The 241,428-nt window shown below is 59.0% G+C and overlaps 23 protein-coding genes across 45 annotated transcripts in view; 16 read left to right on the forward strand and 7 right to left on the reverse strand.

Annotated features, from left to right (window-relative positions):
• Positions 1 to 6,071, forward strand: part of EHD2 (EH domain containing 2) — a 10,393-nt gene extending 4,322 nt beyond the window's left edge. Inside the window, exons 2-5 of the mRNA XM_054052812.1 lie at positions 1 to 19; positions 1,907 to 2,319; positions 4,070 to 4,234; positions 5,513 to 6,071. The exon at positions 1 to 19 is cut by the window's left edge and continues 79 nt beyond it. Of these exons, the coding sequence (XP_053908787.1) occupies positions 1 to 19; positions 1,907 to 2,319; positions 4,070 to 4,234; positions 5,513 to 6,052 (1,137 nt within the window). The 3' untranslated portion in view covers positions 6,053 to 6,071. The remainder of the gene's footprint in view (positions 20 to 1,906; positions 2,320 to 4,069; positions 4,235 to 5,512) is intronic.
• A 2,268-nt stretch (positions 6,072 to 8,339) lies between these two features.
• Positions 8,340 to 17,703, forward strand: NAPA (NSF attachment protein alpha). 2 transcript variants are annotated; one of them, XM_054052825.1, is made up of 11 exons: positions 8,340 to 8,515; positions 9,067 to 9,146; positions 10,194 to 10,310; positions 10,885 to 10,931; positions 12,081 to 12,158; positions 14,279 to 14,334; positions 15,275 to 15,359; positions 15,444 to 15,548; positions 16,828 to 16,896; positions 16,983 to 17,030; positions 17,125 to 17,703. In XM_054052825.1, the coding sequence occupies exons 1-11, from the start codon at positions 8,418 to 8,420 to the stop codon at positions 17,224 to 17,226; spliced, it is 885 nt and encodes a 294-aa protein (XP_053908800.1). In that variant the 5' UTR covers positions 8,340 to 8,417; the 3' UTR covers positions 17,227 to 17,703. The 2 variants fall into 2 exon arrangements, with proteins under 2 accessions (XP_053908800.1, XP_053908799.1); XM_054052824.1 differs by having other exon boundaries at positions 8,344 to 8,515; positions 16,980 to 17,030.
• Positions 17,704 to 18,750: 1,047 nt separating this feature from the next.
• Positions 18,751 to 26,494, forward strand: KPTN (kaptin, actin binding protein). 2 transcript variants are annotated; one of them, XM_054052818.1, is made up of 13 exons: positions 18,754 to 18,786; positions 19,513 to 19,751; positions 20,382 to 20,464; positions 21,004 to 21,088; positions 21,815 to 21,869; positions 22,433 to 22,523; positions 23,489 to 23,562; positions 23,642 to 23,748; positions 23,837 to 23,929; positions 24,477 to 24,531; positions 25,228 to 25,363; positions 26,109 to 26,267; positions 26,349 to 26,494. In XM_054052818.1, the coding sequence occupies exons 2-13, from the start codon at positions 19,535 to 19,537 to the stop codon at positions 26,469 to 26,471; spliced, it is 1,278 nt and encodes a 425-aa protein (XP_053908793.1). In that variant the 5' UTR covers positions 18,754 to 18,786; positions 19,513 to 19,534; the 3' UTR covers positions 26,472 to 26,494. The 2 variants fall into 2 exon arrangements, with proteins under 2 accessions (XP_053908792.1, XP_053908793.1); XM_054052817.1 differs by having other exon boundaries at positions 18,751 to 18,786; positions 26,109 to 26,494.
• A 1,325-nt stretch (positions 26,495 to 27,819) lies between these two features.
• On the forward strand, positions 27,820 to 44,042 carry SLC8A2 (solute carrier family 8 member A2). 5 transcript variants are annotated; one of them, XR_008447528.1, is made up of 10 exons: positions 27,820 to 27,886; positions 31,611 to 33,377; positions 35,615 to 35,718; positions 36,417 to 36,434; positions 39,027 to 39,151; positions 39,259 to 39,358; positions 40,222 to 40,497; positions 41,760 to 42,329; positions 42,408 to 42,434; positions 43,109 to 44,042. XR_008447528.1 is itself a non-coding variant. In XM_054052811.1 (8 exons), the coding sequence occupies exons 2-8, from the start codon at positions 31,612 to 31,614 to the stop codon at positions 42,134 to 42,136; spliced, it is 2,766 nt and encodes a 921-aa protein (XP_053908786.1). In that variant the 5' UTR covers positions 27,820 to 27,886; position 31,611; the 3' UTR covers positions 42,137 to 42,505. The 5 variants fall into 5 exon arrangements, 1 of the variants encoding a protein (XP_053908786.1); XR_008447529.1 differs by having other exon boundaries at positions 43,209 to 44,042; XR_008447527.1 differs by lacking the exon at positions 43,109 to 44,042 and adding an exon at positions 42,809 to 43,058.
• A 1,878-nt stretch (positions 44,043 to 45,920) lies between these two features.
• On the forward strand, positions 45,921 to 48,840 carry PSMD8 (proteasome 26S subunit, non-ATPase 8). The gene is made up of 6 exons (XM_054052897.1): positions 45,921 to 46,052; positions 46,668 to 46,770; positions 47,859 to 48,024; positions 48,130 to 48,230; positions 48,306 to 48,417; positions 48,505 to 48,840. Exons 2-6 carry the CDS (start codon positions 46,736 to 46,738, stop codon positions 48,640 to 48,642), a joined length of 552 nt encoding a protein of 183 aa, XP_053908872.1. The 5' UTR covers positions 45,921 to 46,052; positions 46,668 to 46,735; the 3' UTR covers positions 48,643 to 48,840.
• A 5,677-nt stretch (positions 48,841 to 54,517) lies between these two features.
• Positions 54,518 to 73,084, forward strand: AXL (AXL receptor tyrosine kinase). Its single transcript, XM_054052954.1, has 18 exons — positions 54,518 to 54,664; positions 56,021 to 56,222; positions 57,357 to 57,457; positions 59,051 to 59,233; positions 59,893 to 59,973; positions 61,625 to 61,740; positions 62,604 to 62,757; positions 63,965 to 64,000; positions 65,055 to 65,202; positions 65,605 to 65,672; positions 66,352 to 66,447; positions 66,557 to 66,637; positions 66,755 to 66,847; positions 67,796 to 67,917; positions 69,569 to 69,678; positions 70,725 to 70,884; positions 71,880 to 72,016; positions 72,464 to 73,084. The coding sequence occupies exons 1-18, from the start codon at positions 54,589 to 54,591 to the stop codon at positions 72,735 to 72,737; spliced, it is 2,238 nt and encodes a 745-aa protein (XP_053908929.1). The 5' UTR covers positions 54,518 to 54,588; the 3' UTR covers positions 72,738 to 73,084.
• Positions 73,085 to 74,063: 979 nt separating this feature from the next.
• On the forward strand, positions 74,064 to 84,708 carry HNRNPUL1 (heterogeneous nuclear ribonucleoprotein U like 1). The gene is made up of 16 exons (XM_054052956.1): positions 74,064 to 74,291; positions 75,930 to 76,058; positions 76,533 to 76,634; positions 76,705 to 77,053; positions 77,144 to 77,217; positions 77,333 to 77,472; positions 78,042 to 78,141; positions 79,267 to 79,379; positions 79,455 to 79,721; positions 80,583 to 80,705; positions 80,788 to 80,916; positions 81,650 to 81,818; positions 82,612 to 82,890; positions 83,395 to 83,630; positions 83,719 to 83,853; positions 84,538 to 84,708. Exons 1-16 carry the CDS (start codon positions 74,126 to 74,128, stop codon positions 84,691 to 84,693), a joined length of 2,667 nt encoding a protein of 888 aa, XP_053908931.1. The 5' UTR covers positions 74,064 to 74,125; the 3' UTR covers positions 84,694 to 84,708.
• A 2,255-nt stretch (positions 84,709 to 86,963) lies between these two features.
• On the forward strand, positions 86,964 to 91,229 carry CCDC97 (coiled-coil domain containing 97). Its single transcript, XM_054052898.1, has 5 exons — positions 86,964 to 87,076; positions 87,697 to 88,270; positions 88,655 to 88,879; positions 89,831 to 89,948; positions 90,744 to 91,229. Exons 2-5 carry the CDS (start codon positions 87,706 to 87,708, stop codon positions 90,850 to 90,852), a joined length of 1,017 nt encoding a protein of 338 aa, XP_053908873.1. The 5' UTR covers positions 86,964 to 87,076; positions 87,697 to 87,705; the 3' UTR covers positions 90,853 to 91,229.
• A 1,017-nt stretch (positions 91,230 to 92,246) lies between these two features.
• On the reverse strand, positions 92,247 to 98,653 carry TGFB1 (transforming growth factor beta 1). Its single transcript, XM_054052896.1, has 8 exons — positions 98,306 to 98,653; positions 97,427 to 97,587; positions 96,329 to 96,446; positions 96,167 to 96,244; positions 95,410 to 95,560; positions 93,924 to 94,077; positions 92,480 to 92,706; positions 92,247 to 92,271 (listed from the first exon to the last, which is right to left on the reverse strand). Exons 1-7 carry the CDS (start codon positions 98,610 to 98,612, stop codon positions 92,548 to 92,550), a joined length of 1,128 nt encoding a protein of 375 aa, XP_053908871.1. The 5' UTR covers positions 98,613 to 98,653; the 3' UTR covers positions 92,247 to 92,271; positions 92,480 to 92,547.
• Positions 98,654 to 102,340: 3,687 nt separating this feature from the next.
• On the reverse strand, positions 102,341 to 105,502 carry B9D2 (B9 domain containing 2). 2 transcript variants are annotated; one of them, XM_054052907.1, is made up of 4 exons: positions 104,915 to 105,502; positions 104,315 to 104,400; positions 103,416 to 103,541; positions 102,341 to 102,764 (listed from the first exon to the last, which is right to left on the reverse strand). In XM_054052907.1, exons 1-4 carry the CDS (start codon positions 105,148 to 105,150, stop codon positions 102,448 to 102,450), a joined length of 765 nt encoding a protein of 254 aa, XP_053908882.1. In that variant the 5' UTR covers positions 105,151 to 105,502; the 3' UTR covers positions 102,341 to 102,447. The 2 variants fall into 2 exon arrangements, with proteins under 2 accessions (XP_053908882.1, XP_053908883.1); XM_054052908.1 differs by having other exon boundaries at positions 104,311 to 104,400; positions 104,915 to 105,485.
• Positions 105,503 to 106,291: 789 nt separating this feature from the next.
• On the reverse strand, positions 106,292 to 113,915 carry BCKDHA (branched chain keto acid dehydrogenase E1 subunit alpha). 2 transcript variants are annotated; one of them, XM_054052878.1, is made up of 9 exons: positions 113,803 to 113,915; positions 112,917 to 113,075; positions 112,157 to 112,234; positions 111,199 to 111,307; positions 109,911 to 110,072; positions 108,946 to 109,152; positions 108,094 to 108,235; positions 107,656 to 107,827; positions 106,292 to 106,487 (listed from the first exon to the last, which is right to left on the reverse strand). In XM_054052878.1, the coding sequence occupies exons 1-9, from the start codon at positions 113,878 to 113,880 to the stop codon at positions 106,317 to 106,319; spliced, it is 1,278 nt and encodes a 425-aa protein (XP_053908853.1). In that variant the 5' UTR covers positions 113,881 to 113,915; the 3' UTR covers positions 106,292 to 106,316. The 2 variants fall into 2 exon arrangements, with proteins under 2 accessions (XP_053908853.1, XP_053908852.1); XM_054052877.1 differs by having other exon boundaries at positions 112,157 to 112,243.
• A 306-nt stretch (positions 113,916 to 114,221) lies between these two features.
• On the forward strand, positions 114,222 to 117,092 carry EXOSC5 (exosome component 5). Of its 3 annotated transcripts, XM_054052904.1 has the most exons (7): positions 114,222 to 114,363; positions 114,648 to 114,761; positions 115,504 to 115,625; positions 115,725 to 115,865; positions 115,947 to 116,036; positions 116,625 to 116,754; positions 116,881 to 117,090. In XM_054052904.1, exons 1-6 carry the CDS (start codon positions 114,273 to 114,275, stop codon positions 116,715 to 116,717), a joined length of 651 nt encoding a protein of 216 aa, XP_053908879.1. In that variant the 5' UTR covers positions 114,222 to 114,272; the 3' UTR covers positions 116,718 to 116,754; positions 116,881 to 117,090. The 3 variants fall into 3 exon arrangements, with proteins under 3 accessions (XP_053908879.1, XP_053908880.1, XP_053908878.1); XM_054052905.1 differs by having other exon boundaries at positions 114,648 to 114,730; positions 116,625 to 117,092; XM_054052903.1 differs by having other exon boundaries at positions 116,625 to 117,090.
• A 2,101-nt stretch (positions 117,093 to 119,193) lies between these two features.
• Positions 119,194 to 127,448, forward strand: LOC104055050 (cytochrome P450 2G1-like). Its single transcript, XM_054052974.1, has 9 exons — positions 119,194 to 119,406; positions 120,555 to 120,717; positions 121,398 to 121,547; positions 122,287 to 122,447; positions 123,201 to 123,377; positions 123,981 to 124,122; positions 125,059 to 125,246; positions 126,070 to 126,211; positions 127,241 to 127,448. Exons 1-9 carry the CDS (start codon positions 119,224 to 119,226, stop codon positions 127,420 to 127,422), a joined length of 1,488 nt encoding a protein of 495 aa, XP_053908949.1. The 5' UTR covers positions 119,194 to 119,223; the 3' UTR covers positions 127,423 to 127,448.
• A 2,370-nt stretch (positions 127,449 to 129,818) lies between these two features.
• On the reverse strand, positions 129,819 to 138,143 carry LOC104059709 (ras-related protein Rab-4B). Of its 2 annotated transcripts, XM_054052871.1 has the most exons (8): positions 138,011 to 138,143; positions 135,123 to 135,203; positions 134,199 to 134,313; positions 133,776 to 133,838; positions 131,884 to 132,038; positions 131,700 to 131,795; positions 130,547 to 130,667; positions 129,819 to 130,056 (listed from the first exon to the last, which is right to left on the reverse strand). In XM_054052871.1, the coding sequence occupies exons 1-7, from the start codon at positions 138,093 to 138,095 to the stop codon at positions 130,552 to 130,554; spliced, it is 711 nt and encodes a 236-aa protein (XP_053908846.1). In that variant the 5' UTR covers positions 138,096 to 138,143; the 3' UTR covers positions 129,819 to 130,056; positions 130,547 to 130,551. The 2 variants fall into 2 exon arrangements, with proteins under 2 accessions (XP_053908846.1, XP_053908845.1); XM_054052870.1 differs by lacking the exon at positions 138,011 to 138,143 and having other exon boundaries at positions 135,123 to 135,444.
• A 1,190-nt stretch (positions 138,144 to 139,333) lies between these two features.
• Positions 139,334 to 145,547, reverse strand: SNRPA (small nuclear ribonucleoprotein polypeptide A). Of its 2 annotated transcripts, none has more exons than XM_054052846.1 (7): positions 145,503 to 145,547; positions 144,610 to 144,709; positions 143,669 to 143,841; positions 142,254 to 142,418; positions 140,566 to 140,724; positions 140,392 to 140,480; positions 139,334 to 139,626 (listed from the first exon to the last, which is right to left on the reverse strand). In XM_054052846.1, the coding sequence occupies exons 2-7, from the start codon at positions 144,680 to 144,682 to the stop codon at positions 139,467 to 139,469; spliced, it is 819 nt and encodes a 272-aa protein (XP_053908821.1). In that variant the 5' UTR covers positions 144,683 to 144,709; positions 145,503 to 145,547; the 3' UTR covers positions 139,334 to 139,466. The 2 variants fall into 2 exon arrangements, with proteins under 2 accessions (XP_053908821.1, XP_053908822.1); XM_054052847.1 differs by having other exon boundaries at positions 144,610 to 144,706; positions 145,503 to 145,524.
• An 853-nt stretch (positions 145,548 to 146,400) lies between these two features.
• On the forward strand, positions 146,401 to 158,190 carry COQ8B (coenzyme Q8B). Of its 7 annotated transcripts, none has more exons than XM_054052839.1 (18): positions 146,401 to 146,480; positions 147,572 to 147,640; positions 147,721 to 147,845; positions 149,268 to 149,338; positions 150,561 to 150,748; positions 151,551 to 151,668; positions 151,759 to 151,825; positions 152,447 to 152,512; positions 152,627 to 152,731; positions 153,665 to 153,727; positions 153,830 to 153,970; positions 154,863 to 154,944; positions 155,051 to 155,144; positions 155,889 to 156,030; positions 156,711 to 156,818; positions 156,919 to 156,984; positions 157,089 to 157,175; positions 157,851 to 158,190. In XM_054052839.1, the coding sequence occupies exons 2-18, from the start codon at positions 147,631 to 147,633 to the stop codon at positions 158,130 to 158,132; spliced, it is 1,815 nt and encodes a 604-aa protein (XP_053908814.1). In that variant the 5' UTR covers positions 146,401 to 146,480; positions 147,572 to 147,630; the 3' UTR covers positions 158,133 to 158,190. The 7 variants fall into 7 exon arrangements, with proteins under 7 accessions (XP_053908814.1, XP_053908815.1, XP_053908816.1 ...); XM_054052840.1 differs by having other exon boundaries at positions 150,561 to 150,724; XM_054052841.1 differs by having other exon boundaries at positions 150,561 to 150,683; positions 153,642 to 153,727; positions 157,851 to 158,188.
• Positions 158,191 to 165,547: 7,357 nt separating this feature from the next.
• TBCB (tubulin folding cofactor B) lies at positions 165,548 to 169,232 on the forward strand (the record flags this gene model as incomplete). Its single annotated transcript, XM_054052836.1, has 6 exons — positions 165,548 to 165,709; positions 166,531 to 166,674; positions 166,963 to 167,059; positions 167,516 to 167,701; positions 168,401 to 168,473; positions 169,124 to 169,232. Coding segments are annotated over exons 1-6 (726 nt in total), but the record flags the coding sequence as incomplete, so codon positions are not given.
• A 4,135-nt stretch (positions 169,233 to 173,367) lies between these two features.
• ARHGAP35 (Rho GTPase activating protein 35) lies at positions 173,368 to 191,300 on the reverse strand. The gene is made up of 7 exons (XM_054052838.1): positions 191,135 to 191,300; positions 180,449 to 184,323; positions 178,216 to 178,360; positions 176,103 to 176,180; positions 175,681 to 175,812; positions 174,884 to 174,989; positions 173,368 to 173,707 (listed from the first exon to the last, which is right to left on the reverse strand). The coding sequence occupies exons 2-7, from the start codon at positions 184,145 to 184,147 to the stop codon at positions 173,368 to 173,370; spliced, it is 4,500 nt and encodes a 1,499-aa protein (XP_053908813.1). The 5' UTR covers positions 184,148 to 184,323; positions 191,135 to 191,300.
• Positions 191,301 to 191,852: 552 nt separating this feature from the next.
• On the forward strand, positions 191,853 to 195,304 carry AP2S1 (adaptor related protein complex 2 subunit sigma 1). Its single transcript, XM_054052899.1, has 5 exons — positions 191,853 to 191,937; positions 192,865 to 193,014; positions 194,047 to 194,160; positions 194,274 to 194,333; positions 195,065 to 195,304. The coding sequence occupies exons 1-5, from the start codon at positions 191,935 to 191,937 to the stop codon at positions 195,164 to 195,166; spliced, it is 429 nt and encodes a 142-aa protein (XP_053908874.1). The 5' UTR covers positions 191,853 to 191,934; the 3' UTR covers positions 195,167 to 195,304.
• A 973-nt stretch (positions 195,305 to 196,277) lies between these two features.
• On the reverse strand, positions 196,278 to 200,018 carry FKRP (fukutin related protein). Of its 4 annotated transcripts, none has more exons than XM_054052965.1 (2): positions 199,944 to 200,018; positions 196,278 to 198,217 (listed from the first exon to the last, which is right to left on the reverse strand). In XM_054052965.1, the coding sequence occupies exon 2, from the start codon at positions 198,111 to 198,113 to the stop codon at positions 196,629 to 196,631; it is 1,485 nt and encodes a 494-aa protein (XP_053908940.1). In that variant the 5' UTR covers positions 198,114 to 198,217; positions 199,944 to 200,018; the 3' UTR covers positions 196,278 to 196,628. The 4 variants fall into 4 exon arrangements, with proteins under 4 accessions (XP_053908940.1, XP_053908938.1, XP_053908939.1 ...); XM_054052963.1 differs by having other exon boundaries at positions 199,893 to 199,952; XM_054052964.1 differs by lacking the exon at positions 199,944 to 200,018 and adding an exon at positions 199,434 to 199,462.
• On the forward strand, positions 199,915 to 209,072 carry STRN4 (striatin 4). Its single transcript, XM_054052961.1, has 17 exons — positions 199,915 to 200,198; positions 201,341 to 201,444; positions 201,780 to 201,847; positions 201,993 to 202,056; positions 202,177 to 202,320; positions 202,833 to 202,950; positions 203,724 to 203,820; positions 203,929 to 204,003; positions 204,720 to 204,808; positions 205,263 to 205,420; positions 205,496 to 205,543; positions 205,623 to 205,744; positions 206,605 to 206,778; positions 206,860 to 206,994; positions 207,703 to 207,801; positions 207,918 to 208,004; positions 208,832 to 209,072. The coding sequence occupies exons 1-17, from the start codon at positions 200,049 to 200,051 to the stop codon at positions 208,999 to 209,001; spliced, it is 1,902 nt and encodes a 633-aa protein (XP_053908936.1). The 5' UTR covers positions 199,915 to 200,048; the 3' UTR covers positions 209,002 to 209,072.
• A 1,637-nt stretch (positions 209,073 to 210,709) lies between these two features.
• On the forward strand, positions 210,710 to 212,487 carry LOC128850045 (cytochrome c oxidase subunit 7A1, mitochondrial-like). The gene is made up of 4 exons (XM_054052942.1): positions 210,710 to 210,773; positions 211,319 to 211,402; positions 211,522 to 211,606; positions 212,390 to 212,487. Exons 1-4 carry the CDS (start codon positions 210,759 to 210,761, stop codon positions 212,443 to 212,445), a joined length of 240 nt encoding a protein of 79 aa, XP_053908917.1. The 5' UTR covers positions 210,710 to 210,758; the 3' UTR covers positions 212,446 to 212,487.
• Positions 212,488 to 229,680: 17,193 nt separating this feature from the next.
• LOC128850043 (uncharacterized) lies at positions 229,681 to 234,602 on the forward strand. 2 transcript variants are annotated; one of them, XM_054052936.1, is made up of 13 exons: positions 229,681 to 229,783; positions 229,974 to 230,151; positions 230,310 to 230,404; positions 230,692 to 230,841; positions 231,011 to 231,165; positions 231,655 to 231,799; positions 231,887 to 232,024; positions 232,179 to 232,355; positions 233,237 to 233,392; positions 233,568 to 233,669; positions 233,925 to 234,027; positions 234,128 to 234,187; positions 234,403 to 234,602. In XM_054052936.1, the coding sequence occupies exons 1-13, from the start codon at positions 229,694 to 229,696 to the stop codon at positions 234,537 to 234,539; spliced, it is 1,686 nt and encodes a 561-aa protein (XP_053908911.1). In that variant the 5' UTR covers positions 229,681 to 229,693; the 3' UTR covers positions 234,540 to 234,602. The 2 variants fall into 2 exon arrangements, with proteins under 2 accessions (XP_053908911.1, XP_053908910.1); XM_054052935.1 differs by having other exon boundaries at positions 234,128 to 234,593.
• The last annotated feature ends 6,826 nt before the right edge of the window (positions 234,603 to 241,428 follow it).

The following is a 241,428-nucleotide window of genomic DNA, read 5'->3' on the forward strand; positions in this document are numbered from 1 at the left end:
AAACAGAGAGTGAGCAGAGGTGAGGGGGGGAAAAGGGGGGGAAAAGGGGGGGAAAGGGGGGGGGAAAGGGGGGAGAAACAGAGAGTGAGCAGAGGTGAGGGGGGGAAAAGGGGGGGAAAAGGGGGGGAAAGGGGGGAAAAGGGGGGGAAAAGGGGGGAAACAGAGAGTGAGCAGAGGTGAGGGGAGAGGGGGGGAAAAGGGGGGGAAAGGGGGGGAAAGGGGGGGTAAAAGGGGGGGAAAAGGGGGGAAACAGAGAGTGAGCAGAGGTGAGGGGAGAGGGGGGAAGGGGGGGAAAAGGGGGGGAAAGGGGGGGAAACAGAGAGTGAGCAGAGGTGAGGGGAGAGGGGGGGAAAGGGGGGGAAAAGGGGGAAAAGGGGAGAAACAGAGAGTGAGCAGAGGTGAGGGGAAAAGGGGGGGAAAAGGGGGGAACATGGGGGGAAACAGAGAGTGAGCAGAGGTGAGGGGGAAAGGGGGGAAAGGGGGGGAAAAGGGGGGGAACAGAGAGTGAGCAGAGGTGAGGGGGGGGGAAGGGGGGGAACAGGGGGGGGAAAGGGGGGGAAACAGAGAGTGAGCAGAGGTGAGGGGAGAGGGGGGGAAAGGGGGGAACATGGGGGGGAAACAAAGGGGGGGAAAGGGGGAGAAACAGAGAGTGAGCAGAGGTGAGGGGGGGGAAGGGGGGAACATGGGGGGGAAAGGGGGGAATGGGGGAAAAACAGAGTGAGGAGAGGTGAGGGGGAAAGGGGGGAAAAGGGGGGGGAAACAGTGAGCAGAGGTGAGAGAGGGGGGAAAAGGGGGGGGAAAGGGGGGAAAAGGGGGGGAAAAGGGGGGGAAAAGGGGAGAAACAGAGAATGAGCGGGAGGGGAAGGGGGAAAAGGGGGGGAGAAAAGGGGGGAAAAGGGGGAAAGGGGAAAAGGGGGGAAAGGGGGGAAGGGGGGGCGAAACAGGGAGTGAGCAGAGGTGAGGGGGGGGAAAGGGCGGGAAAAAAGGGCGGGAAAAGGGGAGAGTGTGTAGAGGTGGGGGAAAAAAGGGGAAAAGGGGAAAGGGGGAGAAAAGGGGGAAGGGGGAGAAATGGGGGAAAATGGGGGAAAAGGGGGAAAAGGGGGGGAAAGGAGAGCGTGTGCAGAGGTGAGGGGGGAAAGGGAGGGAAAAGGGTGGGAAAAGGGCAGGAAAAGGGGGGAGAAGAATGGGGGGACAAGGAGAGAGTGTGAAGGGCTGAGCGGGAAAAGGGGGAAAAGGGGGGGAGAAGGGGGAAAGGGTGGGAAAAGGGGGGGAAAGGGGGGGGAAGAATGGGGGGAAAAGGAGAGAGCGGTTACAATTGGGGTTGAGATTGGTTTTGGGACTGAGTTTGGGATTGGGTCTGAGGTTGGGATTGAGGTTGGGATCGGAGTTGAGACTGAGGTTGGGATTGGGATTTGGGGTTGGGATTGAGGTTGAGGTTGGGATTGGGGTTGGGATTTGGGATTGAGGTTGGGATTTGGGATTGAGGTTGGGATTGAGGTTGGGGCTGAGATTTGGGATTGGGTCTGAGATTTGGGGTTGAGATTGGGATTGGGGTTGGGATTGGGGTTGGGATTTGGGATTGAGGTTGGGATTGGGGTTGGGGTCGGGGTTGGGATTGAGGTTGGGATTTGGGATTGAGGTTGGGATTGGGGTTGGGGTCGGGGTTGGGATTGAGGTTGGGATTTGGGATTGAGGTTGAGGTTGGGATTGGGTTTTAGGATTGGGACTGAGCTTTGAGGTTGACATTTGGATTCTGGTTTGGATTGGGGCGAGAGATCGGGATTAGAGCCGGGAGGGGGATATTGGGGTGTTGTACTTTTCCACCCGGGGTTGAATCGGGGCTGCGATTCCGACCCCCTCCACGCCCTCATCCGACCCTGCGTCCTCCCCTCGCCGTGGCCTCCAGGTTACGACTTCCCGGCCGTCCTCCAATGGTTCGCGGAGCGCGTGGACCTCATCATCCTCCTCTTTGACGCCCACAAACTGGAGATCTCGGATGAGTTCTCGGAGGCCATTCGCGCCCTCAAGGGCAACGAGGACAAAATCCGGGTGGTCCTCAACAAGGCCGATATGGTGGAGACGCAACAGCTGATGCGCGTCTACGGGGCCCTCATGTGGTCTTTGGGGAAGGTCTTCAACACCCCCGAAGTCCTGAGGGTCTTCATCGGCTCCTTCTGGGCCGAACCCCTCCTCAACGCCGACAACCGGGAGCTCTTCGAGCTGGAGGAGCAGGACCTGTTCCAGGACATCCAGAACCTGCCCCGTCACGCGGCCCTCAGGAAGCTCAACGACATGGTGAAACGAGCTCGGCTCGTTAGGGTGAGTGTGGAGAAATGGGGGGGTCTTGGGGTCCTTCAGGGATCCCATGGGGCCAAGAGGGCAGCAGGAGGTCTTGGGGTTCTTCATGGATCCCATGGGGCCGAGAGGGCATCAGGAGGTCTTGGGGTCCTTCATGGATCCCATGGGGCCAAGAGGGCATCAGGAGGTCTTGGGGTCCTTCATGGATCCCATATGGCCAAGAAGGCATCAGGAGGTCTTGGGGTTCTTCATGGGGCCAAGTGGGCATCAGGAAGTCTTGGGGTTCTCTGTGGATCCCATAGGGCCAAGAGGGCATCAGAAGGTCTTGGCGTTCTCCATTGGGCCAAGAGGGCATCAGGAGGTCTTGGGGTTCTCTGTGGATCCCATGGGGCCAAGAGGGCACCAGGCGGCCGTGGGGTTCCCCATGGATCCAAAGGGGCACCAGGAGGCCGTGGGGTTCCCCGTGGATCCAAAGGGGCACCAGGAGGCCGTGGGGTTCTCCGTGGATCCAAAGGGGCACCAGGAGGCTGTGGGGTTCCCCGTGGATCCAAAGGGGCACCAGGAGGCCGTGGGGTTCTCCGTGGATCCAAAGGGGCACCAGGAGGCCGTGGGGTTCTCCGTGGATCCAAAGGGGCACCAGGAGGCCGTGGGGTTCCCCGTGGATCCAAAGGGGCACCAGGAGGCCGTGGGGTTCCCCGTGGATCCAAAGGGGCACCAGGAGGCCGTGGGGTTCTCCGTGGATCCAAAGGGGCACCAGGAGGCCGTGGGGTTCCCCGTGGATCCAAAGGGGATCCCGAGGGCTCTCCAGGCCTCCTCCGGGTCCCCCTCCCGGGTGGCTCTTGGCCCCATTCTGCTCTGGTTTCCTCGTTAAGGGTTTCCTGTGCGGCCGCTCTTTCCGCCTCGTTAATTAGAACGGAACGAACGTGTGTGTCCGTCCCCTTCCCCGGTTCCTCCCGTTCCTCTCCAGCGGCTTTAGCCCATCCGGCCCTGCGGAAGGGCCCGGAGCCACCCGGACACCGGGGGGGAGGGGGAGATGGGGGAGGGGGGACGGGGGGGGTGGGGATCCCCGTCCCAACACTGTCTCATCCCAAACTATTCCATCCCCTCCTCCTCCTCCTTTTCCGCCTCCATCTCCATCTCTCTCCCATCTCCATTTCCATCTCCATCTCCACCTCTATCCCATCTCCACCTCTGTCCCATCTCCATCTCCATCTCTCTCCCATCTCCATCTCCACCTCCACCTCTGTCCCATCTCCACCTCCACCTCTGTCCCATCTCCATCTCCACCTCTGTCCCATCTCCACCTCTGTCCCATCTCCACCTCTGTCCCATCTCCATCTCCATCTCTCACCCATCTCCATTCCCACCTCCACCTCTGTCCCATCTCCACCTCCACCTCTGTCCCATCTCCACCTCCACCTCTGTCCCATCTCCATCTCCACCTCTGTCCCATCTCCACCTCTGTCCCATCTCCACCTCTGTCCCATCTCCATCTCCACCTCTGTCCCATCTCCACCTCTGTCCCATCTCCATCTCCACCTCTGTCCCATCTCCACCTCTGTCCCATTTCCACCTCTGTCCCATCTCCATCTCCACCTCTGTCCCATCTCCACCTCTGTCCCATCTCCATCTCCGTCCCATCTCCATCTCCATCTCCATTTCCATCTCCATCTCCACCTCTGTCCCATCTCCATCTCTGTCCCATCTCCACCTCCCCCTCTGTCCCCCCTCCGTCCCCCGCTGTCCCCCGTCCCCGCACTGCCCCGGACAGGTCCACGCGCACATCCTGAGCCGCCTGCGGAAGGAGATGCCGTCGGTCTTTGGGAAGGACACCAAGAAGAAGCAGCTCATCGCGAAGCTGCCGCTGCTCTTCACCCGCATCCAACTGGAGCAGCACATCCCGCCCGGAGACTTCCCGGACTGCGCCCGCATGCAGGTGCCGACAGGGACCTCCTCCGGGGCTCCATCCATGGCCTGGAGGGCTCCATCCATGGCCTGGTGGGCTCCATCCTGGCCTGGTGGGCTCCATCCTGGCCTGGTGGGCTCCATCCATGGCCTGATGGGCTCCATCCTGGCCTGGTGGGATCCATCTTGGCCTGGTGGGCTCCATCCATGGCCTGATGGGCTCCATCCTGGCCTGGTGGGCTCCATCCATGGCCTGATGGGCTCCATCCTGGCCTGGTGGGCTCCATCCATGGCCTGGTGGGCTCCATCCTGGGCTGGTGGGCTCCATCCATGGCCTGGTGGGATCCATCCTGGGCTGGTGGGATCCATCCATGGCCTGATGGGCTCCATCATGGCCTGGTGGGCTCCATCCATGGCCTGATGGGCTCCATCCATGGCCTGGTGGGCTCCATCCATGGCCTGGTGGGCTCCATCCATGGCCTGGTGGGCTCCATCCATGGCCTGGTGGGCTCCATCCTGGCCTGGTGGGCTCCATACTGGTCCCCTGAGCTCCATACTGGTCTTTTGAGCCCCATACTGGTCTCCTGAGCCCCATACTGGTCTTTGAGCTCCATACTGGTCTCCTGAGCCCCATCCTGGTCTTTTGAGCCCCATGGTGGTCCCCTGAGCTCCATACTGGTCTGGTGGGCCCCATACTGGTCTTTGAGCTCCATACTGGTCTGGTGGGCTCCATCCTGGTCCCCTGAGTGCCGTCGTGGTCCCCTGAGCCCCACGGTGGTCCCCTGAGCCCCACTGTGGTCCCCTGAGCCCCATCCTGGTTCCCTGCGCCCCACGGTGGTCCCCTGAGTGCCGTCGTGGTCCCCTGAGCCCCATCCTGGTTCCCTGCGCCCCACGGTGGTCCCCTGAGTGCCGTCGTGGTCCCCTGAGCCCCACTGTGGTCCCCTGAGCCCCATGGTGGTCCCCTGCGCCCCACAGTGGTCCCCTGAGCCCCACTGTGGTCCCCTGAGCCCCACGGTGGTCCCCTGAGCCCCACGGTGGTCCCCTGAGCGCCACGGTGGTCCCCTGAGCGCCACTGTGTTCCCCTGCGCCCCACTGTGGTCCCCTGAGCCCCACGGTGGTCCCCTGCGCCCCACGGTGGTCCCCTGAGCCCCATCCCGGTCCCCTGAGCCCCACGGTGTTCCCCTGAGCCCCACGGTGGTCCCCTGAGCCCCATCCCGGTCCCCTGAGCGCCACGGTGGTCCCCTGAGCCCCACGGTGGTCCCCTGAGCCCCACGGTGGTCCCCTGAGCGCCACGGTGGTTTTCCCGCAGGAGCAGCTCCTGGTCCACGACTTCTCGCGCTTCCCGGCGCTGAAGCCGCGGCTCTTGGAGGCTCTGGACGAGCTGCTGAGCACGGGCATCGCGGCGCTGATGCCGCTGCTGCGTCAGGAGGAGCTGGAGGCGCCCGACGACGGCGGCGTTCAGGGCGGCGCCTTCGACGGCACTCGCCGCGGCCCCTTCAGCGGCGCCGACGACGACGACGGAGAAGAAGGCGACGACGACGACGAATGGGCGGTGACCAAAGACAAAGCCAAGTACGACGAGATCTTCTACGGGCTGGCGCCGTGCGGCGGGAAGCTGAGCGGGCGGCGCGCCCGCAGCTGGATGGTGAGCAGCAACCTGCCCAGCTCCGTCCTCGGGCGCATCTGGAAGTTGAGCGACGTGGACCGCGACGGAATGTTGGACGCCGAAGAGTTCGCGTTGGCCGGTCACCTCATCGGGGCCAAGCTGGAAGGGAGGGGGTTACCCGCAGATCTGCCGCCGCGTCTCGTGCCGCCGTCCAAGAGGAGACCCAAAGGCTCCGCGGAGTGACGGGGGGCGGCGAAGGGGGGGGAGGGGGGAGGGAGAGCCCCAAAAGAGGAGGAGAACCCCAAAACGGGACCCTGGAAAGAGAGGAGAAGCTGAAAGCAGAGGAGAAACCCCCCAAAAAATGGGAGATCAAAATGAGAGGAGAACTTAAAATTAGAGGAGAACCCCCAAAAATGGGAGATAATGAGAGAAGAACTTAAAATTAGAGGAGAACCCTCAAAAATGGGACAATAAAATGAGAGGAGAACTTAAAATTAGAGGAGAACCCTCAAAAATGGGACAATAAAATGAGAGAAGAACTTAAAATTAGAGGAGAACCCTCAAAAATGGGACAATAAAATGAGAGGAGAACTTAAAATGAGAGGAGAACCCCCAAAAATGAGACATCAAAATGAGAGGAGAACCTAAAATCAGAGGAGAACTTAAAATTAGAGGAGAACCCCAAAAATGGGACAATAAAATGAGAGAAGAACTTAAAATCAGAGGAGAATCCCCAAAAATGGAGCAATAAAATGAGAGGAGACTCTAAAATCAGAGGAGAACTTAAAATGAGAGAACCCCAAAAAATGGGACATCAAAATGAGAGAAAAACTTAAAATTAGAGGAGAACCCAAAAAAATGGAGCAATAAAATGAGAGGAGAACTTAAAATTAGAGGAGAACCCCAAAAATGGGACAATAAAATGAGAGGAGAACTTAAAATCAGAGGAGAACCCCAAAAATGGGACAATAAAATGAGAGGAGACTCTAAAATGAGAGGAGAACTTAAAATCAGAGGAGAATCCCCCAAAAATGGGATGCTAAAAGAGAGGAGATCCCCCCAAAAGTGAGAGAAGAACCCAGAAAAGAGAGAGGGGACCCCAAAAAAAAGAGAGGAGACACCTCAAAGAGAGAGGGGACCCCGAAAGGATAGAGAAGAACCCAAAGAAGAGCCCAAAAACCAGAGGAGACCCCAAAACTGGGACCCAAAAAGAGAGGAGATGTCCCCCAAAGAGAGACACAGGAGCCCCCAAGAGTGAGGGAACCCTCAAAAGTGAGGGAAACCCCCCAAAAAAGTGAGGGAAAAGCCCCCAAAAGTGAGGGAACCCCCAAAAATGAGGGAAACCACCTTGAAAAAGTGAGGGAAACCCCAAAAAGTGAGGGAACCCCCCAAAAAGTGCAGGAAAAGCCCCAAAAAGTGCGGGAAAAGCCCCGAAAAGTGAGGGAACCCCTCAAAAAGTGAAGGACCCCCCCAAAATGAGGGAAACCACCTCAAAAAAGTGAGGGAATCCCCGAAAAAGTGAGGGAAAAGCCCCGAAAAGTGAGGGAAAAGCCCTGAAAAGTGAGGGAATCCCCTCAAAAAGTGAAGGACCCTCAAAAAAGTGAGGGAACCCCTCAAAAAGTGAAGGACCCCCCAAAAGTGCGGGAACCCCCGAGAAAGGGTGGCCGTGGGTGTGAAGGGGCTCCCGATGTGACTCCAGAACACAATAAACGGAGGAGGAGAAAGAAAAGGCGCTCAAAGGGTGTCGTGACGTCATTGGAAGGGCTGTGACGTCACAAGAGGGGATGGGGGGGCGATGTCCCCCCTTCCGGGCATTAAAAAACCGTCAGAAGGGCCGAAAAAGGCCCAAATCGCCCCATTTTGTGTCGTGTCCCCCCCCCGGGCCCTCCCGCCAGAGGGGGCGGTCACGTGACGGAGCCGATGTCACGTGATGGAGGGCGGGCGGGCCTGGATCACGTGACAAGAGTCGCCCGAGCGGCGGCGCCGGAATCACGTGACAGCGGAGCTCGGGGGGGAGAGGTCAGTACTCCTGGGTCACGTGACGGAGGAGAATGAAGGCGGGCGAGCGGGGCCAGGATCACGTGACAGGGAAAAGCGAGCAAGCGGCGCCCAGATCACGTGACTGTGGCGGGGGGGGTGGGGCGGAGCGCCTGGATCACGTGACGGGGCCGTGAGGGTCGGGGGCCTTTGATCGGGTGACAGTGGTGAGTGAGAGAGAGAGAGAGAGAGAGAGAGAGAGGGAGAGAGAGAGAGAGAGAGAGAGGGAGAGAGAGAGAGAGAGAGAGAGAGAGAGAGAGAGAGAGAGAGAGAGAGAGAGAGAGAGAGAGAGAGAGAGAGAGAGAGAGAGAGAGAGAGAGAGAGAGAGAGAGAGAGAGAGAGAGAGAGAGAGAGAGCCCGAATCACGTGACCGCGGCGCGCGTGGAACGTGACGATCTTGATCACGTGACGGAGGCGCGCGGGTCACGTGATGGTGGCGAGCGGCCTATCGCGCGCGCGCGCCCCTTCCTCCCCCCCCCCGCTCTCACCCGAAATCACGTGACAGCTGGAGCGGTCACGCGGGGCGGAAGTAGCGGGTGTCACGTGACGGGCCGGTCAGGGAAGGACCGCGATGGAGACGGCCGGAAAGGAGAAAGAGGCGCTGCAGCTCTTGGCAGAGGCGGACAGGAAGGTCAGGGGCGCTCAGTCCTTCCTCGCAGGACTCTTCGGGTGAGCGCGGCCCGGGGGGGGCGGGAAAGGGGGTGTGGGGGCGAAACGGGGGGAGTTGGGGGCAGAGGAGGGGGTTTGGGGTGAAAAGGGCGGAGTTGGGGGCAGAGGAGGGGGTTTGGGGTGAAAAGGGCGGAGTTGGGGGCAGAGGAGGGGGTTTGGGGTGAAAAGGGCGGAGTTGGGGGCAGAGGAGGGGGTTTGGGGTGAAAAGGGCGGAGTTGGGGGGCAGAGGAGGGGGTTTGGGGGGAAAAGGGGGGATTTGGGGGGCAGAGGAGGGGGTTTGGGGTGAAAAGGGGGGAGTTGGGGGCAGAGGAGGGGGTTTGGGGTTGAAAAGGGGGGAGTTGGGGGGCAGAGGAGGGGATTTGGGGTGAAAAGGAGGGATTTGGGGGGCAGAGGAGGGGGTTTGGGGTGAAAAGGGGGGATTTGGGGGGCAGAGGAGGGGGTTTGGGGGTCCCGGGGGGGGTTTGGGGGCAGAGGAGGGGGTTTGGGGGTCCCGGGGGGGGTTTTGGGGTGTTTCCCCCCCCTTTTCCTCATGGTTGTTCCCCCCCCCTCAGTGGTTCGTCCCGTTTGGAAGAGGCCGCGGAATGTTACGGAAGAGCGGCGAATATGTTCAAAATGGCGAAGAATTGGAGCGGTGAGAGAGTGGGAATGGGATCGGGAATGAGGGATCGGGAATGGGATTGGGTGGGGGAGAGGGTGGGAATGGGAGAGGGATCGGGGATGGGAATGGGATGGGGATGGGGATCAAGAGTGGGAATGGGAATGGGATGAGCTGGGAGAGAGAATGGGGTGGGAATGGGTGAGGGAATGGGAATGGGATTGGGAATGGGATGAGCTGGGAGAGAGGATGGGGTGGGAATGGGATTGGGAATGGGACGAGTGGGAATGGGATTGGAAGTGGGAGGGGATGAGAGGGAAGATGGGATGGGAATGGGATCAGGACGAGGATTAAGAGTGGGAATGGGAGTGGGAGGGGGTGAGAGAGAGGGTGGGAATGGGAGAGAGAATGGGAACGGGATTGGGATTGGGGTGGGATGACTGGGAACGGGATCGGGATGAGGATTAAGAGTGGGATTGGGAATGGGACTGGGGGTGAGAGAGAGGGTGGACTGGGATGGGAACGGGAGAGGGGATGGAATGATTGGGAATGGGATCGGGATGAGGGTTAGGAGCGGGGATGGAACTGGGAGAGGGAATGGGATCGGGATTGGGGATGGGATAAGGGGGATGGGTGGGACTGGGGGGTGAGAGAGAGGGTGGAGCGGGATGGGAGTGGGAGAGGGATGGGAATGGGAACAAGAGGGGGAATGGGATGTTTGGGGATGGGAATGGGAGAGGGAATGACTGGGAATGGGATTGGGATTAGTAATGAGGAGGGGATCGGGATTGGGAACGGGAGAGGGGGTGGGGTCCGGAATGGGATCGGGGTCAGGAATGGGGCACGGAATGGGATTAGGAGTGGGAATGGAAAAGGAGATGATGAAGAATGGGATCGGGGTCAGGAATGGGGATTAGAATGGGTTTGGGAATGGGATCAGGAGTGGGAATGGCAGAGGGGACGGGGTGGGCTTCGACGCTTTGGGTTTGGAATGGAATGAGCCGCCCCGCATCCTGCTTTTCCGCCTCTCCCGGCTCCGGGTGGGGGTGGCATTCCCAAGTTTTTTCCCCGTTGCCCTTCCAGCCGCCGGGAACGCCTTCTGCCAAGCGGCTCAGCTCCATCTGCAGCTCCAGAGCAAACACGACGCCGCCACCAACCTGGTGGACGCCGGGAATGCCTTCAAGAAGGCGGATCCGCAGGGTGAGCGCCTCCTTTTCCCTCTGGAATTCCAGGAGACGGGAATTTTTCTGTCTCCAGTCTAAAACGTGTGGAATTCCCAAGCTGTTCTGTATGGATTTGGGCTTTTCCTACCTCTCCGAAGGACTGTGGGTGGGATTGGCCGGCGTTCCCGAAGGTGGGAATTGCTCCGAGTAGGGAAAATCCACCTCTAGATCCTGTCGGATCTGGCTTTTTCTTCTACGGGAATTCTGGAAGCATCAGGAATTGTGCTTCTATGGGCTGCGACGGTGCCTTAAATCCAACCGTGAAGCTCCGGCACTGGGAATTCCCACGCGATAGCCCAGAATGATCCCACATTCCCACCTTTTGGAAAGCTCCAGCTGCTTCCCAAGAGGATAAATCTCTTCAGGAATGCTGGGAATTCAGGATGGGACCTTTGGGAATGAAGGGGATTAAACCCCAAATGACCAAATCCCAAGGGGGTTTTTTTTGCCCCAAATTTGATGGGAAGGAGCCGGAGAGGCCGGAAAAGCGGGAAGCGGCTCCGATATTCCCGTTTTCCCGGCTCACGGCTCCTGTTTTTATCCATTTCCAGAGGCCATCAACTGCCTGATCCGGGCCATCGAGATCTACACCGACATGGTGAGGCGCTTCGGGGCGGAAAGAGGCGATTTTGGGGCGTTTGGGTGGATTTGGGGTGGGAAACAGTGATTTTGGGCCCTTTTGGTTGGATTTGAGGTGGGAAACGATGATTTTTGTGCTTTTTGGTTGGATTTGGGGTGGGAAGTGGCGATTTTGGGGCCTTTTGGTTGGATTTTGGGGTGGGAAATGGTGATTTGGGGTCCTTTTGGTTGGATTTGAGGTGGGAAGTGGCGATTTTGGGCCCTTTTGGTTGGATTTGAGGTGGGAAACGGTGATTTTTGTGCTTTTTGGTTGGATTTAGGGTGGGAAACGATGATTTTGGGGCCTTTTGGTTGGAATTGCGGTGGGAAACGGCGATTTTGGGGCCTTTTGGGTGGATTTTGGGGTGGGAAACGGCTATTTTGGGCCCTTTTGGTTGGATTTGCAGTGGGAAATGGTGATTTTTGTGTCTTTTGGGTGGATTTGAGGTGGGAAACGGTGATTTTTATGTCTTTTGGGTGGATTTGGGTTGGGAAGTGGCGATTTTGGGGCCTTTTGGTTGGATTTATGGTGGGAAATGGTGATTTGGGGGCATTTTGGTTGGATTTGCGGTGGGAAACGGTGATTTTGGGCCCTTTTGGTTGGATTTGAGGTGGGAAACGATGATTTTGGGGCCTTTTGTTTGGATTTGAGGTGGGAAACGATGATTTTGGGCCTTTTTGGGTGGATTTGAGGTGGGAAACGGTGATTTTGGGCCCTTTTGGGTAGATTTGGGGCGGGAAATGGCGATTTTGGGGCCTTTTGGTCGGATTTTCGGTGGGAAACTGATTTTTGTGCCTTTGGATTGGATTTTGGGGTGGGAAACGGTGATTTTTGTGCGTTTTGGTTGGATTTGTGGTGGGAAGTGGTGATTTTGGGCCCTTTTGGGTGGGAAATGGCGATTTTGGGGCCTTTTGGGATGGATGTTCGGGTTGGAAGTGGCGCTTTTGAGCCGATTTAGTTGGGAAGCGGCACTTCCGAGTTGGAAAGAGTTGATTTTGGAGATTTTGTCTGGATTTTGGGGTGGGAAAGGGCAATTTGGGGTTTTTTGGGTTGGGAAGTGGCAGTTTTTGGCCGGATTGGAGTCGGGAAGCGGCATTCCCAGCCCCAACCCTTCCTTTTTCCTTCCAGGGCCGCTTCACCATCGCCGCTAAACACCACATTTCCATCGCGGAGATCTACGAGACGGAGCTGGTGGACATCGAGAAGGTAAAGAAAAACCCGGAATGCCATTGGGAATCGCACCCGCGGTTGTTTCTGGAGGGATTTGGGAGCGAGCAGAGCCCGGAGCCGCCGTCGCTGCCATCCGAGTGCTCCTTTTCCTTTTCCCAAACTGTCGGAGCTGCCTCCGCAGTGGCTTTCAATCCCTAAATCCTTCCTTTAATGACGTCGGGATGAAATCATTCCGGCGTGGGCGGCTGGGAAGCGGGATCGGAGCCATCGGAGAAGAATCCAGGGCTCTCTCCAGTTTCCCGGAGCGCCGGCACCGCCTCCGCGGCTGCTGCTCCGTCCCCCGCGGCTCCGGATTCGGACTCAGTGGGATGAGTGTTATTTTTGAGCAGGATGGAATAAATCCAGGTTTTTATTTAAAGGGAAAGAAGATCCTATATTCCCGACTGAATTTAAGGCTCTTTTCCATGCTTTTCTCTTCTCTCCCGGCTCTGTTTGGGATTCGAGGTTGGCGAAACCTCTTTCCCTCTGCGGGATTCCTTTCCCGGTTTAGGAGTAGGGAACGGAGCCCCCGGATCCGAGCCGCTCCGCTTCAAACGGGGCTGGAAAAGGGGGAAAAGCGGCTTCATCCCAATAAACCCACAGAGCGGGCGGGAAGCGGCGCTTTGGGGGGGGATTTGGGGGGATTTCCGCTTGGGAAGCGGCGATTTCAGGGAGATTTGGGAGCTTTTGGGTTGGGAAGTGGTGATTTTGGGGGGAATTTAGGGCAGGAAGCGGCAGTTTGGGGGGGGATTGAGATTTTGGGTTGGGAAGCGGTGGTTTTGGGTGGATTTGGGTTTGGAAGCAGCAATTATCCGTGGATTTGGGGCAGGAAGAAGCACTTTGGGGAGGATTTGGGGGCCTCTTGGGTGGATTTTGAGTTGGGAAGTGGGAATTTGGGGGGGATTTAGGAGCTTTTGGGTGGATTTTGGGTTGGGAAGTGGGAATTTGGGGGGGATTTAGGAGCTTTTGGGTGGATTTTGGGTTGGGAAGCAGCGATTTGGGGGGATTTGGAGGCTTTTGTGTGGATTTTACGTTGGGAAACAGTTTTGGGGCGATTTGGGAGCTTTTGGGTGGATTTTGGGTTGGGAAGCGGCGCTTTAGGGGGGATTTGGAGGCTTTGGGGGAGGTTTTGTGTCGGGAAGTGGCGCTTTTGGGCAGCTTTGAGGGTTTTTGGGTGGAATTTGGGTCAGGAAGGGGCACTTTTGGGCTGATTTGGGGGAGGGAAGTGGCGATTTCAGGCGCGTTTTTGGGCTTTGGGGCAGATTTTGGGGTTGAAAGTGGCACTTTTGGGCAACTTTGAGGGCTTTTATGTGGAATTTGGGTGAGGAAGTAGCGACTTCGGGGTGAGAAGTGGTGATTTTGGGCAGCTTTGGGGTCTTTTGGGTCAGAAAGCGGTGATTTTGGGGTGCGAAGTGGTGCTTTTGGGCAGCTTTGGGTCTTTTGGGGCATAAAGCAGAGATTTTGGGGTGAGAAGCGGTGCTTTTGGGCAGCTTTGAGGTCTTTTGAGTCAGAAAGGGCCACTTTTGGGGTGAGAAATGGCGATTTCGGGCAACTTTGGGGTCTTTTGGGTCAGAAAGCGGTGATTTTGGGGTGAGAAATGATGCTTTTGGGCAGCTTTGGGGTCTTTTGAGTCAGAAAAGGCCACTTTTGGGCTGAGAAGTGGTGCTTTGAGGTCTTTTGGGTCAGAAAGCGGCGATTTTGGGGTGAGAAATGATGTTTTTGGGCAGCTTTGGAGTCTTTTATATGGAATTTGGGTGAGGAAACAGCAATTTTGGGGTGAGAAGTGGTGCTTTTGGGCAGCTTTGGGGTCTTTCGGGTCAGAAAGTGGCGATTTTGGGGTGAGAAGCGGTGCTTTTGGGCAGCTTTGGGGTCTTTTGGGTGAGAAAGCGTCGCTTTTGGGTCAGAAAGCGGCGCTTTTGGGCAGCTTTGTGCTCCGGCTCTGCCCCGGTCCCTGCCGGGAATCCACGGGCGCGTTGGCTCCGGAGCCGGCACAGATGGCAGCGCCGGAGCCGCGGGGGCGGCGGGGGATTCTCCCAAGGCCGGAATGGCAGCGGGAGCCGCGGCTCCGCTCCGCTGGGGACGGATTGACGGAGCCGGGATGGTTTCTCTCCCCGCAGGCGGTCGCCCACTACGAGCAGGCAGCCGACTACTACAGAGGAGAGGAATCCAACAGGTACGGAATGCGGGAGCCGACGGACTGCGGCTCCGGGCTGGGCAGTCCTGGGAAGCCTCGGGAAACACTGGGAAGCTCCAAGAAACACTGGGAAGCACTGAGGACCCCGGGAAGCCCCATTCCCTGGCTCAGTGTTCCGGCTTGGGAGCCTCGGGAAGCACTGGGGATCCTGGGAATCACAGGAAGCGTCAGGAAACCCCATTCCCCGTATCCCATTCCCTGACTTAGTGTTCCGGCTTGGGAAGCACTTGGGAGCCTCGGGAAGCACTGGGGATCCTGGGAATCACAGGAAGTGTCAGGAAACCCCATTCCCTGCCTCAGTGTTCCGGCTTGGGAAGCACTTGGGAGCCTTGGGAAGCTCCGGGGATCCTGGGAATCACAGGAAGCGTCAGGAAACCCCATTCCCTGACTCTGTGTTCCGACTTGGGAAGCTCTGGGAAGCTTTAGGAAGTCCCAGGAAGCAGCGGGAAGTTCCTTCGCTCAGTGCTTTGGCTTTGGAAGCACTGCGGGAGCCCCGGGAAGCACTGGGAAGTCCCAGGAAGCTCTGAGGAGTCCTGGGAATCACTCGGAAACTCCAGGAAGCCCTGGAGTGCTCTGGGAAGCACCAGGAAGGCCTATTTCTGGCTCGGTGCTCCGGCTTGGGAAGCTCTGGGAGGTACTGGAGAGCTCTGGGAAGCGCTGGGGATAACTGGGAGGTACTGGAGAGCTCTGGGAAGCACTGGGAAACGCTGGGAAGCTCCAGGAAGCCCCATTCCGTGGCTCAGGAAACACCCGTCGGCCAAATTCCTCTTCCCAAAGTCCCTTCTTTGGAACGACGCTGCATTCCCTGTCCCCGTCCGCTTCCCACTTCCTTCCCAGCTCATGGGGGGCAGGGATCCCGAATCCCGGTGGGAACGGGGGAGGATTCCGGGGGCTCTCCGAGCGTTCCCGTTCCCCGCAGCTCGGCCAATAAGTGCCTGCTGAAGGTGGCCACGTACGCGGCGCAGCTGGAGCAGTACCAGAAGGCCCTGGAGATCTACGAGCAGGTCGGAACCGCCGCGATCCCGCGGGATAGAGCCCGATCCGGAGGGAAAAAAAGCTTGGGAATGACGGGGAATTGTGTCTTCCAGGTGGGAACGAGCGCGATGGACAGTCCTCTGCTCAAGTACAGCGCCAAAGAGCACTTCTTCAGGGCAGCGCTGTGCCACTTCTGCATCGACATGCTCAACGCCAAGGTCCGGAACGGCAGCGGGAATGGGATACGGAGCCGGGAATGAGGCTGGGAAGGGGATACGGAGCCGGGAATGAGGCTGGGAAGGGGATAGGGAGCCGGGAACGGGGGGGAATGAGGCTGGGAAGGGGATAGGGAGCCGGGAACGGAGGGGAATGAGGCTGGGAAGGGGATAGGGAGCCGGGAACGGGGGGGAATGAGGCTGGGAAGGGGATAGGGAGCCGGGAATGAGGCTGGGAAGGGGATAGGGAGCCGGGAACGGGGTGGAATGAGGCGGGAAGGGGATAGGGAGCCGGGAATGGGGTGGAATGAGGCTGGGAAGGGGATACGGAGCCGGGAACGGGGTGGAATGAGGCTGGGAAGGGGATATGGAGCCGGGAATGGGGTGGAATGAGGCTGGGAAGGGGATACGGAGCCGGGAACGGGGTGGAATGAGGCTGGGAAGGGGATACGGAGCCGGGAATGGGGTGGAATGAGGCTGGGAAGGGGATACGGAGCTGGGAACGGGGTGGGATGAGGCTGGGAAGGGGATACGGAGCCGGGAACGGGGTGGAATGAGGCTGGGAAGGGGATACGGAGCCGGGAACTGGGGGGGAATGAGGCTGGGAAGGGGATATGGAGCCGGGAACGGGGTGGAATGAGGCTGGGAAGGGGATACGGAGCCGGGAATGGGGTGGAATGAGGCTGGGAAGAGGATACGGAGCCGGGAACGGGGTGGGATGAGGCTGGGAAGAGGATACGGAGCCGGGAACGGGGGGGAATGAGGCTGGGAAGGGGATACGGAGCCGGGAATGGGGGAATGTGGCTCCCTGGAGTTGGGAGTGGGCTGGGAAGGGGATACGGAGCTGGGAATGGGATGGAGCGTGGCTCCTTGGAGCTGGGAATGGGCTGGGAAGGGGATACGGAGCCAGGAATGGGGTGGAATGTGGCTCCTTGGAGCTGGGAAAGGGCTGGGAGAGGCTGGGAAGGGGATACAGAGCTGGGAACGGGGTGGAACACGGCTCCTTGGAGCTGGGAAAAGGGTATGGAGCTGGGAATGGGATGCGGGAACAAGGTCCTTGGAGCCGGGAATGGGATGGAACGCGGCTCCCTGGAGCTGGGAATGGGACGGGAGTGTCTCCTCGGGGCTGAGAATGGGATGGAGCTGCGATGTGGGAATGAGAGGGAGTCGGGAATGGGCTATGGAGCGTCTCCTCGGGGCTGGGAATGGGGCTGGGATGCGGGAAGGGGCTGGAGCCGCCCGTGGTCCTTCTCTCCTCCTCCTCCTCGTTGTCCTCTCCCAGTTGGCCGTGCAGAAATACGAGGAGATGTTCCCGGCCTTCAGCGACTCCCGGGAATGCAAACTGGTCAAGGTCAGCGCTGTTCCCGTCCCTCCTTCCCTCCGGAATCGCGTCCTCTCCTTCCCCTTCCTCCTTCCCTTCCTCTCCTCTTCCAGAAGCTCTTGGATGCCCACGAGGAGCAGAACATCGACGCCTACACCGACGCCGTACGTTGACCCTCCCAAAACCCCTCCGGAATTCTCCCCAGAACGCCTCTGCCATTCCCGTTTTTCCCTCCTCTACGTTCCCGGCTCTTCCCAGGTGAAGGAATTCGACGCCATCTCCCGTCTGGACCAGTGGCTGACGACGATGCTGCTCCGCATCAAGAAGACCATCCAGGGCGAAGACGAGGACTTGCGTTAAAGCTCCGGGCTTTTTTCCCGCCATTCCTGTTAATCCGGAGTCACTCCGCTTTCAGCCGGAGCCATTCCCGTCGATCCAGAGCCGGTTCCTGTTAAGCTGGAGCTGCTTCGGTTCCATTCGGAGCCGTCGCCGTCAAGCCGGAGTCGCTCTGGTTTAATCCGGATCCATTCTCGTTCTATCGGGAGCCGTTCCGGTTTAATTGAGACCCATCGCCATCAATCCGGAGTCGCTCTGGTTTAATCCGGAGTCGCTCTGGTTTAAGATGGATTCATTCCTGTTCAATCTACAGATGTTTCGGTTTAATTTAGACCCGTTGCCATCAATCCGGAGCTGCTCCGGTTTAATCCGGAGCCGTTACCATCGATCCATAGCTGCTCCGGTTTAATCCAGGTTCATTCCAGTTCAATCTGGAGCCCTTCTGGTACAGTCTAAACCCATTGCCATCAATCCAGAGCCACTCCGGTTTAATCTGGAGCCATTCCCTTTAATCCAGACCCGCTCTGCTTTAATCCGGAGCTGCTCTGGTTTAATGCAGAGCCACTCCGGTTTAATCTGGAGCCATTCCCATCAATCCAGACCCGCTATGCTTTAATCCAGAGCCACTCCAGTTTAATCTGGAGCCATTCCCATCAATCCAGACCCGCTCTGCTTTAATCCAGAGCCACTCCGGTTTAATCCGAAGCGGTTCCCCTTAATCTAGATTAACTCCAGTTTAACCCGGAGCCATTCCCTTTAATCTGGAGCCGCTCCAGGTTCGCCTGAAGCCTTTCCTCTTAATCTGGAGTCACTCCGGTTTCATCCGTGCAGAGGGATCCTTCCCTTCTGGTATTTAATAGTGTAAAATAGTCTCCGCCAGCCCGGAATTCCGAGCTCCTCCGCTCCCGTTATCCCGGGATCCCCCGGCGAGGAGGAAGGCAGCGCCAAATAAACGATGCATGAGTGCACTCGGGCTCTTCTGTACCCCAAATCCCCCCTTTTTACCCCAAATCCCCCCTTTTTACCCCCAAATCCCTCTTTTTTACCCCAAAATCCCCCTTTTTACCCCCAAATCCCCCCTTTTTACCCCCAAATCCCTCTTTTTACCCCCAAATCCCCGTTTTTACCCCAAAATCCCCCCTTTTTACCCCCAAATCCCTCTTTTTTACCCCAAAATCCCCCCTTTTACCCCCAAATCCCCCATTTTTACCTCAAAATCCTCTTTTTTACCCCTTTTACCCCAATCCTCCCTTTTACCCCCTTTCTACCCCCAAATCCCCCTTTTTTACCCCAATATCCTCTTTCCCCCCCCACACCCCCTCCTCCCCCGCCCCTCTCCGCTGGGCGTGGTCGCTCCTGGCCCCGCCCCCTCTCCAACCCTCAGCCAATCAGAAGAGGCTCCGCCCCCTCCTCCGCTCGAGCCCCCCGAAGGCGCGGGCTATGCCGTCGCAGAAGTGACGTCACGCGCGCCGCGACAGCGCGAGGACCCCTCGGGGCGGGGTGGCCGCGGCGGTGCCGGTGCCACAGTGCCAGGTACCGGGCCCGTTACCGCTCCCGCTTTCCCGCTCCCTCCTCACAGTCCCGGTATCCTATTCCCAGTCCCATTCCCATACCCACTCCCAGTATCGCATTCCCAGTGCCCATTCCCACTCCCCATTCCCACTCCCAGCGCCTCGTCCTCATTCCCAGTGCCCATTCCCATTCCCAGTGTCCCATTCCCACTCCCAGTGCCCCATTCCCCCTCCCAGTGCTTCATCCTCACTCCCAGTTCCCATTCCCGCTCCCAGAATCCCACTCTCAGTGCCCAGTCCCATTCCCACTCCCAGTATCCCCATCCCAGAGCCTCCCAGTGCCCCATTCCCTCTCCCAGTGCCCCATTCTCTCTCTCCCAGTCCCCATCCCCATCCCATTCTCCCTCTCCGGGCGCCCCATCCTCACTCCCAGTGCCCATTCCCAGTCCCAGTGCCCCATTCCCCATTCCCTCTCCCATTCCCCATTCCCCTCTCCCAGCGCCCCATTCCCCATCCCAGTGCCCCATTCCCTCTCCCATTCCCCATTCCCCATCCCAGTGCCTCATTCCCCCTCTCCCATTCTCCACTCCCCTCTCCCATTCTCCACTCCCCTCTCCCAGTGCCCCATTCCCTCTCCCATTCCCCATTCCCCATTCCCTCTCCCAGTGCCCCATTCCCTCTCCCATTCCCCATTCCCCTCTCCCATTCCCCATTCCCCTCTCCCATTCCCCATTCCCTCTCCCATTCCCCATTCCCCTCTCCCTCTCCCATCCCCTCTCTCGGCTCTCCCTCCCGGCAGTGTCCCGGTGCGGATTCCCGGGATGCGGGGCGGTTGTCCGCTGGTGGAGGACAGCGTGAGCCGCTTGGGCTCGCAGAGCAGTGTGTACGGACTGTCGGCGCTGCCGGGGGGCGCGGGGGGGGCCCCGGGGGGGCTCTTGGCCGCCGCCCTCAAGGGCAAAGTGCTCCACGTCCGCTACCAGGACCTACGGCAGCGCCTGCGGCCCCTCGCCCGGCACCTCCAGTTCACATACATCCCCGGTGGGGGCTACGGGGGGCTGGGGGGCACCGGGAGGGGGTTAGGGGGGGGCTATGGGACACAGGGAGGGGGTTATGGGGGGGCTACGGGGGGCTATGGGGGGTTTGGGGGGTTATGGGGCACAGGGAGGGGGTTAGGGGGCACTGGGGGGGGTTACGGGGCACGGGAAGGGGGTTATGGGGTACTGGGAGGGGGTTATGGGGGGCTATGGGGCATGAGGAAGGGGTTATGGGGGGCTATGGGGGCACGGGGAGGGGTTATGGGGGGGCTATGGGGGGTTATGGGGCACTGGGAGGGGTTATGGGGGGTTATGGGGTGCTATGGGGCACGGGGAGGGGGTTAGGGGGCACTGGGAGGGGTTACGGGGCACAGGGAGGGGGTTATGGGGGGGCTATGGGGGGGCTATGGGGCACGGGGAGGGGGTTATGGGGCACTGGGAGCGATTATGGGGCACGGGGAGGGAGTTATGGGGGGTCTATGGGGGCTATGGGGCGCGGGGAGGGGGTTGGGGGGCATTGGGAGGGGGCTATGGGGCACAGGGAAGGGTTATGGGGGGTTATGGGGCACTGAGGGCGGTTTTTGGGGGGCTGTGGGTCACGGAGGGGTTTCTATGGGTCGGGGTTTGCCCTCAGTGGACGCTGAGATCGTCTCCATCGACTCCTTCGCCAAATCCCCCCCTCAGCGCGGGGTGGTCGTGGGCATCACCTTCGTCAAGGTGGGGGTTTGGGGGGCTCTGGGGGGGTTTGGGGGTCCGGGGGGGGCTCTGACACCCCCCATACTGCCCCACGGCGCCCCACAAGTGCCCCACTGCCCCCCCTCTGCCCCACGGCTGCCCCCTAAGTGCCCCCCTCCCAATCTTGGGGGTCCTGGTGATGTTTTCAGGGCTTCAGGAGTGGGTTTGGGGGTTCCGGGGGGGGGAATTTGGGGTCCTGGGAGGGGGGTTTGGGGTCCCATGAGAGATTGGGGGTCCTGGGGGGGGTTTGGGGTCTGGGAGGGGGTGTTAAGTTATTGGGGAGGGGGTTTGGGGGTCCCGGGAGGGGTGTTTTGGGGTCCTGGGAGGGGTTTGGGGGTCCCGGGGGGTCTGAGGTGGGGGGTTTGGGGGTTCTGGGGGGGATGTTGGGGGGTTCTGGGGAATGGTGGGGGGTTCTGGGGGATGTGGGGGGGTTTGGGGGTCCTGGGGGGGCTGTGGAGGTCTGAGATGGGGGTTTGGGTGTTCTGGGGGGGCTGTAAGGGGGGTCCCCCCTTTTCCCGCAGGATTCCGGGGAGAAGCCGAGTCCCTTCCTCAACATCTACTGCGATTACGAACCGGGATGCGAGAATGACCTCGACTGCATCGCCCGTGAGGGACCCCAAAACCCACCCCGGGACCCCCAAAACACCCCTGGGACCCCCCAAAACCTCCCCCGGGACCCCCAAACCCTCCATCCCTACCTTGGGACCCCCAAACCCCCTCCGCAAGACCTCAACCTCCCCCATAGGACCCCCAAAACCCCCTCCTGGGACCCCCCCAAACCTCCCCGGGGACCCCAAAATCCCCTCCTGGTACCTCCAAACCCCTCCCAGGACCCCCCAACCTCTCATGGGACCCCCAAACCCCTCCCAGGACCCCAAAACCTCCTCCTGGGACACCCCAAACCTCCCCAGGGACCCCAAAACCCCTTCCAGGGACCCCCAAACCCCTCCCAGGACCCCAAAATACCCGCCCTGAGACCCCCAAACCCCCTCCCCAAGACCTCAACCCCCCCCCCAGACCCCAAACCCCCTCCCAGGACCCCCCAACCTCTCATGGGACCCCAAATTCTCCCCCCAGAACCCCCAAACCCACTCCTGAACCCCTGAAAACATCACTAGGGCCCCCAAGATTGGGAGGGGGAGCACTTAGGGGGCAGCTGTGGGGCAGTTGGGAAGCAGTTGTGGGGCAGAGGGGGGTCAGTGGGGCACTTGGGGGGCGCCGTGGGACAGAGGGGGGTCAGTGGGGCACTTGGGGGGCGCTGTGGGGCAGTGGGGGGGTCAGTGGGGCACTTGGGGGGGCGCCGTGGGGCAGTGCTGATCCCTCTCCCCACAGAGAGTTGCCTCAATCTGGAGCTGCAGTTTACGCCCTTCCAGCTCTGCCACGCTGAGTGCGTCCCCCCGGATACCCCCGATCCCGGGATCCCCCCCCATCCCCATCCCTCTGACCCCTGGATCCCCGCGATCCCGGGATCCCCCCCATCCCCATCCCTCTGACCCCCGGATCCCCCAATTCCGGGATCCCCCCCATCCCCATCCCTCTGACCCCTGGATCCCCGCGATCCCGGGATCCCCCCCATCCCCATCCCTCCGACCCCCGGATCCCCCCGATCCCGGGATCCCCCCCATCCCCATCCCTCTGACCCCCGGATCCCCCCGATCCCGGGATCCCCCCCATCCCCATCCCTCTGACCCCCGGATCCCCCCAATCCCCGGATCCCCCTGATCCCGGGATCCCCCCATCCCCATCCCTCTGACCCCCGGATCCCCCCAATCCTGGGATCCCCCCCATCCCCATCCCTCCAACCCCCGGATCCCCCCAATCCCGGGATCCCCCCATCCTGATTCCCCTGAATCCCCCCAATGGGGATCCCCCCAATCCCGGGATCCCCCAATTCCCCCATCCCGGCTGATCCCAATCCCGGGATCCCCACAATCCGATCGGATCCCGCAGGGTGTGCCTGGGATCGCCGGACTCGGAGCCGTCGACAGAGACGGTGTTCCTGCTGAGCGGGAACGATCCGGCCGTCCACCTCTACCGCGAGGTCAGCGCTGCTCCACCCGCGCTCCGACACCTTCCACCCACCTTTCCCTCATTTCCCCCCACTTTTCCCTCATTTCCGTCCACTTTTCCCTCATTTCCCTCCACTTTTCCGTCATTTCCCCTCACTTTTCCCTCATTTCCCTCCACTTTTCCCTCATTTCTCCCCACTTTTCCCTCATTTCCCCTCACTTTTCCCTCATTTCCCCTCACTTTTCCCTCATTTCCCTCCACTTTTCCCTCATTCCCCCCCACTTTTCCCTCATTCCCCCCCACTTTTCCCTCATTTCCCCTCACTTTTCCCTCATTTCCCCCCACATTTCCCTCATTTCCCCCACTTTTCCCTCGTTTCCCCCCACTTTTCCCTCATTTATCCCCATTTTTGCTCTTTTCCTTCCTCTTTTCCCCCTATTTTCTCTCCTCTTTATTCATTTCTCCCATATCCCGTTTCTTCCTTATTTCCCTCACATTCTTACTCCTTTTATCCCTATTTTCCTGCCTATTTTCCCTCATTTTTTCCCCATTTTTCCTCATTTTTCACTGTTTTTGCTCACTTTTCCCCTTTTTCCCTCCTTTTTCTACGCTTTCCCTCCATTTTCCGCCATTTTCTCTCCTTTCCTCTTCCTTTTCCCCCATTCTTACTCTTTTTATCCCCATTTTCCCCCATTTTCCCTCCTTTTATTCTCTTTTTTCCCCCGTTATCCCCATTTTCCCTCCTTTTTCTGCACTTTCCCTCCATTTTCCGCCATTTTCTCTCCTTTCCTCTTCCTTTTCCCTCCCTTTCCCCCCACTCTTACTCCTTTTATCCCCATTTTTACCCATTTTCCCTCTTTTTATTCTCTTTTTCCCCCCGTTATCCCCATTTTCCCTCCCTTTTCCCTCCCTTTTCCCCCCATTTCCCCCCGTTTTCCCCCCGTTTCCCCCCGTTTCCCCCCCGTTTCCCCTCATTTTCCCCGTTTTCCCCCCCAGAACGCGGCCTCCCACCAGTTTGAGGAGCACCCGGTGCAGCCGCTCTTCCCGGAGCTCCAGGACCTGCCCAGCCCGTACGGATCCCCGGATCGGCAGCTCAGGAAACCCCCAAAATCCTTCTTTCCCCCCCCCCCACAATCCCATTTTCCCCAGGATCCTCTGGCTCGATGTCCGGAACATTCCCGGCGGCCACCGCCTCAGCGCCTTCGGTTGCCAGAACGGCTTTGTCCGCGTGGCGCGCGTCGACCAGAGCCGACGCGGTGAGACCTCATCCCAATATTCCCAGTGGGGATCCCGGCGTTCCCGGGGGGGGTTCCGGGTGGGATCCGTCCCCTCTTCCCGCCGCAGCGCTGCTCCAGAGCTGGAGCCTCCAGCACGACGCGCCCGTCGCCAGGGTCCTCGTCTTCCCGCTGGCGCCGGGACCCGGAGCCGAGACCGAAGGTACGGAATCCAGCGCTTCCCAACCCGAATCCGCCCAAAACCCCCCATTTCCCGACCCCAATCCACCCAAAAACCCCCATTTCCTGCCCCAAATCGGCCCTAAAACGCCATTTCCTGCCCCAAAACTGCCATTCCGGCCCCAATTCTGCCCAAAGCCCCCATTTCCTGACCCAAATCTGCCCCAAACCTCTATTTCCCGACCCAAATCGGCTCTAAAATGCCATTTCCTGCCCCAAATCTGCCCAAAGCCCCCATTTCCTGACCCAAATCTGCCCTAAAATGCCATTTCCTGCCCCAAATCTGCCTGACCCCCCCATTTCCTGCCCCAAATCCACCCAAAGCCCCCATTTCCTGCCCCAAATCCGCCCGACCCCCCCATTTCCCTCCTCGAATCCACCCAAACCCCCATTTCCTGCCCCAAATCCACCCAAAACCCCCATTTCCTGCCCCAAATCCGCCCCAAACCCCCATTTCCTGCCCCAAATCCTCCCGACCCCCCCATTTCCCTCCTCGAATCCACGCAGTTCCTCCCGGTTTCCCTTTCCAGGCGAGAACTACAGCGTCCTGGTCGCCAGCACCATCGAGGTCGCCGTCGTCTACAGGTGAGCGCTGCGCTCTTCCTCCCTCTCTTCCTCTTCCTTTTACTCCTTATTTCCTCATTTTCATCCTCCTCCTCTTCTTCCTTCTTCTCTTCATCTTCTTTTCCTCCCCTTCGTCCTCCTCTTCCTTCGCTTCTTCATCCCTGTCCTCCTTCTCCTCTTCCTTCTCCTTCTCCTCTTCCTTCTCCTTCTCCTCTTCCTCCCCTTCTCCTCTTCCTCCCCCTCCTTCTCTTCCTCCTCCTTCTCCTCCTTCTGCTCCTCCTCCTCCTCCTCTTCTTCTTCTTCCTCCTCTTTCCTCCTCCTCCTTCCTCATCTTCCTTCTTTTCTTCTTCTTCCTCTTCTTCCTCCTCTTTCCTCCTCTTTTCTCCTCTTTCCTTCTCTTTCCTCCTCTTCCTTTTCTTCCTCCTCTTTCCTCCTCTTCTTCCTCTTCCTTCTCCTCCTTCTCTTCCTTTTCTTCCTCCTCTTCCTCCTCTTTCCTCCTCTTCCTTCTCCTCCTCCTCTTCCTTTTCTTCCTCCTCTTCCTCCTCTTTTCTCCTCTTTCCTTCTCCTCCTCCTCTTTCCTCCTCTTCCTCCTCTTCCTCCTCTTTCCTCCTCTTCCTCCTCTTCCTCCTCTTTCCTCCTCTTTCCTCCTTCCTCCTCTTTCCTCCTCTTCCTCTTCCTCCTCTTCCTCCTCCTCCTCCTCTCCCGTTATCCCACCAGGAACGTTTCAGCCAAGGGATTGAGCGATCAATTGGTTTTACCGGGAAGCGACCGCTACGACAGCGTCCTCTGCGCCGCGGCCGCCGACGTCGACTTCGACGGCTCCCAGGAAATCCTGCTCGGCACTTACGGACAGGTGAGCCATTCCGGGAACGATTCCCACCGATTTGGGACCTCCGATGCTGATTTGGAGCCCAAAAGTGTCCCTTCCGGCCTCAAATCCACCCAAAAATGCCCATTCCCGACCCAAATCCGCCCAAAATCCGCCCAAACCCACTGCTTCCCGACCTCAATCTATCCCAAATCCAAATTTTTGGGTTGATTTTGCTTGGGAAGAGGTGGATTTGGGGCTGGGAATTGGCATTTTTAGGCGGATTTGAGTTGGGAAGAGGTGGATTTGGGTGGATTTGGTCTGGGAAGAGATGGATTTGGATTGGGAATCGGCGTCTTTGGGCAGATTTGGGTTGGGAAGATTTGGATTTGCGTTGGGAATTGGCATTTTTAGGCGGATTTGGGTTGGGAAGAGGTGGATTTGGGCAGATTTGATTTGGGAAGACGTGGATTTGGGTTGGGAATTGGCATCTTTGGGTGGATTTGAGTTGGGAAGAGGTGGATTTGCGTTGGGAAGAGGTGGAGTTGGGTTGGGAATTGGTGTTTTTGTGTGGATTTGGGTTGGGAATTGGTTTCTTTGGGCGGATTTGAGTTGGGAAGAGGTGGATTTGGGTTGGGAATTGGCGTTTTCGGGATGGATTTTTGTCGGCAAGAGCCGGATTTGGGCGCATTCGAAGCAGAAAACGGCGCCTTTGGGCGGATATCGGTCGGAAGATCCACCCAAACCCCCCAAATCCCACCCCAAATCCCTCTTTTTTTCCCCGGCTCAGGAGCTGCTCTGCTACAAATACTCGGTGGGCGGTGAATTCCGGCTGCTGTGGTCGCGGCGGTTCCCGAGTCCGCTCCTGGCGCTGCTCCACACGGATCTGACGGCCGACGGCGTCTCCGAGCTCGCCGTCGTCTGCCTCAAGGCCCTCCACGTGCTCCAGGTCGGCGTTCCCGGCATTCCCGGCGTTCCCGGCGGCTCGGGCGGCTCCGGCGGCTCATTCCGCTCTGGATGGTCTCTGCAGCACAGCCTGGAGGCCACGGCGCGGCTGCTCCTGGAGCGACTCCGGCGCGAAGCCGAGCGGCGACGGCGCCAACGGATGGCGATACCGGATCAGGAATCCGGCACCGACGCGGCCGCGGAATAAAACCTGCCCGGACATTCCGGGATTCCCAGTCCCATCCCAGTGATTTGCAGTCTGTCCGCGCTGACCGGATCCCAGGGGATTCCCGGTTTCCATTCCCAGTGATTCCCAGTCCATCCCAGTGATTCCCAGTCTCATTCCCACTGGCCGGATCCCAGGGGATTCCCAGTTTCCATTCCCAGCGATTCCCAGTCCATCCCAGTGATTCCCAGTCTCATTCCCAGTGACTGGATCCCAGGGGATTCCGGGTTTCCATTCCCAGTGATTCCCAGTCTCTCCCAGTTTCCATTCCAGTGATTCCCAGTCTCATCCACGCTGACCGGATCCCAGGGGATTCCCGGTTTCCATTCCCAGCGATTCCCAGTCCATCCCAGTCCCATCCCAGTGATTCCCAGTTTCATTCCCAGTGACTGGATCCCAGGGGATTCCCGGTTTCCATTCCCAGTGATTCCCAGTCTCTCCCAGTTCCCATTCCAGCTATTCCCAGTCTCCCCCAGTCTCTCCCAGTTCCCATCCCAGTGATTCCCAGTCTCTCCCAGTCTCTCCCAGTCCCTCTCAGCAGCTCCATGGACGGGGGGGGGGTCTCAGCACCCCCTTTCCCCCCCTCCCCCCGAGCATTCCAGCCGGGAACACTTCCCAACCGCCCCCATTCCCATCCCCCCTCCCTCCCCCATTCCCATCCCCCCCCTTTTCCCGCCCCCCTTCCCCCCTCCTCCCACATTCCCCCTTTTCCCCCTTTCCCATTTTCCCCCTTCCCCCAATCCTTCCTTTTCCCCCATTCCCTCCCCCATTCCCCCGTTCCACCCTCATTCCCATCTCCCCATTCCTCTCTATTTCCCCCATTCCCATTCCATTCCCCCCCATTCCCACCCCAATTCCCCTTCTCCCCATTCCCCCCTATTCCCCCATTCCAAACCCCCCATTCCCCCTCCATTCCCATTCCCACCCCCCATTCCATTCCCCCTCTCCATTCCCACTCCCCCCAATCCATTCCCCCCATTCATTCCCATTTTCCCCTATTCCTCCCATTCCCCTCCATTCCATTCCCCCATTCCCCCCATTCCCCCCCCATTCTCCCTCCATTCCCCCATTTCCCCCCATTCCATTCCCCCCATTCCATTCCCCCCATTCCATTCCCCCCCATTCCCCCATTATTTCCCCCCATTCCCCCCTCTATTCCCCCTCATTCCCATTCCATTCCCCCCCATTCCCCCCCCATTCCCCCCCCATTCCCCCTCATTCCCACTCCCCCCCCCATTCCCGTTATTCCCATTCCCCCCCCATTCCCCCCCCCATTCCCCCTCATTCCCACTCCCCCTCTCCCCCCATTCCCGTTATTCCCATTCCCTCCCCTTTCCCCGCCCCCCCCCCTCCCGCCATGGAGGTTTTTCCTCTCTCGGGCGGAGCCGCAGCCGCAGGTACCGCGCGGGGACCCCGCAGCCCCCATGGACCCCCACACCCCCTATGGACCCCCGCACCCCAATCACCCCCTCCATCCCACGGACCCCCCCCGATCCCAGTTCCCCCCTCCATCCCAGTTTTCACCCCTCCATCCCAGTTCCAACCCCCTCTATCCCAGTCCGCCCCCTCAACCTGAGGATTCCAACTGGGAACCCCCCCATTCCCAGTGCCCCCCCCATTATCCCAGTTCCCCGTTATCCCAATTCCCCCTCCCTCATCCCAGTTCCCCCCTCCATCCCAGTTCCTTCCCCCCTCTATCCCAGTCCGCCCCCTCAACCTGAGGATTCCAACTGGGAACCCCCCCATTCCCAGTTTCCCCATTCCCAGTTGTTTCCCCCACTCCCAGTTCCCGCTATGGGGCTGATCTATGGGGCTGTGCTATAGGGCTGTGCTATGGGGCAGAGGCTGTGCTATGGGGCTGTGCTATGGGGCAGAGGCTCGGCTATGGGGCTGTGCTATGGGGCAGAGGCTCGGCTATGGGGCTGATCTATGGGGCTGTGCTGTGGGGCAGAGGTTCTGCTATGGGGCTACACTATGGGGCTGAAGCTCTGCTATGGGGCTGCGCTATGGGGCAGAGGTTCTGCTATGGGGCTCTGCTATGAGACTGCGCTATGGGGCTGTGCTGTGGGGCTGAGGCTCTGCTATGGGGCTGTGCTATGGGGCTGAGGCTTTGCTGTGGGGCTGCGCTATGGGGCTGTGCTATGGGGCTGAGGCTTTGCTGTGGGGCTGCGCTATGGGGCTGTGCTGTGGGGCTGAGGCTCTGCTATGGGGCTGTGCTATGGGGCTGTGCTGTGGGGCTGAGGCTTTGCTGTGGGGCTGCGCTATGGGGCTGTGCTATGGGGCTGAGGCTTTGCTGTGGGGCTGCGCTATGGGGCTGTGCTGTGGGGCTGAGGCTCTGCTATGGGGCTGCGCTATGGGGCTGTGCTGTGGGGCTGAGGCTCTGCTATGGGGCTGCGCTATGGGGCTGCACTATGGATCAGGGGCTGCGCTATGGGTCAGGGCTATGGGGCTGCGCTATGGGTCAGAGCTATGGGTCAGGGCTATGGGGCTGCGCTATGGGTCAGAGCTATGGGTCAGATCTATGGGTCAGGGCTATGGGCTCCCCCATTCCCGCCCCCCATTCCCCCCCCCCATTCCCGCTCTGTTGCCATGGAAACAGCGGTTACCACGGAGGAGCCCGGGGAGCGCCCCCCCCCGCAGCTCTGCCCCATAGCGGAGCCTCTGCCCCATAGCGGAGCAGCCCTGACCCATAGCGGAGCCTCTGCCCCATAGCGGAGCAGCCCTGACCCATAGCGGAGCCTCTGCCCCATAGCGGAGCAGCCCTGACCCATAGCGGAGCCTCTGCCCCATAGCGGAGCATCACTGCCCCATAGCAGAGCCCCTGACCCATAGCGGAGCATCACTGCCCCATAGCAGAGCCTCTGCCCCATAGCGGAGCATCACTGCCCCATAGCAGAGCCTCTGCCCCATAGCGGAGCATCACTGCCCCATAGCGGAGCCCCTGCCCCATAGCGGAGCATCACTGCCCCATAGCAGAGCCTCTGCCCCATAGCGGAGCATCACTGCCCCATAGCGGAGCCCCTGCCCCATAGCGGAGCCCCTGTCCCATAGTGGAGCCTCTGCCCACCCCACGGATCCCCTCTTCCCCCCTCCTGCCCCACAGATCCTGCCCCACGATTCCCACCCCACTGCTCCCATTCATCCCCCTCCTGCCCCACAGATCTCACCCCACAGATCCCACCTCCCCCTCCACTTCCCACCCCAGAGATCCCCCCAACCCCTCCTGCCCCACGGATCTCACCTCCCCCAACCCCTCCCACCCCATAGATCCCCCCACACCCCCTCCTGCCCCACACATCCCACCCCACAGATCCCACTCCCCCACTTTCTGCCCCACAGATCCCCCCAACGCCTCCTGCCCCACAGACCTCACCTCCCCAACCCTTTCTGTCCCATAGATCCCCCCTTTATCCCTCCCACCCCACAGATCCCCCTGTGTCCCTCCTGCCCCATAGATACCCCCACACCCCCTCCTGCCCCATAGATCCCCCACTCCTCCCACCCCACACATCCCCCCTGCGTCCCTCCTGCCCCACAGATCCCCCGTGTCCCTCCTGCCCCACACATCCCCCCTTCATCTCTCCTGCCCCACAGATCTCACCTCCCCTGCCCCTTCCCGCCCCACACATCCCCCCTGCGTCCCTCCTGCCCCACACATCCCCCCTGCGTCCCTCCTGCCCCACAGATCCCCCCTGTGTCTCTTCTGCCCCACAGATCTCACCTCCCCCAACCCCTCCTGCCCCATAGATCCCCCCTGTGTCCCTTCTGCCCCACAGATCTCACCTCCCCCAACCCCTCCCACCCCACAGATCCCCCTGTGTTCCTCCTGCCCCATAGATCCCCCAACCCCTCCTGCCCCATAGATCTCTACCTCCCCCAACCCCTCCTGCCCCATAGATCTCTACCTCCCCCAACCCCTCCTGCCCCATAGATCCTGCCCCATAGATCCTCCCTGTGTCCCTCCTGCCCCATAGATCTCTACCTTCCGCAACCCCCCCGCCCCATAGATCCTGCCCTATAGATCCTCCCTGCGTCCCTCCTGCCCCATAGATCCCCCAACCCCTCCTGCCCCATAGATCCTGCCCCATAGATCCTCCCTGTGTCCCTCCTGCCCCATAGATCCCCCAACCCCTCCTGCCCCACAGACCCCCCCTGTGTCCCTCCCGCCCCATAGATCCCCCAACCCCTCCTGCCCCACAGATCCCCCCTGCGTCCCTCCTGCCCCATAGATCCCCCAACCCCTCCTGCCCCACAGATCCCCCAACCCCCCCTGCCCCACACATCCCACCTCCATCTCCATTTCCTGCCCCATAGATTCCCTCTGTGTTCCTCCTGCCCCATAGATCCCGCCCCACAGATCCCCCGTGTCCCTCCTGCCCCACAGATCCCCCGTGTCCCTCCTGCCCCACAGATCTCACCTCCCCACTCCTCCCACCCCACAGATCCCCCCTGTGTCCCTCCCGCCCCACAGATCCCCCCACCCCCCTGCCCCACAGACCTCACCTCCCTCACCCCCTCCTGCCCCATAGATCTCTACCTCCCCCACCCCCTCCTGCCCCACAGATCTCACCTCCCCCACCCCCTCCTGCCCCATAGATCCCCCTGTGTCCCTTCTGCCCCATAGATCTCACCTCCCCCAACCCCTCCTGCCCCACAGATCCCCCCCATGTCCCTCCTGCCCCATAGATCCCCCTGTGTCCCTTCTGCCCCACAGATCTCACCTCCCCCAACCCCTCCTGCCCCACAGATCCCCCCCATGTCCCTCCTGCCCCACAGATCCCCCTGTGTCCCTTCTGCCCCATAGATCTCACCTCCCCCAACCCCTCCCACCCCACAGATCCCCCCATGTCCCTCCTGCCCCATAGATCCCCCCACTCCTCCCGCCCCATAGATCCTCCTGTGTCCCTCCTGCCCCACAGATCTCACCTCCCCCACCCCCTCCTGCCCCATAGATCCCCCTGTGTCCCTTCTGCCCCATAGATCTCACCTCCCCCAACCCCTCCCACCCCACAGATCCCCCCCATGTCCCTCCCGCCCCACAGATCCCCCCACCCCCTCCTGCCCCACAGATCCCCCACCCCTCCCGCCCCACAGCTCCCCCCTGCTCTGCTCTCCCCGCAGGATGTGGCGCCGTGGGGCCCTGCTGGGGCTGCTGTGGGTCTCGGGGGTTCGCTCGTGGCCCGGCGGCTCCAACGCTTCGTGCCGGGGGTCGGCGCGGTGCCAGCCGGGCGTCCTCTTGCCCGTGTGGCACCCGGAGAACCCCTCGGCGGGCGACACTGCCGCCCGCGCCGTCGTCTATTTGGTGGCCATGGTCTACACCTTCCTGGGCGTCTCCATCATCGCCGACCGCTTCATGGCCTCCATCGAGGTCATCACCTCCAAGGAGAAGGAGATCACCGTCACCAAAGCCAACGGCGAGACGAGCGTCGGCACCGTCCGCATCTGGAACGAAACCGTCTCCAATCTGACGCTGATGGCGTTGGGCTCTTCGGCGCCGGAGATCCTCCTCTCGGTCATCGAGGTTTGCGGTCACAACTTCCAGGCGGGGGAGTTGGGCCCCGGCACCATCGTGGGCAGCGCCGCCTTCAATATGTTCGTGGTCATCGCCGTCTGCGTCTACGTCGTCCCCGGCGGCGAAAGCCGTCGCATCAAACACCTGAGGGTCTTCTTCGTGACGGCGTCGTGGAGTATCTTCGCCTACGTTTGGCTTTACCTCATCCTGGCGGTCATCTCGCCGGGGGTGGTGCGCGTCTGGGAGGCGCTGCTCACCCTCCTCTTCTTCCCGCTCTGCGTGGCCTTCGCGTGGGCCGCCGACAAACGCCTCCTCTTCTATAAGGACGTCTACAGGCGGTACCGCCCGGAGCCGTGCCGCGGCGCCGCCGTCATCGTCGGCATCGAAGGGGAACTCCCCAAAGGCATCGAGGTGGACGGCGGCTGCCGCGACGCCGACGCTGGAGGCGGAGGAGCCATGGTTGGAAGCGTTGGCGTTGGCGGTGGTCTCTCCTCGTCGCCGGCGGCGCAGAGCCAAGAGGAGAAGGAGTTGGATGAGAGCCGCCGGGAGGTCATTCAGATCCTGAAGGACCTCAAGCAGAAGCACCCGGAGAAGGAGTTGGAGCAGTTGGTGGAGACGGCCAACTACTACGCTCTCCTCCACCAACAGAAGAGCCGAGCGTTCTACCGCATCCAGGCCACGCGGATGATGACCGGAGCCGGCAACGTCCTGAAGAAACACGTGGCCGAGGTGTCCAAGAGGTCCTCCACCCTCCTGGAGGTGGGGTCGGAGGCCGAGGAGGCCCTTTGCAGCCGCATCTGCTTCGAGCCGTGCCTCTACCACTGCCTGGAGAACTGCGGGGCGGTGGCGCTGTGGGTGCGGTGCCACCACGCGCCCGACGCCAACAACACCTTCTACGTGGACTACCGGACGGAGGACGGCTCGGCCAAGGCGGGCTCCGACTACGAGTACAGCGAAGGGACCCTCATCTTCAAACCCGGGGAGACCCGGAAGGAGCTGAAGATCGGAATCATCGACGATGACATCTTCGAAGAGGACGAACACTTCTTCGTGCGTCTCCTGAACCTCCGCGTGGGCGACGCCGAGGGGATGTTCGAGGCCGAGTCCGAGGAGAACCCCAAAGGGAAGTTGGTGGCTCCGTTGGTGGCGACGGTGACCATCTTGGATGACGACCACGCCGGGATCTTCGCCTTCCAGGAGCGGGTGGTGCACGTCAGCGAGAGCCAAGGGACGCTGGAGGTGAAGGTCCTGCGCAGCTCCGGAGCGCGAGGAACCGTCCTTCTGCCCTATCGCACCGTGGACGGAACCGCCCGCGGAGGAGGGGTTCACTACCAGGACTGCGCCGGGGAGCTCGAGTTCCGCAACGACGAGACCGCGTGAGGACACCGCGGGGCGGTGGGGTGGGGACCACCGGGAGATGGAGGGGTGGAGGGATGGAGACCACCTGGAGATGGAGGGATGGAGGGATGGAGATCACCTGGAGATGGATGGAGGAGGGATGGAGGGATGGAGACCACCTGGAGATGGATGGAGGAGGGATGGAGGGATGGAGATCATCTGGAGATGGATGGAGGAGGGATGGAGGGATGGAGACCACCTGGAGATGGAGGGATGGAGGGATGGAGATCACCTGGAGATGAAGGGAGGGAGGGATGGAGATCACCTGGAGATGGATGGAGGAGGGATGGAGATCATCTGGAGATGGAGGGATGGAGACCACCTGGAGATGGATGGAGGAGGGATGGAGATCACCTGGAGATGAAGGGATGGAGGGATGGAGGGATGGAGACCACCTGGAGATGGAGGGATGGAGGGATGGAGACCACCTGGAGATGGAGGGAGGAGGGATGGAGGGATGGAGATCACCTGGAGATGGATGGAGGAGGGATGGAGATCACCTGGAGATGGATGGAGGAGGGATGGAGATCACCTGGAGATGAATGGAGGAGGGATGGAGATCACCTGGAGATGGATGGAGGAGGGATGGAGATCACCTGGAGATGAATGGAGGAGGGATGGAGATCACCTGGAGATGGAGGGATGGAGGGGTGGAGACCACCTGGAGATGGAGGGATGGAGGGATGGAGATCACCTGGAGATGAATGGAGGAGGGATGGAGATCATCTGGAGATGGATGGAGGAGGAATGGAGGGATGGAGACCACCTGGAGATGGATGGAGGAGGGATGGAGGGATGGAGATCACCTGGAGATGGAGGGAGGAGGGATGGAGGGATGGAGACCACCTGGAGATGAATGGAGGAGGGATGGAGATCATCTGGAGATGGATGGAGGAGGGATGGAGGGATGGAGATCACCTGGAGATGAATGGAGGAGGGATGGAGATCACCTGGAGATGGATGGAGGAGGGATGGAGGGATGGAGATCACCTGGAGATGAAGGGATGGAGGGATGGAGATGACCTGGAGATGAATGGAGGAGGGATGGAGGGATGGAGATCACCTGGAGATGGATGGAGATCACACAAATGGATGGAGACCACCTGGAGATGAATGGAGGAGGGATGATGGGATGATGAGGTGGTGGAATAGGTGGTGAGATGGATGGTGGGATAGAAGGATGAAGAAATGGATGGATGGAGGGATGGATGGATGGTTGGAGACCATCTGGAGATGGATGGAGGAGGGATGGAGGGATGGAGGAATGGATGGAGGGATGGGTTGATGGGTGGTGGGAGGGATGGATGGAGGGATGGATGGAGACCACCTGGAGATGAATGGAGACCACATGGAGGGATGGAGACCACCTGGAGATGGATGGAGGAGGGATGGAGGGAGGGATGATGGGATGGTGGAATAGGTGGTGAGATGGATGGATGGAGGGATGGAAGGATGAAGGAATGGATGGAGGGATGAATGGATGGATGGATGGAAGGACAGATGGATGATGGGATGGTGGGATGGATGGAGGGAGAGATCGGTGGTGGGATGGATGGAGGGATGGATGGATACCATGTGGAGATGGATGGAAACCTCATGGGGAGTGATGGGTGGATAAATATATGGATGGAGGGATGGATGGAGACCACCTGGAGATGAATGGAGGGATGGAGGGGTGGAGGGATGGGTGGAGGGAGTAATGGAAGGATGGTGGAATGGATGGAGGGGTGGTGGGATGGTGGGATGGATGGTGAGATGGATGGATGGACAAAGGGATGGATGGAGGGATGGAGGAAGAGGTGATGAGATGGATGGAGGGATGGAGGGATGGGTTGATGGGTGGTGGGATTGGTCGTGGGATGGAGGGATGGACGGAGGGATGGAGGGGTTGATGGCTGTTGAGATGGGTGCTGGGATGGGTGCTGGGATGGGTGCTGGGATGGAGAGGCCGAGCAGAGTGGGTGGAAGGGTCGATGGGTGTTGGGATGTAGAGATGGAAGGGGTTGGGGGACGGACGGACGGACGGACGGAGGGATGGAGAGGACAACCAGGACTGGGCGGAAGGGCTGATGCGGTCGTCGGAGCGGTGGTGGGACCGAAGAGTCGGTGAAGATGGAGAGGACCAACGGCGGTGGGCGGACGGGGGGTGGGATGGAGAGGACAATCCCGGACGGACGGACGGACGGAGGTCCCCGTGTCCCCCCACCGCCCCCAGGAAGACGCTGCAGGTGAAGATCGTGGACGGCGAAGAGTACGAGAAGAAGGACAACTTCTTCATCGAGTTGGGGCAGCCGCGCTGGCTCAAACGGGGCATCTCGGGTACGCGGACGGTGGGTCCCCACCTCCTCCTCCTCCTCTCCTCCTCCTCCTCATCTTCTCCTCCTCATCTTCTCATCTTCTCCTCCTTCTCCATCTTCTCCTCCTCCTTCTTCTCCTCATCTTCTCCTCCTCATCTTCTCATCTTCTCCTTCTTCCCCTTCTTCTTCTCATCTTCTCCTCCTCATCTTCTCCTTCTCCTCCTCCTTCTCTTCATTTTCTCCTCCTTCTCCTTCTTCTCCATCTTCTCCTCATCTTCTCCTCCTTCTCTATCTTCTCCATCTCCATCTCCTCCTCCTTCTCCTCATCTTCTCCTCCTTCTCCTCCTCCTCCTCCTCCTCCTCCTTCTCCATCCCCTCCTCCTTCTCCTCCTCTTCATCTTCTCATCTTCTCCTCATCTTCTCCTCCTCATCTCCTCCTCCTCCTCCTTCTCCTTCTCCTTCTCCTTCTCCTTCTCCTCCTCATCTCCTCCTCCTTCTCCTTCTCCTTCTCCTCCTCCTCCTCCTTCTCCATCCCCTCCTCCTTCTCCTCCTCCTCATCTTCTCATCTTCTCCTCATCTTCTCCTCCTCATCTCCTCCTCCTCCTCCTTCTCCTTCTCCTTCTCCTTCTCCTCCTCCTCATCTTCTCCTCCTCCTCCATCTCCTCCTCTCCTCCTCTCCTCCTGGCCGGGGTTGTCCTCACGGGTTCTTCTCCCCCGCAGCTCTCCTGCTCGCCCAAGGTAGGACCCTGCGGCGGCGCCACTCTCCTCGTCCCCCGCGGAGACGCTCTCCACCCGCTCTGCGCCGTGGCCCTGTGACGTGTGTGACGTGCGCCGTCCCCACCGTCCCCATCCCATCACCCCTCTGGGGTCCCATCACCCCATCTCACCAACCCCTGATGGTCCCATCACCCCCATTATGGTCCCATCACCCCCATTATGGTCCCATCACCCCATTGTGGTCCCATCACCCCATTGTGGTCCCATCACCCCCATTATGGTCCCATCACCCCATTATGGTCCCACCACCCCCATTATGGTCCTATCACCCCCATTATGGTCCCATCACTCCATTGTGGTCCCATCACCCCCATTGTGGTCCCACCACCCCCATTATGGTCCCACCACCCCCATTATGGTCCCACCACCCCATTGTGGTCCCACCACCCCCATTGTGGTCCCATCACCCCATTATGGTCCCACCACCCCATTATGGTCCCACCACCCCCATTGTGGTCCCACCACCCCCATTATGGTCCCATCACCCCATTATGGTCCCATCACCCCCATTGTGGTCCCACCACCCCCATTATGGTCCCACCACCCCATTATGGTCCCATCACCCCCATTATGGTCCCATCACTCCATTATGGTCCCATCACCCCCATTATGGTCCCATCACCCCCATTGTGGTCCCATCACTCCATTGTGGTCCCATCACCCCCATTATGGTCCCATCACCCCCATTATGGTCCCATCACTCCATTATGGTCCCATCACCCCATTGTGGTCCCATCACTCCATTATGGTCCCATCACCCCCATTATGGTCCCATCACTCCATTATGGTCCCACCACCCCCATTGTGGTCCCACCACCCCCATTATGGTCCCATCACCCCCATTATGGTCCCATCACCCCCATTGTGGTCCCACCACCCCCATTATGGTCCCATCACCCCCATTATGGTCCCATCACCCCATTGTGGTCCCACCACCCCCATTGTGGTCCCATCACCCCATTATGGTCCCACCACCCCCATTATGGTCCCATCACCCCCATTATGGTCCCATCACCCCATTGTGGTCCCATCACCCCATTGTGGTCCCACCACCCCCATTATGGTCCCACCACCCCCATTATGGTCCCACCACCCCCTGGTGTCCCCATGTTCCTCTCCACGTCCCCGTGTCCCCCCTATGGTGTCCCCACACGATGTCCCCACGTGAAGTCCTCCCCCTCTGTCCCACTCCACGGTGTCCCCACAGTGTCCCCACTCAGAGTCCTTCTCCCCATCTCCATGAGGTCCTCATCTCCACATCTCCACGATGTCCCCACTCCGATGTCCCCATATCTCCACCCCAAGTTCTCCTCCTCATCTCCACGACGTCCCCACTCCAATGTCCCCCCTGATGTCCCCATATCTCCACCCCAAGTTCTCCCCATCTCCACAATGTCCCCATCTCCACGTCCTCCACGATGTCCCCACTCCGATGTCCCCACTCCGATGTCCCCCTTCCAAGTTCTCCCCCTCGCTGTTGTCCCCATCTCCACGCTGCCGTCCCCGTGGTGGTGTCCCTGTGGCGGTGTCCCCACGGTGGTGTCCCCGCGTTGGTGTCCCCACGGTGGTGTCCCCGCGTTGGTGTCCCCGTGGTGGTGTCCCCGCGTTGGTGTCCCCACGGTGGTGTCCCCGCGTTGGTGTCCCCGCATTGGTGTCCCCACGGTGGTGTCCCCGCGTTGGTGTCCCCGCATTGGTGTCCCCACGGTGGTGTCCCCACGTTGGTGTCCCCGCGTTGGTGTCCCCACGGTGGTGTCCCCGCGTTGGTGTCCCCACGTTGGTGTCCCCACGGCGGTGTCCCCACGGTGGTGTCCCCGCGTTGGTGTCCCCGCGTTGGTGTCCCCGCGTTGATGTCCCCACGTTGATGTCCCCGCGTTGGTGTCCCCACGTTGGTGTCCCCACGTTGGTGTCCCCACGTTGGTGTCCCCACGGCGGTGTCCCCACGTTGGTGTCCCCACGGTGGTGTCCCCGCGTTGATGTCCCCACGTTGATGTCCCCGCGTTGGTGTCCCCACGTTGGTGTCCCCACGGTGGTGTCCCCACGGTGGTGTCCCCACGTTGGTGTCCCCGCGTTGGTGTCCCCGCGGTGGTGTCCCCGCGTTGGTGTCCCCACGTTGGTGTCCCCGTGGTGGTGTCCCCACGGTGGTGTCCCCGCGTTGGTGTCCCCGCGTTGGTGTCCCCACGGTGGTGTCCCCACGTTGGTGTCCCCGCGTTGGTGTCCCCACGTTGGTGTCCCCGTGGTGGTGTCCCCGCGGTGGTGTCCCCACGTTGGTGTCCCCGCGTTGGTGTCCCCGTGGTGGTGTCCCCACGGTGGTGTCCCCACGGTGGTGTCCCCACGTTGGTGTCCCCGCGTTGGTGTCCCCACGTTGGTGTCCCCGTGGTGGTGTCCCCGCGTTGGTGTCCCCGCGTTGGTGTCCCCGCGGTGGTGTCCCCGCGTTGGTGTCCCCACGGTGGTGTCCCCGCGTTGGTGTCCCCGCGTTGGTGTCCCCGCATTGGTGTCCCTGCGGCGCTGTCCCCACGGCGGTGTCCCCACCCGCGCTCCGCGCTGTCCCCGCAGCCGAGGGGGAGCGGAAGCTCTCGGCCGAGGAGGAGGAGGCGCAGCGCATCGCTGAGATGGGGAAACCCATCCTGGGGGACAACTGCCGCCTCGAGGTCATCATCGAGGAGTCCTACGACTTCAAGGTGACCTCTGGGGACACCTCCAGGGGGGAGGGGGGGGACCCCCCCCGGTGGGGCCTCAGGAGGACCACCAGGAGGTGACCAAAGGGTTCTCTGCGCTCTCCTCGTAGAACACCGTGGACAAACTGATCAAGAAGACCAACCTGGCCACGGTCATCGGGACGCACTCCTGGAGGGAGCAGTTCCTGGAGGCCATCACCGTCAGCGCAGGTGGGACCTCCTCCGGCTCTCCACGGCCTCAGCCGGCCCCGGGGGGGACCCACCATGGGGACCTGGAGATGGGGACACCACCGTGGGGAGGAGGACCTTGAGATGGGGCCACCACCGTGGGGATGAGGACCTGGAGATGGGGCCACCACCATTGGGATGAGGACCTTGAGATGGGGCCACCACCGTGGGGATGAGGACCTGGAGATGGGGCCACCACCATGGGGAGGAGGACCTGGAGATGGGGCCACCACCATGGGGAGGAGGACCTGGAGATGGGGCCACCACCGTGGGGAGGAGGACCTTGAGATGGGGCCACCACCGTGGGGAGGAGGACCTGGAGATGGGGCCACCACCATGGGGTTGAGAACCTTGAGATGGGGCCACCACCGTGGGGAGGAGGACCTGGAGATGGGGCCACCACCATGGGGTTGAGAACCTTGAGATGGGGCCACCACCCCATGGCCACGTTCTCCTGTGGTTGATGATGTCCTTCTTTGAGCTTCAGAGACATTTGCCCCCAAAATGGCGCCATCGCCTCAGGGTGTTATTTGGCCCCAAAATGGCGGCACCGGGTTGACCTTCTGTCCATCGTGGGCCCAGGGTGGTGGAGCCCCGGGATGACCTTCTGTCCATCGTGGGCCCAGGGTGGTGGAGCCCCGGGATGACCTTCTGCCCATCGTGGGCCCAGGGTGGTGGAGCCCCGGGGTGACCTTCTGTCCCAAGATGGTGGAGCCCCGGGGTGACCTTCTGTCCCAGGATGGTGGAGCCCCGGGGTGACCTTCTGTCCCAAGATGGTGGAGCCCCGGGGTGACCTTCTGTCCCAAGATGGTGGAGCCCCGGGGTGACCTTCCGCCCACCCGCAGGGGAGGAGGAGGAGGAGGAGGACGGCCGGGAGGAGCGTCTGCCCTCGTGTTTCGATTACGTGATGCACTTCCTGACGGTGTTCTGGAAGGTTCTGTTCGCCTGCGTTCCGCCCACCGAGTACTGCAACGGGTGGGCGTGCTTCGGCGTCTCCATCCTCCTCATCGGCGTCCTGACGGCGCTCATCGGCGACCTCGCCGCACACTTCGGCTGCACCGTCGGCCTCAAGGACTCCGTCAACGCCGTCGTCTTCGTGGCCCTCGGAACGTCCATTCCTGGTGAGGAGGGACGGGGGGGGACGGGGGAGATGGAGATGATGGAGATGGTGGAGGAGGTGGAGACGATGGATATGGAGATGATGGAGATGGTGGGGATGGAGGAGATGATGGAGGTGGAGGAGGTGGAGGAGATGATGGAGATGGTGGAGGAGGTGGAGACGATGGATATGGAGATGATGGAGATGATGGGGTGGAGATGGTGGGGATGGAGGAGATGATGGAGGTGGAGGAGATGGTGGAGATGGAGGAGATGATGGGGATGAAGATGATGGAAATGATGGGGTGGAGATGGTGGAGGTGATGGAGATGATAGGGATGGAGATGATGGAGATGGGGATGATGGAGGTGGAGATGGTGGAGATGATGGAAATGGGGATGATGGGGATGGGGACAACAGAGATTGAGATGATAGAGATGGAGGAGATGAGGATGGAGATGGAAAAGGAGGAGATGGAGATGGAGAAGGAGAAGGAAGAGGAGGAGATGGTGATGAAGATAATGGAGATGGAGAAGGAAGAGGAGGAGAAAGTGATGGAGATGGGGATGAAAGTGGAGATGGAGGAGGAAAAGGAGGAGATGGTGATGGAAATGGAGATGGAAATGGAAATGGAAGAGGAGGAGATGGTGATGGAGATGATGGAGATGAAGATGAAAGAGGAAAAGGAGGAGATGGAGATGGAGATGGAGATGGAGGAGGAAAAGGAAGAGGAGGAGACAGTGATGGAGATGATGGAGATGGAAGAGGAGGAAAAGGAGGAGATGGAGATGGAGGAGGAAGAGGAGGAGATGGAGATGGAGGAGGAAGAGGAAGAGGAGGAGATGGTGATGGAGATGGAGATAATGGAGATGAGGATGAAAGTGGAGAAGGAGGAGGAGGAGGTGGTGATGGAGATAATGGAGATGGTGGAGATGGAGAAGGAAGAGGAGAAGACAGTGATGGAGATGATGGAGATGGAAGAGGAGGAAAAGGAGGAGATGGAGATGGAGGAGGAGATGGTGATGGTGATGGAGATGGAAATGGAGATGATGGAGATGAGGATGAAAGTGGAGATGGAGGAGGCAAAGGAAGAGGAGGAGATGGTGATGGAGATGGAGATGATGGAGATGGAGATGGAGAAGGAAGAGGAGGAGATGGTGATGGTGATGGAGATGGAGATGATGGCAATGAGCATGAAAGTGGAGATGGAGAAGGAAAAGGAGGAGATGGTGATGGTGATGGAGATGATGGAGACAACAACGTTGAGGACGGTCTCCTCCCGCAGACACCTTTGCCAGCAAGGTGGCCGCCCTCCAGGACCACTGCGCCGACGCCTCCATCGGCAACGTGACGGGTTCCAACGCCGTCAACGTCTTCCTGGGCTTGGGGGTGGCCTGGTCGGTGGCCGCCATCTACTGGGCCGCCCAAGGGAGGGACTTTGAGGTCCAGACGGGGACTTTGGCGTTTTCCGTCACCCTCTTCACCATCTTCGCCTTCGTGTGTATCAGTGTCCTCCTCTACCGCCGCCGCCCCCACATCGGCGGCGAACTGGGAGGGCCGCGGGGGCCCAAGGTCCTCACCAGCGCCCTCTTCCTGGGCCTTTGGCTCCTCTACGTCCTCTTCGCCGGCCTCGAGGCCTATTGCCACATCAGAGGCTTCTGAGGAGCACCGCGAGGAACCGAAGGCGACGTTGTGGGGAGAAGGGCAACTCACGGGGTTCTTCGGGGCTGTTCGGGGTCACCTCGAGGTTCTTCTGCCACTCCAGAGCCTCCTCGAGGTCCTCCTGACAGCTCCACGTCCTCTGGAGCTCCTCCTGTCCCTCAGCTTCCAGAAGGTCCCTCAGATCCTCCTCGAGGTCCTCCTGACAGCTCCACATCCTCTGGAGGTTCTCCTGTCCCTCAGCTTCCAGAAGGTCCCTCAGATCCTCCTCAAGGTCCTCCTGTCCCCCAACTTCCAGAAGGTCCTTCAGATCCTCCTCGAGGTCCTCCTGACAGCTCCACATTCTCTGGAGGTTCTCCTGTCCCTCAGCTTCCAAAATGTCCCTCAGATCCTCCTCGAGGTCCTCCTGTCCCTCCACTCCCAGAAGGTCCCTCAGATCCCCCTCTGGAGCTCCTCCCGTCCCTCCACCCCCAGAAGGTCCCTCAGATCCCCCTCTGGAGCTCCTCCTGTCCCTCCATTCCCAGAAGGTCCTTCAGATCCTCCTCAAGGTCCTCCTGTCCCTCCATTCCCAGAAGGTCCCTCAGATCCCCCTCTGGAGCTCCTCCCGTCCCTCCATTCCCAGAAGGTCCCTCAGATCCCCCTCTGGAGCTCCTCCCGTCCCTCCACTCCCAGAAGGTCCCTCAGATCCTCCTCTGGAGCTCCTCCTGTCCCTCCATTCCCAGAAGGTCCCTCAGATCCTCCTCTGGAGCTCCTCCCGTCCCTCCACTCCCAGAAGGTCCCTCAGATCCCCCTCTGGAGCTCCTCCCGTCCCTCCATTCCCAGAAGGTCCCTCAGATCCCCCTCTGGAGCTCCTCCTGTCCCTCCACTCCCAGAAGGTCCCTCAGATCCCCCTCTGGAGCTCCTCCTGTCCCTCCATTCCCAGAAGGTCCCTCAGATCCTCCTCTGGAGCTTCTCCTGTCCCTCCACCCCCAGAAGGTCCCTCAGATCCTCCTCTGGAGCTCCTCCTGTCCCTCCATTCCCAGAAGGTCCCTCAGATCCTCCTCTGGAGCTCCTCCTGTCCCTCCACTCCCAGAAGGTCCCTCAGATCCTCCTCTGGAGCTCCTCCTGTCCCTCCACTCCCAGAAGGTCCCTCAGATCCTCCTCTGGAGCTCCTCCTGTCCCTCCATTCCCAGAAGGTCCCTCAGATCCTCCTCTGGAGCTTCTCCTGTCCCTCCACCCCCAGAAGGTCCCTCAGATCCTCCTCTGGAGCTCCTCCTGTCCCTCCATTCCCAGAAGGTCCCTCAGATCCTCCTCTGGAGCTCCTCCTGTCCCTCCATTCCCAGAAGGTCCCTCAGATCCCCCTCTGGAGCTCCTCCTGTCCCTCCATTCCCAGAAGGTCCCTCAGATCCCCCTCTGGAGCTCCTCCTGTCCCTCCATTCCCAGAAGGTCCCTCAGATCCCCCTCTGGAGCTTCTCCTGTCCCTCCACCCCCAGAAGGTCCCTCAGATCCCCCTCTGGAGCTCCTCCTGTCCCTCCACTCCCAGAAGGTCCCTCAGATCCCCCTCTGGAGCTCCTCCTGTCCCTCCATTCCCAGAAGGTCCCTCAGATCCCCCTCTGGAGCTCCTCCTGTCCCTCCACCCCCAGAAGGTCCCTCAGATCCCCCTCTGGAGCTCCTCCCGTCCCTCCATTCCCAGAAGGTCCCTCAGATCCTCCTCTGGAGCTCCTCCTGTCCCTCCACTCCCAGAAGGTCCCTCAGATCCTCCTCTGGAGCTCCTCCTGTCCCTCCACCCCCAGAAGGTCCCTCAGATCCTCCTCGTGACCCCCATCTCTCCTCTCCCCCCATTTTGGGGTCCTCTTCTCCCCCTTTTTTCCGCCCCCCAAGTGGCTTTTTTTAAGGGGGGACCCGTTTTTCACCCCCGGTTTGATAGCGGGTGGGGGGGGGGGCCGCTTATGGGGCAGTTGTGGGGCGGGAGGGCACTTATGGGGCACTTATGGGCCGGGGGAGGGTACTTATGGGGCAGTTATGGGGCAGTTATGGGGTGTGGGGGGAAAAAAGAACAGGAATGAATCCCGGCTCTGAGTGTTTGTGCTGCGTCTGCCCCATAGATCCCTGACCCATAGATTCTGCCCCATAGACCCCTGCCCCATAGATCCCGACCCATAGATCCCGACCCATAGATCCCGACCCATAGATCCTGACCCATAGATCCGGACCTATAGATCCCTGACCCATAGATCCTGAACCATGGATTCTGCCCCATAGATCCCGACCCATAGATTCTGCCCCACAGATCCTGCCCCACAGATCCCGCCCCACAGATTCTGCCCCACAGATCCCGCCTCTACACAGGGTCGTAAAGCGCGGGGCCGCCCCCAGGCACCGTTGCCAGGGCGACGCGGGGCCGTAAAGCGCAGCGTCATCCTGTCGTAAAGCGCGGCGTCGGTGGGTGGGGTGGGAGCGGGGGGGGGTGTCGGCGTTGCCGGAGCGACGCGGAGCCGTAAAGCGCCGCGTCATCGAGTCGCAAAGCGCGGGGGCGACGGGGGGGGGGCGGCGTTGCTAGGCGACGCGATGCCGTAAAGAGCGCGCGCGGGAGGGGGGGCGGCGTTGCTAGGCGACATGGCGAGCGCGCGTGGGAGGGGGCGGTGTTGCTACGCAACGCGGTGAGCGCGCGCGGGAGAGGGGCGGCGTTGCTAGGCGACGCGGAGAGCGCGCGCGGGGTGGGGGGGTGGAGTGGTGTGCGGCGTTGCCGGGGAGACGCGGCGCCGTAAAGCGGCGGCGGTGTCGCGCTGGCGTTGCTAGGCGCCGCGGTGTGGCAGTGCCGTCAAGCGCGGCGGCGATGGCGGAAGGGCTGCGGGCGGCCGCGGGGCTGTACGAGCAGCTGCGCGGGGAGTGGGGGCGAAAGAGCCCGAACCTCAGCAAGTGCGGGGAGGCCCTGGGCAGGCTCAAGGTGGGGGGGCTTTGGGGGGTCCGGGGGGGGCTCCTCGAGGCTTTGGGGGGGGCAGAGTGGGGAGATTTGGGGGTTTTTGGGGTCCCCAAGGAGATTAGGAAGGGAATTTGGGGTGTTGGGGGGTTTCTGGGGGGGTCCTTAAGGCTTTGGAAGGGTAGAATGGGGAGTTTTGGGGGCTGAGGAAGGGAATTTGGGGGGGTTGGGGCATCCTGGGGGGCTTCTGGAGGGGTCCTTAAGGCTTTAGGGGGACAGAATGAGGGGTTTTGGGGTCCCCAAGGGGATTATGAAGGGGATTTGGGGGGGATTGGGGGGTCCTGGAGGTTCAGGGGGGGGCATTCTTGGGGGTCTTCAAGCTTTTTTGGGGGGCAGAATGTAGGGTTTTGGGGTCCCCAAGGGGCTTGGGGAGAGGGTTTGGGGGGTTCCTGGAAGTCTGGGGGGGCCTTGGGGGGGCCTTAAAGCTTGGGGGGGGCAGAATGGGGGTTTAGGGGTCCCCAAAGGGCTTAGGAAGAAGATTTTGAGGGGATTGGGGAGTCCTGGGGGTTCAGGGGGGGCTTTTTGGGGGTGTCTTCAAGCTTTTGGGGGGGCAGAGTGGGGAGATTTGGGGTCCCCAAAGGGCTTATGAAGGGGTTTTGGGGGGTCCTCAAGGCTTTTGGGGGGGCCCGCCAGGTTTTGGGGGGGCAGAATGGGGGTTTTGGTGGTCCCCAAAGGGCTTATGAGGGGGTTTTGGGGTGTTTTGGGGGTCCTCAGGGCTTTGGGGGGGGTGTCCGAAAAGGGGTGTTTTGAGGGGTTCCCTGGGGGGGTTGGGGCTTGAGTTTTGGGGGGACCCCAAAAATGAAAGGAGGGGGGGTTTGGGGGGGGGGGAGGTGTTCTTTGTTTCTAATTAACGAAGTTTCGTTAATTAACGTCGTTGACCCCCAAAGTTGGCCCTCTTGGATCTTAATTTCCTCCCCACGTCCGGATCAGCGCTAACGAAGCAACAGCTCATTCTCGCACGTCAGTAACGGGGGGACCCCAAAAACCCCTCCTGGGCCCCCCAAAAAACCCTCCTGGGCCCCCAAAAAACCCACAGACCCCCCCCGAAACCCACAGACCCCCCAAAAAAACCCTCCTGGACCCCCCGAAACCCACAGACCCCCCCCAAAAACCCTCCTGGACCCCCCAAGAACCACAGACCCCCCAAAAACCCCTCCTGGACCCCCCCAAAACCCCCAGACCCCTCAAAAACCCCTCCTGGACCCCCCAAAACCCACAGACCCCCCCCGAAACCCACAGACCCCCCCAAAAACCCTCCTGGACCCCCCCCCAAAACCTACAGACCCCCCTAAAACCCCTCCTGGACCCCCCCAAACCCCACAGACCCCCCTAAAACCCCTCCTGGACCCCCCAAAAACCCCCAGACCCCCCCCAGAGACCCCCCAAACCGCCACTCTGCCCTCCCAAAGGCTTGAAGACCTCCCAAAAAGCCCTCCCCTGAACCTCCAGGACCCCTCAATCCCCCCAAAACCCTTTCCTAAGCCCCTTGGGGACCCCCAAACCCCCCATTCTGCCCCCCCCGAGCCTTAAGGCCCCCCCCCGATCCCCCCTCATCCCATTTTCCGCCCCCCCCAGGGGACATCCTGGAGATCGGGGCGCAGTGGAGCATCCTGAAGAAGGACATTCCATCCTTCGAGCGCTACATGGCTCAACTCAAGTGCTACTACTTCGACTACAAGTGGGGTTGGGGGCAAACTTGGGGGGCTGGGGGGGGTTTTGGGGGGTCACAGGGCTGGGAGGGGGGTTTGGGGGGGGCTGGGGCGTGAGAAAAGGGGAGTTTGGGGGCGAGGAAAGGGTTAAAAAAGGGGCTTTAGGGGGACTTTGAGGGTTCTGGGTGGGATTTTGGGGGGTCCCAGCTGGGTTTGGGGGGCAGATTGGGGTCTTGGATGGATTTGGGGGGGTCCTAACTGGGTTTTGGGGGGCAGGTTGGGGTCCTAGATGGGTTTGGAGGGGGGTCCTGGTTGGGTTTTAGGAGCTTTGGGGGTTCTATGTGGGATTTGGGGGGTCCTGGATGGGTTTGGGGGGATTATGGGGTCATCCTGGTTGGGTTTTGTGGGTCTTGGTGGGTTTTTGAGGTCCCGGTTGGGTCTTTGGGGGTCTTGGTTGGTTCCCAGTTGGGTTTTTGAGGTCCCAGTTGGGTTTTGGGGGTCTTGGTTGGTTCCCAGTTGGGTTTCTGAGGTCCCAGTTGGGTCTTTGGGGTTCTTGGTTGGTTCCCAGTCGGGTTTTTGAGGTCCCAGTTGGGTTTTGGGGGTCTTGGTTGGTTCCCATTTGGTTTTTTGAGGTCCCAGTTGGGTCTTTGGGGGTCTTGGTTGGTTCCCAGTTGGGTTTCTGAGGTCCCGGTTGGGTTTTTGTCATTTTTGGGGGTTCCCGGTTGGGTTTTTGGTATTTTTGGGGGTTCCCGGTTGGGCTTTTGTTATTTTTGGGGGTTCCCGGTTGGGCTTTTGTTATTTTTGGGGGTTCCCGGTTGGGTTTTTGTTATTTTTGGGGGTTCCCGGTTGGGTTTTGGGTATTTTTGGGGGTTCCCAGTTGGGTTTTTGTTATTTTTGGGGTTCCCGGTTGGTTTTTTGTTATTTTTTGGGGTTCCCGGTTGGGTTTTGGGTATTTTTGGGGGTTCCCGGTTGGGTTTTTGCCTCTCCCGATGGTTTTTTTGGTGAAGTTTTGGTTCTCCCGCTTCATTTTTCCGGTGTTTTTGACGTCCTGGTTGGTTTCTGCTCATCCCGGTTGTGGTTTTGGGGTCCCCTCACCCCTTTTCCCCCCCCTTTTTAGGGATGCTCTGCCCGACTCCGCCTGCCAACAACAACTTTTGGGGCTCAACCTCCTCTTCCTCCTCTCCCAAAACCGCGTTGCCGAGTTCCACACCGAGTTGGAGCGACTCCCGGCCCGCGACCTCCAGACCAACGTCTACATCCGCCACCCGGTCTCGCTCGAGCAGGTTGGATCGCCTTTTCCGGCCATTTTGGGGGCGATTCCAACCGTTTTGGGGGTCAAATCTTAGTTTTTTGGGGCCGTTTCCAGCTTTTTCCGCTCTTTCCGGCAGTACCTGATGGAAGGGAGCTACAACAAAGTCTTCTTGGCCAAAGGGAACATCCCCGCCGAGAGCTACACCTTCTTCATCGACATCCTCCTCGATACCATCCGGTGAGGCCTCTTCCCGCCTTCTCCCCTTCCCAAATCCTGGAATTCCCTCTTTAACCCAAAATTGGGCTTTTTCAGGGACGAAATCGCCGGCTGCATCGAAAAAGCTTATGAAAAAATCCTCTTTTCCGAAGCCGCCCGCGTCCTCTTCTTCCCCACAGCCAAGAAAATGACGGAATACGCCAAGAAGGTGAGGTTGGGGGTCTCCAAAATCATCGTTTTCTTCCCCAAAAACCCCTAAATCTCACTTTTTTCCCGGTTTTTTCCCCCCTGGCAGCGGGGTTGGGTGTTGGATGCCAATAACTACTATGGGTTCAGCAGTCGACAGCAGAAGGCGGAGGAGGCGCCGATTCCCGCCACCGAGTTGGCCAAACAGGTCATCGAGTACGCGCGGCAGCTGGAGATGATCGTCTGAGGGCCCCCGGCGCCCCAAAATCCCCCTTCTCTGCCCCAAAATACCCCCAAAGCCACCTTTGTACCCCCAAAAGCCACCTTCGTACCCCATAAATGCAACATTTTACCCCCAAAAGTCCACCCTTTTAGCCCAAAAGTCCACCATTTACCCCATAAATCCACCCTTTTAGCCCCCAAATCCACCCTTTTAGCCCAAAAGTCCACCATTTTACACCCAAATCCACCATTTACCCCCCAAATCCACCCTTTTATCCCCCAAATCCACCATTTTACCCCCAAAGTCCACCATTTTACACACAAATCCACCCTTTTAGCCCCCAAAGTCCACCATTTTACCCCCAAATCCACCCTTTTACCCCAAAAGTCTGTTTTACCCCCAAATCCCCCTTTTCACCTCACAAGTCCACCATTTTACCCTAAAAAGTCCACCATTTTACCCCCAAATCTATCTTTTTACCTCAAAATCCCCCTTTTTACCCCCAAATCCCCCTTTTTACCTCACAAGTCCACCATTTTACCCCCAAATCCACCATTATACCCCCCAAATCCACCACTTTACCCCCCAAATCCACCTTTTTACCCCCAAAAGTCCACCTTTTTACCCCCAAATCCACCCTTTTAGCCCCCAAAGTCCACCATTTTACCCCCAAATCCACCCTTTTACCCCAAAAGTCCACCTTTTTACCCCCAAATCCCCCTTTTTACCTCACAAGTCCACCATTTTACCCCCAAATCCACCTTTTTACCTCAAAATCCCCCTTTTTACCCCCAAATCCCCCTTTTTACCTCACAAGTCCACCATTTTACCCCCAAATCCACCATTTTACCCCCAAAAGTCCACCATTTTACCCCCCAAAAGTCCACCATTTTACCCCCAAATCCACCATTTTACCCCCAAATCCACCCTTTTTACCCCAAAAGTCCATGTTTTTACCCCCAAATCCCCCTTTTTACCTCACAAGTCCACCATTTTACCCCCCAAATCCACCTTTTTACCTCAAAATCCCCCTTTTTACCCCCAAATCCCCCTTTTTACCTCACAAGTCCACCATTATACCCCAAATCCACCATTATACCCCAAATCCACCTTTTTACCCCAAAAGTCCACCATTTACCCCCAAAATCCCCCTTTTTACCTCACAAATCCACCATTTTACCCCCAAATCCACCATTTTACCCCCAAAGTCCACCATTTTACCCCAAGATTCCACGGTTTTACCCCCAAATCCCCCTTTTTACCACACAAGTCCACCATTTTACCCCAAAATCCACCTTTTTACCCCCAAATCCACCATTTATCCCCCAAATCCCCTCTCTGTACCCCCAAATCCACCTTTAGTTTTTGCACCCACTGAGTTTTGGGGCAAATCCGGAGGATTTTGGGGCCGATATCACCTGCAATAAAGTGATGGATTCTCCACGGCTTTGGGTGGTGGCCACAAAGTGACCGATGGTGGCCACGAGGTGACCGATGGTGGCCACAAAGTGACCGATGGTGGCCATGAGGTCCCGATGGTGGCCATGAGGTCCGGATGGTGGTCATGAGGTGACTGATGGTGGCCACGCGGTCTGGATGGTGGCCACAAAGTGACCGATGGTGGCCACGAGGTGACCGATGGTGGCCACGCGGTCTGGATGGTGGCCACGAGGTGACCAATGGTGGCCACGAGGTGACCGATGGTGGCCATGAGGTCTGGATGGTGGCCACAAGGTGACCGATGGTGGCCACGAGGTGTGGGTGGTGGCCATAAAGTGACCGATGGTGGCCACGAGGTGACCAATGGTGGCTGTGAGGTGATTGATGGTGGCCACGCGGTCTGGATGGTGGCCACAAGGTCTGGATGGTGGCCACGAGGTGACTGATGGTGGCCATGAGGTCTGGATGGTGGCCACGTGGTCCGGATAGTGGCCACAAAGTGACCGATGGTGGCTATGAGGTCCGGATAGTGGCCACAAAGTGACCGATGGTGGCTATGAGGTCTGGATGGTGGCCACAAAGTGACCGATGGTGGCCACAAGGTCTGGATGGTGGCCACGAGGTGACTGATGGTGGCCATGAGGTCTGGATGGTGGCCACAAGGTGACCAATGGTGGCCACGAGGTGTGGGTGGTGGCCACAAAGTGACCGATAGTGGCCATGAGGTCTGGATGGTGGCCACAAGGTGACCGATGGTGGCCACGAGGTGTGGGTGGTGGCCATAAAGTGACCGATGGTGGCCGTGAGGTGACCGATGGTGGCCACGCGGTCTGGATGGTGGCCACAAGGTCTGGATGGTGGCCACGAGGTCTGGATGGTGGCCACAAAGTGACCGATGGTGGCCACGAGGTCTGGATGGTGGTCACGAGGTGACCGATGGTGGCCACGCGGTCTGGATGGTGGCCACGCGGTCTGGATGGTGGCCACGCGGTCTGGATGGTGGCCACAAGGTCTGGATGGTGGCCACGAGGTCTGGATGGTGGCCACAAAGTGACCGATGGTGGCCACAAGGTCTGGATGGTGGCCACGAGGTGACTGATGGTGGCCATGAGGTCTGGATGGTGGCCACGTGGTCCGGATAGTGGCCACAAAGTGACCGATGGTGGCCATGAGGTCTGGATGGTGGCCATGAGGTGACCGATGGTGGCCACGCGGTCTGGATGGTGGCCACAGAGTGACCGATGGTGGCCACGAGATGACCAATGGACCCCAAACGCCCCAAAATCCACCTTCTGTGCCCCAAAATATCCCAAAATCCAACTTTTTACCCCAAACCCCAACTTTTTACCCCACAAATCCATCTTTTTACCCTCCAAATCCACCGTTTTACCCCCAAATCCAACTTTCTACCACAAAAAATCCCCCTTTTTACCCACAAATCCCCCTTTTACCCTAAAAATCCACCTTTTTACCCCACAAATCCACATTTTACCCAAAACCCCCACATTTTTACCCCGAAAATCCACCGCTTTACCCCAAATCCACGTTTTTACTCCCAAAATCCAACCTTTTACCCCCCAAATCCACCATTTTACCCCAAAAATCCACCTTTTTACCCCAGGAATCCATCCTTTTACTCAAAGTCCACCATTTTACCCCCAAATGCACTTCTTTACCCCCAAAATCCACCTTTTTACCTCACAAATCCACCATTTTACCCCAAAATCCACCGTTTTACCCCAAGAATTCACCTCTTTACCCCCAAAATCCACCTTTTTATCCCCAAAATCCAACTTTTTACCCCCAAATCCGCCATTTTACCTCAAAAATCCAAGTTTTACCCCCAGAATCCACCTTTTTACCTCAGGAATCCACCATTTTCCCCCAAAATCCACCATTTTACCCCCAAAATCCACCATTTTACGCCAAAATCCACCATTTTCCCCCAAAATCCACCATTTTACCCCAGTTTGGGGTCCCTCCCTCCTCCCAGTTCACTCCTCCCAGTTTGGAGTCCCCCATTCCCAGTTCCCCCCTCCCTCCTCCCAGTTTGGGGTCCCCCATTCCCAGTTTGGGGTCCCTCAGTCCCAGTTTAGGGACCCCCATTCCCAGTTTGGAGTCCCTCAATCCCAGTTTGGGGTCACTCCCTCCTCAGTTCCCCCTCCCTCCTCCCAGTTCCTCCCAGTTCCCCCCTCCTCCTCCCAGTTTGGAGTCTCTCAGTCCCAGTTTGGGGTTCCTCAGTCCCAGTTTGAGGTCACTCCCTCCTCCCAGTTCCCCCTCCCTCCTCCCAGTTTGGGGTCCCTCAGTCCCAGTTTGAGGTCCCCCATTCCCAGTTTGGAGTCCCTCAGTCCCAGTTTGGGGTCACTCCCTTCCCAGTTCCCCCTCCCTCCTCCCAGTTTGGAGTCCCCCATTCCCAGTTTGGGGTCCCCCAGTCCCAGTTTAGGGTCCCTCAGTCCCAGTTTGGAGTCCTTCAGTCCCAGTTTGGAGTCCCTCAGTCCCAGTTTGAGGTCACTCCCTCCTCCCAGTTCCCCCTCCCTCCTCCCACTTTGGAGTCCCTCAGTCCCAGTTTGGGGTCACTCCCTCCCCAGTTCCTCCCTCCCTCTTTCCAGTTCCCCCCCTCCCTCCTCCCAGTTTGGGGTCCCCCATTCCCAGTTTGGAGTCCTTCAGTCCCAGTTTGGGGTCCCTCAGTCCCAGTTTGAGGTCACTCCCTCCTCCCAGTTCCCCCTCCCTCCTCCCAGTTTAGGGTCTCTCAGTCCCAGTTTGGAGTCCCTCAGTCCCAGTTTGGGGTCACTCCCTTCCCAGTTCCCCCTCCCTCCTCCCAGTTTGGAGTCCCTCAGTCCCAGTTTGGGGTCACTCCCTCCTCAGTTCCCCCTCACTCTTCCCAGTTCCCCCCCTCCCTCCTCTCAGTTCCTCCCAGTTCCTCCCAGTTCCCCCCTCCTCCTCCCAGTTTCGAGTCCTCCAGTCCCAGTTTGGGGTTCCTCAGTCCCAGTTTGAGGTCCCTCCCTCCTCCCAGTTCCCCCTTCCTCCTCCCAGTTTAGGGTCTCTCAGTCCCAGTTTGGAGTCCTTCAGTCCCAGTTTGGAGTCCCTCAGTCCCAGTTTGGGGTCACTCCCTCCCCAGTTCCCCCCTCCTCCTCCTCCCAGTTTGGAGTCCCCCATTCCCAGTTTGGGGTCCCCCAGTCCCAGTTTAGGGTCTCCCGTTCCCAGTTTGGAGTCCTTCAGTCCCAGTTTGGAGTCCCTCAGTCCCAGTTTGGGGTCCCTCCCTCCTCCCAGTTCCCCCTCCCTCCTCCCACTTTGGAGTCCCTCAGTCCCAGTTTGGGGTCACTCCCTCCCCAGTTCCTCCCTCCCTCTTTCCAGTTCCCCCCCTCCCTCCTCCCAGTTTGGGGTCCCCCATTCCCAGTTTGGAGTCCTTCAGTCCCAGTTTGGGGTCCCTCAGTCCCAGTTTGGAGTCCCTCAGTCCCAGTTTGGGGTCACTCCCTTCCCAGTTCCCCCTCCCTCCTCCCAGTTTGGAGTCCCTCAATCCCAGTTTGGGGTCACTCCCTCCTCAGTTCCCCCTCACTCTTCCCAGTTCCCCCCCTCCCTCCTCTCAGTTCCTCCCAGTTCCTCCCAGTTCCCTCCTCCTCCTCCCAGTTTGGAGTCCTTCACTCCCAGTTTGGGGTCCCTCAGTCCCAGTTTGAGGTCACTCCCTCCTCGCAGTTCCCCCTCCCTCCTCCCAGTTTGGGGTCCCTCAGTCCCAGTTTGGGGTCCCCCATTCCTCCTCCCTCCTCCCAGTTTGGGGTCCCTCAGTCCCAGTTTGGGGTCCCCCATTCCCAGTTTGGAGTCCCTCAGTCCCAGTCTGGGGTCACTCCCTTCCCAGTTCCCCCCTCCCTCCTCCCATTCCCCCCCACCCTCCCAGTTCCCCCCAGTTTTCCTCCCAGTTCCTCCCAGTTCCCCCCAGTTCCCCCCAGTCCCCCGGGGGGCGTTTCCGTCTCCCCTCAGGGGGTGTTTTTTGGGGTCCCCCCCGTTGGGGGAGGGGCGGAGCCTCTGCTGTCCCCCTTCGCCCCTCCCCCCCCTTCGCCCCTCCCCTTCGGGCGCGGTCGCTTCGTCCCAGTAAAAACTTTCCTCTCCCAGTTTATCCCAGTACCCCCCCACCCTCTCCTCTCCCAGTTTATCCCAGTACCCCCCCACCCTCTCCTCTCCCAGTTTATCCCAGTACCCCCCCACCCTCTCCTCTCCCAGTTTATCCCAGTACCCCCCCACCCTCTCCTCTCCCAGTTTATCCCAGTTCCTCCTCTCCTTCCCCAGTTCCCCCTCTCCTCTCCCAGTTCCCCCCCTCCTCTCCCAGTCTATCCCAGTTCCCCCCCTCTCCTTCCCCAGTTTATCCCAGTTCCCCTCCCAGTCTATCCCAGTTCCCCCCCCTCCTCTCCCAGTCTATCCCAGTTCCCCCCCTCTCCTTCCCCAGTTTATCCCAGTTCCCCTCCCAGTCTATCCCAGTTCCCCCCTCCTCTCCCAGTTCCCCCCCCTCCTCTCCCAGTCTATCCCAGTTCCCCCAAGATGGGGGCTCGGGGGGCTCCCAGCGAGGACAGACTGGTGTTACTGGTGCTACTGGGAATCATCGCTGCGGGCAATGGTGAGGAGTGGGGGGGGGGAGGAATTGGGGGGGACCCCCATTGACCCCTATTACCCCCCATTACCCCCCCAGGACCCCCATTACTCCCCTCATTACCCCCTATTGCCCCCCAAAACCCCCATTGCCCCCCAGGACCCCCATTATCCCCCCAATTACCCCCTACAACCACCCCATTGCCCCCCAAAACCCTCATTACCCCCCCATTGCCCCCCAGGAACCCCATTGCCCCCCATTACTCCCTTGAACCCCCTTATTGCCCCCCAAAACCCCCATTGCCCCCCAGAACCCCCCCAAGACCCTCATTGCCCACCCATTTCCCCCCCAGAACCCCCACATTGCCCCCCAAAACCCACATTGCCCCCCCATTACCCGCTTGAACCCCCTTATTGCCCCCCAAAACCCACATTACCCCCCCAGAACCCCCCCAGAACACCCCCAAAACCCACACTGCCCCCCCGTTACCCCCTTAGAACCCCCTTATTGCCCCCCATTACCAACCCCATTATCCCCCCATTGCCCCCCAGGACCCCCATTGCCCCCCACATTACTCCCTTGAACCCCCTATTTCCCCCCCAAGACCCCCCAAGACCCACACTGCCCCCCCATTACCCCCCTAGAACCCCCCCATTGCCCCCCAAAACCCCCCTATTGCCCCCCAGAACCCCCCATTGCCCCCCAGAACCCCCCATTCCCCCCCCGTTGCCCCCCTTTTCCCCCCCTTCCCAGCATGGGGGGGCACTGGGACCGTGGGAACGGAAACTGGGGGTCACTGATTGCCCCCCCCATTCCCTTGGGAATTCCTCTGGAATTGTCGGCATCCACCCCCCCCCCTCCCCCCATAACCAATCCCACACGGCTGTGGGTCTGGGGGGGACAGTGTGGGTCTGGGGGGGACAATGTGGGTCTGGGGGGGTCAATGTGGGTCTGGGGGGGTCTAATGTGGGTCTGGGGGGGTCAGTGTGGGTCTGGGGGGGACAATGTGGGTCAATGTGTGGGTCTGGGGGGGACAGTGTGGGTCAATGTGGGTCAATGTGGGTCACTGTGGGTCGATGTGGGTCAATGTGGGTCCTGGAGGTCAATGTGGGTCAATGTGGGTCAATGTGTGGGTCGATGTGTGGCCAATGTGGGTCAATGTGGGTCAATGTGGGTCCTGGAGATCAATGTGGGTCAATGTGTGGGTCGATGTGTGTCCTGGAGGTCAATGTGGGTCCATGTGGGTCAATGTGTGGGTCCTGGAGGTCAATGTAGGTCAGTGTGGGTCAATGTGGCTCAATGTGTGGGTCGCTGTGGGTCAATGTGTGGGTCCTGGAGGTCGCCGTGGGTCACGTGTGGGTCTGTCTCTGTCTCTCCCCACAGCTCTGCGGTTCCTGGAGGTTCCCCCCAACGTGACGGCCGCCGTGGGGCAGAGGGTGGTGCTGCGGTGCCGCGTCAGCGCCGTGGGGCGCGACCCCCCGGAGCTGGGCTGGTGGCGCCGCCGGCGCCCCTTCAACATGGCCGACGTCGACCTGGCCCAGGTGCCCCTCGGGGACCTCCAGTGGGTCGCCACCACGCACCTCAGGTGGGGCGGCCGTGGGGCGGCCGTGGGGCGGCCGGGACTGACCTCTGCTTGACCCATGGGGGGCTTCTTCCATCTATTGGGACCCATCGTGACCCAGAGATGACCCATAGGGACCCTCTTCCACCTCTCGTGACCCATAGGTGACCCATAGATGTACCATAGTTGACCCATAGTTGACCCATAGATGACCCATAGTTGACCCATAGATGTATCATAGATGTACCATAGTTGACCCATAGATGACCCATAGTTGACCCATAGTTGACCCATAGATGACCCATAGATGACCCATAGTTGACCCATAGATGACCCATAGATGTACCATAGATGACCCATAGATGACCCATAGTTGACCCATAGGTGACCCATAGATGACCCATAGGGACCTTCTGCCACCTCTCGTGACCCATAGTTGACCCATAGATGACCCATAGTTGACCCATAGATGACCCATAAGGACCTTCTGCCCTCTCTTGTGACCCATAGTTGACCCATAGTTGACCCATAGTTGACCCATAGATGACCCATAAGGACCTTCTGCCCTCTCTTGTGACCCATAGTTGACCCATAAATGACCCATAGTGACATTCTTCCCCCTCTCGTGACCCATAGTTGACCCATAAATGACCCATAGGGACCTTCTTCCCCCTCTCATGACCCATAGTTGACCCATAGTTGACCCACAGTTGACCCATAGTTGACCCATAGAGACATTCTTCCATATCTCACGACCCATAGTGGCCCCATATTGGCCCCACGTTGACCCCTGTTATCGCCCCATATCGCCCCGTATTGACCCCACATTGACCTCATATCTCCCCATATCGCCCCATATTGACCCCACATTGACCCCATATCTCCCCATATCGCCCCATATTGACCCCACATTGACCCCATATCTCCCCATATTGGCCCCATATTGACCCCTGTTGACTTGTGTTGACTTTGTGTTGACTTTTTTTGACCCCTATTGCCCCACATTGACCTGTGTTGCCCCATATCGCCCCCCTGGTGCCCCATATCGCCCCCGTGTTGAGCCGTGTTGACTTGTGTTGACTTTTTTTGACCCCTATCGCCCCCTATCGCCCCCTATCGCCCTCTATCGCCCCCTATCGCCCTCTATCGCCCCCTCAGGCTGTCGTCGGTGCAGCCGTCGGACGTTGGGCCGTACCAGTGCTGGGCTCGAGATGGCGCTGAGCACCTCCTGTCCCACGAGGCCCATCTGGAACTGGAGGGTCAGAGCCCGACCCACAGCGACCCCCAAGTGTCCCCCCCGACCCCCAAGTGTCCCCCCCGACCCCCATATCCCTCTGACCCCCATATCCCCCCTGGCCCCATATCCCCCTGACCCCCATATCCCCCCCTGACCCCCATATCCCCCTGACCCCCATATCCCCCTCTGACCCCCATATCCCCCTGTGACCCCCATATCCCCCTGACCCCCATATCCCCCTCTGACCCCCATATCCCCCTGTGACCCCCATATCCCCCTGACCCCCATATCCCCCTCTGACCCCCATATCCCCCTGTGACCCCCATATCCCCCTGACCCCCATATCCCCCTCTGACCCCCATATCCCCCCCTGTGACCCCCATACCCCCTCCGTGACCCCCATACCCCCCCCGACTCCCATATCCCCCTGACCCCCATATACCCCCCTGACCCCCATACCCCCCTGTGACCCCCATATCCCCCTGTGACCCCCATATCCCCCTGACCCCCATATACCCCCCTGACCCCCATACCCCCCTCTGACCCCCATATCCCCCCCTGACCCCCATATCCCCCCCCGACCCCCATATACCCCCCTGACCCCCATACCCCCCTGTGACCCCCATATCCCCCTGTGACCCCCATATCCCCCTGACCCCCATATCCCCGTGACCCCCATATCCCCCTGTGACCCCCATATCCCCCCTGTGACCCCCATATCCCCCTGTGACCCCCATATCCCCTCTGACCCCCATATCCCCCTGTGACCCCCATATCCCCCCCCTGACCCCCATATCCCCCCTGACCCCCATATCCTCTCTGACCCCCATATCCCCCCTGACCCCCATATCCTCTCTGACCCCCATATCCCCCCCTGACCCCCATATCCCCCTTGACCCCCATATCCTCTCTGACCCCCATATCCCCCCCTAACCCCCATATCCCTCTCTGACCCCCATATCCTCTCTGACCCCCATATCCCCCCCTGACCCCCATATCCCCCCTCTGACCCCCATATCCCCCCTGTGACCCCCATATCCCTCTGACCCCCATATCCCCCCCTGACCCCCATATCCCCCCTGACCCCCATATCCTCTCTGACCCCCATATCCCCCCCTGACCCCCATATCCCCCTCTGACCCCCATATCCTCTCTGACCCCCATATCCCCCCCTGACCCCCATATCCCCCCTCTGACCCCCATATCCCCCCTGTGACCCCCATATCCCCCCTGACCCCCATATCCCCCCCTGACCCCCATATCCCCCTGACCCCCATATCCCCCCCTGACCCCCATACCCCCTCTGACCCCCATATCCCCCCCTGACCCCCATATCCCCCTGACCCCCATATCCCCTCTGACCCCCATATCCCCCTGACCCCCATATCCCCCTGTGACCCCCATATCCCCCTGACCCCCATATCCCCCTGTGACCCCCATATCCCCCTGACCCCCATATCCCCCCCTGACCCCCATATCCCCCTGACCCCCATATCCCCCCCTGACCCCCATACCCCCTCTGACCCCCATATCCCCCCCTGACCCCCATACCCCCCTGTGACCCCCATATCCCCCTGACCCCCATATCCCCTCCCTTTCCCCCCCCCCCTTTCAGGTCTCCCCATTTTCCTGGAGGAACCCCAAGACCTCCAAGTTGGGGTTCTGACCCCCTTTAACCTGAGCTGTGGGGCGCGGGGCCCCCCCGAGCCCGTCCGGCTGCTCTGGACACAGGATGGGGTCCCCCTAAACCAACTGGGGGACCCCCTGAGCACCCCCCCCTCTGTCCTGAGGGTGTCTGGTGAGGGGGGGCAGTTGGGACAATGGGGGGCAGTGGGGGGTAATGGGGACAATGGGGGACAATGGGGGGGAAATGGACAATGGGGGACAATGGGGGGAATGGGGGACAATGGGGGGAGTGGGAGACAATGGGGGGAGTGGGGGTAATGGGGGACAATGGGGACAATGGGGGTAATGGGGGACAATGGGGGACAATGGGGGACAATGGGGGACAATGGGGTTCCCTATAGGTCTGGAGGTGTCTCTGTGGGTCTGAGAGGTCTCTATGGGTCTCTCTATGGGTCAGGGGGTTCCCTATGGGGTCTCTATGGGTCTCTATGGGTCAGGGGGTTCTCTATGGGTCAGGGGGGTTCCCTATGGGGTCTCTATGGGGTCTCTATGGGTCAGGGGGGGGTTCGCTATGGGTCAGGGGGTTCCCTATGGGGTCTCTACGGGTCTCTATGGGTCAGGGGGGTTCCCTATGGGTCAGGGGGGTTCCCTATGGGGTCTCTATGGGTCGGGGGGGTTCGCTATGGGGTCTCTATGGGTCAGGGGGGTTCCCTATGGGGTCTCTATGGGTCTCTATGGGTCAGGGGGGGTTCGCTATGGGGTCTCTATGGGTCAGGGGGGGTTCGCTATGGGTCCCCCCCCCCTCTCCCCCCTCTCCGCTGTTCCCCTCAGGGCTGAACCGCAGCGCTTCGTTCTCGTGTGAAGCGCACAACGAGCGCGGAGTCACCGCCTCGCGGAGCGCCGCCGTCACCGGTGGGGAGGGGATCATCTGTGGGGCGGGAATGGGATCTGTGGGGCGGGACGGGATCTGTGGGGAGGGGATCATCTGTGGGGAGGGAATGGGATCTGTGGGGCGGGACGGGATCTGTGGGGCGGGGAGGGGATCTGTGGGGAGGGGAGGGGATCTGTGGGGCGGGACGGGATCTGTGGGGAGGGGATGGGATCATCTGTGGGGCGGGACGGGAGCTGTGGGGCGGGGAGGGGATCTGTGGGGAGGGGAGAGGATCTGTGGGGAGGGGATGGGATCATCTGTGGGGCGGGACGGGAGCTGTGGGGCGGGGAGGGGATCTGTGGGGAGGGGAGAGGATCTGTGGGGAGGGGATGGGATCATCTGTGGGGCGGGACGGGAGCTGTGGGGCGGGGAGGGGATCTGTGGGGAGGGGAGAGGATCTGTGGGGAGGGGATGGGATCATCTGTGGGGCGGGACGGGATCTGTGGGGAGGGAATGGATGGCGGCATCTGTGGGGAGGGGAGGGGATCTGTGGGGCGGGGAGGAGATCTGTGGGGCGGGGAGGGGATCTGTGGGGCGGGGAGGGGATCTGTGGGGAGGGGAATGGCATCATCTGTGGGGCGGGACGGGATCTGTGGGGAGGGGAGGGGATCTGTGGGGAGGGGAGAGGATCTGTGGGGCGGGGAGGGGATCTGTGGGGAGGGAATGGATGGCGGCATCTGTGGGGCGGGGATGGGATCATCTGTGGGGAGGGGAATGGATGGCATCTGTGGGGCGGGAATGGCGGCATCTGTGGGGAGGGGAATGGGATCTGTGGGGCGGGGATGGGGATCTGTGGGGAGGGAATGGATGGCATCTGTGGGGAGGGGATCTGTGGGGCGGGGAGGGGATCTGTGGGGCGGGACGGGATCTGTGGGGAGGGGAGGGGATCTGTGGGGCGGGGAGGGGATCTGTGGGGCGGGACGGGATCTGTGGGGAGGGGAATGGCAGCATCTGTGGGGCGGGGATGGCATCATCTATGGGGCGGGGAGGGATCTGTGGGGAGGGGAATGGGATCATCTGTGGGGAGGGGAGGGGATCTGTGGGGCGGGGAATGGGCATCTATGGGGCGGGGATGGGATCGATGGGGCTGGAAATAGGATCTATGGGGCTGGGCTGGGATCTATGGGGCTGGGATCAAATCTATGGGGCGGGGATCAAATCTATGGGGCTGGGAATGGGGTCTATGGGGCTGGGACGGGATCTATGGGGCTGGGAATGGGGTCTATGGGGCTGAAATGGGGTCTTTGGGGATGGGATCTATGGGGCTGGAAGTGGGATCTATGGGGCTGGAAATGGGATCTATGGGGCTGGGATCAAATCTATGGGGCAGGGACGGGATCTATGGGGCTGGGACGGGATCTATGGGGCTGGGAATGGGGATCTATGGGGCTGAAATGGGATCTATGGGGCTGGGATCAAATCTGTGCGGATGGAAATGAAATCTATGGGGCTGAAATGGGGATCTATGGGGCTGAAATGGGGATCTATGGGGCTGGGAATGGGATCTGTGGGGCTGAAATGGGGATCTATGGGGGTGAAATGGGGTCTGTGGGGCTGAAATGGGGTCTCTATTGGTCTGAGGGGGTCTCTGTGGGGCAAATGGGGGTCACTGCCCCCTCTCTGCCCCCCAAGTGGTGCCGCAGCCCCCCCGGAACCTGATGGTTGTGGGTCGCGGAGAGGGTTGGCTCCAACTGACCTGGGAGGGGGGAATCAGTGGGGAGAGCCCCGTGCGGCACTGCACCGTCCAGGTTAGGGGGCAGTCTGTGGGGCGGGGGGGGTGGGCAGAGAGGGCTCAATGGGGAGATGTGGGGCAGAGAGGGGGTGGGGGGTCAATGGGGAGATGTGGGGCAGAGAGGGGGTTGTGGGTCTCTATGGGGCTGAGGGGTCTCTATGGGGCAGAGGAGTCTCTATGGGTCTGAAGGTCTCTATGGGGCAGAGGGGTCTCTATGGGTCAGAGGGTCTCTCTATGGGTCCGGGGGTCTCTATGGGTCCGGGGGGGGGTCTCTCTGTGGGTCCGGGGGTCTCTCTATGGGTCCCTCTATGGGTCAGAGGGGTCTCTCTATGGGTCCGGAGGGTCTCTCTATGGGGCAGAGGGTCTCTCTATGGGTCTGAGGGGTCTCTCTATGGGTCTGAGGGTCTCTCTATGGGTCCGGGGGGTCTCTCTATGGGTCAGAGGGGTCTCTCTATGGGTCTGAGGGTCTCTCTATGGGTCCGAGGGGTCTCTCTATGGGTCTGAGGGGTCTCTGTGGGTCTGAGGGGTCTCTATGGGTCAGAGGGGTCTCTCTATGGGTCCGAGGGGTCTCTATGGGTCCGGGGCGTCTCTCTATGGGTCTGAGGGGTCTCTGTGGGTCTGAGGGTCTCTCTATGGGTCAGAGGGGTCTCTCTATGGGTCCGGAGGGTCTCTCTATGGGTCAGAGGGGTCTCTCTATGGGTCGGAGGGTCTCTCTATGGGTCAGAGGGGTCTCTCTATGGGTCCGGGGGGGGTCTCTCTATGGGGCAGAGGGTCTCTCTATGGTTCTGAGGGGTCTCTGTGGGTCTGAGGGTCTCTCTATGGGGCAGAGGGTCTCTCTATGGGTCCGGAGGGTCTCTCTATGGCTCTGTCCCCCCCCAGGCGGTTCCGGAGCCTTCGGGGTCCCCCCCGGCCGTGGTGGATTTGGGGGTTCCCCCCTTCTCGCTCCGTCTCGAGGGGCTTCTGCCCCACAGCCCCTACAGCGCCCGCGTCTCCTGCGGCGGCTCCGCCTGGAGCGCCTGGCTGCGGCACCGCCGTACGGCCGCTGGGGGCGCTGTGGGGCTGCGGCACCGCCGTACGGCCGCTGGGGGCGCTGTGGGGCTGCGGCACCGCCGTACGGCCGCTGGGGGCGCTGTGGGGCTGCGGCACCGCCGTACGGCCGCTGGGGGCGCTGTGGGGCTGCGGCACCGCCGTACGGCCGCTGGGGGCGCTGTGGGGCTGCGGGGGCGCTGTGGGGCTGCGGCACCGCCGTACGGCCGCTGGGGGCGCTGTGGGGCTGAGGGGGCGCTGTGGGGCTGAGGGAGCGCTGTGGTGCTGCGGCACCGCCGTACGGCCGCTGGGGGCGCTGTGGGTCTGAGGGGCGCTATGGGGCTGCGGCACCGCCGTACGGCCGCTGGGGGCGCTGTGGGGCTGAGGGGGCGCTATGGGGCTGAGGGGGGGCGCTATGGGGCGGGGGGGGAGATATGGGGCTGAGGGAGATATGGGGCAGGGGGGGATATGGGGCAGGGGGGAGCTATGAGGCAGGGGAGGGGAGATATGGGGCTGGAGGGGGTCTCTATGGGGCAGAGGAGGGATCTATGGGGCTGGAGGGGGTCTCTATGGGGCAGAGGAGGGATCTATGGGGCTGGAGGGGGTCTCTATGGGGCAGAGGAGGGATCTATGGGGCTGGAGGGGGTCTCTATGGGGCAGAGGAGGGATCTATGGGGCTGGAGGGGGTCTCTATGGGGCAGAGGAGGGATCTATGGGGCTGGAGGGGGTCTCTATGGGGCAGAGGAGGGATCTATGGGGCTGGACGTGGCAGTTCTATGGGGTTAAGGGGGTGTCTATGGGGTTCAGTGGCTCTCTATGGGGTTGAGGGGGTGTCTATGGGGCTGGAAATGGGGTCTATGGGGCAGGGGAGGGAGATATGGGGCTGGAGGTGACGGTTCTATGGGGTTAAGGGGGTCTCTATGGGTCTGAGGGTCTCTATGGGTCAGAGGGGTCTCTATGGGTCTGAGGGTCTCTATGGGGCAGAGGGTCTCTATGGGGCAGAGGGGTCTCTATGGGTCAGAGGGGTCTCTATGGGGCAGAGGAGGTCTCTATGGGGCAGAGGGTCTCTATGGGTCAGAGGGGTCTCTATGGGGCAGAGGAGGTCTCTATGGGGCAGAGGGGTCTCTATGGGGCAGAGGGGTCTCTATGGGTCAGAGGGTCTCTATGGGTCAGAGGGGTCTCTATGGGTCAGACTGTCCCTTTCTGCCCCACAGCTGAAGATGTTCCTCCGGAGACGGAGACGGAATCGGGTGAGAAACGTGTGGGGCGGTGGGGGGAGGGGCACCGCCGGGACTGTGGAGATAACGGTGGAGATAACGATGATGACAGTGATGGAGATGATGATGATGGAGATGATGGAGATGATGACAATGATGATGACAATGATGGAGATGGAGATGATGATGGTTGAGGTGATGACAGTGATGGAGATGACAATATGGAGATGATGGTTGAGATGACGATGATGATGCAGATGATGGAGGTAATGGAGATGATGATAATGATGATGATGGAGATGATGATGGTTGAGATGATGACAATGACGATGGAGATAATGGAGATGATGATGCAGATGATAATGATTGAGATGATGATGACAATGGAGATGATGGAGTTGACAATGATGATAACGATGATGGGGATAATGGAGATGATGGTGACGGTTGAAGACAATGATGATGACACTGATGATGATGGTTGAGATGATGGAGATAATGGAGATGATGATAGTGATGATGATGACGATGACAATGATGAAGATGACGATGATGGTTGAGATGATGGAGATGATGTGGATGGTGATGACGATGATGGAGATGATGACAATGATGGAGATGATGATGATGGTTGAGACAATGACAACAATGACGATGGTTGGTGATGACAATGATGATGACGGTGATGGAGATGATAATGATTGAGATGACAATGATGGAGATGATGGAGTTGATGATGACGATGATGACAATGATGGAGATGATGATGGTTGAGATGTTGATGATGATGGTGATGATGATGATGATGGAGATGATGGAGATGGCGATGACGATGATGATAATGATTGGGATGATGATGATGGAGTTGATGACGATGATGATGACAATGGTGGAGATGATGGAGATGATGATAATGGTGATGATGATGGTTGAGATGATGATAATGACGATGATGACGATGGTGACGATGATGATGGAGATGATAATGGTGGAGATGATGGAGATGGTGGTGTTGATGGAGATGATGGAGATGATGGAGATGGTGGAGATGGTGGCGTTGATGGAGTTGTGGTCTCCGTGGGCGCAGGAGCGTTGGGCGCCGTCGGCCGTTGGGGGCCGTGGGGGTCCCCCCCAGGTTGGGGCGCGGCCGTGGGGGCGGTGGCCGTCATCGTCACCTCTGCGATGGCCGTCGGGGCCTTTGCGGCACTGCGGCGCCACAAAGAGACCCACTATGGGTGAGGGGAACTGGGAGCGACTGGGACGGACTGGGGGGGACTGGGAGGGGACTGGGAGGGACTGGGGGGGACTGGGAGGGACTGGGAAGGACTGGGAGGGACTGGGAGGGGACTGGGAGGGACTGGGAGGGACTGGGAGGGGACTGGGGGGGACTGGGAGGGACTGGGACGGACTGGGAGGGACTGGGAGGGGACTGGGAGGGACTGGGAGGGACTGGGACGGACTGGGAGGGACTGGGAGGGGATTGGGAGGGACTGGGGGGGACTGGGAGGGGACTGGGAGGGACTGGGAGTCACAGGGGGTCATTGGGGTCACAGGGGTCATTGGGGTCACAGGGGGTCACAGGGGTCATTGGGGTCATGGGGGTCATGGGGGTCACAGTGCTTTTGGCTCTGTTCCAGAGAGGGTTTCTCTCCGTCGGTTTCGTTCCACGTTCGGAGCTCCTTCAGACGCAGCACCGACAGCGCCCGTGAGGGACTCTCCGTCCCTCTGTCCCTCAATGTCCCTCTGTTCCTCTGTCCGTCTGTCCCTCTGTCCCCTCATGTCTGTGTCCGTCTGTCCCTCTGATATCCGTCTGTCCCCCTCTGTCCCCCCAATGTCCCTCTGTCCCTCTGTCTCCCCTTTATTCCTCCGTCCCCTTCATGTCCCTCTGTCCCTCTGATATCCCTCTGTCCCCCAATGTCCGTCTGTCCTCCTGACGTCCCTCTGTCCCCTCTTTGTCCCTCTGTCCCACTCATGTCCATCTGTCTGTCCCTCTGTCCCCCCAATATCCCTCTCTCCCCCCTCATGTCCCTCTGTCCCCCCCATATCCCTTTGTCCCCCAATATCCGTCTGTCCCTCTGATATCCGTCTGTCCCCCTCTGTCCCCCCAATGTCCCTCTGTCCCTCTGTCTCCCCTTTGTCCCTCTGTCCCCCTCACGTCTGTCCGTCTGTCCCTCCATCCCTCTGATATCCCTCTGTCCCCCTCAATGTCCGTCTGTCCCCTTAATGTCCGTCTGTCCCCCTCATGTCCCTCTGTCCTCCTTTGTCCCTCTGCCCCCCTTTGTCCCTCCACCCCCCTCTGTCCTTCTGTCCCCCCTTTGTCCCCCCGCCCCCCCTCTGTCCGTCCGTCCCTCTGACGTCCGTCTGTCCGTCCGTCCCCTCCTCAGTCACCGCTTTGGCCGTCAACGATGACCTCAAATCAAAGCTTCGCGACGTCCTCATCGACCGCCGCCGCGTCTCCTTGGGCAAAACTCTGGGCGAAGGTCCGTCCCTTTCACCCCCAACTTCTCCACCCCCTCTTTGGGGTTCCCCCTCTTCCATTCTGGGGGTGTCCGTCCCCCCCAAACCCCCCCGAAATCCGTCCCCTTTCAGGAGAGTTTGGTTCCGTGGTTGAAGGTCGCCTCCATCACGACGAGAACCGCGTCCTTCACGTCGCCGTCAAGACCATGAAAAGTCAGTGAACCCCAACATTTTTGGGGGGTCACAAAGGGAATTGGGGGGGGAATGGACACCTCTAAAGCTTTATTGACCCCTTGTTAATATTGGGGTGTCTTTGTGTCCCCCCGAAAGTCAACATCTGTTCACGAGGGGAACTCGAAGACTTCTTGAGCGAAGCCGTTTGCATGAAGGACTTCGACCATCCCAACGTCATGAAGCTCATCGGTGAGGGGAACCCCCAAAAAAGAACGGGGGGACACCCCCCAAAAATGGGGACCCCCATGAACACCCCAAAAAAATGGGGAGAAACCTCCCAAATACCCCCAAAAATGGGGATATCCGTCCCTGAACGCACCCAAAAATGGGCACAACCATCCCTGAACACCCCAAAAATGGGGACATACGCAGAGAACCCCTAAAATGGGGACCCTCTGAGCACCCCAAAAATGGGGACCCCCGTGAACACCCAAAAAAAATGGGGAAAAACCTCCCAAATACCCCCAAAAATGGGGATATCCGTCCCTGAACGCACCCAAAAATGGGGACAACCACAGAGAACCCCCAAAATGGGGACCCCTCGGAGCACCCCAAAAAAATGGGGGGACACCCCAAAAATGGGGACATCCTCTGAGCACCCCAGAAATGGGGACCCCCATGAACACCCCAAAAAAATGGGGAAAAACCTCCCAAATACCCCCAAAAATGGGGATATCCATCCCTGAATGCACCCAAAAATGGGGACAACCACAGAGAACCCCAAAACAGCAATAGGGGACCCTCTATGTGGGTCTGACCCCTAAGTGTGGGGCCGCCCCATATGTGTGGGGCTGCCCCCTAAGTGTGGGGCTGCCCCATAAGTGTGGGGGCTGCCCCCTAAGTGTGATACTGACCCCTATAGAGAGTTGGGGGGCTCAGGGGGGGTCCCCAATGTGTGGGTCTGACTCCAATATGTGGGTCTGACCTCTATATGTGGGGCCACCCCCTAAGTGTGGGTCTGCCCCCTAAGTGTGGGGCTGCCCCCCAGGTGTGATACTGACCCCTACAGAGAGTTGGGGGGCTCAGGGGGGTCCCCAATGTGTGTGTCTGAGCCCTCTATGTGGGTCTGACTCCAATATGTGGGTCTGCCCCCTAAGTGTGGGGCCGCCCCCTAAGCGTGGGGTGCCCCCCGAGCAGGGGTGTGCCTCCAGGGTTGGGGTCCGGGGGGGTTCCCCACCCCCGCTGTCCTTCTGCCCTTCATGAAAAACGGGGACCTCCACAGCTTTCTCCTGCGCTCCCGCTTGGGGGGCAGCGACCCGGTCAGTGGGGCGCGAGGGGGGGACGGGGGGGGTTTGGGGGCTCTGAGGGGGATTTGGGGGGGCTCTGAGGGGGGTTTGGGGGGGACTGGGGGGGGTTTGGGGGGCTCTGAGGGGGATTTGGGGGGGACTGGGAGGGGTTTGGGGGGCTCTGAGGGGGATTTGGGGGCTCTGAGGGGGGTTTGGGGGGGACTGGGAGGGGTTTGGGGGGACTGGGGGGGATTTTGGGGGCTCTGAGGGGGGTTTTGGGGGGCTCTGAGGGGGATTTGGGGGCTCTGAGGGGGACTTGGGGGGGACTGGGGGGGATTTGGGGTTCTCTAAGGGGGATTTGGGGGGCTCTGAGGGGAATTTGGGGGGAATTGGGGGCTCTGAGGGGGGTTTGGGGGTCCCTAAGGGGGATTTGGGGGTCTCTGGGGGGGATTTTTTGGGGTTCCTGAGGGAGGTTTTTGGGGGTCCCTGAAGGGGGGTTTTGGGGGTGTCTGAAGAGATTTGGGGGTGTCTGAAGGGGGAATTTGGGGGTCTTTGAGGAGAGAATTTGGGGGTCCCTGAAGGGGGAATTTGGGGGTCCCTGAGGGTTTTTTTTTGGGGGTCCCTGAGGGGGGATTTTTTAGGGGTCCCTGAAGGGGATTTTGGGGTCTCTGAAGGGGGAATTTGGGGGTCTTTGAGGGGGAAGTTGGGGGTCTCTGAGGATGGAATTTGGGGGTCCCTGAAGGGGGAATTTGGGGGTCCCTAAAGGGAGGTTTTCTGGGGTCCCTGAGGGTTTTTTTTGGGTCCCTAAAGGGGGTTTTGGGGGTGTCTGAAGAGGGGATTTGGGGGTCTCTGAAGGGGGAATTTGGAGGTCTTTGAGGAGAGAATTTGGGGGTCCCTGAAGGGGGTTTTGGGGGTCTCTGAGGGCAGAATTTGGGGGTCCCTAAAGGGAGTTTTTTTGGGGGTCCCTGAAGGGGGAATTTGGGGGTCTTTGAGGAGAGAATTTGGGGATCTCTGAAGGGGGAATTTGGGGGTCTTTGAGGAGAGAATTTGGGGATCTCTGAAGGGGGAATTTGGGGGTCTTTGAGGGGAGAATTTGGGGATCTCTGAAGGGGGAATTTGGGGGTCTTTGAGGGGAGAATTTGGGGGTCCGTGAAGGGGGAATTTGGGGGTGCCTGAGGGGAGAATTTGGGGGTCCCTAAAGGGGGAATTTGGGGGTCTTTGAGGAGAGAATTTGGGGGTCCGTGAAGGGGGAATTTGGGGGTCCCTGAGGGGAGAATTTGGGGGTCCCTAAAGGGGGAATTTGGGGGTCTTTGAGGAGAGAATTTGGGGGTCCGTGAAGGGGGAATTTGGGGTCCCTGAAGTGGGAATTTGGGGGTCTCTGAAGGGGGAATTTGGGGGGTCCCTAAAGGGAGTTTTTTTTGGGTTCCTTAGGGTTTTTTGGGGGGTTCCTGAAGGGGGAATTTGGGGGTCTCTGAGGGGGAATTTGGGGGTGTCTGAAGAGGAGATTTGGGGGTCCCTGAAGTGGGAATTTGGGGGTCTTTGAGGATAGAATTTGGGGGTCCGTGACGGGGGAATTTGGGGTTCCTGAGGGGGGGGTGTTTCGGGGTCCCCAGGCGCTGCCCCCCCCCACGCTGTTGGGGTTCCTGAGGGGGGGGTGTCTGTGTGTGTGTTTCGGGGTCCCCAGGCGCTGCCCCCCCCCACGCTGTTGGGGTTCCTGGTGGACGTGGCGGCCGGGATGAGTTACCTCAGTCAGAGGAACTTCGTCCATCGCGACCTCGCGGCGCGGAACTGCGTGTGCGGAGCGGAGCGGGGGGAAAGGGGGGGGAAAGGGGGGGACAGGGGGGGGTGTGGGGGATGTGGGGGTGCAGGGGGTGTGGGGGGAGAATGGGGGGAATGGGGGGAAATGGGGGGAATGGGGGGGGAAAGGGGGGAATGGGGGGAACGGTGGGAAAATGGGGAGGAAATGGGGGGACAATGGGGGGGAAATGGGGGACAATGGGGGGAAATGGGGGGGAATGGGGACAATGGGGGGAAATGGGGAATGGGGAGGAAATGGGGGGACAATGGGGGGAAATGGGGACAGTGGGGGACAATGGGGGACAATGGGGGGAATGAGGGGAAATGGGGGGAATGGGGGACAATGGGGGGAAATGGGGGGAATGGGGGACATTGGGGGGAGTGGGGGGGAAATGGAGGGAAATGGGAGGAAATGGGGGGAATGGGGGACATTGGGGGGAGTGGGGGGGAAATGGAGGGAAATGGGAGGAAATGGGGGGACAATGAGGGGGAATGGGGGAATAATGGGGGACAATGGGGGGAATGGGGGACAATGGGGGACAGTGGGGTGGCAATAGGGGTTGATGGGTGACATTGGGGTGACATTGGGGTGATGATGGGTGACAAAGGGGTGACAGTGGGGGCGATGGGTGAAAATGGGGTGACATTGGGGTGACAGTGGGTGACACTGGGGGTGCTGGGTGACACTGGGGGTGCCATTGGGGTGACACTGGGGTGACACCGGGGTGCCATTGGGGTGCTGTTGGGGTGACACTGGGGTGACACCGGGGTGCCATTGGGGTGCTGTTGGGGTGACACTGGGGTGACACCGGGGTGCCGTTGGGGTGCTGTTGGGGTGACACTGGGGTGCCATTGGGGTGCTGTTGGGGTGCCATTGGGGTGACACTGGGGTGCCATTGGGGTGCCATTGGGGTGCTGTTGGGGTGCCATTGGGGTGACGCTGGGGTGCCGTTGGGGTGCCGCCGGGGTGCCATTGGGGTGCCGTCGGGGTGCCGTCAGGGTGCCGCCGGGGTGCCATTGCGGCGTGGCGTGGGTGTCCCCAGGTTGGACGATCGCCTTCGTGTCCTGGTGGCGGATTTCGGTTTGGCGAAGCGCGTGGGGGGGGACGATTTCTACCGTCAGCGCCGCGGCAGCCGCGTCCCCGTGAAATGGGCGGCGCCGGAGAGCCTCTGCCACCGCCTCTACAGCACCAAAAGCGACGTGGTGAGAGCCCCCCGAGCCCCGGAATCCATCGGATCCCACCGAAACCCCACCGGATCCCACCGAAATCCCACCAAAGCCACCGAAATCCCACCAGATCCCAGCAGATCCCATCAGATCCCACCGAAATCCATCAGATCCCACCAGATCCCACCAGATCCCACCGAATCCCATCAGATCCCACTGAAATCCATCAGATCCCACCGAAATCCCATCAGATCCCACCGAATCCCATCAGATCCCACCGAAATCCCATCAGATCCCACCAGATCCCATCAGATCCCATCAGATCCCACCGAAATCCCATCAGATCCCACCGAAATCCATCAGATCCCACCGAAATCCCATCAGATCCCACCGAAATCCCATCAGATCCCACCAAATCCCATCAGATCCCACCGAAATCCCATCAAAGCCACCGAAATCCCATCAAATACCACCAAATCCAAACAAAACCCCATCAAATCCCACAAAAATCCCTCCCAGTCCCCCCCAGTCCCTCCCAATCCCTCCCAGTCCCCTCCCAGTCCCTCCCAGTCCCCTCCCAGTCCCTCCCAGTCCCCTCCCAGTCCCTCCCAATCCCCTCCCAGTCCCCTCCCAGTCCCTCCCAATCCCTCCCAGTCCCCTCCCAGTCCCTCCCAATCCCCTCCCAGTCCCTCCCAATCCCCTCCCAGTCCCTCCCAATCCCTCCCAGTCCCCTCCCAGTCCCTCCCAGTCCCCCCCAGTCCCTCCCAATCCCCTCCCAGTCCCTCCCAATCCCTCCCAGTCCCCTCCCAGTCCCTCCCAGTCCCCTCCCAATCCCCTCCCAGTCCCTCCCAGTCCCTCCCAGTGCCCTCCCAGTCCCTCCCAGTCTTTCCCAGTCCCTCCCAGTCCCTCCCAATCCCCTCCCAGTCCCTCCCAGTCCCTCCCAGTCCCTCCCAATCCCCTCCCAGTCCTTCCCAGTCCCTCCCAGTCCCTCCCAGTCCCTCCCAGTCGCTCCCAGTTGCCGTCTCCCGCAGTGGTCTTTCGGGGTGCTGTCGTGGGAGGTCTTTTCCGGCGGTCGAACCCCTTATCCCGGAGTCGACAACAGTGAAATCTATGAACTCCTTCGGAGCGGCCGTCGCCTTCCGCCCCCCCCGCACTGCACCCCAAAACTGTGAGTGACACCCCCGGAGTCACACGGGACCCTCCGACACCCCAAAAACCCTCTGACACCCCTAAACCACCTTAGACACCCCAAAACCCCCTCTGACACCCCAAACCTCCTCTGACACCCCCAAAACCACCTCAGACACCCCAAAAACCAACACAGACACCCCAAAAATCATCTCAGACACCCCAAAAACCCCTCTGAGACCCCCAGATCCACACAGACCACCACAGACACCCCTAAATCCACACACGGACACCCCCAAATCCACACAGACACCCCCAAAAGCCCTTTTTCCCTCCCCTGAAGCCCCCCCAGTGCCTCAGTTTCCCCCCCAAATCCCCTTTTGCCCCCCCAAATCCCCCAGGACCCCCCCAAAACCCCCTTCCCTCCCCCCCTTTACCCCCCCAGTGCCTCAGTTTCCCCCATTATTTTCGGGGTACCCCCTTCCAGGTATTCGCTGATGCTTCGCTGTTGGTCCGAAGACCCCCGAGAGCGTCCGAGTTTCGAGGAGCTTTGGGGGTCCCTTGGGGGGGTTTTAAGGGGTACTCCCCCCCCTTCCCCCCCTCTTTACGTCAACATGGACGAAAGAGGGGCTTCGGGGGGTGTCCCCCCCCCAAAAAATGAAGGGGAACCCCAAAACGAAGCCGAGAGAGGACCTGAACGTTACGTGGTTTGTCCGTCTCCCCCCCCCGAAAATGGGGACCCCCCTGAAGAGGAGGTGTAAATGGGGGACCTCCTCCTGCACCCCAAAAATAAGCTACAGCACTGCCAACCCCCCCCCTCGTGCCTCGCTGGACGGGCTCGGGGGGGGCCCCCCAAAAAAGATGGAGTCCCCCCCAAATAATGGGGACCCCTCAAAAAGATGGGGATCTACAGTAATAATAGGGATCCCCCCAAAAAGATGGGGTCCCCCTCAAATAATGGGGACCCCCCCAAAACGATCGGGATCCTCAGTAATAATGGGGACCCCCCCAAAAAAGATGGGGATCCCCCCAAATAATGGGGACCCCCCCAAAAAAAGATGGGGACCCCCTCCCGGTACTGGGGTGCCTTTGGACCCCCCCCATTAATAATAGGGACCCCCCAAACAATGGGGGACCCCCCTCCAGGCCCTCCTCCCCCCCCGCACTTTATGCCCCCCCCAAATAAAAGCCCCTCGTCCTGCAATGGGCTCAGTTTTGGGGGGTCCTTGGGGGGGAGGGGCTTAAGGGAGTGGGAGGGGCTTAAAGGGGTGGGAGGGGCTTAAGGGGGTACATGGGGGCGGGGAGTTGGAGGGGGGGCACAAGGACCTGGGAGAGCCACGGGGACCATTGAGGGGGCGTGGCTTGGGGCGAGGGGCGTGGCTTGGAGGCACACACGTGGGTTTGAATGGGGAGGGGACGCGGTTTGAAGCCGGTAATGGGGCGTGGTTTGGAGGCAGGGGCGTGGCTTGGTCTGGGAGGGGGCGTGGCTTGGTGTGAGGCAGGAGAGGGCGTGGTTTGGACTGGGCGTGTATTGGAGTAAGGCGGCTTGGCTTGGGGGCGTGGCTTGAAGGCGGGAGGGGCGTGGCTTGTTGTCAGGGGCGTGGCTTGGAGACGAGGGCGTGGCTTGCAGTGAGGCTGGGTGGCTTGGAATGGGGAGGGATGCGATTTGTAATGCAGAAGGGGCGTGGTTTAGCTTGAAGGCGTGGCCTGAAAGAAAGGGGCGTGGCTTGAACGAAGGGGCGTGGCTTGTAGTCGGGCGGGGGGCGCGGTATGGACTGGAGAAGCAGCGCGATTTCTATTGGGGAGGGGGCGTGGCTTTGCTACAAGTGGGCGTGGCTTTGCCGCCAGCGGGCGTGTCCCGCAGCCAGGCGGGGGCGTGGCTTTCCTCTCCCAATGGCGTGTTGGCGCGCGTTGCTATGGGAACGCCCGGAGGCGCAGTGGGGGGGGGGGGGAGGAGTCCTCCTCCTCTCGTCCAATCCCCTCTCGCGCTTTGCGGAAGGGCCCAATGGGGAGAAAGTTGGCGGGAGGGGGGGCGGTGTCACGTGACGCGGCGTGCGCGCGCGCGCGGGGAGGGCGGCGGCGGCCATTTTGAGTGGGGGTGGGGGGGGAGAGGGAAGAACCCTCCTCCAATGGCCGAAGCGGAGCCGTTATGGAGGTGAAGCGGCTCCGCGTTCACGAACTGAAGGAGGAATTGGGGCGCAGAGGGCTCGACACGAGGGGGCTCAAAGCTGAACTCGCCGAGCGGCTGCAGGCGGCGCTGGAGGGGCCCGAGGCGCGCGGGGACTCCGCGGGGGACGCCGACAGCGACGGACGCTGTGAGGGCCCCTCCGCGCGCTCCCACTCTGCCCCTTCCTCCCTCTCCCCTTCCTTCCCTCCTTCCTTCCCTCCTTCCTTCCCTCCTTCCTTCCCTCCTTCCTTCCCTCCCTCCCTCCCTCCCTCCTTCTCTCCCTCCTTCCCTCCCTCCTTCCTTCCCTCCTTCCCTCCTTCCTTCCCTCCTTCCTTCCCTCCCTCCTTCCCTCCTTCCTTCCCTCCCTCCTTCTTTCCTTCCCTCCCTCCTTCCCTCCCTCCTTCCCTCCCTCCCTCCCTCCCTCCTTCCCTCCCTCCTTCCCTCCCTCCTTCCCTCCCCCCTTTTCCCTATTCCCAGTCCCATTTCCTCACAGTCCCCCCCTTTCCTCTCAGTTCCCTCCATTTCCTCTCAGCCCCCATGTCCCTCTTCCCAGTTCCCCCCCCCATTCCCAGTCCCCTCCTTGGATTCAGGGGTCCCCCTTGGCAAGTTTGGGGATCCCCTTTCTTGGATTTGGGGGTTCCCCCCTCATCGGGTTTGGGGATCCCCCCGTCGGATTTTGGGGATCCCCTTGTTGGATTTGGGGGTCCCCGCGGCGAATTAACACGTCCCTTCCGGTGGATTTGAGGGTGCTGTTGGTGCATTCGGGAGTGATCCTGGAATTCTGGGGGTCCCCTTTGGCGAATTTTGGGGGTCCCCTTTGGCAAATGTGGGGGTCCCTCAATCCCAGGGATCCATTTTGGTGATTTTCGGGCTCCCCTCGGTGAACGACGCGATCCTTTCAGGCACTTAAGGATCCTCATTGCTTTGGGGCTCCCCTCAGAGAATTTGGGGCTCCCCTCGATGAATTACGTGATTCCTTCTGGAATTTGGGGGTCCCTTTGGCCAATTTGGCCGCTTTGGGGCTCCCTGTGGCCAATTTAAGTGACGCCTTCGTTCCCAAAGGGATCCTCTTCGCTTTGGGGCTCCCCTCGGTGACTTTGGGGCTCCCCTCGATGAAGTTTGTGATTCCTTCTGGAATTTGGGGGTCCCTTTGGCCAATTTGGCCGCTTTGGGGCTCCCTGTGGCCAATTTAAGTGACGCTTTCGTTCCTGACGGGATCCTCTTTTCCCACTCTTATTCCCTCTCTTTTCCCGCTCTTATTTTCCCGCTCCCGTTTCCCCTCTTTTCCCATCTCATTTCCCCCCTTTTCCTGATCTTTTTTTCCTGCTCCCATTTCCCCCTTATTCCCGGTGTTATGTTCCCGCTCTTATTCCCTCTCTTTTCCCACTTCTTCCCTCTCGTTTCCTGCTCTTATACCCTCTCATTTCCTCCCATTTTCTGCTTTCGTTTCCCCCCATTTCCTGCTCTCATTTTCCCCCTTTTCCTGCTCTTATTTTCCTGCTCATTTCCCCCCTTTTCCCACTCTCGTTTCCCCTTTTCCCACTCTCATTTCCTCCCTTTTCCCGCTCTCATTTCCTCCCTTTTCCCGCTCTCATTTCCCGCTCTTATTTCCCTGCTCTCATTTCCCCCCTTTTCCCACTCTCGTTTCCCCTCGTTTCCCGCTCTTATTTTCCCGCTCTTCTCGTTTTCCTGCTCTTATTTTCCCGCTCTCGTTTCCTGCTCTTATTTCCCCCTTTCCCCGCTCTTGTTTCCTCCTTTCCCGCTCTCATTTCCTGTCCTTTTCCAGTCGCCCCGGACTCGGCGGCGTCGGCCTCGGCCCCTCCCTCCTTCCCCCCCTACGATCCCTCCGGCCTCAAAGCGGACGTGGATTCGGGCTACGATCGCCGCGGCCCAGACCCGGAACCGCCTCCCTCCGGTAAGAGCCAAACTCTGGGGGTGTGCGCGGGGGGGGGTTGCGCTTCGCACCGCCGCCATTTCCCCTTCTTTTCCCACCATTTCCCCTTCTTTTCCCGCCATTTTCCCATTCTTTTCTCACCATTTCCCATTCATTTCCCCTTCTTTTGTCACTGTTTCCCCATTTTTTCCTCCCCATTTCCCCATTCTTTCCCCACTATTTTCTCATTTATTTCACATTCTTTTCCCACTATTTCCCATTCTTTTCCCACCATTTCCTATTCTTCTCTCACCATTTCCCCTTCTTTTCTCCTCATTTCCCCATTCCTCTCCCACCATTTCCCATTCATCTCCCCTTCTTTTCCCACCATTTCCCCATTCTTTCTCCCCATTCCCCCTCCCTCTCCCCCCCACTTCCCCTCCCCCACCTCCCCCCCCACTTCCCCCCCATTTCCCCCCCGCTTCCCCTTCACTTCCGGCTGCCGTTTCCTTCCAGCGCTGAAGCTGCCGGATCCAAAGCCGGAAGACGCCCCCTCTTTCCCCGTGCCCCCCCCCAACTATACGGCCCCCACCCCCCCGTACCCCATCCCCCCACCCCCCCCCGCCCCCTATACCGCCCCCCCCGCCCCCTATAGCGCCCCTCCTGCCCCCTATACCGCCCCCCCCCGCCCCATATACCGCCCCCCCCACGCCCTATAGCGCCCCCCCTGCCCCCTATAGCGCCCCCCCGGCCTATAGCGCGCCCCCCCCGACCTATAGCGCCCCCCCCGCCCCCTATAGCGCCCCCCCCGCCCCCTATACTGCCCCCCCGGCCCCCTACAGCGCCCCCCCCGCCCCCTATAGCGCCCCCCCGGCCTTCCCCACGCCGCCCCCCCCGCCCTATGGCGCCCCCACGTATAACCCCGTGGGGAGCGGTTACGGCGCAGCGGCGTCGGCGTCGGATCCATCGCGGCTTCGCAAAAGGCCTTACGAGGATCAACGAAACCGCACTTATTACGAACACCGCGAAGAGAAAAGGTGAGAACGTTCCGGAATAATCCAGAAAGAACCAGGAAATTGGGGGGGGGGTTTCCCGCTCCCATATCTCAACGCCGTCACCGTCTCCAGAGGTCGTTCGCCACAACCGCCGGCGGAGGACGAAGAGGAGGATTTCGATGACACGTTGGTGGCCATCGATACCTGTGAGTGACGCCGGTCTTTCCGGATCTTTCCGGGTCTTTCCGGATCTTTCCGGAATGATGGGATTCCAAACGAACTGAGGGGGGGGAATGTGTGTGTGTGTTTTTGGGGTTGCAGATAACTGCGATCTTCACTTCAAAGTGGCGCGAGATCGGTACAGTGGGTACCCCCTCACCATCGAGGGCTTCGCGTACCTCTGGTCCGGCGCTCGCGCCACCTACGGAGTGCGGAGCGGCCGCGTCTGCTACGAGATGAAGGTGAGCGGAACGTTCTAGAAGAGGGAGCTGCGCCCGCATCCGTAGGGGGAAGGTTCCAGAAGAGGGAGCTGGGCCTGAAGCCGTGGGCGGAAGGTTCCAGAAGAGGGAGCTGGGCGTGAAGCCATGGGCGGAAGGTTCTAGAAGAGGGAGCTGGGCCCAAATCCATAGGGGGAAGGTTCTAGAAGAGGGAGCTGGGTGGGAATCCATAGGCGGAAGGTTCTAGAAGAGGGATCTGGGTGTGGATCGGTGGGTGGAAGGTTCTAGAAGAAGGATCTGGGTGTGAATCCATGGGCGAAAGGTTCTGGAAGAGGGATCTGGGCGTGGATCCATAGGGGGAAGGTTCTAGAAGAGGGATCTGGGTGTGGATCCATGGGCGGAAGGTTCTAGAAGAGGGATCTGGGTGTGGATCCATGGGCGGAAGGTTCTAGAAGAGGGATCTGGGCGTGAATCCATGGGCAGAAGGTTCTAGAAGAGGGATCTGTGTGGGAATCCATGGGCGGAAGGTTCTAGAAGAGGGATCCAGGCCCGAATCCATGGGCAGAAGGTTCTAGAGAGACTTTTCCTTCCAGATTAACGAGGAAATCTCCGTTAAACACCTGCCGTCCTCCGAACCCGACCCCCACGTGGTGCGAGTTGGATGGTCCCTCGATTCCTGCAGCACTCAGTTGGGTACGGCCGCGATTCCGGAGGGATTTGGGGGTCCTCTGATCGGATTTGGGGTCTCACGGAGGGATTTTGGGGTCTCACGGAGGGATTTGGGGTCTCACGGAGGGATTTGGGGGTTCCCCAGTTGGGATTTGGGGTCTCTCGTTTGGATTTGGTCCCTCTTTCTCTTCAATGTCTTCGTTAATGACCCGGAGTGAAAATCCGTTAACGACTTTAGTGGTGACCCCAAACATGGAGGACATTTCCGGGTCCTCGAGGGGTTCCGGAAGGATCCGGAGAGGTCGGAGGGGGTAATGAGGTTCCCCCGGAGGTGGTGGTGGACCTCCAACTCAACGTCGGTTGAGACTTTTGGGTCAAAGCGGCGTTGCCGGAAGGTTCCGAGAGAGGTTCTTCCCCCCCAGTGAGGCCTCAACTCAAACCCTCGTTGAGTTTTGGGTTCTTCGTTCCAAGAAGGACCTTAAGGAGATGCAGAAAGTTCCGGAGAAGGTTTTGGAGAAGGTTTTGAGGGCTCTGGAGTTGGTTTGGAGAAGAGGAGGAAGAGAGGAGACCTTCTCTGCTCTCTCCAACCACCGCATTGAGGGTGTGGCGACCGCTGGGCGTTGGGTTCTTCTCCCAAAGAGAAGGACTTGGAGGTGGTGGTGGACCTCCAACTCAACGTTGGCCAAAAAGCCAACGGCAAAGTGAGCGTTTGGGCTCTTCTCTTGAGGAGAAGGAGGTGGTGGTGGACCTCCAACTCAACGTTGGCCAAAAAGCCAACGGCAAAGTGAGCGTTGGGCTCTTCTCTTGAGGAGAAGGAGGTGGTGGTGGACCTCCAACTCAACGTGAGCGCTTCCCCAGGTGATGGGATGAGGGAAAACGGCCTCGAGCTCCACCAGAGGAGGTTCAGATGGAGCCCCGGGAGAAGCCCTGTCCTCAAAAAGGCCCATCGGGACCTTCTCAGGGCGGCGGTGGCGCCTCCGTCCTTGGAGGGAACTCAAAGCGCCGTCGCTGAGGCCCTCGAAGCCGTGATTTAACCCCGACGGAAGCGTTGGGTGACGATGGAAGCGTTGGATGACGACGACGGAAGCGTTGGACGACGGAGAACGTCTCCCACTCGATGCTTCCACCTTTCCCGTTCTTCTTTTCCAGGCGAAGAACCTTTTTCCTACGGCTACGGCGGCACCGGCAAAAAATCCACCAACTCCAAATTTGAGAACTACGGCGAAGCCTTCGCTGAAAACGACGTCATCGCGTGTTTGGTGGTGAGTTTTCGGCCTTCTTTGCGCCTCCGGCGGTGGCCGCCACCTTTCGCCGTTTCACCGCCGCCTTCGCCGTAGGATTTCGAGTGCGGCGAAGAGGTGGAAATGTCCTTCTTGAAGAACGGGAAGTGGTTGGGAGTCGCGTTCCGGGTTCGGAAGGAGCAGTTGAGCGGTCGAGCGCTTTTCCCTCACGTTTTGGTGAAGAATTGCGCCGTGGAGTTTAACTTCGGGCAACGGGAAGAGGCGTTTTTCACCGTTCCGCCCGGATTCGCCTTCATCCAACACCTCTCCGTCAGCGAGCGCGTCCGCGGCACTCTGGGACCCAAGAGCAAAGCCGAGTGCGAGGTGAGCTGCCCTCGGAATGTGGCGTTCCGGGGAGGAATCGGCACCGTTTGGGGTGGAATCGGCTCAATTTGGGGTGGAATCGGCTCAATTTGGGGCGGAATCGGATCAATTTGGGGTGGAATCGGCGCAATTTGGGGTGGAATCGGCGCAATTTGGGGTGGAATCGGCGCAATTTGGGGTGGAATCGGCTCAATTTGGGGCGGAATCGGCTCAATTTGGGGTGGAATCGGCTCAATTTGGGGTGGAATCGGCTCAATTTGGGGCGGAATCGGATCAATTTGGGGTGGAATCGGCGCAATTTGGGGTGGAATCGGCTCAATTTGGGGCGGAATCGGCTCAATTTGGGGCGGAATCGGCTCAGTTTGGGGCAGAATCGGATCAATTTGGGGCAGAATCGGATCAATTTGGGGCGGAATTGGACCAATTTGGGGCGGAATCGGCTCAATTTGGGGCAGAATCGGCGCAGTTTGGGTGGAATCGGCTCAGTTTGGGGCGGAATTGCCACAGTTTGGAATTGGCTCAATTTCGGGTAGAATTTGGCGCAGTTTGGGGCGCAATTGGCTCAGTTTGGATCCGAATCTGAATCCAGGTTCCGGCACTGAATCCGGTTTGGTGCCGAATCCCCTTCATTTGGTGCCAAATCCACGGGATTTGAGGCCAAATACCTTTCATTTGGTGCCGAATCCACTCTATTCTGGCACGGAATCCATTTTGGTGCCAAATCCACGTGATTCGAGGCTGAATCCCCTCCATTTGGTGCCGAATCCTCTCCATTTGGTGCCGAATCCCCTCCGTTTGGTGCCGAATCCGTTCCGGCGCCGAATCCCCTGGATTGCGGCTCCGACTGCTCTTTGTCCGCAGATCCTGATGATGGTGGGTTTGCCGGCGGCCGGGAAGACCACGTGGGCGGTGGCGCACGCCGCCTCCAACCCTTCCAAGAAGTACAACATCCTCGGAACCAACGCCATTATGGATAAAATGAGGGTGAGGCGCCATCCGGAAGGTTCCGGCGCCTCGGGCGGCTCCGCCGTTGGCGTCACCGGCTCTTCCTCGTCCTCCCCGGCAGGTGATGGGGCTGCGGCGGCAGCGGAATTACGCCGGGCGGTGGGACGTCCTCATCCAACAGGCGACGCAGTGCCTCAACCGCCTCATCCAGATCGCCGCCCGCAAGAAGCGCAACTACATCCTTGACCAGGTGCGAATCCGCTCCCTTCGGCGCCACATCCGGCTCGGGGCCGGATCCGCTCGGTTTGGGGCCGAATCCGCTCGGTTTGGGGCTGGATCCGCTTGGTTTGGGGTCGGATCCGCTCAGTTTGGGGCTGAATCCGCTCTGTTTGGGGCCGAATCCGCTCAGTTTGGCGCCAAATCCACTTGTTTCAGCACCAAATCCGCTCAATTCGGCGCCAGATCTGGTTCAATGCTGGATCCGCTCGGTTTGGGGCCGAATCCGCTCAATTCGGTGCCACATCCGCTCGATTTGGTGCCAAAACCGCTTGCTTTGCAGCCAAATCCACGTGGCTCAAGGCCAAACCTGATTTGGGGCCAAATCCTCTCCGTTTGGGGCCAAATCTGCTCCGTTTGGGGCCAAATCCACTCAGTCTGGGGCCAAATTGGCTCAATTTGGGACCAAATCTGGTTTGGGGCTAAATCTGCTTGATTTGAGGTGGAATCCACTTGATTTGGGGCCCAATCCACTCCCTTTGGGGCCAAATCCGCTCCCTTTGGTGCCGGATCCGCTCCCTTTGGGGCCAAATCCGCTCCCTTTGGGGCCAAATCCACTCCCTTTGGGGCCAAATCCGCTCCCTTTGGGGCCGAATCCACTCCCTTTGGCGCCGAATCCGCTCCCCTTCTCCTCGTTTGTCGCCATCTCCGAATCCCACCGTTAATTCCCGTGGTTTTTTTTTCCCGCCCTTTTTTTCCCGCCTCAGACGAACGTCTACGGCTCCGCCCAACGCCGGAAACTGCGCCCGTTTGAGGGTTTCCAACGCAAAGCGATCGTCATTTGCCCCACGGATCAGGACCTGCGGGAGCGAACCGTCAAGAGAACCGACGAGGAGGGAAAGGACGTTCCGGATCACGCGGTGCTGGAGATGAAAGGTGCGATTCGGCCTCGTTGAGAGGCGCCACCGGAGCTGCTTCGTTCCTGAGGGAGATCCGTGGGCGGAAGGTTCTGGAAGAGGGATCTGGGCGTGGATCCATGGGCGGAAGGTTCCAGAAGAGGGATCTGGGCGTGGATCCATGGGCGGAAGGTTCCAGAAGAGGGATCTGGGCGTGGATCCATGGGTGGAAGGTTCTAGAAGAGGGATCTGGCTGTGGATCCGTGGGCAGAAGGTTCCGGAAGAGGTTCTTCTCCCCCCGGTGAGGCCTCACCTCAAAACTTGAGTTGAGTTTTGGGTTCTTCGTTCCAAGAAGGACCTTAAGGAGCTGCAGAAGGTTCTGGAAAAGGTTGTGGAGAAGGTTCTGAGGGCTCTGGGGTTGGTTTGGAGAAGAGGAGGAAGAGGTGTTGGTGGACCTCCAACTCAACGTGAGCCCACGTTGGCCAAAAACCAACGGCAAAGTGGTTGTTGAGCTCTTCTCTTGAGGAGAAGGAGGTGGTGGTGGACCTCCAACTCAACGTTGGCCAAAAAGCCAACGGCAAAGTGAGCGTTTGGGCTCTTCTCTTCAGGAGAAGGAGGTGGTGGTTGACTTTTGCCATGAGGAGAAGTTTCTTCCTGAAGAGACAATGGTGGTTTTTCCCTTCTTGACCTCCAAAACGGTCAGAAATGATGTTCTCGTCCCTCCATTTTAACCCGGAAGTGAAGTTTAACATCTCCGTTCTCCCTTTTTTTTTCCCCGGTTGCGCTCATTTCCTTCTTTTTGTCCCTTTTTTCCCTCCCGTTTTTCCTGGCAGCCAATTTCACTCTCCCGGAAGTGGGCGACTTCCTGGACTCCGTCGTCTTCGTGGAGCTGCAACGGGACGAGGCCGCGGCTCTGATCCGCCTCTACAACGAGGAAGGCCGCAACGCTGCGCCGCCGCCGGAGAAGCGCTTCGACGCCACCGGACGCCCCTCGGCCTTCCGCGCCCGCCCCGCCTTCCAGCGCTTCGAGGCTCGCGGCGGCTCCGGCACACGCGGAACCTTCCAGAACCGCGGTGGCGGCGGCTTCCGAGGAAACGGCAGCGCCGGCGCAGGTAGGAGTTGCCCAACGCCACCTTTCCTGCTTCCTCCTCTCAGCCACTTCCTTTGTGCTTTCGCTTCCTGTTTTTTCCCCTTCATTCCTGTTTTTCCCTTTCACTTCCTTTTTTTCCTCTTTCGCTCCTGTTTCTTCCCCTTTGATTCCTGTTTTTTTCCCTTTTCATTCCTGTTTTATTTCCCTTTGATTCCTTTTTTTCCCCTTTCGTTCCTCTTTTATTTCCCTTTTGTTCCTGTTCTATTTCCCTTTCGTTCCTGCTTTTTTCCCTTTCATTCCTGTCATTTTTCCTTTCATTCCTGTTTTCTTCCTTTGATTCCTGTTTCCGTGTTTGATTTCCTGTTCCTTGTTTCCTATTTCTGTTTCCTGTCTCCTCTTACCATTTCCGGGCTTTCATTTCCCATTTCCTCTTACCACTTCCTGGCTTTCATTTCCCATTTCCCCTTACCCTTTCTGCTTTTCCTTCCCCATTTCCTCTTACCATTTCCGGTTTCCGGTTCCGCAGGCTTTTCCCGAGGCCCCTTCCCGTGCCGCTGGGCCCCCTCCCCTCGCGACGCCTCTTCCTCCTCCTCTTCCTCCTCCTCTTCCTCTTCCTCCTCGTCGTCATCGTCGTCGTCGTCCTCTTCCTCCTCTCCTCGCGGGGCCTTCGCTCGCGGCTCTCCGGCGCCTTCCGGCTCTTTCCCCGCCACTCGCGGCGGCTCCGGCTACAAAGGGGGGACGTCAGCACCCCCAAACCAACAGGTTTGTGTCCCCCCTTCTCGGGGTGTCCCCTCCCCCCAAATTCCCCCCCTTTCCCCCCTCCCCCAAAATGGCGGCCGTGGCGTTGCAGGGCGGATACGGCGCGAGCGGCGGCGCTTACGGTGGCGCTTACGGCGGCGGTTATGGCGGCGCCTACGGAGGATACGGACACGGATACCCCCAGGGGGGCGCCCCCCCCGCCCACGGATACCCACAATACCCACAGGTGGGGGGGGGACCCCTAAATTGGGGGGGGGAGGGGGTCTAAATTGGGGGGGAGGGGTCTAATTTGGGGGGAGGGGATCCTAATTTGGGAGGGAAATTGGTTTAGGGGGGACCCTAATTTGGGGAGAAGGGGGGGGGAATTGGGGGGGTTGGGGGGGACCCTCATTGTGGGGGAACCCTTATTTGTGGGGGGATTGATTTGGGGAGTGGGGCCCTAATTTGGGGAGAAGGACCCTAATATGGGGGGAGGTCCTGTTTTTTTGGGGGGGGGGGTGTCTGAACCCCCCCCTTTTTGGAGGATTACTCCCCCCTTTTGGGGGATAACCCCCTCTTTTTGGGGATACCTCCCCCCATTTTGGAGTATAACCCCCCCCATTTTGAGGATAACCCCCCCCCTTTTTTCAGGCATAACGCCCCCATTTTGGAGGATACCCCCTCCATTTTGGGAGATACCCCTCTCATTTTTGGGGATACCCCCCCTATTTTGGAGGATACCCCCCCATTTTGGGGCTACCCCCCCTTTTCCCATTCTCCCTCACAAGATTCCTGTTAACCCCTCTCTTCCCAAAGCTGATTTCCCCCCCCCTCCCCCCCATTTTCTCACCTCTGGGCTTTTGGGCCCCCCTTTCTTTTTTTGGGGGGGGTCTTCTTGGGGTGCTGACCCCCCCTTTTCTCTCCCTCCCAGTACCCCCAGCAGTGGAACCAGTACTACCAGCAGCAGGGCCCGTGGCCCCCCCCGTACTACGGCTCCTATGACTACGGCGCCTACGGCAGCAGCGGGGGGGGGGGCCAGCGCCCAGTGACCCCCCCTTTTCCCCCCCCCTTGCGGACACCCCACTAAAAACACTGTTTTTAACCTCAAAAAAGAGACTCGGATGGTTGAAAAAAACCCCTTTTCCGTGTGTGTCCCCCCCTTTTCCGTGTGTGTCCCCCCCTTTTCTGTGTTCCCCCCCCTTTTTTTGGCATCAACCCCCCCTTTTCCATGTGTCCCCCCCATTTTCCATATGTCCCCCCCATTTCTCTGTGTCCCCCCCTTTTCCGTCTGTCCTCCTTTCCATGTCCCCCACCCTTTCTGTGTGTCCCCCCGCCTTTTCTGTGTGTCCCTCCCTCTTTTGGCATCATCCCCCCCCTTTTCCATGTGTGTGTCCCCCCTTTTCCATGTGCCCCCCCTCTTTTTGGTGTCATCCCCCCCCTTTTCCATGTGTGTCCCCCCTCTTTTCTATATGTCTCCCGCTTTTCCGTGTTCCCCCCCCTCTTCTTGGCATCATTCCCCCCCCTTTTCGATATGTGCCCCCTCTTTTCCCTGTGCCCCCCCTTTTCCCCATGCCCCCCCTTTTCCCTGTGTCATCCCCCCTTTTTGGCATCACCCCCCCTTTTCTCTGTCCCCCCCCTTTTGGGGACCATTTCCCCCCCATTTGGCCCCATTTCACCCCCCTTTTTTTGGGGGGGGGTCCCATTCCCCCCTCCATTTCGGCCTTTCACCCCCCATTTTCGGCCATTTCACACCCCACACCTTTTTGGGGGGCCATTTCCCTCTTTTTGGGGGGCCATTACCCCCCCCATTTTTGCCCACTCCCCCCCCACCATTTTGGTCCTTTTCACCCCCTTTTTTTGTGGCCGTTTCCCCCCATTTTGTGCTGTTTCTCCCCCTCTTTTTGGCTCCTTTTTCAGGGTCTTTTCCCGCCCTTTTTGGGGGCCTTTTCCCGCCCTTTTTGGGGGTCTTTTCCCGCCCTTTTTGGGGGTCTTTTCCCGCCCTTTTTGGGGGTCTTTCCCGCCCTTTTTCAGGGCCTTTTCCCACCCTTTCCGGGGCCTTTTCCCGCCCTTTTTGGGGCCTTTTCCCGCCCTTTTTCAGGGCCTTTTCCCGCCCTTTTCGGGGCCATTTCCCCCTCATTTGGACCCATTCTGTTTTCCACACCATTTTCTTCACTTTCCACCTCTTTTTCCCCCCTATTTTTCTCAATTCCACCCCCAAACTGACCCTTTTCTTTCTTTTCTCGCCCCATTTATTATTCCCTCCCCCATTTTCTTTATTTTCCACCCCAATTCCTTTATTTTCCACCCCATTTTCTTCACTTTTCACTCTTTTCCCCTATTTTTCCCATTCAGCCCCAAACCCGACCCCTTTTTCTTTCTTTTTTCCCCACTGCCTTTTCTTTCTTTTCCTCTTCATTTTTATTTCTCACCCCAATTTCTTTATCCCCCCCCCCCTTTTTCCCCTCATTTTTGGCATTCAGCCCCCAAAACAGCCCCATTTTCTTTACTTTTCCCCTCATTCTCTTTACTTTTCCCCCCATTTTCTTCACTTTTCCCCCATTCTCTTCACTTTTCCCCCCATTTTCTTCACTTTTCCCCCCATTTTCTTCACTTTTCCCCCCATTTTCTTCATCCCCCCCCACTTCTATCCCCACTTTTGGCCCCCAGACGGGCCCCTTTCCCCCCCTTTCCCCCCGTTTTCCTCCCCCTTTTCTTCCTTTTACTTATTTTCTTTATTTCTTCCCTCTTTTCCCCCGATTTTGGGGATTCAACCCTCAAACCCAATTTTCTTTCCACCTCATTTTCCTTATTTTTCACCCCGTTTTCTTCCCCCCCCTCCCTTTTCCTCTCATTTTTCATTTCAACCCCCACACGACCCCCCTTTATTTTTCTTACCCCCTTTTCTTTATTTTTTCCTCTTTTTTCCCCATTTTTTGGCGTCCAACCCCCAAATGTGCCCTTTTTCCTCCTTTCCCCCCCCGTGTCCTCCTCTTTTTTGGCGTTCGAACCCCTCTGTGGCCCTTTTGGGGCTCCCCCTCCTCCTCAGGTGGAGAATGGGCTCTTTTACAGAAATTTTACGCTTTTGGTTTTCCCAATTTTGGGGGTTTTGGGGTTTTTTTTTGGCCTCTGCTTTCCCATTCCTCCCCAGGGGAGGAACAAAAAGGGGAAAAAAAAGGAGAAACAATAAAAAAACCCAAAGAAGGACCCCACTCCCCGCTTGCGCCTGCTCTGCCCCGTTTCGATACCTCGATTTTGAGGTGAATTTGGGGCCTTTTGGGGTGAATTTGGGGCCTTTTGGGGTGAATTTGGAGCTATTTGGGGAGAGGAGGGGGGGTGTGAAAATGAATGGTGGGGGAACTCCCAGGCGGAACCATTATGGAGGGGTCTGTGCGCACTTATTTCCCCGTCCCCCGACCCTCACCGGAAGTGGCGCTCCGCACCGGAAGTGGCGCCGCGGGCGGGAACGGCGGGTGAGAGGCGAGACTGCGGTGTCGCAGCCAAACGGGACCGGGCGGGTGCGAGGGAGAGGGGTTCGGGGGTCCTGAGGAGGGGAGCGGGGAGCGGGATTTGGGGGTTCCCCTCCTTTGCTGGAGGGATTTGGGGTCCCCCTCCTTCTGGGAAGACTTTGGGGTCCCCTCAGGTGTGTGCCACCCCCTTCTGTGAGGAATATGGGGGTTCCCGCTTTTCCCTGAGGAGTTTGGGGTCCCCCCCCTTTTCCCTGAGGATTTTGGGGACCCCCTTTCTCTGAGGAATTTGGGGTCCCCCCCTTTTTCCCTGAGGAGTTTGGGATTCCTGCTTTTTCCCTAAGGGTTTTGGGGACCCCCTTTCCCTGAGGAGTTTGGGGTCCCTCCATTTTTCCCAGAGGAGTTTGGGGACCCCAAAACGGACCCAAAAACATGGAATTGGGACCCCAAAAAATTAACGGAGACCCCAAAAATGTTGAATTGACCCCCTCAAAACATTGAAAGGGACCCCAAAACATTGAAAGGGACCCCAAAACAGTGAAAGGGACTCCAAAATGTCATATGGGGACCCCAAAACGTCCAATTGGGACCCCAAAATTAATTGGCGCCCCAAAATATTGAAAAAGGACCCTGAAATGTTGAATGAGGACCCCGAAACGTCGAATTGGGACCCCAAAACGTCCCAGAAGGACCCCAAAACATCAAATTGTGACCCCAGAATGAATGAGGACCCCGAAACGTCGAATTGGGACCCCAAAACGTCCCACGAGGACCCCAAAACATCAAATTTTGACCCCAAAATTAATGAGGAGCCGGAAATATCGAATTGGGACCCCAAAATGTCCCAGAAGGACCCCAAAACATCTGATTTTGACCCCCAAATGAATGAGGACCCTGAAACGTCGAATTGGAACCCCGAAACGTCGAATTGGGACCCCAAAGCGTCCCAGAAGGACCCCAAAACATCAAATTGGGACCCTCAAATGAATGAGGACCCTGAAACGCCGAAAGGGGACCCCGAAACGTCACCTCAAGCTCCAGAAGGGTCCCCCCTTTTCCCCGTGGAGGCGAGGACGGAGCCCCCCGAAACGAGAGGCTGGGGGCACCCCGGAATGGGGGTCTGGGGGCGCTCCCGTCGCTCCCCCACCCGCACCCGCCTGCGCAACCGGCGCTACGCAGCTCTGCAGCAGCTGATCCAAGGTAGGGGGCACCCCAAAATCCTGGCGGGGGTCCCCAATATCTTGGGGGGGTCCCCGATATCCTGGGGGGGGGTCCCCCGGTATCCTAAGGGGGTCCCTGATATCTCTGGGGGTCCCTATTATCATCAAGTGGTTCCTAATGGCCCTGGAGGGGGTGAAGTCCAGGGGGGTCCCCAATATCCTGGGGGGGTCCCCAATATTCTGAGGATGTCTCTCATATCTTCGGGGGACCCTAATGTCTTGGGAGAGGGTCCTCAATAGCTCAGGGTCCCCCTCTTTGTCTGTGGGGTTTTGGGGGCCCCCCTTGTCCCTATAGGTTTTTGGGGTCCCTCTTTTTTTGGGGGGGGTCTCAGGGCCCCCCGTTTTCTTCCCCCCCCCCCCCCAGAAGGTGAATACTTCAGTGAGGAGGAGATGCGGGCGCGAGAACCTTTGCTTTATCATCACTACATTGGGCGTTATCGGGGGGCCCCTGGGGACCCCCCCGATTCTTTGGGGTCCCCCCCGGTTTTGGGGACCCCCTCCTCGCTGGCGGAACTGCTGCTGCGTTCGGTGGAGGAGGCGGAGGTGCAGCGACGGCTGCGGCGGCAGCGACTGCGCGACGGCGACTGCGGTGAGCGACCGGGGCGGGATTTAGGGGTTCAGGAGGGGGTTTGGGGGTTCGGGGAGGCATTTAGGGGTTCGGGGAGGGGCTCAGAGTGAAGGGTTTGGGGTTCAGGAGGGCTCAGAGTGAAGGATTTGGGGGTTTGAGGGTTATTTAGGGGTTCGGGGGGGGCTCAGATGGAAGGATTTGGGGTTCGGGAGGGGATTTGGGGTTCAGGAGGGTTCAGAGGGAAGGATTTGGGGGTTCAGGAGGGCATTTGGGGGTTCAGGGAGGCTCAGAATGAAGGATTTGGGGTTCAGGGAGGGGATTAGTGGTTCAGGGAGGGTTCAGAGAGGAGGATTTGAGGGTTCAGGAGGGCATTTAGGGGTTCGGGAGGCTCAGATGGAAGGATTTGGGGTTCAGGAGGGGATTTGGGGTTCAGGGAGGGTTCAGAGGGAAGGGGTTGGGGGTTCAAGGGGGCTCAGAATGAAGGATTTGGGGTTCAGGAGGGCTCAGAGTGAAGGGTTTGGGGGTTTGAGGGTTATTTAGGGGTTTGGGGGGGCTCAAATGGAAGGATTTGGGGTTCGGGAGGGGATTTGGGGTTCAGGGAGGGTTCAGAGGGAAGGATTTGGGGGTCCGAGGGGAGGATTTGGGGGTCCGGGGGGACTCAAAATGAAGGGTTTTGGGTTTCAGGGAAGGATTTGGGGTTCGGGGGGTCTCAGATTTGGGGTTCAGGGCAGGATTTGGGGGTTCAGGGAAGAATTTGGGGTTCAGGGAAGAATTTGGGGTTCAGGGGGTTTCTCAGAAGGAACGATTTGGGTTTCAGGGACGGATTTGGCGTTTGGGGGTCGCATCTCAGCTTTGGGGTTCGGGGAAGGATTTGGGGTTCGGGAGTTTCAGCTTTGGGGTTCGGGGAAGGATTTGGGGTTCGGGGGGTTCCCCTCAGCGGGATTTTGGGGTGTCCGTCCCCCCCTTTCCCAGAGGAGGCGGAGGCGGAGCCCCCCCCGTCGCCCCCTTCGCGGGCGCTGCTCCGATGGGAGTTCACGTCCCGAATGCACCAACGCTTCCTCGACGGATGCGACCCCCACTTCGACTACAGGTGAACCCCAAAAACGGCCCCTGACACCCCCGGAACCCCCAAATCACCCCCGACACCCCCTGAACCCCAAAACCCACCCCTCGAGACCCCCCAGATCCCAAATCCTTCTCTCTGAGACCGCACTGAATCCCAAATCCCCCCCTGAACCCCCAAATCCTTCTCTTTAAGACCCCCCCAACCCCAAATTCTTCCCTCCAAGACCTCCCTGAACCCCCAAATCCCTCCCCGACACCACCCTGAACCCCAAAACCACCCCTCGACACCTCCCAGATCCCAAATCCTTCTCTCTGGGACCGCACTGAATCCCAAATTCCCCCCTGTACCCCCAAATCCTTCTCTTTGAGACCCCCCGAACCCCAAATTCTTCTCTCTGAGACCTCCCTGAACCCCCAAATCCTTCTCTCTGAGACCGTCTGAACCCCCAAATCCCCTCCTGACACCTCCCTGAACCCCAAAACTACCGGGGGGGCCTCAGTTGGGAGTATTTGGGGTTCAGGGAGGGATTTGGTGTTCGGGGGGTCCCAATTGGGAGGATTTGGGGGTAAAGGATGTGGGATTTGGGGGTTCAGGGGGGGATTTGGGGTTCGGGGGGGTCCCAATAGGGAGGATTTGGGGGTTCGGGTGGTGGATTTGGGGGTTCAGGGGGGATTTGGGGTTCGGGGGGGTCCCAATAGGGAAGATTTGGGCTTTGTGTGGCTTTGGGGGTTTCTCCGTTGTGGATTTCAGCCTTTGGGGGGTGGTTTAAATATTTGGGGGCCCCCCCTGAACCCCCAATTCCTGCCCCCCCCCCCCCAGCCAGGTGGATGAAAACCCGGACCTGGATAACCTGGACCTGGAGTCGCGCGACGCCGAGGAGCGATACTTCGACGCCGAAGAGCCCAGCGCCGCCCCCCACCTCGATTAGGGCCCCCCCAGACCAGAATCAGGTGCCCCCCAAAAAAAAAAGACCCCCACACCCCAAAATCGAGGGCCCCCCAAAAAAAACCACAGCACCTGTGGCCCAAAACGAGGCGTTTGTACCCCAAAACGTGGCCTTTCTGGGTCAAAATAAGGTTCTCCTCCCTCAAAATATGGCCTTTTGGGCCCAAAATGAGGTGCCCCCCCCAAAAAAAAGACCCCCACACCCCAAATCGAGGCCCCCCCAAAAAAACACAGCATCCGTAGACCAAAAAGAGGCGTTTGTACCCCAAAACGTGGCCTTTCTGGGTCAAAATGAGGTGCCCCCCCCCCAAATATGTCCTTTTTAGCCCCAAAATGAGGTGTTTGTCCCCCAAATATAACCCTTTTAGCCCCAAAATGAGGTTCCCCCCCCCCCAGCCTCCCCATTTCCTGCCCCCCCCCCTCCCCCCGGAAGAACATTTTTATCCCTTTTCCGCCCCCCAAAAAAGCAGAAATTGAACCCCAAACCCGCCCCCCCCCCAAAAAAAAGCAGAAATGGTTAAAAATTAAATAAGGTTTTTATAAGGGGGGAATTTGGGGGTTCAGGGGGGGATTTGGGGGGGTCTGAGGGATTTGGGGGGGAGGGCAGGGAGGTTTAGGGGGGGGCTGAGGGGTTTGGGGGGGGGCCTTGAAGGATTTGGGGGGTCTGGAGGGATCTAGAGGATTTGGGGGACCCCAGGGGAGTTTGGGGGGGGTCTGAAAGGTTTGGGGGGGGCCCTTAAAGGGGGGGGGGGTCAGCAGAATCTGGAGGATTTGTGAGGCTCCAGGAGGGTTTTGGGGGGGTCTGTGAGGCCTGGGGGGGGGGGCTCTGGTGGATTTTGGGTATCCCTGGGGGGGCTCTGGTGGATTCTGGGGTGTCCTGGGTGGGGTTTTGGGGGTTCTGGAGGATTTGGGGGGTCCCTGAGTGGGGGTGTCAGGGGATTTCTGGACCATTCACGAGGCTCCATGTTGGGTTTGGAGCCATTCTTTGAGGCCTGAGGGGGGATTCTGGTGGATTTGGGGTTCTCTGGCGGATTTTGGGGTTCTCTGGCGGATTCTGGGGGGCTCTGATGGATTTTGGGGTGCTCTGGCAGATTTTGGGGTGCTCCAAGTGGGTTTTGGGGGGTCCCTGAGTGGGGGTGTCAGGAGATTTCTGGACCATTCACGAGGCTCCATGTTGGTTTTAGGGTGATTCTTTGAGGCCTGAGGGGGGGGGGATTCTGGTGGATTTTGGGGTCTCTGGCGGATTCTGGGGTGTCCCAGATGGGGTTTTGGGGAGTCTGGAGGATTTGGGGAGTCCCTGAGTGGGGGTGTCAGGGGATTTCTGGACCATTCACGAGGCTCCATGTTGGGTTTGGAGCCATTCTTTGAGGCCTGAGGGGGGGATTCTGTTGGATTTTGGGGTCTCTGGCGGATTTTGGGGTTCTCTGGCGGATTCTGGGGGGCTCTGATGGATTTTGGGGTGCTCTGGCGGATTTTGGGGTGCTCCAAGTGGGTTTTGGGGGTCCCTGAGTGGGGGTGTCAGGCAGAATCTGGACCATTCACGGGGCTCCATGTTGGGTTTGGAGCCATTCTTTGAGGCCTGAGGGGGGATTCTGGTGGATTTTGGGGTGCTCTGTTGGATTCTGGGTCTCTGTTGGATTTCGGGGTGCTCTGAGGGGTTTCGGGGTGTCCCCCGGGATCAGCTGCACTTGCAGGAGCGGACGATCATGTCGGAGAGCTGCTCGACGCGCGCTTTGCGCCCCACGTAGTAAACGATGGGGAGGGGGTCGAGGTGGAGGGGGACGCAGCACGGCGCCGCCGACGCCCCCGGGTTGTGCTGATTGTACAGCGCCAGCACCTGCGGAGACACCCCCAGAATAAAACGGGGGACCCCCCTCCTCAGGTCAGACGACACCCCAATATCTTCCAACCCCCCGAGAGCTCCAAATCTCCCCACAAAAAAGGGTTTCGGGGGGTCCCGCGGTGCCCCCAGGGCTTAAAAACGTCATTTTTGGGGGTTCCATTGTGTACCCCCCTCAGTTTTTGGGGTCCCGCTGTGCCCCCCCATCTTTAAGACCCCAATTTGGGGGGTCCTGACAAGCTCCCCCCCCGAGTGCCCCCCATTTTGGGGGTCCCTCTGCCCATTTCTGTCTCTCTTTGCCCGTTTTGGGGTGCATGTGCACATTTTGGTGTCACAGTGCCCATTTTTGGGGTCCCTGGTCCCATTTTGGGGGTCCCAGTGCCCATTTTTAGCATCACTCTGCCCGTTTTTGGGGTTTCTTTGCCCATTTTTGGGGTCCCAGTGCCCATTTTGGGATCCCTCTCCATATTTTTGGGGTCCCAATACCCATTTTTGGGGTCCCAGTGTCCATTTTGAGGGTCTCTTTGCCCATTTTTGGGGTCCCAATGCCCATTTTGGGGGTCTTTTTGTGTGTTTTTGGGGTCCCAGTGCCCATTTTTGGGGTCCCAGTGCCCATTTTTGGGGTCTCTTTGCCTGTTTTTGGGGTCCCAGTGCCCATTTTTGGGGTCCCAATGCCCATTTTGGGGTCCCAGTGCCCATTTTTGGGGTCTCTTTGCCCATTTTTGGGGTCCCTTTGCCCATTTTTGGGGTCCCTTTGCCCGTTCCGGCGTCTCTTTGCCCATTTTCAGTGTCTCTTTGCCCATTTTGGTGTCTCTTTGCCCATTTTTGGGGCCCCAGTGCCCGTTTTTGGGGTCCCTCTCCGTATTTTTGGGGTCCCAGTGCCCATTTTGGGGTCTCTTTGCCCATTTTGGTGTCTCTTTGCCCATTTTTGGGGTCTCAGTGCCCATTTTTGGGGTCTTTTTGCCCATTTTTGGTGTCTCTTTGCCCATTTTTGGGGTCCCTGTGCCCATTTTTGGGGTGTCTCTGCCCATTTTTGGGGTCCCTCTGCCCATTTTTGGGGTCCCTCTGCCCGTTTCGGTGTCCCAGTGCCCATTTTAGGCGTCTCTTTGCCCATTTTCAGTGTTTCTTTGCCCGTTTTCGGGGTCTCTTTGGCCGTTTTCGGGGGTGGGGGTGCCGTTGCTGGTTTTTGGGGTGCCGCGGTTTCGGGGTCCCACCTTGGCGTAGTGGCTGTCGGCGCTCCAGATGTAGGGGCACGGCCCCATGCAGAAATTGGCGGTGTAGCCCCGCGGCTCATGGATCCACTTCCACTGCAGATCCCGACGGAAGTCGATGTACAGCGGCCGCACGCAGCAGTTCTTCTCCTCCGTCCTGCGGGAAACGGGGGGCACCGGCGGGAAACGGGGGTCACCGGGGGGAAAGGGGGGTCCCTGAGGGGGAAATAGGGGTCCCTGAGGGGGAAATAGGGGGAAATGGGGCAGAAATGGGGGTCAATGGGGGGGAATGGGGGTCCATGAGGGGGAAATGGGGGTCAGTGGGGGAGAAATGGGGGGAAATGGGGGGGAAATGGGGTCACTGGGGGAGAAATGGGGAGAAATGGGGGAAAATGGGGGTCCATGAGGGGGAAATGGGGGAGAAATGGAGGTCACTGGGGGAAAATGGGGGTCACTGGGGGAGAAATGAGGGTCATTGGGGGGAAATGGGGGTCAATGGGGAGGAAATGGGGGTCCATGAGGGGGAAATGGGGGAGAAATGGGGGTCATTGGGGGAAAAATGGGGGAGAAATGGGGGAAAATGGGGGTCCATGAGGGGGAAATGGGGGTCAATGGGGTAAAATGGGGGTCAGTGGGGGAGAATGGGGGTAACTGGGGGGGAAATAGGGGTCAATGGGGAGAAATGGGGGTCACTGGGGAGGAAATGGGGGACAAATGGGGGTGACTGGGAGGGAAATGGGGGTCAATGGGGGAGAATGGGGGAGAAATGGGGGTCACTGGGGGAAAAATGGGGGTCCCTGGGGAGGAAATGGGGGTCCCTGGGGGGGAAATAGGGTGACTGGGGAGGAAATGGGGGTCAGTGGAGGGAAATGGGGGTCTCTGGGGCAGAAATGGGGGTCCTGGAGGGGGAAATGGGGGTCAGTGGGGGAAAATGGGGGAGAAATGGGGGTGAGTGGGGGGGAATGGGGGTCCCTGAGGGGAAAATAGGATTTTTTGGGGCAGAAATGAGGGTCCTGGAGGGGGAAATGGGGTCATTGGGGGAGAAATGGGGGTGACTGGGGGGAAAATGGGGGTCCCTCAGGGGGAAATAGGGGGAAATGGGGCAGAAATGGGGGTCCTGGAGAGGGAAATGGGGTCAATGGGGGAGAAATGGGGGTGACTGGGGGAGAAATGGGGGTGACTGGGGGAGAAATGGGGGTCAATGGGGGAGAAATAGGGGTCCCTGGGTGGGAAATGGGGGTCCCCGGTTTGAATCAGGTCCCCCCGGCGGCTCTTCCCGTGCGCACCATCACTCCTCTCCAGAGTGAACGCTTCTGCCATCACTCCGCTCCAGAGTGAACGAGAGGGGCCCATTTGCCCCTCTTTCCTCCCCGGCGCTTCCTGAACAGCTTTAGGGGGGTTCTTTACCCCTTTATGGGGGTGTCCCGGGGTTGATTTTTTGGGGGGGACACCCCTTTAAACCCCCCCAGAAGCGATCTTTTTGGGGTACCCGAAGCAGTAGTCGGTGTCGAGGTCGCGGCGGCGCCGAGCGCTGTGGAGGCTGTTGGCGCGGTCGGGGGGCAGCGCCATGGCCAGGACGTACGGCACGCGGCGGTGCTTCTGCGCGATGCCCTGCATGTCCCCTCGCTGCTGCTCGAACCCTGCGGGGGGGACCCCAAAAATCCGGGGGGGACCCCAAAAACCCAGGTGAGGGGACCCTAAAAACCCCACTGAGAAACCAACACCTTTGAGTGTCCCTCTTGGTGATGTGCGACCCCTGCGGGGACTTAGAGTGGAAATAGGGAGCCCCAAAACCCAGGGGGGACCCCAAAAATCATGGGGGGACCGTAAAATTGAAGAGGGACCCCAAAAATTCAAGGGGGACCCCAAAAATTGAGGTGAGGGGACACTAAAACCCCACTGAGAAACCAACACCTTTGGGTGTCCCCCTGGAGATGTGCGACCCCTGCGGGGACTCAGGGTGGAAATAGGGAGCCCCAAAACCCAGGGGGGACCCCAAAAATCATGAGAGGCCCCTCAAAACTCAGAAGGAACCCCCCCCAAATCCAGAGGAGATCCCAAAAACTAAAGGGGGGGACACCCCAAAAACCCACAGGGAACACCACATAACCTCAGGGACTGCCAACATCGCAGGGAACCCCCACACCAAAGGGGTTCCCCCAAGCCCCAGGGACCCCCACCCCCAAACCTCAGCCCGTCCCCCAAACCAAGGGGTCCCCCCCAAATCCCTGGGGGCCCCCCCAAACCTTCGATGGCGATTTTCATCTCTTGGGGTCCCTCTTCGCAGGCGCAGTGGACGCTGAGCTTGAACAGCCCCAGAGGCTCTGTTTGGGGGGGGTTAGAAAAGGAGGAGAGGGGGTTTTGGGGTGCGAGGAGACAAAGTGGGGTTCAGGGGGGTCCCCCCTTACCGCTGTCACTCAGCCACTGCTGCACAACGTCGGTGACATCGAACCAAAGCCACTCCTCGTCCGCCGTCGCCTCCACAGAGCGTCCGTGCAGGTACCGCCACGAGGAGTTACCGTAGCCCTGGGGGGGAAAGCGGCGTGGGGCGCCCCAAAACCGACCCCAAACGGGCCAAAAGGGACCCCAAACGGGCCAAAAGGGACCCAAAACGGGCCGAAAGGGACCCCAAACGGGCCAAAAGGGACCCCAAACGGGCCAAAACCGACCCCAAACGGGCCAAAAGGGACCCCAAATGGGCCAAAACCGACCCCAAATGGGCCAAAACCGACCCCAAACGGGCCAAAAGGGACCCAAAATGGGCCAAAACCGACCCCAAACGGGCCAAAAGGGACCCCAAATGGGCCAAAAGGGACCCCAAACGGGCCAAAAGGGACCCCAAACGGGCCAAAAGGGACCCCAAATGGGCCAAAAGGGACCCCAAATGGGCCAAAACCGACCCAAAATAGAGCAAAAGGGACCCAAAAGGGACCAAAAGGGACCCAAAATGGACCAAAAGGGACCCAAAATGGATCAAAAGGGACCCAAAACGGACCCAAAATGCCCCAAAACATCGCAAAACAGTCAAAACAGACTGAAAATGGCCCAGAACAGCCCCAAAATGGCCCAAAATAGCCCCAAAACAGCTCAAAATGACCCAAACAGCCTCAAAACAGACCCAATATGGCCCTAAACAGCCTCAAAACAGCCCCAAAACCCTTTTTCTCCCCCAAATCCCCTCTTTCTCCCCCAAACCCCCTTTGTCCCCCAAACCCCCTCTTTTGTCCCCCCAAACCCCCCTTTGTTCCCCAAACCCCCTTTTTCTCCCCCCTTTCCCCCCAAAATCCCCTTTTCCCCTCCTTTCCCCCCCTTTCCCCCCCGTCCCCCCTTTTTCCCCCCCTTTTCTCCCCCCTCGTCCCCCCTTTTCCCCCCCCTTTCCCCCCTGTCCCCCCTTTTTCCCCCCCTTTTCTCCCCACTCGTTCCCCCTTTTCCCCCCCTTTTCCCCCCTTTCCCCCCCTTTTCCTCCCCCTTTGTCCCCCCCCTTTCCCCCCCTGTCCCCCCCGTACCTGGTAGAGCTCGAGGCGCTGCCGCAGGCCGAGGCCGTCGCCGTTGGGGCGCTGGCGCAGCATCCACAGCTCCGCGCGGTGCAGCAGCGCCCGAGGGCCGAGCTCGGAGCGAACCCGCGAGGCGTTGAACACGAAGAGGGTACTGTGCCGCGAGGGGGGACCTGTGGAGGGGAGCGGGGGCGGCGCCGTTCACTCTGGAGCGGAGTGATGGCACGGAGAGCGCTATCGCGTTCCCAGCTCCGCGTTCTGCCTCGTTCACTCTGGAGCGGAACGATGGCACGGAGAGCGCTATCGCGTTCCCAGCTCCACATTCTGTCTCGTTCACTCTGGAGCGGAGTGATGGCAGTGGTGTTCACTCTGGAGCGGAGTGATGGCACGGAGAGCGCTATCGCATTCCCAGCTCCGCGTTCTGCCTCGTTCACTCTGGAGCGGAGTGATGGCAGCGCCGTTCACTCTGAAGCGGAATGATGGCAGCAGCCCCCCAAATGCCCCTCTGGAGGCGCTCAGCACTCTTTTGTCCCCCCAAACCCCCCTCTATAGGCGCTCAGCACCTTTTTGTCCCCCCAAACCCCCCTCTATAGGCGCTCAGCACCCTTTTAGCCCCCCCAAATCCCCCTCTATAGGCGCTCAGCACCCTTTTAGCCCCCCCAAATCCCCCTCTGGAGGCGCTCAGCACCCTTTTAGCCCCCCCAAATCCCCCTCTGGAGGCGCTCAGCACCCTTTTGTCCCCCCAAATCCCCCTCTATAGGCGCTCAGCACCCTTTTGTCCCCCCAAATCCCCCTCTGGAGGCGCTCAGCACCCTTTTGTCCCCCCAAATCCCCCTCTGGAGGTGGCCGTGTCCCCCCCGCACCCCAATTCCCCCCCGTTTGGGCGCTCACCTCCGGCCGAGGGTTCCATCGGGAAGCGGTGGAGCTCTTTGGCGTAATAATCCTCGTGGTTCGGCGCCGCTCGGCGCAGGGAGCGCTGCCGGAGGAGTTCGCGAGTGCTGTTGTAGAGCACTCGGACGTCGTCGGGAAGGGGCGTCGGAGGACCCTCCGGAGGTGGCGCCGAGAGCCGTAATTTGCTGAGGATTTGGCCCCGAACGGCTTCGATGCGTTTGCGTCGCGCGGCTTCGAAGTCCAAAGAGCGGCACGTGGAGAAGGCCCCGACGGCGCCCAGGAGGGGCCAAAGGAGCACCAGTTCCATCCCAGTGAGGGACTGGGACCGGGGGGGGCAAACTGGGAGAGGAGAGGCACAAACTGGGAGGGGGGGGGGGCAAACTGGGAGAGGAGAGTCCAAACTGGGAGAGGAGAGCCCAAACTGGGAGAGGAGAGACCCAAACTGGGAGAGGAGAGGCACAAACTGGGAGAGGAGAGTCCCAAACTGGGAGAGGAGAGCCCCAAACTGGGAGAGGGAGGGGCAAACTGGGAGAGGAGAGACCCAAACTGGGGGAGGAGAGTCCCAAACTGGGAGAGGAGAGTCCAAACTGGGAGAGGAGAGCCCCAAACTGGGAGAGGAGAGCCCCAAACTGGGAGAGGAGAGTCCAAACTGGGAGAGGAGAGACCCAAACTGGGAGAGGAGAGACCCAAACTGGGAGAGGAGAGTCCAAACTGGGAGAGCAGAGTCCCAAACTGGGAGAGGAGAGTCCCAAACTGGGAGAGGAGAGACCCAAACTGGGAGAGGAGAGACCCAAACTGGGAGGGGGGGGCAAACTGGGAGAGGAGAGCCCCAAACTGGGAGAGGAGAGTCCCAAACTGGGAGAGGAGAGTCCAAACTGGGAGAGGAGAGCCCCAAACTGGGAGAGGAGAGTCCCAAACTGGGAGAGGAGAGACCCAAACTGGGAGGGGGGGGCAAACTGGGAGAGGAGAGCCCCAAACTGGGAGAGGAGAGTCCCAAACTGGGAGAGGAGAGTCCAAACTGGGAGAGGAGAGCCCCAAACTGGGAGAGGAGAGTCCAAACTGGGAGAGGAGAGTCCAAACTGGGAGAGGAGAGTCCCAAACTGGGAGAGGAGAGTCCAAACTGGGAGAGCAGAGTCCCAAACTGGGAGAAGAGGATGTGAAACTGGGAGAGGGGACAGCAAACTGGGAGAAAAGCCAACCCTAACTGGGAGAACCCAACTCAAACTGGGATACAGCACCCCCAAACTGGGCTAACGCCCTTCAAACTGGGATAACGGCTTCTAAACTGGGCTAACTGCCCCCCAAACTGGGATAACCGCCCCTAATCCCGGCTAAACCCCCCCAAAACCGGATTAAGCCCCTTCTAAACCAGATTAAACCCCTCTCTAATCCGGATTAAACCCCCCCAAAGCGGATTAAAACCCCCCAAAATGGATTAACTCCCCCCCCAAACAGATTAAACCCCCCCCAAAACGGATTAAACCCCTAAAACAGATTAACCCCTGAAAATGGATTAAACCCCCAAATCGGATTAAAAGCCCCTAAAACGGATTAACCCCCCCAAAAGCGGATTAACCCCCCCCAAAGCAGATTAACCCCCCCAAAGTGGATTAACCCCCCCCAAAGTGGATTAACCCCCCCCAAAGCGGATTAAACCCCCCAAAATGAATTAAACTCCCCAAAGCGGATTAACCCCTCCCTCCAAAGCGAATTAAAGCCACTAAAGCGGATTAACACCCCCCCTCCAAACCAGATTAGACCCCCCCAAACCGGATTAAATCCCCTAAAGTGGATTAATCCCTCCCTCCAAAGCGGATTAAACCCCCCCAAAATCGGATTAACCCCTCCCTCCAAAGCGGATTAAAGCCACTAAAGCGGATTAAACCCCCCTAAAACGGATTAAACCCCCGTGAAGTGGATTAAACCCCCCCCCCCAAACCGGATTAAACCCCCCAGAAACGGATTAACCCCCCCTAAAGTGGATTAAACCCCCCTAAAGTGGATTAACCCCCCCAAACCGGATTAAACCCCCCCCGAAACGGATTACCGCCCCCCAAAGCGGATTAAAGCGGATTAACCCCCTCGATCCCGGTGCGGCCCCCCCGCCCCTCCCCCCCCCGGTGCCTCTCTTTCTGCTCCGGTTTCTGCTCCGGTTCCTGTGGTGGTGTTTTTGGGGGGGGTTCCCCCCTTTTTTTCCCCTCCCCCCTTTTCTCTCTCTCTCTTTTCTCCCCTTTCTGTCCCGTTTGGAAGCGGCGGCGGTTCGGCCCCACCCAGGAAATGGGGGGGGGGGGGGGGAGGGAGGGAAAAAGGGGGGGACACACACAGGGCAGCCCCACCCCCACCCCCCCAAAAAAAACCCCCAAAAACCCCGCCCCACAAACCCCCCCCCCCCCTTTTCCGGCGGGGGCGGAGGGGAAACTGAGTCACGGGAGGTGGAGGGGGGGGAAGAGGGGGGGGAGGAAACAGATGTCTGAGGCGCTTCCGACCACCCCCCCCCAAAGACACCCCGAAATAAAGGGACCCCTCAAAAAAAACCCCAAAGGATTAAGGGACCCCCAAAAAGGATTAAAGGACCTCCAAAGGGACCCCCAAAAAGGGACCCCCAAAAGGATTAAAGGACCTCCAAAGGGACCCCCAAAAAGGTTTAAGGGACCCCCAAAAGGATTAAGGGACCCCCAAAAGGATCCAGACCCCCCCAAAAGGATTCAGGGACCCCTAAAAAAGGCTTCAGATCCCCCCAAAAGGGACCCCAAAAGGATTCAGAGCCCCTCAAAGGGACCCCCAAAAGGATCGGGACCCCCAAAAGGGACCCCAAAAGGATCGGGACCCCCTGAAAAGGATTCAGACCCCCCCCAAAAGGATTAAGGGACCCCCAAAAGGGACCCCAAAGCATTCAGACCCCCCCAAAAGGGACCCCAAAAGGATCCAGACACCCTCAAAAGGGACCCCAAAGGATCAAAACACCCCCAAAAGGATTCAGATCCCCTCAAAAGGGACCCCAAAAGGATTCAGAGCCCCCAAAAGGATTCAGACCCCCCAAAAGGATCCAGACACCCCCAAAGGGGACCCCAAAAGGATCCAGACCCCCCCAAATTCCAGGGCAATCAAACACGGGGTACAAAACATTTTATGGGGGGCTGAGGGGGGGGGCAGAGAGGGGACAAAGCCTGAGCCCCCCCCAATGTCAACCAGGGACACCCCGAGGGACCCCAACATCCCACCCGGAGGGACCCCAACATCTCCTCTTGGAGGGATCCAAGTGTCCCATCCATGAGGGACCCCAACATCCCATCCTGGGGGACCCCAACATGTCCCCTTGGAGGGATCCAAGTTTCCCATCCCTGGGGGACCCCAAAATCCCACCCTGAGGGATCCAAGTGAACCGTCCAGGGGACCCCAACTTCTCCTCTTGGAGAGATCCCAGTGTCCCATCCCTGAGGGACCCCAACATCCCATCCTGGTGGACCCCAACATCTCCTCTTGGAGGAATTCAAGTGTTCCATCCCTGAGGGACCCCAATATCCCATCCAGGGGGACCCCAACATCTCCTCTTGGAGGAATTCAAGTGTTCCATCCCTGAGGGACCCCAATATCCCATCCCTGAGCGATCCAAGTGAACTGTCCGGGGGACCCCAACTTCTCCTCTTGGAGAGATCCCAGTGTCCCATCCCTGAGGGACCCCAAAATCCCATCCTGGTGGACCCCAACATCTCCTCTTGAGGGATCCAAGTGCTCCATCCCTAAAGGACCCCAACATCCCATCCTGGGGGACCCCAACATCTCCTCTTGGAGGAATCCAAGTGTTCCATCCCTGAGGGACCCCAATATCCCATCCTGGGGGACCCCAACGTCTCCTCTTGGAGAGATCCAAGTGTTCCATCCCTGAGGGACCACAACATCTCATCCTGGTGAACCCCAACATCTCCTCTTGGAGGAATCCAAGTGTTCCATCCCTGAGGGACCCCAACATCCCATCCTGGTGAACCCCAACATCTTCTCTTGGAGGAATCCAAGTGTCCCATCCCCTCTTGGGGGACCCCAACATCCCCTCCTGGTGGATCCAAGTGTCCAATCCCTGGTGGACCCCAACAGCTCCTCCATGCCTACGGCCCATCCCGGGTGTCCCCCACTGTCCCCCCCCTTTAACACTGAACCCCGAAGCTGTCCAGATGGCGGCTCAGCACCCCAAGTTCCAAGTGGACCACTCCGGCCGTTTCCGTGCGGAGTTGGAAGCGATCGGAACCGCCGGTGGTTATCGTTTCGGGGCTCCGAAGTTGGGGTCCCCCCCCGAGCCAGCGCTGCCGAAGGCGTTCCCACCACGTCCCCCTCGGACGCCACGTGACACAGGACAACGCGTGACATCCGGAACCGCTCGGAAGGTGACAGAAACCGTACCCCAAAACCTCAGTGCGCCCCAAATCGTCCTGATGCCACACCTCGAGGAGCAGCTTCGGCCATCCTGAGGGGACAGAGCGGGATATGGGGGGGCAGGGGGGGATTATGGGGGGGCAGAGGGGGATATGGGGGAGATATGGGGGAGATATGGGGGGCAGAGGGGGATATGGGGGATATATGGGGGATATGGGGGGATATGGGGGGAGATATAGGGGGAGATATGGGGGGATATGGGGGGATATATGGGGGATATGGGGGGGGCAGAGGGGGATATGGGGGATATGGGGGATATATGGGGGATATGGGGGGATATGGGGGGAGATATAGGGGGAGATATGGGGGGATATGGGGGGATATATGGGGGATATGGGGGGGGCAGAGGGGGATATGGGGGATATGGGGGATATATGGGGGATATGGGGGGATATGGGGGGATATGGGGGGAGATATGGGGGGATATGGGGGGATATATGGGGGATATATGGGGGATATGGGGGGATATATGGGGGATATATGGGGGGAGATATGGGGGATATGGGGGGATATATGGGGGATATGGGGGGGATATGGGGGGATATGGGGGATATGGGGGGATATGGGGGATATATGGGGGATATATGGGGGGACAGAGGGGGATATGGGGACCCCAGGGGGGCCATTAGAGGGGGAGGGACACTTGGGGGGCAGTGGGGTGTAAGGGGGACCCCCCCGGTACCTTGCAGGCCTTTGGTGGCAAAGTGGACGTCGAGGGGGTGACACCAATAGGTGACATCTCCGGCCTGGGGGGCGTCAACGTGCGTCTGCCCGGCTGCCGCCCCTTCCAGAAGCTTCCAGGCACCCCCTGCGGATGGCGGGGGGACGGGGGGGGACAGGGGGGACATTGGGGGGACATTGGGGGGATATAGGGGATAGGGGGGGACATTGGGAGACATTGGGGGGACATTGGGAGACATTGGGGGATATGGGGGGACATTGGGGGGACATGGGGACATTGGGGGACATACGGGACATGGGGGGACATGGGGGACATGGGGGGATATGGGGGACATGGGGGATATGGGGGGACGTGGGGACATTGGGGGACACATGGGGGATATGAGGGGACATTGGGGGGGACGTGGGGGATGTGGGGGGACAGAGGGACACGGGGCTCAGGGCCTCCTCAGTGTCCCCTGTCCCCCCCCCCAGTTTTGAGGTCCCCTCAGTGTCCCCTGTTCACCGCCCTGCCCCAATTTTAGGGTCCCCTCAGTGTCCCCTGTGTTGTTGTCATCCCCAGTTTTGGGGTCCCCTCAGTGTCCCCCTCCCAGTTTCGGGGTCCCCACAGTGTCCCCTGTCCCCCCCCTCAGTTTAGAGGTTCCCTCAGTGTCCCTCTCCCAGTTTCGGGGTTCCCCCCTTTGTGTTCCCCCCAGTTTCAGGGTCCCCACAGCATCCCCTGTCCCTCCCCCTCACTTTAGGGGTCCCCTCAGTGTCCCCCCCAGTTTTAGGGTCCCCTCAGTGTCCCCTGTGCGTCCCCTCCCAGTTTCGGGGTTCCCCCTGTGTGTTCCCCCCAGTTTTGGGGTCCCCACAGTGTCCCCCACGCCCCCTCTCCCCCGGTATTGGGGTCCCCTCACCTGCCTGCACCTCCCACTTGCAGAAGAGGCGACTTTGGGGGAACCCACTGCCCCCCACAATCTGCCCCATGATGTGGACCTCGGCCATCCCTGGGGGGGCACCCCAACATTGAACAAACCCCCCCTGCACCCCCAAATCCACACCTGCACCCCCAAATCCACCCCTCAACCCCCACAGCCCCCTCTCAACCCCCACATCCCCCCCTCAACCCCACATCCCCCCTGAACCCCCCAATTCCCCCCTGAACTCCAAATCTCCCCCTGAACCCGCACATCACCCCTGAAGCCCCAAATCCTTCCTGCCCTCCAAATCCCCCCGTACCCCCACATCCCCCCTGCGCCCCTAAATCCCCCTGAACCCCCGCATCTCCCTGCACCCCAAAATCCTTCCTGCCCCTCCACATCCCTCCTGCACCCCAAATCCCCCCCTGCCCCCCACAACCCCCTTGAACCCCACATACCCCCTGAACCCCCCCATCTTCCTGCGCCCCCCAATCCCTCCTGCTCCCCCACGTCCCCCCTGCCCCCCACCACCCTCCGGCACCCCCTTACCCCCCCCTTCACCCCCCCCACGCACCCCGTTTTTGCCGCCCCCCCCCCTCACTTCACGGCCTCCTCAGTCTCCTCTTCGCGCTCTTCCCTCCGCACTTCCGGTCGCTGTTGCCCTTCGCAACGCGCGGGAATCCCAACGCCGTTTTCCCATTGGCTGATGAGGAACCATTTCCTGTGCCGCCATCTTGAGAAGGTCAACTCGTCAACGAGGAAGCGCCATCTTGGTTGTACACCCCCCTTTTCCCGTCCGCCATCTTGAGGAGGTCTTAGAGTTCGAGGTGGCGCCATATTGGGTGTCCCCCTCCTCAGGGCTTCAATCCCCCCTAAAGCGGTTAATCCACACTAAACGGATCAATTCCTCTTCCAAATGGATCAATTCCTCCTCCAAATTGATTAATCCCCCCTCCAAGGCGGTTAATTCCTTCTCCAGGAAACTAAATCCCTTTCTAAGGGGGTTAATTCTCCCCTTAATGGTGGGTAATCCCACCCGAAAGGGCTCAATCCCTCTCCGAAGGGGTTCATTCCCCTCCAAAACGCTGAATTCCTTCCCGAAGGAGGTTAATTCCCCATAATCGCCCCTCCGGTGGGGTTCATTCCCCTTCCAAGAGGGATAATCCCTCCTCAAAGCGACTCAATCCCTCTCCAAGGGAGATAATCCCTCCTCTAAGGGGTTCAAATCCCTCTCCAAGAAGGATAATCCCTCCTCTAAGGGGCTCAATCCCTCTCCAAGAGGGATAATCCCTCCTCTAAGGGGCTCAAATCCCTCTCCAAGAGGGATAATCCCTCCTCTGAGGGCCTCAATCCCTCTCCAAGAGGGATAATCCCTCCTCTGAGGGGCTCAAATCCCTCTCCAAGAGGGATAATCCCTCCTCTGAGGGGCTCAATCCCTCTCCAAGAGGGATAATCCCTCCTCTAAGGGGCTCAATCCCTCTCCAAGGGAGATAATCCCTCCTCTAAGGGGTTCAAATCCCTCTCCAAGATGGATAATCCCTCCTCAAAGGGGCTCAAACCCTCTCCAAGGGAGATAATCCCTCCTCTGAGGGGCTCAAACCCTCTCCAAGAGGGATAATCCCTCCTCTAAGGGGCTCAATCCCTCTCCAAGAGGGATAATCCCTCCTCTAAGGGGCTCAAATCCCTCTCCAAGAGGAATAATCCCCCCTCTAAGGGGCTCAAATCCCTCTCCAAGAGGGATAATCCCTCCTCTAAGGGGCTCAATCCCTCTCCAAGAGGGATAATCCCCCCTCTAAGGGGCTCAAATCCCTCTCCAAGAGGGATAATCTCTCCTCTAAGGGGCTCAATCCCTCTCCAAGAGGGATAATCCCTCCTCAAAGGGGCTCAAACCCTCTCCAAGAGGGATAATCCCCCCTCTAAGGGGCTCAATCCCTCCCGAAGGCGCTGTTCCCGTGGCGGATCCCTGCGGAGCCGTTCCGGTCCTCCCTGCGGGCGTTTATTTGTCACTTCTCGAAGTGCTCGAGGGGGTAGTGCTCCCCGTAGAGCTGCAGGTGCCGCTCCAGGGCCGCGCGCTGGCGCCGCAGGTGAGGCGGCAGCTCCCGGTAAACGTCGGAAAAGAGGAGCTGCGGACTGGGTTTGGGCTTCCGCTCGGCCTCCTCGAACGCCTCCATCACCTGCCGGGCGGGAGACAGGCTGCTCGTCCCCAAGATCCCACGTTTCCACCAACGAATCCCAGGTTTTCCCACAAAAATAGCAGCTTTCCCAAAAAAAATCTCAGGTTTTCCCACAAAAATCCCAGGTTTCCCCTCAAAATCCCAGGTTTTCCCACAAAAATCCCAGGTTTCCCCTCAAAATCCCAGGTTTTCCCACAAAAATCCCAGGTTTCCTCACCAAAACCTCAGGTGTCCACCTCAAAATCCCGTGTTTCCACACAAAATCCCAGGTTTTCCCACAAAAATCCAAGGTTTCCTTCCAAATTCTTGTGTTTCTCCCCAAAATCCCAAGTTTCCCCACAAAAATCTCAATTTTTCCCCACAAAACCCCAGGTTTCCCCTCAAAATCCGAGGTTTCCCCACCAGAATCCCACGTTTTTCCTCAAAATCCCAGGTTTTCCCTCCAAAATCCCAGGTTTCCCCTCAAAAGTCCCAGGTTTCCCTCCAAAATCTCAGTTTTTCCCACAAAACTCCCAGGTTTCCACCTCAAAATCCCAGGTTTCCACCAAAATCGCAGGTTTCCGCACAAAACATCCCAGGTTTTCCCACCAAAATCCCGTTTTTCCCACAAAAATCCCTGGTTTCCCCCAAAAAATCTCTGTTTTCCCTCCAAAATCTCGTGTTTCCCCACAAAAATCCCAAATTTTCCCTCAAATTCCCAGTTTTTCCCACAAAAATCCAAGTTTTCATACCCAAAATCCCAGGTTTCACCTCCAAAATACCAAAGATCTTCTCCAAACCCCATCGGATCCTCCAAACCCCATCAGATCCTCCTCAGATCCCAAAGATCTCCTCCAAACCCCATCGGATCCTCCTCAGATCCCAAAGATCTCCTCCAAACCCCATCGGATCCTCCTCAAACCCCAAAGATCTCCTCCAAACCCCATCAGATCCTCCTCAAACCCCAAAGATCTCCTCCAAACCCCATTGGATCCTCCTCAAACCCCAAAGATCTCCTCCAAACCCCATCAGATCCTCCTCAAACCCCAAAGATCTCCTCCAAGCCCCATCGGATCCTCCTCAAACCCCAAAGATCTCCTCCAAACCCCATCGGATCCTCTCCAAACCCCAAAGATCTCCTCCAAATCCCACCAGAACCTCTCCAACCCCCAAAGCTCTCGTTGGTTACCATCTTGCGGGAGCTCTTCCTCCAGCCTTTCTCCTGCTCCTCATCCCACCATCCCCGGTTGACCATGTAGTGCCGGAGGCGGGAGATGGGATGGTCCTGTTTGTCCCAGTAGTTGACCTCATCCACGGAGCGATAGGCGGAGCTGTCGTCGCTCGTGCTGTGGTGACCGATCCTACGGCCGACAACGAGAGTCCCTCAGGAAGAACGTTCTCCAAGAAGGGCCTTCAAGAAGAACGTTCTTCAAGAAGAAGGCCATTCAAGAAGGTCCTTCAAGAAAAAAGTTCTTCAAGAAGGTTCTTCAAGAAAAAGGTTCTTTAAGAAGATCCTTCAAGAAGAAAGTCCTTCGAGAAGGTCCTTCAAGAAAAAGATCCTTCCAGAAGGTTCTTGCAGAAGAAGAAGGTCTGCCCGGAGGCCGTTCGCCGCCCGCTGTCCCCTCACCGGTAGGTCATGGCCTCGATGAGGACGGGTTGGTTCTCAGCCACGGCGCGGCGCCGAGCTTCTCGCGTGGCGTTGTAGACGGCGAAGACATCGTTCCCGTCCACGCGGATGGAGAGGAGACCATAACCAGGACCTCGTGCCGCTGCGGAGAGGACAACAGGGACCCCTCTGCCTTCCATCGCCTCCAAACCCCATGGGATCCTCCTCAGAGCCCAAAGATCTCCTCCAAACCCCATGGGATCCTCCTCAGATCCCAAAGATCTCCTCCAAACCCCATCAGATCCTCGTCAAAGCCCAAAGATCTCTTCAAAACCCCATCAGATCCTCCTCAAAGCCCAAAGATCTCCTCCAAACCCCATCAGATCCTCCTCAAAGCCCAAAGATCTTCTCCAAACTCCATCAGATCCTCCTCAGAGCCCAAAGATCTCCTCCAAACCCCATCAGATCCTCCTCAAAGCCCAAAGATCTCCTCCAAACCCCATCAGATCCTCCTCAAAGCCCAAAGATCTCCTCCAAACCCCATCAGATCCTCCTCAAAGCCCAAAGATCTCCTCCAAACCCCATCAGATCCTCCTCAAAGCCCAAAGATCTTCTCCAAACCCCATCAGATCCTCCTCAAAGCCCAAAATGACCTCTTTGGGACCTTCAACTCAACACATCCCACGTTTTGATGTGTCCAATGGTCACAACTTGGACTCAATGACCTCTTTGAGTCCCTCAACTCAACACATCCCCCACTTTGATGACCTCTGGGGTTGTCCTCCACCTCCTCGATGCCCCTCACGCGTTCCTCAACGGTTCCTCCACCTTCCAACCCCCTCTTTTGGAAGCCCTTTTCCGGGTTCTTCTCACCGATTCCGTCGCCGCGATACTGTTCCGACGTCGGAGTGGAAATGGCGTAACCGTTATTCCGACAGAAGAAGACGATGGGACATTCCAACGTGGCGGCAAAGTTGAAGCCGGCGTGGGCGTCGCCTTCGCTGGCCGCCCCTTCGCCGAAGTAGCAGATGACGGCGCGATTCCCGTCGGAACGTTTGATGGCGTAAGCGGCGCCCACGGCTGAAAAGACCCAAAGAAGACTTGAGTTGAGTTGGAAGAGACCTCCAAAGCTCCAAAATTCATCCAAGGTCGCCTTCAAACCTCCAAAGATGGAGGAATCATCTCAAGAGGTCCTTCCAAACCCATTTCTTCACCTCCTTTTGGCCCTGTGGGACCTCAAGAGGTTCTCCAGAACCACTTCTCCATCTAAATCAGGTCCTTTCGGCCCTGTAGGACCTCAAGAGGTTCTTCCAACCCCATTTCTCCACCTCCTTTTGGCCCTGTAGGACCTCAGGAGGTTCTTCCAACCCCATTTCTCCACCTTCTTTTGGCCCTATGGGACCTCAGGAGGTCCTTCCAACCCCACTTCTACATCTCCTCCACTTCCTTTTGGCCCTGTGAGACCTCAGGAGGTTCTCCAGAACCAGAAGGACATTGAAGAGATGGAGAAGGAGGTGGAAAATGGAGTCAAAAGGACATTGAAGGGACAGAAAAGGTCAAGAGAAGGTGCAAAGTGGAGTCAAAAGGATGGAGAAGGTCAAGAGAAGGTGGAAAATGGAACCAAAAGGACGTTGAAGGGACGGAGAAGGTCAAGAGAAGGTGAAAAATGGAGCCAAAAGGACAAAGAAGGTCAAGAGAAGGCAGAAAATGGAGTCAAAAGAACATTGAAGGGACGGAGAAGGTCAAGAGAAGGTGGAAAATGGAACCCAAAGGACGCTGAAGAGACGGAGAAGGTCAGGATGGTTGAGGAGAAGACGGAAAAGGTGGGAAGGACTCACCTTGAGGGATCTGTGTGGCCAACGGTGAGGAGATGGTGACAAAGTGGCGCTCGCGGCAGCCGTAGTGGACGGGCATCTGGCGGCCTTTGGCGGTGTCGCTGGCGTTGCCGTAACACTGCGCCATGAAGAGGTCCAGGGGGTACCCGCGGTACATGAGGACACCTGGAGAGGAGCAGAGGGGACATCAAACCCCGGAAGCGTCACATCGGAGACGTTCGCCATCGTCCAACGCTTCCGTCGGGGTTAAATCACGGCTTTGAGGGCCTCAGCGACGGCGCTTTGAGATCCCTCCAAGGACGGAGGCGCCACCGCCGCCCTGAGAAGGTCCCGATGGGCCTTTTTGAGGACAGGGCTTCTCCCGGGGCTCCATCTGAACCTCCTCTGGTGGAGCTCGAGGCCGTTTTCCCCCATCCCATCACCTCGGGAAGCGCTCACGTTGAGTTGGAGGTCCACCACCACCTCCTTCTCCTCAAGGGAAGAGCCCAAACGCTCACTTTGCCGTTGGCTTTTTGGCCAACGTTGAGTTGGAGGTCCACCACCACCTCCTTCTCCTCAAGAGAAGAGTCCAACGCCCACTTTGCCGTTGGCTTTTTGGCCAACGTTGAGTTGGAGGTCCACCACCACCTCTGGGTCCGTCTCCTTTTCTCTTCCCCCACCCGGAGCCGCTCTGGGGGAACCTCATCCCCCCCTCCGACCTCTCCGGATCCTTCCGGAACCCCTCGAGGACCCGGAAATGTCCTCCATGTTTGGGGTCAACACTAAAGTCGTTAACAGACTTTCAATCCATGTCGTTAACAAAGATATTGAAGAGAAAGAGGGACCAAATCCAAATGAGAGACCCCCAAATCCCAACTGGGGAACCCCAAATCCCTCCGTGAGACCCCAAATCCCAACTGGGGAACCCCAAAATCCCTCCGTGAGACCCCAAATCCCTCCGTGAGACCCTAAACCCCATCGTGAGACCCCAAATCCCTCCATGAGACCCCCAAATCCCATCATGAGACCTCCAAATCCCATTGTGAGACCCCAAAATCCCTCCCTGAGACCCCAAATCTCATCATGAGACCCCAAAACCCATCGTGAGACCCCAAAACCCATCGTGAGACCCCAAAATCCCACCGTGAGACCCCCAAATCCCCCCCAATGCCTTCGTTTATGTCACGGATGAAGACGTTAAAGCCGCGGAGACACCGCGTTGGAGATGACTCCGTTCCCCATAAGGCTTTGAGGGGTTCCACCGCTCCGAGAGGTCCTCTCACCCCACGGAGAAGGACTTTGAGGGCCTCACCCGCCTCCCGGTATTGTCCGAAGACCAAATCGGAGGCGTCGAGAGCGGCGGCGCTGCCCACGTGAGTCCCTTCTTCGCCATAGTTGGTCATATAGAAGGAGATCCGACCCTGTGGGGGCAGAGGAGGACGGTCGGGGCCGACCCATAACTTGGGGGGTGAAGGTTGGGGACCCATAAGTTGAGGGGAGAAGATTGGAGACCCATAAGTTGGGGGGAGAAGGTTGGGGGACCTCAAGTTGGGGGGAAAACATAGGAGGATCCTCAACTCGTGGGATGAAGATTGGGGGATCTTCAACTTGTGGGGAGAGGATTGGGGACCCATAAGTTGTGGGGTGAAGGTTGGGGACCCATAAGTTGTGGGGAGAAGATTGTGACCCACAAGTTGTGGGGTGAGAGATTGGGGACCCCCAATTTGGGGGGTGAAGGTTGGAGGACTTTCAATTCATGGGGTGAAGATTTGGGGATCTTCAACTTGTGGGTTGAAGATCAGGACCCACAAGTTATGGGGTGAAGATTGGGGACCCATAAGTTGTGGGGAGAAGGTTGGGGGACCTCAAGTTGAGTGGAGAAGGTTGGGGGATCTTCAATTTGTGGGGTGAAGGTTGGGGACCCATAAGTTGGGGGGAGAAGATTGGGACCCCCAACTTATGGGGCAGGAAAAAAGGGGTTGGATTGAGACACCCAACTTGTGGGGCACAGATTGAGACCCCCAACTTATAGGGCAGGAAAGAAAAGATTCGATTGAGACCCCCACAACTTATGGGGCACAGATCGAGACCCCCAACTTATGGGGCAGAAAAGAACGGGTTGAACTGACACCCCCTAACTTATGGGGCACAGATCGAGACCCCCCCAACTTATGGGGCAGGAAAGAAAGGTTTGGATTGCGACCCCCCGCAGGTTGTGGGGCGCAGCCCCGCCCCCCCTCTACCACCCAAGTTGTGGGGCGCCCCCTAACCTGGCGCTGCGACTCGTAGAGGATTCGGTCCATGGTGTTGAGCAGCGTCATCGTCCGGTACAGCTTCAGCACCGCTTCCTGCGGCAGCTGAGGGGCTCCGTCGGGGGCGCAACGCCCTTGCGGGGTCCCCTCTGTCCTTTTGGGGTCCCACCGGGTCTCTTTTTGGGGTCCCAACACCCTTTCTGGGGTCCCAATTGTCTCTTTTGGGGTCACAACACCCATTTTAAGGTCCCTTTTGAGGTCCCACCACCCGTTTTGGGGTCCCACCGCCCTTTTTGGGGTCCCCTATGTCATTTTGGGGTCCCATCACCCCTTTTAAGGTCCCTTTTGGGATCCCACTACATCCCTTTTGGAGTTCCTTCTGGGGTGTCCCCCCCTTTTTGGGGTTCCTCTTGCCCAGAGGTCCCCCCCATCCCTTTTGGGGTCCCATCACATCTCTTATAGGGTCCCATCACCCCTTTTAAGGTCCCTTTTGGGGTCCCTTTGAGGGTCCCTTTGGGGTGTCCCCTCTTTTTGGGGTTCCTCTTGCCCAGGGGGTCCCCCCCGATCTCTTTTAGGATCCCTTTTGGGGTCCCATCACCCCTTTTAAGGTCCCTTTTGGGGTCCCATCACATCTCTTATAGAGTCCCATCTCCCCTTTTAAGGTCCCTTTGGGATCCCACTACATTCTTTTCGGGGTTCCTTTTGGGGTCTCCCCCCATTTTTGGGGTTCCTCTTTCCCAGGGGGTCCCCCCAATCCCTTTTGGGGTCCCCCCCCAACCTGGGGGTCCTGGTCGGGGCTGAGGACGTGTCCCTGTCGGTCCATGACGCGGTACACGGGGATCCCCGAGATGACGTTGGGTTGGATGAACTCCAAACGATCGGCAAACTCCGCCGAAGCCCCCGGAAACTGCGGCTTCTCCTCAGGCACCGGAAAATCCTGAAGGAGAGGGGGAACCCCAAAATCCATTGGTTTTGGGGGGGGGGAGGAGGGGGGCACCCCAAAATCTACTGAGAGGAATAGGGGGAACATCATAAAAGGGATCTAAAATGCAATGCGGGGGGAGATGGGGGGGGGGGGAACGCAATAAAAAGGGATCTAAAATCCACCCGGGGGGGAAATAGAGGGACACCGGAACAAAAGGAGAGGGGGACAGGGAAACAAGGGGACAGGGGGACAGAGAGGGGGACAGAAGGACAGAGGGACAGAGGCACAGATGGGGGGACAGACGGACAGGAGGACAGACAGAGGGACAGACAGGGGGACAGAGAGGGGAGAGACGGGGGACAGAAGGACAGACAGGGAAACAGATGGGGGCAGACAGGGGGACAGAAGGACAGAGGGACAGAGGCACAGACAGGGGGACAAAGGGACAGACAAGGGACAGACAGAGTAACAGAAGGACAGGGGGACAGATAGAGGGACAGAGAGGGGGACAGAAGGACGGGGACAGAAGGACAGACAGAGGATGGACAGGGGTACAGACAAGGGACAGAGGGGACAGAGGGAGGGACAGAAGGACAGGGGGACAGAGGGGACAGAGGAACAGACAGGGGGACAGAAGGACAGGGGGACAGGAGGACGGGGGACAGGAGGACGGGGGACAGAGGGACAGACAGGGGGACAGAGGACGGGGGGACAGTGCCGGTGGTGCCCCTCCACTCACGCTGAGGCGCCGCCGCGCGGCTCTCGGGCCGCTCAGGAGGCGCCATCTCAGCGCGCGCAGCGCCACCATCGCCGCCATTGCCTGAGGGGGAGTGGGCGGAGCCTGGCGGAGGATTGGCGGGAAAAGGGGCGGGGCGGGAAGGAGCATCCGGATTGGCCCAGAGCCCAGCGCGGAGGGGCGGGGCTTCAGGAGGGCGGGAAAGGAGCATTCTGATTGGCTGAGGTTGGCGGGGGCGCTCGTGATTGGCTGCGGGCTGCGCTGGGGGCGTGGCTTCACGTGAGGGGAGGAGACTTCTGATTGGTGGAGACACGCGCTGGGGGCGTGGCCTCGCCGTGGAGAGGAGCTCTCTGATTGGCTGCGCCTCTTCTTTGGGGGCGTGGCCACGAGCTCAGGGGGCGTGGCTCCAGGTCCCGCCGCGCCTCGCACCGGAAGCGCCGCCATGTTGGCGGCGAGCGGGAGAAGAAGCGGCGATGGCGGAGAGCGGCGGGTGCTGCCTGCGGCCCTTCTCCTGCGAGCAGGGGCTCCTCTCGCGGCCCGACGGCTCCGCCGCTTTCCTGCAGGGTAAGGGGGCCCCTCCACAACCCTCCGTAACCCTCCGTAACCCTCCGTAACCGGTGTTTCCCCACCCCGTTAACCGCTTTTGTTCCTCTTCCCCGTTAACCGCTTCTCCCCCCCAACCCCCCGCCCTTAACTGGTTCTTCTTCTCCCCGTTAACCGCTTCTTCTCCCCGTTAACCGCTTCCCCCTTCTCCCCGTTAACCCTTATTCTCCCCGTTAACACCCTCCCCGTTAATCCCCTCCCCGTTAACCCCCCCTCCGTTAACCGGTTAACCCCTTCCTCTCCAGGCTCCACCTCGGTGCTGGTCGGACTCTACGGTCCCGGAGAGGCCAAAGGAAACCGGGAACTCCCGGACCGAGCGGCGCTCGAGGTGCTGCTGCGCCCCAAAGTGGGGCTGCCAGGTGGGGGGGGGGCCTTTTTCTTTTGGGGGGTCCCCCCAAGCTGAGACACTCCCCTCCCTTCCTTTTGGGGTCTCTTCCTTTTGGGTCTCTGGGGGATCCCCATGTCCCTTGGGGGAGGTTTTAGGGTGGGGGTCCCCAATAGGGTCCTTCAGGGAGTCCCCAATAGGGTCCCCGGGGGGGTCCCCATGTCCCTGAGGAGGGGTCTTAGGGTGGGGGTCCCCAGTAGGGTCCTGGGGGGGTCCCCGGGGGGTCCCCATGTCCCTGTTGGGGGGTCTTAGAGTGGGGGGTCCCCATTAAGGTCCTGTGGGGGTCCCCAGGGGGGTCCCCATGTCCCTTGGGGGGCTCTTAGAGTGGAGGGGTCCCTAATAAGGTCCCTTGGGGGATCCCCAATTAGGTCCCTGGGGGGGTCCCCATGTCCCTGAGGGGGGGTCTTAGGGTGGGGGTCCCCAATAGGGTCCTGTAGGGGTCCCCAATAAGGTCCCTGGGGGGGTCTTAGAGTGGGGGGGTCCCCAATAAGGTCCTATGGGAGTCCCCGGGGGGGTCCCCATGTTCCTATGGGGTGGTCTTAGGGTGGGGGGTCCCCAATACGATCCCTCGGGGGGTCCCCATGTCCCTGGGAGGAATCTTAGTGTGGGGGTTCCCGTGGGGAGGGTCCCCATGTTGAAGTGTCATGGCAGGGGTGTCCCCTTATCCCCAGGGGGGGTCCCCAATCCCCTTTTTTTTTTGTCCCCCCATTTTTCAGGGGTTCTGGAGCGCAGTCGGGAGCAGCTGCTGCGTCAGACCTGTGAGGCCGTACTTTTGGGGGCGCTGCACCCCCGAAGCGCCGTCACCATCGTCCTGCAGGTCCTGAGCGACGCCGGTTCTGTATCCTCCGACATTTTGGGGGGGTCAAAACCGATCGTATTTGCTTTTTAAGGGGGGGTCCCCCCTTTTTTTCTGTCTCCTTGACCCCCTCTATCTCAGCTGCTGTCGTGTTGCCTGAACGCCGCCTGTTTGGCCATGTTGGACGCGGGACTTCCGCTCTCGTCCCTCTTTTGCGGCGTCACCTGCGCCATCGATCCTTCCGGAGCCATCGTCTTGGATCCCGACGCCCAGCAGGAACAGGTGAACCCCAAAAAAACCGGGATCCCCAAAACCGGAGGAGCCGCTTTAATGCCGTTTTGACCCCCATCGATATCGGCACAGGGAGCTCGCGCCGTCCTCACCTTCGCCATCGACAGCGCCGAGAGGAAAGTCCTCATGGCCAACACCAAAGGGAATTGCTCCGTAGGGGAGGTGAGGGGATTTGGGGGGGACAGAGGGGGAAATGGGGTCGAATGGCGATGAGGGGCTCCGCGGAGACATAAATGGGACTTAAAATGGGGAGAAACGGCCCCAAAAATGGAGTCAAAACAGCGATGGGGGACCTACAGCTCCATAAATGGGGGGAAACGGCGATGGGGGCTCCGCAGTTCCATAAATGGGATCGAAAATGGGGGGAAACAGCACGAAAATGAGGTGAAATGGTGATGGGGGCTCCGCAGCTCCATAAATGGGACCTAAAATGGGGGGAAACAGCGATGGAGGTTCCGCAGCTCCATAAATGGGACCCAAAATGGGGGGCAAACAGCCCAAAAATGGGATGAAACGGTGATGGTGGGGAAACAGTTCCATAAATGGCACCTAAAATGGGGGGAAATGGCCCAAAAATGGGGGGGAAACAGCGATGGGGGCTCCATGGCTCCGTAAATGGGACCTAAAATGGGGTGAAACAACCTAAAAATGGGTAAAACGGTGATGGGGGCTCCACAGCTCCATAAATGGGACCTAAAATGGGGGGAAACGGCCCCAAAATGGGGTGAAACAGTGATGTCTTCTCCGCAGCTGCAGCAGAGCCTCGTGGCCGCCCAACGCGCCGCCGACACCATCTTCCAGTTCTACCGCGACTCCGTCCAGCGCCGATATTCCAAGTCGTGACGGAGCCGATATTCCAAGTGTTCCCCCTTCTCTCCTGGTGCATCTCGGGGTCCATCGTGGGATGGATCGTATGCGTACACCCAAGATGGCGGCTGAGGGGGGGACGTCCCACAAGGGTACACTCAAGATGGCGCCTCATTGAGGTGAATGTGACCTTCCCAAGATGGCGTCTCATTGAAGTGAATGGGGTGACCTTCCCAAGATGGTGTCTCATTGAATTGAATGGGTGTGACCTTCCCAAGATGGCGTCTCATTGGAGTGAGTCTGAGAACTGTGACCTTCCCAAGATGGCGCACAACGGTACACTTTAAATGGGGTTCATTGATGCCGATGTGTGTAACCTTCCCAAGATTGTGGTTCATTAAAATGAATGTGACCTTCCCAAGATGGCGTCTGGCTGGTATTTGTGTTGGGTGGTTTGACCTCCCCAAGATGGCGGCTTGTTACAATGAACATATGTGGCCTTCCCAAGATGGCGTCTCATTGAAATGAATGTGACCTTCTCAAGATGGCGAATTGTGTGTATGGGGCAGTGTGACCTTCCTAAAATGGTGGTTCACTGCATTGCATTGGAGGTACGGTGACCTTCCCAAGATGGCGCACAAGGGAATACTCTAAATGGTGTCTAATTGGTTTAAATGTGTGGTACCTTCCTAACATGGCGTCTCGTTGTTATGAATAAGCGACCTTCCCAAGATGGCGTCGCGTTGAAATGAAGGAGTGCCCTCTCCAGGATGGCGCCTCATTGAAATGACCGTGTTTTTCCTTCCCAAGATGGCGGCTCTTTGAAATATCCGTGTGTGACCTTCCCAAGATGGCGGTCCATTGAGCTGTGTGACCTTTGCCAGATGGCGGTTCACTGCAATGAGTCTGAGGGGCTCTGTCCTTCCCAACATGGCGCCGCAGACATGTTAAACACAAGGGTACACTTAAGATGGCGGCTCAGTGCAGTGAATGTATGACCTTCCCAAGGTGGATGTTTAATGACGTAAAGGTGTGACCTTCCCAAGTATAGAGACACCCAAGATGGCGTCTCACTAATGAGCGTGTGCGGTGTGACCTCCTCAAGATGGCGTCTCACTAATGAGCGTGTGCGGTGTGACCTCCCCAAGATGGCGTCTCAATAATGAGCGTATAGGTGTGACCTACCCAAGAAGGCGTCTCAGTAGTGAGCGTGGAGGGTGTGACCTCCCCAAGATGGCGTCTCAGTAGTGAGTGTGGACGGTGTGACCTCCCCAAGATGGCGTACATGCACACAAGATGGCGGTGATGAGATGTGACCTTCCCAAGATGGCGGCGCGATGAGGTACATCTGTGACCTTCCCAAGATGGAACCCAAAATCCATTCTATATATGGGGGGGGGATGGGACAAAATGGGGGACAGGAGGGGACAAAGGGGTCACTCAGGAGGGGACATGGGGACAATGGAGGGGGTATGGGGACACTCAGGAGGGGATATAGGGACAATGTGGGGGACATGGGGACAGTGGAGGGGATATGGGGACACTCAGGAGGGGACATGGGGACACAGGAGGTGACAGCGGGGGACACGCGGCCGCTCACGGGGTCCCCGTGGTGCCACACGTGCGGGGGTGCGGTGGCCGTGTTTGCTCGGCGGTGACACGTGTGACAGTTGCGCAATGTCACCTCTGAGTCACCCACGTGTCCCTCCTCGGGGACGGCGGTGGCTTTGGGGACATCGGGGGGACCCCCTGGGACAGTAGTGATGGGGGACAGTAGAGTCCCCTCAGTGTCCCCTTAATGTCCCCTCAGTGTCCCCTCATTATCCCCTCAATATCCCCTCATTATCCCCTCAATATCCCCTCATTATCCCCTCAATCTCCCCTCAATCTCCCCTCAATATCCCCTCAGTGTCCCCTCATTATCCCCTCAATCTCCCCTCAATCTCCCCTCAATCTCCCCTCAATATCCCCTCAATGTCCCCTCAATGTCCCCTCATTATCCCCTCAATATCCCCTCAATATCCCCTCATTAGCCCCTCATTATCCCCTCAATCTCCCCTCAATCTCCCCTCATTATCCCCTCATTATCCCCTCATTATCCCCTCATTATCCCCTCATTATCCCCTCAATATCCCCTCATTATCCCCTCATTATCCCCTCATTATCCCCTCATTATCCCCTCAATATCCCCTCAATATCCCCTCATTATCAGCTCAATATCCCCTCATTATCCCCTCATTGTCCCCTCAATGTCCCCTCAGTGTCCCCTCGTTGTCCCCTCACTGTCCCGTCAATATCCCCCCACTGTCCCCTCACTCCCCCCCCAGGTGTGTCCCCACACTGTCCCCCCCCCCCCCCCCCCCCCCAGGTGTGTCCCCACACGTGTGTCCCCCCCCAGGTGTGTCCCCACACTGTCCCCCCCCCCCCAGGTGTGTCCCCACACGTGTCCCCACACGTGTCCCTTTGTCCCCGCACCTCTCCCCTCCCTTTCGTGTCCCCATAAAAGCCTCTCCGGGGGCCGAAGGTCGCATTTGTCCCCACGATGGAACCCTTCACCGCCTCCATCCTCGTCCTCCTGGGGCTCCTCGGCCTCGGCCTCCTCCTCCGGGGACAGAGGGGACCGAGGGGACAGAGGGGACAACTGCCGCCGGGGCCGAGGCCGCTGCCGCTCGTGGGGAACCTCCTGCACATCTCTCCATGGCGGACGCTGCGGGCGCTGCTCCAGGTCTGGGGACACTGCTGTCACCTCCCCCTGACCCCAATGTCACCCTCTGTCCCCCCAATGTCACCTTCTGTCCCCCCAATGTCACCTTCTGTCCCCCAATGTCACCCTCTGTCCTCCCAATGTCACCTTCTGTCCCCCAATGTCACCTTCTGTCCCCCCAATGTCACCCTCTGTCCTCCCAATGTCACCTTCTGTCCCCAATGTCACCCTCTGTCCTCCCAATGTCACCCTCTGTTCCCCCAATGTCACCTTCTGTCCTCCCAATGTCACCCTCTGTCCCCACAATGTCACCCTCTGTCCCCGCAATGTCACCTTCTGTCCCCCAATGTCACCCTCTGTCCCCCCAATGTCACCTTCTGTTCCCCCAATGTCACCTTCTGTTCCCCAATGTCACCTTCTGTCCCCCCAATGTCACCTTCTGTTCCCCAATGTCACCTTCTGTCCTCCAAATGTCACCTTCTGTCCCCCCAATGTCACCCCATGAAACTGTCACCCCATCCCAGTGTCACCCCCTGTTCTCTAATGTCACCCCATGTCCTCTAATGTCACCCTCTGTGCCCCAAATGTCACCTCCTGTCCTCTGTCACCCCTTGAAACTGTGTCACCCCATCCCAATGTCCCCCCCTGTCCCCCAATGTCCCCCCCTGTCACTCTGTGTCCCCCATCCCAGAGTCACCCCCTGTCCCCGGTCATGGATCAGAGCTTGGGGACACCCACCAGGGCTTTGGGGACTCCAACCATGACATGGGGACCCATTTGGGGCCACCAACCATGGCTTGGGGACATCAGCCATGGCTTTGGGGACCCACTTGAGGACATCAACCATGTCTTGGGGCCACCACCCATGTCTTGAGGCCATCAACCATGGCTTTGGGACCCAAATGGGGACACCAACCATGACTTGGGGCCACCAACTATGACTTGAGGCCATCAACCATGACTTGGAGACCCACTTGGGGCCACCACCCATGTCTTGAGGCCATCAACCATGGCTTTGGGGACCCCTTTGTGGCCCCCACCCATGACCTGGTGCCCCCAGCCATGGTCTGGAGGTCCCTCTGCTGAGGTGGTGGTCACAGGTTGGTCGGAACCCCCTTTGGTGCCACCTCTCGCCGTGTCCCCCCCTCTGTGTCCCCTCTCGTTCTCAGTTGAGTCGCACCTACGGCCCCGTCTTCACCATCTACTTGGGGACACGGCCAGTGGTGGTCCTCTGCGGCCACGATGTCCTCCGTGAAGCTCTGGTGGACAACGCTGAGGCCTTTGCCGGGCGCGGACGAATGCCGACGGTGGAGAGTACCTTCCACGGCCACGGTGAGGGTCTTCTCCAATGGGTTCTTCTCCAATGGGTTCTTCTCAATGGGTTCTTCTCCAATGGGTTCATCTCAATGGGTTCATCTCAATGGGTTCTTCTCCAATGGGTTCATCTCAATGGGTTCATCTCAATGGGTTCTTCTCCAATGGGTTCTTCTCCAATGGGTTCTTCTCAATGGGTTCTTCTCAATGGGTTCCTCTCCAATGGGTTCTTCTCAATGGGTTCCTCTCCAATGGGTTCCTCTCCAATGGGTTCTTCTCAATGGGTTCTTCTCAATGGGTTCCTCTCCAATGCGTTCATCTCCAATGGGTTCTTCCCCATTGGTCCCTCTCCAATGGTTCCATCTCTGTTGGTCCCTCTCCATTGGTTCCCTCTCCATTGGTTCCCTCTCCGTTGGTTCCTCTCCGTTGGTTCCCCCTCTCCATTGGTTCCCCCTCTCCATTGGTTCCTTCTCCGTTGGTTCCCCCTCTCCGTTGGTTCCCCCTCTCCGTTGGTTCCCTCTCCATTGGTCCCTCTCCATTGGTTCCCTCTCCGTTGGTTCCCTCTCCGTTGGTTCCCCCTCTCCGTTGGTTCCCTCTCCGTTGGTTCCCCCACTGTGTCCGTCCCCGTGGGTCCCCCCCGGGCCGGGTCCCCCCCGGAGGGTTCCGGCTGACGGTCCGTCCCTCCGGGGGTCCCCCAGGAGTGGTCTTTGCCAACGGCTCTCGATGGCGAACGCTGCGGCGCTTTTCGCTGACGGTTCTGAGGGATTTCGGAATGGGGCGAAAATCCCTCGAAGAGCGAATCCGGGAGGAGGCGCAGTTCCTCCTGCGGGAGCTGCGGAGCACTCACCGTGAGCCCTGCGACCCACGGAGACCCTCTGCCCCATAGAGACCTCCGACCCACAGAGACCTCTGACCCATAGAGACCCCTCTGCCCCACAGAGACCCCTCTGCCCCATAGAGACCCTCTGGACCCATAGAGACCTCCTCTGCCCCATAGAGACCTCCTCTGCCCTATAGAGATCCCTCTGGACCCATAGAGACCCCCTCTGCCCCATAGAGACCCCTCTGGACCCATAGAGACCCCTCTGCCCCATAGAGACCCCTCTGCCCCATAGAGACCCCCTCTGCCCCATAGAGACCCCTCTGCCCCACAGAGACCTCTGACCCATAGATGCCCCTCTGCCCCATAGAGGCCCCTCAGCTCCATAGATGCCCCTCTGCCCCATAGAGACCCCCTCTGCCCCATAGAGACCCCTCTGCCCCATAGAGACCCCTCTGCCCCATAGAGGCCCCTCAGCCCCATAGAGACCCTCTGGACCCATAGAGACCCCCTCTGCCCCATAGAGACCTCCTCTGCCCCATAGAGACCTCCTCTGCCCTATAGAGACCCCTCTGGACCCATAGAGACCCCTCTGCCCCATAGAGACCCCTCAGCCCCATAGAGACCCCTCAGCCCCATTGATATCCGTCTATAGAGACCCTCTCAGCCCCATAGAGACCCTCTGACCCATAGAGACCCCTCAGCCCCATAGATGCCCCTCTGCCCCATAGATTCTCTGCCCCACAGCTCGTGTTTCTGCCCCACAGAAAAGCCCTTCGATCCCACTTTCTTCTTAAGCTGCGCCGTTTCCAACGTCATTTGCTCCATTGTCTTCGGGAATCGCTTCGATTATCGCGACAAAGAGTTCCTCGAACTGCTGCGACTCATGAACGAGAGCTTCACCGAGATCAGCACCGCCTCCGCGCAGGTGGGGCCGCGCCTGGGGGCGCTTGGGGGGCACTTGGGGGGCAGGGGGGGCACTTGGGGGGCAGAGGGGGCACTTGTGGGGCAGAAGAGTCACTTGGGCAGAACTTGGGGGGCTGAGGAGTCACTTGTGGGTCAGAACTTGTGCAGCAGGAGAGTCACTTGGGGCGCAGAGGGGGAACTTGTGGGGCAGAAGAGTCACTTATGGGGCAGAAGAGCCACTTCTGAGGCAGAAGAGTCACTTTTAGGGCAGAACTTGTGGGGCAGAAGAGTCACTTATGGGGCAGAAGAGTTACTTGTGGGGCAGAGAAGTCACTTTGGCCCCTCCCCCTTTTGGCCCCTCCCCTTGACCCCTCCCCTCTGTGGCCACTCCCACCTTTGGCTCCTCCCCCTCTGTGGCCCACCCCCTTGGCCACTCCCCCTTTGCCCCCTCCCCCCTGTGGCCCCTCCTCCCCGTGCCCCCCTGGCCCCTCCTCCCCCCCTTTGGCCCCTCCTCCCCCTTTGGCCCCTCCTCCTCCCCCGTGGCCCCTCCTCCCCCCTTTGGCCCCTCCTCCCCCCTTTGGCCCCTCCTCCCCCCTTGGCCCCTCCTCTCCCTTTGGCCCCGCCCCTCCTCCTTCTGGCACCGCCCCTCTGTCTCCGCCCCCTTTTGGATGTCGTCCATTTTACATCACCCCTTCCGGGTGACGCTGACTCCTCTGTGACTCCGCCCCCTTTTGGCCCCCCGCCCTATTTGACCACGCCCCCCTCCCCCCCGCAGCTCTACGATATGGCGGAGCCGCTCCTCCGCTTCGCTCCCGGCCGTCACCGCCGCATTCCGCTCCTCCTCCGCCGCCTCCGCGCCTTCATCGCCCGACGCGTCGATCGCAACAGTCGCGACATCGACCGCCAGAGCCCGCGGGACTTCATCGACTCCTTCCTCATCCAAATGGAGGCGGTGCGACCCCCGAAGGGGCCAAAAAGGGACCCCCGAAGGGGCCAAATGGATCCCCCGAAGGGGCCAAAAAGGGATCCCCAAAGGAGACAAAAAGGGATCCCCAAAGGGGACAAAAAGGGATCCCCAAAGGGGCCAAAAAGGGACCCCCGAAGGAGACAAAAAGGGATCCCCCGAAGGGCCAAAAAGGGATCCCCCAGAGGGGCCAAATGGATTCCCCGAAGGGCCAAAAAAGGATCCCCGAAGGGCCAAAAAGGGATCTGTCGAGGGGCCAAATGGATCCCATCGGGCAAAATGGACCCCATAGGGCCAAAGGGAGCCTCTGATCCACCTGTAATCCCAGAGGGCCAAAGGGGTCCCATAGGGGCAAATGGATCCCAGAGGGCCAAAGGGATCCCATAGGGCCAAATGGACCCCCATAGAGCCAAATGGATCCCAGAGGGCCAAATGGACCCTCTGACCCAGTGGTAACCCCAGAGGGCCAAATGGACCCTCTGATCCCATCGTTGATCCTATGGGTCCGAGAGGTTCTCCAGAACCCACGGTTGATGCTATGGGTCCAGGCTGACCCCCAAGTGGCCGTGGTGGCTCTCTGCCCCCCAACAGGAGAAGTCGGACCCCAACTCGGAGTTCAATCGGGAGAATTTGGAACTCACCACTCTCAATTTGTTCTTCGCCGGTACCGAAACCGTCAGTTCGACGTTACGCTTTGGGTTCCTTCTTCTCATGAGACATCCGGACGTCCTCGGTCAGTGGGGCAGGAGGAGCTATGGGGCACACGGACCCATAGGGGCCTCCGCAGACCCATAGAAACCACCACAGACCCATAGAAACCTCTCCAGACCCATAGGAACTCTTCAGAAGGTCCTCCAGACCTTCTAAGGACCCATCATCCATTGGACCTTTCAGCCCCATAGAGACCCCCAAACCCATTGATATTCCCTTATAGAGACCCTCTCAGCCCCATAGAGACCCCCCAAATCCATTGATATCCCCCATAGAGACCTCTCAGCCCCATAGAGACCCTCAAACCCATTGATATTCCCCTATAGAGACCCTCTGAGCCCCATAGAGACCTCTCAGCCCCACAGAGACCCCTCAGACCCATTGATATCCGTCTATAGAGATCTCTCAGCCCCATAGAGACCCCCAAACCCATTGATATTCCCCTATAGAGACCCTCTGAGTCCCATAGAGACCCCTTCAGCCCCACAGAGATCCCTTCACCCCCATAGAGACCCCCCAAACCCATTGATATCCCCATATAGAGACCCCTCAGCCCCATAGAGACCCCTCAGACCCATTGATATCCCCATATAGAGACCCCCTCAGCCCCATAGAGACCCCTCTCAGACCCATAGAGACCTCTTTATCCCCATAGAGACCCCCAAACCCATTGATATTTCCCTATAAAGACCCCTCTCAGCCCCGTAGAGACCCCCTCAGACCCATACAGACCCCTCAGCCCCATTGATATCCGTCTATAGAGACCCCTCAGCCCCATAGAGACCCCCTCAGCCCCACAGAGACCCCTCAGCCCCATTGATATCCGTCTATAGAGACCCCCTCAGCCCCACAGAGACCCCTCAGCCCCATTGATATCCGTCTATAGAGACCCTCTCAGCCCCACAGAGACCCCTCAGCCCCATAGATTTGTCTCTTTTTCCGCCCTTCCGGCGTTCAGCGAAGGTGGTGTCGGAGATCGACGAGGTGCTGGGCCGGGATCGCATTCCGAGCGCGGCGGATCGGCGGCAAATGCCGTACACGGATGCGGTTCTCCACGAGATCCAGCGCTGCAGTGACCTCCTGCCCTTGAACGTCCCCCATCGCGTCACGCGCGACATCGTCTTCCGCGGCTTCTTCATCCCCAAAGTGAGGCCCACGGGACCCATAGAGACCCATAGAGACCCAAAGAGAGACCTCTGACCCACAGAGACCCATAGAGAGACCTCTGACCCATAGAGACCCATAGAGACCCACAGGGGAGACCTCTGACCCATAGAGACACATAGAGAGTCACATAGAGAACCATAGAGACCCATAGAGAGTCAAATAGAGAACCATAGAGACACATAGAGAGTCACATAGAGAACCATAGAGACCCCATAGAGACCCATAGGGATACATAAAGAGCCATAGGGGCACAGAGAGACCCATAGAGACCCATAGAGTCCCCATAGGGACCCATAGAAACACATAGAGACACCATAGAGAGACCCACAGAGGTCTCTTTTTTCCCCATTTCCCCGTATTTCCACCTCCTTTTCCTCTCTTCCCCCCCTTTTCCCCCCATTTTCCTTAATTTCCCCCCTTTTCCCCCAATTTCCCCCTTTTTCCCCCATTTCCCCCCTTTTTCCCCCATTTCCCCCTTTTTTCCCCATTTCCCCCCTTTTTCCCCCATTTCCCCCCCTTTTTTCCCCATTTCTCCCCCATTTCTGCCCCATTTCTCCCCTTTTCCCCCATTTTCTCCCCATTTTCTCCTCTTTTCCCCATTTTTCCCCCTTTTCTCCCCATTTCTGCCCTTTTTCCCCCATTTCCCCCCTTTTTTCCCCATTTCTCCCCCATTTCTCCCCCATTTCTGCCCCATTTCTCCCCTTTTCCCCCATTTTCTCCCCCTTTTCTCCCCCTTTCCCCCCCTTTTTCCCCATTTTCCCCCATTTCCGCCTCATTTCCGCCCCGTTTCCGCCCCCCCCAGGACACGGACGTGTACCCCCTCCTCAGTCCGTCCCTTCACGATCCCTCTCACTTCAAGAACCCCCAAAATTTCGACCCCCAAAACTTTTTGGACGAAAGCGGCAATTTCCGACGCAACGAGGCCTTCGTCCCCTTCTCCGCCGGTAATGAACCCCCACGGGGGGACCCCAAAAACCACACGGGGGACCCCAAAACCCCTTCGGGGACCCCCAAATCCCCTCGGGGACTCCCAAATCTCACTCAGAGACCCTCAAATCCCCCTCAGAGACCCCAAAACCCCCACAGAGACCCCCAAAACCCCCTCAGAGACCCCCAAATCCCCCTCAGAGACCTCCAAACCCCCTCAGAGACCCCAAATACCCTCAGAGACCCCCAAAACCCTCTCAGAGACCCCCAAACCCCTCCAGAGACCCCCAAACCCCTCAAAGACCCCCAAATCCCCCCACAGAGACCCCCAAACCCCCCATAGGGACCCCCAAACCCCCCGCATTGAACCCCAGAACCCTCATAATGACCCCCAGGACCCCCATAGGGACCCCATAACCCCCCCAATGACCCCCATAGGGACCCCAAGACCCCCTCAATGAACCCCATAGGGACTCCATGACACCCCCAAATGACCCCCAGGACCCCCATAGGGACCCCAAGACCCCCACAATGACCCCCATAGGGACCCCAACCCCCCCCCAAAGACCCCATAACCCCCTCCAATGACCTCCAGGACCCCCATAATGACCCCCAGAACCCCCTTAGGGACCCCAAAACACCCATAGGGACCCCATAACCCCCACAATGACCCCCATAGGGACCCTAAGCCCCCCCCAATGACCCCATAACCCCTCCAAATGATCCCCAGGACCTCCATAAAGACCCCAAGACTCCCCCAAAGACCCCATAACCCCCCCAAATGACCCCCAGGATGACCATAATGACCTCCAGGACCCCCATAGGGACCCCAAGACCCCTCCAATGTACCCCAGAACCCCCATAATGACCCCCAGGACCCCCTTAGGGACCCCAAAACCCCCAAAGGGACCCCATAACCCCTCCTATGACCCCCATAGGGACCCCAAGACCCCCCCAAAGACCCCATAACGCCCTCCAATGACCTCCAGGACCCCCTTAGGGACCCCAAAACCCCCCAAAAAACCCCCCCGTTATGACCCCCCCAGGGAAGCGCGTGTGCCTCGGGGAGTCTTTGGCCAAACTCGAGCTCTTCATCTTCCTGACGTCGATCCTTCAGCATTTGGAGCTGCAGCCGCTTTGTCCCCCCTCGGAGCTGCCCACGACCCCCCAAGAGAGCGGCTTCGGGAACATCCCCCCCCAATACCAACTCATCGTCCGACCGCGCTGAGATACCCCCCCAAAAAGAGAGAGAACCCCCCAAAAAAACCCTCACCCCAAAAAAAAGAGAGAGAAAAACCCCCAACCCCCCCCTGGAGCCCCCCATGGGATCCATTTGGTACCTTCCAGGGACCCCCCTCAAAAACAGAGACCCCTATTGGGACCCCCCAAAAAGAAAGAGACCTCACAAAAAGAGAGAGACCCCCCAAAACACCCCCAAAAAAAGAGAGAGACCCCCCAAACCCTCCCCCTGGATTCTCCCATGAGATCCATTTGGTACCTTCCAGGGACCCCCCAAAAGAGAGACCCCCATTGGGACCCCCTTAAAGAGAGAGACCCCCCCCAAAAACACCCCAAAAAGAGAGAGACCCCCAACCCCCCCCCCCCCCGAAACCCCCCTGGGAACCCCCAAAAAGAGAGAGACCCCCCCAAAACCCCCCCTGGATCCCCCCCATGAGATCCATTTGGTACCTTCCAGGGACCCCCCAAAAGAGAGACCCCCATTGGGAACCCCCCTGAGACCCCCCCAAAAAAGAGACGCCCCAAAACCCCCTCAGAGAGAGAAACCCCCAAAACACCCCCAAAAAAGAGAGAGAGACCCCTCAAACCCCCCCTGGAACCCCCCATGAGATCCATTTGGTACCTTCCAGGGACCCCCCCCAAAAACAGAGACCCCCATTGGGACCCCCCAAAACCAGAGGGACCCCCAAAACCCCCCAAAAAACAGAGAGACCCCAAAACACCCCAAAAACCCCCCAATAAAGGCCCCATTGGAGTCAATGGGTTTCGGTGTCTCTGGAGGGAAGCGGGGGCGGAGCTGAAGGGGTTAATTAATGACCCCCCCGTTAATTAATGGGGCCTTAATGAGTCATTAATGAGCACTCGTTAATGACTGAGCGGCACCGGTGCGGTGATTAATGATTGTCATTAGGCATTGATCGTTAAATCACTGATCATTAATCATTAATCATCAATCATTAATCATCGATCATTAATCATTAATCATCAGTCATTAATCGTTAATCATTAGTCGTTAATCATTGATCATCATTACTTATCAATCATTGATCATTAATCATTAGTCATTAATCATTAATCATCAGTCAGTCATTAATTGTTAATCATTAATGATCAATCATTGATCATCATTACTTATCAATCATTGATCATTAGTCATTAGTCGTTAATCATTAATTATTGATCATTGATTATGGATCATTAATCATCAATCATTAATCTTTGATCATTAATCATTGATCATCAATCATTGATCATTAATCATTAATCATCAATCATTGATCATCAATCATTGATCATCAATCATTAATCATTAATCATTGATCATCAATCATTGATCATTAATCATCAATCATTGATTATTGATCATTAATCATTAATCGTTACTCAATCATTTTTTTTTAAATCTCAAATTAAAAAAATAAAAATAAATCTTTTAAAATTTTTTTTAATTTGAGATTTTTTTTAATTTGAGTTTTTTTTTATTTGAGTTTTTTTTATTTGAGGTTTTTTTTTGCCCTTTTTCACACAATTTTTCACCTCCGGAATGGAAGAAACAAAAAAAATATTTTTTTCTTTTAAATTTTTTTTTAATTTGAATTTTTTTTTTTCCGCTTTTTTTGTTTTTTTTTTCCAGAAAAAGCCCCATTTCCCCTTTGCGCCGCAGCTCAGGGCCCCCCGGGGCCCCCCGAGATTCTCAGTGCAATAAATAACAGGAAAAGAACCCCAAAACCCCCCCCCCGCCCCTCATTTTGGCCCCTCCCCCCACTTGGGGGCAGAGGGACCCCAAAAACCCCATAGAGGACGACTTGGGGGGCAGAGGGGCCCCAGAACTCCATAGAGGACGACTTGGGGGGCAGAGGGACCCCAAAACCCCATAGAGGACGACTTGGGGGGACCCCAAAACCCTATAGAGGACGACTTGGGGGGCAGAGGGACCCCAAAACCCCATAGAGGACGACTTGGGGGGCACAGGGACCCCAAAACCCTATAGAGGACGACTTGGGGGGACCCCAAAACCCCATAGAGGACGACTTGGGGGGCAGAGGGACCCCAAAACTCTATAGAGGACGACTTGGGGGGCAGAGGGACCCCAAAACTCCATAGAGGACGACTTGTGGGGACCCCAAAACCCCATAGAGGACAACTTGGGGGGCAGAGGGACCCCAAAACCCCATAGAGGACGACTTGGGGGGACCCCAAAACCCCATAGAGGGCGACTTGGGGGGCAGAGGGACCCCTTTAACCCCATAGAGGACGACTTGGGGGGCACAGGGACCCCAAAACCCCATAGAGCACGACTTGGGGGGCAGAGGGACCCCTTTAACCCCATAGAGGACAACTTGGGGGGCACAGGGACCCCAAAACCCCATAGAGCATGACTTGGGGGGGACCCCAAAACCCCACAGAGGGCGACTTGGGGGGCAGAGGGACCCCAAAACCCCATAGAAGGCGGCTTGGGGGGCAGAGGGACCCCAAAACCCCATAGAAGGCGGCTTGGGGGGCAGAGGGACCCCCCAAAACCCCTTTGAGGACGATATTGGGGTTCAGGGGGTGACGATGACACCGAAGTGAATCCGTCGGAATCCCATCGGCGTCGGAAGGGGCTCCGTCGAGGCACGAGATCCTAAAAATAGGGGGAAATACCCCTAAAATGGGGGAAACAGCCCCAAAATGGGGGGAAATACCCCTAAAATGGGGGAAATGGCTCCAAAATGGGGGGAAATGGTCCTAAAATAGGGGGAAACGCTCCTATTTTAGGGGGGAAATGGCCCCAAAATGGGGGAAATGGCCCTAAAATGGGGGGAAATGCACCAAAATGGGGGGAAATGCACCAAAATGGGGGGAAATGCACCAAAATGGGGGGAAATGCACCAAAATGGGGGGAAATGGCCCTAAAATGGGGAAAACAGCCCTGAAATGGGGGGAAATGGCTCAAAATGGGGAGAAACGGCCCAAAAATGAGGGGAAACGGCCCAAAAATTGGAGGAAATGGGCCTAAAATGGGGGGAAACGCCCCAAAATTGAGGGGAATAAGAGGAGAGAGAGGATAAAAGTGGGGGTTCAGGGGGGTTTTGGGGTTCGGGGAGAGGTTTTGGGGGTCTCTCGGGGCTCACGGGGCTCAGCAGGTGCACGGCTGACGTTGGGGGGCGGCGGAACCCCGAGGTTGGCGGAGATGGCGGAGAGAAGCGTCTCCGTATTGGATCCCCGAACCCATTCGCTCGGGATCGAGTTCACCTGGAAAGAAAAAAGAGAGAGAGAGGGGGAAAAAAGGATCAAAATCCACAGCGGGAGAGAAAATTTGCAGAAAATCCACACCGGGAGCCAAAATTAGCAGCTCCGAGAGGGAAAACCTCCATCCCAATGATCCAAAACCTCCAATGAGGATCCAAAACCTCCATCCCAATGACCTAAACTGTCAACGAGAACCTAAAACCTCCATCCCAATGATCCAAAACCTCCAATGAGGATCCAAAACCTCCAATGAGGATCCAAAACCTCCATCCCAATGACCTAAACCTTCAACGAGAACCCAAAACCTCCATCCCAATGATCCAAAACCTCCAATAAGGATCCAAAACCTCCAATGAGGGTCCAAAACCTCCAATGAGGGTCCAAAACCTCCATCCCAACGATCCAAAACCTCCAATGAGTATCCAAAACCTCCATCCCAATGACCTAAACCTTCAACGAGAACCCAAAACCTCCATCCCAACAATCCAAAACCTCCAATAAGGATCCAAAACCTCCAACGAGAACCCAAAACCTCCATCCCAATGATCCAAAACCTCCATCCCAATGATCCAAAACCTCCATCCCAACGATCCAAAACCTCCAATAAGGATCCAAAACCTCCAATAAGGATCCAAAACCTCCATCCCAACGATCCAAAACCTCCAATAAGGATCCAAAACCTCCAATGAGGGTCCAAAACCTCCATCCCAACGATCCAAAACCTCCAATAAGGATCCAAAACCTCCAATAAGGATCCAAAACCTCCATCCCAACGATCCAAAACCTCCAATAAGGATCCAAAACCTCCAATGAGGGTCCAAAACCTCCAATGAGGGTCCAAAACCTCCATCCCAACGATCCAAAACCTCCAATGAGTATCCAAAACCTCCATCCCAACGACCTAAACCTTCAACGAGAACCCAAAACCTCCATCCCAACGATCCCAAACCTCCTCTGGGATCCAACCTCTCCCTCCCCAAGATCCAAACCCCCTGGTCCCTCATCCCAAGGAACACCGATCCGGCGTCGCCGTACCCGACTCAATTTTGTTCAGGATGGTCCGGGCGCATTTGAGGAAGGCCTCTTCCACGTTCTCCCCCGTCAAGGCGCTGGTTTCCAAGAACATGAGCTCTAGGAAGGACAACGACCTCGTTAACCCCCACCAGCGTTAATTAAAAGGCCTTAATTAAAAGGCCGCCGTTTCTCCTTTCCATCTCACCGTTCTCCTGAGCGAAGCGTGAAGCTTCCAAGAAGGTCACTTCCCGATCGGCATCTAAATCCTTCTTGTTTCCGCAGAGGATGATGACGATGTTGGGACTGGCGAGCGTCCGGGCGTCCGTCAGCCAGTTGGTCAACGCGTTGTATGTCTCCCGGCTGGAATGGAGCAAAAACCGCCATGAAATGACCCAAAATGCCATGAAATGACCCAAAAATGCCATGAAATGACCCAAAAATGCCACGAAATGACCCAAAAATGACCCAAGACACCACAAAACGCCACAAAATGACCCAAAACGCCACAAAATGACCCAAAAATGTCACAAAATGACCCAAAAATGTCATGAAATGACCCAAAACGCCACAAAATGACCCAAAAATGCCACAAAATGACCCAAAAATGCCACGAAATGACCCCAAAACGCCACGAAACGACCCCAAAATGCCACAAAATGACCCCAAAATGCCACAAAATGACCCCAAAACGCCATAAAATGACCCCAAAATGCCATGAAATGACCCTCAAATGCCAGAAGTGTCCCTAAAATACCACAAAGTGACCCAAAATGCCCTCAGAACGCCCCCAAATGCCACAAAATGACCCCAAAAGACCACAAAATGCCTTCAAATGCCCTCAGAACACCTCAAAATGCCACAAAATACCCTCAAACGCCACAAAGCGACCCAAAACGACCCAAGAAGACTCTCAAACGCCACAAGTGTCCCTAAAATACCACAAAGTGACCCAAAAATACCACAAAGTGACCCCAAATGCCCTCAGAACGCCCCCAAAAGACCACAAAATGCCCCAAAATGCCTTCAAATGCCCTCAGAACACTTCAAAATGCCTTCCAAAGTCCTCAGAACGCCACAAAATGCCCCAAAATGACCCAAAAAGATTACAAAATGCACCCAAATGCCCTCAGAACACTCCAAAATGCCATAAAACGCCTCAAAATGACCACAAAACACCCCAAAATGCCACAAAATGTCCCCAAAAGACAGCAAAATGTCCCCAAAATGCCCTCAAACATCCCCAAATGCCTTCAAATGTCCTCAGAACACCACAAAAATGCCACAAAATGTCCGAAAATGCCACAAAACACAACAAAACGACCCAAAATGCCCTCAAACACCCCAAAATGTCTTCAAATGTCCTCAGAACGCTCCAAAATGCCACAAAATTCCTCCAAATGCCACAAAACACCCCAAAACTGCTACAAAATGCCACAAAAGCGCCACAAAAGCCTCCGAAAAGGCCCTAAAATGCCCCAAAATGACCATCAATTGCCCCAAAATGACCATAAATTGCCCCAAAACACAGCAAAATGCCACAAAATGACCCAAAAGTGCCAGAAAACGTCCCAAAGCGCCACAAGTGTCCTAAAAAGACGCAAAAGGCCGCAAAAGGCCCTAAAACATCCCAAAATGACCCATAGTGCCACAAAATGCACCGAAAGTGCCGCAGAACACCACAAAAGGCCCGAAGGCACCACAAAATGACCCTAAATTGCCACAAAATGGCCCAAAATCACCCCAAAAATGCCCCAAAAGACACCAAAATGCCCCAAAATAACCACAAAATGCCCCAAAGTGACCCAAAACACACCAAAATGCCAACAATTGTCCCAAAATCACCCCAAAAGTGACTCAAAATACACCAAAATGCCCCCAAATGCCCTCAGAATGCCACAAAGTGCCACAAACCCCCCCCGAAAGCACCACAAAATGCGCCCAAACTTCCCCAAATTGCCCCAAAATGCCCTCAGAATGCCCCACAACGCCCCCAAAGCGCCCTAAAATGACCCACAACGCCCTAAAATGACCCAAAAGCCGGGGGTTGAGCCCGAATTTTTCCTGATTCCAAAGGATTTTTGGGATTTATGGACCCACCTGGTGATGTCGTAGACCAGCAACGCGCCGGCTGCGCCCCGGTAGTAACTCCTGGTCACTGACCTGAGGAGGAAGAGGAGGAGGAAGGAACGGGTGGGAGAAGACCACCCGGAGGCTCCGGTTTGGGGGACTCGGAGGCTCCGGTTTGGGATTTTGGGAATGATTCCTTCATGGAAAGACTGGTGAAGCCCTCCAGGCGCTGCTCAGGGAGGTGGTGGAGTCTCCATCCATGGAGGGTTCAAAAGCGGTGGAGATGAGGTGCTCGGAGATGGTTTAGTGGTGGACAGGGATGGATGGACTCCATCATCTCCAAACTCTTTTCCAACCAAACCATTCCAGGTTTCCATAGGTGCCGTTTTGGACAAGAAGAGGAGCCCAAAAAAGCCATCGGACGCCGCCGGGAAGGATTTGGTTTTGCCATACCTGAACCTTTCCTGCCCGGCCGTGTCCCAGATCTGGAGCTTCACCGTCTTCCCACCAACGTTGACCACTTTGGAGCCAAATTCTACCCCGATCGTGTGGTTGGAATCCTGTTTGACTGCGGGAAATCAAGGAGACGGAGGAAGAAAGGATTGCAAAATGCTCCAAATGCCTTCAAAACACCCTCGAATGCCACAAAACGCCCCAAAATGCCACCGAATGCCACCAAAAATGCCACAAAAGGCCCTAAAACGCACCCAAAACACCCCCAAATGTCCTCAAAACACCCTCAAATGCCACAAAACGCCCCAAAATGCTGCAAAATGATCCCAAACACCACAAAGCGACCCAAAATGCCAGAAAAGTGCCCCTAAAATGCCCCAAAAGTACCCCTAAAACGCCACAGAGTGACCCAAAATGCCACAAAATGCCCTCAAACACCACAAAAAGGGCCCCCAAAAGGCCCCAAAACGCCCCAAAATGCCACAAAATTGTCCCAGAATGCCCCAAAAATGCCACAGAGTGACCCAAAAAGCCACAAAATGCCCTCAAACACCACAAAAAGGGCCCCAAAAAGGCCCCAAAACACCCCAAAATCATCCCAGAACGCCCCAAAATGCCCCAGAGTGACCCAAAATGCCACAAAATGCCCTCAAACACCACAAAAAGGGCCCCAAAAAGGCCCAAAATCGTCCCAGAACGCCCCAAAATGCCACAGAGTGACCCAAAATGCCACAAAATGTCCTCACACACCACAAAAAGGGCCCCAAAAAGGCCCAAAATCGTCCCAGAACGCCCCAAAATGCCACAGAGTGACCCAAAATGCCACAAAATGCCCTCAAACACCACAAAAAGGCCCCAAAAGGTCCCAAAATCGTCCCAGAACGCCCCAAAACGCCCCCAAACGCCCCCAACTCCGCCATTCACATTTGTTCTCGATGAACTGGTGCAGCAGACAGGATTTTCCGGTGCCGGCGCTCCCGATCACCAGGAATTTGAAGAGGAAATCTGAGGAGAAAGAGGGCAAAAAAAGGAGGATTTTGGGCCATTTCTGTTCGCTTTTGGGCAACGGTGGTTCTTCGCTTTTTTGATCCCACCCGGAGAAAGCCCCAAAAAGCAATGGGTTTTTGCCCTCATTTTGGTGCTCGATGAAAGCGGAAGGAGCCCAAAGGGGCCCCAAATCCCAACCCGGACCCCTATAGTCCTTATAGGGCCCCCCCATAGCCTCCCCCAGACCTCCTATAAGAGCCCCCAGACCCCCTATAGCCCCCACGACCCCCTGTAGGAGCCCCCAGACCCCTATAGAGCCCCCAGACCCCGTTTAGGAGCCCCCAGACCCCCTATAGCCTCCCCCAAACCCCCTATAGGAGCCCCCAGATCCCCCTACAGCCTCCCCCAAACCCCCTATAGGAGCCCCCAGATCCCCTACAGCCTCCCCCAAACCCCCTATAGGAGCCCCCAGATCCCCTATAGCCCCTCCAACCCCCTATAGGAGCCCCCAGACGCCCATAGGAGCCATATAGACCCTATAAGGACCCCCAGACTCCTATAACGCCCCCCTCCCTGACCCACTATAGGGACTGCAGACACTTATAGGAGCCCCCAGACCCCCTATAGCCCCCCCGACCCCCTATAGGAGCCCCCAGACACCCATAGGAGCCCCCCGACCCCCTATAGGAGCCCCCAGACCCCCTATAGGAGCCCCCAGACTCCTATAACGACCCCCTCCCTGATCCACTATAGGGACTCCAAGCACTTATAGGAGCCCCCAGACCCCCTATAGGAGCCCCAATCCCCTATAGGAGCCCCTAGAACCCCTATAGGAGCCACATAGACCCTATAGGGACCCCCAGGCTCCTATAACGCCCCCCTCCCCGACCCACTATAGGGACTGCAGACACTTATAGGAGCCCCGAGACCCCCTATAGGAGCCCCCAGACTGCCTATACGCCCCCCCCGAGCTGCTATAAGAGCCCCCAGGGCCCTTATAGGAGACATTTAGGCCCTATAGGGGCTCCCAGACCCCTATAGGAGTCCTCACACCCCTATAGGTGACCCCCCCAGACACCTATAGGGCTTATAGAGCCCCTACAGGACCCTTAGAGATCCCCTATAGGGCCTCCCAGACACCCCCCACCCCCCACAGGGGCCCTCACACTCCCTATAGGCCCCTCTATAGATCCCATATAGTCCCCATAGGACCCCTATAGGCCCCACAGACCCTCTACAGATCCCATATAGTCCCTATAGGACCCCTACAGGCCCACTGGAGGGCTCATATAGCCCTTATAGGACCCGCAGAGCCCCTATAGGATCCCTATAGATCCCTTACAGGACCCACACAGGCCCTCATAGAGCCCCTACAGGACCCATATAGTCCCTATAGGACCCGTACAGACCCCCCATAGGCCTCCGAGAAGCCCTATATGACGCATAAGAGCCCCTACAGACACCCTATGGGGCTCATATAGGCCCTATATAGGGACCTGTAGGGGTCCCCTTTAAGACATAGAGGACCCCTCAACCTCCTATAGGGTTCCTATAGGACTCATAGAGCCCCTACAGACCTCATATAGGGTTCCTATAGAGCCCCTACGGACCCCTATAGGACGCCCATAGGACCCATAGAGCCCCTATAGGACACCCCCAGACCCCCTACAGAGTTCCTATAGTCTCTATAGGACCCATACAGAGCCTCCTACAGGGCCCCGAGAACCCCTATACAATGCATAGAGCCCCTACAGGCCCCCCTATAAGATATATAGGGCCCCCATAGGACCCACAGAAACCCTATAGGACCCGCCCCGACCTCCTATAGGGTTCGTGTAGTCCCTATAGAACCCTGATAGAGCCCCTATGGACCCTCTATAGGGCTTCTACAGTCCCTACAGGACCCATAGAGCCCCTATAGACCCCCTCTAGACCCCATACAGGTCCCCTATAAGACATATAGGGTCCCCATGGGACCCACAGAAACTCTATAGGATTCCTCCAGACCTCCTATAGGGTTCTCAGAGGACCCACAGAGCCCCTACAGACCCCCTATAGGGCCCATATAGTCCCTATAGGACCCATAGAGACCCCCCATAGGGCCCATATAATCCCTATAGGGCCCCAAAGGACCCCTACAGACAGCCCCCATAGAACCCAAAGAGACCCTATAGGACCCCTACAGTCCCTATAGGATCCACAGAGCCCCTACAAATCCCCCGTAGGACCCCAACAGAGCCCCTACAGCCCCCCTATAGGACCCATAGAAATCCTATAGGACACCCTCAGGTCCCCTACAGTGTTCCTATAGTCCCTATAGGACCCGTACAGACCCCCTACAAGACATATAGAACCCCCATAGGACCCATAGAGCCCCTACAGAGCCTCTATAGTCCATATAGGACTCCTATAGAGCACCTACAGAACGCTATGGGACACCTACAGGACCCAAAGAGTCTCTACAGACCCCTACAGAGCCCCTACAGACCCCTTCAGGACCCATAGAGCCCCCACAGACCCCCATAGAGCTCCTACAGGATCCATACAGCCCCTACAGGACCCCTACAAAGCCCCTACAGGACACATACAGGACCCATAAAGCCCCTACAGGACCCCTACAGACCCCTTCAGGACCCACAGAGCCTCTACAGACCCCTACAGACCCCTATAGAGCCCCTACAGGACCCATAGTGCCCCTACAGGACCCCTATAGACCCCCCACAGGTCCCTCCCTCCCCTATAGGGCGCCCCCATCCCCCCCCTCTGACTCCTATAGGCGCTCTCAGCCCCCTATAGGCGCCCCCCCCCTCCCCCCCCGGCCCCACCGTAGGTCTCGGACATGGCTGTACGGAACGGAGCGCGGCGCAATATGGCGGCGCCCAGGAGCCGCTTTTCCGGGTCTGTGCGCATGCGCCAAACCGAGAGCTGCCAGTACTTGGGCGTGGCCACGAGGCGGGGGGCGTGACCACAGAGGCGCCTGCGGGCCAGTGCGCATGCGCACAGCGAGACGATACTAATAGGGAGACAAGTGGGGGCGTGGCCAAGGCTGGAGGGCGTGGCCAGAGGGACGCGGCGCTCCTGGGTCCTAAACTCGACCCTCACCCATTCAAGGAGGTCTCCCAGCCCTGAACCCCCCCCCAAATCCATTCCACCCCCCCCACTTTGGCTCTATGAGCCTCTCTCAAGGCCCCCCCGCAGCCCCAGGGACCCCCCCCAGCCCCCAAAATCCCAAATCCCCCCAAAATCCACACCCATAAACTCCCCCTGAACCCCTCAAACACAACCTGGAACATAGGGGGAGGGTTTATTTTTTTGTGGGGGGCATAATTTGGGGGGGAGGGGGGGGGCAGCTCCAGGTGCAATGTCTGCAGAGAGACTCTGGGTACAATGCGGGGGGGGCCCCGAAAACCCCCTGTGTGGCAGTGAGGGGGGGGGAAGAGAGGGGGGGGGGGGAAAAGGGGGGTGGAGGTAAAAAAAGAGGGGTAAAAAAGGGGGGGGGCAAAAATAATGGGGTAAAAAGAGGGCCCGGCGTCAAAAAAGGGGGGTGGGGGTAAAAAAAAGTGAGTAAAAAGGGAGGGTGGGAATGAAAAAAGGGGCATAAAAGGGGGGGTGGGGGTAAAATGGGGCTGGGGGGCAAAGAAAGGGGGGTGGGGGTAAAAAAGAGGGGGTAAAAAGGGGGTTGGGGGTAAAAAAGGAGTGTGTGTGTGGGGAAAAGGGGGGTAGAAATGGGGTGGGGTAAAAAAAAGGGGTAAAAAGGGGAGTGGGGGGAAAAAGAGGAAAGGAAAAGAGGGACAGGGCAAAAAATGGGGGTGGGGGGCAAAATAGAGGGTAAAAAGGGGAGTGGGGGCAAAAAAAAGGGGTTAAAAGGGGCGGTGAGGGCCAAAAAGGGGGGTAAAATGGGGGGTTGAGGGGTAAAAAAAGGGGTGGGGGCAAAAAAACGGGGGTGAGGGCCAAAAAGGGGGGTAAAATGGGGGGGTTGGGTTAAAAAAGGGGGGTTGGGGCCAAAAGAGGGGGTAAAAAGGGGGTTGAGGGCCAAAAATGGGGGTAAAAAGGGGGGCTTGGGGTATAAAAGGGGGTGGGGGCAAAAAAAGGGGGTGAAAAGGGGGGGTGAGAGCCAAAAAGAAGAGGTAAAACTGCGGTGGGGACCCAAAAAAGGGTCAAAAAAGGGCTTTAAAAGGAGGGGGGGCCGAAGGGTCGGCTGCCTGAGGGCAAACTTACCTTCGAGGGGGAGGTACAGGGGGGTTTTGGGGTTCAGGGGGGATTTTGGGGTGCAGGGGGGGGTCACTTTTTGGCGAAGGAGATCTTCATGGCGTTGCTCTGAGTGATCTTAAAGCCCTGAAGGGCTTCACGCGCCGCTCCCGCCTGCACTTCGCCCTCAAACTCCACGAAAGCGATGTCGTGGCGACCCGGAACCAAGCGAACCTCCTTGAATCCCGGGAATCTGAGGGAAAAAAGGGTGAGGGGAACCCCAAAATCCAACACAGCACCTCAAAAAAACCCCAAAACACCTCACAGGGCCCCAAAACTCCATAAAACCCACAAAGAACTGCTAAAATCCACGCAGAATAATCAAAATCCAGACAGAATTGCCAAAATCCACACAGAACCATCAAAATCCTGGGAATATGAGAGAAAAAGGGGTGAGGGGAACCCCAAAATCCAACACGGCACCCGAAAAAAATCCCCAAAACACCTCACAGAGACCCAAAACGCCACAAAATCCGCACAGAATCGCCAAAATCCACATAGAATAGTCAAAATCCAAACAGAATTGTCAAAATCCACACAGAACCATCAAAATCCTGGGAATCTGAGGGAAAAAGGGGTGGGGGAACCCCAAAATCCAACACGGCACCTCAAAAAAAACCCAGAACACCTCACAGAGCCCCAAAACTCCCCCAAATCCAGAGAGAATAGTCAAAATTCACACAGAATCGTCAAAATCCCAGGAATCTGAGGAAAAAAGGGCTGAGGGGAACCCCAAAACCCACGCAGATCCCCCCAAAACCTCACAGAGCACCCCCAAATCCCTCCAGGGCCCCCCCAAACCCTCAAAATGCCCATGGATGCCCCCAAAACCCTCAGGAATCCCCCCCAAACCCCCCCGGATGCTCTCAAAATCCCTATGAATCCCCCTAAAACCCCCCTGGATGCCCCCCAAATCCTCACAGAGCCCCCCAAAACTCCACCCCCCCCCAATACTCACTGGTTGAAGAGCATGGAGAGCATCAGCTCGTTGGTCTCCTCGGGGAGATTGGTGAGGAAGAGGATGTGGTTGGGAGGATTTTCCGAGAGCTGGTGGGGAGGGGAGGCAAAAAATAAACCCCCACCTCTAAAATCAGCCCCCCCGTACCCCCCAAAAATTTTTTGGGGTACTCACAGGCTGCGAAGCGGGGAGCTGCCCCGGCAGGACGGCGGCGGGAGCGACGGCGCCGGGAGGGGCCATCCCGGGAGGGGGGATCATACCCGGGGGGGGCAGGTAAGGGGGCTGCCCCCCCATATGGTGAAGCAACCGCGGCGCCTGCGCCATCGCCATTCCCTGCGGAAAAAGGGATCCGAAGGGTTGAGGGGGGTCCTATGGGGGTTCTATAGGGGGCTGGGGGGGAGCCTGGGGGGGTTAGGGAAGTGTTTGGGGGGGTTCTATGGGGGTATAGGGGTTCTATGGGGGGTTTGGGGGGGTCTTATGTGGGATAGGGAAGTGTTTGGGGGGGTTCTATGGGGGGTTTGGGGGGTCTTATGTGGGATAGGGAAGTGTTTGGGGGGCTCTATGGGGGGTTTGGGGGGTCTTATGTGGGATAGGGAAGTGTTCGGGGGGTTCTATGGGGGTAGAGGAGTTCTATAGGGGGTTTGGGGGGGGTTATGTGGGTTAGGGAAGTGTTTGGGGGGGTCCTATGGGGGTAGAGGGGTTCTATAGGGGGTTTTGGGGGGTTTATGTGGGATAGGGAAGTGTTTGGGGGGGTTCTATGGGGGTAGAGGGGTTCTATAGGGGTTCGGGGGGGTTTTATGTGGGATAGAGAAGTGTTTGGGGGGGTTCTATGGGGGTAGAGGGGTTCTATAGGGGTTCAGGGGGGTTTATGTGGGATAGAGAAGTGTTTGGGGGGGTTCTATGGGGGTAGAGAGGTTCTATAGGGGGTTTGGGGGGGTTTATGTGGGATAGGGAAGTGTTTGGGGGGGTTCTATGGGGGTAGAAGGGTTCTATAGGGGGTTTATGGGGTCCTGTGTGGGGTGGAGGGGGTCCTGTGTGGGTTAGGGAAGTATTTGGGGGGGTTCTATAGGGGTAGAGGGGTTCTATAGGGGGTTCGGGGGGGGGGGTTTGGGGGGTTTCCTATCAGGATATAGGGGTCCTATAGGGGGTCTGGAGGGCCCTATAGTGATTATATGAGCTCTCTAAGGAATATATGAGCCCCCAAGCAAATATATTACCTCTATAGAGTTCTGTGGGGCCCTCTAGGAAATATATGGGCCCCATAGAGGTCTCTGGGCCTCCCCTAGGGAATATATGGGCCCTATAGAGGTCTTTGGGGCCCTCCTAGGGAATATATGGGCCCTATAGAGTCCTCTGTAGAAGTCCTATAAAGCTCTGTAGAGATCCTATACGGCTCTGTAGAGGCTCTATAAGGTTCTGTAAAGGTCCTATACGGCTCTGTAGAAATCCTATAAGGCTCTATAGATGTCCTATACGGCTCTGTATAGGTCCTATAAGGCTCTATAGAAGTTCTATACGGCTCTGTAGAAATCCTATAAGGCTCTATAAAAATCCTATACAGCTCTATAGAAATCCTATAAGGCTCTATCCTATAAAGCTCTGTAAAGGTCCTATACCACTCTATAGAAGTCCTATAAGGTTCTGTAGGGGTCCTATAATACTCTGTAGGAGTCCTATAAGGCTCTATAGAAGTCCTATACGGCTCTGTAGAGATCCTATAATGCTCTGTAGAGGTCCTACATGGCTCTGTAGAGATCCTGTAATGCTCTGTAGAGGTCCTATACGGCTCCGTAGGTGCCATATAGGGATCCTATAGGAGCTCTATGGATTCCATACTCCCCCCGGAAGCCCAAACGACTCACGGCTACGGCGCCCTGGGCGGGCGCGGCGGTGCCGGCGGCGCTTTTCTTGGTGGCCGGAGCGTCCTGCCCTTTGGGTTTACGTTTCTCCCGTTTACGGTCGCGTTCCACGAAGGTTCCTTTCATCTTAGCAATGATGTCCGAGTCCGTCTTGGCGTACTGGATACGCTGCCGGAGGAGACGGAGGGGTTTGGGGGGGCCCTAGAGGCATTTGGGGGGCTCCAGGGGGGGATTTCGGGGTCTCCGTGGGGATTTGGGGGTCAGAGTTGGGATTTTCAGGGGCTCTATAGGCATTTCAGGGCCTCCATGGGAGTTTTGGGGAGGCTCTATAGGCATTTTGGGGCTCCACGGGAGTTTTGGGGAGGCTCTGTAGGCATTTTGGGGGCTCCAGGTGGGATTTGGGGGTCATAGTTGGGATTTTGAGGGGCTCTATAGGCTTTTCAGGGCCTCTAAGGGAGTTTTGGGGGTCATTATATGCATTTTGGGGGCTCCGGGGGGGGGAATTTTGGGGTCTCCATGGGGATTTGGGGGTCATAGTTGAGATTTTTAGGGGCTCTATAGGTATTTTTGGGGCTCCAGGAAGGGGTTTGAGGGGTTCTATAGGCATTTTAGGGCCTCCAGAAGGAGATTTGGGGAGTGCAGATGGGATTTTGAGGGCTCTATTGAGGGTTTGGGGGGGCCCTAGAGGCATTTGGGGGGCTCCAGGTGGGACTTTGGGGTCTCCGTGGGGATTTGGGGGTCATAGTTGGGATTTTGAGGGGATCTATAGGCATTTCAGGGCCTCCATTGGGGTTTTGGGGGGCTCTATAGGCATTTTGGGGCCTCCATGGGAGTTTTGGGGGGCTCTATAGGCATTTCGGGGCCTCCATTTGGGTTTTGGGGGGGCTCTATAGGCATTTTGGGGCCTCCATCGGAGTTTTGAGGGGGCGTAAACGAGATTTTGGGGTGGCTGGGTGGATTTTGGGTGCTCTGGATAGATTTCAGGGTGCTCTGGATGGATTTCGGGGTGTCTGGGTGGATTTTGGGACTCCCTGGGTGGATTTTGGGGTGTCCCGCGTTCATTTTTGGGGTCTTTTAGGTGGATCTATGCGAGTTTTGAAAACCTTTTTAGGATTTACAGAAGTTCTACCAAACTTTTAAAAAGATCTCTCAAACTTTTGAAGGTCCCACCAAGATTTGGGGTGTCTGGGGTGGATTTTGTGGTTCCGCGGGTGGATTTTGGGGTGTCCGGGTGGATTTTGGGGGTCCTCCAAGAACGTTTTAGGTGGATCTATGTGAGTTTTGAAGACCTTTTTAGGATTAACGGAAACTCTATCAAACTTTCGAGAGGATCTATGAAACTTTTGGAGGTCCCACCAAGACTTGGGGGGTCTGGGGTTGGATTTTGGGGTTCCGCGGTTGGATTTTGGGGTGCTGACCATGGGTTTGTCGTAGAAGGGGAAGCCCTGCATGGACCGTAGAGCGTTGGAGGCGCTGCTCAACTCTTTAAAGATGACGAAGGCTTGACCGCGCATCCGGAGGCTCCGCGACACCAAAATGTCCAAAATTTGACCAAACTGCGAGAAAATGGCGTATAACGACTTCTTCAACTCTAAAAGACGGGAGAAGAGGGTCAAAGGGGGGGTTCCCCCCAAAAAAACACCAGGAACCCCCAAAATACCCCCAGATCGCCCCAAAACAACCTCTTGGTTCCTCTTGGATCTTCTCAAGGTCCTCCAAAACCCCCTGAGATACCCCCAAAAAACCTCTCGATCCCTCTCGGATCCCCTCAAGGCCCTCCAAAAGCCCCTGAGACCCCCCCAAAAACAACCCCTCAGTCCCTCTTGGACCCCCCCAAAGTCCCTGTAAATCCCCAAAACCCCCTGAGACCCCCCAAAACAACCCCTTGGTCCCTCTTGGACCCCCCCAAAGTCCTCCTAAACCCCCAAAACCCCCTGAGACTCCCCAAAACAACCCCTCGGTCCCTCTTGGACCCCCCAAAGGACCTCCTAAACCCCCAAAACCCCCTGAGACCTCCCAAAACAACCCCTTGGTCCCTCTTGGACCCCCCAAAGGTCCTCCTAAACCCCCAGACCTCCCCCAAACCCCCCCAAAACAACCCCTCGGTCCCTCTTGGACCCCCCAAAGGTCCTCCTAAACCCCCAGACCTCCCCCAAACCCCCCCAAAACAACCCCTCGGTCCCTCTTGGACCTCCTCAAGGTCCTCCAAAACCCCCTGAGACTCCCCAAAACAACCCCTCGGTCCCCCTTTGGGCCCCCCCAAGGGTCCTCCTAAACACCCCCAACAACCCCTTGGATCCCCCCAAGGTCCCCCTAAACCCCCAGACCCACCCCCAAACGAGCCCCCCAACTTCCTCACCGTCCTTCTTGATCTTCTCGTTGAGGTTGTTGATGTAGATGGTGTGGTTGGGGCGCGCCTCTTGCACCGCCATGTTTTTTGGGGGGTCGGGGGGTGTTTTCTGGGGGGGAAGAGAGGGAATTGGGGGGGCTGAAGGGGGAGAAGACACACTCCAAACCCCCCCCTAACCTCCCCCATCCCCTTCAGGACTCCCCCTCAAACCCCTCTGACACCCTTAATGCCCCCCCAGACACCCCCCCACCCCAAATCTCTCCGAGTGAATCTAGACCCCCCCCCAAAACCCTCTAGGACCCCCTCAGACCCCCCCTCAAATCCCTTTAGGACCCCCTCAAACCCCTTTAGGACCCCCCAACCTCTTTAGAACCCCCTCAGACCCCTTAAACCCCTTTAGGACCCACTCAGACTCCCCCAAACCCCTTTAGTACCCCCTCACACCCCCTAAAACACCTTTAGGACCCCCTCAAACACCCCAAACCCCTTTAGGACCCCCTCACACTTCCCTAAATCCCTTTAGGACCCTCTCAGACCCCCAAACCCCCTCTAGACCCCCCCCAACTTCCCTAGGACTCCCTCAACCCCCCCAAACCCTTCCAACACCCATTCACACCCCCCAAACCCCTTTAGGACCCCCTTCAAACCTCTTAGAACCACCTCAGACCCCCCCAAACCTCTTTAGGACCCCCTCAGACCCCTTAAACCCCTTTAGGACGCCCTGAGACTCCCCCAAACCCCTCTAGAAGTCCCTCAGACCCCTCTAGAAGCCCCTCATACCCCCCTAAACCCCTCTAGAACCCCCTGAACCCCCCCCAAACCCCTTTAGGAAGCCCCAAACCCCTCTAACAACCCCTCAGGCTCCCCCAAACCTCTCTAGGACCCCCCCAACCCCTCCTCACCTCCCGCCTCTCCCTCAGCCGCGTGCGCTCCCAACCAGAGCGCGGGCCGAGCCTCTAAGCCCCGCCCACCGCGGCCTCGGCTAATCAGAGCGCGGGGGAGAGCCCTTAAGCTCCGCCCACCGCGTCCTCGGCCAATCATAGTGCAGACTAGCCAAGGTGACAGCCAGTCCCGCCAATCAGAGTGCAGACTGCACCCAGAGCCACGCCCCCTAGGCTCAGCCCCCTCGAAGCCCCACCCACTCCCGCGTCGTCCAATCAGAACGCGCCTCCCTTTTGATTGACAGATGCGTTACCCAATCACAGCGCCGATTGTGGGTTCATACTGGGACCAGGACCCCCTCCCAGTTCATACTGGGACTAGGACCCCCTCCCAGTTCATACTGGGACCAGGACACTCTCCCCAGCCCATACTGGGACCGAGACCTCTCCCACTTCCCCACTGCTTTCCCCCCCTTTCCTCTCCCCCATTAGGCTCCGCCCACTTCTCTCCCCGCCAGTCACAGCGCGCCTTTCCCTCACCGACACCACGTGACCCAACAACAGCGCACGCCCCCTCACAGCCCCATTTACGTCACACTTAAGCCACGCCCACATCTTCACCCTCCAATCAGCGCGCGCGCCTCACTCTGACTGACAACCGAATCACCCAATCAGAGCGAGGTTATAATTTAATCCGCGCCCACTCTACGCAAAAACCAATCAGCGCGCGTCTCACTCTGACTGACAACAGCATTATCCAATCAGAGCGCGGGCGATATTTAGGCCACGCCCACTCCGGCCGCTCTGGCCCCGCCTCCCCCACCCCACGCGCGCTCCTGTCATGGCTCACCGCGCGCCGCCCCCTCCGCCCCCCCCGCCGGGACCCCCTCCGCCCCCCCCAAAAGCGACCCCGAGTCTGAGAGAGGCTCTGGAGAGGGCGGGAAAGGAGATGGGGGAGGAGGGGGAGATCGAGAACCTTCTGAGGAGGAGGAGGGACAGGTATGGACTGGGACCAGTATGGACTGGGACTGGGACCAGTATGGACTGAGGGGGGGACTGGGACCAGTATGGACTGAGGGGGGAACTGGGACCAGTATGGACTGAGGGGGGAACTGGGACCAGTATGGACTGAGGGGGGGACTGGGACCAGTATGGACTGAGGGGGACTGGGACCAGTATGGACTGAGGGGGGAACTGGGACCAGTATGGACTAGGATTTGGTTTCCTTCTCCCAGTCTATACTGGGATGGCTTTTCCTCCTCCCAGTCTGAACTGGGATTGGGTTTTCTGCTTCTGGTTTATACTGGGGTTGGGTTTCCTCCTCCCAGTCTATACTGGGATGGGGTTTCCTGCTCCCAGTATAAACCGGGAATGGATTTTCTGCTCCTGGTTCATACTGGGATTGGGTTTCCTGCTCCCAATCTATACTGGGATTGGCTTTTTATGCTCCCAGTCTATACTGGGGTGGGATTTCCTCCTTCCAGTCTATACTGGGGTGGGATTTCCTCCTCCCAGTCTATACTGGGGTGGGATTTCCTCCTCCCAGTCTATACTGGGGTGGGATTTCCTCCTCCCAGTCTATACTGGGGTGGGATTTCCTCCTCCCAGTCTATACTGGGGTGGGATTTCCTCCTCCCAGTCTATACTGGGGTGGGATTTCCTCCTCCCAGTCTATACTGGGGTGAGATTTCCTCCTCCCAGTCTATACTGGGGTGAGATTTCCTCCTCCCAGTCTATACTGGGGTGGGATTTCCCCCTCCCAGTCTATACTGGGGTGGGATTTCCCCCTCCCAGTCTATACTGGGGTGGGATTTCCCCCTCCCAGTCTATACTGGGGTGGGATTTCCTCCTCCCAGTCTATACTGGGGTGGGTTTTTCTTCTCCCAGTCTATACTGGGATGGGGTTTTCTCCTCCCAGTGTGAACTGGGATTGGGTTTCCTGCTCCCAATCTATACTGGGATTGGGTTTCCTGCTCACAATCTATACTGGGATTGGGTTTGCTGCTCCCAATCTATACTGGGATGGCTTTTCCTCCTCCCAGTCCATACTGGGGGGGTCACTGGGCTGCTCCCCCCATTCCCCCCCCCAGCCTCACGCCGCCCCTCCAGTGGCTCCTTTTCCACCGTCCCGTCCCGTCCCTCATCCAGGATGGACCGCAGTGAGTATTTTGGGGGGGTCCCATTTTGGGGGGCCCTTCCTGTCCCCCTCCTCCTCCTGACCTGTCCCCCCCCCCCCCAGGTGTGGGCTGGTGGCCCTGTGGCTTGCGGGGTGGCTCTTGGCCCCCTCCCACGGCGTCGATCTGCCGCGGATCCTCGGAACCGCGCGGGAACGCGGCTACAGCGCCCGCGGGGAGATGTTCTCAGGTTTTTTTTGGGGGGGGTCCTAGAGAGGTTTGGGGGGTTCATAGTGGGGTTTGAGGGGGTTTGGGGTGATCATAATGAGGTTTGAGGGGTCCTAGATGGGTTTGGGGGGGTCCTAGAGGGGTTTGGGGGGGTCATAATGGTGTTTCGGAGGGTCCAAGTGAGGTTTGAGGGGGATTGTCGGGGTCTTAGAGGGGTTTGAGGGGGTCCAAGTGAGGTTTGGGGTGATCATAATGAGGTTTGGGGGGGTCCTAGAGGGGTTTGGGGGATTCCAAGTGAGGTTTGGGGGATCTTAGAGGGGTTTGGGGGGATCTAGAAGGGCTTGGGGGGGTTCTGGAGGGATTTTGGAGGAGCTTGAGGGGGTCTTAGAGGGGTTTGGGGGGGTCCAAGTGAGATTTAAGGGGGTTTGGCATGATCATAATGAGGTTTGGGGGGGTCCAAGTGAGGTTTGAAGGGGATTGGGGGGGTCTTAGAGAGGTTTGGGGGGGTCTTGGAGGACTTGGGGGGGTCTTAGAGGGGCTTGGGGGGGTCTTAGAGGGGCTTGGGGGGGTTGAGGGGCTCTTAGTGGGGTTTGGGGGGTGTTAGAGGGTTTTTGGGGGTAGTAGTGGGGTTTGGGGGGGTCGTAATGGGGTTTGGAGGAGTCTTAGGGGGGTTTGGGGAGTCTTGGAGGAGTTTGGGGGGTTCCAAGTGAGGTTTGGGGGATCTTAGAGGGGTTTGGGGGGATCTAGAAGGGCTTGGGGGGTTCTAGAGGGGTTTTGGAGGAGCTTGAGGGGGTCTTAGAGGGGTTTGGGGGTGTTCTAGAGGGGTTTGGGGGTGTCCTAAAGGGGTTTGGAGGTGGCTGAAGGGTCCTAAAGGGGTTTTGGGGATTGGGGGGTGGGGTGGGTCCTAGTGGGGGGGTTGGGGGGGTCCTGAAGGGTTTTGAGGGGTTCTAGAGGGGTTTGGGGGTTCCTAAAGGGATTTTGGGGGGTTCCTAAAGGGATTTGGGGGGGATCATAGAAGGATTTTGGGGGTCCCTCAAGAGGTTTTAAGGGTGACTTGGATTGTCCTACAGGAGTTTTGGATTTTGAGGGGAATCTTAGAGTGCTTTGGGGGTTCTCAGTAGGCTCTCACCCCAAAATCCCCCCCTGAGCACCCCAAAATCCTCCCCTAGCACCCCAAAATCCCCCCTCAGTCACCCCCAAATCCTTCCACCCCCCCCCCCAGTGGCTGATATGGCCCTTTTGGCCGAAGAGCTCTTCCCGTGTCGCGCCGAGTTGATTTCGGGGGGCTTAGACGGCCCCAACCGCCCCCTCGTCCTTCGACACCTCATTTTGGGGCTCCCCCTCCTCGTTCCGTATCCTTTAACTTCATATTTTTTGGGGGGGACGGACGGACACCCCCAAATTTCTTTCATTTTACCCCCACCCTTAACCCCTTCCTTTCCAGCTACGACGAAGACAACAACCACGAACCGTGTTGTCGACGCGGCCACAAAGCGCATTGGGCTGTGCTGACGGGTAATTTTGGGGTGGGGGCACCCCAAAAACATCCTTAGAGGTATAACGGGGAGCGCTTTCAATTTGGGGGGGCCCTTCATTTGATGCCGTACCCCCTTTTTCTTTCATTTGAGGTGTTTTATTAGGTTTACGGACATTGAGCCCTTCGTGTCGCCGAGACCCCGAAATCCCCAACCTTTTCCACCCGCCGGATTTTGGGGGGTTTAAGGAAGGTTTTTGGGGTGATTTTTTACAAGGGGGGGGTCCCCAAGAAGTTTTAGTAGTGGGGAGACAGGGGAAGAGCCCCCGCTGTCAGTTGTGGGCTTTTGGGGGGCTGGCGGAGAGCAACGCGCAACTCGGGGAGCTCAGCCCTCGCCGCCTCGACGACGGCCACGTCTACGTCCTGCCCCGCGGCGGGGTGGGGGCCGGGCTGGGGGGGAAGGCCCTGCTGCTGCACCCCAAAAATGGGGGGTCCCCCGACCCCTCCCAGTAAAAAGGGGGGGGGGGAACCCCACCCCCTCTGCCATCCTTTGGGGGGCAGGAGGGGGGGTTTGGGGGGTCCCTATGGGGCAAAGGGGGCAGCGAAGGGGGGTCCTTGGGGGTTTTGGGGGGGTCCTTGTGGCTTTTAGGGGGGTCCTTCTGGGTTTTGGGGGGGTCTTAGGGGGCAGGAGGAGGGATTTGGGGGGTCCTTATGGGGCAAATGGGGCAGCAAAGGGGGTCCTTGGGGGGTTTTGGGGGGTCTTAGGGGGCGGGAGGAGGGATTTAGGGGGTCCCTGTGGGGCAAATGGGGCAGTGAAGGGGGTCCTTGTGGGTTTTGGGGGGTCCTTGAGGGGTTTGGGGGGTCTTTGGGTGTCAGAGGGGTCAGATAGGGGTTTTTGGGGGATCCTCGTGGGTTTTGGGGTGTCTTTGGGTGTCAGAGGGGTCAGATAGGGGTTTTGGGAGGGTCCTTGTGGGTTTTGGGGGGTCCCCTGGATGATTTTTGGGTCCCCTTTCTCATTTTTGGGGTCTCCTGTGTCATTTTTGGGTCCCCTTTGTAATTTTTAGGTTCTTCTGTGCCATTTTTGGGGTCCTCTGTGCCATTTTAGGGCTCTCCTCTGTCACTTTTGGGGTCCGCTCTGTCATTTTTGGGGTCCCCTTGTATTTTGGGGGCTCCCCCCGTGTGTCCTGTGCAGTTTTGGGGGGTCCCTCCAGTTTTGGGGGGTCCTGTGGGGGGTGTGTTGGTTATTCCCCCCCTCACCCCCAGCTTTGGGGATGGGGCAATGGTGGCGGCTTCGCTCTGCGCATGCGCCGCGCCTGGAGGTGGGCGTGGCTTAGAGTGCGGGAACGCGTTGCTTGGAAACCAAAAGAGCGCGCTTGGAAACCGGAAGTACGCCCCCCTTGCAAACCGGAAGCGCTTGAAAACCGGAAGTGAGGCGAGGAGCCGAGCTGCGGGTATTGGGGGGGGGCTCGGAGAGGGGATTTGGGGGTCTTGAGGGATTCTGGGATGGGATTTGGGGGACTTGAGTGGTTGGGGATGGGATTTGGGGGTCCCAACGGGGCTGTAGGGTGGGATTTGAGGGTCTCGGGTGGATTTGGAGGGGTCTCGGGGCAATGGGGATGGGATTTGGGGGTCCCAAGGGGACTCTAGGATGGGATTTGAGAGTCTCAGGGGGATTTGGGGGGGGGTCTCAGGGGACTGGGGATGCGATTTGGGGTTCCCAAGGGGCTCTAGGGTGGGATTTGAGGGTCTCAGGGGTCTTGGAAGGGGATTTAAGGGGAGATTTGGGGGTCTCAAAGGACTCTAAGATGGAATTTGGGGGTCACAGGGGACTCTAGGCTGGGATTTAGGGGTCTCAGGGGTCTGGGAATAGGATTTGAGGGGGGATTTGGGGGTCTCGGGGGACTGGGAAGGGGACTTGAGAGAGGATTTGCGGGTCACAGAGGAATCTAGGGTGGGATTTGGGGGTCCCAGGGGTCTGGGAATGGGATTTGAGGAGAGATTTGGGGGTCACGAAGGACTCTAGGGTGGGATTTGGAGGTCTCAGGGGTCTGGGAATAAGATTTGAGGAGAAATTTGGGGGTCTCGGGTGACTCTCGGGTGGGATTTGGGGTTCCTAGGGGACTGGGAATGGGACTTGAGGGGGGATTTGGAGGTCTCAGAGGAATCTAGGGTGGGATTTGGGGGTCCCGGGTGTCTGGGAATGGGTTTTGAGGGGGGTTTTGGGGGTCTCAGGGTGCCCTTTGCCTCCCGCAGCCCCATGGCGACGCGGATCCGGTCCTTCCGCAGCGCCGCGGCCCTTCGGGGCCTCTCGGCCGAGGAAATCAAACGAGCGAGAGAGTCGCGGGGCCGCTCTGAGCCCCCCCGGCAGCGGGTAAGTGTGGGGAGGGGGTGTACGGGGAACCGGGAGACCCCCCCCCTTCCCCCGGGACCCCTAAATCAGGATTTGAACCCCCTTCTGCAGCTCAGTGAACGCGCTCGGGAGCGCAGAGTGCCTGTGTCCCGCCTGGGGCGGCTGGCGAGCTTCGGAGGTACCCCCTGGAGGGAGATTTGAGGGACAAGGAGGGGGATTTGGGGGTCCTAGAGGGGTTGGGAGGGGATTTGATTGGGGATTTGGGGGTCACAGTGGGGCTGGGGGGGATTTGGGGGTCCTGGAAGGGTTGGGAGGGGATTTGAGGGGGGATTTGGGTGTATTAGAGGGGTTGGGAGGGGATTTGATTGGGGATTTGGGAGTCACAGTGGGGCTGGAGGGGGATTTGGGGGCTCTGGAAGGGTTGGGAGGGGATTTGAGGGGGGATTTGGGGGTCGAGGAGGGGTTGGGAGGGGGGTTGAGTGAGGATTTGGGGGTCCCAATGGGGCTGGAGGGGGATTTGGGGGTCCTGGAAAGGTTGGGAGGGGATTTGACGGGGGATTTGGGGGTCGAGGAGGGGTTGGAGAGGATTTGAGGGGGGATTTGGGGGTCCCAGTGGGGCTGGAATGGGATTTGTGGGTCTTACAGGAGTTGGGAGGGGATTTGAGGGGCAGATTTGGGGGTCCCAGTGGGGCTGGAGGGGGATTTGGGGGTCTTAGAGGGGTTGGGAGGGGATTTGGTGTCCCGGCTGGATTTTGGGGTCCCATTTTTGGGGGGGGTCCCCTCTTCCTGTGTCCCCCAGGCCTCGCCGTGGGTCTCGGGGCGGGAGCGGTGGTGCGAGCGGCTCAGGCTCGGCTCAGCGGTGAGGGTAAGTATTTAGGGGGGGTGTTGAGGGGGCATTTTGGGGGTCCTGCCCCCCGTTTTAGGGGTTCACCTGCTTTCTCTGACCCCCCCCTTTTTGTTTTTCCTCCCCCCTCAATAGCTCCGAGCCCCCTCCTCTCAGAAGCCAACGCGGAGCGGTTGGTGGCCACGCTGTGCCGGGTGCGGGGGGCCGCCCTCAAACTGGGGCAGATGCTCAGCATCCAAGGTGGGGGGCACCCCCAAAAACAGGGGGACACCCCACCCCCCCCAGGGGCAGGGGAGGCAGATTTAGGGGTCCCAGTGAGGTTGAGAGGGGGAAGTTGGGCGTCGTAGAGGAGTTAGAAGGGAATTTGAGGGGGGATTTGGGGGTTCGAGTGGGACTGGAGGGGGGTTTGGGGGGTCCTAGGGGGCTGGGAGGGGATTTGAGAGGGGATTTGGGGGTCCCAGATGGGCTGGAGGAGGATTTGGGGGAGATTTGGGGGTCCCAGATGGGCTGGAGGGGGATTTGGGGGAGATTTGGTGGTTCAGTTGAGGCTGGTGGGGGATTTGGGGGGCCTAGGAGTGTTGGGAGGGGATTTGAGGGAGGATTTAGAATTCCAGGCTGGGATTTTGGGGTTCCAGGATGTGATTTAGGGTTCCAGGATGGGATTTTGGGGTTCCAGGATGTGATTTAGGGTTTCAAGATGGGATTTTAGGGTTCCACGATGGGATTTGGGGGTTCCAGGGTGTGATTTAGGGTTCCAGGGTGGGATTTTGGGGGTTCCAGCGTGAGATTTTGGGGTTCTAGGGTGGGTTTTTGGTGATGCTGGGTGGGATTTGGGGTTCCAGGGTGGGATTTGGGGTTCCAGGATGGGAGTTTGGATTCGAGGATGGGTTTTTGGTGATGCCGGGTGGGATTTTGGGGTTCCAGGGTGAGGGATTTTGGGGGTTCAGGGTGTGACTTAGGGTTCCAGGGTGGATTTTGGGATTCCAGCATGAGATTTTGGGGTTCCAGGGTGTTTTGGGGAGGTTCAGGGTGAGATTTTGGGATTCCAGGGTGAGATTTTGGGGGTCCAGCATGGGATTTTGGGGTTCCAGGGTGTTCTATGGGGGGGTTCAGCCTGGGATTTTGGGGTGCCATCTCCCCCCCCCCCCAGATTCCAGCTTGCTGAATCCGCAGTTACAAGGAATCCTGGAGCGCGTCCGACACGGAGCCGACTTCATGCCGCGCTGGCAGAGCACCGTGAGTTCCAAAGTTTTGGGGGGGGTCCCCCTCCTTGTTTTTTTCAGGGGGGCCCAAGAGGGGGATTTTTGGGGGTTCACTGAGCACCCCCCGATCCCGCAGCGCGTCCTGGATGAGGAATTGGGCTCTTCCTGGCGGGATAAACTGACCGAGTTCGAGGAGATCCCGTTCGCCGCCGCCTCCATCGGACAGGTCCATCGCGGAGTCCTTCGCGACGGCACCGCTGTGGCCGTCAAGATCCAGGTTGGGGGGTTTTGGGGGGCAGGAGGAGGAATTGGGGGGACTGGGGGGGGCTCTGGGGTGGGATTTGGGGGTCCTGGAGGGGTTGGGAGGGGGATTTGGGGGGTCTTAGAGGGTTGGGAGGGGATTTGGGGGGGATTTGGGGGTCCCAGTGGGGCTGGAATGGGATTTGGGGGTCCTAGAAGGGTTGGGAGGGGATTTGAGGGGGGATTTGGGGGTTCTAGAGGGGTTGGGAGGGGATTGGGGGCGGATTTGGGGGATCGGGAGGGGACTTGAGGGGAATGTGGGGGTCCTAAAGGGATTGGGAGGGGATTTCGGGCAGATCTGGGGGACCTGGAGGGGTTGGGAAGGGATTTGGGGGTACCAGTGAGGCTGGAGGGGGGTTGAGGGAGGATTTGGGGGTTCTAGAAGGGTTGGGAGAGGGATTTGGGGGGGATTTGGGGGTTCTAGAGGAGTTTTGAGGTGGGATTTGGGGGGCCTGGAGGGATTGGGAGGGGGATTTGGAGGAGATTTGGGGGTCCCAGTGGAGTTAGAAGGGGATTTGGGGGTCTTGAGGGACTCTGGGATGGGATTTGGGGGTTCTGGGATGGGATTTGGAGGTCTCAATGGGCTCTGATGGGATTTGGGGGTGTTGAGGGACTCTGGGGTCAGATTTGGGGGTTCTGGGATGGAATTTGGGGGTTCTGGGGTGGGATTTGGGAGATTTGGGGGTTCTGGGGTGGGATTTGGGGGTCTTGCGGGCCTCTGGATGAGGTTTGGGGGCTCTGGGATGGTATTTGGGGGTCTCGAGGGACTCTGGGATGAGATTTGGGCATTCGAGGTGAGGATTTGGGGGTTCCCAAAGCATCTCAGGTGGGATTTTGGGGTACCCCTCATTCTCCCTTTTCCCCCCCAGTACCCCGGAATCGCCCAAAGCATCCGCAGCGACGTCTCCAACGTCCTGACTCTGCTCAAACTGAGCTCAGCGCTGCCCGAGGGTGAGCTGCCCCCCAAAAACCAAGAAGGGGGGACACCCCAAAACCCTCCTTGGGGGTGAGGGGGGGTCCCCAAAATTCCCTGAACCCCCCTTTTTTTTCATCCCAGGGCTGTTTGCCGAGCAGGCGCTGGAGGTGCTGCAAACGGAACTGGAGTGGGAATGCGACTACCGGCGCGAGGCTGAGTGCACCAGAGCCTTCCGGTGAGGATTTGGGGGTACGGGGGGGGGGGTTGGGGGTCCCAGAGGGGCTGGGAGGGGGATTTGGGGGTCCTGGGGGGGTATTCAGGGGTCCCAAGGGGGGATTTGGGGGTCCCAGAGAGGCTGGGAGGGGGATTTGGGGGTCCTCGGGGAGGATTTGGGGGTCCCAGAGGGGCTAGGGTGGGATTTGCGGGTCCTGAGGGGGAATTTGGGGGTCCCAGAGGAGCTGAGGGGGGGATTTGGGGTACCTAGTGGGGTATTTAGGGGTCCCAAGGGGGGATTTGGGGGTCTCAAGGGGGGATTTGGGGGCATTTGGGGGTCCTAGGGGAGGATTTGGGGGTTCCAAGGTGGAATTTGCAGGTGCCAGAGGGGCTAGGGTGGGATTTGGGGGTCCTGAGGGGGAATTTGGGGGTACCAGAGGAGCTGAGGGGGAATTTGGGGGTCCTCGTGGGGGATTTGGGGGTTCTGGGGGGACATTTGGGGATTCCAGAGGAGGTTGGGGGGGTCCCTGGGTGGTTTTTGGGGTGCTGAGGGGCTCCCTGGGTGGATTTTGGGGTGCTGGGGGGGGTCCCTGGGTGAGTTTTGGGGTGCTGGGGGGTTCTGGGTGGGTTTTGGGGTGCTGGGAGGGTCCCTGGGTGGGTTTTGGGGTTCTGGGTGAGTTTTGGGGTGCTGGGGGTGTGTGTGGTGAGGTTTTCAGGGGTGCTGAGTCCCCCCTCCTCTTTCCCCTCCCCCCCCCCCCCCCCCCAGGCAGCTTCTTGGGGGGGACCCATTTTTTGGGGTACCCCGAGTGGTCCCCGAGCTCTCGTCCAGCCGCGTTCTCGCCACCGAGTTGGGGAGTGGGGTCCCCCTTGACCGGTGTCGCCCCCTCCCCCAACACCTCCGGGACCAGGTCAGAGCCCCCCCAAAATGAGGCGGGAGGGGACCCCAAAACTCATAATCCGCCCCCAGAGGGACCCAAAAACTCATAACCCCCCCAGAGGGACCCCCAAAATCCCCCCAAAAACCCCTCCTAGACCCCCCCCAGACTCTCATAATCCACCCGAACCCCTCTTAGACCCCCCCAGACCCCCCAAATCCCCCCCAAATCTCTTATAGTCCCCCATAACCCCCCCAAAACCCCTCTTAGACCCCCCCAGACCCCCAAAATCCCCCCCAAATCTCTTATAGTCCCCCATAATCCCCCCAAACCCCTCTTAGACCCCCCCGGACCCCCATAATCCCCCCAAACCCAATTTTAGACCCCCCCTAGACCCCCAAAATCCCCCCCAAATCTCTTACAGACCCCCATAATCCCCCCCAAGACCCCTCTTAGACCCCCCCAGACTCCCAAAATCCCCCCAAATCTCTTACAGTCCCCCATAATCCCCCCCAAAACCCCTCTTAGACCACCCCGGACCCCTATAATCCCCCCAAACCCTTATTAGACCCCCATAATCCCCCCCAAACCCCCATAATCCCTCCCCCAGACCCCCATAATCCCCCTCCCAGATCCCCCTACCCCCCCATCCCTCCCCCAAACCCCCCAATAACCCCCCCTTCACCCCCTTTTTTCTCCCCCCCCCCCCCCAGCTTTGCACCCACCTCCTCCGCCTGTGCCTCCGTGAGCTCTTCGAATTCCGCTTCATGCAAACCGACCCCAATTGGACCAATTTCCTCTACGACTCCCGAAGCCACCGCGTAAGAACCCCTCCCCTGAACCCCAAAATCCACCCTTACCCCCCCTCCCCTAAAGAAATACCCCCCTGAACACCCCCCTTTTTCCTTTCTTTCTTTCCAGGTGATGCTCTTGGATTTCGGAGCGAGTCGTTCCTTTGATAAAGAATTTACGGATCATTATATAGAGGTAAAAAGAAACTAGGGGGGGGCAAAAAAAAAAGGGGGGGACGCACCTCATTTTTGTGTGGGTCCCCCCAAATTCTGGTTTTGCCCCCCCCCCCAAAAATAAAGATGATCCGAGCTGCGGCCGAGAGGGATCGGGATAAAGTGGTGCAGAAATGCCGGGATCTCAAGTTCCTGACGGGCTACGAGAGTGAGGTGGGGGGTTTTGGGGGGTCGTGGGGGAGATTTGGGGGTGCAAAGAGGTCGGGGGGGGGCCCTGGGGGGTCTCAAGGGGTTGGGGGGAGTGTATTGGGGTGCCGATATGGGGGTTTGGGGGGTCTCAGAGTGAAGTTTAGGGGGCCTGGGGGGGCTCTGGGGGTCTTGGGGGTGAAGTTTGGGGGGTCTGGGGGGGCTCTGAGTAAAAATGGGGGGGTCCAAGTGGTTTGGGGTGAAGTTTGGGGGGGTCTGTGGGGGCTCCGGGGGTCTCAGAGTGAAGTTTGGGGGGGCTCAGGGGGGGCTCTGGGGGTCTCACGGTGAAGTTTTGGGGGGTCCAAGGGGGCTTTTGGGGTGTTTCCTATTGCTTTTAGGGGTGTCTCATGGATTTTGGGGGGGGGGGTCTCAGCTTTTGGGGAGTCTCCTATTGCTTTTGGGGGGGGTCTTAGCTTTTGGGGTGTCTCCTGTTGCTTTTTGGGAGGGGGTCTCAGCTTTTGGGGGTGTCTCATAGCTTTTTTGGGGGGTCTCAGCTTTTGGGGTGTCTCTTGTTGCTTTTGGGGGGGTCTCAGCTTTTGGGGTGTCTCCTACCTTTTTGGGGGTGCCTCCTATTGCTTTATTTTTGGGGGGGCAGGGGGGGATCCCCCCATTTTTCCTCTCTATCCCCCCCTTTTCCTTTAGGAGCAGGAGACGGCTCACGCGGAGGCAGTTTTGGTTCTGGCGGAGGCGTTTTCGGGGGTTCAACCCTTCGATTTTGGGGGTTCGGGGCGACGGGTGAGGGAATTACTTCCCCCCCTTTTCCGCCACCGCCTCGCGCCCCCCCCGCCCCCCACTTACTCTCTACACCGTAAATTGGGGGGAACACTTTTGGGGTGCGCCCGTCTCGGGGGGCGCGTCCACTGCCGACAGCTCTTCGAGGAGCGCTATGAGCTCTATTGGGGGATAGACCCCCCCAAAAAATAGGGGGACCCCCCCCAAAATGGGGGAGACACCCCCTCCCTCTGCCCTGGAATTGGGGGTCAGGACCCCCCAAAAGTGATGGGAACCCCCCAAAAAGCAAAGGGAGTGGTGCTCAGGCTGTGCCCCCCCCCCCCAATAAAAGGATGGAGTTAGAAGTGTGGGTGATCATTTTGGGGGGGGTGGGAGGAGGTTGGGGAGTCTAAGAGGGGTGTTGGGGGGGATCTGGGGGTCCAGGAGGGGTTTGGGGGGGATTTTGGGGGTCCGGAGAGGTCTAAGAGGGGGTTTGGGGGGGGATTATGGGGGTCCGGGGGGATCTCAGAGGGGATTTTGGGGGTCGGGGGGGTCTAAGATGGGTTTCGGGGGGATTTTAGGGGTCTGGGGGGGTCTAAGGGTTTTGGGGGGGGATTATGGGGATCTAAGAGGGGTTTAGGAGGGATTTTGGGGGTTTGGGGGGATCTAAGAGGGGGTGTGGGGGGGATTATGGGGGTCTGGGGGGGTTCTAAGGAGGGGTCTCGGGGGGGGATTTTGGAGGTCCGGGGGGGTCTAAGAAGAGTTTAGGGGGTGATTATGGGGGTCTAAGAGGGGGTTTTGGGGGGAGGTTTGGGGTCCGGGGGGGTCTAAGAGGGGGTTTCGGGGGGATTATGGGGGTCTAAGAGGGGTTTTGGGGGTCGGGGGGGCCCTGCAGCGCCCCGTTATGTTTTGGGGGGGCTGTGGGTTCCGCCGTCTCCTCCGCATCTCCTCAGCCTCAATCGCTGCTCCTGTGTTCCCATCGGCGGTGGTGGGCAGAGACTGCTGAGTCAGCACATTGCTGGGATGCTTTTGGGGGTGTGGGGGGGCACCCAGGAATCCCGGAGGTGCTTTGAGTCCCATTTTGGGGCTCCCTGAGGCGTTTTGGGATTCCCAGAGGTGCTTTGAGTCCCATTTTGGGGCTCCCTGAGGAGTTTTGGGGTTCCCGGAGGTGCTTTGAGTCCCATTTTGTGGTCCCTGAGTAGTTTTGGGGTTCCCGGAGGTGCTTTGAGTCCCATTTTGTGGTCCCTGAGTAGTTTTGGGGTTCCCGGAGGTGCTTTGAGTCCTATTTTGTGGTCCCTGAGTAGTTTTGGGGTTCCCGGAGGTGCTTTGAGTCCCATTTTGGGGCTCCCTGAGTAGTTTTGGGGTTCCCGGAGGTGCTTTGAGTCCCATTCTGGGGCTCCCTGAGGAGTCTTGGGGTTCCCGGAGGTGTTTTGAGTCCCATTTTGGGGCTCCCTGTGTAGTTTTGGGGTTCCCGGAGGTGTTTTGAGTCCCATTTTGGGGCTCCCTGAGTAGTTTTGGGGTTCCCAGAGGTGCTTTGAGTCCCATTTTGTGGTCCCTGAGTAGTTTTGGGGTTCCCGGAGGTGTTTTGAGTCCTATTTTGGGTGTACCTGAGGAGTTTTGGGGTTCCCGGAGGTGCTTTGAGTCCTATTTTGGGGGTCCCGGGGGGGGTATTTTGGGGGTTCGCGACTCCCGAACTCCTCTCCCCCCCCTCAGCCCCCCCACATTCCCCACATTCCTTTGGGGGCGCCCCAGGACAATCCCCTCCTTTGTTTGGGGTTCGGGGGGGGCTGGGGGGGGGGGGAGGGGACACAGGGGGTGGGACTTTGGGGGGGACCCGGGGGGGGAGGGGGGGTTTTGGATTCTTGGGGTTCGGGGAGGGACACACAGACACAGTGAGAGCCGCGGTGAGTGCGGAGCTGCCGGGTTTGGGGGTGAAAGGGGGGATTTGGGGGTCTGAAATGGGGAGTTTTGGGGTGAAAAGGGGGTTTTGGGGGTGAAATGAGGGGAGTTTGGGGGTGAAATGGGGATTTGGGGGTGAAATGAGGGGTTTGGGGGTCTGAAATGGGGAGTTTTGGGGTGAAATTGGGGGTTTTGGGGGTGAAAAGGGGGTTTTGGGGTGAAATGAGGGGAGTTTGGGGGTCTGAAACGGGGGGTTTGGGGGTGAAATTGAGGGTTTGGGGGTGAAAGGGGGAGTTTGGGGTGAAAAGGGGGTTTTGGGGTGAAATAGGGGGTTTGGGGGTCTGAAATGGGGGGTTTGGGGGTGAAATGAGGGAGTTTGGGGGTGTTGGGGGGTGAAATGGGGGGGTTGGGGGTGAAATGAGTTTTTTTTTGGGGTGAAATGGGGGTTTTGGGGGGTGAAATGAAGGTTTTTTTGGGGTGAAATGGGGGTTTGGGGGTGAAATGAGGGTTTTTTGGGGTGAAATGGGTTTGGGGGTAAAATGGGGGAGTTTGGGGGTCTGAAATGGGGAGTTTGGGGGTGAAATAGGGGGTTTGGGGGTGTGAAATAAGGAATTTTGGGGTGAAATGGGGGGTTTTGGGGTGTTGGGGGGTGAAATGGGGGATTTGGGGGTGCAATGGGGCACTTGGGGGGCGCAGTGGGGCAGTTTTGGGGTCCCTTTTGCAGGAGCTGAAGGTCTCAGGACCCCCCGAGAGCCCCAATGGAGGTTTGGGGGTGTCATGGGGGGGGGTTGGGGCTCAGTTTTGGGGGTGCAATGGGGGGGTTGGGGTGAGATTTTGGGTGTCATGGGGTGAGTTTTGGGGTGCAATGAGGGGTTGGGGTGAGTTTAGGGGTACAATGGGGGGTTGGTTGAGTTTTGGGGTGTCATGGGGTGAGTTTTGGGGTGTCATGGGGGGGTTGGGGTGAGTTTTGGGGTGTCATGGGGTGAGTTTTGGGGGTGCAATGGGGGGTGTTGAGTTTTGGGGTGTCATGGGGTGAGTTTTGGGGTGCAATGGGGGGGTTGGGCTTTATTTTGGGGTGTCAGGAGGGGGTTTGTTGTGAGTTTTGGGGTGCAATGAGGGGTGTTGAGTTTTGGGGTGCAAATGGGGGGGTTTGGGCTGACTTTTGGGGTGTCATTGGGGGGGTGTTGATTTTTGGGGTGTCCGGGGGGGGTCCCCGTTTCTCCTCTGCAGTTGGAACTGGAGACGCGCCCCGAAGTTGGGGTGTCGGGTGTCACCGTCGCCCGCGATCGTCGCGGCCTTTACGTCCTCCGCGCCCCAAAATCCCTTCGGATCCAACAAGGTGAGACCCCCCCCCCAGGGGTGGGGGTACCCCCAAAATCCCCCCCATTTACCCCCACAATTTGGTGCTTTTAGGGGTCCTCCATATCCCCCCAAATCTCCCCCCCAACAGCTCAATTTGGGGTCCCCCCCCATGTACCCCCTCCATATCGCATTTTGGGGTCCCCCATGGCCCAATTTGGGGTCCCCCCGTTATATCCCCCCCCAATGTGTGGGCCTCCCCAAAATTCCCCCCCAAACCCCCCAATTTGGGGCTTTTTGGGGTGTCCCCCCTGTATCCCCCCAATGTCCCAATTTGGGGTCTTTTTGGGGTCCCCCCAAACCCTCCCCCATGTCCCCCCCCATATCCCATTTTGGGGTCCCCCATATCCCAATTTGGGGGGTCCTCCCTATATCCCCCTAGATCCCATTTTGGGGTCCCCCATGTTCCCCCCCATGGCCCAATTTGGGGTCCTTTGGGGGTCCCCCATATTCGCCCCCCAATCCCCCCATGGCCCAATTTGGGGTCCCCTCCCCATACGCCCCCAATCTCCCAATTTGGGGTCCTCCCCATATGTCCCCCCCCAGTATCCCATTTTGGGGGTGTCCTCCCTCATATCCCATATTGGGGTCCCCCATATCCCCTTTTCCCCCCTATCCCATCATTTTGGGGTCCCCCCTATCCCGGTTTTTGGGGTCCCCCTATCCCATTATTTTGGGGTCCCCCCTACCCCGGTTTTGGGGTCCCCCATATCCCATTATTTTGGGGTCCCCCCTATCCCGGTTTTTGGGGTCCCCCCTATCCCATTATTTTGGGGTCCCCCCTACCCCGGTTTTGGGGTCCCCCCTACCCCGGGTTTTGGGGTCCCCCCTACCCCGGTTTTGGGGTCCCCCCCAGGTGATCTCTTGGAGGGCATTCGAGTGTCCTTTGAAGACGTTGAGGTGGAAGAAGTCCACAAAGTTCTGGAAAGTGCCGGAAAGTGCCGCGTGTCCTTCAGCCTCCGGAGAGCCCGCGAGGAGCCCGGGGTGAGGGGGGACCCGCGGGTGCTGGGGGGGACCCATGGGTGCGGGGGGGGACCTATGGGTGCTGGGGGGGTCTATGGGTGCTGGGAGGGTCCTGAGAGGGTCTGTGGGTGCTGTGAGGGACCCATGGGTGCTATGAGGGACCTATGGGTGCTGTGAGGGACCTTTGGGTGCTGTGAGGGACCTATGGGTGCTATGAGGGACCTATGGGTGCTGTGAGGGACCTTTGGGTGCTGGGGGGGACCTATGGGTGCTGTGAGGGACCTATGGGTGCTGGGAGGGACCCATGGGTGCTATGAGGGACCTATGGGTGCTGGGAGGGACCCATGGGTGCTATGAGGGACCTATGGGTGCTGGGAGGGACCTATGGGTGCTGTGAGGGACCTATGGGTGCTGGGAGGGACCCATGGGTGCTATGAGGGACCTATGGGTGCTGGGAGGGACCTATGGGTGCTATGAGGGTCTATGGGTGCTGTGAGGGACCCATGGGTGCTATGAGGGTCTATGGGTGCTGAGAGGGACCCATGGGTGCTATGAGGGTCTATGGGTGCTGGGAGGGACCTTTGGGTGCTGTGAGGGACCTATGGGTGCTATGAGGGTCTATGGGTGCTGGGAGGGTCTATGGGTGCTATGAGGGACCTATGGGTGCTGGGAGGGTCTATGGGTGCTGGGAGGGTCTATGGGTGCTATGAGGGACCTATGGGTGCTGGGAGGGTCTATGGGTGCTGTGAGGGTCTATGGGTGCTGTGAGGGACCTATGGGTGCTGTGAGGGTCTATGGGTGCTGTGAGGGACCTATGGGTGCTGTGAGGGACCTATGGGTGCTATGAGGGTCTATGGGTGCTGGGAGGGACCTTTGGGTGCTGTGAGGGTCTATGGGTGCTGGGGGGGACCTATGGGTGCTGTGAGGGTCTATGGGTGCTGTGAGGGTCTATGGGTGCTATGAGGGTCTATGGGTGCTGTGAGGGACTATGGGTGCTGGGAGGGTCTATGGGTGCTGGGGGGGACCCATGGGTGCTGGGAGGGTCTATGGGTGCTGGGAGGGTCTATGGGTGCTGGGGGGGACCCGTGGGTGCTGGGGGGGACCCATGGGTGCTGGGAGGGTCTATGGGTGCTGGGGGGGACCCATGGGTGCTGTGAGGGTCTATGGGTGCTGTGAGGGTCTATGGGTGCTATGAGGGATCTATGGGTGCTGGGAGGGTCTATGGGTGCTGTGAGGGACCGTTGGGTGCTGTGAGGGACCGTTGGGTGCTGGGAGGGACCTTTGGGTGCTATGAGGGACCTATGGGTGCTGGGAGGGTCTATGGGTGCTGTGAGGGACCTTTGGGTGTTGTGAGGGTCTATGGGTGCTGGGAGGGATCTATGGGTGCTATGAGGGTCTATGGGTGCCTATAGGTGCCGGGGGGTCCCTATGGGTGCCGGGAGGTCCCTATGGGTGCCGGGGGGTTCTTATGGGTGCCGTGAGTTCCGATGGGTGCCGGGAGGTCCCATGGGTGCCCATCTCCCCCCACAGCCGCCATCACCGTCTCTGGAACTCTGCGTTCCGTCCTTTTCCAAACTGCTTCCGTCGCGACTCCGTTCCCTCTCCTCTGACACCGCATCGCCGCCGCCACCGGCGCCACCCGCTCGCCTCACCGTGAAGGCCGCGGCCGCCGCCGCCAAAACCCCAAAGATGGCCGACGCCGACGCCCCCCAATTGCCGACGGTTGAGTTGGCGCCTCCCAACCTCTCCGTTGGGTTGAGTTTGACCACCAAAGAGCCGTCACCGCGTCTCCCGCGGGTGGAATTGGTTGTCCCGGCGTCACCGCAACCCCAAACCATCGACGTGGAACCCCCTCCCGCGTTGGGTTTGGCGTTACCGTGCGTCGATTTGGCGTTGGAAAGCGCCAAAGGGCTCTTCGAGCTCCAACGGGAAGCGCCGAGCGTGGAAATCGCCACCAAACCGGCGTTGCCGCGCTTCGCTTCGGCTCTCGCCAAACTCAAAGCGGGCGCCGGCGCCGACGTCGCCTCAACGCCCACCGCCGGCGCCAAAATGAAGGTCCCCAAATTGTCGCTGGTGCCGTTCGGCGCCGCCGGCGCCGCCGTGAAGCCGCCGAAGGGCTCTCCGGCCTCGCGCTTGCCTCGCGTCGCCATCGCTTTGCCGTCGCCGGTTATGCGTCGCGTGCCGAGTTTGCCGAAACTTCCCGCCACGCCGGAAGTGGAGGTGAAGTTACCGAAATTTGGCGGTTCCAGTCCTGATTTAAGGCTTCGGAACGACGCCGGAAAACGCCGGGAAAGCGACGGAGGAGGAGGAGGGAAAGCGCCGCTCGGCACCGCGACGGCGGCGAAGGTCAAAGCCAAGATGGCGGCGGCGGTTTGGTGGGCGATTCCCGATGTGGGATTTACGGCGCCGGAAGAAGAGGGAAAGAGGAAGAGTCCGAAATCCGTGACGGCGTTGAAGATTCCGGTGTTGGAATTGGCGCCGCCGGGAATGGAAGAGGGCGACAAGAAGGGAACGGCGCGACGGCGATCCGGGGCCAAACCGCCGAAATATGGAGCATCCGAGGGCACTGGGAGGGACTGGGAGGGGACTGGGAGGGACTGAGGGTGTACTGGGAGGGACTGGGAGGGACTGGGAGGGGACTGGGAGGGACTGAGGGTATACTGGGAGGGGACTGGGAGGGACTGAGGGTATACTGGGAGGGACTGGGAGGGACTGGGAGGGATCAGAAGGGGACTGGGAGGGACTGGGAGAAACTGGGAGGGACTGAGGGTATACTGGGAGGGACTGGGAGGGACTGGGAGGGACTGAGGGTATATTGGTAGGGACTGGGAGGGACTGGAGGGGACTGGGAGGGACTGGGGCCATACAGGGAGGCACTGGGATCATACTGGGAGGCACTGGGGTCATACTGGGAGGCACTGGGATCATAAAGGGGTTTTGGTTCCCGTTGGGATGAACTGAAGAAAATGAGAGGAAATAAAGGATGAAGTGAAGAGGGGAAACGGCTGAGATATACTGGTGATACTGGGAGGGACTGGGGGGGACTGGGAGGGCACTGGAAGGTACTGGGAGGGATTAGAAGGGGACTGGGAGGGACTGGAAGGGACTGGGAGGGGACTGGAAGGGACTGGGAGGGATTAGAAGGGGACTGGGAGGGACTGGGAGAGGACTGGGAGGGACTGGGAGAGGACTGGGAGGGGACTGGGAGGGACTGGGAGGGATTAGAAGGGGACCGGGAGGGACTGGGAGAGGACTGGGAGGGACTGGGAGGGACTGGGAGGGACTGGGAGGGGACTGGGTGCCACTGGTTCCCTGTGGGCCGGGCCTGTGTGGGCGGGGCCTGTGTGGGCAGGGCCTGTGTGGGCGGGGCCTGTGTGGGCGGGGCCTGTGTGGGCCGGGCCTGTGTGGGCGGGGCCTGTGTGGGCGGGGCCTGCGCGGCGCGGGCCGTAGCGATGGCGGCGCCCGTGGTTCTCGGTGGGGGCTCCGTTTCCCTCACCGTCAGCAGCAGCGGCAGCGGCTTCCGCGCCCTCCGCCGCTTCGGCACCGGCCTCAGCATCGCCGAGCTCAAGGTACCGGGGAGGCGGGGGCGAGCGGGGCCTCAGCCGGGGCCTCAACCGGGGCCAACCGGGACCCGAACCGGGGCCTCAACCGGCGCTTGAACCGGTCCTGAACGGGACCGACCGGGGCCCGAACCGAGGCCGGAACGGGACCGACCGGGGCCCGAACCGAGGCCGGAATGGGACCGACCGGGGCCCGAACCGAGGCCGGAACGGGACCGACCGGGGCCCGAACCGAGGCCTGGACGGGACCAACCGGAGCCGGAACCGGTGCTTGAACGGGGCCTGAATGGGACCAACCGGGGCCTCAACCGGATCCCGGCGCTCAGGGCTGGAGTCCGGATCCGGACACCCAGCGTTGAATACCGGTGCTCGGGGCCACAGCCCGGGACTGGATCCCGGTGCTCAGGGCTGGATCCCAGTGCTCAGGACTGGATCCCAGTGTTTAGGGCTGATCCCAGTGCTGATCCCAGTGCCGATCCCAGTGCTCAGGACTGGATCCCAGTGCTGATCCCAGTGCCGATCTCAGTGCCGATCCAGTGCTCAGGGCCGATCCCAGTGCCGGATCCCAGTGCCGGATCCCATCCTTTGGAGTTGGATCCCATTCTTTGGGGTTGGATCTCTTTCCTCGTGGTCGGATCCCGTTCCTCGGGTTTGGATCCCTTTTCTCGGGGCTGGATCCCATCCTTTGGAGTCGGATCCCATCCTTTGGGGTCAGATTCCGTCCTTTGGGGTCGGATCCCTTTTCTCGGGGTTGGATCCCATCCCTCAGGGTCAGATCCCATTCCTCGGGATCGGATCCCTCCGCCTGATCCCTCCTCCGGATCCCGCAGGGGAAGTTGGAGCTGGTGGTCGGCGCTCCGGCGGCGGCGATGGATTTGGAGCTCTACAGCGCTCAGGATGAGCTCCTTTCCCGCCTCGACGCCGACGACGCTCCGCTCGGATCCTTCCCCGTATCCGACGGCTGTCGCCTACACGTGGGTCTCCTTCCGACACCCCAAAAACCCCCATTGCACCCCAAAATCAGCCTCTTCTGCCCCCAAATTCCCCGTTTTTCACCCCAAAACTCAGCGCTCCCCCTCTCTGTCCCCCAAAATCCGCCTCTGCTGCCCCCAAATTCCCTGTTTTTCACCCCAAAATCCACCTCTTCCGCCCCCAAATTCCCGTTTTTCCCCCCCGGATCCCGTGTCCCCCCCCGCGCTGTCCCCCTTTGTCCCCGGGGGGGAGTTTTGGGGGGTCGTTGGTGACAGGGGGGTCCCCCTTAGGTCATCGATCGCAGCGGAACATCCGCGGAGCTCTTCGAGGATCTCTCGCGAGTGGAGAAGTATCAAATGGACGACAGCGAATACGATCGGCGCTCCGGTCAGAGGGCCCCAAAGTGTCCCCAAATGTCCCAAAATGGCCCCAAAGTGGCCTCAAATGGCCCCAAATGTCCCCAAATGTCCCCACAGTGTCCCCAAATGTCCCCAAATGGCCCCAAAGTGGCCCCAAATGGCCCCACAGTGTCCCCAAATGACCCCACAGTGGCCCCAAATGTCCCCACTGTGTCCCCAGATGACCCCACAGTGGCCCCAAATGACTGCACGGTGGCCCCAAATGTCCCCAGATGTCCCCACAGTGGCCCCAAATGACCCCACGGTCTCCCCACACTGTCCTCATCCCGTGTCCCCACATACCCACGGTGTCACCAGCCCTGTATTTCCCTGTCCCCGTGTCCCCACAGTGTCCCCACGGTGTCCCCACGATGTCCCCACGATGTCCCCCCGGTGTCCCCACTGCCGCCGCTCAGACGCCACCGCTCTGTCCCTTTGTCCCCAGAGTCCCTTCGTTCTTTCCTTCGTCAGCGCCGTTGGGGACGTTTTGCGGCGGAGGGGACGCAGCGGCCGGAGCGTCACCGTCCCCGAGCGCAGGAGCGGCCGCGGGCCGACGCCATCGTCACCGGGGGACGGTGTTGGGTACAGCTCGAGGGACAGCCCTGCTGCCGCGCCACCGTCACCTACGTCGGTCCGTGGCCCCAATGTCCCCAACTGTCCCCAAGTGGCCAAAACTGCCACCAGTGACCCCCTTTTGCCCCCTTGTCCCCAGCTGCCACCATTGTCCCCCCCTTTGTCCCCAACTGCCACTATTGACCCCCTTTGTCCCCTCCTTTGTCCCCAATTGTCACTATTGACCCCCTTTGTCCCCTTTGTCCCCAGTGACCCCCCTGTCCCCCCTTTGTCCCCCCTCTGTCCCCAGTGACCCCCCTGTCCCCCCCTTTGTCCCCAGTGACCCCCCTGTCCCCCCCTGTCCCCCCCATTGTCCCCAGTGACCCCCCTGTGCCCCCCTCTGTCCCCTCTGTCCCCAGTGACCCCCCTGTCCCCCCTTTGTCCCCAGTGACCCCCCTGTCCCCCCATTGTCCCCCCATTGTCCCCAGTGACCCCCCGTCCCCCCCTCTGTCCCCAGTGACCCCCTTGTCCCCCCCTTTGTCCCCAGTGGTGACCCCCCTGTCCCCCCTCTGTCCCCAGTGACCCCCCTGTCCCCCCTTTGTCCCCAGTGACCCCCCTGTCCCCCCTTTGTCCCCAGTGACCCCCCTGTCCCCCCCTTTGTCCCCTCTGTCCCCAGTGACCCCCCTGTCCCCCCTTTGTCCCCAGTGACCCCCCTGTCCCCCCCCCTGTCCCCCCATTGTCCCCAGTGACCCCCCTGTCCCCCCCTCTGTCCCCTCAGGTCAGACCTCCTTCCAGCCGGGTTTTTGGGTCGGACTCTGCTGCGATGATCCCGTCGGGAGACACGACGGCAGGTGGGGGGGGGCGGTGTTTGGGGGGGGCTCCGTTTTGGGGGGGCCATTTTGAAGGAACTCCTTTTCGGGGGGACTCGTTTTTTTGGGAGGACTCCTTTTTGGGGGGGTCGTCTCTTTTGGGGGGGTCTTTTTTGGGGGAACTCCTTTTGGGGGAGGAGTCCTGTTTTGGGGGGGCTCTTTTGGGGGAAGGTCTCCTTTTGGGGGGGTCTCTTTTAGGGGCACTCCTGTTGGGGGTACTCTCTTTTGGGGTGTTCCTTTATAGGGGGGAGTCTTCATTTTGGGGGGGGTCCTTATTTTGGGGGGTTCCTTTATAGGGGGGTTTCAATTTTGGGGGTGTCTCCATTTTGGGGGGTCCTTTTTAGTGGGGTCTCCATTTTGAAGGGGTCCTTTTTAGGGGGGGTCTCCTTTTGGGGGGGGTCTCCTTTTGGGGATGTCCTTTTTAGGGGGGTTCTTCTTCTGGAGGGGTCTCCATTTTTGGGGGGGTCCTTTATAGGGGGAGTCTCCATTTTGGTGGTGTTCTTTTCCGGGGGGTGGATCTCCATTTTGGGGGTTCCCCCCCTTTTTTTTTCTTTTGGGGGGGGTGTATATCCCTCTGACCCCCCCTCTCCCCGTTTTTTTTCCCCCCCTCTCCCCCTTTTTCCCCCCCCCAGCGTCGGCGGCCGCCGGTACTTCGAGTGCCCCCCCGGCCATGGGGTGTTCGTGCGCCCCAATCGCATCCTGAGGGGCGATTGGGAAATCGAGGGGGGGGACGATGAGGAGGGGGGGGGGGACGAGGAGGAGGAGGGGGGGGACGAGCTCTGAGGGGAGGGGGGGAACCCCTCATTTTGGGGGCGCAGTGTTGTGTGTGTCCCCCCATAAAGTGCTGTTTTTGGGGGGGAATAAAAGGAGGTGTTTTGGCTCTCTTTGCTTTTTTGGTCCCTGAAGGGGGGGGGGGGGGAGGGGGTGTGACCCCCCCAAATGTCCGTCTGTCCGTCCGGTGCGGCGCAGAGAGGGTTAAACCCCGTGACTGGGGGTTAAAGCGGTTCTTACTGGTTCCCAGTTTAAGGCGCCCAAAGCCCAGTTCCAACTGGTTCCCGATTGGCGCCCAGTTGGCTCCCAGGTCCCAGTTAGTTCCCAGTTGGTTCCCAGTTCCCACTGGTTCCCGGTTGGCTCCCAATTCCCAGTTGGTTCCCAGTTGGTTCCCAGTTGTTTCCCAGTTCCCGCTGGTTCCCGGTTGGCTCCCAATTCCCAGTTGATTCCCAGTTGGTTCCCAGTTCCCACTGTTTCCCTGTTGGCTCCCAGTTGGCTCCCAGTTGGTTCCCAGTTCCCACTGGTTCCTGGTTGGTTCCCAGTTGGCTCCCAATTCCCAGTTGATTCCCAGTTGGTTCCCAGTTGGTTCCCAGTTCCCGCTGGTTCCCAGTTGGTTCCTAGTGGGCTCCCAGTTGGTTCCCAGTTCCCACTGCTTCCCAGTTGGCTCTCAATTGGTTCCCAGTTGATTCCCAGTTGCCCAGCCCAATTCCCACTGGTTCCAAGATGATTCCCAGTTTCCATTGCTTCCCAGTTGGTTCCCAGTTGGTTCCCAGTTCCCACTGGTTCCCAGTTGCCTAGCCCAGTTCCTACTGGTTTCCAGTTGGCTCCCAGTTGGTTCCCAGTTCCCCAACCCAGTTCCCAGTGGTTTCCAGTTGGCTCCCAGTTGCCCAGCCCGGTTCCCACTGGCTCCCAGTCTGTTCCCAGTTGGTTCCACTGGTTCCCAGTTGGCTCCCAGTTGCCCAGCCCAGTTCCCATTGGTTCCCAGTTGGCTCCCAGTTGGTTCCCAGTGGCTCCCAGTCTGTTCCCAGTTGCCCAGCCCGGTTCCCAGTGGCTCCCAGTCTCTTCCCAGTTGCCCAGCCCGGTTCCCAGTGGCTCCCAGTCTGTTCCCAGTTGCCCAGCCCGGTTCCCAGTGGCTCCCAGTCTCTTCCCAGTTGCCCAGCCCGGTTCCCAGTGGCTCCCAGTCTGTTCCCAGTTGCCCAGCCCGGTTCCCAGTGGTTCCCAGTCTGCTCCCAGTTGCCCAGCCCGGTTCCCAGTGGCTCCCAGTCTGCTCCCAGTTGCCCAGCCCGGTTCCCAGTGGCTCCCAGTCTGTTCCCAGTTGCCCAGCCCGGTTCCCAGTGGCTCCCAGTTGCCCAGCTCGGTTCCCAGTTGGCTCCCAGTCTGTTCCCAGTTGCCCAGCCCGGTTCCCAGTTGGCTCCCAGTCTGTTCCCAGTGGCTCCCAGTTTGCTCCCAGTCGGCAGTGCTCTCACTCGGGTCTCTCAGAGGCTCTTGGAGGGTTTTTACTGTACAGGGGGGGGGGGGGAGGGGCGAGGCCTCACCTTTTCCTCTTTCCCAATAATTTACGTCCTTTTCCCGACGCTCCGACGGCTCCGATGGGACGATCCGACCCCGTCGGGAGCCCCAAATCCCCCCAAACCGCAGCGGCTCCGGCGACCCCTGACCCGGCCCCACTCGGCCCTTTTTGGCCCCAAATTGGCCCTTTTTGGCCCCAATTGGGCCTTTTTGGCCCCAAATTGGCCCTTTTTTGACCCAAATTGGGCCTTTCTGGCCCCACTCCGCCCTTTTAGGCCCCAATTGGCCCTTTTAGGCCCCACTCCACCCTTTTAGGCCCCAACTGAGCCTTTTAGGCCTCAACTGAGCCTTTTAGGCCCCAATTGACCCTTTTAGGCCCCAATTGAGCCTTTTCTGCCCCAATTGAGCCCTTTTTTGCCCCAAATTGGACCTTTTTTGCCCCCAAATTGGGCTTTTTTGGCCCCAAATCCTTGGGCAGCACTGAAGAACCCCCCGGAGGCTCCTCCGTCCGCACCAAAATGCTCCAAAATCCCCTTTTTTAACACAAAACCCTTTTCCTCGGCGAGAACTGGGGGCGCTGAGGGTATATTTTTTCCTCCTTTTCTGTTTTTCCTTCTTCGATTTTTCTCCTTCTTTTTGTGTTTTTCTCCTTTTCTGTTTTTTTTCTCCTTTTTTTTCCGCTTTTGTTTTTTCCCCTTTTTCTTTTCTTCTGATTTTCCTTTTCACAATTTTCCTTCTTTTTCACTTTTTTCCTTCTTTTTCACATTTTTATTCTTCACTTTTTCCCTTCTTTTTCCATTTTTTTCTTCTTTTCCACTGTTTTTCCTTCTTTTTTTTCTTTTTCACTTTTTTCCTTTTTCATTCTTCCCTTTTTTTTTGTTTTTTTCTTTTACACTTTTTTCCTCCTTTTTCAACTTTTCCTTTTTTTTTTTGTTCCTTTTTCTTTTTCACTTTTTCTCCTCCTTTTCCACTCTTTTTCCTTCTATTTTTTTCCTTCTTTTCCCCCCACTTTGATCCAATCCCCCCTCCCGCTCCCCCCCTTCCACTTTCAAACCCAAACCAGGAGGAACCGTGGTAACGCCGAACCCTTCCCGATGGATTTTGGGGGACGGAAGGAGCTCCCGGGGGGCACTTTGGGGCTCTTTTTGTTACCGGGAGGGGAGTTTTGGGGCGTCTTTAAAGTGCGAAGAGAGGCGGGAGGGGCGTCGGGAGCCTCTCTGCGCCCCCGGCGGTACCGTGAGAAACCAGTTCGGAGCCCCCGGCGGATACTGGGAATACTGGGAGGGGGGCGCGGTCGGGGGTTCCGTTTCGCCGCAGCCAAAATCCGCTTTTCTTATCCCAAAGAAACCCCCCAAAAATCAGCAGAAATCCCCGAAGTGGGGTCGGAGCGGGAGATCCAAGAGGCGCCAAGTGCTTCACGCAGCCGCCAGGAGGTCCCGGAGAGCCTCGGGATGTGGCGGGGGAGTCTCAGGAGGCTTCGCGTGGCCTCAGATGGGCCGAGGAGTCTGGGGATGCTCCGGGGGGTCGGGGAGGAGCCTCAGCCCATCGCCCAGGAGTCTTGGAATGTGCCAGAGGAGCCTCACGTCACACTGGACCACAACGGGGGAACCTCAGGCCATGGTGGACCACCGCGGATGAGCCTCAGGCCATGGTGGACCACTGCGGATGAGCCTCAGGCCATGGTGGACCACTGCGGATGAGCCTCAGGCCATGGTGGACCACTGCGGATGAGCCTCAGGCCATGGTGGACCACTGCGGATGAGCCTCAGGCCATGGTGGACCACTGCAGATGAGCCTCAGGCCATGGTGGACCACATTGGGTGAACTTAAGGCCATGGTGGACCACGTTGGATGAGCCTCAGGCCATGGTGGACCACAATGGATGAACCTCAGGCCATGTTGGACCATGTTGGGTGAACCTCAGGCCATGATGGACCACCATGGATGAGCCTCAGGCCATGGTGGACCACAATGGAAGAACCACAGGCCATGTTGGACCACAATGGATGAGCCTCAGGCTATGGTGGATGCGCCTCAGGCCATTGTGGACCATGATGGAAGAACCTCAGGCCATGGTGGACCACAATGGATGAGCCTCAGGCCACGTTGGATGAACCTCAGGCCATGGTAGACGACATTGGGTGAACCTCTGACCATGGTGGACCACAATGTTGAACCTCAGACCATGGTGGACCACAATGTTGAACCTCAGGCCATGGTGGACCACGTTGGGTGAACCTCAGGCCACGGTGGACCATGTTGGGTGAACTTCAGGCCATGGCAGATGAACCTCAGGCCATAGTGGACCACAATGGATGAACCTCAGATGCTGCCACATCCCATGGGACGCCGGGGGGGATGTTCTGGTGGCACCACGGCCGAGCCGAAAAGTCCAGGAGCAGCCGGAGAGGCGTCCACCCTACGGAGCGTCCCGGCACGCGGGTCCAGCAGCTCCGCTCCTCATCTCCCAATCCACAAAAGGTCCTCTCGGGGCCCTCCGGTCGGCGTTGGCTGCGCCGGAGCGGGAGAGCCCAAGCCCCGGAGCTCGTCGGCCATCTCCGTCGGCCGTGCCGGTGGGATGTCTCCGTTGTCCGTCTCACAGCGGGTGTTGCTCGTCGAGGAGCGTCGGTTGGACGGGAGATGGCGGCGACGGCGTCCGCGGAGGAGGAGACGGTGGAGCCGTCGTGGAGGGGAGGAAAGAGGCGGTGGGAAGAGCGGGCGCCGGAGAGGCCGGAACGGCGCCGGGAGCGTCGAGGAGGGGACGGTTGTAGAAAAAGAAGGGGCACTGTTGGATGAAGAGTTCGATGATTGTCTGATAGGTTCGCGTGGCGGTGAGAGCGTCCATCGTGCTGAAATCCGGACGCATCAACGTGGGCCAAAAGCAGATGGAGAGGTTCTCGCTGGTCATGAGGTTCACCCGGTGGTTGTGGCTGACCCTGAGGAGAAGACGGAGGAGAGGACGGAGAGAGGACGGAGAGAGGTGGAGGAGATGGAGGATGGAGAGGGTGGAGGACAAGACGGAGGAGAAGACAGAGGAGAGGACGGAGAGAGGTGGAGGAGATGGAGAGAATGGAGGAGATGGAGGATGGAGAGGGTGGAGGACAAGACGGAGGAGAAGACAGAGGAGAAGACGGAAGAGAAGATGGAGAGGATTGAGAGAGGATGGAGGAGATGGAGAGAGGACGGAGAGAGGACGAGGAGAAGACGGAGGAGAAGACGGAGGAGAAGACGGAGGAGAAGACGGAGGAGAAGACGGAGGAGAAGACGGAGGAGAAGACGGAGGAGAAGACGGAGGAGAAGATGGAGAAGATGGAGAGAGGATGGGGAGAGGAGGGAGAGAGGAGGGAGAGAGGAGGGAGAGAGGAGGGAGAGAGGAGGGAGAGACGATGGAGGAGAGGATAGAGAGGATGGAAAGAGGATGGAGGAGAAGGAGAAAGGATGGAGGAGATGGAGAAGATGGAGGAGAAGATGGAGGAGAAGATGAAAGAGGATGGAGAGAAGATGGAAGGAGAGAAGATGGAAGGAGAGAAGATGGAAGGAGAGAAGATGGAAGGAGAGAAGATGGAAGGAGAGAAGATGGAAGGAGAGAAGATGGAAGGAGAGAGGATGAGGAGATGGAGAGAATGATGGAGGAGAGGATGGAGAGAGGAGAAATTTGGGCAAATTGGTGTCTGAAAGGGCAACTGGGAGCACTGGGAATGCAAACTGGGAGGCAGTTGAGGGCACTGGGAAGGGCTTTGGGGCCCAACTGGTCAAACTGGGATGGGAGAGAGGAGATTTGGGGCAAATTGGGGTCTGGAAGGGCAACTGGGAGCACTGGGAATGCAAACTGGGAGCACCGGGAATTCCAACTGGTGCTCTGCGATTGAGTTGGATCCCATCGAGGGGTCACCGGAGGGCCCCGAGAGGGTCAAACTGGGATGTGGTGGGAAGGAGATTCGGGACAGGTCGGAGGTCCCAACAGGAGGAGTTGAGGTCTTCTCCACCTTTATGGATTCGGTGCTTCCACGAAGCTGTTGAGATCCCCTCAAAGGGTTCTCCGGGAATGTTTTCCGGGTGGATTTTGGGGTTCCTCAAAGCCCCCCCGAGATCTCAGGAGGTCCCAAACTTACTTATTTAAGTGCCCAATGACGTATTTAAAGACGTCGTAATTTTCCTTCGGGAATTTCCGGAGAACTTCACGGAGCGCTTGAAGTTTCTGATCCCGATCGTTAATCTCTGCCGGAACGGAAAGAGGGAGTCGAGAAGAAACGAACGGAGAGAGAGAAAAGGGACCTCCAGGTAACGAACGGGGGGAAAATTAACGGAGAGAGGAGCCCCAAAATGGGATTTGATGGGATGAGTTAACGAGGCCTTATGCAAATGAGCTTTTAGGGTGGGAATTAATGAGGTGAGGAGCCCAAAAATGGGATTTTATGGGATAAGTTAACGAGACTGCGCACAAATGAACTTTTAGGGAGGGAATTAATGAGGAGAGGAGCCCCAAAATGGGATTTTATGGAATGAATTAATGAGGTCTTATGCAAATGAGCTGGGAGGGTGGGAATTAATGAGGAGAAGAGCCCAAAAATGGGATTTTATGGGATGAGTTAACGAGGCCACATGCAAATGAGCTTTTAGGGTGGGAATTAATGAGGAGAGGAGCCCAAAAATGGGATTTTATGGGATGAATTAATAAGGTCTTATGCAAATGAGCTTTTAGGGTGGGAATTAATGAGGAGAGGAGCCCAAAGCTGGGATTTTATGGGATGCGTTAACGAGACGGAGCGGAAAGGAGTTGGTGGGGTGGGAATTTATAGGGAGTGGAGCCCACAAATGGGATCTTCTGGGATGAATGCAGGTGGCCTCGTTAATTGAGCTTAATTAGCGAGGGCCTAAGGGCTGGGCCGGGGCAGGAGGTGGCACTCACTGTGGGCCTCCACCAACTCCACCTGCATGGAGTAGGGAACGAGCGGCTCCGGCAGTTCGGAGAAGAAGCTCTTCATGGCGCCGGCCACCGTGTTGACGGTGAAGTCCTTCTCGGCCAGGTCCAACCCGTGGTCTGAGGGACAGAAGGTCCCGGTTACGCCGCGAAGGGGTTCCGTCTTCCCCCACCAGCAGAACCCCCAACCCCGAGATGTTGACTCAGATGTCCAAAAGTCAACGTTTGGAAGCCGAGAGATGGCACCAAACTGGAGAAACCACCATGAAATCTGGAGTGCCACCACCACGTTGGGCTTCTCCGGGTCGTCAAACCAAGTAGGTTTCAGTGTGGACAACCTGGAAAGGCCGCGGGAGTGGTGGTGGTGGTGGGATGTGGGAAAAGGAGGAATTCTTGGGGTGGAGGGTTACCCTGGTCGAACTGGCGCTGTAGGCTCTCCATCTCCGACTTGTTGCCGCTCACGCGGTAGATGCCCTCAGTGCTCAGTCCTGGAGAGGAGGAGAGGAAAGAGGGGGAGAGGAAAGAGGGGGAGAGGAAAGAGGGGGAGAGGAAAGAGGGGGAGAGGAAAGAGGGGGAGAGGAAAGAGGGGGAGAGGAAAGAGGGGGAGAGGAAAGAGGGGGAGAGGAAAGAGGGGGAGAGGAAAGAGGGGGAGAGGAAAGAGGGGGAGAGGAAAGAGGGGGAGAGGAAAGAGGGGGAGAGGAAAGAGGGGGAGAGGAAAGAGGGGGAGAGGAAAGAGGGGGAGAGGAAAGAGGGGGAGAGGAAAGAGGGGGAGAGGAAAGAGGGGGAGAGGAAAGAGGGGGAGAGGAAAGAGGGGGAGAGGAAAGAGGGGGAGAGGAAAGAGGGGGAGAGGAAAGAGGGGGAGAGGAAAGAGGGGGAGAGGAAAGAGGGGGAGAGGAAAGAGGGGGAGAGGAAAGAGGGGGAGAGGAAAGAGGGGGAGAGGAAAGAGGGGGAGAGGAAAGAGGAGGAGAGGAAAGAGGAGGAGGAGGAAAAGGAGGAGGAGGAAAAGGAGGAGGAGGAAAAGGAGGAGGAGGAAAAGGAGGAGGAGGAAAAGGAGGAGGAGGAAAAGGAGAAGAAAGAGAAAGAAAGAAGAAGAGGATTCAACATTGAGGCTTTAAATGCCCAATTCCCGCCCCCTCCGAGACATTCCGCCCCTTTGGGCCGTCCCAGAGCGGAGCCGTTGAGCCGTGGGTCGGTGGTTCCTTTGAGTAGCGGAACACCACCAGGACTTTGTTGAATTCCATCAGGAGAAATTCCAACAATTAACGCTGAGGTCAAAACGAATTCGATTGGAATTTCTCCCTCCTGATCTCCCGCGGGAACCTCGTGAGGTTCAAGAAGGACCAAAAGGGAGGTCCTACGCGGTGGGTTGGGGCGATCCCAAATCCATGTTGGGTGGAGAATGGATTGGGAGGAGCTCTGAGGAGAAGGACGCGGTGGGGGGGATGGAGGAAAAGCTCCGCAGATATGGGGCCACCACAGCTTCTCGCGGCTGGAGATGTTCTCCAGCTTCTTCGGTCATGGGTTGGGTTGGAGGGGCCTTCCAATCCCATCCAGTTCCACCTCCTGTCATAGGCAGGGACATCTCCCACTGGATCCGGTTGCTCCAAGCTCCATCCAACGTGGCCTTCAACACCTCCAGGATGGAGCAGTGAGAACTTCCCTGGACAACGCGTTCCAGGATCTCCACACCCTCAGCGTGAAGAAGTCCTTCTTGATGTCCAATGTCCAATTTGAAGCTGTTCCCCCTTCTCCCGTCTCTCCTGTCGGAAAAAGCCCCTCCGCAACCAAAGCCGTGCGGCCAACAGGGGGTTCTCCAGCTCTGCTGCATCCTCGGGAGATCCCACCTGGAGCGTCGCGTCCAGTTCTGGAATCTCCACCGGGAGAAGGAGATGGAACTGTTGGAGCGGGTCCAGAGAGGCCCACGAGGATGAGCGGAGAGCTGGAGAAGCTCTGCTGGAGGCCACGGTGGGAGAGGTGGGGTTGGTCAGCCTGGAGAAGGCTCCGAGGAGACCTCCGAGCAGTTGCCAGAACCTGAAGGAGCTCCAGGAAAGCTGTGGAGGGGCTTTTTCCGACGGGAGTAACGGGAGAAGGGGGAACTGCTTCAAATTGGACATCAAGAAGGAATTCTTCACGCTGAGGGTGTGGAGATCCTGGAACGCGTTGTCCAGGGAAGTTCTCACTGCTCCATCCTGGAGGTGTTGAAGGCCACGTTGGATGGAGCTTGGAGCAACCGGATCCAGCGGGAGATGTCCCAACCCATGGCAGGAGGTGGAACTGGATGGGATTGGAGGTCCCTTCCAACCCATCCCATGACAGAAGACGCTGGAGAACATCTCCAGCCACGAGAAGCTGTGGTTGCCCCCTATCTGGAGGTCTTCCAGCCAACTTGGATGAGAAGGAGGTGTCCCCATGGATCTGGATGACCTCAAGAGGTCCCTTCCAACCCACCCCATCCCATGATCCCATGAAAGCGCCGTTGGGAAGACAAAGGCGGAGTTCATTGTGGCGCCGGCGGTCGCTTACCCGTCGCTTCGATGTATTCGATGCAGCGTTCGATGAAGATGGGAATGGGTTTCTCCAAAGTCACCACGTTGGCCAAAGGGACTCCGAAATAGTTGCTCTCCCACGTGGTTTTGGTGATGGACGGCCGAGGTTTGGGCTTTGGTTTCTGCCGGAAGAAGAAGAGGAGAAGGAATCATTCCACCCGTTCCCGTTTGAGACACTCGGGAGCCGCGTCTCGCCCCGTTCCCACCCGGAGAACGGGGAGGTGGGATCTCAAAAGCTTCATCCCCGCAACCTTGATTCCGGATGGATCTCCGGCCCAAGACCACCCATCGGAGAACGTCCTGATGGACTCCTGGACCACCGGAAGAGCAAAGCCCGAACCACCGCCACCTCTTTGCCCGGATGAATTCCCACTTGGGTTGGATTTGGTTTGGAGAACCCTCCTGGAGAACCCTGGAGGTCATCCACAGCCTTGGAGAGAGCCGGAAAAGGCCTCGGATTCAGGCGTTGCCGTTGATCCAAGCGCTTCATTCTTAATTCCGAAGCTTTCTTCTTGATTCCAAGGGATGGAGATTGATCCCATTGGAAGAAGGTGAAGGTGGAATCCAGAGGGATGTGGCCAAGTTGGAGAAGTTGGACCCCACGAACCTCCCCAAGACCAAAGGCAACGTCCTACACGTTGGGGAGATCCCAAATCCACGTTGGGCGGAGACCGGATTGGGAGAAGCTTTGAGGAGAAGGATGTGGTGGTGGGAATGGAGAACGTGAGGCTCCACCTGGAACCCCGTGTCCAGTTCTGGAAGCTCCAACGGGAGAAGGAGGTGTTGGAGCAGATCCAGAAGAGCACCTGAGAGCTGAAGAACCTCTCCCGGGAAGAGAAGTTGAGAGGACAATTCTGACTCAAAAAGGCCAATTTTGACCCCAAAAGGCCACCTCTAAACCCCAAAAGGCCAACTCTGACCCCAAAAAGGCCAACTCTGACCCCAAAAGGCCAATTCTGACCCCAAAATGGCCGTTTCTGCCCCCATTACGGCCCTGCGCTGCCGCAGCTCCTCCCGCGCCGGATCACGGGTTCTTCCCCGCGTTCACGAGCGCTTCCAACGTGGACGGAGAGCACATCCCAACGCTTCGGTCAACCCTACGCCGAGAATCAACTTCCAAAGACGGAAAGAGCTTTTGTGGGAGAACGTTGGACAAAACCGGTGGAGCCGAAGGGTGGAAACAACGGTAAAGGACAACGGAGAGATGAGGACACGGAAACCACGAGGAAACCACAAGGAAACCACGACCATGAGGACACGGAAACCACGATCATGAGGACACGGAAACCATGACCACAAGGACACAGAAACCACGACCACGAGGACACTGAAACCACCACCACGAGGGCATGGAAACCACAACCACATGGACACAGAAACCACGACCACAAGGACGTGGAAACCATGAGGACATGGAAACCACGAGGACATGGAAACCATGAGGAGCACAAGGACATGGAAACCACGACCACAAGGATGTGGAAAGCATGACCATGAGGACACAGAAACCAGGAGGACATGGAAACTGTGACCACGGGGACGTGGAGACCACGGGGACGTGGAGACCACGGGGACGTGGAGACCACGGGGACGTGGAGACCACGGGGACGTGGAGACCACGGGGACGTGGAGACCACGGGGACGTGGAGACCACGGGGACGTGGAGACCACGGGGACGTGGACAGAGAAACCATGAGGACGTGGAAACCACGAGGACGTGGAAACCACGAGGACATGGAAACCACGAGGACATGGAAACCACGAGGACATGGAAACCACGAGGACATGGAAACCACGAGGACATGGAAACCACGACCATGAGGACATAGAAACCATGAGGACATGGAAACCACAAGGACGCAGAAACCATGACCACGAGGTTATGGAAACCACGAGGTCATGGAAACCATGAGGTCATGGAAACCACGACCATGAGGACATGGAAACCACGAGGACACAGAAACAAAAACCATGAGGACACGGAAACCATGAGGACATGGAAACCTTGACCACGAGGAAATGGAAACCACCACCATGACGACATGGAAACCATGACGACATGGAAACCACAACCACGAGGACATGGAAATCACGAGGACACGGAACCCACGACCATGAGGACACGGAACCCACGACCCCGAGGACGCGGCAGCCCCGCTGGCGGCATCCCGTGGCTTTGCCCAGAAGGCGTGGCTCCCTCCCCAACCCACCTTGGTGGTCCTCCTGAGGCTGCGCAGGATGTTCCTCCTTCGCGGGTCTTCGCCGTCGGCCGATTCGTAGGGGATAACGGCGCCGTCGCCTTTGTACCCCTGCGACGTTTGGTCTTCTTCTTTCTTACGGATGGGACCCAACTCATCGTCGCTGCCGACGCTGAAACTGGTGCGGTAAGTGGCGAACCTTCCCAACCGCGTACACCGCGCCCGGTAAAGGACGGGTTTGGTTACGGTTGATACCTTCCGGCCTCGTTCTAAGGAACTGGTGTCCATTTCGCTGTCGGAGCCGTTGCCGCTCCCGTTGGATTGGGTTTTGTTGATGTTCCGGATGGTGATGATTTTGCCCTGAGTGCTGTCGTGAGGCACCGAGTAGATGTTCTCCTCTTCGTTTCTGGGTTTGACCACAGCGTCCATAGGTTCGGCGTAATCGGAAGGATCGAAACAATCGGCGGGTAACCAACTACTCGTGGACATGGACTTCCTTTGGCCGTCGCGGTGGCTTTGCTCTAAGTAGGACAAATCGCCCTTGGTGATGTCGAAATGAACCGGTGGCTTCGGCTTCACCGGAGGAGGCACTTTGTTGTTGAGTTTGCTTTCAAAAGTGCTCATGACGGAGATGAAGGACAAACCGTCGTTCCCTTCCAGCTCCATGGAAAGCTTCGAGTGGTCCTTGGGCAACGCGGGGACGCACGGCTCCTCTCGTAAAGGGCTGTAACTCGGAGGTTCTACGTCTTCCTCCGAGTCTTGAAGGTTGGAGTTACACAGCGGAGAACCGGCTCGCGGCGAGTTGAACACCTCCTCGGTGGTGCTACAGCCTTCGGCCACGTTGTCGTACATGTGGGTGGCTTCGATGATGGTTTTTTTCTCCACCGCTTCCTTAAAGAAAGAGTGGAAGAGCTCCAGCTTGTGTTGAGGTTGGCTGCAAGGGATGGCGGTGAACTTGCCGTCGATCTCCTGGGCGATCTCCTCGCCTTCGGTGAGCTGCTCTCGGCTCAAATCGTTGTCGAGGATATCGACGGAAGCGTCGGTCAACGCCACCACTTGGATGGGGACGATGTCCTGTACTTCGCAGAGAAAAGCTCGCAACATGGCCAACGAGGCTTTGCGTTTGGCCGAGTAGAAGACGATATAACCGTGGACGAGGCGGCTCTTCCGAACGCTAAAAGACGAATGGTAGGAAAGGAGGGAGAGCTCCACGCGTCTCCGGTGAGGACCGACGGCCAATTCCAGGAGGACGGAGCTGCCGCTGCCGCCGCACTGCGCTGCTTTGTAGCTCTGGCACTGCAGGATGGGTTGGAGGATGTCATCGGCGTTGAAGGGATCTCCACACATCAAACACATCACGACGCGAAGGTCGACGTCCGTCAGCTCTTTGATGCTGGAGGTGGAGCTGACGAGGTTTAAGTTGCGTTTCGAGTCCAGTAGACCCTTCAAGACTTGGCTGATCTGCTTCTCGTTGATGTTCCGGCCGTAGCCGATGCCGGCCGACGCCGGATCCAAGAAGACGCACTGCAGTTTGCTGGCGATCTGCTGGCCTTGCTGGATCAAGCTCTGCAGCGTCTCCCCGCTGGTGTCCCCTCTCTTGTTGACGAGGATGAGCGTCAGCGGGAGGTGAATTAAGTGGTTTTCCCTCCTCCCGATGGTCGACTCGCGGCTCTTCTCGATGCTTTCCACCACGTAGGAGAGCGATTCCTTGGAATTGTAGAGGCAGAGGCAGCCGTGGGGTTGGAAGGTGGGAGTCTGGAAGGAGTTGACGGGAAGACGGACGTTACCCTCGATGGGTCGTAGGGATAATTCGTACATTTTCCCTTCGATGACGTATTTGTCGTCGTTGGTGCAGAGCGCCCGGATCTCGTTGGCCAACTCGCGCGCCAAACCGTCCTTGCCGAGGATCACCAGGTTGATCCGATCGATGTTGGAGTCGGACAACAAGTTCTTCTGGTTGTGCTCCGAAGGTCTGATGAAGCGGGAGCTGATGAGGTGTTCGATCTTGGAGTCAACGCAGTTCGGGCAGCTCGGACACGTCTCCTTGGTTGGGTGATAGACAAAGTGGATGTGCTTCAAAATGAGGGCGTCTCGCTCGGCCTGAAGCTTCTGCAGAGCTTTGAACCTTTGCTCTTCGCCCAAAACCTCTTGGATGACTCCCATTTTTTCTTTGCTGGGTTTAGCGTCGAGTTCCAGTTCGTAAAACAGCTCCGAATACTCCAAGAGCAGCTCCTGGAACTCCTCCTTTGCCTTCTCGATGATCTGTTTTTGGTGCTTACTGTAGATGTCCATATAAATGGACTCCTCCAACCACATGTAGAAGTCTTCGTTCATGATGAAGCTTCGCGCTTCCTCCCAGGGTTTCCCCGGCGTGATGAAAGGCGAAGTCTCCAAGTTTTCTTTGAAAGCTCTTCTCATTTCCGCCCTTTTCCTCTCGTTCCTCAGTTTCTCCAAGTGAGCTTCGTAGAGCTGCTCGGCGGGTTGGGTCTCCATCAGGTCGAAAGGAATCCGTTCGTTCTCCATGTTGTCGATGTGGCCGGTGGTATCCCACGGCGTCTCCTCCAGGACAACAAACCACTTCAGGAAGTCCGTCTTCGTCTCCAAGAGCTTCTCCACTTTGACGTAACTCAAGTGATCGATCTCATCCAGGTCCGGGATGAGGGCTTCGAAGGCCTGAGGAAGGACGGCGAGATACATCTTCCGCCGACGTTCGATGTGCTCTTGTTTGAGGCGATGGATGTGCTGCAAGAAGAGCTTTTTGGCTTTTTGAGTCCCTTCCAGGTAGACGTAATCCTGATATTCCGGCGACGACTGCATCTTACGGCTCACGTTGGACCACGTCTCGTTATGGTTCTTAACGATGCGGCTGACGAGCCACTCGTACTTGTCCTTGGCGGCGGCGATCTGTTGGCTTTGCTGCTTCAAAGCCTCGAAGTAGGGGATGATTTTGGTCTTTCCTCGGCTCTTATCGAGCAGCTGCACCAAAGTGCCGAAGGCCAAGTCGACGTTCACGTTGGATCGAGCCGACGTCTCCACCACTTGGAGGTTCTTCTTGCTTAAGGCAAAGGTGTGCGCATCCCGAATGTACCGCTCGACGCCTTCGTCGCACTTCGTTAACACCACCACGATGGGTTTTTTCGTTTTCGCTAATTGATTGTAAAGGTTAGAAACGAATTTGAGTTGATCGTCAAAGTTCCTGTTCATCCCTCGACTGACGTCGATGCAGAGAAGGAAACCGTCCACCAGCAGTTTCCCTTCCGGCATCTGTTTCTGCTCAAAGTCCTGTTCCAAACCCAACTGATCGGTGCAAAAATACATGAGTTTCTCCGCCGACGCCAGTTTGGTGGCGGCCGCCCTCTTGATATAGGGCTGCAAAGCCGTACTGCGGTGGGGTTGGAAGGTTTGGTCGTCGATGAACTCCGTCTGCTCCACCACGTGCATTTTGCACTCCACGCAGTCCTCCAAAGAACGCCCAACCTCTCCCCAGTAGAGGAAGTGGTCGTTGTTGACCACTCTTCCTCCAAAGTCACTGGTGCTGAGAACCGACGTGTGGTCCAAATGGAACTCGTCGGCGCTCGGCCGCACGAACCGGTTGCAGAGGCACGATTTGCCGATGCCGCACTGCCCCTTCTCCTTCTCCGTTCCCGACAGCCCCACCACGCTAACGTTATAGGTGGGAACGCGGACATCTTGCTTCCTCGCCATCATCATCGTCCGCACATCCTGTCCCAAATCAAGCGCTTCCGAGAGGATCGACGTCGCCGGGCTGAAGCGGAAGGACGGTTCTCACGCCAGGCGGGACGACGCCGGGGCGGTGACGTTCGCCGTTCCCATCCTGCGCGGTCAGTGCTCGCCGGGCCCCGCCGTCGGGCGGCCCACGGTTCCCCCTACGAGAAGAAGAAAGGAGCGTCAGTGTCGCAGCGCGGAAAGGGAAGAGTGGGATCTCCAACGGCGGCAATGACGCCGGTGAGGTGGCAACGGCAAAGGTGGGACGATCGCAGCGTCCGAACGAGCGTCGACTGCAGCCTCTGACCCCCAAAAAGGCCAATTCTGACCCCCAAAAGGCCACTTCTGACCCCAAAAGGCCACTTCTGACCCCAAAAAGAACAAATCTGATCCTAAAAAGACCACCTCTGACCCGAAAAGGCCAATTCTGACCCCCAAAAGGCCACCTCTGACGCCAAAAAGGCCAATTCTGAGCCAAAAAGGCCACCTCTGACCCAAAAAAGGCCAATTCTGAGCCAAAAAGGCCACCTCTGACCCAAAAAAGGCCACCTCTGACCCAAAAAAGGCCAATTCCGAACCCCCAAAGGCCAATTCTGACCCAAGAATGCCTGTTCTGACCCAAAAAGGCCACCTCTAACCCCCAAAAGACCAATTCTGACCCAAAAAAGGCCAATTCTGACCCAAAAATGCCACCTTTGACCCCAAAAAGGCCCGTTCTGACCCAAAAAGGCTAATTCTGACCCCAAAATGCGACCTCTGATGCCAAAAGCCCAGTTCTGACTCCAAGAAGGCCACTTCTGACCCTCAAAAGGCCATCTCTGACCCCAAAAAAAGAATTTTGACCCCCAAAAGGCCAATTCTGATCCCAAAAAGGCCAATTCTGACCCCAAAAAGGCCTGTTCTGATCCCAAAAAAGGCCACCTCTGATCCCAAAAAGGCCAATTCTGATCCCAAAAAGCCAATTTTGATCCTAAAAAGACCAATTCTGACCCCAAAAAGGCCAATTCTGACCCCAAAAAGGCCAATTCTGACCTAAAAATGCCACCTCTGACCCAAAAAGGCTAATTCTGAACCCAAACCGTGACCTTTAATGCCAAAAGCCCAGTTCTGACTCCAAGAAGGCCACTTCTGACCCTCAGAAGGCCATCTCTGACCCCAAAAAAACAATTCTGACCCCCCAAAAGCCACTTCTGACGCAAAAAGGCCACCTCTGACCCCAAAAAGGCCAATTCTGAACCAAAAAGGCCACCTGTGACCCAAAAAGGCCAATCCTGACCCTAAAAAGGGCTGTTCTGACCCTAAAAGGCCAATTCTGTCCCCAAAAAGGAATCTTCTGACGCCAAAAATACCAATTCTGAACCAAAACGCCACCTCTGACCCCAAAAGCCCACTTCTGACGCCAAAAAGACCAATTCTGACTCAAAAAGGCCACCTCTGACCCCCAAAAGGCCAATTCTGACCCAAAAAGGAAACTTCTGACGCCAAAAATACCAATTCTGAACCAAAACTCCATCTCTGAGCCAAAAAGGCCAATTCTGACCCCAAAAAGGCCAATTCTGACCCGAATCCCGTTGGTGGAGACGCCTTCGGGACCACGGATCCCACGAGTTTTGCCAACGGAAGAGAAGGCGGTGGTGAAAGTGGAGGGTCCACACCGCGGGGTCGGTGGTATCCGGAGGGACCCGGACAGCCCGGAGAAGCGGGAGAGGGTGAACCTCATGAGGTTCAACAAGGCCGAGGGTAAGGTCCTACGCCTGGATGGGGCCATCCTGAATCCGGGTGGGATGGAGACGGGATTCGGAGCAGCTCTGAGGAGAAGACCGCGGGATTCCGTGGTTCTACAAGTGGAAGAAGCTCAAGAGCGGCTTCTACAGCCCTGAGAAGTGTGGAACGGTGGGATTGGAGCCGGCAGCCGGGATTGGAGAAGCTTCTCCAGCGTGTCCAGGTCCCTCTGGAAGCCATTCCGTCCTTCCAGTGTGGCAACTGCCGCACTCCGCTCGGTGTCACCTCCGCAGGGGCTGAGGGTGCACTCAATGTCGTTGTCTCTATCCTTGGAGAAGCTATGGGACAGCTTCGGACCTTGAGGGACACCACTCGTCACGGATCTCCATCCGGACTTGGAGACATTTGACCACCGTTCTCCGAATACGACCATCCAACCGGTTTCTCATCCACCGAACCGTCCATCCATCAAATCCACCTCACTCCAGCTTAGAAAAGGACCTTGTTTGGACCACATCCGAAGCTTTACATAAGTCCACATAGATCCCATCCATCCGTCATCCATCCGTGATCCCAACGGAACCCCACGACGCGACCCTGAGGCCACAACGCAGCGTTCGCACCTCAACTCAAAGGAGTTTGGGCGTTTCCGGAGCCTCTCGGCTCTTCCAAGGATACGTTATTCCCTGCAGGGAATTATTCCCTACCGTCAAGCTTCTAATTACTTCTACTAATTACTCGTCGCCCAATTTGGAGGAAGGAGATTGTTCCCCAGGATGGGACTCGCGGTTGCCGACGCGGCTTCTGCCGGTGCTTTGCCGGGAACGCCGCTCCTCGTGCCGTGGTTTCCTCAATCCTTGTTGTTTCTCCTCTTTCCTTCATGGGAAGAGCGGTGAAGGCCTCCTAATTAACACCCAAATTAGCATCGGGCTTTGTTCCCAACGACACAGTCATGGAGACATGGGATGGGTTGGAAGGGACCTCCAATCCCATCCAGTTCCACCTCCTGCCATGGGTTGGGACATCTCCCGCTGGATCCGGTTGCTCCAAGCTCCATCCAACGTGGCCTTCAACACCTCCAGGATGGAGCAGTGAGAACTTCCCTGGACAACGCGTTCCAGGATCTCCACACCCTCAGCGTGAAGAATTCCTTCTTGATGTCCAACCTCCAATTTGAAGCTGTTCCCCCTTCTCCCGTCACTCCTGTCGGAAAAAGCCCCTCCGCAGCTTTCCTGGAGCTCCTTCAGGTTCTGGCAACTGCTCGGAGGTCTCCTCGGAGCCTTCTCCAGGCTGACCAACCCCACCTCTCCCACCGTGGCCTCCAGCAGAGCTTCTCCAGCTCTCCGCTCGTCCTCGTGGGCCTCTCTGGACCCGCTCCAACAGTTCCATCTCCTTCTCCCGGTGGAGATTCCAGAACTGGACGCGACGCTCCAGGTGGGATCTCCCGAGGGTGCAGCAGAGCTGGAGAACCCCTGTTGGTCGCGGCTCAGGACGCTGGAGGCCACGGTGGGAGAGGTGGGGTTGGTCAGCCTGGAGAAGGCTCCGAGGAGACCTCCGAGCAGTTTCCAGAACCTGAAGGAGCTCCAGGAAAGCTGCGGAGGGGCTTTTTTCCGAGAGTCTGGAGAGAAGGGACAAGGGGGAACAGCTTGAAATTGGACATTGGACACATCAAGAAGGAATTCTTCACGCTGAGGGTGTGGAGATCCTGGAACGCGTTGTCCAGGGAAGTTCTCACTGCTCCATCCTGGAGGTGTTGAAGGCCATGTTGGATGGAGCTTGGAGCAACCGGATCCAGCGGGAGATGTCCCTGCCTACGACAGGAGGTGGAACTGGATGGGATTGGAAGGCCCTTCCAACCCAACCCATGACCGAAGAAGCTGGAGAACATCTCCAGCCGCGAGAAGCTGTGGTTGCCCCATATCTGGAGGTCTTCCAGCCAGGTCGGATGAGGTTTGGAGCCGCCTGCTCCGGTGGGAGGTGTCCCCATGGCAGGAGTGGGACTGGATGGCCTCAGAGGTCCCTTCCATCGCAAACCCTTCCGGTATTGTAGGATTTAGGGAGGAGCCGGAGCCGTTGCCGGTGTTCCACCAGCGCCAGAAGCACCTGACGCAACGGGAATTGTCCCCGGAACACAAACTGCCCAAACTCCAACCGCGTTCCCAAAGAAAACAAACCGGGGCAACGTCCAAATGAGTCAACTCAGCCGAGGCCAAAGGATGGATCCGATCGGAGCAAGGCCGGGCCGCTGTCTCCCAGCCGGACACTCCCTAATTAAATCAACCCTGGAGATAACGACTAACGAGGTTTGGAACATAAATCCCCTTCCATGGCCGCCCAAAGCTCAACTGGGAAGGAAGATGGAAGGAAACCGGAAGAGCTTTCCGGTTCCCAAGGGAAGAGGTCCTCAGCCATCGGCACCGGGAAAGGCCACCGCGGTCTTGGCGACGGCAGAGGTGAAGCTCCACGGGAGACATTTCCACTCGGGATACGTCGCTCCGGCCAAGGAGGAGCTTCCCAACCGCTATCCGACACAACGAGAAGCACCAAATCTCTCCAAAACTCACCGGCACCGCGAGGACAGAGGGAAAACCCACCCGGAGCCGCGGCTGAGGATACGCTGGGAGGGAATGGACCACTTGGGAAGACGCTTTGGCCACTTGGGAGGTGTCTACGGCGCTGAGCAAAGGGAGCCCAAAGCCGGATATATCGGAACCACCGCGCGGCAACGGGAAAAGCGGAGCTTCCCGAGGGAATGAGGATGGAGCAAGCGGTTAAATCGGAATGGGTTTGACCAAAGCTGTGCCGGGAGCGGGCGAAGGATTGAGGAACGCAGTGGGATTCCCGGAGCTGGAATCCTCGCCGGCGCCGCGCCGGTTTGGAATTGGATTTCAAAGCGGTTTCTTAAATGTGAAAAAAAAAATCCCGGAATCCCGACTATTTGCAATTCCAACCCCGCGGAGCCCAACGCCGGCACTCAACGCCGGTTACCGGCGGCGAACTAAACCGTCTCCAAGAGGGAAATCGCCGCCGTGGCTTCCGTGAAATCCCGAAGGATTGTGGTGCGGAGTGGCCGATGCTACGGAATCCTCACGCCGGAGAGGGAAGAAAAAGGAGCTTTTTCATCATCGGTTGCACCGACCGGAAAAGGCGACGGAACGAAGCCGGAGCGCTCGGAAAAATGAATGGGGGGGGGGGGGGAGGAAAGGGAAACCGTGGAGGGGTGTGTGTCCCCCCCCCCCTCAAATCCAAGGGGGGACACCCCAAAACCCACATTGAACCCTCCGTTGCGGAGGAGATTTGGGGCTCAGCCCCTGCTGGGGGGTGGGGGGGGGAGGAAAAAGGGGAGGCAATGATGGCGCGCCCCAAAAGAAGGGGATGAGGGGGTCAACCACAGCCCCAAAGTGGGGGGACGGGGGGGTCACCTCCCGTTCAATAAGGGGCATTGGGGGGACTGACACCCCCCCACAAAAGAAGGGACCCAGAGGGCATCAGCCCCCCCAAAACAGGGAGAAAGGGGACCCCTTCCAAGACACCCCCCCCTTTGAATTTGGGGGGGTCTCCTCGCCCTGGACCCCCCCCTTAAATTTGGGGGGGTCTCCTTGCCCTGGACCCCCCACTTAAATTTGGGGGGGGCGGGAGTCTCCCATATTGGACTCCTCCTCTTAAAAGGGGGTGTGGGGGGGTCTCCCCTTCCAGACCCCCCCCCCCCTTAAGGTTTGGGGGGTGGGGTTCCCCCCCAAACCTCCTCTTTTTAAGGTGTTTTTTTTTGGGGGGGTGTCCCCCCCCCCGAATCGCCCCTTTTAAGGTGAGGGGGGTGTCTCCCCTTCCAGGGCCCCTTTCCCTAATGCCCCTCCCTTGAGGGTTTGGGGGTCCCCTATTGGACCCCCATTTAAAAGATGGGGTGGGGGGGTGTCCTCCTGTTCTAAGACCCCTCCCCTAAAAGTGGGGGGGGGTCTCCTCTATTGCCCCCCACCCTTAAAGGAGGAGGGGGTTCCCCTATAGGGTGGGGGGCGGTCACCATTCCCTGCACCGCACCCCTAAACTGGGAGGGGATACCTCCCCTATTGGACCCCCCCTTTAAAATGGGGGGGAGGGGTCTCCCCTTGCACCCCCCCATTAAGGTTAAGGGGGATCTCCCCCCTTCAATTAATGTTAAAGGGGGGGATCTTCCCCCCCCAAGCTGAAGGGAGGGGTCTCCTTTCCCCACCCATAAGGTTGAGGGGGGGTCTCCCCCCTATTAATGTTGAGGACCCCCATTTTAAAGACGGGGGGGGGTCCTCCTGTACTAAGACCCCTCCCCTAAAAGAGGGGGGTCTCCTCTATTGCCCCCCACCCTTAAAGGAGGGGGGGGTTCCCACCTCGTCCCCCCATTAAGATTGAGGGGGTCTCCCCCCTCTCTCCCCATTATATCTGCGGGGGTCTCCCCTTCTCTCCCCCCATTATATCTGGGGGGGGTCTCCCTCCCTCTCTCCCCCCCTCTCTCCCCCATTACATCTTGGGGGGGTCTCCCCCTCTCCCCCCATTATGTCTGGGGGGGTCTCCCCGTCTCTCCCCCATTATGTCTGGGGGGGTCTCCCCCTCTCTCCCCCATTATGTCTGTGGGGGGGTCTCCCCCCTCTCCCCATTAAATCTGTGGGGGGGTCTCCCCCTCTCTCCCCATTATGCCCGGGGGGGTCTCCCCTCTCTCCCCCTTCATGCCTGGGGGGGTCTCCCCCCCCCATTATGTCTTGGGGGGTCTCCCCCTCTCCCCCCATTATATCTGTGGGGGGGGTCTCCCCCTCTCTCCCCCATTATGTCTGTGGGGGGGGTCTCCCCCTCTCTCCCCCATTATGTCTGTGGGGGGGTCTCCCCGTCTCTCCCCATTATATCTGTGGGGGGGTCTCCCCCCCTCTCCCCATTATATCTGGGGGGGGGTCTCCCCCCTCTCCCCATTATATCTGGGGGGGGTCTCGCCCCTCTCCCCATTATGTCTGGGGGGTTCTCCCCTCTCTCCCCCCTCATGTCTGGGGGGGGTCTCCCCCTCTTCCCCCATTATGTCTGGGGGGGTCTCCCCTCTCATGTCTGGGGGGGGTGTCTCCCCCTCTCTCCCCATTATGTCTGGGGGGGTCTCCCCCTCTCTCCCCCCATTATGTCTGGGGGGGGTTCTCCCCCCTCTTCCCCTCAGGCCACAGCCGGGGGGGGGGGGGGGGGCGGGGCGGCCCCATTGTCTCAGCCCGGGGGGGGGCGTTGGTGCCTCAGCTCTCCCCTTACCGTGACGGCGGCGTCGGCCCAGGCGGGGGGCGGCGGGCGGCGGGGCCATGGCCGGCTCGGCGGGGTCGGTTGCTGGGGAGGGGGCGGCCGGGGGCTGCCGGGGCGGTGCAGGGCCTGTAATGGCGGCGGCGCCTTCCTCCCCCTCCTCCCTCCCCTTCTCCTCCTCCTCCTCCTCCGCCTCCTGCGCGCGAGGGGGCGGGGGAGCAGCGCGCGCCGCCGGAGGGTCCGCGCTGCGCATGCGCGGAGGGGAGGGGGGAAGAGGGGGAGCGCGAGGGCGGGGCGAGACGTGCCGAATGCGCATGGGCAGGGAGCCGGGAGGGGGGAGTGGGGAGCAGGGGTTGAGCGTGAGTGCGCATGCGCGAGGGAGGGCGGGGCAAGCGCGGGGGGCGCTGTGCTCGAGACACAGTGCGCATGCGCGGAGGACTGGGCCTCGCGGAGGTGGTGAGGAGGGATGCACATGCGCGGAGGAGGGAGAGAGTGGTGGAGGGAGCGCTCATGAGCAGAAGGTGAAGTAGCGCAGAATCGTTTAGTCGAACGAGGAGGGAGGGGCGGGAGTGAGGAGGAGCGCGCATGCGCAGAGAAAGTCCGGGAGGAAACCGACAGGCTGGCAGTGCGCATGCGCAAAATGTGGGGCGGGGCTCCGTGCCTCGCGCGCAAAGCACATTGGGAAATGTAGTCCTCGCGCGGGTTAATGGACGGCGGAACTACAAGTCCCGGCGTGCCCCGCGGCGGCAAGTTGGGCGGGGCTTAGGAGAGAGGGGCGGGGGAGGCAGCGCCGAGCGGGGCAGGGAGCGGCCGCCATGGTGAGGGGGGAGATGGGGGGCGGGGGGGGGGGGCTGATGGTGTCCTGTGAGGGGGGGGAGATGGAGGGGGGGCTGATAGTGTCCTGTGAGGGGGGGGGAAATGGGTGGGGGGCTGATGGTGTCCTGTGAGGGGGGGAGTTGGGGGGGGGCTGATAGTGTCCTGTGAGTGGGGGGGAGATGTGGGGGGGCTGATAGTGTCCTGGGGGGGGGGGGGAAGATGGGGGGGGGGGCTGATAGTGTCCTGTGAGTGGGGGGGAGATGGGGGGGGGGGCTGATAGTGTCCTGTGAGGGGGGGGGAGATGGGGGGGGGCTGATAGTGTCCTGTGAGGGGGGGGGAGATGGGGGGGCCACTTTTACCCCAATCCCCCCCCATTTTGCCCTCTCTCTGCCCCCCCTCACAGGACATTTTGTCCCTACTCTGCCCCCATGTCCCCATTTTGCCCCCTACTCTGCCCCCTTTTACCCCCACACCCCTGTTTGCCCCCTGCTCTGCCCCCCCTTCCCCATTCTGCCCCCTCTAACCCCCCGTTTTGACCCCACTCCCCTGTTATGCCCCTCAACTCACCCTCTTTTGCCCCCAAACCCCTCTTTTGCCCCCTGCCCTGCCCCCCAACACCCCCCTTTTACCCCAACCCTCCTGTTTTGCCCCCTACTCTGCCCCTCAACTCACCCTCTTTTGCTCCCATTCCTCTCTTTTGCCCCCTGCTCTCCCCCCCATTTTGTCCCTTGCTCTGCCCCCCCAAAACCCCTCTTTTGCCCTCTCTCTGGCCCCCAACCCTCCCGTTTTGCCCCTACTCTGCCCCCATGTCCCCATTTTGCCCCCTACTCTGCCCCCTTTTACCCCCACACCCCCGTTTGCCCCCTGTTCTGCCCCCCCCTCCCCATTCTGCCCCCTCTAACCCCCCGTTTTGCCCCCTCCCGGGGCAGATCCGCTTTATCCTGATCCAGAACCGGGCGGGGAAGACGCGTCTGGCCAAGTGGTATATGCAGTTTGACGACGACGAGAAGCAGAAGCTCATCGAGGAGGTCCACGCCGTCGTCACCGTCCGCGACGCCAAACACACCAACTTCGTGGAGGTAATACCCCCAAACTGTTCCCTTTCCACCTCAAAATATGCCACCACCGTTTCCCATCCGATGCTCCAGGATCAGGTTTGAATCTGGAGCTCCAGGATCAGTTTTGAGTCCAGAGCTCCAGGATCAGTTTTGAGTCCGGAGCTCCAGGATCAGTTTTGAGTCCAGAGCTCCAGGATCAGTTTTGAGTCCAGAGCTCCAGGATCAGTTTTGAGTCCAGAGCTCCAGGATCAGTTTTGAGTCCAGAGCTCCAGGATCAGTTTTGAGTCCGGAGCTCCAGGATCAGTTTTGAATCGAGAGTCTCTGAATCGGTTTTCAATTCAGAGGTTCTGGATCAGGTTTGAATCCAGAGCTCCAGGATCAGTTTTGAATCCGGAGCCTCTGGATCTATTTTCAATTCAGAGTCTGGATCAGCTTTGAGTCTGGAGCTCCCGGATGGGCTTTGAATCCAGAGTCTCTGGATCAGTTTTCAATCCAGAGTCTCTGGATCGGCTTTGAGTCTAGAGACCCCCAATCACCTTTGAGTCCGGAACTTCCGGATCAGCTTTGAGTCTGGAGCTCCCAGATGAGCTTTGAATCCGGAACCTCTGGATCAGTTTTCAATTCAGAGTCTCTGGATCAGGTTTGAGTCTGGAGACCCCCGATCACCTTTGAATCAGGAGCCCCCGGATCAGCTTTGAATCCAGAGCCTCTGGATCAGCTTTGAGTCCAGATCAGCTTTGAGTCCGGAGCCCCCGGATCAGCTTTGAGTCCAAGCCCTCTAGATGAGCTTTGATTCCAGATCCTCTGGATCAGCTTTGATTCCGAATCCTCCGGATCAGCTTTGATTCCAGATCCTCCGGATCAGCTTTGAGTCCGGATCAGCTTTGAGTCCGGATCAGCTTTGAGTCCGGATCCCACAATCACTTTTGATTCTGGAGCCCCTGACTCGGCGTTGCCCCAGCGCTGTGGTTTTGCCGCGCGTGGCCCTGCTCCGCCTCCTCCCAGTGCTCCCAGTGCTCCCAGTTCCCTTTTTTCCTCTCTCGCCCCTCCCAGTTCCGTAACTTCAAGATCATTTATCGCCGCTACGCGGGGCTCTACTTCTGCATCTGCGTGGACGTCACCGACAACAACCTCGCCTACCTGGAGGCCATCCACAACTTCGTCGAGGTGACCCCGCTGCTAATTAATGCACTAACGAGGGCTCCCTCATTACCCTCTCCCTGCTGACGATGCCCCCTCGTTACCCCGACTCTGCTAACGAGGCTTCCTGCCCCCTCCAGGTCCTTAATGAGTATTTCCACAACGTCTGTGAGCTCGACTTGGTCTTCAATTTCTACAAGGTGGGAAAAATAGGGTGGGGCATTTTTGGGGGGGTCCCTGAGCCCCCCCGACACCACTGAGGGGGTTTGGGGGGGTCCCTGAGGCCCCCCTGACAGCACTGGGGGTTTTGGGGGATCCCATGGGGGCAGTTAAGGGGAGCCGGAGACCCCGGGGGGCGGTTTGGGGGGGAACCTGAGCGCCCCTATACACCACTGGGGGGGGAATGGGGGTGTCCCTGAGCCCCCCGACACCACTGAGGGGGTTTTGGGGGGTCCCTGAGCGCCCCCCAACACCACTGGGGGTTTTGGGGTGTCCCATGATCCCATGGGGGCAGTTATGGGGACACTGAGACACCATGGGGGGATTTGGGGGGGTCCCTGAGGCCCCCCCCAACACCACTGGGATATGTCTTGTGGGTCTTTGAATGCTTTCTGATACCTTTTGGGGGTGTCCCAGAATCCAGTGGGGGGGGTGGTTAAGGGTACCGAATACCCCCTGACTCCATGGGGGGTTTTGGGGGGTCCCTGAGCCCCCCCTGACGTGTGAGTGGGGGTTCGGGGGGGGGCACAGGACACCACAGGGGAGGGGCTCACAGGTTCCTGGATGCTCCCTGGTACCACTCGGGGATTTGAGGGGTCCCAGAATCCAATCAGGGGGTGGGGGTTAAGGGTACCCCAAGACCCCCTGACTTCATGGGGGGGTTTTGGGAGGTCCCTGACATGTTGGGGGGGGGGATTTGGGGGGGCCACAGGTGTACACGGTGGTGGATGAGATGTTCCTGGCGGGGGAGATCCGTGAGACGAGCCAGACAAAGGTGCTGAAGCAGCTGCTGATGCTGCAGTCACTGGAGTGAATGCGGCCAAACCCCCCACCCCCCTTGGGACCAGGACCCCCCCTCGGGACCAGGACCCCCCCAAAACACCCCCCCGGGGGGCACCAGGGGCTCTCGGTGTCACCTCCCCACACCCATGTCATTGTGTCACCCTCCCCCCCGTGGCCCTTTAATGGTGAATAAAGGTGGCTGTGAATCATGGGGGGGGCTAAGGACAACTTGGGGGGGGGTCCCATGGGGGGGTCTCCAGGGTGGCTTTAGGTCTGGGGGGGGACTGGGGTGTCAAGGGGGTCATTGGAGGGGAGACTGGGGGTCTTGGGGGGGGGGGGGGGGGCAGGTTCCCCCCTGGGGGGGTTGGCTTTAGGTTGGAGGGGGTCTGGGGGGGGGTCTCTGGGGGTGACTTTGGGTCTTGGGGGGGGGAGAATGGGGTGTCAAGGGGGTCCTTGGAGGGGAGACTGGGGTTTTTGGGGGGCTCTGGGGGGGCCCAAGTCCCCCATGGGGGGGTCTCGGGGTTGGCTTTAGGTCTGGGGGGCGACTGGGGTGTCAAGAGGGTCCTTCGAGGGGAGACTGGGGGTTTTGGGGGGCTCTGGGGGGGCACAGGTCCCCCATGGGGGAGTCGGGGGGGGGAGACTGGGGTGTCAAGGGGGGTCCTTGCAGGGGAAACTGGGGGTCTTGGGGGGCTCCAAGTCTCCCATGGGGGGGTCTGGGGGTGTCAAGGGGGTCTTTGGGGGGTCAGGTAGTGGTTTGGGGGGACCAGAGGGTGTCAAGGAGGGGTTCAGGGGGTCTTGGGGGGGTGGGGTGGAGTCTGGGGACAGGTAGGGTGACAGAGGGACCCCTGGGGGGGGTATTGTCACCAAAGGGGTTTTATTGTCATCAATGGGGGGTTATTGTCATCGAGGAGAGGGTTTATTGTCACCGAGGGGAGTTTATTGTCATCGATGGGGGTTTTATTGTCATCAAAGGGTTTTTATTGTCATCGAGGAGGGACTTTATTATCATCGATGGGGTTTTATCGTCACCGAAGGGGTTTTACTGTCACCGGGGGGGGGTTTATTGTCATCGAGGAGAGGTTTTATTGTCATTGAGAGGAGTTTATTGTCATCAATGGGGGGTTTATTGTCACCAAAGGGGCTTTATTGTCATCAGTGGGGGGAGTTTATTGTCACCGAAGGGGTTTTATTGTCATCGAGGGGAGTTTATTGTCATCAATGGGGGGTTTATTGTCACCGAAGGGGTTTTATTGTCACTGATGGGGGTTTTATTGTCACCGAAGGGGTATTATTGTCACCGATGGGGGGTTTATTGTCACCGAAGGGGTTTTATTGTCACTGATGGGGGGTTTATTGTCACCGAAGGGGTTTTATTGTCACCGATGGGGGTTTTATTGTCACCGTAGGGGTTTTATTGTCACCGATGGGGGGTTTATTGTCACCGAAGGGTTTTTATTGTCCCTGAAGGACTTTTATTGTCCCCAAGGGGGGTTTCATTGTCCCCGAGGTGGAGGGGACACCCCCTCAGCTGCTCCTTCCAGCCGTTTGACGGCCGGATTGGGATATTCGGGTTTCTCGATGGCTCCGGCTCCGAACTTGAGCTCGAGGAAAGCGCGGGCGTTGTTGGGCGCCATTGCGGTGACGCCGGCGAAGGGCACCGGCACTCGCGGCACCAGGAACCTCTCCGGGAACTCCACGTCCTGCGGGTGCCCGAGCCACGTGTCTTTGGTCATCACGGCGCCGCGGGCGTAGAACGGCCACAAATCCACGTGTAAGCGATTACTCCGACTATAATGAACCCGATAAAAATCCCCTTCGGTCGCTTTCTCCCATAAAAACCCTTCGGCGTCTTCCACCGGCGCCGTCGCCGCCGCCGCCAACCACCGGCATTTACCCACATCTTCGCGGTAAATCCCCAAATCCACGTCGTAATCCCAAGGGATGATATCGCCGAGGCGAACGGCTCCCAGTAAAGACCCTCCTTCCAACCAGTACCGCACGCCGGCCGCTTCCAACGCCGCCACCACGTGCCGGGTGGTTTCCCGCAGCGCCCGAAGGCAACACGGAGGCGTCCAGCGCCCGGCGAGCAGGTACTGCGGCGTTTGGGCGTGAACGGTGCCGAAACAGCGCGCCGTCTCCTTGCCGCAGCCGTACCAGCGCTCGCTGCCGTCGGCCAACACCTCCCGTTTGATGCCGAGGTCGCGCATCAAACGCCGACGACGGTTTACTGCCAAGTTTTCAGCTTTCCAACGCCCGTGAGGGGATACCGGAGCTCGGCGAGCGGCTGGAAACGCCGCCGGCATCACCAAGAGCCGCCAACGGCGCAACGCCGCTTGGATGAAGAGCGCGGTGGGCACCGGGCGCGCCAAAGGGAAGGGAAGCGCCAAAAGGTCGCGGGTGCGAAGGAGTAGCACGGCGGCGCCTTCCACCGCGCCGCACGTCCTCGGCGGCGCCGCCAGTGAGGAGAACCGCGCCGTCCACTCCCGCGGCTCTACGTGAAGCTCCAAACACCGTACCGGCTTAGATCCCACCGGCGCCGCCACCAACCGCGCGGCGTCACCCGCCGCCTCCAACGCGTTCCGCATGCGTTCCAACAGTCCCGGCGCGGCGCGGGCGCCATCCGGTACCAAAGCCACGTGGCGGGTGTGGATGTTCATCTCGAGGCGCGGCGGCGGTTCGGCGGCGTCGGGGTGTAACCGTAAGAGCGCGACGCCCGCCGGTAACGGCACCGGTGGATACGGAGGCGTTTCGGCCACCACCAAGACCGGCACGGGAAGCGCGGCGAAAGAACGCGCCGTCCCCGCCAAATCGCTCTCGAAGTCTTCGAAGTCGCGGAGGATAACGGTGACGCCGGGGACGGCGCGGGGGGAGCGGCAAAGGGGCGCCGGCGCCCCCGGGTTCCGCCACGCGCAGAAGAGGAGGAGGAGGTTGAGGGCGATGGCGCTCACCAGCGCCGCCTGGCACGGCCTCACCCGCATGGCCGAGCCCTAATTAACCCCCTCCGGTTAATTAATTAACGGACGATGTCGTCCCGGTGGGTCGGACCGGGGTTGCCGCGCATGGGGTTGGTTTGGTGGCAGCGCTGAGGGGGAGAAAGAGGCATTAATTCGTTAACGAATGATGGCGTTAAGGTGGTGCCTTATTAAGGAGTGCGCTCGTTAATGAAGGGACTGATTAATGAGGGGGGGTCGTTAATGGGGAAACCCATTCTCCGCCCTCTCTCAGTTCTCTCCCCCCCCAAAAAAAGCGGAGCCCCAGTGATATGTTGCCATGGCAACCCCATCCCAGTTGCTATAGCAACGTTATAGGCCCCGCCCCCCTCGGGAAGGGCAGCCCCTATAGGCGCCATCCCAGAGACGGGGCGGGAACCTATGGGGGCAATGGCCCCCACAAACCTATAGACCCCCTGTAGGCACCCCCACGCCCCTATAGGCCCCCCAAAACACCCCTATAGACCCCCTATAGGCACCCCCGCACCTCTATGGACCCCCTATAGGCACCCCTGCACCCCTATAGACAACCCTATGCCCTTACACATCCCTATAGACGCTCCCACACCCCTATAGGCACTCTCACACTCCTATACACCCTTAGAGACACCCCTATAGGCAGCCCTGGGCAGCCCCACGCCCCTATAGATACACTATAGACAACCCCATGCCCCTATAGGCACCCCCACACCCCTACAGACACCCCTATAAGCACCCCCACTCCCCTATAGACGCTGCTATAGACAACCACAGACCCTAACACACCCCTATAGCCCCCCCCACCCTATACACCCCTAGAGACGCCCCTATAGGCACCCCCACAACCCTATAGACACCCCTAGGCAGCCACACGCCCCTACAGGCACCCCTGTACACCCCTATAGACACCCCATGATACCTACACGCCCCTATAGGCACCCCATGGCACACACACGCTCCTATAGACACCCCTATAGACACCCCATGGCACACACACGCCCCTATAGGCATCCCTGTGCACCCCTATAGACACCCCATGGCACCTACATGCTCCTATGGACACCCCATGGCACCTACACGCCCGTATAGGCACCCCCATACACCGCTATAGACACCCCTGGGTGCCCCCATACCCCTCAGCCCCCCTACAGGCAGCCCTGGGTCTCTTATAGCCCCTTATAGCCCCCGTACCCCTCTCTCTCTGCGTCCCCCGCAGCCCCGTGTCTCCTCTGGGCTCCCGTACCCCCTCCCATCCGCAGCCCCGTGTCCCCTCTGGGCTCCCGTACCCCCTCCCATCCGCAGCCCCGTGTCCCCTCCGAGCCCCCGTACCTCCTCCTATCCCCGTCCCTGCAGACCCGTGTCCCCTCCGAGCCCCCGTACCTCCTCCTATCCCCGTCCCTGCAGCCCCGTGTCCCCTCCGAGCCCCCGTACCTCCTCCTATCCCCGTCCCTGCAGACCCGTGTCCCCTCCGAGCCCCCGTACCCCCTCCTATCCCCGTCCCCGCGGCCCCGTGTCCCCTCTGAGCCCCCGTACCTCCTCCTATCCCCGTCCCTGCAGACCCGTGTCCCCTCCGAGCCCCCGTACCCCCTCCTATCCCCGTTCCCGCAGCCCCGTGTCCCCTCCGAGCCCCCGTACCCCCTCCTATCCCCGTTCCCGCAGCCCCGTGTCCCCTCTGAGCCCCCGTACCTCCTCCTATCCCCGTCCCTGCAGACCCGTGTCCCCTCCGAGCCCCCGTACCCCCTCCTATCCCCGTCCCCGCGGCCCCGTGTCCCCTCTGAGCCCCCGTACCTCCTCCTATCCCCGTCCCTGCAGACCCATGTCCCCTCTGAGCCCCCGTACCGCCGGCTGGCGCCGTTGCCTTGGTAACGCTGGCCCCGCCCCTCCCTTCCGGCTCCCTTTGTGGCAGGAAGCGCCGGCGCCGTGGCTCCCTTTGTGGCAGCCGCTATGGCGGCGGAGAGGGCCCCGGTACCCCCCGCGCCGCCGCCTCCCGGGCCGGGGCTCAGCCTGCCCGGTGTACTGCACTTCATCCAACACGAGTGGGCGCGATTCGAGGCCGAGAAAGGGCGTTGGGAGGCGGAACGGGCCGAGCTCCAGGTACCGGCACCGGGGGGACCCAAACCTGGAGCCTCAGGCCTTGACACGGGTCCCGGGACCGGAGCCGCCGCCTCGGGGCAGCGCGGGGAGAGAGACGGGATTGGGGACCCCCCCCCCCCCCCCGGTATCAGGGACCCCCATGTCCAGTATCGGGGACCCCCGTATTGGGGACCCCCAATGTCAGGGAGACCCACAGACTGGGGATCTCCGGTATTGGGGTCCCCCAAGTCCGGTATCAGGGACCCCCTGGTATTGGGGTACCCCCCATATTGGGGACCCTCCATGTCTGGTATCGGGGACCCCCCCACTCTCAGGCCCACCCCGGTATCATGGACCCCCCCCTTTGCACCCCGATATTGGGGTCCCCTTCATTGTTCTAGTATTGGGGACCCCTATGTCCAATATTAGGGACCCCCATATTGGGGACCCCCACGTCTTGTGGTCCGCTGGTATCAGGGATCCCCCTGGTATTGGGGTCCCCCCCGTATTGGGGACCCCCCCCGGTATCAGGGAACCTCCTGATATTGAGGACCCCCCCCCCCTTACACCCCGGTATTGGGGTCCCCTCCGTCACTCTGACATTGGGGTCCCCCCATATCTGGTTTCAGAGACCCTCGGTATTGGGGACCCCCCCCCTGTATCGGGGACTCCCCCTTTGCACCCCGGGATTGGGGTCACCCCCATATTGGGGACCCCCTCCTGGGCCTCCACCAATGTCCCCATCTCCCGTCTCCATATGCCTCTGTCACCTCTCACTGTGGCCCCGTGTCACCCCCTGTCACCCCCCTGTCATCCCGTCACCCCTTGTCACCCCCCTTGTCACCCCATGTCACCCCCTCCGTCACCTCTCTGTCCCCCGTGTCTCCCCTGTCCCCATCCCCATGTCTTTGTCCCCCTGTCCCCCCTGTGTCCCCCCGTCCCCCTCTGTCCCCATGTCTTCATCCCCCCATGTCCCCCCATGTCCCCCTGTCCCTGTGTCCCCCTGTCCCCCCATGTCCCCCGTCCCTGTGTCCCCATCCCCATGTCTTTGTCCCCATGTCCTCCTTTCCGTCTGTCCCCCTGTCTGTCCCCCCCATGCCCCCCTGTCCCCCCGTCCCCCTCTGTCCCCCCCTGTCCCCCTGTCTGTCCGTCCCCCCCCGCAGGCGCAGCTCTCGTTCCTTCAGGGGGAGCGGAAGGGTCAGGAGAACCTCAAGTCCGACCTCGTGCGGCGCATCCGCATGTTGGAGCTGGCCCTCAAGCAGGAGAGGTGGGCTACCAACCCTGACCATGGGCTACCGACCCCTGACCATGGGCTACCGACCCCCGGGCCTGGGCTACCGACCCCTGACCATGGGCTACCGACCCCCGGGCCTGGGCTACCGACCCCTGACCATGGGCTACTGACCCCTGACCATGGGCTACCGACCCCCCGGGCCTGGGCTACCAACCCCTGACTCTGGGCTACCTCCATAATGTGGTCACCAACCCCCCCAATTTGGCCACCAACCCCCCCAATGTGGCCACTAACCCCCCAATTTGGCCACGAAGCCCCCCAGTGTGGCCCCCAACCCCCCCAATTTGGCCACCAACCCCCCCCCCCAGGTCCAAGTACCACAAACTGAAGTTCGGCGCCGATCCGGCCTCGCGGCGATCGGAGGGTCCAGACCCGGGTGAGCATTTTGGGGGTACCTTTGGGGGGGGGTGGGTTTGGGGGTTCTTCCTTTTCCTTTTTGGGGTGGGCCTTGACTCCCCCATCTTTTTGGGGGGCCGCTGACCCCCCTTTATCCCCCCTTTTGTGTCCCCCCCCCCCCTCAGTGGCCAATGGCGCCGCGGAGGTGACGGTGCCGGAATGGCGAGAGGGACGGGAGCTGCTGCGCCAGTGAGTGATGGGATTTTGGGGGGCGGGGGTGGAATTTGGGGGTGCAAAAAGGATTTGGGGGGGGTTTAGGTGCTCTGGGCCCCCCCTTTTTTGTTGTGTCCCCCCCTTTTTTTCCCGTAGGTACCTGGAGGAGGTGGGGTGCGGTGATACCGTAGTGGAGTTGCGGTCGCGGCGGCTGCGGTCGTTATTGGGGCGCACGACGCCCCCCCCCAGGGCCCCCCCCGGGGCTCTGTTGGCGCAGAGAGTGCAGGAGCAGATCCAGAGGTGAGGAATTGGGCGGGTTTTGGGGTTCACTGGGGCCCCCCCAAATTCCAACAGGGTCATTCCCAGTCTTGGGAATACTGGGAGGAATGTTGGGGTGCGGGGGGGGGCACTGGGAGCCCCCCAATTCATCCCAGTGACTCCCAGTGCCAAAACACCGGGAGGGATTTGGGGGTTCACTGGGAGATTGGAGAGAGTTGGGGTTCACTGCAGGGAATTTGGGGTTCACTGACCCCCCCCAACTCGACACTGGGGGGGATTTGGGGGTTCACTGGGAGATTGGAGAGAGTTGGGGTTCACTGCAGGGAATTTGGGGTTCACTGACCCCCCCCAACTCAACACCAGGAGGGATTTGGGGGTTCACTGGGAGGTGGGAGAGAGTTGGGGTTCACTGCCCCCCCCAACTCGATACTGGGAGAGATTTGGGGGTTCACTGGGACATAAGAGAGAGTTGGGGGCCACTGGGGGGGTTTTGGGGTTCACTGCCCCCCAATTTCATCCCCGTTCTCCCCCAGGAACGCGGGGCGGGATTTTGGGGGGCTCCTCTTGGCACCCGAAGATGAGGACAGTGACGAGGACGAGGACAGTGACAGCCCGCGGCCCCCCCCAGGTCCCCCCGAACCGCGGGCGAAGGCAAGGGGGGGGTCCCCAAAACCTGAATGGGGTTCCCCAAAACCTCAGAGGGATCCCCCAAACCTGAGTGTCCCCAAACGCTGGGGAAGGGTCCCAAAAGCTGAGTGTCCCCAAACCCGGAGGGGGGGTCCCCAAAATCACGAGCTCCCTAAAACCTGGGGGGGGTCCCCCCAAAACCTTGGAGGGGTCCCCAAAACCCTGAGGGGGATCCCCAAAACCTGGAGGGGTCCCCAAAATCAAGAGCTCCATAAACCCAGTGGGTGTCCCGAAACTCTGGGTCCCCCCAAAAACTGGGTGTCCCCAATCCCCCCGGGGGGTGTCCCCAAAATCAGGAGAGGTCCCCAAAGCCCTTAGGGGGTCCCCAAAACCCTGAGGGGTTCCCCAAAATCCTGGTGGGTGTCCCCAAACCCTGGAGGGGGGTCCCCAAACCTCTTGGGAGGGTCCCCAAAACCTGAGTGTCCCCCCAAAACCTCAAGAGGATTCCCCAAAGCTGAGTGTCCCCAAACCCTGTGGGGGGATCCCCAAAATCAGGAGAGGTCTCCAAAGCCCTGAGGGGGTCCCCAAAACTCTGAAGGGGTCCCCAAAGCCCTGAGGGGGTCCCTAAACCCTCGGGGGTTGTCCCCAAACCCCTTAGGAGGGTCCCCAAACCCTGTGTGTCCCCCCAAAACCTCAAGAGGATTCCCCAAAGCTGAGTGTCCCCCAACCTCAGAGGGGGGTCCCCCCAAACCTTGGGGTCCTCCCTGACCCCCTGTGGTTTTGGGGTACCCCCCCAGCTGCCCCCCAGCCCCCCTCCGCCCGAGGACGAGGACGACTCCGAGGACGCTTTGGCCGAGTTCGACTTTTTGGGCTCCGGAGCGGCGCTGCAGCTCGGTGAGGGCTTTATTTTGGGGGGGGGGGACACCCCCAAATTTCTTTCCCCCCCTTCTACTATTTTGGGGGGGTCCCCCCCAAATTCTGACCTCCCGCCACCCCCCCCAGAGTGCCACCGCGACCGCATGCGCCCGCGGGACACCGAGGGGATCCCCCCAGAACCCCCCCCGCGAGGCCTCGACGGTAATGGGGGGACCCCAAAAATCGAGGGGGGGTGTTCCCAAAACTGGGGGAGGGCGTCCCCAAAACTGAGGGTGTCCCCAAAACTGAGGGGGTCCCTGTCCCCCTCGGGGGTTCCTATGTCCCTTGGGGGTCCCCAAAACTGGGGGTGTCCCCAAAACTGAGGGGGTCCCTGTGTCCCTCTTGGGGGGTCTCTGTGGTCCTTGGGGGTTCCTGTGTCACTTTGGGGGTCCCCAAAACTGAGGGGTATCCCCAAAACTGAGGGGGTCCCTGACATCCTCGAGGGTCCCTGTGTCCCTTTAGGGGTCCCCAAAACTGGGGGGGTCCCCAAAAATTAAGGGGTGTCCCCAAAACTGAGGGGGTCTCTGTGTCCCCTGAGGGGGGTCCCTGTCATCCTTGGGGGTTCCTGTGTCCCTTTTGGGTGGGTCCCTGTGTCCCTTTGGGGGTTCATGTCACCTTTGGGGGTCCCCTTGTCCCTTTGGGGTCCCTGTGTCCCTTTGGGGGTCCATGTCACCCTTGGGGGGGGTCCTCGTGTCCCTTTGGGGGTCCCCGTGTCCCCTCGGGGGGTCCTTTGGGGGTCCTTGTGTCCCATTGAGGGTCCCTGTGTCCCCTGGGGGGGTCCTTTGGGGGTCCCCGTGTCCCTTTGGGGGTCCCTGTGTCCCCTGGGGGGGGGTCCTTTGGGGGTCCCCGTGTCCCCCAGCAGCCGCTGCTCCCCGCAGGCTCTCTGGGGGTGTCCCCCCCCGATGGCTCTGTTCTGTCCGACCTCGGGGACCCCACGGGGCGGAGTGTCCCCAACGACGGCTGCGACGTGAGATGTGTCCCCAACCCTGTCCCCAACGTGTCCCCAACTCTGTCCCCGTGTCCCCAACCCTCTCCCCAACGTGTCCCCCAACACGTCCCCAACGTGTCCCCAACCCTGTCCCCAATGTGTCCCCAATGTGTCCCCACCCTGTGCCCAACCTTGCGCCCAACGTGTCCCCAACATGTGCCCAGTGTGTCCCCAATGTGTCCCCAACCCTGTCCCCAACGCGTCCCCAACCCTGTGCCCAACCTTGTGCCCAACGTGTCCCCAACGCGTCCTCAATGTGTCCCCAACGTGTGCCCAACGCATCCCCAACCCTGTCCCCAACGCGCCCCCAACGCGTCCCCCGCTCTGCTGTCCCCCCGCTGTCCCCCCTTTCCCCGCGCACCCTCAGCCCTTTTGCCGTCCCCGCTCCGCTGTCCCCGCGCTGTCCCCTGCCACTGTCCCCGTGTCCCCTCAGCTCCCGCCGAAGCCGTGGAGCCCCCGCTTGACCCTCCGCGGTCACTTTGACGCCGTGCGGGCGTTGGCGTTCCACCCGGCCGAGCCGGCGCTCCTCACCGCCTCCGAGGACGGAACCCTCAAACTCTGGAACCTCCGCAAGTCATCGCCCCCTAAAAAGTAGGTGACAACGCGGTGACACCGGGACAACGCCACCTCCTTTTGGCGCTGCCGTCACCTCCTCTCCATTTCCAGGAACGCGGCGCCGGACGTGGAACCCATCTACGCTTTCCGCGGGCACAGGTGGGGACGGGAGAGAAAGGAGGAAAGGGTTTTGGGGACACTTTAAGGTCCTTGTCACCGTGGTTTGTTGTCACCGCAGGGGCCCGGTGCTGGCGGTCACCGTGGGCTGTGACACCGCGCTGTGCTGCAGCGCCGGCGTTGACGCGCGGATCCGCGTGTGGCGGCTCCCGGATTTGGACATCGATCCCTACGACGGTTACGGTGCGGTCACGGCCACCCCCTTTCCTCTTGGGGACACAGGGGACAGCGGGGACAGCTTTCCTTTGGGCACGGTGGCATCTCTTTGTGGTGGTGTCACCACCTCCCGGTGGCCCCCGTGACCCCTTGACCCTGATCCCGGTGTCCCCAGTGTCCCCACGTCCCCTTGGCCCCGATCCCAGTGTCCCCATGTCCCCTCACCACCACCGTCCTTGATCCCTGTGTCCCTACATCCCTTTGTCCCCAATCCCTGTCCCCCCACATCCCTTTGTCCCTAATCCCGATGTCCCCGCATCCCTTTATCCCCAATCCCGATGTCCCCATGTCCCTTTATCCCTGTGTCCCCACGTCCCTTTGTCCCTGATCCCAATGTCCCCACATCCCTTTGTCCCCAATCCCCGTGTCCCCACATCCCTTTATCCCCGTGTCCCCACATCCCTTTGTCCCCAATCCCCGTGTCCCCACATCCCTTTATCCCCGTGTCCCCACGTCCCTTTGTCCCCAATCCCCGTGTCCCCACATCCCTTTGTCCCTTTATCCCCAATCCCGATGTCCCCACATCCCTTTATCCCTGTGTCCCCACGTCCCTTTGTCCCTGATCCCAATGTCCCCACGTCCCTTTGTCCCCAATCCCCGTGTCCCCACATCCCTTTATCCCCGATGTCCCCGCGTCCCTTTGTCTCCAATCCCGATGTCCCCACGTCCCTTTGTCCCCAATCCCTGTGTCCCCACGTCCCTTTATCCCCATGTCCCCACGTCCCTTTGTCCCCAATCCCTGTGTCCCCACATCCCTTTATCCCCGTGTCCCTGCGTCCCCGCGTCCCCCTCCCTCTCCGCGGTGGTGACACTGCCGTTGTCCCCAGATCCCGGTGTTCTTCGAGGGGTCCTTTGCGGCCACTCAGACGCCGTCTGGGCTTTGGCCTTCAACGCCGCCGGTGACCGCGTGGCCTCGTGCTCCGCCGATGGCACCGTCCGCCTTTGGGACCCGCGGCGCGGTGACGCCGCCGCCTGCCTTCGCACCTTCGACGCTCAGAGTGGTGAGTGGGTCCCTGTCACCTCTTTTGTCACTTCTTTGACCCCCTTTGGTCACCTCTTTGTCCCCTTTTCTTTCTTGCCAGAGCACGGTGTCCCCACCTCTGTCACCTTCTCGGCCACCCAACCCGGCGTGGCCGTCACCGCCTTCCGGACGGGCGTCACCGTCCTCTACGACGTGGAGGCGGCTCGGACGGTGCTGGTCATGGAGTCCCCGACTGGTGCGGGTCCCCAGGTCCCCTCTGTCCCCTTCACCCGGAGCCTGGTGTCCCCTGTGTCCCTGTGCCACCACTGTCTCTGATCCTGGTGTCCCCCGTGTCCCCTTGGCCCTGATCCTGGTGTCCCCTCTGTCCCTGTGTCCCCTTGGCCCTGGTGTCCTCCATATCCCCTTGTCCCTGATCCCGGTGTCCCCCATGTCCTCTTGTCCCTGATCCTGGTGTCCTCCATATCCCCTTGGCCCTGATCCCGGTGTCCCCCATGTCCTCTTGTCCCTGATCCTGGTGTCCCCCATACTCCTCTGGACCTGGTGTCCCCTGTGTCCCCTTGGCCCTGATCCCGGTGTCCCCCATGTCCCCCTGCCACCACCGACCCTGATCCCAGTGTCCTCGGTGTCCCCTTGGCCTTTGTCCCGGTGTCCCTCGTGTCCCCCTGCCACCACCATCCATGGTCCCGGTGTCCCCCGTGTCCCCTTGGCCCTGTTCATGGTGTCCCCTCTGTCCCCGTGTCCCCTTGGCCCTGGTGTCCTCCGTGTCACCTGTGTCCCTGACCCCGGTGTCCCCATGTCCCTGTGTCCCTGGTCTCAGTGTCCCTATGTCCCCCACATCCCTGTGTCCCAGACACTGTTGTCCCCTTGTCCCCTGTATTCTGGTGTCCCCGAGTGCGGTGTCCCCATGTCCCCTCTATTGCGGTGTCCCCGTGTCCCCTGGCAGGTGACACTCCGGTCAATCAGGTGATCAGTCACCCCTCGCAGCCGCTCTCCATCACCGCCAGCGACGACCGCAGCATTCGTTTCCTCGACAACCGTACAGGTGGGAGGGGACTTCGTTAGCGCTAACGAGGCCGGAGGGGGGGGGGGGACGGGGGACACAGAGGGGTTGGGGACGTCCCTGTCACCGCTGCCACCACCCCTCTTTGTCACCGTCAGGTCAAGTCGTGCACTCCATGGTGGCCCATTTGGACGCTGTCACCTGCCTCGCCGTGGACCCCAACGGCGCCTTCCTCATGTCGGGCAGTGAGTGGCACTGTCCCCGTGTCCCCATCCCTGTCCCCGTGTCCCCATCCCTGTCCCTGTGTCCCCGTGTCACTGTCCCTGTGTCCCCGTGGTCCTGTCCCTGTGTCCCCATCCCTGTCCCCGTGTCCCCATCCCTGTCCCCGTGTCCCCGTGGTCCTGTCCCCATGTCCCCATCCCTGTCCCTGTGTCGCCGTTTCCATCCCTGTCCCCGTGTCCCCATCCCTGTGTCCCAATTCCCGATGTCCCCTTCTCCGTCTGTGTCCCCATCTCTGTCTGTGTCTCTGTCCCCGTGTCCCCATCTCTGTCCGTGTCCCCATCTCTGTCCGTGTCCCCATCCCTTTGTCCCTATCCTTGTGTCCCCGTGTCCCTGTCCCCGTGTCCCCCCCCATGTCCCCCCAAACCACAACTGCTCTCTGCAGCTGTCCCCCCTCCTGTCCCCCACCGTCCCCCCGTGTCCCCTTTGTCCCCCCCCACTGTCCCCCCCAAACCACTCCTCTCTCTGCAGCTGTCCCCCCTGTCCCCTCCTGTCCCCTTTTAACCGTGTGTCCCCCCGTGTCCCCCCAAACCCAAACTGCTCTCTGCAGCTGTCACCCCTGTCGCCTCCTGTCCCCCCTGTCCCCCATGTCCTCCCTGTCCCCCCGTGTCCCCTTTGTCCCTCCTGTGTCCCCCCAAATCACGACTGCTCTCTGCAGCTGTCCCCCCCGTGTCCCCCCTGTACCCCTGTCCCCTCTGTCCCCCGTGTTCCCCCCTGTCCCCCTGTCCCCCCCCTGTCCCCCTGTCCCCCCCTGTGTCCCCCCCATCCCCGTTGAACCGTGTCCCCCCCCCAGGTCACGACTGTTCGCTGCGGCTGTGGCGTTTGGCGCAGGGTTCGTGCCTGCAGGACGTCAGCGCCCATCGCCGGAAGCACCACGAGGGCGTTCTCGCCGTGGCCGTTCACCCGCGGCGCCCTCTGAGCGCCAGCGCCGGCGCCGACGCCATCGCCAAAGTCTTCGCTTGACGGGGGGGGGCACAGCTAAAGCCTCTCTGTGCCCCCCCCGGGGCAGTTATGGGCTCTGTGCCCCCCCGGGGCAGTTAAAGCCTCTCTGCTGCCCCCCCCGGGGCAGTTAAAGCCTCTCTGCTGCCCCCCCGGGGCATTTATGGGCTCTGTGCCCCCCCCCTTGGGGCAATTATGGGCTCTGTGCCCCCCCCTTGGGGCATTTATAGGCTCTGTGCCCCCCCTTGGGGCAATTATGGGCTCTGTGCCCCCCCCTTGGGGCATTTATAGGCTCTGTGCCCCCCCTTGGGGCAATTATGGGCTCTGTGCCCCCCCCTTGGGGCATTTGTAGGCTCTGTGCCCCCCCCTTGGGGCAATTATGGGCTCTGTGCCCCCCCCTTGGGGCATTTGTAGGCTCTGTGCCCCCCCCTTGGGGCATTTATGGGCTCTGTGCCCCCCCCTTGGGGCAATTGTGGGCTCTGTGCCCCCCCCTTGGGGCATTTACGGGCTCAATGCCCCCCCCTTGGGGCAATTATGGGCTCTGTGCCCCCCCTTGGGGCATTTACGGGCTCAATGCCCCCCCCCTTGGGGCAATTATGGGCTCTGTGCCCCCCCCTTGGGGCATTTATGGGCTCTGTTACCCCCCCTGGGGCAGTTAAAGCCTCTCTGCTGCCCCCCCTTGGGGCATTTATGGGCTTTGTGCCCCCCCTTGGGGCAATTAAAGCCTCTCTGCTCCCCCCCCGGGGGCATTTATGGACTCTCTGCCCCTCTCTGGGGCAATTAAGGGCTCTGTGCCCCCCCCCCAAGGGGCAATTTTGGGCCTTAAAGCCCCCCCCCCCTATATATTTGTACAGCCCTGACGCCCCCCCTCCCCCCCGTACCCACCCCCCCCTCGGGGGGTTTATCACTGCCGCCCTTATCACTGTGTGATAGATGCCCCCCCCCAACCCCCAAACAAATCTTCTTTGACCCCCCCGGGGAAGAGGGGGGGTGGCACCTCAATAAAAGCCCTTTGCCAAGAACTGGTGCTGCTGAGGGGGGGGAACAGAGCCCCCCCCCCTTGGGATTGGGACCCCCCCCTTGGGACTCCCCCCCTTGGGACACCCCCCAGTGCTACCCTTCAGTATTGGGGACCCCCCCTGTGCCCCCCCCATTGGGACCCCCCCCAGTGCCCCCCCCGGGATTGGGGACCCCCCACCAGTGCCCCCCCCGGGATTGGGGACCCCCCACTAGTGCCCCCCCCAGTGCCCCCCCCGGGATTGGGGACCCCCTCCCCGAGGGATTAAGACCCCCCCCCAGTGCCCCCCCCGATTGGGACACCCCCCCCTCCCTAGGATTGGGACACCCCCCCCCCAGTGCTACCCCTCAGTATTGGGGCCCCCCCCCCAGTGCCCCCCCCGGGATTTGGACACCCCCCCCCAGGGATTAAGACCCCCCCCCAGTGCCCCCCCCAGGATTTGAACCCCCCCAGTGCCCCCCCCCGGGATTGGGACCACCCCCCCAGTGACATCGCCCCCCCCCCCCCCCACATTGGGACCCCCCCAGTGCCCCCCCCCGGGATTGGGGACAGAGAGGGGATGTCGTGGGGGGGGGTCATAGGCTATTGTGGGGGTGACAGGGGGGGGGTCATGGGGACGGGGGGGGGGGGGCACAGGGCTTGGGGGGGGGTCAGAGGGAGGGGGTGTCCCCTCTCTCACGTGACAGCGCTGGTGTCACATGTGTCCCCCCCCGTGTCCCCCCCCCGTGTGTCCTTCGTGGTGGCAAAGGACATCGCGCTGAGCATGAGGGTCCTGCGGGTACGGGGGGGGCACCGGGGGGGGGGATAATTGGGGGGGGTCAGCGGAGGGGGGGAATTGGGGGGGGGAGCATGGGAAGAGCCCTGTGAAGGGGTTCGGGGGGACTGCGGGGGGGGGGGGGGTCCAGGGGGTTGTATTTGTGGGGGTGTAGGGGGGTTATTGGGGGGGTACAGAGTTCTTTTTGGGGGGGTACAGGGGGGGTATTTGGGGGGGGCATGGGAAGAGCCCTGTGAAGGGGTTGGGGGGGCTGTGGGGGGGGGGGCACAAAGAGCATTATTGGGGTGGGGGGGTCCAGGGGGTTGTATTTGGGGGGTACAGGGGGGGTTATTTGGGGGGGCCATGGGAAGAGCCCTGTGAAGGGGTTGGGGGGGGCACAAAGAGCATTATTGGGGGGGGGGTCCAGGGAGTATAGGGGGGGCTATTTGGGGGGGTACAGGGGGACCATTTGGGGGGGCATGAGAAGAACCCTGTAAAGGAGTTGGGGGGGGCTTGGGGGGGGGGGGTTCGTGCCCCCCCCCTTGCCTGACACCCCCCACCCCCCCCAGGCCGCCCCCCTGCGCTCCATTGGGGTCTTTCCCCCCCCCCGACACCTCCACAATCGCGTTGCGGAGCACCAGAAACTGTTCCAGGTGAGGGGGGGGGGTGAATTTGGACTTTTTTTTGGGGGGGGGGGTAGGAGGGGGTCAGGACCCCCCCCCAACTCCACTGCCCCTTTTTGTGTGTCCCCCCCTTTTCTGCCCCCCCCCAGGAGGACAATGGGCTCCCGGTGCATCTTAAAGGAGGTGCGATGGACGCTGCGCTCTATCGGTTCACGACATTGGTGTGCAGTGCTGGTAGGGGGGGGGGCAACTGCCGTGGGGGGGGGCAACTGCCATGGGGGGGGGGTAAGAGCCATGGGGGGGGGCAACAGCCATGGGGGGGGGGGGTAAGAGCCATGGGGGGGGGCATCAGCCATGGGGGGGGGCAACAGCCATGGGGGGGGCAACAGCCGGGGGGGGGGCAAAAGCCATGGGGGGGGGGTAAGAGCCACGGGGGGGGGCATCAGCCATGGGGGGGGGCAACAGCCATGGGGGGGGCAATAGCCGGGGGGGGGGCAACAGCCATGGGGGGGGCAACAGCCATGGGGGGGCAACAGCCGGGGGGGGGCAACAGCCATGGGGGCGGGGGTAAGAGCCATGGGGGGGGGCAGGAGGGGGGTAATTGGGGAGCAAAGGTCATGGGGGGGGCAGGAGAGGGGGAAATGGGGGGTGAGAGCCCGGGGGGGGGCAGTTGGGGAGCGAGGGGGGGGATAAGGGGTGCGGGGGGGGGTAGATTGTGGGGATCAGGAAGTATGGGGAGGCAAAGGGGGGGATGGGGGGGCAGAGATGGGGAGAAGGGGGGGGGGCACGGGTGTCTTTGGGGGTCCCCGGGGGGGGCAGGGGTGTCTTTGGGGGTTCCCGGGGGGGATAAGGGGTGCGGGGGGGGGGTAGATTGTGGGGATCAGGAAGTATGGGGAGGCAAAGGGGGGATGGGGGGGCAGAGATGGGGAGAAGGGGGGGCACGGGTGTCTTTGGGGGTCCCCGGGGGCGGTTTGGGATTTCGGGGGGGTCCCTGATGGGGTGTCCCCCCCCCCCCAGGCACCCTGTACTCGCTGTGGTCACTGGTGCAGGCGTCGAGGCCCAAGAAGAACTGAGGGGGGGGGACCGGACCCCCCCAAATAAAAGGCTGTAGAGAAGCTATTGGTCTCGTTGGGGACACGGGGGGACACGGGGGGACATGGGGAGGGGGGGTCATGGGGATGAGGGGGGCACAGAAGGGACACCAGGGGGATGGGGGGGACACAGGGGGGACACAGGAGGTATTGGGGGGACACAGGGGGGCATAGGAGGTATTGGGGACACATGGGGATGGGGGGACATGGACATGGTGACACGGGGGACATATGGTGACATGGGGGGGACACGGAGGGGACACGAGTGGGACAGAAACACCAAAGGGATTTTATTGTCCAACACAGTGAGCGTCGCTGGGACAGAGGTGACGAGGGGACAGCTGTGTCCCCAAAGTGTCCCCTTTGTCCCCCCCCTCCCATCCCGGGTGGAGAACGAGACCGTGGAAATAAATAGTTTGGGGGTTAAAACCAGTGGGGACAGGGATGGGGACATCAGGGGGACAGGGATGGGGACATCAGGGGGATGAAGATGGGGACATCAGGGGGATGGGGACCTCATGGGGACAGGGATGGGGACCTTCTGGGGACGGGGATGGGGACATCCTGGGGACAGGAATGGGGACATCCTGGGGACAGGAATGGGGACCTCCTGGGGACGGGGATGGGGACCTCATGGGGACAGGAATGGGGACCTCATGGGGACGGGGATGGGGACATGGGGGGATGAGGATGGGGACCTCATGGGGACAGGCAGAGGGGCGCGGGGGGGTCACTGTCGGTGTCCCTGTCCCCGTCCTGCTCGGGCCGCATCGCTCGGTCGTGCAGACGGCTGAAGCGTCGGGCCCAGCGGCTGCGGGGACAGAGGGGACACTGTGGGGACACTGGGGGGACACTGCGGGGGACCCCAGTCCGTCCCAGTCCATACCAGTAAGGCTGACGCTGCTCAGGGCTGAGGAGGTGCCAGAGCCGCGCCAGCTCCTGTGTGGCCGCCGTGGACGACACCCCGGGGTGGGCGCTGCAGGGTCACCGTGTCCCCAACACTGTCCCCAACACTGTCCCCAACACTGCCCCCATGGCCCTTCCCCCCCCCACTGTCCCAGTGTCCCCCCGGGATCTCCATCCTCCCCATTGTCCCCGTGTACTCTTGTCCCCTCCTGTCCCCATATCCTCCTGGGGTCCCCCCCTACTGTCCCCATGTCCCCCCATCCCTGTGTCCCCGATATCCCTCTGTCCCCGTGTCCCCCCATCCCTGTGTCCCCAATATCCCTCTGTCCCCATGTCCCCCCATCCCTGTGTCCCCCAATATCCCTCTATCCCCGTGTCCCCCATCCCTGTGTCCCCCCATATCCCTCTGTCCCCCCATCCCTGTGTCCCCCGATATCCCTCTGTCCCCGTGTCCCCCATCCCTGTGTCCCCCCATATCCCTCTGTCCCCCCATCCCTGTGTCCCCCGATATCCCTCTGTCCCCGTGTCCCCCATCCCTGTGTCCCCCCATATCCCTCTGTCCCCCCATCCCTGTGTCCCCGATATCCCTCTGTCCCCATGTCCCTCCCATGTCCCCCCCATCCCCGTGTCTCCTCTCTGTCCCCCCCCATGTCCCCATGTCCCCCCTCATGTCCCCTGTCCCCATCTCATGGAAGGTCTCTGGTGTTCCCCCCCTCCCTTGTCCCCCCATATCCCTGTGTCCCCCCCTTCTCCCTGTGTCCCCCCCATATCTGCACCTGATGGAGAGTCTCTGGTGTCCCCCCCCCTGTCCCCATGTCCCCTCCGTGTCCCCTGTCCCCACCTGATGTACACTCTCCGGTTGAGGCGGCAGAACATGATGAAGCCGTTCACGCATTTCTTTTTGCGCTGGGGGGGCCATTGGCCCTGGCCTTGTCCCCATCCTTGTCCCTTTGGGGACCCCTGTGTCCCCACGGCCACCCTGGGGGTCCCCGTGGACCCCAACCCCTGTGGGACAGAGGGGACATGGGGTGAGACGGGGGGGGGGGGACAAGGGGAGGAGAGAGGGGGACGGGGGGACAATGGGGGGGACACAAGGCTGAGACTGGGGGGGGGACAAGGGGACAAGAGAGGGGGACAATGGGGGAGACACGGGTGAGACTGGGGGTGACAAGGGGAGAAGAGAGGGGGACAGTGGGACAATGGGGGGGACACAGGGGTGACACTGGGGGGGACACAAGGCTGAGACTGGGGGGGGGACAAGGGGAGAAGAGAGGGGGACAGGGGGACAATGGGGGGGACACAGGGGTGACACTGGGGGGGGACACAAGGCTGAGACTGGGGGGGGACAAGGGGACAAGAGAGGGGGACAGTGGGGGAGACACGGGTGAGACTGGGGGGGACAAGGGGAGAAGAGAGGGGGACAGGGGGACAATGGGGGGGCACAGGGCTGAGACTGGGGGACACTGGGGGGAACGAGGGGACAAGAGAGAGGGATGGGGACAATGGGGGGACACAGAGGTGAGACTGGGGGGGACAATGGGACAAGAGGGGGGAGATGAGGACAATGGGGGGACAGGGACACTGGGGGGGACACTGCGGGGGACACGGGGACAAGAGGGGGGAGACAATGAGGGGACACTTCGGGGGGACAATGGGGGACATACGGGGGGACAGGAGGACGCGGGGTGACACTGGGGGGGGTGGCGGGGGGGGACGCTGGGGGTACCCGGGGGGAATAAGGGGAGAAGAGAGGGGAGATGGGGACAAGGGGGGTGACACGGGGGGGGACACACACAGGGGATGAAACTGGAGGGGGACGTGGGGGGGACATGGGGGGGGGGGCTCCCGACCTGGGGGCTGAGGCAGATGTCTGGGAAGAGCTCTGGGGGGGACACAGTGACACTGTGACCCCCCTTTACCCCCCCTCCTCCCATCCAGCCCCCCCCCTTTTGCCCCCCCTTTCCTTCTCTTTGCCTTCCCCCCAACCTCACTCTCACCCCCCGATCCCTCATTTGCCCCCCCTTTGCCCCCCCTTTTGCCCTCTCGACCCCTCATTCCCCCCCCTTCCCCCCCCTCCTCCCCTCCCAACCCCACTTTTGGCCCCCCCCGACCCCTCATTTGCCCCCATGACCTCCCCCTTTTTGATGCCCCCCTCTCTCCCCTTTCGCCCCCCCCACCTCTCACCACATCCTCGGGGGGGCCCGGGGGGGGCGGTGAGGCGAGTAGGGAGGGGCTGAGCCCCAGCAGAGCCCCCCCCCGCCGCGGAGGGGGGGTCATTGGGACTCCCCCCTCCAAAAAGAGCTCAGCCGAGGGGGGAAACCAGGGATCCCCCCCCAATTCCTCCATCTCCTCCTCGTAGGGCACCAAACCCTGCCGGGGGGGGCTAGGGGCAAAAGTGGGGGGTTAAGAACCCGGGGTGGGGGCAACAACCCTATCTGCCCCCCCCCCTTTTGCCCCCCCCCCCAAAAATGTCCCCTACCTTGGTGGTACAACAGCGCTCGGTCCCGGCTCTGCGGGGTCACTGGGGGGGTCTGGGGGGGGGGCCAAATAGGGGGGTAAAGGGGGAGATTAGGGGGCAAAACAGGGGTCGGGGGGTAGAATTGGGGGTCCTGGGGGTGGTCTCATACCTGCCCCCCCCCTTGCTGCGCGTAGGGTGCTCTGCAGGAACTGGATGTAGTTCAGGACGTTCTCCAGCACCTCCACCTGGGGGGGGGGGGGGGCACGGTTGACACCCTCACACCCCCATATTCCCCCCCCCCAGGTCCCTACAGACCCCCCCAAACCCCCCCCAGGTCCCTTCAGGCCTCCCCCCATCCAGAAATCCTCCCCCTCGGGCCCCCATGCACAAAGACCCCCCCCCAGTCCATCACCCCCAAGCACCCCCCCCTTATACTTGCCTTTGGGGTCCCCCCCAGCCCCACTCTCCCCCCCCTCCATGCCCTCCCCCCCAATACCTCGGTTGGGGCCCCCCCTCCGTGGGGCCAGGGCACCATGCGGGCCAGATCCGGGAGAAGAGACCGCCAGTCCCGGGGGGGGCGGCTGGGGGGCACGGGGGGGGGGCATTGGGGACATTGGGGGGCATTGGGGGACATGGGGGGCATTGGGGGGACATGGGGGGCATTGGGAACATGGAAGACATCGGGAGGTGGGGGGGCATTGGCAATATGGGGGGTCATGGAGGGACATGGGGGGGCATTGGGGACATTGGGGGGGGCATTGGGGGGACATTGGGGACAAGGGGGCATATAGGGGGGCATTGGGGGACATGGGGGGCATTGGGAACATGGAAGACATGGGGAGGTGGGGGGGCATTGGCAATATGGGGGGTCATGGAGGGACATGGGGGGGCATTGGGGACATTGGGGGGACATTGGGGACAAGGGGGCGTATAGGGGGGCATTGGGGGACATGGGGGGCACTGGGAACATGGAAGATATGGGGGCGGGGGGCATTTGGAGCATGGGGGTTCATGGAGGACGAGGGACATGGGGGGGCACAGGGGGGGCATTGGGGCCATTGGGGGCCATTGGGGGGGCATTGGGGACAAGGGGGGATATGGGGGACATTGGGAACATGGAAGACATGGGGGAGCGGGGGGGCATTGGGAGCACGGGGGGTCATGGAGGGACATGGGGGTCACAGGGGGAGATTGGGGGGGTCATTGGGGCTATGAGGGGCACTGGGGGGAGGTTGAGGGGGTCACTGGGGCTATGGGGGGCACTGGGGGAGATTGTGGGGGTCACTGCCCCCCCCCTCACCGGCGGTGACCGGGTGGCCTCGGGCGCCGAGCGCTGCCTCGTGGGGGGGACATCTTGGGGGGAAATGGGGGGGTCACACGGTTTGGGGGGGTTCCTGGGGGGGGGCAGGAAAGGGGAGGGTCAGGGAGGTCCAGGAGGTGTCCCAGGTGGGGAGGGTTCCAGGTTTGGGGGTGTCCTAAGAGGGGGGAACCCCGGCCCAGGTGTTGGGGGGGGCCCCAGGTGAGGGGGGAGGTCTGGGGGGGGTAGGGGGCCCCAGGCCCAATGGGGGGTCTCAGGCCAAGAGGGGGGCCAGGAGGGGGGGTCAGAGGCCCAATGGGGGTCCCCAGGCCAAGAGGGGGGTCAGGAGGGGGTGTCCAAGGCCCAATGGGGGTCCCCAGGCCAAGATGGGGGCCAGGAGGGGGTGTCAAAGGCCCTATGGGGGTCCCCCGGCCAAGAGGGGGGGCCAGGAGGGGGGGTCAGAGGCCCAATGGGGGTCCACAGGCCAAGATGGGGGCCAGGAGGGGGTGTCCAAGGCCCAATGGGGGTCCCCAGGCCAAGAGGGGGGCCAGGAGGGGGGGTCAGAGGCCCAATGGGGGTCCCCAGGCCAAGAGGGGGGTCAGGAGGGGGGGTCAGAGGCCCAATGGGGGTTCCCAGGCCAAGAGGGGGGCCAGGAGGGGGGGTCAGAGGCCCAATGGGGGTCCCCAGGCCAAGATGGGGGTCCAGGAGGGGGTGTCCAAGGCCCAATGGGGGTCCCCAGGCCAAGAGGGGGGCCAGGAGGGGGGGTCAGAGGCCCAATGGGGGTCCCCAGGCCAAGAGGGGGGCCAGGAGGGGGGGGGTCAGAGGCCCAATGGGGGTCCCCAGGCCAAGAGGGGGGTCAGGAGGGGGGGTCAGAGGCCCAATGGGGGTCCCCAGGCCAAGAGGGGGGCCAGGAGGGGGTGTCCAAGGCCCAATGGGGGTCCCCAGGCCAAGAGGGGGGCCAGGAGGGGGTGTCCAAGGCCCAATGGGGGTCCCCAGGCCAAGAGGGGGGGCCAGGAGGGGGGGGTCAGAGGCCCAATGGGGGTCCCCAGGCCAAGAGGGGGGCCAGGAGGGGGGGGTCAGAGGCCCAATGGGGGTCTCAGGCCAAGAGGGGGTCCGGATGGGGGGGTCCCAGGCCTTGGAGTCGCAAGATGGGGGGGGGCCCCGGGGGGGGAGGAGTGTCCCAGAGCTCTGTGGGCGTGGCCAATACCGAGGGGGCGTGGCCAAGATGGAGAGGCGTGGCCCAGCCCGGGTTCCCGCACACACCTGGGCCCTGGCAGCGGACTGCGGGGGGCGGGGCCTGTGCTGGGAAGGGGCGTGGCTTGGTCATGGGGCGGGGTCAGACCACGCCCCCTTTCCTCAAGGCCACGCTCACTTTTCAGGGTCATCGGGGGAGGGGGGAATTATTGATCCAAGGGGGGCCTTTATTGATCCACAGGAGGCATTTATTGATCCACAGGAGGCATTTATTGATCCAAAGGGGGCATTTATTGATCCAAGGCGGAATTTATTGATCAAAAGGGGACATTAATTGATCCAAAGGGGGAAATTATTGATCCAAGAGGGGAATTTATTGATCGTGTGTGGGCATTTATTGATCCCTGGAGGTATTTATTGATCCAGGAGAGGCATTTATTGATCCAAGGGGGGGCATTAATTGATCCAAAGGGACCATTTATTGATCGGGGGGGGGCATTTATTGATCCCTGGAGGTGTTTATTGATCCAGGAGGGGCATTTGTTGATCCATGAGAGGCATTTATTGATCCGAGTGGTGCGTTTAGTGATCCCAGGGGGCATTTATTGATCTCAGGAAGTATTTATTGATCCAAGGGGGCATTTTTTGATCTGGGGAGGGCATTTATTGATTCGAGGGGGGGCATTTCTTGGTCAAGGGGTGGCATGTATTGCTCCAGGGGGGCATTTATCCATCCACGTACCATAAATAAATGCCCCTACACGATCAATAAATGCCCCCCACAATCAATAAATTCCCTCCCTGGATCAATAAATGCTCCCCACGATCACTAAATTCCCTCCCCGGATCAATAAATTCCCCCTTTGGATCAATAAATACCTCCCATGATTCAATAGATTCCCTCCTTGGATCAATAAATGCTTCCCACAATCAATAAATTCCCTCCTTGGATCAATAAATGCCCCCCCCGGATCAATAAATTCCCCCCTTGGATCAATAAATTCCCACCTTGGATCAATAAATGCTCCCCACGATCACTAAATTCCCTCCCCGGATCAATAAATTCCCCCCTTGGATCAATAAATTCCCTCCTTGGATCAATAAATGCTGCCCACGATCACTAAATTCCCTCTTTGGATCAATAAGTTCCCCCTTTGGATCAATAATTCCCTCCCATGGATCAATAAATTCCCTCCTTGGATCAATAAATTCCCCCTTTGGATCAATAAATTCCCCCTTTGGATCAATAAATACCTCCCATGGATCAATAGATTCCCTCCTTGGATCAATAAATGCTCCCCATGATCAATAAATTCGTGGTATTTGTGGATAAGGCCTTGAGACCCTTCGGAGGAAAACATGGAATTGTCGGTATATCACTATATGGACGATATATTGATAACCGCCCGAAATTTAGAAGGAATAAACCCACAACTGTGCCAAACATTGGGTGAAATCAAACTCCAGGTGGCGCCGGAAAAGGCGGAAGAGAAAGCGATATTTGCGGCGGAAAATTCAAGACCACAGCGTTGTACCTCAAAAGGTGAAACGATTCGAGTCCGAACGCTTAACGATGTGCGGAAACCTCGTTGGAGATATTAATTGGATACGGAATCTGTTAGGAATCGGCGATGGAACTTTACAACCCTTTGAGTTACGGAGATTCATAATTAACGGCGTCCCCAAATCGGATGAAGGAAGCGGAAAAAGGCGTCGCAAGAAGTTGGAAATTGATTCATGAGAGACGTCGCGTAGTGTACGGTCAACCGATTAATGGGTTGATTATCAACGATGGAGAATAACCCATAGGAATAATGACGGAACGGCCAAAGGGGAAAAACAGGGAAAGATTAAAATTGTTAGAACGGCAATTTATGCCACACGAGTCTATCCTGACTCGGCCAGAAATGTTTGCCAAATGAATGATGGAAATAGGAATAGAATGGTAGAATTAATCGGAAAAGAGCTGCGGGTAATTGTTATTCCTACGGCAGAAGACTATTTACGACGGTGTCTGCAGAACAGCCAAGTTCTACAAAGGGCTTTGATGGGTTTTAGTCGACAGAGGCAAATCCATCACCCCCAGCCAGAAATTAATGACATTTTTAGAGCAATGGGTGATAGAAACCAAAGCCAAAATGCCGAGACGTTCCAGTTCAAGGACTCACCGTATTTCCAGAGAAATAAACACGGAAAAACAGGTACGGCAGCGGAAAAACAGGTAGGGCTGTGCCCTCACATGGTTAAAGGACTGCAGGTGGAAATGAGATGTGATAACGCTACAGACGTCACCTCAGATTGTGGAGCCGAGAGCCGTAGGAGAGGCTTTTAGCGGATGGAGAGAACCCCCAATCGATGGAGTCACAGATCCGGCGTACGACCTCTTCTAAACCCAACGGAATCGAAAGACCTCTTCTAAACCCAATGGAATCGAACGACCTCTTCTAAACCCAATGGAATCAAAAGACCTCTTCTAAACCCAATGGAATCGAACGACCTCTTCTAAACCCAACGGAATCGAAAGACCTCTTCTAAACCCAACGGAATCGAAAGACCTCTTCTAAACCCAACGGAATCGAAAGACCTCTTCTAAACCCAACGGAATCGAACGACCTCTTCTAAACCCAACGGAATCGAAAGACCTCTTCTAAACCCAACGGAATCGAACGACCTCTTCTAAACCCAACGGTTGTTGTTCAACCGTCTGAAAAACCGTTATGGTGGGAAAGTCAAAAGAGAGAACGTCAAATGTTACGTTTGTCGTCACCGCAGCCACGCGTCACCACCCGGGGTTGGTGCGGAGGGAAATAGGAGAGCAATGATATCAACACAACCCCATTTTCACGTCGCCTGTACCTAAATTACGGCAACGGGCGCGAATATCACCTGAATTTTTTCACCAATCTGCCAGGGTACTGAAGGGACAATATCAGATCCCCATTCCGGAGGCAAAGGCGATAATCCAAGCATTAAACCTTCCTGCCACTACGCGACAGACTGAGGTAGGATTCAGCCTCGCCCCACTAAAGGGGGACATTTCTTGATCCACACACCCCAACACGAGGCAGAAAAGGACCAGCTTGGGTCACCCTGGGGTCTCTCCCCAGCAGTGGACATGGGAAAACCAGCGGGTGCGATCAATCTGGACTTCTAGAAAGCCTGGGACATGGCTACCCTGGATCAATAAATGCCCGTCTTGGATAAATAAATTCCCCCCAGAATCAATAAATGCCCCCCTGGATCAATAAATTCCCCCCATGGTCAGTAAATGCCCCTCCTAGGTCAGTAAATGCCTCTCTTAGATCAATAAATGCCCCCTTGGATCAATAAATGCCTCCCCTTGAACAATAAATGCCTCCCCTTGATCAATAAATGCTCCCTTTGATCAATAAATGCCCCCCACGGTCAATAAATGCCTCTCTTAGATCAATAAATGCCTCCCCTTGATCAATAAATGTCCCTCCTAGGTCAGTAAATGCCTCTCTTAGATCAATAAATGCCTCTCTTAGATCAATAAATGCTCCTCTCGATCAATAAATGCCCCCCATGGTCAGTAAATGCCTCTCTTAGATCAATAAATGCTCCCCTCGATCAATAAATGCTCCTTTTGATCAATAAATGCCCCCCATGGTCAATAAACATCTCTCTTAGATCAATAAATGCCTCCCCTTGATCAATAAATGCCCCCCCATGGTCAGTAAATGCCTCTCTTAGATCCATAAATGCTCCCCTTGATCAATAAATGCTCCCTTTGATCAATAAATGCCCCCCACGGTCAATAAATGCCTCTCTTAGATCAATAAATGCCTCCCCTTGATCAATAAATGCCCCTCCTAGGTCAGTAAATGCCTCTCTTAGATCAATAAATGCTCCCCTCGATCAATAAATGCCCCCCATGGTCAATAAACGTCTCTCTTAGATCAATAAATGCCTCCCCTTGATCAATAAATGCCCCCCATGGTCAGTAAATGCCTCTCTTAGATCAATAAATGCTCCTTTTGATCAATAATTCCCCCCCATGGTCAGTAAATGCCTCTCTTAGATCAATAAATGCTCCTCTCGATCAATAAATGCTCCTCTCGATCAATAAATGCCCTCACACCACTCGATAACCCCAGCAAAAGGGGGGAGCAGAGCTGGCCACGCCCCCATCCTTTGAGACCCCTCCCACCTTTTGTGACCTCCACCCTTTGTGACCTCACCATGGGAACCCTCCTTACCCCCGAGAGCACCCAAGCCCTCAGTGTCCATCAGGACAGTGGTGGGAGAGACCTCAGAGCTCACAGCTCCTGAGCAGAGCTCACGTCTTCCCCCGTGGTGCTGAGGCGTTGGCCGAAGCTTCTTCATTCTCAAGGTCTACGCTTTGACCTCCATCCCCAACGATGGCCAAGAGACCTTCTGGCAGACCCCGGCTGGCCTGGAAGGAGGATGAGTCTCACCAAGAGACCACCTCTACCCCAGAGCCCGATGAGGTGACCATGGTGTGGCCCCTGAAGATCAGTGAGTGAAGGGTCCTGGTGGGTTGGGCAGGGCTAGACGACAGGGTCAGGGTGGGGATGTGGTTCCTCTGCTCTAGTGAGACCTCAGCTGAAGTCCTACGGCCAGTTCTGGAGGCTTCAACACAGGAAAGTCATGGAGCTGTGAGATCAAGTCCAGAGGAGGTCACCAGGATGATCTGAGGGTTGGAGAACCTCCTGTAGGAGGACAGGCTGGGAGAGGTGGAGAGGAGAGGAGATGGAGAGGGCTCTGGGGAGATCTTAGAGCAGCTTCCAATACGGAAAGGTGCTCCAGGAGAGCTGGGGAGGGTCTCTTGTTGAGGGAGCCCAGGGACAGGACGAGGTGGAACGTTCTTGAGATGAAAGAGGGGAGATTGAGATGAGATCTTGGGAAGAAATGTTCTTCTGTGAGGTTGGTGAGGGCCTGGCCCAGGTTCCCCAGAGATATTGTGGCTGCCCCATCCCTGGAGGTCTTCAAGGCCAGGTTAGATGGTGTCACACACCGAGGGAGACAGAGGAGGACCCAGAACTGTGTTTAAACCTTTAGTTTATTATTCTATACCGTTACAATTCTAAGTCAAGAGTATTAAGCTTAAATCCAACCAATATTAGCGTCCTATAAGGGTTTGTGAGGGACCATACGATCCGTACGGAGTTTGGTGATAAAGCCTTTAGATGTTTCTCCGAAGAAGTTGCTGCCGGTGAAGTTTCTGCAAATGCTCCGGTGTTCGTCGATTGTTGACGTCAGTGGGGGATCTCGGACCATCCGAGACGGAGCTCCGATTAAGGCTTGCTCCTCTCGTCCTCTTACAGTCCATTGTGGAGTGATAACATCTCGGGTACCATCTCCTTTCCTTTGGTCAGTGGTGCCCGATGGTACGGGACACAGTGGATTCCTTAATCCCCACCAACCGTGTAGGAATCCAGAACATCCAGGGTGGTAGATCAGGATGTTTCCATTACAAACCCCCATAGTCCGAATCACCCAAGCGCAACATACGTAGATTTCTTTTCATGAACCTTATGAATACTTTTGGTTTGAGGATCACCTCTGAGTCTTTGTTGTGAAATCTATGGTGTAAATCCGATAAGGGAGGGGATGACCGGGGGACGGTGTAGTCATCCCGATGGGGAAACGAGTGGCAGAGACGTCATGGCTCGTTCTCCCCGACTCATCCTTTGCTGCACAGGTGGGCTTTGATACGGACGCTGATGTGGAGTGGCCACCAGACCTCCGCCTGGGCCCTCTCCACCCCGCGACTCACAAACACAGCCCCTCTTCAGCAGCTTCAAGAGGGGGAAGGATATCTCAGATGGGCCTTGGTGCAACCTGACCCAGTGGGAGGTGTCCCTGCCCACGGCAAGGGCTGAATCTGGATCATCTTGAAGGTCTCTTCCAACCCAAACCGTTCCATCACTCCATGATTTTGGACTCAACGATCCTTGTGGGTCCCTTCCAACTTCTACCAAGAATGGAACGATCAGAGGGGACCCACCTCCTGCTCTGGGACAGAGGCAGCGATGCTTGGGGACAGGGACCTTCCCTGCCCTCAACCCAGCGTCACTGGGGCTTTCGCAGACTCGTCGTCTCCAGCACGGCAGCCCAACTGCATGTGGTGGACTTGTGGTGACCCAAGAGCAGGACCCGGCCAGGCAGACACTTTTGGCCCAAGCAGAGTCTCCTGCCTCCTTCCACCACACCCTCTCTTCTCCTTCTTTCTTAGGTGTCTCCTGGTTGCCCATCTACTCCAAATTGAAGGGGACGGTGGACTTTGTCTGTTCCTTCCTCGACTGCACGGAGAAGGTAACCCTTCTGCTCTCTGCCTGGGCAGAGCTGCTTCTCCCAGGTCTCCACCTCCTGCTGGCCATGGGTGTCCCCCTCTCACGCTCCCTGTTTGTTCTTGGTGGCAGGAGGTCGGCAGGAAATTGGAGTTTCTATGGAGCATTGAGAAATTGTGCCAAGCCGCTAAAAACTTCTGCTTGTCACGAGGCCTGGATGTGTTCTACCAGACGTACAACGTGGTGGGGAAGATCAAGGTGAGAGGTCAAGCAGGAGCTCAGGGGAAGAGGGCAAAGAGGGCAGGGAGAGGAGAAATGACCTCCGGGTGCTCCAGGGGAGGTTTCGATTGGATATTGGAATGATTTGGGTATGGAAGGAGTAGTGAAGCATTGGAAGAGGTAGTCCAGGGAAGTGATGGAGTCTCCATCCATGAGGGGGTTCAAAGTACGTGGACATGCGGTGCTTCAGGATATGGAGTAGTAGACATGGTGGGGTTGGGCTGATGGTTGGACTGGATGAGCTTAAAGGTCTTCTCCAACCTTAATGGCTGTATGATGCTTTGAGAGGACCTGAAGGCCCTGGGTGTGAGGGTCTGGAGGCCCTGGGTGTGAGGGTCTGGAGGCCCTGAGTGTGAGGGTCTGGAGGCCCTGGGTGTGAGGGTCTGATGGCCCTGGGTGTGAGGGTCTGGAGGCCCTGGGTGTGAGGGTCTGATGGCCCTGGGTGTGAGGGTCTGATGGCCCTGGGTGTGAGGGTCTGGAGGCCCTGGGTGTGAGGGTCTGATGGCCCTGGGTGTGAGGGTCTGGAGGCCCTGAGTGTGAGGGTCTGGAGGCCCTGGGTGTGAGGGTCTGATGGCCCTGGGTGTGAGGATCTGGAGGCCCTGGGTGTGAGGGTCTGGAGGCCCTGGGTGTGAGGGTCTGATGGCCCTGAGTGTGAGGGTCTGATGGCCCTGAGTGTGAGGGTCTGGAGGCCCTGAGTGTGAGGGTCTGATGGCCCTGAGTGTGAGGGTCTGGAGGCCCTGGGGGTGAGGGTCTGATGGCCCTGAGTGTGAGGGTCTGGAGGCCCTGGGTGTGAGGGTCTGATGGCCCTGGGTGTGAGGGTCTGATGGCCCTGGGTGTGAGGGTCTGGTGGCCCTGGGTGTGAGGGTCTGGAGGCCCTGAGTGTGAGGGTCTGATGGCCCTGGGTGTGAGGGTCTGAAGGCTCTGAGTGTGAGGGTCCGGAGGCCCTGAGTGTGAGGGTCTGAAGGCTCTGAGTGTGAGGGTCCGGAGGCCCTGAGTGTGAGGGTCAGGTGGCCCTGGGTGTGAGGGTCTGGAGGCCCTGGGTGTGAGGGTCTGGAGGCCCTGGGTGTGAGGGTCTGGTGGCCCTGGGTGTGAGGGTCTGGAGGCCCTGGGTGTGAGGGTCTGATGGCCCTGGGTGTGAGGGTCTGGTGGCCCTGGGTGTGAGGGTCTGGTGGCCCTGAGTGTGAGGGTCCGGAGGCCCTGGGTGTGAGGGTCTGGAGGCCCTGGGTGTGAGGGTCTGATGGCCCTGGGTGTGAGGGTCTGGAGGCCCTGGGTGTGAGGGTCTGATGGCCCTGGGTGTGAGGGTCTGGTGGCCCTGGGTGTGAGGGTCTGATGGCCCTGGGTGTGAGGGTCTGGAGGCCCTGTGTGTGAGGGTCTGGAGGCCCTGGGTGTGAGGGTCTGATGGCCCTGGGTGTGAGGGTCTGGAGGCCCTGAGTGTGAGGGTCTGGAGGCCCTGGGTGTGAGGGTCTGATGGCCCTGGGTGTGAGGATCTGATGGCCCTGGGTGTGAGGGTCTGATGGCCCTGGGTGTGAGGGTCTGGTGGCCCTGGGTGTGAGGGTCTGGAGGCCCTGAGTGTGAGGGTCTGATGGCCCTGGGTGTGAGGGTCTGATGGCCCTGGGTGTGAGGGTCTGATGGCCCTGGGTGTGAGGGTCTGGTGGCCCTGAGTGTGAGGGTCTGAAGGCTCTGAGTGTGAGGGTCCGGAGGCCCTGAGTGTGAGGGTCTGAAGGCTCTGAGTGTGAGGGTCCGGAGGCCCTGAGTGTGAGGGTCAGGTGGCCCTGGGTGTGAGGATCTGGAGGCCCTGGGTGTGAGGGTCTGGAGGCCCTGGGTGTGAGGGTCTGGTGGCCCTGGGTGTGAGGGTCTGGAGGCCCTGGGTGTGAGGGTCTGATGGCCCTGGGTGTGAGGGTCTGGTGGCCCTGGGTGTGAGGGTCTGGTGGCCCTGAGTGTGAGGGTCCGGAGGCCCTGGGTGTGAGGGTCTGGAGGCCCTGGGTGTGAGGGTCTGGAGGCCCTGGGTGTGAGGGTCTGATGGCCCTGGGTGTGAGGGTCTGGAGGCCCTGGGTGTGAGGGTCTGATGGCCCTGGGTGTGAGGGTCTGGTGGCCCTGGGTGTGAGGGTCTGATGGCCCTGGGTGTGAGGGTCTGGAGGCCCTGAGTGTGAGGGTCTGGAGGCCCTGGGTGTGAGGGTCTGATGGCCCTGGGTGTGAGGGTCTGATGGCCCTGGGTGTGAGGGTCTGGAGGCCCTGGGTGTGAGGGTCTGGAGGCCCTGTGTGTGAGGGTCTGGAGGCCCTGGGTGTGAGGGTCTGATGGCCCTGGGTGTGAGGGTCTGGAGGCCCTGAGTGTGAGGGTCTGGAGGCCCTGGGTGTGAGGGTCTGATGGCCCTGGGTGTGAGGGTCTGATGGCCCTGAGTGTGAGGGTCTGGAGGCCCTGAGTGTGAGGGTCTGGAGGCCCTGGGTGTGAGGGTCTGGAGGCCCTGAGTGTGAGGGTCTGGAGGCCCTGGGTGTGAGGGTCTGATGGCCCTGGGTGTGAGGGTCTGATGGCCCTGGGTGTGAGGGTCTGATGGCCCTGGGTGTGAGGGTCTGGAGGCCCTGGGTGTGAGGGTCTGGAGGCCCTGAGTGTGAGGGTCTGGAGGCCCTGGGTGTGAGGGTCCGGTGGCCCTGGGTGTGAGGGTCTGGTGGTCCTGAGTGTGAGGGTCTGATGGCCCTGGGTGTGAGGGTCTGGTGGCCCTGGGTGTGAGGGTCTGGTGGCCCTGGGTGTGAGGGTCTGGAGGCCCTGAGTGTGAGGGTCTGGAGGCCCTGGGTGTGAGGGTCTGGTGGCCCTGGGTGTGAGGGTCTGGAGGCCCTGGGTGTGAGGGTCTGGAGGTCCTGGGTGTGAGGATCTGATGGCCCTGGGTGTGAGGGTCTGGAGGCCCTGGGTGTGAGGGTCTGGTGGCCCTGAGTGTGAGGGTCTGATGGCCCTGGGTGTGAGGGTCTGGAGGCCCTGGGTGTGAGGGTCTGGTGGCCCTGGGTGTGAGGGTCTGGAGGCCCTGGGTGTGAGGATCTGATGGCCCTGGGTGTGAGGGTCTGGTGGCCCTGGGTGTGAGGGTCTGGAGGCCCTGGGTGTGAGGGTCTGATGGCCCTGGGTGTGAGGGTCTGGAGGCCCTGAGTGTGAGGGTCTGATGGCCCTGGGTGTGAGGGTCTGATGGCCCTGGGTGTGAGGGTCTGGAGGCCCTGAGTGTGAGGGTCTGATGGCCCTGGGTGTGAGGGTCTGATGGCCCTGGGTGTGAGGGTCTGGTGGCCCTGGGTGTGAGGGTCTGGTGGCCCTGAGTGTGAGGGTCTGGAGGCCCTGGGTGTGAGGGTCTGATGGCCCTGGGTGTGAGGGTCTGGTGGCCCTGGGTGTGAGGGTCTGGAGGCCCTGAGTGTGAGGGTCTGGTGGCCCTGGGTGTGAGGGTCTGGAGGCCCTGGGTGTGAGGGTCTGATGGCCCTGGGTGTGAGGGTCTGATGGCCCTGGGTGTGAGGGTCTGGAGGCCCTGGGTGTGAGGGTCTGATGGCCCTGGGTGTGAGGGTCTGGAGGCCCTGAGTGTGAGGGTCTGGTGGCCCTGGGTGTGAGGGTCTGGAGGCCCTGGGTGTGAGGGTCTGGAGGCCCTGGGTGTGAGGGTCTGGTGGCCCTGGGTGTGAGGGTCTGGTGGCCGTGGGTGCCTCTGTTTGTCAGGTCCCACACCAACTGGGCTTTGCAGGTGCTGCTAGAAGAGGAAAGTGCTGAGAAGCGTCTCCAGTTTGAGCTGTGGCAGAAAGCCATGTGTGTCATCACCGAACTGAGGTACCTCACCACCCCTCATGGGCACACCTGAAGTCCTCGTCCATCTGTACGAGGCCTCCTGGCACCGCTCCCAGCACCAGTATCCAAGCGGTTCCCCTCTCTCTCTCTGCAGTTCCTTTGAGAGAGTGCTGGAGGGCCAGGAGAAACTCCTGCTGGAAATCTGCCTCACAACTCTCTTGTCCGTCTCTCTGAAAGCCAAGAAGTTCTTGCAGGTAGAATCCACCCTTGAACGCTTCACCTTGGTAAGTGCTGAGGGAGCTACAGGAGCCTCCAGGCCCTCTGAGCTCCTCCCTGGCCACCCCATGCTGTGATACCACCAGAGGTCCAAGGCAGGGGCTCAGCTTTGCTTTCCCATCCTCATCCCTTCATCCTCTTCTCATGTCCTGGTCAGCTCCACAGGATGTTCTGCACACAACCTTACCACAACTCTTTGTCCTCTTTGCAGACTCTGGAAACCTTGGATGTGATGATGGAGAAGTTGGTGGGCATCATTCCAGTCAATAGACTCGGTCAGGAGCTGCAGAGCATCTTCCAGGTCTGCATCTGCAGGGAGGGGCTGCTCATCACCCTGGGGGAAGGGGGTGTCCACTCTGGAGTCGATGGTCCCCACCTCAGTGCCAGGAGGAGACAGTGCCTCAAGGGGGGTTCTCAGCTCCTCGAGGAACCAGGGAATGCCCACCGGGCTCTTCTGGAGCACAGAAGGTGGCATCTGCCTTCTTGCTTGGCCACAGAGTTGGCCCCGTAGGATATGTCTCACCACCCAGGGCCCCCAGACCCTCGCCTTCCAGGGTCTCCAGATCCTCATAGCATCGTATAATCATTGAGGTTGGAGAAGACCTTTAAGCTCATCCAGTCCAACCATCCGCCCAAGTTTGCAAGGTCTCCTAGGGCAGGGTCCCCACAGAGAGCACAGGAAGTCTCCATGGCGTGGGCGAGTCCAGCCCAGGAGCTCAGCAGTGTTGCTTCTGCTGGAGGAGGACTCTGCTCTGAGAGCTCACTGGGACCTTCTCTCTTCCCAGACCCTTCTGGAGCTCATGAACTCCAACAGATCAGTTGTGCGCGAGAGGGCCCTGGGCAGGATCAGGAAGCTCATTCGCCTGCTGACCAATAAGCCCAAGCTGCAGGTTAGGAGCGAGGAGGCCTCCAGCCCGGCCATGTCCCCTCCCTACCCACCAGAGTGGCCAAAGGTCTCCCTGCGTGGAGCTCCTGCCCACTTGGCTGCTCTGGGAGCTGGAGCCGGCATCGTCCGGCAAAGCCTTCACTCTCCAGGGATGCAGCCCTTAATCCTCCCGCTCTTCTGCCTCTGTCATCCAGGTCCAGAACAAAGAGCCAAGGCCCACGGACAGCCCCACCAGCTTTGAAGAGCTGCAGATCCCCATCCTGGGCCAACTCCTTGGTCACCTCTTCGTTTTCCCACATTCTATGGCAAGGAAAAAAGTTCTGGCTTCGGAAACCCTTTATCCTCTCTATGACCTCCTCAGCAATCAAGAAAGTAAGAGACGTTGTGGTGGGCTTCATCTCTCCACACCCACATCTCCTGATAGCTCTGCTTCTGCTTCATTAGATCTTAAGGATGGTGATGATAGGGTTGACCTTGCTGGCCACCTACTTTGTCCTATTGACCCTTCTGCCTTTTCCCTGCTTCTTCAGGCAGGTCAACGGCAAGGAATGAAGGAGAACAGATCCAGAACGACCTTGAGGACACCACTATGGTGGATTGGCTCTCCACCAGAGAACTTTGCAGGGTAAGGAGCTTCTCCGTTGCTGGGACTTCCGTCTGAGGCATTGACTTGGAGGGGCAAAGGTGTGGAGACTCAGTGGGGCAAGCGTGGCCTCGCTGTGCCTGCTGAGAAGGTTCCTGCTGTCCCCAAGCAAGGCTGCACTCCAGGGTGCCAGCAGGACCTCCAGCCCCCTGGCCAAGGCCTGGATTTCTTGAGGGTCACCCACTGCACCCATGAGCCTAACACTTTCCCGTGGGTGTTGCCTCCAAGGCTCCCGCTGAGACACCTCTTCCCTCCCTTCCTTCCTCTAGAGATTTGCAGGACACCTGCATGCTGTGGAGAAGACCGACGTCGTCTGCGTGGCCATCAATGCCTTGAAAGAGTCCAGCGTCTTAGACAAAGAGTCGGCGAGGAACGTGTTGGACGTGGCCATGAGTGCCCCCAAGTGTTGGCTGGTGGATGTAAGTGGCCTGGGGCTGGATGGCCCAACCCTTGAGCCTCACCAGACCTTCTACCTCCATCCCTCCCTCCTAAACGCAGGCGTCTTGGGCACCTGTAGCCACCTGAAGCCAGCAGAGAGGGATGGAGCTGAGGAGATGGCTGCTCCATCCTCACCTGTGTCCCCTCCAGGTGCCCAACATCGTAAAATGCATCCATGGAAATGTTGAAGGCATCAAAATGGAATCAGCCCGGCAGAGCATGGGGGACCTTCTGCTCCTCCTGACCAAGAAACACCTTACCGAAGTGGTCTCAGTGCTAATGAAGATCGCTCCACCGAGTGACAGGTCCTGGCCCTGACAGCCTGGAGGGTTGTCCAGTGTGGGAGAGGGACACGGGGACCCTTTGGTTGCCACAGCCAAGGAATCGAGAAGGACAAGTGTGGGGAGTAGGGCCCTCCTTCCCACCACCTTTGGTCTTTGGCCTTTGGCCTTTGGTCAATGCTCTCAGACACACGGGGTTGGTTTTAGGGTTGTCCTGTGCAGGGACAGGAGCCGGAACTTGGTGACCCTTCTTGGCCCCTTCCAACTCAAGGCATTCCGTGGTTCGATGGTTTTGGGGTTGTCCTGTGTAGGGACAGGAGTTGGGCTTGATGACCCTTCTGGGTCCCTTTGAACTCTGGACATTGCACCATCCACCACGCTCCTCCCAGCCCCACAACGAACCCCCTCTTGCTCCTCTCCTGCTGCCCAGGCCACCCCAGCCAAGGTCCAAGGTCCCCAGGCCATGCTGTGGTGGCTAAGGCTGGCCTGCTGATGGAGCTCTTCACCTTGCAGTTCTGCAGTGCCCATGTGGGAGATGATGTTCTCCGACCCCCAAATTATAGAGAAGGTCTTGATGGAGGTGTTCAGGTGGCACCAGGCAAAACACGATAGGATCCTTTGCATGCTGCCTGAGGACACCGGCATCCTTCAGCTGATGGTGAGTTACCACCCAAAGCCCTGGTGGCCTTGGCCTCAGCTGCTGGTGGAACCCAGAGCTGTACGGTCCCTGCTGTATTTCTTCCAGGTCCTGGCCTGCAAGGACTTTAAAAATGAGAACTTGGAGGAACTCTGCAAATTCTGGAGATTCCTGAGGCGCCCAAACCCAGCCTTGCACCCACTGGTTCTCCAAGGACTCATGACGCTCTCTCAGAGAGCTGAGACGGTGAGCACGGCGTGGGCAAAGGTGGTGGCTTGGCCTTGGCTGGAGTTGGGTGGTGGGGTGATGGCCCCAAGCGCCATGCCTGCCATGGTGGCCACCTGGGCAGCTTTCCAGGCATGGAGCTTTTCCCAACAAGGCAATTCTCTTCTTCCCGCAGGCAAGAAGGATGAAGATCCTCCTGCCAGACATGACTGAGGACCTGCAGGACAGCAACGGAGATGTCATTAGGAAGGCCCTGGTGATCCTCCAAAACATGATGGATCACCTAAAGAAGAAGGAGACCAGTTCCATCGCCGTGCAGCTGCTGGAGAAGCTGCTGCCCCTCTTTCATCACGTAAGGCTGATGGGAGAGCCTGAGCCCCGCAGTTGGGCACCAGGCATGGACAACCGCAGCACCTGGAGCAGGGGTTCTTCTTGCCTTCCTCCCTTGGGTTTTGCAGCTCAGGTTCTCCCTGAGAGCAGCTCTGAGGGCTCCTGCTTCCCGAGCTGCACTGGGGAACAGGACCAGGTCTTCTCCCCAGGCAGCGTGGCCAGGAATGTGAGGCCCGTAGGCATTGCTGAGGACCAGCCCGGTCTCCTCCTCAGCCCATTTTGGTGGGAACTCATCCCTTACATGGCTGGTGGAGCTGGTAAGGAGCACTGGGTGGTCAGGAGAACCCGTTGAGGGGCCTTTGACAAGTTTTGAGGCCATTCAGTGAGTTGCCCCACACCTCCAGTGACCAAATCCAAGCCTGGAGCATCTCCCCACCCATCAGCCATGATGACGCTCCTGCTCACCGCGGGCAAAGCGATATTGGTTCTGAAGTCCTGTGAGGGGATTGAGATTCGGACTCCTGAACTTGTGTTAACAGAAGACCCTTTATGATCAAAGCAGCTGCTTTCACACAGCTCTGCTAAATCTCAAAAAACACGGCGTTATCTGATTGGTTACAAACAATTGTCCCCGCGCTCAAACTTCCAAACAACCGGGCAATGGGTGACTGATCCCTCGCTGTTCCCGCGCAGTCCCAACGCCTTCTTTGGGCAACGGAAGGCTACAATTGTCTCGTTGGTTCTTCCATTTACGGTACCCATCGTAGGTGCTTTCCTGGCAATGTTCCTCTGTTGTCCACTTCTTCTCTAAGGTCGCTCACGGGCACTCTCCAGCTCGGCCGATCCGGACACTGGTGCCGAGGGAAGAACTCCCCACATTCCTGGTGTCTTTCTCCCTTCCAGGAGCTCAGCCAGGTGAGAGAACAAGCCGTCAGGCTCTTCACCAGGCAGCTGAAGTGCGTGATGAGGAACCACAAGAAGATGATGACGGAGAAAGTGCGAACTGCCCTCTTGCCGCTCTTCTCTCACCTATGCGACCCAACGCCGAGCGTGGCCAAGGTACAGATCTCAAAGCGGAGCTGTGGCACAGGGAAGAGACTCCCAGGCACTTGAGCCAGGGCACATCCCACCTTCCTAAGGCCACCATTGCCCCACCAACACGCCAAAAGGAGGAGGACGCACAGTCTCCTTGCCCGGGCTGTGATGCCATCTCCCACCTTCTGCTGCTCCACAGGCCTCCCAGGAAGGTCTCCTGGCTGCAGCCAAGTTCCTGGGCTGGAAACTGCCTGAAGAGCTCGTCCAGGCAAAGCTGCAATGGAACACTGCAGAGTGCTTGGTGAGAAGATCCCCTAAACCCCAGGCCCCAGGCTGGACGAGGGCTGCCCCACATGTCTGGGCTGTGGGTCTCACCCACCTTGCTCCAGCCTGGAGAAGCATCCTTGCTCCCTGTCCTCAAGAACAGAGCCCCCAAGGGCTCTTCTTCACCCTCTATGGAGGGAGAGCTCCCAGAACGGGAGATACTGGGAGCAGAGACTGGTGTGGCCAGCTGGGGAGGGACTGGGACATCCCCATAGCTTTGTGGTCTCTCCAGATGAAGCAGGACAAGAAGAGGGCTGAGGACTACATCAACCAGAGCCTGCGGTACCTGGATGCTCCTCAGGATGCTGTGCGAGAGGCAGCTGTGATGTTCCTTGGTGAGCCACCACCCCTCGATTCCTCTTTGGGGACACCCTGGCCCCAGTTCCCACCACGGCACTGGGGAGCAAGGGGGATCTGATGGAGCTCTGTCCCCAGCGGTTGCTGCTCGGCCTTTGAAGGACACCAACCCAGAGAAGATGGCAGAGATCTACAGGGGTAAGGAGGGGCAAGGTTGGGTTGGCCGGGGCTGGTGGGACAGGGAATGGGGTTCTACCATGCCAGGTCCTGCTCCGGGGAAGCCTGTGAGGGGCAGTTGGGGCATTCCTGCCCAACAGCTGTCTTCTGGATGGGCTTGGTGGGATCTGGAGGGGATGCTCGGAGGTCTCTGTAGACACAGGGCTTCATCTCAGCTCTGCTTTTCTCCATCTCAGCCCTTCAGCCCCTCAAAACAGACCCCTCAACCTCAGTCTGTAACGTGACAATTCAGGCCATGCTCACGCTGGGCCCTCGAAGCAAGGACCGAAGGAAAGAAACCCTTCTACAAAGGGTCTTCTGCTGCCGGTGCTGAGCCAGGCTGAGGGGCAGCGTTCCTCAGGAACCTTAGAATCATGGAACGGTTGGGTTGGAAGTGTGAAGAGTGTAGATGTCATTCGAAACGCGGTGTAATGCCTGTTGGGGGCACAACAGGGAAAACAGCGTTACAGACGATAGGGAAAAAGGCCTTCTGGGATGATTCGGAGCGTGAGTAAAGGTCAGGACCTCCGAAGGAGGCATGGAACAATAGCAGGACATCTTGCGGATTAACTCGATGGCGATCATGAAGAACGCGTTGTGCGAGAAACGGAGCTCCAAGCGCGGGAGTGAAGATAGGGAAGAAGAAAGGAAAATTGCCTCAAAGGGAATTAAGGAATTAAGCCTTGAGAAAATGCCACATCGACAATATCGATGAAGTGGCAGATGTTTATTCCTCATCTTACATTAAAGAGAAGATAGAGGAAAAACGCTATCTTGGAATTTTTGATATACATAATAAAATTCAAACTATCCTTACGCTGTGTTTTTGTGATTACCTTCGGCAATGTCATAATTTCACTTACAGACATAGTTTCGGACGTAATGTCACACGTAGAGAGTAGATAACGTCAATACAAATTGTGCAGTGAATTTCACAGAATCACAGAATCACCAGGTTGGAAAGGACCCACTGGATCATGGAGTCCAACCATTCCTAACACTCCCTTAAACCATGTCCCTCAGCACTTCATCCACCCGTTCCTTAAACACCTCCAGGGAAGGCGACTCCCCCCTCCCTGGGCAGCTGTTCCAGTGCCCGATGACTCTGTCTGTGAAGAATTTTTTTCTGATATCCAACCTGACCCTCCCCTGACGGAGCTTCAGGCCATTCCCTCTTGTCCTGTCCCCTGTCCCTTGGGAGAAGAGCCCAGCTCCCTCCTCTCCACAACCTCCTTTCAGGTAGTTGTAGAGAGTAATAAGGTCTCCCCTCAGCCTCCTCTTCTCCAGGCTAAACAACCCCAGCTCTCTCAGCCGCTCCTCATAAGACTTGTTCTCCAGCCCCCTCACCAGCTTTGTTGCTCTTCTCTGGACACGCTCCAGAGCCTCAACATCCTTCTTGTGGTGAGGGGCCCAGAACTGAACACAGTATTCGAGGTGCAGTCTCACCAGTGCCGAGTACAGAGGGAGAATAACCTCCCTGTTCCTGCTGGTGACCCCATTTCTGATCCAAGCCAAGATGCCGTTGGCCTTCTTGGCCACCTGGGCACACTGCTGGCTCATATTCAGTCGGCTGTCAACCAGCACCCCCAGGTCCTTCTCTTCCGTGCAGCTCTCCAGCCATTCTTCCCCCAGTCTGTAGCGCTGCATAGGGTTGTTGTGCCCCAAGTGCAGGACCCGGCATTTGGCCTCGTTGAACCTCATCCCATTGGTCTCATCCCATCCATCCACCCCGTTCAGATCCCTTTGGAGCCTCCCCACCCTCCGGCAGATTCGCGTATCCATAACCAGGTTTTTTTCTATATATATTTGCGGTGAACATAGATTTCTAAAGCTAATCCTCTCTTTATGCATTTTCCTTCGAAAGAAAAAGGCACTCATGGGATTCCTCGTATCGAGTCTCGGTTGAGGTTATTTCTCTGATGAACCATTTGACTTTTACAGGAAAATAAAGAGGAATGATTTTCACAATCAGTGCTGAAATAGGGGGAGGAGGAGAGTTGTATTCTGGAGAGTAATGGAAAATTTTTTTGAGGGAAGGATTTCTTTAAAATATTTTGAATTTTCAGCAGACGGTGAGACTTTAAAAGGGTAATAGAGTGCTTTAATATATATATATATATATATAAAATATATATATAATATATATATAATATATATATAATATATATATATAATATTATATATATTATTATTAAGGATATATATATCTCCATAAGTGTTTTTAGATCTCACAGAGATATCACATTGGTAATTATTTGTATCATTTGACCGCTCAACTAAGTCACTGCTGACAGTAAGATTGTGCATCTAATCCCAACCCTAACCCTGACCCTGACCCCAACTCTAACCCTAATGACGCTGACCCCGACCCCAACCCTAACCCTAATGACCCTGACCCCGACCCTAACCCTAATGACCCTGACCCCGACCCCAACCCTAACCCTAATGACCCTGACCCCGACCCTAACCCTAATGACCCTGACCCCGACCCCAACCCTAACCCTAATGACCCTGACCCTGACCCCAACCCTAACCCTAATGACCCTGACCCCAACCCTAACCCTAATGACCCCGACCCCGACCCCAACCCTAACCCTAATGACCCTGACCCCGACCCTAACCCTAATGACCCTGACCCTGACCCCAACCCTAACCCTAATGACCCTGACCCCAACCCTAACCCTAATGACCCTGACCCCGACCCTAACCCTAATGACCCTGACCCCGACCCCAACCCTAACCCTAATGACCCTGACCCCGACCCTAACCCTAATGACCCCGACCCCGACCCCAACCCTAACCCTAATGACCCTGACCCCAACCCTAACCCTAATGACCCCGACCCCGACCCCAACCCTAACCCTAATGACCCTGACCCCGACCCTAACCCTAATGACCCTGACCCTGACCCCAACCCTAACCCTAATGACCCTGACCCCAACCCTAACCCTAATGACCCCGACCCCGACCCCAACCCTAACCCTAATGACCCTGACCCCGACCCTAACCCTAATGACCCTGACCCCGACCCCAACCCTAATCCTAATGACCCTGACCCCAACCCTAACCCTAATGACCCTGACCCTGACCCCAACCCTAACCCTAATGACCCTGACCCCGACCCCAACCCTAACCCTAACCCAACCAAGATCCCTTTAGGGGCTCCAGGGACCATCCAGGAACTCCTACAACCACTCCAGGACACGCTCGACCCCTCTAGGGGACCCCGGACAGTTCTAAGACCCTTTTAACGATCCCCGGGACCCATTTAGGCCCCTCTAGAACCCCTCTAGATACCCCCAGAACCCTCATAGAGACATCTTGGATGCTTCTAGGACTACCGGGACCCCTTTAGGAACCCCCAGGGCCAATCTACGTACTCCCAACACCCCTGAAGGAACCCACTGAGACCCCTCTACAGCCGGCCAGGACCTCTTTAGTTACACCCACGACCTCTCTATGCCCCCCAGGACCCCTATAGGACCACCAGGAGCAGTTCAGGACTACCAGAACACCTCTAGAATGCCTAGGAGCCCTCTAGAGCACCCCAAAACCCTTCAAGGGACAACCATGAGACCCAGGAGGCTCTCAGTACCCCCTAAATCCCTGTAGAGAGCCCCAGGAACCTCTCAGTAACCCCTGGAGCCCTGTAGAAGGGGTTTTGGGGGTCCTAAGAGGATCCTGGGGGGCTCTGGAGGGGTGTTGGATGCCCCAAAGGGCTCCTGGAGGGCTCTAGAGGGGTGTTGGGGGTACCAAAGGGCTCCTGAGAGGCTCTAGAGTGGAGTTGGGGGTACCAAAGGGCTCCTGAGAGGCTCTAGAGTGGAGTTGGGGGTCTTGGAGAAGTCCTGGAAGGCCTTAAACGGTTGCCATGGAGCTCTAGAGGCATTCAGAGGGTCTCAGGTGGGTCCTAGAAGGCACTAAAGGGGTCCCAGGGGGCTCTAAAGGGGGTCTGGGCGTCTTACAGGGGTCCTGGAAGGCACTAAAGTCCTCCCAGGCCATTCTAGAGGGGTCCTGTGGGTCCTAGAAATGTCCTGGAAGGCCTTCAAGGGGTTCCAGGGTTACCTCGAGGGGTTCTGGGGGTCTTAGGGTGGTGCTGTGAAGCTCCAGAAGAGTCCTGGAAGGCTTTAAAGGGATCCCATGGAGGATTAGAGGGGTCCAGAGGGTCTTTGATGGGTACGAGAAGTGGTTAAAGGTGTCCCAGACAGCTCTAGAGAGGTCGTGGAGGTCCTCTAACCCTAAATCTAATCCAAACACTAACCCTAACCCTAAACCTAACCCTAACCCTAACCCTAACCCTAACCCTAACCCTAACCCTAACCCTAACCCTATCCCTAACCCTAACCCTAACTCTAACCATAACCCTAACCCTAACCCTAACCCTAACCATAACCCCTAACCCTAACCCTAACCATACACCTAACCCTAACCATACACCTAACCCTAACCCTAACCCTAACCCTAACCCTAACCCTAACCCTAACCATAACCATACCCCTAACCATAACCCTAACCATAATCATAACCCTAACCCTAATCATAACCCTAACCCTAACCCTAACCCTAACCCTAACCCTAACCCTAACCCTAACCCTAACCCTAACCCTAACCCTAACCCTAACCCTAACCCTAACCCTAACCCTAACCCTAACCCTAACCATAACCATAACGCTAACCCTAACCCTAACCCTAACCCTAACGCTAACCCTAACCCTAACCCTAACCCTAACCTAACCCTAACCCTAACCCTAACCCTAACCCTAACCCTAACCCTAAACCCTAACCCTAACCCTAACCCTAACCCTAACCATAACCATAACCATAACCCTAACCCTAACCCTAACCCTAACCCTAACCCTAACCCTAACCCTAACCCTAACCCTAACCATAACCATAACCATAACCCTAACCCTAACCCTAACCATAACCCTAACCATAACCATAACCCTAACCCTAACCCTAACCCTAACCATAACCATAACCATAACCATAACCATAACCATAACCATAACCGTAACAGCCCAGGAGGTTCGGGTGCTCCAGGATAGGTCCTAAGGGGCTCCAGATGGGTCCCTAAAGGAGTCCTGGGGGTCCATTGGGGTTCCTGGGGGTCCCTAGATGGGACCTCGGGGGCTCGAGAGGGGTCCTGGGGATCCCCAAGGGGGACCGTGGGGTCCATAGAGGGGTCCTGAGGGGTTCATGAAGCTGCTGTGGGGGTCCTAGGTGGGTTCTGGGGGGTCCCTAAATGGGTCCTGGAGTCTTAGGGACACTCTGGGGGGTCCCTAAGGGGGTCTGGAGGGCTCTAGAGGGTACCTGGAGGTCCTCAAAGGGGTCCTGGGGGTTCCCAGAGTGGTCTTGGGGGGTCCCTAAATGGGTTCTGGAGGAGTCGCAGAGACTCTACAGTCGCTTTGAGGGTCCTTGAGGGGCTTTGGGGTCCCCAGAAGGGTCTTAGGGGGTCCCTAGAGGGGCGTTGGTGTTCCTAAAGGGGTTCTGGAGGTCCTGGAAAGGTCCTGAGGTTCCCTTGAAAGGTCCTGAGGGGCTCCTGGGGGGCTCTAGAGGGGTTCTGGGGGTCCTAAAGGGCTCCTGGGGGGCTCTAGAGGGGTGTTGGGGTGTCCCAAAGGGCTCCTGAGGGGCTCTAGAGGGGTGTTGGGGTGTCCCAAAGGGCTCCTGGGGGGCTCTAGAGGGGTGTTGGGGTGTCCCAAAGGGCTCCTGTGGGGCTCTAGAGGGGTTCTGGGGGTCCCAAAGGGCTCCTGTGGGGCTCTAGAGGGGTTGTGGGGTTCCTAAAGGGCTCCTGGGGGGCTCTAGAGGGGTTGTGGGGTTCCTAAAGGGCTCCTGGGGGGCTCTGGAGGGGTGTTGGGGGTCCCAAAGGGCTCCTGGGGGGCTCTAGAGGGGTTCTGGGGGTCCTAAAGGGCTCCTGGGGGGCTCTAGAGGGGTTTTGGGGGACATAAAGGGCTCCTGGGGGGCTCTAGAGGGGTGTTGGGGTTCCCAAAGGGCTCCGGGGGGGCTCTAGAGGGGTGTTGGGACTCCAGGTGGGGGTTTGGGGGGGTTCAGGGGGTTTTGGGGGTCCCTGGGGGGAATTTGGGGGTCCCTGGGTAGGGTTTTGAGGGGTCCCGGAGGGGTGTAGGGGTTTTGGGGGGGGGTCCAGGGGATGTTGGGGGTCTCCAGGTGGGGGTTTGGGGGTCCCGGGGGGTTTTGGGGGTACCTGGGGGGGTTTGGGGGGTCCCTGGGGGGGGCTGGGGGGGGTTCAGGGGGGTTTGAGGGGTCCCGGAGGGGTGTAGGGGTTTTGGGGGGGGGGGGTCCAGGGGGTTTGGGGGTCTCCAGGTGTGGGTTTGGGGGTCCCTGGGTGTTTTGGGGGGTCCCTGGGGGGGGGGGTTGGGGGTCCCTGGGGGGAATTTGGGGGTCCCTGGGTGGGGTTTTGGGGGGTCCCGGAGGGGTGTAGGGGTTTTGGGGGGGTCCCAAGGGGTTTTTTTTTTGGGGGGTGTGGAATTGAGGTGGTTTTGGGGTTCCCGGGTGGGTTTTAACCACACCCCTCTCGGGCCCCGCCTCGCCCTAATTAACACTCTGAGTTAATTAAGGTCACCCGGGGGGGGGGGGGGGGGAGCTGTGAGCCCTCCCCACTGCCCCCCCCACTGCCCCCCCACTGCCCCCCCCTTTCTTAAAGGGCCATGAGCCCCATTATGGTGCCCCCCCCCATTTGATTTTGGGGGGATCCTCACTCCCCGTTTGATTTGAGGGGTCCCCAAGGGGGTCCTGTCCCCCCCTCTTTAATTTGGGGGTCCCCAATGGGGTTCCTGTCCCCCTCCCTTTAATTTGGGGGTCCCCAAGGGGGTCCTATCCCCCCTCCTCTTTGATTTGGGGGACCCTCAGGGGGGTCCTGTGTCACCCCCTTTTGATTTGAGGGATCCCCAAGGGGGTCCTTCCCCCCCCTCTTTAATTTGGGGTTCCCCAAGGGTGTCCTATCCCCCCTGCCTTTGATTTGGGGGACCCTCAGGGGGGTTCCTGCCCCCCCTTTTAATTTAGGGGGTCCCCAATGGGGTTGTGTCCCCCCCTCTTTGATTTGGGGGACCCTCAGGGGGGTTCCTGCCCCCCCCTTTAATTTGGGAGTCCCCAAGGGGGTTCCTGTCCCCCTCCCTTTAATTTAGGGGGTCCCCAATGGGGTTCCTGTCCCCCCCTCTTTAATTTAGGGGGTCCCCAATGGGGTTGTGTCCCCCCCTCTTTGATTTGGG

This window comes from Cuculus canorus, chromosome 37, assembly GCF_017976375.1.
Source record: "Cuculus canorus isolate bCucCan1 chromosome 37, bCucCan1.pri, whole genome shotgun sequence".
Classification (NCBI taxonomy): domain Eukaryota; kingdom Metazoa; phylum Chordata; class Aves; order Cuculiformes; family Cuculidae; genus Cuculus; species Cuculus canorus.

Bases quoted from the DNA above. Each gene is read 5' to 3' on its own strand.
- B9D2 (XM_054052907.1), bottom strand. From the start codon at position 105,150: ATGGCGCCACCTCGAACTCTAAGACCTCCTCAAGATGGCGGACGGGAA. The intron at 104,401-104,914 runs GTGAGGGGGGGG...GTGCCCCCCCAG, and splicing joins GAGACTGAGGAGGCCGTGAA to GGATGGCCGAGGTCCACATC. The intron at 102,765-103,415 runs GTACCGGGGGGG...CTGTCCCCTCAG, and splicing joins TGCCACCAAAGGCCTGCAAG to GATGGCCGAAGCTGCTCCTC.
- SNRPA (XM_054052846.1), bottom strand. From the start codon at position 144,682: ATGGCGGTGCAAGAGGCGCGCCCCAACCACACCATCTACATCAACAAC. The intron at 143,842-144,609 runs GTGAGGAAGTTG...CCCGTCTTTTAG, and splicing joins CGAGAAGATCAAGAAGGACG to AGTTGAAGAAGTCGTTATAC. The intron at 139,627-140,391 runs GTGAGTATTGGG...TTTTTCCCTCAG, and splicing joins CTCTCCATGCTCTTCAACCA to ATTCCCGGGATTCAAGGAGG.
- AP2S1 (XM_054052899.1), top strand. The intron at 194,161-194,273 runs GTGACCCCGCTG...TGCCCCCTCCAG, and splicing joins CCATCCACAACTTCGTCGAG to GTCCTTAATGAGTATTTCCA. The intron at 194,334-195,064 runs GTGGGAAAAATA...GGGGGGCCACAG, and splicing joins TGGTCTTCAATTTCTACAAG to GTGTACACGGTGGTGGATGA.
- AXL (XM_054052954.1), top strand. From the start codon at position 54,589: ATGGGGGCTCGGGGGGCTCCCAGCGAGGACAGACTGGTGTTACTGGTG. The intron at 66,638-66,754 runs GTCAGTGAACCC...TCCCCCCGAAAG, and splicing joins CGCCGTCAAGACCATGAAAA to TCAACATCTGTTCACGAGGG. The intron at 70,885-71,879 runs GTGAGAGCCCCC...CGTCTCCCGCAG, and splicing joins ACAGCACCAAAAGCGACGTG to TGGTCTTTCGGGGTGCTGTC.
- HNRNPUL1 (XM_054052956.1), top strand. From the start codon at position 74,126: ATGGAGGTGAAGCGGCTCCGCGTTCACGAACTGAAGGAGGAATTGGGG. The intron at 76,059-76,532 runs GTAAGAGCCAAA...GTTTCCTTCCAG, and splicing joins CCCGGAACCGCCTCCCTCCG to CGCTGAAGCTGCCGGATCCA. The intron at 81,819-82,611 runs GTGCGATTCGGC...TTTTCCTGGCAG, and splicing joins CGCGGTGCTGGAGATGAAAG to CCAATTTCACTCTCCCGGAA.
- LOC128850043 (XM_054052935.1), top strand. From the start codon at position 229,694: ATGAACTCCAACAGATCAGTTGTGCGCGAGAGGGCCCTGGGCAGGATC. The intron at 229,784-229,973 runs GTTAGGAGCGAG...TCTGTCATCCAG, and splicing joins CCAATAAGCCCAAGCTGCAG to GTCCAGAACAAAGAGCCAAG. The intron at 230,842-231,010 runs GTAAGTGGCCTG...TGTCCCCTCCAG, and splicing joins CCAAGTGTTGGCTGGTGGAT to GTGCCCAACATCGTAAAATG.
- ARHGAP35 (XM_054052838.1), bottom strand. From the start codon at position 184,147: ATGATGATGGCGAGGAAGCAAGATGTCCGCGTTCCCACCTATAACGTT. The intron at 178,361-180,448 runs GTGGGTTGGGGA...TTCTTCCGGCAG, and splicing joins GCCTCAGGAGGACCACCAAG to AAACCAAAGCCCAAACCTCG. The intron at 176,181-178,215 runs GTAAGCGACCGC...CCTCCTCTCCAG, and splicing joins CGAATACATCGAAGCGACGG to GACTGAGCACTGAGGGCATC.
- BCKDHA (XM_054052877.1), bottom strand. From the start codon at position 113,880: ATGGCGGCGATGGTGGCGCTGCGCGCGCTGAGATGGCGCCTCCTGAGC. The intron at 113,076-113,802 runs GTGAGTGGAGGG...CCTCTCCTTCAG, and splicing joins CCGCGCGGCGGCGCCTCAGC to GATTTTCCGGTGCCTGAGGA. The intron at 111,308-112,156 runs GTTAGGGGGCGC...CTGCCCCCACAG, and splicing joins TCTACGAGTCGCAGCGCCAG to GGTCGGATCTCCTTCTATAT.
- CCDC97 (XM_054052898.1), top strand. From the start codon at position 87,706: ATGTTGAATGAGGACCCCGAAACGTCGAATTGGGACCCCAAAACGTCC. The intron at 88,271-88,654 runs GTAGGGGGCACC...CCCCCCCCCCAG, and splicing joins TCTGCAGCAGCTGATCCAAG to AAGGTGAATACTTCAGTGAG. The intron at 89,949-90,743 runs GTGAACCCCAAA...CCCCCCCCCCAG, and splicing joins GACCCCCACTTCGACTACAG to CCAGGTGGATGAAAACCCGG.
- LOC104059709 (XM_054052870.1), bottom strand. From the start codon at position 135,417: ATGGGGGGGCCCTATAAGGACTATAGGGGTCCGGGTTGGGATTTGGGG. The intron at 134,314-135,122 runs GTGAATGGCGGA...GATTTCCCGCAG, and splicing joins CCAGTTCATCGAGAACAAAT to TCAAACAGGATTCCAACCAC. The intron at 133,839-134,198 runs GTATGGCAAAAC...CTTCCTCCTCAG, and splicing joins GCCGGGCAGGAAAGGTTCAG to GTCAGTGACCAGGAGTTACT.
- COQ8B (XM_054052839.1), top strand. The intron at 147,846-149,267 runs GTTTTTTTTGGG...CTTCCTTTCCAG, and splicing joins CCGCGGGGAGATGTTCTCAG to CTACGACGAAGACAACAACC. The intron at 156,031-156,710 runs GTCAGAGCCCCC...CCCCCCCCCCAG, and splicing joins CCCAACACCTCCGGGACCAG to CTTTGCACCCACCTCCTCCG.
- STRN4 (XM_054052961.1), top strand. From the start codon at position 200,049: ATGGCGGCGGAGAGGGCCCCGGTACCCCCCGCGCCGCCGCCTCCCGGG. The intron at 202,321-202,832 runs GTGAGGAATTGG...GTTCTCCCCCAG, and splicing joins GTGCAGGAGCAGATCCAGAG to GAACGCGGGGCGGGATTTTG. The intron at 206,995-207,702 runs GTGCGGGTCCCC...GTCCCCTGGCAG, and splicing joins GGTCATGGAGTCCCCGACTG to GTGACACTCCGGTCAATCAG.
- EXOSC5 (XM_054052905.1), top strand. From the start codon at position 114,242: ATGTTGGCGGCGAGCGGGAGAAGAAGCGGCGATGGCGGAGAGCGGCGG. The intron at 114,364-114,647 runs GTAAGGGGGCCC...CTTCCTCTCCAG, and splicing joins CTCCGCCGCTTTCCTGCAGG to GCTCCACCTCGGTGCTGGTC. The intron at 115,626-115,724 runs GTATCCTCCGAC...CCTCTATCTCAG, and splicing joins TCCTGAGCGACGCCGGTTCT to CTGCTGTCGTGTTGCCTGAA.
- LOC104055050 (XM_054052974.1), top strand. From the start codon at position 119,224: ATGGAACCCTTCACCGCCTCCATCCTCGTCCTCCTGGGGCTCCTCGGC. The intron at 120,718-121,397 runs GTGAGGGTCTTC...GGGGTCCCCCAG, and splicing joins GAGTACCTTCCACGGCCACG to GAGTGGTCTTTGCCAACGGC. The intron at 123,378-123,980 runs GTGCGACCCCCG...GCCCCCCAACAG, and splicing joins TCCTCATCCAAATGGAGGCG to GAGAAGTCGGACCCCAACTC.
- PSMD8 (XM_054052897.1), top strand. From the start codon at position 46,736: ATGGCTCAACTCAAGTGCTACTACTTCGACTACAA. The intron at 46,771-47,858 runs GTGGGGTTGGGG...CCCCCTTTTTAG, and splicing joins TGCTACTACTTCGACTACAA to GGATGCTCTGCCCGACTCCG. The intron at 48,231-48,305 runs GTGAGGCCTCTT...GGGCTTTTTCAG, and splicing joins ATCCTCCTCGATACCATCCG to GGACGAAATCGCCGGCTGCA.
- KPTN (XM_054052817.1), top strand. From the start codon at position 19,535: ATGCGGGGCGGTTGTCCGCTGGTGGAGGACAGCGTGAGCCGCTTGGGC. The intron at 21,089-21,814 runs GTGAGGGACCCC...CTCTCCCCACAG, and splicing joins TGACCTCGACTGCATCGCCC to AGAGTTGCCTCAATCTGGAG. The intron at 24,532-25,227 runs GTGAGCGCTGCG...TTATCCCACCAG, and splicing joins GAGGTCGCCGTCGTCTACAG to GAACGTTTCAGCCAAGGGAT.
- TGFB1 (XM_054052896.1), bottom strand. From the start codon at position 98,612: ATGGAACTGGTGCTCCTTTGGCCCCTCCTGGGCGCCGTCGGGGCCTTC. The intron at 95,561-96,166 runs GTTTGGGGGGGC...TCCCCCCCGCAG, and splicing joins GATGAAAATCGCCATCGAAG to GGTTCGAGCAGCAGCGAGGG. The intron at 94,078-95,409 runs GTACCCCAAAAA...CGTTTCCCGCAG, and splicing joins GACACCGACTACTGCTTCGG to GACGGAGGAGAAGAACTGCT.
- NAPA (XM_054052824.1), top strand. From the start codon at position 8,418: ATGGAGACGGCCGGAAAGGAGAAAGAGGCGCTGCAGCTCTTGGCAGAG. The intron at 10,311-10,884 runs GTGAGCGCCTCC...ATCCATTTCCAG, and splicing joins CAAGAAGGCGGATCCGCAGG to AGGCCATCAACTGCCTGATC. The intron at 15,360-15,443 runs GTCGGAACCGCC...TGTGTCTTCCAG, and splicing joins CCCTGGAGATCTACGAGCAG to GTGGGAACGAGCGCGATGGA.
- LOC128850045 (XM_054052942.1), top strand. The intron at 211,403-211,521 runs GTGAGGGGGGGG...GCCCCCCCCCAG, and splicing joins AGCACCAGAAACTGTTCCAG to GAGGACAATGGGCTCCCGGT. The intron at 211,607-212,389 runs GTAGGGGGGGGG...CCCCCCCCCCAG, and splicing joins GACATTGGTGTGCAGTGCTG to GCACCCTGTACTCGCTGTGG.
- SLC8A2 (XM_054052811.1), top strand. From the start codon at position 31,612: ATGTGGCGCCGTGGGGCCCTGCTGGGGCTGCTGTGGGTCTCGGGGGTT. The intron at 33,378-35,614 runs GTGAGGACACCG...CACCGCCCCCAG, and splicing joins TTCCGCAACGACGAGACCGC to GAAGACGCTGCAGGTGAAGA. The intron at 39,359-40,221 runs GTGGGACCTCCT...GCCCACCCGCAG, and splicing joins GGCCATCACCGTCAGCGCAG to GGGAGGAGGAGGAGGAGGAG.
- FKRP (XM_054052965.1), bottom strand. From the start codon at position 198,113: ATGCGGGTGAGGCCGTGCCAGGCGGCGCTGGTGAGCGCCATCGCCCTC.